This window comes from Pygocentrus nattereri, chromosome 12, assembly GCF_015220715.1.
Source record: "Pygocentrus nattereri isolate fPygNat1 chromosome 12, fPygNat1.pri, whole genome shotgun sequence".
In the NCBI taxonomy this organism is placed as follows: domain Eukaryota; kingdom Metazoa; phylum Chordata; class Actinopteri; order Characiformes; family Serrasalmidae; genus Pygocentrus; species Pygocentrus nattereri.
The window spans coordinates 18,623,281-18,883,400 of record NC_051222.1 but is presented as its reverse complement, the minus strand read 5'-3'; the positions used below and the strand labels follow the sequence as shown (position 1 = coordinate 18,883,400).

Below are 260,120 nucleotides of genomic sequence, written 5' to 3'. Positions count from 1 at the left end.
GGAGAGAAAATTTATTTTATAGATGGGTAGATAAAAGTATGAGAAAGTAGTAATAAAGGTATATCTATCTGTGTATTTGCATAGCATATCAGACAGATTTGTTGTATTTCCATGAGAGCGGGTATTGCACTAAGTGGAATGAGGCAGTTACAACACAATGAAAATAAACATAACAGGAGCCACGGCAGTATTTACAGTCTAAAGTGCACAGTGAGAGTGTCATTACAGTAGCAGTTATGATACATTGTGCAGTGTGTATTGCCAAGTGAGGTGATACAGTGATGTGATTCAGCACAATTCAGACAGCAGGAGATCAGCACCATCTCTGCAGTAAGGAGACTCTTTGTAGAGCCTTATAGCAGTTGGTAAAAAAGATCCTTACACAGTGCAGCTGTAACTGTCTGCCACTGAATGTGCTTCTCTGATTTTCCAGTGTAGCATGCAGGGGATGTGAGGCGTTGTCCAAGATGGATAACAGCTTGTTGAGAGTCCTTTATTCTGCCACAATCCAGCCTGACTCTCATAACAGAGCCAGCCTTCCTAGTAAGTTTGTTTAATTTGTTAATAAGTTTGTTAGATAATACCCACCCACTAGCATCATACAAACTGCATGGATAAATCAACACACACTAAAATTGAGCATGAGTATCATAAAGGTCATGGTCACTTTGGGGTTGCCCAAAGTGTTACCCACTGGTCAAGACCCATCAGGACGTATGATTTGGCCTCTAAAAGCTACCTGTATCATCCTGTCTTGCCTTGCTTGCTTTGCCTTGCTTTGTCTGTTGTCCCTTCTTGTTTACCTCCACTCATGTCTCTGCCCATGTGCTTTTGTTATTGTTTTGGTTTTCCTGCTCCTCCCTTCCTCCGCCCCTTTGCATTGCCCCACACTTGCATCTGATAATTTACTCCACCCAGCAATCATTTCCAGGTATTCCTCATTTGTTTCCTCCAGCTTTTATACCTCTTGTGTTTGTCCTGTTCCTTGCAGTTGTTCTGTTTCTCATATTCTGATTTTGTGTGTTTATCTGTAGTATTTTGAGCTCTGTTCTGGTCTGTTTTATTGCACTTTGTTTAGTAGTTCTTTTTAGATTCTTAGTTTGTTTTCTTGTTCATTTTTTTCTTTGTTGCTCATTTCTCTTCACGCCTTTAATACAGAAAACAAGAATATATATATATTGGGTACTATAAAGAACGTTTTCAAAAAGCTTTGATATAGAACCATATACAACACATTCTCAATCAATCTAAAAAAGTATTTTATGATGCAGAGACACCTTTAGTCACACAGAGGGCTATTTGAGTGTTCATGGTTCTATATAAGAGCGTGTATATAACTATATTCAACTTTTTCAATTATTTTCCTTTTTAAATTTTTATTTTTGTCATTCAGACATTTCTGAAAGGCAGACGTGATATGAAAAGCAAACATGTTAGTGACAGCAGTAGGCAAGAGCTCTCTCAACTGCATTGTTTTTGGAGAGTGGGGACTGGGGGGCCATTGGGCAGGTTTAATAATACCATTACGGAAAACAGTCCACAGGGAACATCCTTCCATCTGCTCTTAATGGACTCGCAAGATATCAGAAAAGGCCTGGTTGATTTCTAAGCTAAGCTAGGCTAAGAGATCCTCCATGCAGACCACTCTTTTGTGATTGTTTTTTAGCTTGGGGTGCTTTAAAAGATTTGAGAGCATGTCTTCCTTTCCTTTGACCCTACTCCAGCTATTTAGAACGGAAGTCAGTAAGATGTCTATAAGCCTGCGAGATTTATTATCAGTATACATTCATATATGTTTATGTTCAATATACACAGAAATGTAAAGCTTTCTGCCATATTCCTTGACTAACATGCCAGAATAAGGAAAACACACAAGGCCTTGTCTAATGCCTTCTGCATCATGAGTAGTGTTCTGTGCAGTATGAGACTGAAAGCACTGTGGGATATACACAGTGCTGTACATACTATTTAAATGTAATGATGTAATTCTATATCTCTTAGTTATAATTACATATAAATTGCATTTACATTCTCCATCAACAGTTTGGAGTCTTCTGACTTTTTTTCCATTTGTCTCGATCACAATTATAACAAAGCGATAACAAAAATGTGGCAAAAACATAAAGGAATAGCAATATTTAAATAAACAAATGCAGATGTGGTATGGATTAGATCACAATCCACATTTCTGACAGATTTTCTGCTCGTTTTAATAAGCTATGAAAAATTACTATGAAATGACATCATCAATTAGCATCACTGCTAATTGTGTTGTCTGCGGATTAATACATCTCCTGTTATGATAACAGATAACGAACCTGCTGCATCTAGAAATTTAATGAATGTTCTTGTGGTGCTCAATGTTCTCTCCTCAAGGTCTCCCCAACTGTTCTTTTCTGTCAAAAGCATTCTTCAAGCTTTGCTTTTTGGAGCAGTACTGCACAGTCCTCAATCCTTTGGGAAGATCTAGATTGTTCTTAAAAAACAAAGTGTGGTGGCTTTGTTGATTTTATTAGCACCAAATATTATTTAGAAATGCTGTTTAGACATTTTTTTGTGAAAACTGCTAAACTGATAAAATGAAATAAAGTGAACATTTAAAAATAAAGAAATTGTAGAATGGTGACCAGAGCTGTAGAACAAGAATGAATTAAAGAAAATCCTGACAAAACGTTACTATAAAAGACAATTACCATATTTCAATTTAATTAATATTTTAATTTCAAATCTTTTTGTTTCCAAGATCAATGAATGATTGAACAAAACATCCAAAAATCATAGTTTATGGCATACAAACAAATATCAATGTGACAGATGATTCCACACATAGGTCATAGCTGAGGTTTCATGAATGACTTCCAGTTCTTTCTGGCTGTCACTGTTTCCACCCTCTTCGTTTGTGTAGTGTGGGCTCTTTTTTAGAGTCAGGCTGGTGCTATTTGTGTGCTGTTGTGTAAAGGATGGGTCAGCGAGTGCCCCAAGAGGTCCTACAGTTCAACCTAACAGCTGGCACTTTATGCCTCACCAATCCAAAGCAAGCATAGACTGATACCTCAAGGTTTGAGGTATTATATTAAAATAATAATAAGAAACATCCTCTAATAAAGTCATGTTCCTATTGGTCCAAGGATGCTAGGATATTTTTAATTTTTTGGTCACTTAAATATTTTGAAACATTAGCATCTATTTTGGGTGATCTTATACAAAGTACATTTATACCAGGCCTAAATGTCAGAGCCAGATTTTTATTTTTTGGGCTGCCCCAAGTTGGGATGTTTGATTATGGTCTGCCAGAAAGTTGATATACCATAACTCTTTATATCAATATTTTCCTTTTAAAACTGTATTCATGAAGTGAAGAAATAAAGCATTGTGTAATATGATTACCCAATTAAACCACAAACATTGCACACTGATCACTGAAGTTTTTCTTTGAACGTTCATGCCTTTGCCGAGTCCGTCTGCTTTATTTGAAATATAAATACCTGCTTTGTATTTCCACTCATTGGCCACTTTATTAGAAACAACTATTTGATTTTTTTTTTTCCTTTTTGTCTTTTTGCTCATGAACAGCTTTTTGACATCTACACATCCTTTCAGACACATAGTGTTGAGCTGTCTTCTCACAGTGGAAGGATGGACAGAAACACCTGGATTTTTTCAGATCTGAATCAAGAGTAGAGCTTTAAGTACTGTTTATCTGATGATGATATGTTGTCTACCAGGCCTTGAACAGCTAGGAGCCCCATTTTCTATTAATCTTTCAATCATTTTTGTACTCCATTTTACACTTATTATTCCTTTGATGCACTTATGCATGTGTCTTATGGGTGGTCTTACATATACTTTCCTCAGCAATATCTCCTGAAAAATAAACTTGTACTTAATGGCTGTTTTGACAAATCAAGGCTGGCCAGTCCCCTTTGGACAGCGCTGTTTAGGAATACAGTAGTGTAAAAAAGTGGCTAGACAATTGTACACAGAGTCTGCTGGCCTACATTGGCTTAGCATCCACAGTGCGGCCTAGCGTGCCGTGCCTGAGTAGCTGTATTGTTCCTAAGCCGTCACCAATGGGCTATTTGCTTTTTTCACCATTGTATAAGATTAGTGACGCTAACACATGTTGTTGTTTGGGCTAAGCCCCCTTTGATTTAACACACGGGGGGAAAAACAGATAAAACAGGCAGATGTCCAAATAACACATATGATCAAAAACAACTTCAGCAATAACAGCCAAGCTACCCCAATACTATCTTATTTAATCTGTGTACATGGGTGTGTGAGAGAGGTGGGTATTAATACCACAATAGACAGCTGCTCATTTCAGAGAAGGGGGTCTGTGGCCCCCAAATCTCGCCTAGCCAGATCAGTACTTTTGTTTACACTAATCTTCTTTAGGGGACCAAATCCTGCTGTGGGCTACAGTGGGATGCTCTCGAGGCTGGATTTATTAGTGAATCTTTGGAGCAATACAATGGTTTCTGCTCCAATATACTGTCACCTAAACATCATCAGATTATGAGATCTCCAGATCAGATAACAGCTAACAGACGGTGGATGTCCATCTTACACAAACAGGCACTGTAAACGAGGGATGACTAAGGTAAATTCCGGGGCTCCTTGATATGGAAAAACAACAAACAACTTTTGGCAACAAAGCCATCTGCATGTAAAAAACAAGTTTGTTGTTCGCCAGCATGCCGTGAGTTTACCAGACTCCATTAATCACTTGTCAACAACACTGGCCCTTTAAATGAGCCTATTTCAAATGAGGCAAAAATATAGTGGTAGCTTGACAGTGCTAATTAATATACCACCTGTTTAATACTTCCAACAATATGTGATCCCCTATTGCCACTATTACGCCACTTCAATTCAGACACTAAGCATAACCAAAGCATTATAACTATAACAGGTTATAACAACACTGTCCATATTTTGCACATTTAATAATTCACAGACATAAAGCCTAGGCACCTTACAACTGGTCTGTTTTGCACAATTGATAATAGACTGCACTGACATGCCAGGCAAAGGTTGTTTTCAACCTCCAGGTCAATGAGTCCATTGTGTCCTAATGTGATCACTGGAAATGACCTGATGGGGGAGCTATTTTTGAGTTCTCTTTTTGTTGAGAGATGAAATACTATTACTGAAAAAAACAGGCTACACTACCGCATTGCTAAAATAGCCAAGGACAGGGGTGGATTACCAGTGCTCAGGGGCCTCTGACTGCCCTGTGGGCCTTAGACCACAAGGCTCTAAGTGGCCCAATTATTAATCCACTGCACTTTTAAACATTTGATTAATGAACAGACTTGAAAAAAAAAAAAAAACTGAATCAGGAAAAAATTTGTCATGAATGTTATCTGGCACCTTAAAAAAGGGACTTCACACATTAATATGGCATTTTTTATTTTTAAAAGCATTCCTAAATGTGAAATGTTGTTAATCTCACTTTCCAGGTATTTTGTGTTTGTTTACTCCATAGTGTGTAGGGGTCTGTGTGTCCAGGGGCCTCGCAAGAGCCTCAAACGGCTCCCTACTCCCTAGGAGGGTCACAAAATATGGATTTTTTGCAAACATATAGTGATCTGTATGTTCAATAAAGAGACGTACAGGCTGTGCTGTAATAAATGCACTATTTGGATGTATGTGCCACTATTAGGAAATATCTCAGATTCAGCCTGTGATCAGATCCTGACCGAACAAAAACAAACGAAATCATTTCCAAAATGAGCCGGCTTACAGGCACTGGAGGTTTGTCAGTTCCACGTTTAAGTGCGTGTAAGACTGCGTGGAGCTCAGAGCTGTAAAAAAAGCCATTTCCTGCCCCGGAGAAGAAAAAAATACCAATTTATCTTAATGACTTTAACTGGACTTGTTATCAATGATAACAGGCGCAGGCGGAAACGCCGCAGGCAGAGCCAGTTTCCCCACCCGTATTCCGACAAGCCTGCACCGATAGGTGGACTAGTTTTGTGTTTGAGCTATTAACCAATCCCCGCGCAGAAGGCGAGCCGGTTTTGGCCAATAAGAGGCGGAATAACAGCCGATCCTCGCACAGGAGGCGGGGACTTCTTGGAATACGGGTGGGAGAAAAACACAACGCTACAGGGACACCTGAACGCGTAGACCCCGAACGTCATGCGCGTTACGTAACCACGCAACGCGCGCGCGCGCAACTGTTGTTTACAAGTTGAGGCAGTCTCTGACTAAGCTGAAAAACCGGGCAGAAACACGAGCGCACCGTTTTAGCAGTTTAATATGTCGTTACTATACATGAATCCCCCCTTTTAAGTGAGCGGCGTGTCTAACGGTCCTCTCTGAGCTTGTGTTTTTACCCTGTCCGAAGGAAACATGTCCGACTTTGTCGAGGTACTAGTTACCAACAACGGTTAAAAACACTTGCCATTAACATTAGCTCGCTAGCACTTGATTCAGATATCTACTGAGGACAAACTGGGCTCGTTTCTTGGTCTTAATGACGTTTAAATGTGTGGGTAAAAGGTCCCACCGTGTCGAAAAAAAACTAAAGCCTGTATTTTCGAGAACAGCCCGTGCCCGTTACAGCATCGACATTTTATAAATGGACATTAGGTAGTCTGACGAAGAAATGCATCACTACCTTTGACTGCGTATGTACAGTAAAAGGTGTCATCCTCGCGCTGTGTTTGGGATTAGGGGAGGGGAGAGAACAGTTTGTGTTCGGGGGAGGGGGGATTTGCCGAGTGCCTCGCTCGCCTATTCGTCCATCCAAACGTAAATCTTCACGCTCGACCAATGAATCCAATGAGCAGCTCTGTTGGCTCAGCTTGGCAGGCACGCCCCCCACCACCTCACACCCCGCCTGGACGGTCGCACCGCCTTATATGACTGTGTGTTTTCTCCACTGGCCAAAGCTGGGATGTGAGTGCAACGTCACATGTTGTTTTTCCTCTTTAGTTCAGTCATTCTGAAAGAAGGGCTGTTTTGCTGTGAACTTTTCACGGAGAGAGCACGGAGCTACTTCTGGACGACTAAGTTGAGCGCAACTCTCACCCAACAACGTTGCTTGGATTTTCTTGTCCAGCGCGGGGAAATCCACTTCCACCAAGTCGGTCAGAATCTTGTTTTCTCAAGCCCGAGGGATGGCGAGCCCGCCGCAGACGGGAGGGTCGTCGTTACCAAATGTCAACATGAACTCGAGCCACGTTAAGAAAAGTGGATACCTCAAGAAGCAGAAGCACGGGCACCGGAGGTTTTTCGTGCTAAAGGAGCAGAGCGATGGGTTGCCAGCCCGGCTGGAGTACTACGAGAGCGAGAAGAAATGGAGAAATAAAGCAGCTGCCAAAAGAGTAATTTCTCTCGACTCGTGTTTGAGCATAAACAAGCGCGCCGACGCCAAACACAGACACTTGATAGCTCTTTACACCAAGGACGAATATTTTGCCGTTGCTGCTGAAAACGAGCAGGAGCAGGAGAGCTGGTACAGAGACCTAACCGATGTGATGAGTGAGGGGAAAGTGTACGACAGCGCCGTCTCCAATTCTGCATCCTCTCTGGTGGGCTTCGACGAGGGCAATTACGGTATGATTACGCCGGTGAATGCCGCCTATAAAGAGGTATGGCAAGTGAATGTGAAATCTAAAGGACTGGGGCAGACCAGAAATATCACTGGAGTTTACAGGCTGTGTTTGTCAAGCCGGTCAATTAGCTTTGTGAAACTTAACTCTGAGGTTGCCTCTGTCAGTCTGCAGCTAATGAACATCAGGCGATGTGGCCATTCTGATAGCTTTTTCTTCATAGAGGTGGGCAGGTCTGCCTCCACAGGACCCGGGGAGCTTTGGATGCAGGCTGATGACTCTGTGGTGGCGCAAAACATACACGAGACGATTTTAGAGGCTATGAAAGCCATGAAAGAGTTGTCAGAGTTTAGACCACGCAGCAAAAGCCAGTCATCAGGCTCAAACCCCATATCTGTACCCACCCGGCGGAACTTAAACAATCTGCCCCCCAGTCAGACAGGGTTGGTAAGGAGGTCAAGGACAGACAGTGTGGCAGCCACATCCCCTGTCACTAAGTTTACTTCCTGTCGGATACGCACAGCCAGTGAGGGCGAGGGCACCATGGCGCGTCCGGTATCCATGTCAATATCAGAAAATGGAAGCCCCAGTATTGCTCTCCGGACCCACATGAGCAGGTCCAACACGGTTTCTATCGGCTGCCGAACATCTGAACCATCGCTCTTGCATCACAGTAGATCCATGTCCATGTCTATGCCGGTGTCTCATTCACCTCCATCAGCTGTAAGCCCCCTGAGCCTCTCATCTATGAGCATGAATGGCTCCACAGTACACAAACCTTCCAGCTGCAGTGGCTCTGTCTCAGGGTCGCCTAGTGACACAGGCTTCCTGTCATGTGATGATTATGGATCGAGCCCAGGAGATGCAAGGTACAATCCATCCAACCGTAGCAATACTCCCTCATCCTTCTCTGGCACGCCCCCTTCACGTGAAGGCAGTGATCTCTGTGGTTATATGATGATGGACAATCCATCTAGCCACTCCTTGAATAAGAACCAGGCTTCCAGCAGAGAAAGGCTGGACTTGGAGAAGGCATATAGGAAGAGGACATACTCCCTCACAACACCTCGGCAACCTAGAGCACCCTCTCAGCAGTCCTCAGCTTCACTTGACGAATATATGTTGATGAGGGCGGTGTACACAAATGGCCATTCTGGCCCTTCTGCCTCTCCAAAGGTTTCATACCCGGAGGATTATGGAGACATTGAAATTGGCTCCACCCGGAGCTCCAGCAGTAACCTAGGTGATGATGGCTACATGCCCATGACACCAGGTGTGGCACCACAAGGCAGCAAAAATGACCCCTACATGCCCATGAGCCCCATGAGTGTCTCAGCTCCCAAACAGATCGTCAATCCCAGGTCCCACCCACAGGCCCTTGGTTGCCGGGGCACAACAAACTCCCCCAGTGGTAGTTCCATGGAGGACAGTGGCTACATGAGGATGTGGTCTGGCTCCAAGTCATCACTGGAGAGCTCAGATGGCAGAGTGGCAAATGGGGAGTATATGAATATGTCACCTGTTGATCCATATGTCTCGCCCACGCCACCCGATTATTTCCTTAGTGGGTGCGAGCCAGCCCAGCGGCCTTCTCCTTCCTTAAGCTGCCAGTCTAACAAACATCAGGGTCCTAAAAGAGAAGAGGACCAATATGTTTTAATGAGCCCGCAGAGCCATAGGCCAACTGAGGAGTCAAACTACTACACCATGTCTGCTGCAAATGCTGGGCTTTCATTGCCCAGCCCCTCCACCCTTCCCGCGTTTAGGCACAGCCGCACCGATGCACTGACGCATAGGGCACGAGTCAACAGACCCAACAGATTATCTCTGGATACTCTTAGGATGCTCCCGAGCATGAACGAGCATCCCCTCCCTTGTGAACCCAAAAGCCCAGGGGAGTATATCAACATAGACTTTGGCGACGCCACCCAGTACTCCTTGCCCTTGGGATCGGTGGAGAGCCAGGGTTCATCTCCCAGCCTCAACAGCGCAAGACGGAGGTCCCCCCTCTCTGACTATATGAACCTTGACCTCAACTCGCACTCCCCTAAATCAGGAGAAATCCTTACAAGTCCCTTACATGAGATGCCTGAGCTCACCAACTGCCCATGCCCATCTGAAGAGGGGGCATACTTCGCTGATGAGCAGAGGAGCTCTCCTTGTCCACCTGGCACAGGTAAAGATGATTATGTTGAGATGAAGTTTGACGATGCACGCATCTCCCCGTCCTTCATCTCGGAGAATAGAGAAAATGATGCAGTTAGCCCCGCTAGCAGAGTAAAGAGGCTCACCCTAGGTGACAAGGGCATGCCAAGTATTGGGGCGTTCCTGTTGCCCAGTACCTCAGTGGATCCTGATGGAGGGGCAAAGGTGATTCGAGCCGACCCTCATGGTCGGAGGCGGCACAGCTCGGAGACCTTCTCATCCACCACCACTGTTACGCCTGTGTTTCCCTCCTTCGCCCACAATTCCAAGCGGCACAGCTCTGCCTCTGTTGAGAATGTCTTGGTCCGGAGCAGCGAAGGTTCTGATGAGGAATACGGCAGCCCCATGTGTAGAGAGACCTCGGCTGGGTACCAGAACGGTCTGAACTATATCGCCTTAAACCTCATGGAGAACAGAGAGCTGGGCAACTGTGAAAATATGATGGGCTTCAAGACTGTCAGTTGCTGCAAAGGAGAAATTAATGGATTACATACCAGTCCATATGTTTCCCTGGGATTCAAGGAGACAGTGACCACTGTAAAAGGTGAGTTCTGCTGACGTATGTTCTGTTATGGTTCAAACTGCTGGCAGTTAAGAGGTGATGCAGCATGTTGGGTAACGGTCCAGCTGCAAGCAGTGGAGGATATCACAACCATGAAGATATCAAATTCTCTCTCTTTTAAAAGTTTGGCATTCAAATTTAGATTTTTCAGATCTGTAGTTTCAGCTCATTAGGAAAGATCATGTTTTGGAAAGTAATGGCAAAGATGTTTATAATACTTATTTGTTATTAGTTTATTATGCTTATATACATATATAAACTTATTGGTATATACATTTTTATTATTATTATTATTACTACTACATGTCTTGTACATGTTTTGTTTCCTTGAAACTATGTACAGTAATGCATAACATTTCCAGATGTGGAAAAAGATCCAGTCAAAAATACCGCCGTATGGAAATTTTCTGAGAACCAGGCGTATAAATTCACTGTACATATGAAAGCAATTAATCCGACAGCACCACTGGGAATGGATTCGGTAGCATTATGTAATTTATTACGCACAGATCACAACGTTGGTATCTGGCGTTTTTCTTCGTTTGTGCGAGCCGTAAAGTTTGTTATTGACGACGAAGGCATGTTTTTCATTCAGAGGAATTCCTAGGAACCTGAAACGTGACAAACGTGACGAGCTCAGGGGCTGCGCAGTGGTAAACAACCCAAGTGCGTAGGAAGTATGACACTGCAGGATACAGCGAATCGTGAATGCTTTGCACTCACTGAATCTGATGTAGCTGGACAAACCGCACTGTTTTGCACATAGGTGTGTTTATTCCTGCGTTTTATTACTGTTTGCACAAAGACGTTACGACTGTTATTGAATTATTGAAAAGCGCTATTCTTAGACGAAGGGTGCAGGGAAAGTGAAGCTGTTTGGAGGCTCGAGGTCACGTGAACAGCGATGTTTTCGTTCTGTGAGGTGGTTAGATTGTCGGACTGCTCCAAAGCTGTGCTTTTCTTTAATCATGTGTAGCCAAACAGCATGATAATTAGTAGTATTTGGTTTGATTTCCTAGAGAAGCCGTGTACATACATGCCAGTGTGAGGCTGTATAAACGTAATAACTGCAGGCATAGCTTGGTTTTGGAAATGACTGCTGTCAGCACGAAGCTGAATTCATCTGCATCTCAGTTTTGGCATTCAGTAAAGCCTGATCTTAGTAGTCAGTTTCAGAATTATCCCTGCATTTGTCAAGTTTGCACATAGAGCAAAATCCCTGCAAACGTTTTTAGAATTAAGTAAAGCTTGTGGGGTCCCCTGCAGTCTCCAGCAGGAAAACAATGTGTGATCATTTGCCTACTTTGAATGATCTGTGGGTGTATTGCAATGCAATGCAATGCTTTTTTTCTTGCATGCTTAAATTGTATGCTGGGTTGAATAATGTAAGTGCCTGGGGGTGCACGCTGTTTTTGCATGTGTCTCAACACACACACAGCACAGCGTGCCACGCACTGCAGCACGTACTTCAAATCGTTTCCATCCTCCCTCGTGTCCGTATTATAACACGTCCATAGCTGGAACTTATGGCCCAAATTTAGCCCTATTGCAGCTAAAAAGGTGTCCATGACTGGCAGACTCAACACCATGAAAGGGTGGGCAAGCTTGTTTACACCGAATGAGTTTTAATTCTTACTTTACTGGGGTCAGGCCAGAGAGAAAAAATGTTTGGGGAGAGAAAGAAGTGGAGGGGCTACTGTTTGCACCTCATCTTTTAAATGGAAATATGCAGCGCTGTCCATGGGCAGTCCTGCAGAACAAGGGAGGGACCATGTGAGAGTTGTGTGTGGCTGTTGGAGGGGACAAAACAAGCCAGCGGTTTGTTTATCAGGTACTGATGAGGTTTCACGCTTGGAATGCCTGACTGGGTAAAGGTTGCTGGGAGAAGCGAATACTCGCTTGTTTTTATTAGCACCTTCCTCAGGGATAAGTCCATCCTTTCTCTTTCTGTCTGACTTGCTTTCTCGTTTCTCTTTCCTTGGTGGACCTCTTGTTCTCTTGCACACACTCAGACAATATGCTGGCAAATACTGACTTTATTGATTTCCGAATTAAACAACATTAAGCACATTTGTCAAGCCCTGGAACATCACTTTGAATTGCGTTCAAAATTCCATGCTAGGATATTTAACCCACATTGAAAACAACAAAATGAGAAGGATTTAAAAAAAAAAAAAGCATAGCAAACTAAACGTTCTCTTTTGTCCTTGGCCACAAAGGTCCCAACAAGCTGATGGTGGCCTGCAGCTTTTTCAGGATCAAAAGCTCACTCTCCTTGACTTCTCAGCCTTTACTGATGTTTTAGGGGTTTACAGATATGGGGCTGATAAGGGGTATCAGCCTGCTCTGTGGTATGAAAAAATACAAAGAGTTTTGAAGGGCTAGTTGATCTTGACACAAACACACACACACACAGACACCTCAGCAGGCTTAGGCATTTATCGTCTGCCTGTCAATATATGACTGCTGGATTAAGAAATTCCAAGAGCTGTTTTGGTGCTACACAAGCCCTGAATCACTGCTAGCAGAGGGGAAAAAATAAACTTAGGAAAATTCACAGAATGTATACTTACATCAGGAGTGTACAGAGAACTCTTCTTAGAACATTCTGTGAGACCACACAATGTGTTATTAGAACCATAACTGATATTTTAACACCCTGTACGTTATAAACTGCTTACACAGTCAAAGAAAAAGTTTGCTATGCTTTTATCACCAAGTCTGTTTGTGCCAAGGTTAGCCTTTTGAACTCCCTCCACACCCCCTTCAGCTCAAACACTATTAAGGTCATTTGAAAATAAATGGCCCATTGATATAACCTTGTATCATATGCATGTTATTTACCTCTTACTGTGTTTGCAGTGGAAGGCGTGCACTGAAAGGCTGAACCTTGTTTACTACCAAGAAGTGAAACCAATTTGGGGGGCAGGGGGGGCAGACAGAGTGTGTCTTGATATCAGGTTTTTCAGACTTGGCTTAAAAGCCTAGTGGAGTCAATAGGAGGCTGTTTGGTCTCTCTCTCTCTCTCTCTCTTGCTCTCTGTTTTACTCTCTCCTTCCCTTTTTCAGGGATCTTAGACCTCCTTGAGTTGGCCTGTGTGAATGTATGGCAGATGGCCGGGGCAGGGAGGGGTATGTGTGAGTGCACCTGCCGCTGCACTCACTGCGGGCCCGTTATCAGGCACGGCAGCAGCACAGACAATACACTAATGACAGCATGCCATCTGCTCCGGCCCCAGGACAGGGGCTAGTGTTCGTCCCTTAGAGAGAGAGAGAGAGAGTGTAAGAGAGACAGAGAGAGGTAGAGAAGAGGGCAAACTGAAGAAGGCCTGATAATATAAAAAGTGAAAGTGAGAACTGAGTATTAGTTTATTTTTAATTAGGGAAAAAAAGTTTGTATTTCTGTATTTTGTAAAATATGCATATTTTAGTAATTCATTTTGAAATGACAACAGATCATAAAAAGAAAAGTTGGGCAAAAACTTTATTTACAGATTTATCTTTAAATTCTGTTGCGTTGCAGTAGTAAGAATCTGTTCAGCCATGTTGGAGAAAATTATTCTGAAGTCCATGAAATCATTCAAGTTTACTTTTAATTATTCAGCACTCCTGTGTGTACATCCAAAAATAAGAAAACTCTTTAGTCATTCTCTTTTTTTTTCAGGTTGGATCTCCGTATTTGCAATGTTTTGTGAGAAAAAACACAGTGTAGAGGGTGTATGCTTTTGTGATGGACAGGAAGAAGAAAGGCATTGCAGATTTTGAATGTGTATGTGCTGGAGACTTTGAACTGCATATGGCAAAATGGAGGAGACATAAACACACGCAAATGTACAGCCAGTACTTATGTTTGGATAGAGCTGATCAGGTTTCACGGCACTTGCTCACTCCTGGCCTAAGAGCAGTACTGTCTCATCGTCTGCTGCACATCCTCTTTCATTCTGTCTCTTTCAAAAACATTCTCCTCCCCCAGTGCTCTAAACCCATTTTGACCTGTTGTTTACCTGCTGGTTCTCTCTTTCACTTTCCTTCTGTTTCCCATCCACACTTATTCTGTTCTCCTTTGCTCTCCCTAGCACACTTCCCTCTTTCCCTCCCTCCCTCTTATTGTTGTCCTAGCTCCATTCATTTCCATTAGCACTGTTTGGCTGAAGGACTGACTGACAGTAGGGAATGATGGGAGGGAGGGCTAGCTTAACTGTGGCTGCTAGTGGCTAGTGCATGTGTCAGAGTTTCCAGTCATGCTGGGTGTGTTGATGCCCTGCATTTGAGATGGATTTTTTTTGGACTGACATTTCTGTATGCCAGTGGTCCCAATAAACATACACCACTAAAATGGTTTTCTTCAAGGATTCTTTGGTAAAAGCAATGGTTATACAGAACCATGACTTAGGAAACATTTGAATGCTTAAATGGCCCTTTGCATGGATAAATGATTCTACTTTATGATGGAGAACTTGTACTATATCTTCACATAACCTTTTTTAAATATAGAAATTAATACAATTATATTTGACTTGTATATACCAAAGCATAACACATAACCGAGCAACCCAATGTTTACCATCAACTGTGTTGAGATATCCCCAGAATTACTCACCTGAAAAAGTCTTTGGGCATTCAGACTCTTCTCCCCACAGAGCCCCATGGGCTGAACTAGGCCGGGATGTTCCTGCCTGAGATAACCGCGGCAACACCGTCAACGTTACCCACATTTAGCTCGGGGTAGGAGAAGGAGATTACACTTGAGGGAGGGAGGGGATTAGACATTGTTCAGCGGCTTGCTTCGAGGCGGATGAGGGGCATTTACACACACATGCACGCTCCTGCAGGTCCAAAACAAACCTGTCCTCAAATGGACCTCATAGCTAATACAGCAAGGAAGGTAAATATTCACATACTTAACCAAAGGTTCCTCTAGCTTTGGGGCCTGCTGCTACCATACAAAACAGATGAGGACCTGATCCTCTTGTTTCTCTTCATTCTAGAACCTTCATTAAGCCCACTGCACAGTGTGATTCCTGGAGGACCCAGATGGCCTCTTACTCCATAGCTGGGGGTTCAGTGACATCTTTATCCAACAAGGCTTATATTAGCAGAGATGCTACTTCATGCTGTGCGTGTGCTAGTCCTTCATAGCGTGACTTCCTTCTCATCCAGCGCTCTAGTCCACCACTTACTATAGCCCAGACCCTCCAGCATTTCTTGTTCGCATGAGACTAACACGAAATGTCATGCACTACAGTAAAAAAATAAAGGCAGAGTCAACTCATAAACCTATTCTAGCACAGCAGAGTATGTTTTCTGGACTGTGGTACTGGTGTATAGTTGGTAAACAGTGGCACTTGGTGGCTTTGATGCCTTTTGGGATGGCTTGTGCATAATTTGTGGGATGTGGTTGTTGTTTAAAAAAAAAAAGTCTCAATTTTGGTTCAATTTCTGTAAAGCCCTGGAAAGTTCACTCACTGGTCAGTGTCACTTCTAAAGGTGTTTTTAAGTGAGTGGGTGCTCATGCTTGTTCAATTCCAGGCATCATAATAAATATGGGATTTGGGATTCCTGGAATGCTGAGTATATAATTATTCCTACACTGACAAATCAACACAGACTGGGGGCCATTAAATACAGGGTATTGTGGAGGAAACCTCTTGTTAAGGTGCAGTATGTGGGCTTGGAGTGCATCATGATCAGTGTTGGAACCCTGCACATACCCAGACTAATTATAGATATAGAGAGGTGAATAGTTAATGAGAATAAACATGTGGCTGTGTGGGTTGAGTGGGGGAAGGGGAATGGAAGCTTAGAGATGGCCAAGCAATTACATGGTAACTGCTATACAGTTTACCAGAAATGTCCAGGTGCCAGGTTTATTTTACATAATTGACTTTGAACAGTTTTGCATAACTCCCTTGTTTCTCTTCTCACCATAGCCCCCTCCCCAAGTTTTCTCTCTCTCCCATCAATGCACCATTAACTCCTTTTGCCCTTGAACTTAGTCTGTGGATGTCCATGCTCTGAAACAAGAGCAAGCCTGAGAAATAGGGTCACGGGCTAGGGTTAACTAAATATCTCCATAGCCTTCTTGACTCTGAATTCTTCCATTCTGAGCCATCAGCAGTTTTTGCGAAGGAGGATGCTTGTCCCGTGGGCCTTGAACCAGCTTTATTTGCCCCTTTAAGGCCGACGAGACACTTCAGAGTGAACAGTGTTACAATACCTTGCTCTCTCCCTGGACCGAGGATTAATGTTTTGGCTGCTGTGTGAGGACACATAAACCAAAATGGCCCCCAAACATGCTGTGTCAGCCACTCCCGCAGACCTGCTACGATGGGTACAGGTGCAGACTGGAAACAGAAAATTCGGAAAAGGCTGCGTAACAAAAAATGGGAATACATGGCACTGCTTAAAAGAGACATAAAGAGGGAGTAAATAAATAAAAGTAGAAACAACATGAGGTATTCAGAGAGCAAAGTGCATAATTGTGTAATAAGGACAATGGATTGTCCCCTTTTGTGCACTGCCTGTGAGGTCTGTATATGTCCATGGCCCTGTGGCTTGCATGCCGGCTACCGCTCTAACTCCTTTAGTCTGTTTTCCCCAGTAAAGTGATGGGGTTTGCCTGATGGTCTGTACAGTCATTTTACTCCTCGTTTGTCATATTATGTAATTACTGCCCTGCGGGACCACCACTCAAGCCTGTGACCCCCTCCAGCCGGAGCTAAAGATTTCCTCCATTCCTTTAGTTGGTGACTGTAATTCCAGCAGGATTATAATGGAATTATATTGGGATTAGTCCATCTGTGGTAGACAGGACTGGTCAATGCTGTTGCAAGCTCCCTTTGCTTGCATCCCCCAACCCCCCCCCCCCCCCCCCCCCCCCCCCCCTTTATCTGGGTTTAAACATGACTGTGCATGAAGGGTTAATCCCTGCCATACACTGCCTGTTCCTACGAGAAGCTAACAGTAGGCATACGTTATGTTGATACAGTATTGAATGTGTGCGCTAACTGTAATGGCTTTCAGGGATTAAACCTTCAGGTCGTGATTTAGTAATGTTTGAGTAAAAGAGAAAGAGAGAGAGAAACAGCGTGAGGCCTGCAGTGGGTAAGGAGGGGGGTCAAATGAGATGGGAAAACTGAGCTTTTAGAGACTTTCCCTCTTGCTGAGGCCCAGATGCAAATCAAGCAGCACAAACAAGTACAAAAGGCCAAGAGGTCTGGCCCTTAATGTACAACGGAAAGATACTCTAGTATAAACCTGTGGTACCTGAGTCTAAATTGGATTGCAGCCATAGTGGGTTCTCCTTAAGCTGCATTGTCCATTTAGACTTATTTGTAGTAATAATGTTACCTATATGTTTTATTAAGGACATGGCACTGTGACCCAACGTTCCCCAAAATACTAATATTCTTATGTTGCTAGCTGGTTTTATACCGTTTCAGAAAAAGAACACATGTCAAATAAACTAGTATAAATGGGAAGAACATTCTAGAACATTTCTAACACTCATATCAGGTACAGTACACCAACCTAACCTTTGTTGGTGTTTTGTTGGGGAATGTTGAGTTGGTGGGCGTAGAATAAGGTTTAAGGTAGGGAAGCAGTGATATGGAGATAGTGGGCCGTTGCTGATATCCGATATTTTTCATGCACGTATCTTTGAGTGCCGGTGCTTATGACAATACATAAACATTTATAAAATGTAGAAATCAGGACTACATCTGCCTGGATTAGCATTACAGAGAAATGTAACAGTTATTTGTATAGGGTTACAAATTTAGTAAATACAGATATGAATACAGATATAGTAGCACAGCATCTAATGTTGTTCTCTTCTGGAGTAAAATAAATGTGTCATCAAGTGTTGGTTCGAAATATCTTCAGATGCCTAACCACATTTTTTAAAGCCTTTATCTGCCAATACAAATATTATTCTGATATTATTGTGCATCCCTAGTTTAAGGAAGGAATGCATCTTCTAACCATCCTTGTCTTTTTTTTGCTCTCAGATTGATCTTCTCCAATGGATCTTCTTCAGACTTCCTCAAACTGTATCCTGGGACTGCGGGAAGGGGTAACGGGAAACCCGTGACTAGAGACAGCCGCCGCTGCCGTGGCTGAACTATGCTGCTTTAAACGAACTTAAACCTACAACCCCTCACCCTTTGCCTGATTTCCCGAAGGCTAAAGTCGTGATCCTATTCCAGGCTGGCCACCTTAAACATGGACACCTCCGTATACAGGGACTCCACGACCTGCTCTGTCCTTCAGGAACTGCAAATTGCTGCTTTGTAGGTGATGACAGTCACAAAGTTGTCTCATGTATGTTGTATACTTTTTTGTTGTTGTTTATAACACCTTTATTGTATGTGGGTGACTCTGGAGTAATGATTGGAGTACAGCCACCTTCCTCCCTCACCCCCAAAAATCCAAGCCCAGAATCTTTAACATTTACTTACTATAGAGAAAAACCTCTACAAAGGTACATATTTAATATTTTATTTATTTATACCTAGTACAAATAGTTACAGTGAGAATTTACGACATTTAACATCAATGACCCAAGAAACTGCTACCTCCTACCTCAGGAAAATACAGTTTATTACAATGTACGAAATTCACACGTAATGCAGATATTTTTCTTTTCTTTTTTTTTATTTCATTGTTCTCACATGACCAATCCAAAGCCTTACTATCTCATCTGATATAGGATTTACTTAAAACTGTACTCATTTGGACCTAGATAATAAGAAATATATAACAATATGAAACTGTCGTATCTAGTTTATATTTTTTTATAGAAGCTTAATTTATTTCACATCGACTGAGTTCCTATATAAAAGAGGCCACTTAAGATGCTAATTTGAAAAAAGAAATATGCAAAATGTACCACTCAAATATATGTGGTGGCACATAATAATGAATGCCTACCCTCACAATGAATAAAAAAGGAATACATATTTTTATGACCAATTATATAGAGTTCTATTCAGTATAATGTGTTATAATGTTAAGATTAGCTATAGATAGGTGCCCAAATTCACTGCTAACGTTGCCCTTTTGACCACTGCACCATAGCTGTTCCTGTATACCTCCACTTTCTTGGTTTTCCTCATCTGTATCTTAGTGATGTCAGTGGTGGCGAAAACAGCTGTGCATGTGAAACCAGGGGGTGGGATAACCTGGTGAATTTAGCGACGGGTAGAAACACAGGCACTTCACAGCGGGTCTGCCAGTTGTTGACAGCGGCTGATGCTGGCCACAATGATACTGTGATGCTACAATGCCACTGCCAGCAGCAACTCTAGATTGTAACACATGACACATTTGAATGTAGAGCATGTAACCCACTTAAATTGTGCAAGAGGACAGAGTAAACAACCTAGGGAGGCACAGATTAAGAGCTGCTCCAAAACTGACCAGGCTTATTTTCTCTATTTAGTGTCCGCCCCCCCCACCCCACCCCATCTAACTTTGCAAACTGTGTACAATGCTATTATTACAGAAGCATTTTTTCATCACTGGAACTTTCGCAGGTCTCTTCCGGCTAAAAAAGGATTAGGAAATAATCTCTGAAGTAAATGGCAAAACAAAGTAAATAAAAAAAGAGATGTTTTTCTAATTGTTCTGGTGAAAAAAACGCTTAGTATTTCATAGCACTAATGTAGATAAATTCCCACACCATAGGTTCTTTTTAATAGGTCTGCAAAAAGACAGACACATGACCTAAAGGCACTTTACTAAGGAATTCTGTAAGCTGATCTGTAACTTGATTTTAGGATTCTAGGGGAGATCCCGCTTTTAGGTACCATCCATTCACCCTCTTTATATGCAATATTTACACACAAAGCAAATTAGTTTACAAAGAGGAACCAAATGTATAAAAACTCTGTTAATATATTTGTTGAAAGATTTTACAGAGATTGACTATATGCTGTTAATGCTGTTTGTACATTTCTTTCTGCCAACTTTTGCAACTTTCTTTTTTGCTTTATGGAACCTAAATCAGTGTTCTTGGACTATATATATATATATATATATATATATATATATATATATATATATATATATATATATATATATATAATAACATTTTTTTTAAGTATCAAAGGGTTGATATATTGATATATATATTTTAAATATTTGCAAGATCTGATTGAACATGCTGTGTCTTCCATTGTACAAATGTCATATACTGTTCGTTGTGATGCTATGATGCTATTAAGAGATCATTTAAAGTATCTTAGTTGAATATACATTTTATTTGTGTTGAGAAAGGATAGTCACATGCAATAATAAAATAAATATTATTTAAGGCAAATACTGTTGTGTTTTGCTACTTTTATCCAATTCACTTACAAGTTGTATGCATTGTATTGAAAGATATGTTGGGGCACAAGAACAAAAGCTTAGGGATCAAGATTTGGACCTACATGAGGAAAATAAACGTAAGGTTGGATCTATTTTTTGTAGATAATCTATTTCACATTGACGAATGAGGTCCTATATGAAAGAGGACATTCAGCATATGATGAGACCACTAGAACAGATGTCATTGCACAAAATGAATACCTACACTAAATCTTTCAGATTTCAAGTGAAAATAAAAGTTGAATTTAAGCTACTAGCCAAAACTGTTCAGTGTCAAAATTCTCATTAGTCTCATTAAATAGCATAAACTAAACTAATAGACGAGACAGGATATTGACATGACTTTCTGACTGATCTCGGACTATGTGCTTGTAAGCCCCAGGGCGATTGGAGGAAGGAACATGCTGTCCGTTCGTAAACAAGCTAGCCAATTGCTTCCTGTCGGACGAGCTGAAGAAAGGAAAGAGGCCTAGGCCGGAATGCTGTGATTCCCAGGCTCTGAAATCCATGCATCCTGCATGAAGCCAGCATGATTAGAGCGACACGTGCTTCCCTTCTTCACAGAAGCCTGCAGGAAGCTAATAGAGTGTGAATGGCCCCCTTCCTGCTCTCTCTGCTGGACAAGGTGCCAAGCCGATTGAGCGCCAATGAATCCATACACACATGTATAGTACAACAACGATATATAAGGCGAATATGTATAAGCAAATATTCAATTAATCAACACCAAGTGTAATTTTTAGGCGTGCATTGGAGCGAGAAACAATGTCAAATAGGTAAATGTAACAGCAATAGAGTTTTTTCCCATCTGCCTTATCAGCCTGTACTGTAAATGTATTCCAAATATTACTTTTTATGCATTGTAATTGGAATGCTGAGTATGTTTAGGACACTGTACTCAGTATACAGCCATCACTACTTACTGAACGTATTTTGATGAACTTTGGTTGTCTTTGAGAAACAAGATGGATCTAATCTTGCTTTTGTTGTCAAATAAACTAAACTAAAATAACAACACCATAATGCCACCAGGAATGAGATCACCACGGTCGGGCAGAAGAGGTGCAGTTTTATGCAATAATCCACAGCAGCACACAGGGGAGGAACACGCTGTGCCCCAAATTGCTGCCATCACACCAGGGGGCTGTTTCTGGAATATTTACAGGAAAAAAAATATCCCACACTGAGACTAAAGAGGAGCCAGAAAACATTTCAGAATGTCAGTTTAGCCCTTTAAACCTGTAGGGCCTGTATGCAGACCCACAGTTTAATTCCTTTCTACTATAACTGCATCACTTACATATCCGTTTTATAGTAGTTACTGAACACAACACAGTAAACACATACCACATATCTTTACCTGACAAACAATAACAAGAACAACTTTTAAAAATGTCATCTTGGCCACTCTTCCAGAGTGTTTAGAGGCGGGTCGCTTTATTAACTACATCCACTTTTAGAAATAAACATTTACAAAAGCTAATTTTTACACCGAGCACCACAATGTTCAACACTTTGAATGAAAAGTTATGAAAATGTACCAGTAACTCTCTTCTGTGTAACATTGTGTCTCTTCTGAGATTGTGTAAGTCAAAACTGCTCAGTGTCAAAACTTATTAAAAGTCTTATGGGCCCTCACTCTCATAACTGCACAGCTTACAGAGCTACTGAATAATACATAGTATTACTACTTCTGAGTTTTATATATAGTGTTGATAATAAAATAGTTGAAAATCTGCAAAAAAATTTTCTTTTTTTTAAAAATAATTTTAAATGATCTTTTATTATCTTGCAATGCCAGGCATTTATTCCTTTACCGTGAATGTTTTTTTTTTTAAACAAGTTTTAGGCCAAAAACGTTATCTCAGAACTTTCGGAAAACAATGGATCAGACATCACGCAATGTATTCATAACCATTTTGTGTCATAACTTTCTGTAATGTTGCTTTTAATTCAAGTCTTCAGACATCTGGTTTGTATCAGCACCACTGTTATAGGTAAGAAGCCCTAAATGTATCAGCACTCCTCATTATTCAGTTACTAAACTTAAAGGAGAATTCCCCTGATTCTTCACCAAGATGAAGTTTTTTAAGGTGTTTTGATGCGAAATGCTTTTCACATCAACGTAAATCTACACGTCTTCTTAGTTTTCACATGTAGTGTTGATGGCTAAATGGTGGTACATCTGAACAAATATGTCAACATTGGGGACTATATTTCCTTAATCCATGAAAGGATTTTAAAAATACTTTTTTGATCAAAATCTCAGGTATTAGGTAACATATTCATAATCATTTAATGTAATAGCCTTCTTTGAGCTTCAGATGTTTGGTTCTCATCACTACTACTGTGAACGATTCTGACTTTGTTTACTTCTGAACCATATAAATATACAGAAATATTAAAAAATAGTGCAAATCTCCCTAGAAAATACTATGAATAGGGATAGCGATCCATTTTCCACTTCATACTGTATTTAGCGTTGTTTAAACCCTTTAAAAAGACCGTGTCTTTGTTGTGTTCACACTTTTGTGTGAACTGGCGGTAAAGTCAAATTTGAATTCACCACCACTGTACAGATATGGTGGTGTAAGTGGAGCTGAAAATGCTGAACGTGACCTTGTCATGCTAGTAAAGTTCACCCACAAGTCTTTCTCGTGTGGTTCCTGGAGCTACGGCTGCTGGTAAGTGTCCGAAACGGGCTCCACCACAAACTGACAACCTCAGGAGGCCCTCAAATTTGCAGGCTTTAACGCTCTTTTCTGCTGCCAGTGTTAACCTCAGAGTTTTTCCAAATGGGTTCCCAAAAGTTTTCAATGGACAAACAAAAATACTGCTCTTGAGCGGTGATCATGAATCAAGCCTCATCACATCCCAGGTCAAAAGTCTAAAACTATTCAGGCTGGTCAAATCTGGTAAAACACTGTCTTTTCAAATGAACTGCACCTTTTTGGCCTGCAGATGGTAAATAATGTACCAGTGGTGGTAATGCTGTAGTGTAATATAGATCAGATGGTAAATATTGTAACCGTTTTGGTGTTTGTAGTCAATGATGCAGAGTTCATGACTGCTTTCCCGGGTGTCTCTGTAGTTTAAAGTTTAAATCAAGGGTACATATAGTTATATGCCAAATTATGAACACCCCTGGTTAGGGGATGTGTTTTGTTGATTTTCTAGATGAAAATAAGTTCCTCTACACCCTCTACAGAGCGCACACTTACATATAGTATTTTAGTGCATAATTATTGTTTATTTGCTGTTTTTTTTGCAACATATTGCAAAAAATTTATCATAAAATATAAAATGTGCCATAACTTTTGCACAGGTCACATTTTATGTTTTACTTTTCCAAATGTTACGTTCAGCATAGGAATTATTATAATTATTAAATTATAAAAAATATATAGTAATCATTAAGTTTCCTAGAGTTTGGGCCAGTATGTTTAAAAGAGGCATTATATTATTATATATTATAAACACAATACTGGATGTACTAATACATCCAGTTATTGAGTTATACATCAATCAAAATGCATTAATTATAGTTCAGTATCTCTAATAACACAAACATACTAAGCAAATAAAGCATGCATTTAAATGCACTTTTATATGAGGTTATAATAATGAAATTACTGTAAGCAATTGTTAAGACCCAAATTCTACTACACATGGAATTTATAGTATTTATTTGTGGCTGCACTGATATCTATATTTAATTGCTACAAAATGCACTGTGATGTTCCAGCTGTGAAAAACTTGTAAAATAAAAAAAGAAGGAAATATCAAACACAATAAAACAACAAAATAAAAGTTGACATCCAATCAGCTACCTGCTACAGCGAAGTTTATCCACTTGTTTTAACCAGGTGTTGTTTATCTTTATAACTGATCAGTATCTACCTTTTTTAATGATGTTTGGAAAAGCACATCATGATAGACTTCATCGCAATAACAATAAGATTTCATCATATGGGGCCACTCTGGAGTCACTTTCGAGTCACAGTTCCAAGTTTTTTTTTTTATGTTTCTATGACCAAAGAAGGAAGGAGCACTTTAAAGGGACACTCTGGCCAAAATGAAAAAAGTACTGTCCACCCTCCTACAGTGCTGCTGGAGTAGCCTCTGGAGTGAAATCCCCTGGATTAAAGATTATTATATTTGTTGGTTTATGCAGAACGAAGGCAGATAGCTAACGTTATTGCTAGGAAGTCGAAATATCACGTCTGTATTTAATAACCTCTACATGAGTTCTTTATCCTCTGATCCCAATTTTGTATGATGTTTGCACAGTGCATGCTGGGTATTGTAGTAAAGCAGACTGATGAATAAAAGCTTAAAAACAACATAAAATCACAAATTCTGTCAAACTGATGAAGCTGAGGGATGCAGTGCTTCACTACAAAATATGATGTAACATGACAAATAACAATAAATAAACTTTTGGCCAGATGACACCTTTAAGTTAAGGCCATGAGTAAAGATTCTCCAGATGTTCTGCATATAGTTTCTCCCCCAGTATCCTTACCTTCAGCATTTCAAAAGAAACCACAAAGCAGGTCTCAGACCTGCTATGACAGGTAGCATCCATGAATGCACAATGGTCTGGCCTTACAGACGTTACTGCAAATTCAGTTATGACGCACTGTGGGTGGCTTTAGTGCTCCCAGCATGTAAGCAACGTTGTTACGACGCACATCAGCGTCAAGAGCAGCTATAATCGTCAGCAGCAGCTATGATGAGAATAAAGTCAAGGCTTTTGAGTAGTCGTTTGAAGATAGATTGCCCACATAAATGGATGTAGGCACACAGTCTCTGAAGACTGTACTACATGTTATGATTACCTTTATGACTTGCCTCAAGCCTAGTTCCTCTGTAACTGAGACCTTGGTGTTTTTTTCCTTTTCTATTCACACAGTGATACACGCACACACATCTGTATTAGGCAGGTGTGCAGGTGTGGATGTGGATGACAAAGTCAGACACCACAATTAAAAAGTCAAAACAGCCATTAAGTACAAGTTATTTAGTTATCAGGAAAAGAGGAGAAGCACATATTTAATAGAAAACCACACAGAAATAAACAAACTTAATATCTTTTTTCGTGTTTGGGGTGTCCACGCTTAAGTTTTGTTACAGCTTCCATTCTTTTTGGGAAACTTTCAAAGTTCAGTCTTAGAGGTTGGTTGCATTTTTGGCTTTAATCATTTCTTGAACTCCAATTTTAGAAACTCTTTTGTTTTTTCATTATATTTTCTCCCTCTTTATGCAAGTGGACTATTTTAACCTCCTCACACACAGACCTTCTGGTGATAGTTCTTAATGCTACACATTGATTTTCAGACTTTGGGACACATTTACTTCAAAACCATTGGAATTAACTGCTCACCATGTGGCCATGAGAGATGCAGTCTTACATTCTGCTCTAAAATGTAGGGGTGTGGCTAATATAAGGCTCCACCTATCGACTAAAAGTCTTTGCCATTTGCTAGTAATGGTAAAACATAGGACAGCATGTATTATTTTCATATGTTGAAATTTAGGGGTGAGGGTTTGGGACAGCCACATCCCCATAGAAAGCACCACAGATGATGATTTTGTATGTAATTAGCTTATTACTATCTAACTAGTGACATGAAAAAAATGGGATAGCAATTTTTGAAAGATCTTTAATTTACAAATTAAACTCATGATAAATTAAAAACTTTCAACTTCACTGTGACGATTGGCCCCTCCCAGTCCTGCCCCATGTGCTTTTGTTTACCTTCTAGTCCTGTCCATGTGCTTTTGTTTTCATTGAGTTCTTCCCGGTCCTGCCCCCTTGTTTCTTGACTCCGCCCTTAATTGTTCTCACCTGTGTTGTCCACCTGTATATTGTTAATCCTCATTGTTTCCCTGCATTTATGCCCTATGTTTTCCCCTGTGAGTTTGCTGGTCTTTGTATTGTTTGGATTGTGCTGTTTGGTCTTTGAATTGTTTTCTCGTGTAATGTATTTTCCTGTGGTGTTTTGTGTGTTTCGGCCTCTGTGTTGTTTCCAGTCTATGTTTAGTTACGTTATGTCTACCCATCGTTCTTTCCGTGTTGGCTTGTTGACCCTGGACTGTCTTTACCCTGAGTATGGATTTGCCCATAATAAATCTTGCTTATCTCAGCATATCATCCAACACACATCATTGCTCCCACATGTTACATTCACTCTGAAAGAAATCAAAAAGATCTAAAAAAAAACACTGAACAACAAAAAAGTATTATTTGAATTTGAAAAGTATTATAGTTGAAATTTAGGTGTTAAAGTTTGTAGCAGTCACCTACAAATAGAAAATACATACAGGCACATACAGTAGTATGTTTTAGCATATTAATATAGTAAAACATAAATAAATAGTTTTTTTTTATTGTGTACATTTCAACTAATTCAGTAGAATGGTCCATATATAAAAATTATCCTCATATTATCAAGTATTATAGTTAGCAACTACAAAAACAAAAACAGCACATTTTGAATACATCATTTTGTGATGTCACAAAACCCATTTCCACATATCCACCTATCCCACTTTCATCAGCATAGCACCGCCCATTCACAGTGAACTTATAATAAGTGTTTCAGCATGGGTTGTTATTTTAATGAGGCTCAAGACAGAGCAGCCAATCAGAACATAGCTCATTTACATACACTTATCTTAGATGCACTTTAACAAAATCAGCCTGGTTATGCTAAAGGAATAAAAGAAAGATTGGTAAATGATCATATGAAGATGAATTATGAATGGTGGTACATAAACCCACACAAGTGTTGTAAGCAGAGCTCAATAAAATTCAACAAAACTCCTTTGTGGGCCTTTTAGTGAAATTTGCCATTATAGTTTTTAGGAACATGCAGCTCATGTTTCCAGGTGAAAAAACCAAACCAAAACAAAAACATTTTTCTTTCTCTTGTTTTCCCTCATAGTCTGGGTATTGTGTCCTGAACATGTACCAAACACACCAACCAAGCAAGCAAACAAACTCTCTGCCTCCACCTTTGTTTTCAATCTGTCTATCTGTGTGGTATCTGTCTGCGGGGGTTGGGGCATGGGGGATGGGGTACCATTCTACCGTGTTTGGTCACCAGCTCACGTCCTCCACGCCATCCCTCTCTATTTGGTTGCCTGTGTAAACATTACATCATCACTCAGGCATTTCCCAAACCAGCCCGGAGCCTCCAGAGAGCCCCCTTGGGTGCCCCACCGCAGATCACACACACTGAATAGAAGTTGCCCTTTGGCACTAGCCCAGGAACAGCTTTCCTTTTTCCACTCTGTAACCACAACTGCTTTCACAAAACATGGAGTAACTAAGATCAGGGCAAAAGGAACATTTCTGGCAAACAGACAACAACAGCCAGTTTGTGAGCCCATATTGAATGACAACCTACATCATCACAGTATTTTTACAGCACCTATAATCGCGTCCTTGTCTGGTGCACAAATGACTTTATAATGAACTAATATTCCCTTGAATAGCATAAATAGCATTGATTAGTTTGATCTAACATCATAAATCAACAATACACTAGTGTTTGTATGAACCTGCATTGCAAACATTTCCAAGCCCAGAAACTTCACATCTGATACAGAGAAAAAAGTGTAGAATCCAATATCTCCATCGTGGGCGTCCTGATAGCATGATGTTTTTATTAAGCAACCATTTGTGGTTCTCCAACAAGGACACACAGTGTCACTCATATGAAGCACCAAAAGCTGCTTGGGTGCTAATTGCACCCCCTGTGGGGAATATTCAGCCTGCTAAACTTGAAAGAATGAGTGAATTAAACGTCTGATACAAAGGATCTTAAAACATTCTAATATTCTCTTAAGAAAGTCATTTATTTTCTTAAGGAAGTTTTTGTATGTAGGTCACAGTTTAGTTGTCATCATTTTTGTTATATTTTACAGATTACCAGAATCATACCATATTTCCATGGTGCATTAACTGCTTAATCAGTTTAATCATAGCAAAATGAGGCTAAAACAAAATCAAACCTAATATTCAAAAAAATTAGCAAACAAGAGTAATGAGAGTACTTTGGATGGCAAAGAAAACAAACAAATGGATTCTTGACCAAATCAAGCCTCAGCTTTCACTTGATGCCCTGATAACAAAACAGCTCTATTTTCTTTTCTAGGAAGAACCAATTTATTACTAGTAACAGTTAGAAGAGGTAGAGGATGACCAGGTGCAAGATGGGTGGAGACAGTCATGAACGAGCCTTTGGGAAGCCTGAAGACCCAAAGAGAAGACAGGACACAATCCATATAGTCACCAGGAGTTGAAACTAAGTTGAAACTCTTGACAATAACAAAAAAGGTGGTTTGAAGGTGATCTGGATTGATGAGGAATATTGGCTTTTGTTTGTCTGAGCTGTTATTTTCCTTTGCTTATTTGAGTCAACACTTTATTTGACCTGAATGAATGCTTGTATAGGCTGAACAGACTACTGTTTTTGCAGTGCAGTCATAAGACTCTTGTGTAAATTATACATGTTAGAACATCACAACATCACATCAAAATACAGGTTCTGTTTATTGCTTAGGCATAATACGGAAGATAGTCCTCTTCCTACGAAATCAGTAATGCACGGTGTAATTATTGCATGGGGAATGACCGGTCCAGCACTGTACTCTGGTCTTAAATTTAAGGCTCTTGTTGTAATGGTTTGGGTTTAATGCTCTTCTCCGGTAGGCATGATAAAGACAGGCTGAAGTAATTAAGCTGCAGATTTGTAAGGAACTCCACATCCCCAGCCTGTGCTTTCTCCCAGTTTCTGAAAGGCAATAAATGCGATGTCTGGGAGTTTCCCCAGACAGCAGCCAGCAGACAGGCCATCACCTGTCTGACTGGGCCAGTAAGCCAGTGGCGCGTGTCATGAGGCTGTACGCTAGCAGCATATTAATGAGATTGAGAGAGCTGGGAGAGAGAGGGGGTTGGGGGTGGGGTGCGATACATGAATAAACAGGGGGTTAGGATGTTCCCCATCACAATGAAATGACAGTCTAAAATTTGACTTCATGTTGGTGACTGAGTATTTAAAGGAGGCGAGGAGACGATGAAGGACTGAGCAGGGAATTCCAGACAGGGTGTGTGCTCTGACGTTATGTGATCTGAGAAGGAGTGTGCAATTAATTCACATTAGACTTGCTTCACACTGTGTCGTGTTGTCAACTCTTTAAGACAGACGCAAAAAGTGTCTTTACTCTTTTCTGTTAATAACATGCATCCTGAATGCTGTTGTTGTGTTTAATTGATATGTAAAAATGTGACCTAACAAAGCTGAAACTTCTGAGGCTTTTATTCGGTTTGTGTCTCTATTGACCATTTCGAAAATAAATGGAAAGAAATATAAGTTCCAAATCCAAATCCATCTGACTAAACAAATCCCGACCACTTACTGATCCAAAATCCATTGTGAATGAGTCTATGCACCTGCTTGGAAAAAAACACGGTGCACCCAACAGTACAGGAAGACTTGTGCACATTTTGTGTAGATTATTCTTCCAAACTGGTTCAAAGTCAGAGTTGAAAATACATTTCTGACTATTAAATGGCTTTAACTTAACTTTAGACTAGAATCATTTTGTTTTGAGTGATTATCTCAGACCTACATTCTGTTTATTTTATTAAAATAAATGGTTGAACAGTCCATTTTGTCTTTAACAAATCAATCATAACACTACCCAAACGTTACTAAGTGTGGCAATTTTAGCTCATTTTGAACATCCTGGCTAGTGCATAACTAGCAACCACAGCTTTTACATGCATGAAATCATAATATTTTTCATTAAAATACAATATGGTAGTTAGAATTGACAGTTCTTAATGTTGCACACTGATTTTCAGACTTTGTGGCTGGAAAGTCTAAGTTGAATCTGCTTCATTAGACAGATCCCAGATTCACTAATTCTTGTTTACCAACTAAAAACAATTAGCATAAACTTAACTTCATAAAAAAAGCTTTTCCGTCTCATTTCTCTTTTTCTTCTTTTCAAGCTACTTTCAAGTGCAAGTCTGGCAGTAGTTTTCTCCAAAGAGGAAACAAAACATAGAGGATTGTATTGCATTAGTCAACTAGTCTGTTTTGCTGTGTTTAACACCAGTGGAAGCAGAAACAAAATGTTATTATGTTATATTAACATCATTGTATTTATACAGTGATATTTGATTGTTTATGGACTATTAGCTTCTTTCCATCTGCCATGATAAAATCAAGACATCAAACTCGGCCAAAACGGCTTTGAAAATTATTGACTACATTTTCTCACTTCAAAAGAAGCTCATGTGGTGCCTTCTGGTGGATAACACATAACCAAGAACCCTCAAAAACAGCAGTGTCTAGCACTTGCACAAAGTCTAGAGTTTCCCAAGTCTGGTCCTGGAGGCACACTGTCCCGCAAATTTTAGTGTTTTCCCATCAGTACCACTCCAACTTAAAGGGGAAGGTAGTGTAAGGGGTTGGTAATGAGCTAATTAGTCAGGTGTGTCGAGAGAAGGAAAAACCACTGGCCTACAGCGATTCTCATGAAATTGGCCCAACCTGGCAATATTGCTCTGTCACTTTGTAATATTGATAGTGAATTTGAGTTGTAAAGCATTCAGTCCAGCTCCTGAAGTCCTAATCAATGAGAGAGCTTGTTTGGCTGCACCTAAATACCACTGAAGACTGGAACATTTTGTGATGGTACAGACGCAAAATTTTTTAGTTCCCAGAAATCATTACAATTTCTCTGAAGGCCTAGAAGATGCTGAGGTTAGCCAACTAATAAAATGGACAAAAATATGCCATGTAGTTACATGTTGTTCATACTTTTGTCAGTTTCTACAGATAACAGTATGTCAGAAACCACATAAATATACTTGAGATTGCTTAAAAACCCAATGTCATTTGAGGCCAGTGTGTGATGATTTAGGCATACTAATCCATTGCTGTAATGCTAATTGGTAATAATAAAATCTCATGACTTGTTAGCTGCTTTAGCTTTGTAGATTTAGTGCAAACCATAGAGGCAAAGTTCAGACACTAAACATGTCTTGGCTAATCAACAATACTTTGATTTGTCGGGGAAAACTGTGTCTGTTGCTTTAAGATGGCACAGATGATGCTTAGAACAGCATCTACTGATCATGACTCAGATTCACAAACGCGCACATACACACACACACACACACACACAAACTGAGAGCCTGCTCTAGCCACTATATTTCACTCTGAGTGATGGGTGCTGCTCGACAGTGTGCAGTAGACGTATTGATAAGCGCTTATAGATTTTGCACTATATGTTACCAGCAGTACAGTAACTACACCCTGGAGACCACTTTGTCTTTTCTGGTAGATTGTCAAATAGCTACCAGTAATGGATCACTAATAAAGTACAGCAGTCAGTTTCAGCTGCAGGCTGCAAAGCTGGATGAATTATTACAACTTTGGTTGGCGTGTGATACCTTGTCAGTTGGCTTAGATCATAAGGTCACAGGAAACAAAGCTGAAAATTAGGCAGTTTGCTTACACGTTGTTGATTAATGTGCATTGTCCCTGATAGAGTTTCAATACATGCCTTTAACAGTAGTTTCAAAAAGAAACCTGTCAAATCTTTATTTAGACCAACTGTGCTCCTCACACAAAGAAATTGATTAATATTAAGCTGAGTGTTGTAGTAAACATACTCCACAGGCTCCAAAAAAGGGAGAAAAAACATTATTTGTTTGCTCCCAACCTGTCCAGGGTGTATCCTGCCTTTCACCCGATGACTGCTGGGATAGGCTCCAGCACCTCCCGTGACCCTGAGGAAGGAGCGGCTTAGAAAATGTGTGTGTGTTTGCTCCCAGTTTTTTCAAGAACAACACATTGAGAAGTTCATTAGGGAATCAGAAGTGGCTCTTCTATGGCAGCGTGCCAAAGAGCCCTTTTCGCTCTTTTTAAAAGGGTCAACGTAATAAATTAAGGTCCACTTTTAACCAGTAGTGAGGACTTTCTTTTTGGATGGGCAATACATTTGAGAGTGGACTGAATCTTACCAACATGGCTATTTATTCTCAACATTTTGATAGTATGTAAATCTGAACACTCATTTGGTTGGGCCACTGAGAAAACTGGGCGGGCCTAGGCCTGCTGGGCCCAATTAAAAAACACCACTGATTATAACATTTGCATGGTTTTGGTTTATGTACCAAAAATCTCATGATTCATTTTTGCATTTTCCATTTTTTTTCCTCTTATACATTAGAATTAAAATTGCATGCTTATTACATACAAGACATAGAAGAATAGTGAAGGTGTTAAAATGACTCAATAAACTGCATGTGACTTCTGAGTTTTATATATAATGTACATAATGGAAAAAAAAGTAGTGGTACATTATTTTCTTTGGGGACTATTTGGTCCTATCAGACCCTGTATGCACTAATCTGCCATTAATTGCTTAAAAAAAAAAAAAAAAAAAAAAAAAAAATATATATATATATATATATATATACACTGCTCAAAAAATAAAGGGAACACTCAAATAACACATCCTACATCTGAATGAATGAAATATTCTCATTGAATACTTTGTTCTGTAAAAAGTTGAATGTGCTGACAACAAAATCACACAAAAATCATCAATGGAAATCAAATTTATTAACCAATGGAGGCCTGAATTTGGAGTCACACACAAAATTAAAGTGGAAAAACACACGGCAGGCTCATCCAACTTTGATGTAATGTCCTTAAAAAAAGTCAAAATGAGGCTCAGTATTGTGTGTGGCCTCCACGTGCCTGTATGACCTCCCTACAACGCCTGGGCATGCTCCTGATGAGGTGGCGGATGGTCTCCTGAGGGATCTCCTCCCAGACCTGGACTAAAGCATTTGGTAACTCCTGGACAGTCTGTGGTGCAACGTGGCGTTGGTGAATGGAGCGAGACATGATGTCCCAGATGTGCTCAATAGGATTCAGGTCTGGTGAACGGGCGGGCCAGTCCATAGCTTCAATGCCTTCATCTTGCAGGAACTGCTGACACACTCCAGCCACATGAGGTCTAGCATTGTCCTGCATTAGGAGGAACCCAGGGCCAACCGCAACAGCATATGGTCTCACAAGGGGTCTGAGGATTTCATCTCGGTACCTAATGGCAGTCAGGCTACCTCTGGCGAGCACATGGAGGGCTGTGCAGCCCTCCAAAGAAATGCTACCCCGCACTATTACTGACCCACTACCAAACTGGTCATGCTGAAGGATGTTGCAGGCAGCAGATCGCTCTCCACGGCATCTCCAGACTCTGTCACGTGTGTCACATGTGCTCAGTGTGAACCTGCTTTCATCTGTGAAGAGCACAGGGCACCAGTGGCAAAATGCCAAGCGTTCTCTGGCAAATGCCAAGCATCCTGCACGGTGTTGGGCTGTGAGCACAACCCCCATCTGTGGACGTCGGGCCCTCATACCATCCTCATGGAGTCTGTTTCTAACCATTTGTGCAGACACATGCTCATTTGTGGCCTGATGGAGGTCATTTTGCAGGGCTCTGGCAGTGCTCCTCCTGTTCCTCCTTGCACAAAGGTGGAGGTAGCGGTCCTGCTGCTGGGTTGTTGCCCTCCTACGGCCTCCTCCAGGTCTCCTGGTGTACTGGCCTGTCTCCTGGTAGCGCCTCCAGCCTCTGGACACTATGGTGACAGACACAGCAAACCTTCTTGCCACAGCTCGCATTGATGTGCCATCCTGGATGAGCTGCACTACCTGAGCCACTTGTGTGGGTTGTAGAGTCCGTCTCATGCTACCACGAGTGTGAAAGTACCACCAACATTCAAAAGTGACCAAAACATCAGCCAGAAAGCAGAAAGGTACTGAGAAGTGGTCTGAGGTCCCCACCTGCAGAACCATTCCTTTATTAAGTGTGTCTTGCTAATTGCCAATAATTTCCACCTGTTGTCTATTCCATTTGGACAACAGCTGTGAAATTGATTGTTAATCAGTGTTGCTTCCTAAGAGGACAGTTAGATTTCACAGAAGTTTGATTTACTTGGAGTTATATTGTGTTGTTTAAGTGTTCCCTTTATTTTTTGGAGCAGTGTATATTGTTCAGTAACTACAGGGACTTCAATCCCAATTGGTGGAGTTTTCTAAGTTAGCTTAGACGTGTGATAAAACTTTGTAATCGGCCATGTAAGGGCTTAAATGTTTTTGACGTCTGACTCCTATCACTACTGCAGTGAACAATTCAAACTCAGTAAATTCATCTAGAATGGAGCATATAAATGACTTTAAATGACCACTCTAAATGACTTTTGTGAACATATTAATACTTTAATTAAAGCTGCAATTAATAAGAAAAAAAGTGGAATTCCAGTTTGAGTTTGATACAGTCACATGCAAACGTTTGAACATCCCTATCAATGATGTTCTAAGTGAAAATAAGATGACATTTTGTACAGAGAATGAACTTATATATTTAATTTCTGTGTAAAATGTAATGCATATCCTCTGTTTTGTTTGCTCAGTTTAACATATTGGGGGAAAAAAACACTTCTGAATATGAAATGGTTAAAAATAAAACATCCCAAACTTTGCACGCTTTTTCCCCTTAAAATGCTAAATTAGGACAAAAACAGTATCTGTGAAAATATGCAAACATTAACTATTTTTACTTAGAAGATCCTTTTTTGCATTCTATGAACTGAAGAGTGAATAGTACATATTGAAACTTTAACAATGTTTACATATTCAAACTACCAGGAAAATTCAGTCTTCCGTGACAGGTCCTTTAAGAGTGCAGTGACTATGGAAACAAAACATCTGCAGATATTCTTTTCTAACTGAAGTGAAAAATAACAGTAACAATCAAACATTTCTTGGGTGCTGATGTCTCTTTTACATTTACACCTACGAGAAAGCACACAGACAGACACATGCACACAGGAAGGAGGGGCCATTATCCTTCCAGACAGAACATTGCGCTATCTGAAAGGATTCCATTAGTAGCCATGGCAGCGTACACACATGCATTATGCAAACATGCATCAGTCCAAATGAGTCTGGTTCATAGAGTCCAACTGAACTGTGATACTCAATGAAGATGATATAGATTTAACTTAATGTACACTGGTTAAATAAAGATGTGAAAGAGGGCACATGAGGAGAGAGAGAGAGAGAGAGAGAGAGAGAGAGAGAGAGAGAGAGAGAGAGAGAGAAAAGCAGAGGGACAGACAGGGAGAGACAAATTGAAAGGGAAAGAAAGACAGAGAGGAGGAGAGAAAAAGAAAGAGACAGGGAGAGACAGATGGAGAGAGAGAAGAGAAAAAGAAAAAAGAAAGAATGAAGACTGAGAAGAAGAGAGAACAAAAAATCAGAGATTCACAGTGAGAGGAAGAGAGAAGAGAATGAAAGAAAAGGGTAAAAAAAAGAATAGAAAGAGAAATAAAAGAGACAAGAGAGAAAAATGGGAGATGGAGAAAGAGAGAGGAGGGAGAGTGAGAGAAAGATGGAAAGCAAAAGAGAGAGAGAGAGACAGAGAGCAAGAGAGAGAGACAGAGAGAGAGAGAGAGAGAGAGAGAGAGAGAGAGAGAATAGAAAAACAGATGAAGTACACTGTACAGAAATAGTCTGCATGCATTCAAATGTACAAACTGCACAACAATTCAAGTTCGTTTGAATGGTGGGAAAACAATAGAAAGCGTGATGTGGGAAGAAGCTTAATGAAAACAGGGAAAAGATTGCTGAAGAGAACACAATGAAACCAAAAAGCAGCTTTAAAAACGCCCTTTGTTCCCTCTGCTGGCAGCAGAAGTTCATTTTTCATCTCCACATTTGGCTGTTTTTGTCCAGCTGTTGACGTTTGTTTGAATAGCAGGTTCTACATCATCAGATAGGAAAAGGATTCACAGACAACACAACAAACTACAGCACAATCAGTCCTTTTTCTTTCTTTTCAGGGTAGTGCATGAGAGATGTGTAGAAATGAGCCCACAGAGCCTCTGTAATAAAAACACACTGAAGGAAGTTTTTTAAGAGTTGAGCTAATTATTATCAGTATTAATCATAATGGGGAAAAGATCATTTGGTAGGCAGTGCAGTTTTAATGTGTGCATATGTATGATGAAGTAAAGCTACATGATCAGTGACCTATACAAATGGCACTCAACTGATTAGTACTATTACTAGTTCTACTACTAATACTACTAGTATTATATACTACTAGTACTACTGTAGTATTACATTGTATTACATCTAGTAGTAAAACTATTACTACTACTACTATAATTACTACTAGTATTATCACTACTACTACTAACCACTACTAACTACCACTATCACTACTACTACCATCACCACCACCACCACCGGTACTGTTACCATACTTCTAGTAGTATTAACACTATAACTACAACTACTACTATCACTACTACTACTACTAATGTTACTACTGATAGTAGTAGCTCCACTATTAGTGGTTGTAGTAGTGGTGGTAGTAGTGCCATCCCTATTACTATTTCACCTTTGAAACCACCACCACCACTACTATTCATACCACTACCATGACCACTACTATTAGTAGTAGTAGTACTATTACTACTATTATTATTACTATTTTTTCAACTATCACTACCATCACCACCACCAACACCTTTACTATTACCACTATGATCACTATTACCGCTAATAATACTAAATTGTACTAATAGTACTTAGTGACCTATTGGTAAATGCATGTATATTGTTATATAGTACCACTACTATAAATTAGGACTAGTAGTAAAATTATTACTACTATCACTAGTAACTATTACTACTACTATTTCTAATAGTAGTACTATTCCTAATTCTACTTCCACTATTAATATCACTACTACTGTTACTAGTATTACTTCTACTACTACTAATAATACAGCTAATGGTAGTAACAATGCTCATAATTAGATTTTTAACTCTACTACAAACATTTACAGTATAGTGACCATGCATTAGTTCTGCCAGACATTTACCAAATCTTATAGCACCCGATGCGTCTTCCATGTTCAACTTCATGAATATACATGGATATGCATCTGATATAGGTTTGGATTTATGTGATAGACTGGATTTATATTTGATAGAAGTGCTTTTTAGCACTATGACAGGTATTTTTTTCAGTATTATGGTTATGCAGTACTGTGCTTCTAAGAAAATGAAATGCAAATCCACATATCTTGGCAGTAAGTGTTTGAAGTTATTCAAACATTAGAAGTACGAATAAACAAATGAACAATATATTGTTTATGTGTGAGTGTGCAAACCATTTCCACAGGTCTCCTTGAGGATGTCCAGTATTTCCACTTACCATCAAATACCTGCTTCAGCTGACCAGTCCTTTATTACATTAAATCAGATGAGCTGCTGATGTGACAAGTGTGTGAAATGACTGAAATGTAGCGAGAAGTCAGGAACCACATCAGTGTTCTTTTAACTGTATTCATCTGAGAAAGCTATTAATAACTGTTTTACACACAAGACAAGTCTTGTTAGGTTATTCTGTGTTGATGTTTATTTGTTTTTCTTCTAATGTTATGTAGTGTGTTTACTCTTGTGTCTCCCAGTCCTGTCCATGTGTTTGTGTTGTGTTTTGGTCTAGTCCACGTGCTTTTTTTGATCCCCTGTCAGGCCCCTTGTTTTGGGACTCCGCCCCTGATTATTCCCACCTGTGTTTTCACCTGAGTCCTGTTATCCCTTGTTAGCCTTCTTTTATTTAGCCCTGTGTTTTCCCCTGTGTTGCTGCAGGTCTTTGTTTGTTGATGTATGTACTGTTTGAAGTTTTACGTTTTGGCATTGTTTGGATTTTGTGTTTCTGTTCATCATGTCTGACTTTCGATCTCTCCATGTTGGCCATCTGACCCTGGACTGTCATGACCACGACCCTGGATTTGCCCTTAATAAAAGTCGCTTATCTCCACATATGCGTCCGCCTCCTCGCTCCGCGTTACATCTTGTTCTTAAAACCGTTGTCGGGGTGCCTAAACTTCTTGCACAGCACTGTAAATTTGAGACAGGTGTTTTTTTTTTTTTTTTTTTTAATGGTTATACATAAACTTTCACATAATACAGATGCTTTTGACAATGTTTTCCCAGGATTTTTTGAAACATTTTATTTTTTTTAGGAGTTTTCAGTTGAGTGACTCATTGAATGGTTACATTTCGATCACGTTTCAGTATAAGGTCAAGCTAATGGATTTTTGCTTATATTTCTTACCACCAGTGCTAATAGCTCCAGTGGACTCATATTGAGGCTGAGGCTCACAGTAGAGCTATATAGGCTCCTCGGTTTAACAGCATGGGCAGTGGTGCGTATGTGAACTCCCACTGCAGGCCCAGATCAGATAAATCCAGGAGGATCATTTGCATGGACCATGTGGGCACAAAGCACTGTTTCCCTTCCATTCTGGAGAGCGAGCAGCTATTCTTTCAGAGCTGGTCTTTAAGTCAGTGCTGAATTTGACCCTGGTGATCTCTGGTAACTGTTATGAAAGATTACAGCAGGAAGTTTAATCCATAGAGAGCAGCAGAAATGGGTGCGGATGGATAACGTTGTTTGATAGTAGGTTAATCTAATTGGCTGTAATACCCCCCACACCCCACACCCCACACCCCGACTACATTTAAGCTTTTAAATAATGCAAAGGGGAACAGATCCATGCAGGTAATGGCTTCTCCCACTGTTTTGACTGTCAGAACTGTCAAGTCACACTGAAGAGGAAGCCTCTCTTTAAAAAAATGACTCTTAAAGGGTTCTGTAGTGAAGGGAATGGTTCTATTTAGAACCACTTCATGCAAATATGTTTTCAATTAGAAGCAGTTTCATAGTGGTTCTACACAGCACCAAATTAGGTTCTGCTATTGTTACAATGTCAAGCTTCAGTCTTAAAAAAAAAGACGGTTCTTCAAGGGTTCTTTCAGACAGACAATAGCTCATATAGAACCATGTACACATATGCTATATGCATGCTTAAAAGGTTCTTTGCATGGTGAAATGGTTCTTCAGACTGATGGAGAATGCGTTGCATATGGTTGTGTGAATGACTTTTTGACAGTGGTTCTACACAGCACCAAAAAGGGTTCCTCTACTGTTTCAAGCTTGACCTTGTTACAATAGAAGAATCTGTTTTGGTGCTGTGTAGAACCACATCCAACACATACTCCATCAATCTGAAGAACCATTTCACCATGCAAAGAACCTTTTAAGCATGAAATGGTTCTGTTCAGAACTCATGGTTCTAAATATGAACTATGAAATGGAAAATGGAACCATGAGCTCTTTACTAGCACCATATACATGCTTAAAAGGATCTTTGCATGGTGAAATGATTCTTCAGACTGATGGAGAATGCGTTGCATATGGTTGTGTGAATGACTTTTTGACAGTGGTTCTACACAGCACCAAAAAGGGTTCCTCTACTGTTTCAAGCTTGACCTTGTTACAATAGAAGAATCTGTTTTGGTGCTGTGTAGAACCACATCCAACACATACTCCATCAATCTGAAGAACCATTTCACCATGCAAAGAACCTTTTAAGCATGAAATGGTTCTGTTCAGAACTCATGGCTCTAAATATGGATGATGAAAAGGTTCTATGTAGAACTCATGGTTCTAAATGTGAGCCATGAAATGGTTCTAGACAGAACCATGAGTTAATTGAACAGTTTCACGCTTGACAGGTTCTTTGCATGGTGAAATGGTTCTTCTGATTAGTGGAGAATGTGGATGAAGAAACTGACCCTCAGATGACCTTCATCGCTGCCTTCAAACAGAAAAGAGACTCTCACGTGCCGTGTAATGAACGCTCTGAGCTCGCGGGGCTCACTGAGGGAGCAGCATGTGACCAGGACGGTTTACAATATTGTAAATAAACGGGCGCAGCAGGCGGCAAGTAAACGGATAGCGCTCTCTGTTTAACCCCGTCAACAAGCCACGCCCCCGGATTAGCTCATGGGGACTCACGCCCTGAGCGCTGATTGGCTAGTAGTTCAAACTCGCACGGAGGCGGGATTTCAAATATTAAGTGTGGAATAAAATAATGTTAATAACAAAAAATAAAACAAAAATAAAGAATAAAAAAATATAAAGAAAAAAGCAATCAAATAAAATAAACAACAATAAGAATAAACAAAAATGGCAAAAATATTAAATAAATAAACATAAATGATAATTAAGTAACAATTATAGCAAATGTAAAAAAAATTAACAGCAATATAAACTAATAAATAATATAACTGGCAAGAAAAATGAACAAGCAACACAGAAATAAGCAATAATATAAACTAATAAAAACTGAAGTTAATATCATTAAGAATATTTATTAGACAAAACCAAAAATTTAGCAATAATATAAAATTAATAAATGCTATAATAAATTATACATTTTAAATTAAATAGCAACACAAAACAATATCTAAAGATATCTTGAATAAAAAATTAATAAACAAAACTGATAAAAAGTGCAACAAAAAGTGTTTTATGACTAACAGCTGCAAAACACTGAACAACTCTTTCTTTTTGTAAAGCAAGCAAGAAAACAACAGCACAAAACAGAAAAAACCCTGTGGCTGGCTCTTGTCAGAAAGTTCTGGCAAGCGGTTGCAGCTTTATGTAGCATCTTTATTAGCAGACTGCTTATTTATAATGACCCTTAAATCACAAATATTGCACAATGTGTTTTAAAACATACTCTCCATACGGTCTATATGTGGAACCTAATCTGCATAAAACAAGAACATTTTGCATTAGTTGCTTTTGTGATGACAATAAAATATATAATCAGCCTATGTTGTTTAGCTTCGCCCATTCACCTTGAATTTGAAGAATTTCAATCTGCACTGCTTTTTGAACAAGCAAAATTCAGAGTAGCCACTCAGAACAGAGCTCATTTACTGAATGTCTGAAAGGCACAGTAACAAAAACAGTGTGTTTAATTCTAAGGCATAAAGAGAGGTTGGAATATAATCATGCATTATGGCCGTTTTGAATACATGAACCCTCACGAACATCATAAATAGACTTCAGAGGAAACATAAAACACATGAATAATGTGGGACATGGGCTCTTTAGAGATGCTCTGCTGTTCCTCCAGTTTAATGCATCGTGAACTCCACCATTAAGTGTAGCAGTTATCATTTTCTCTTCTACTTGAAGAGAACTCCATAAGTGATGACCTAGTTGCTGGCACTCCCGGCTTTGGAAGTATGGAGGAAGGAGAGATCTAGAGGACAGCCTACAGAGTCGCTATGTGACTTAAAGAGGTCGAAACTTTTTTTTTTTTAAGCCCAGGGAGTAAAAGGACTCACAGGGCCCCTGAGAAACACTTGTCACTGTGGCCTCCGGCACTTCTACAACAAAGCAACGCTACTGACCTAAAAGCTTCAATCTGACCTAAAAGCTCGAGTCTTCCAAAAACCCTTTCTGCAGAGAACCTACACAATCTCGGCTCACTGTCTTCTGCTATTGTTTATACTCTCTTCATTGGAACTACAAGATACAGAACTAATATCACATCACCTCAAACTTCCAGTTAGCAGCGGTGGAAACAGTACTTAAGTGAAAGCATGATATGTCAGAATCATACACCGTTAAAAAGAGCCAAAGTTATACTCGAGTGAAAGATTACATTTACATGCCCACACTGAAGCACACACAAGAAGAAAGCAGATGATTCAACTCATAAAATAAAGACAATTTGAAAGATAATTTGAGTCAGTTAATTTAATTGAGTATTCAAATAATTTCAATAATACTTGAGTACAAATCTTCCAACAAATAAATAAATGAAATACTTAAGTATATATTCTTAAAAAGATGGTTCTTCAAGGGTTCTCTAGTGAAGGTAATGGTTCTATATAGAACCAAGCATTCTGTATGGAACCATTTCATGCTTAAATTGTTCTTTGCAGGGTGGAATGTTTTTTAAGGTACAATTACTCAAGTATTTTCCACCCTGGCCAGTAAGCATCTGAATTTGACCCTTTTATGATCAACAAGCAGTTTCTTGATGTTCCAGAGATCTGGAATTCAATAGAAAATAGACATTATACATTCATTCTACACTTCTCTAATACATTCAACCCAATGAACTGTGTTAATAGTGACTAAACTCAGTACCTACCTTGCTGTAACCCACAGTAACATTAGAGATCAGAAAAATTGCTCAAAGACATACATTCATTTGCATGTTGCAGCTGATCAAAGAGATGTGATGAAGTGACTGCTTCCTAACGGGTTTGTCCTTAGGTAAAATACCAGAGCTGGTCTTGACCTCCTTGGGAGCCCTGGGCAAAATTCTGCAAGCTGACAAATGAGCCATTTACAATTGCCACACAGTCACACCTGACACCTCAGTGCTCCCACCACAATCCTCCCTCCTTTAAAACTCTTTGCTCAATCTGTCGGTCTAAGAATAACAGATCTATACAGGCCCAAAGGAGGTATAAACAAACTATATTATAAATAAAAATTATAAATAATACTGTTATTATTTTATCAGCTGCATCAGGCTCATTCAAACGGGTTCCCTCAGATTTCCATTTGTACATTTCAACATAAAATGTAAAATACTATTAAACTGTGTAAGTTTTACTGAAAGATATGCATCCATGTTGCTCAGTTAATCAACATTTTCAATTCAATATTTAATAAATATTCAATGTCAATTTATTACTTTCCATTTTGCCATTTTGTCGTAACTAAATCTTGACTAAAACACTAGATAATGCATGGATGCACCTATAAGGAGTGTGCCATCATGCCCATATATTGTCTGGACTGGGCTGGTCTCCACAGATGCTGCTGCTGCAAAGTATGAGTTTCATTTCATGCAGGCGCATTAGAACATGTTTACACGCAACCTGATTATCTCTTCTGAGCTACAGTTTGTAAACACTGTTACCCATTGGCTTTCACTAAATGTAATAAATAGTTGTATTTCATTCTCACTGTTTTGGTATTTGCTGATATAAAACTTAGAGAGAATAATGTCTGGTTTCCTTCATCACCACCTATGAAAAATACAGAAGAAATGATTTTCTCTAGAACAGAGCATTTCACACCAAAGCACTCTTTAAATTTGTCAGAAATTACAAGCATTTAACAAGTTATCTGTTCTACTCACTACATCATGTGTGAACATGTAGTTTTGCTTTTCTACTTTTTGAAAGTCATTGTATGAGAACACTGTGAGCTGGTGAGGTCATCTCTCGCTGACAGGTAGCTTTACCTGAGACATAAGTGCATAGCGTGTGTGCCTGGCCTCCAGATAAATTTGCATATTGTACCTGTCAAGCCTTTTCAAAAGCAGAGTGCAGGTTTAACATTCAAATCCCTGCACTCCAAAAACAGGCTGTGCCACCTGTGGGGTGCTTTGCATTAATGGATGGATTTGTGTAACATGAAGGTCAAAACTTTTGGCTAAGTGGACATATGCAAAAGCTCTCAACCTCATACAACCTCCTTTGCTAATCCACAGAAGCTAGCATGGGCACAATGCATTTTAAATCATTTTAAACAGTTTCCCCTCATTACTCCAAATACAGTCGAGTAATTCAGACATGTTTGGGCTCTGAAGTTTGCTTTTTTAACTTTGAACTGAAGCTAAGAGGCTAACATAGCTAACAGATAATGGAAGCTTGCAGCCAAAGGTTAAATTAGGCCAACACACCCCAGAGTGGATCTCTAGCACTTTGGTTCATGTGAATGACAAACAGGACATTTGCATTATCTTAAATAAAATATTTGTGGAATCCATGTCACTATTTAAAGTGGAACTGTGCTAACAGAAAAACTTCAAACAGTTACACATTCTCACGTTTTTCTGCTGCATTTTAAATAGATTTCTTAAATGACCTTTAAGGACCTTATTAGCACCATTAGCACCATTGATGATCTATAACAAAAGATTCAGAAAATCTGGAGAAATCTCTGCGCATAAAGGACAAGGCTGAAACCCAATGTTGAATGCATGTGATCACTGTGTTAAAAACTGACAAGCTTCCCATGAGCTGGGGTATTCTTCTGAAAACCCTTGTCAGTAAACATCTACAAATGCAAGTTAGGACGCTACAATGCAAAGCAGAATCCATATATTAACAATTTTCAAATACACTGCAGACTTCTCTGGGCTCAAACTCATCTGGGATGGACTGTGCTGTGGTCTGAAAAGTCCACCTTTCAAGTTGTTTTTGGAAATAATTTTGTGTTCTTCAGACCAAGGTGGAAAAAGATCATTTTAATTGTTACTAATGCAAAGTTCAAAAACCAACACCAGGCTTCATGATAAGAGAGTTCAGGAACTAGACTTCACCTCTCTGCAGTCCAGACAGTCTCCCATTGAAAATGCGTGGTGCATTATGAAGCACAATTTTCGACAATGCAGACCCTGGACTGTTGAGCAGCAGAAGGGTTATATCAAGCTTTCTGTTTTATTTGTGTTTTACCTTTTGGAATTAGGTTTGTACAATTGAATTCCAAAGTTTGTTCACCCCCAGTTTTGTTGATTTTCTTGGGAAAATAAGTTAACACATCGCCAACAGAGAACAAAATTAAATATACATATATGCAAAGACGTATGATGTGGTCTGAAAAACTCCCACCAAATCCAACTCATTGCCATCTGAATGATTATTTCAGACATTATAGGGTGATTTGCAGCAGCACATGCTCGCCATATTTTAGTGTGTTTTCTTTCTTCTGATTCAGTGATGCTACAGCTTTAAATTTGAACACAGTCTTACATAGTGCAAATTTAACAACAAATGGTGGTATTAGCCCTCATTCTAAGGCTACATGTTCTTTCTGGTTGTCAAAAAAGTTCATAGCTTGCACTATTGACACTATTTTCCTAAATTTTCCACACCGGTCATGTTGCTTTGTCATTGCAAGCATTGCAAAGTCTGTCAGTGTGCAGCAGCACTTAGTGCAGCAGGTAGCCTAACAACTAACTTCACAACCTTTTATTTGTATCAACATATTATTTATCACTACATGTCATTACTGTTTACAATATTGTTTGCTTTAACCTTCTAGACCCCACAGCCCTCTCTGTCGGCCGTTCTGCATTTCAGTAAAAGGCTGTGGATGGCCTTAATTTATTGAGGTGTGTTCTGACAGAAAACACGATAAGCAATCTTCTGAATTACATTGTACAACATTAGATATTTTGTTTTTTTATCTGAAAGATTCCAGTTTCTGACTTGCCACAAGAAGTTTTATACATCTTTTTGTAATGAAGGCTTACAGTGTTTAAGCGCATTCTGTTTATCAGTTACAGTGATAGAGAAGTCTGACAGAATTTCAGCTTCAAGTTTAAGATATTACTCTATGAGGATGCTTTCATGTCTACCTTGTTTGGTGCAGACCTGTCAGGCTTTTTCTTGGTCTTGGTTTGCTCTCAAATGAACCCTGGTTCAGTTTGCTGCAGGTGGGCATGCATGTTTTTGATGATCTGCACCAAACAAGGGAAATCAGCACCAGAACATCACTTTCTCTTCTTCTAGCAGCCCATCTGCGCTGCACTGAATCATAATCTGCCTGTTTTAATGTCTGAGTCTTTACAAAGGCTCATATCGTTCTTGCAGCATGAGCAGCTGCTAAAAACAGCAGAGGAACAATATAATAATGGTGTAGCTATGCGTTTAATTTTGGCACATGGGTTGTGTAAGTAGTGCAGCAGCGACCCAATTGGTTATATTCAAACTGACAAACCAATCATAAAGAAGTCAATATTACTTAAGAATTGTTATTAATATTATGATGTGATTCACATAGCCATCTCTTGTTTTTTTTTTTACAAACTTTGAATTACTTGTTGGTTTAATCTAGTCTGGTGCTGGTCTGGTGCTAGTTTAGCTGGTCAACCAGCTAACAATGTTGATTGATCAGCATATCAGCATCCAAAGCAGAGCATATGCTGTTGTTGCTGGTGACCAGCCCTGCTGGTCTATGTTTTTTCTTCTAATAGGGAAGCAGAAGTTTTCTGTCTTAGATGGTGGCAGATGTGAGAGTAACAGAGCACTTGCGAAATTTCTGACCAATAAACAGGCAGTATGGAACCAACCAAAGCAAATGAAAATAATGTCACTCTGGTTTGGACTTGGAATGAAATAGGGGTGAAAACTGCCTTAAACTCTTGTTTAGTGATGTGTTCACAGTTATTTTAGCTGCTTTGCTGAATATGTAGCCAAATTCGGTAGCTGAACAAAAATCTCATTCAGGTCTGATGATTCAGTGCATCATTTGAGTGTTTGATAGGGACATTTCATCGCTGATATGAATCAGCTGAACTGGTTAGCTATTTTCTTGCTTTGTGAAACATAGGTGGAGAGAGTCCTTAGGCTAACTGTGCTTTATCAACTTTATCATCACTAAGAAACAGAGGTGTGGACTTGGGTCATATGACTCAGACTTTAGTCATACTCAAATTATGAATTTGATGACTATAGACTCAACTCGAGAAAACTGAGAAAGACTTCAACACTAGTGACTCTGACTCTAACGTGGACTTGAGCCTCGTGACTTGGAAAAACTGGAGACTCAAAGTGGAAGAAAGTTGGAGAGTCTGGCTGAAGACGGGACTCTATACAGTCACTTATTTTTTATGGAAATGACTTTGTTTCCCGCTGTAATTGAATAAACAGCTTACGTTTTTGACTTCTTCTTCCTCTTGGTTTTGTTTTGAAAAGAAATTTTCATTTTCAAAATGAATCCAACATATTGTCATTTGCACCTGGTTTTATGATTCATTCTAAAATTCTGTTGGGGTCTAAAGGGTAACACTGACATAAACAGCATTAGACATCGTGAGGATTTGGTAACTTTGGCACAGTCTTTACACAGTTTGCACAAAATCTATCTAGGGCTAGCATTACATGCAAGCTACAGCCTCTTGAAGTTGCCCCTCCTCCAACTTGTCAGATCAAATTTGCACCCCAGCATAGAAATACCCTCCACTCTCACCAGTTTGCTTCATAGTTACTGCTCAGAAATCTCAAATGAGTATTTACAGCTGAGACTTAGAACCAAACAGGAGCTCCCCTGTGAGTGAGACCCTCCACTGGATCTGGAGGTGATAATGTTCTGTGCTAGAAGACACAGTTCTGTATGTGAATGGGTTTGTAGAAACTCGATTAGCTTTTCATCTGCATCCTGCTCTCTGTGGAGACGCTGCACTGTCTAAGGCAACAGGGAATAAAGGGGATGCGGTTTCTATGGAAACATGCTTCTTTCTGATCTTTGTAATGAACATTTTTAAACTGACATTTTTGAAGGACAATGTGTTTAGAATGAAAGTAAAGGTTATATTTTTATAGCCTTCTTTCTCTGTAAACATGTGCTTTTGTAATGGCATATATTATATGCCATTTTATGATTGTTATGATGCCAGTGTTATAAAGACTGCTAAGAAACATAGAGTGCTTTTATTTATTATCAACAGAGATGTACTTTTTTTCTCAAGAGCAAATGTTTATTCATCTACATTCAGAAGAGGGTTGTAATTGTAATAGTACTGTGTAAAAGTTTGAGATACCTGAGAAGATAAGAAATTAAAAGCTATTTATCTAGGCAGCAGACATTTATTTGTTTAGAAAAATTCAAATATTAAAATAAATATAAATAACACTGTCATACGTAGTGATTTTAACTATGGGAATGTGTTCATTTAACCATTTCCCAACCTCTCCTCATGGAAGCCCAGTATTATTATTACTTAGGCTTATTTTCCAATACCAAGTTGTGCTGGTGATGGAATTTATTGAAGCCCCATCAACTACTTTATGTAAAAGTGCACATACAAATTACTGGATTATTTTACCAAACTGATTCGAAGTCAGAGTTGGAAACACATTGGGGACTTTTAACTGACTGAAAATAAAACTACGAGTGACTCTATACCTTAATTATGGTTATTTTTTAACCCATTCAAATCCCAGGCTTATTATATACTGAAGATTATTATTCAGTAACTACAAGGACTTCAGTGTAAGCTGTTCGCGTTATTCTTAGGTTACAGTAGTTTGGAATAATACTTTGGTGAGCCTTGGCCATTTAGGGTGAAAATAAATTATTGAACATTTTGTCACAAAAAAAACAAAGAAAAAACATAACACATAATAATACATAACACAGCTTAAAAAAGCTACACATCATAACATTTTATTAATCATAAAAAAGTTTACTTAAATGCAGAAAGTATGTGTTTTGGTAGTGACAATTTTTAATGTTACACACAGATTTTCAGACTTTGGGACAAATAATGGGATCCTAAACAGTGGGATCTACCTGCTCTAAAACCCAAGGGTGTGGCTAAAATAAGGATTGGCCTATAAAACTGTTTTTTTTTCTTAATGACATTAAAACATGGGACAGCATTTTTAAATGAAGTTACTTTTAATTTAATGAATTTCATTAAAAAAACAAACATCTTAAAACTTCTAGGGGCCTAAAATCTACATTAGCCCATTAGTTGTGTGTGTGTGTGTGTGTGTGTGTGTGTGTGTGTGTATGCATGTCATTGATTTTCTAAGTGAACACATCTTCTACAGAGAACACACTTCTGCACATTGTAATGCACAACTATTGTGTATTTGCTGAATTTAAAATATGGAGGGAAAACAAACATAAAAATGATAAAAAAACAAAGACCTGCAGAAAAACTAAGAAAGTAAGAAAAATTTGTTTGTAAACCTTTGCATACAACTATATAAACATATATATCCTGAAAAATATTTGTGTGTGTGTGGGTGTGTGTTGGTATGTGTGTGTGCGTGTGTGTGTGTGTGTGGTGGTATGTGTGCGTGTGTCCACACGTGTATGTGTGTATGTGAGTATGTAAAGTATTGCGATGATAAGATAGTGTTAGTGTGTGGAATTTAGCACCAGCTGCAAAGCAAAACATGAACAGACTAACCTTTCTCTAACTTCATTGACCATAACTGTACTTGATGCCAGACTCTTTGGGCTGTATTATCTCACCGCAGCATTTCTGTACTGGAACCAAATATCTGCACTATTAGCAGCCACAGTGCAACTTGATAGGGATGCTGATGCTATGATGAGTGTATAATAATACTTCTCTTGTATATATATATAAAATACTTCTCTTGTATTCTCCATCTATATACTTTCACTTTCTCATTTCCCCCACTTTCACTCTCTTTTCCACTTTTGCAGATGGATGTCCACAATTCTGTGCACAGCTATCCTGAAGCCTGATTTTCATGTGACCTTTTGTCCATTTTTATAGATAACAGTATGTCATACAGTGTCAGCAACCACATCAACAATACATTTGAGATTAGTAAACAAATCAGTGTGGTTTGAGGCAAAGGTTTGATTTGGGCATGAAGTTTGCACAATGCTAACTGGTGAACATAAGATTCTATTATGTGTTAGCTACATTAGTCTCATAGCTCCAGTGGAAAACTAAAAACGCAAACTTCTGACACCAAGCATGTCCAAGCTATTCCATTAATGAAGTTGAACCGCATGGTCTTATCTTATAAACTGTACATGTGATAAACTGAAAAATAACTATATCGGCTCAACTGTTCCATCTTTCACCTTACTGTGTCTGTGCCCTCTGAAGCTGTTTGTGACAGTTTGCCCTATCTTTGTTTTCTCACTGTTACCAGACCCTGTGGTACTGAAGGTCATATTGCTTCTTCCTGATTAAGTCACGTTATATCACGTGTTGTTTTCATGGGGTGGTAGGCCGCACATGCTATAAGCACATAGACCTTAGACACAGTATTAACCTGAAGGGCAAAGATCACAGATTGCACCTTTAATGTATGTGTTGTGAAATGACTGTTATTCATTGATGCTGCTGTTTTGAATGTAAACCTGTTTATGACAGTTAGGCCAGCATGTTTACAGGAAATGAGCCTGTTTTATGTTTTCTCTTTTGTAACAAACACATTCAAGCATGTATAAACTATGAAATACAGTAATAATAATAATAATAATAATTCACAGTATTAAGTACATTCTATAGTATATTAACTATAGTATGACTCAAAAACACTGGAGTATCTACTACAGACAATGTTTTTATTATATCTTAAAAACAACAGTATGACTCAAACAGTACTCACTACAGAAACTGTGTACTGTAGTATTAGTCATTATAGTACTGAATAATACCATAATTACAGTATAGTATAACATTGTAGTATTTTCAACAGAAATGTTACCAATTTACTGTTTACTATATTATTAACCATATTATGTTTTAAAAACACAACAGTGTTAACTACAAAAATGTGCAGTAAGTACTGTAGTATTAACTATAATATGGCAGAATAACTAGTTTTTATATACTAGTATTACTTATATTATTTCTGTAGTATGGCTCAAAACACTATAAGACGTACTATATGTGTAGCACTTACAACAGTATTTTTCAAAAACACTACAATGTTTACTATAGTATGTGCTAGTATAGTATAGTATACTATAGTATAGTACTATAGTATAGACAGTCTCAGAAAATATAGTACTTACTAGGAATGTATAGTATTTACAACAATATTTCTCCAACACATTATACTGTCCATTACAAAAACGTGTAGCATTTAACTGTAGTATAGCTCAAAAACACTATCGCATTTACTGTAAAAATGTGTAGTATTTATTGTAGTATAGCTCAAAAACACTATCGCATTTACTGTAAAAATGTGTAGTATTTATTGTAGTATAGCACTAAAAACACTATCGCATTTACTATAAAAATGTGTAGTATTTATTGTAGTATAACACTAAAAATACTATAGCATTTAGTATAAAAATGTGTAGTATTTATTGTAGTATAACACTAAAAATACTATAGCATTTAGTATAAAAATGTGTAGTATTTATTGTAGTATAGCTCAAAAACACTATAACATTTAGTATAAAATTGTGTAGTATTTACTGTAGTATTAACTATAGTATAAATAAAACACTACAGTATTTACTTCAAAACATATTTACTATAGTTTTAGCTAAAGTATGGCTCAAAAACATTACAGCATTTACTACAGAATTGTATAGTATTTACAATATCATTAACCATAGTACAAAAAAACACTTGTAGTATTTACTCCAGTATTATTCATTGTAGTATTTCCATAGTATGATACACTAAAGTATTTACTCTGGTATTAAATTTGGTATGGCTCAGAACCATAGTACTTATCAGACAATACATGTAGTATTTACTATAGTATTATTCATTTAGTATTTCTTTATTATGAATTAAAGCACTGTAGTATTTAATATAGAAATTTGTAGTATTTGCACTAATATAAGATGTAGCAGAGCTCAGATATACTCTGACTTTGATGCACTGTAGTACTATTTATTATAGTATTCCTACAGTAATTACTATTAATTTAATAATTTAACAATTTAATTACTAAAATGATCAGATTGAATAACTTTAGTTTGATTTATAATGTCAAATGTACTACAGTATTTACATCAGTATTTTTATAAAGTATGCAGTCTTTTTTTCATTGTGGGGTTTTAAGTATGGGACATTTAGCCATGCCAATGTTTGAAGTCATTTTACAGGCATTATTGGCACAGCACACATTAGCATGTTGTGCACTGTGCATGCTGGTGTGTTTTTATGACCTTTGCTACAATAACACCCCAATTATATTCTACACGCCCCCTCCAGTGGGAACGACATCTCTACAAGTGTTTACGAGCTTCTGTGTGATACACCACATAAACAGCGACAGAGACAGATTACAGCGCTCGAGGTCAATTATGTAATGTTACACTGGAATGCCATGTTGTTGCTTCATCCATAATGTTCCTTTGCTGCAAGGGAGTGGCTCTATTTGTTTGTGCATGTGTGTACAGGCTGTCTGTTCCTGTTATACTGACGTGCTGATTTAGAATCAGTTTCCGATCTGCTTATCCAGGCCTTCATCACTACATGCTAATGAGCTAAACTGAACTACAACCCATGACAAGCTGTGATTTACTGTGGGAAAATCCTGCAGCCACACCCTCACTGTAGTCCATCATTCAGTTTTTTCTACAGCTTGTTTTTGCCAGATGAATACTGTACACTCCAAAGATTCAGCACGCAGATGAGTTATTTCTTTGTTTTGCTAAACTATTCAAATGTAATTTTGTAAAGACATTGAATTAGGTAGCCAGTACATTACATTTATATTTCATTTACATGATGCATCAACAGTTTGAATCTGCACTTCTTGTTTGCTTTAAATGACGCAGTGATAAAAAAAAAATTGGCAAAAATATAAAGCAGGCCACAAAACAACACACAGCAATAACTTCATCAATATCAAATTAAAATCAATTAAAAAAACATTAGTTTTGTGTTTACTCAGTTTGTCTTTGTCTTATATTAAATTCTGTTTGATACAATTAAGTTTTATTAACCTGCCAAAGTAGGGGAAATCAGAAGGGGGCAATAAAATTGCACAGCACTATACTTACAAACACAAATGTGGTAGACAGTCTTAAAATAAAGGTATCAGAAAGGGTTCTCTGCAGTGATGCTATCCCATTTTGGTTCCCTTTTAAATTTTAAAGAACTTCCACACAACCCCAAGGCTCTAGAAAGAACCCTAAAATTGGTAAAGAACCTTTATTTTATCTTAATGTTACTCAAGACTCAAGAAAAGGTTCTTTAGATTCACAAATGTCTTTTTCAAACACGGTTCTTTAGCAAGCCAAAAGCAGATGGCTTCACTCAAAAAATCCTTTGTGGTGCCTTTTTGATGCTTCATTACTTTTGACAGAAGTTCTCTGCTTGTTTTAATGAGCTATGAGTGAAAAATTATTAATACTGAAGGACATCTTGCTTTGGTATTTGCCCGCAATGCATTCTTAAAAATGATAAGCAGGATTATAATAGCAGGATTATTACACACTAAGGCTTATTATGCAGTACTCTAACTACAATGTAAACTAGCTGACCTTTTCTTAGATTATAGAAGTGTGTAGTAAAACTCTGGGTCCTGGCCATTTAAGGCCATTTAATGGGTTAAGCTTCCTAAATGGTTCTCGGCTTGTGGCCCTATGAAAAATCTTTCAATCCTGTAGAACCTTTACTTTATGGAGGTTCTCTAAACCGTTCTTCATGCTTGGACATCTCATTTACAAAAATGTTTCTTTAAAGAACCATGTGCTGAAAGGTTCTTTATGGAACCAGAATCTCTCTGACATCTCTCCAAAGAGCACTTTACTTTTTCACAGTAGTGAACTGTGAATTCTTAGGGTTAGTAAGTGGTAAACAGAGTCCTCACACAGTATGGCCCAATCTCAATCTCAATCCCATGCACTCCGTAATCCTACGCTTGGCTTCGTTTGCTTGACCTTCTTTTGGACTAGAAGATTCTAGTCAAAACACAGACTGCAAACTTTCACATTCTGAGAAAGATTTAAGACAACGGATTCAAAAACACATACAGATTGGCTTGCTTGTCGCACATAACCTGAGCAGAAGAAGTGACTTCCCCTTTACTTTCCTGTTAAAGCTCTGGGTGATCCCTGACCTCCTGGCAGGGGGTAGAGACGCCTGTCCCACCGCCACACTGGCACGAGCCTCAATCTCATTACTGACTGAAGCACAGGGCCAGAGCATCCTGCTCAACTGTAAATAAACAGACTGAGAGACAGAGGGAGGGAGGGAAGGAGAGTGAGGCAGAGGGGGGAAGAGAGAGAGAGAGGGAGAGAGAGAGAGAGAGAGACAGAGAGGTAGACAGAGAGAGAACAAGAGAAAGACAGAAGGAGAGAGAGAGAGAGAGAGAGAGAGAGAGAGAGACGAATAGAAATAAGACAGGAAAGAGAGAAGGATAGAGTGAGAGATAAGAGAAAGAAAGAAAAGAAAGAGATTGATAAAGAGACATTCAAAAAGAGAGTGAGGGAGATCAAGACACAGTAAATAGACAGATAGAGAAAGGGAGAGGAAAAAGGAGAGAGTGAAAGAAAGAGAGAGAGGAGAGAGAGAGAGTGAGAGAAAGAGAGAGGAGAGAGTGAGAGAAAGAGAGAGAGGAGAGAGAGAGAAAGAGAGAGGAGAGAGTGAGAGAAAGAGAGAGAGGAGAGAGAGAGAAAGAGAGAGGAGAGAGAGAGAAAGAGAGAGAGAGAGAGAGAGTCTGGTTGGCTTAGAGAGTCCTAGCGTGTGCACTGTCTGCTTGGCTGTGGTTGGTAATACAGTAAGCAGGGCATTAATGTGACTGAGGCTTAATGAATCTCACTGAACTGACTGAGATGGACATATCTGTAGGGGCTTAAAGCCGAGCAGCACGCAAGCCTCAGCCTAGTCAACTGGCCTGCCGAAAGAGGGAGAGAGAAACCTACATACACACACACACACACTCACACACTCACACACACACATATATATATATATATATATATATATATATATATATATATATATATATATATATAGAGAGAGAGAGAGAGAGAGAGAGAGTGAGTGAGAGAGAGAGAGAGAGAGAGAGAGAGAGATGCTGTTGGACAAAAACCTTGTATCTCTCTAGGAAGAGAACACTAACTGACAGTTCTGTTACATCAGCTAACAGACATTCACATTGCCTAGTATGACATTAAATGATGGGGAGAAAGAGACCCATCCTACCCACAGGCTCTCTAGGCCATGAACAGCTATGTCATTATCAGGGATTGGACCTGTTCTCCTACTTTTTATTAAATCCAAAGTGGAGGAACTTTTTAAAGTGTTGGCCCTGTCATTGGGAGGTAGACAAATATAGGCTTCAAACTTAAAGGAAAGTTTGACCAAAGATTCTCTGTAATCCTAATGTTGATAACAGTAAATGGGAAGAACTAGCTTTATGCAAATGCCATTCTGCTTATTGTTTGCAGCCAGTTTTCACAGCTACATTGCCAGAATGTGTGGTCTAAGTATTCCCTTTGATTTCAAGACCAGATTTTTCTATTGGTTCGATGTGGTAAAATTAGCTTGGATCAGATTTTATTAATCTTGAATTGCTCAGTTTAACATCAGGACCTCAAGATTTATATTTCTCTTCTGTCACAGTTGGTCATTTTTGGAAAACAGAAAGGGATTTCTTTCTTGCAAAAAGGCCAGGAGTGAAGGCAAGTACTAATTAAATCATAAGCTTCTAATCAATGAATCTTATGATCATTGAAATGGAGCACAGGCACTTCAATTCTTACTAGGGGCTTTTGTTCTCCTACTCTAAAGAGGCCTCCAGGTTCTGTGCTACCGTTATGTGTTTGTGCAAGGCCCCAAACCACAACTTCCTATTCCATTTCCCCTGACTTAAAGAGGCCTTGAGGAAGAAAGAGACATTACAGAAAGTCCTCCTCAGTACAAAAAGAGGTGGGAACAGAGTGTGATTTCTGATTGCTAGAACGTGCTGTACTAGTTTCAGGACATATTCTTGTTTAAAATGTTTGTTTCTCCTCTAGCTGAAAAAAAGCCCAGGAGTGAAAGGACACTGCAGATACAGATTACTTTCATTAACTTAAAATCCAGGCTTATTATTAAGACACTAATCATATGGCGTCTTCAGAAACTACTATGTGTTATTCAGTAATCACTATGCCCTATATGCTATATATCACTGTTGTCAGAAGAAAACCTTGTATCTCCAAAATGGTAACTTTATAGGAGAAGGGGAAAATCTACTTTACTTTTAATGTAAGTTTATGGAGCCAGACCTGGAAAGAAGTCATTTTGGGCCATTACTTTGGTCCATTCATCATGCAATTTTCACACAATGTAAAGGATAACAGTTACTTTCAAGTTATGTCAAAAACATAAAAATGGAGGTTTTCTTCCGACAACAGCGATATGTATGTCAGGAACATTTGAACACTAGCATTAAACAGTTTGGAATCACTTTTCATTGTAATAGTTGTTATTCAATAACAGCTTATTCAGTGTAGATTGAATTGTTATAAAACACACACCAATGCCAATTTACTCACAAACTGAGGTATTTTACTAACAAAGAGATATGACTTTTGTTTTACAGCTTCCTACAACTTTCCCACAGGATATATTTACATTCACTATTACATTACATTTATTTAACTTTGATCCCAAACCTTTGAATCGTGCTGGCAAACATCTCAAACCTTTATAGATGCCTTTTGTTTCCTTGTGTTCTTACCTATGTTGACCACCAATGTCTTTTATTCAAATGTACGCAATTGTACTCCCATGAGTCACAGGTAGCTATGATAACTAATGATATTCCTCATCCATTAGCCTACATTAAAGCACCAGCTTGGTTGAGTAGCAATTGCAAATTATTATGCAAATTACATTGTCTTTTTTATATTAATTGAAGGTAATTTTCAGATGGGAGGCCTATTCATTGTGTTTGGACTGGGCCCCATAAGACTGTAGTTACGCCACTGTCATTATGTGTTATTATATCGTCTGAACAAGCCGTTCTCCAAGCTCCAGCTGTAACCATGCAAGTTTTCTACCACAGGTTGCAAGCCTGTGTATGTGTGAGTGTTGAGGATTTACAGCATGACCCCAGCTATACATGCATTCTAGGAACTGCAGGCTAATTATGAGGGAGAGAGGAGAGAGGTGCCCAGAAACATCTCGGCATCCCTCTGCTCTGCTTTGGATGAACCGCGTCATCCATAATTTACACTTCCTCCTCTGTCTCTCTCCCTCGCTCTCTCTCTTCCTCTATCTCTGTCTATTCTGAGCCTAGAGAGGACAGGAACAAGGCAGGGGAACACAGTGTACCGAACCCCACCGCAGCGTAGTCAGCGTCACAGACACACAAACACGTCTCTTTCATTCACCCACACATTCATGTTCTCTTTCAGTTATTCTCTCCTACGGACACATACACGCACAGCCAATAACACCTTTTTATCTAAACACATAGCTTTCCATTTATTTCTATATAATTCACAATGCTCTAGTTTTCTTGAAACTTCTAGATTTGACACCATTATACAGCTTCTAGCCTCATACACATCTCAGCTCCAGCACATTTAGCTCTGTTTTCTGGAGTCTCTCTGGATTTGGCATGAGCTTCCTCAGAGACACATAAAGTGCCACTGCGTCATTTTGAACTGCCGCTAGCACATCATCACTTACAGTCAATTCTGTGACAACAGCTAACAGACACTCCTGATGGCCAGCATTGTGCTGGATGATGGGAGGAGAGGGAGGGACATCCTACCTATCCAGAGAGAGCAAGGACAAATATGATCTCTTGGATTCCCAGCCAGGGTTGGTGTCTTGCATTGGCAGTGATTGAACTGGATTGCAATCTCCTGACCATTGGGTCACAGCTTGGATGGTGTTCCATCACCTATATCCCTTCCCTATCACATTTGTTTTGTACAACTTGGATTTGGCAGCATTAACTCATGTACACATCTCAGCCCCATCACATTTAGGGGGCTTCTGATGCAGGCCAGTCATACACATTTGTGTTTGAGATGAGGTTGCCACTTTAGCTCTGTAAGATTCCTGGAAACTCTATCAGTGGCTTTATTTGGACGGTAACTGTGGTTACAATGCAGCCTAAAGTAGAGAGAAGTCAGCTCAGCTTCTTATTATACTACAGTTATCATGCTGCAGCTGTGCACCAGCACCAAATATGCTTTTCCCAAACAACTGTATTCAGACTGAGGATTATCTGAACTAGTCAAACCCATTGTAAGTACACAAATGGTTTCACTGGATAATAAGAAGCAGTTTATCAGATTAACTAGGACACATTAGCTATCTATGTGAAAATGTCTCAGCGCTGACCTGCTAGTGAGCAATGAGGGGAAGGGGAGACATGACAACCCCCTACAGTGAAAACAATTCACACTTCTACTCAAAGACGGCATGCTACATACGACGTACACCACAACTGCAGCTTTCTTCATGTCAGAAATTGTGAATGACTGTTCAAAATAGGCAGATATTACATTTTCTGGGTACTATGAAAAGAGGATAAGTAACAGGGGAACAGGGTTGTTTCTTACTATACAGAGTATAACTCTTCCTCTTGGAAACAAACCTTCAAAAACATCACTTTACAGGAGAAAGAAAAAACTTTATTAAGCCCTTAAAATCTCAGACTTACTACATACTAATACTCATTATTCAGTAACTACAGGGACTTTTATAGAAACTAACTGAGCTATTCTTAGGTTAAAGAAGTGTGTAATAAAACTTTGGTCATTCCCAAGGTGAGCTAATGTAACAAGATTATATTGTAGGTCATTGTGGACCATTTCTATTGGTCCATTCATCATGAAACTTTGACACAATGTAAATGGCAGCTGGCATTTTCTAATTGCATAAACAAACGAAAAACAGCAAAAATGGAGATACACTTAGGCCCCCAGAGCCCCCAGGTAACACCATACAAAATTAGTTTTATTAATGTTATTGTTATCTTTAGTATTATTTATTGTTTGGGTCAGTCATGGTACTGACAGAAAAAGACATTATGTTGTATTATTTAATTTGGTCATTTATTAATTTTATTTAGGAAATTTCCATATTCAATTTATTTTAATTATTGCTTTTTAACTGATTAAAATGACAGAATTATTCATTATTTTCCATTCTTCCATACAAAATAATAAGATGGTGGTGGTAGATGGTGGTAAGAGTTTCTTAGAGACCCCTGTCATGCTCAGTTGAAGCATAATCCAAAATTTGCACAGATCCAAAAATTTATCCATCCATCCATCCATCCATTATTTTCCGCTTCTCTGGGGTTCTCGCGGGGGCAGCATCCTAAGCAATGAAGCCCAGACCTCCCTTTCCCCAGCCACTTCCACCAGCTCTCCAAGGGGGATTCCGAGGCGCTCCCAGGCCAGCTGGGCGATATAGTCACGCCAGCGTGTCCTGGGTCTTCCCCGGGGTCTCTTCCCAGGTGGACTTGCCTGTGACACCTCCCGAGGGAGGCGTCCAGGAGGCATCCTAACCAGATGCCCGAACCACCTCAGCTGGCTCCTCTCGACGTGAAGAAGCAGCGGCTCTACTCCGAGTCCCTCACGGATGACCGAATTTCTCACCCTATCTCTAAGGGAGAGTCCAGCCACCCTGCGGAGGAAACTCATTTCAGCCGCTTGTATTCGTGATCTTATTCTTTCGGTCATTACCCAAAGCTCATGACCATAGGTGAGGGTGGGAACATAGATCGACCAGTAAATCGAGAGCCTTGCCTTATGGCTCAGCTCTTTCTTTACCACAACAGACCGGTAAAGAGCCCGCATCACTGCTGACCCAGCACCAATCCGCCTGTCAATCTCCCGCTCCCTTGTACCATCACTCGTGAACAAGACCCCAAGATACTTAAACTCCTCCACTTGAGGCGAGAGCTCATCCCCGACCCAGAGAGGGCTCTCCACCCTTTCCCGCGTGAGAACCATGGCCTCGGATTTGGAGGTACTGATCCTCATCCCGGCCGCTTCACACTCGGCTGCAAACCGATCCAGCGAAAGCTGAAGTTCACGGCCTGATGTCCCCAATAGGACCACATCATCTGCAAACAGCAGCGATGTGACCCTGAGGTCACCAAACCAGACACCCTCCATCCCCTGACTGCGCCTAGGAATTCTATCCATAAAAATTATGAATAGAATCGGTGACAAAGGGCAGCCCTGACGGAGTCCAACTCTCACTGGGAACGAGTCTGACTTACTGCTGGCTATGCGAACCAAACTCCAGCTTTGTTTGTACAGGGCCTGAATGGCTCGTAGCAAAGAGCCATGTACCCCGTACTCCCGAAGCACCTCCCACAGAATACCCCGGGGAACACAGTCGAATGCCTTCTCCAGATCCACAAAACACATGTGGACTGGTTGGGCAAACTCCCATGAACCCTCCAGAATCCTGGAGAGGGTGAAGAGTTGGTCCAGTGTTCCACGACCAGGGCGGAACCCGCACTGTTCCTCCTGGATCCGAGGTTTGACTATAAGCCGGACTCTCTTCTCCAGTACCCCTGCATAGACCATGCCAGGGAGGCTGAGGAGTGTGATTCCCCTGTAGTTGGAACACACCCTCCGGTCCCCTTTTTTAAAAACAGGCACCACCACCCCAGTCTGCCAATCCAGTGGCACCGCCCCCGATGTCCACGCAATGTTGAAAAGGCGTGTCAGCCAAGACAGCCCCACAACATCCAGAGCCTTGAGGAACTCAGGGCGGATCTCATCCACCCCTGGAGCCTTGCCACCAAGGAGCTTCTTAACTACCTTAGCGACTTCGGCATCAGTAATGGACAAGCCTATTCCCATGTCCCCAGACTCAGCCTCCTCACTGGAGAACGTGTGAGTGGGATTGAGAAGGTCCTCAAAGTATTCCTTCCACCGCCCAATGACGTCTTCAGTCGAAGTCAGCAGCACACCATCTCCACTATATACAGTGCTAGTGGCACACTGCTTTCCCCTTCTGAGTCGCCTGACGGTTTGCCAGAATCTTTTCGGAGCCGACTTAAAGTCACTTTCCAAGGCCTCACCAAACTCCTCCCATACACGGGTTTTTGCCTTGGCGACAACTGAAGCCGCAGACCGCTTGGCCTGTCGATACCTGCCAGCTGCATCTGGTGTCCCACAGGCCAACCATGGACTCCTTCTTCAGCTTGATGGCATCTCTCACCTGGGGTGTCCACCACCGGGTTCGAGGATTCCTGCCCTGACAGGCACCAACTACCTTACGGCCACAGCTACAGTCAGCCGCTTCAGCAATGGAGGAACGGAACATGGCCAGTTCTGAGTCAATGTCCCCCACCTCCCCCGATATCTGGTCAAAGTTCTGACGGAGGTGTGAGTTGAAGATCAATCTGACAGGTTCTTCTGCTAGACGTTCCCAGCAAACCCTCACTATACGTTTGGGCTTGCCTGGTCTGACCGGCATCTTCCCCCACCACCTGATCCAACTCACCATCAGGTGGTGATCAGTTGACAGCTCAGCTCCTCTCTTTGCCCGAGTGTCCAAAACACATGGCCGCAAGTCCGATGACACGACTACAAAGTCAATCATTGAACTGCGGCCTAGGGTGTCCTGGTGCCATGTGCACTTATGGACATCCTTGTGTTCAAACATGGTGTTCGTGATGGACAAACTGTGGTTTGCACAGAAGTCCAAAAACTGAACACCACTCGGGTTCAGATCAGAGAGGCCATTCCTCCCAATCACACCCCTCCAGGTCTCACTGTCATTGCCCACGTGAGCGTTGAAGTCCGCCAGTAGGACAATCGAGTCTCCAGGAGGAGCACTTTCAAGCACCCTTCTCAAGGACTCTAAGAAGGCTGGGTACTCTGAACTGCTGTTCGGTGCATAAGCACAGACAACAGTCAGGACCCGTTCCCCAACCCGAAGGCGTAGGGAAGCTACCCTCTCGTCCACCGGAGAAAACCCCAACATACAGGCACCGAGTCGAGGGGCTATGAGAAAGCCCACACCTGCCCACCGCCTCTCACCATGGGCAACTCCAGAAAAGAATAAAGTCCAGCCCCTCTCAAGGAGATTGGACCCAGAGCCCAAGCTGTGTGTTGAGGTGAGCCCGACTATATCTAGCCAGTATCTCTCAACCTCGCGCACCAACTCAGGCTCCTTCCCCGCCAGTGAGGTAACGCTCCAAGTTCCAAAAGCCAGTTTCAGCAACTGAGGATCAGAACGCCAAGGCCCACGCCTTCGGACACTGCCCGATCCACAACGCACCGAACCCCTACTACTGCCCCTCCCATTGGTGGTGGGTCGATGGGAGGGGGGACTCATGTAACTCCTTCGGGCTGGGCCCGGCCGGGCACCATGAGTAAATGCCCGGCCACCAGATGCTCGCTGGCGAGCCCCTCCCCCAGGCCTGGCTCCAGGGTGGGGCCCCGGTAACCCTGTTCCGGGCAGGGTACACAAGTCCCGTTTTTGTGTCTTCATAGGGGTTATTATGGATCACACTTTGTCTGACCTGTCACCTAGGACCAGTTTGCCATGGGAGACCCTACCAGGAGCTTTTGCTCCAGACAACATAGCTCCTAAGATCATTCAAGCACGCAAACCTCCTCCAGCACGATAAGGTCACCATCCAAGGAGAGGCCAAAAATTTATCTAGACCTTTATTAACAAGCTCCAGTGAGCTTAGTAATAACAAACCTGCTTGGGTGCGCTCTTTTTTGTTGTACACTTGTTGCTTTTTGCAAAACGATTTGGCAAGAACTTTCCTCACTTTAACGCTCTGGACTCTAAGTCCACCTGTCATGTTTTTGGTATAGAGTGTTGAGCAACACTCCACACCTCCTTGACCCATAAAGACACCAACAGCAGCCGGTCTGCTTTGTTTACGGCATGGTGGCCCAACCAAAAGCCATTAACCTCAAATTGGATTCTGCTGCTGCGTGAGAGTGAGGAGCGAGAGAAGCAGTTAACGGCTTAGCATGGCAAAGAGGCTCAGCCTTCCTGATTTTTTGTTTCCTAAACTTTAGGATTGGCACTAAAGCTCATTTGGGAGGGTTTTTGCAAGTAATGGTTTGCCACAAGCTCACACGTTTCTTTTGATGGAGCTGTGATTGTCAATGAGCAAGACTAGCCTTGCTGTTGGAAGCTGGAGAGAAATGAACCTGTTGATCCTACTGTTAAAATGGTGAGATTTTCTTTGAAGGCACAGATGGCCAATGAGGGAAGGATTTTAGAGGTTTGTGTGTGTTGGGGAGGGATTCACAGACAGCTGGTCCCATTTCTATCTGGCCTTTTCAGCACCCCAGACCTTTGCAGTGATTCAAAAGATACAAAGATGGAAGTACTTAATGGATTATTATAGTCTTTTGCGTATGCAGATGCATCTACACTACCATACAAATGTTTGGAAGAAAGTTTTCAATGACATAAGACCAGCTTGTTTGAAGGAAAAATAAGAAAATTATTCCAATATGCCATGCGTAGGTTATAAATTACAAGTTTTGAAAAACACCTCAAATTATCGAATATCAAGACAGATAACTTGATTAAAATTTATTTTATTTTATTCTAGTCCTTAAATAAGGCTTAATTATTTCTAGGAAGTAAAAATAATGAAAGTTTTACACAACTTTACATACTTAAAACGGTCATTTTTTCTGCAAATTGTAGTGCAAGAATTTGATATGTAATTGTGTTAACTTATTTCCACATAGAAAAATCCACAAAACATGTCTTTTGACTAGAGATGCCCAAACTTTTGCTTTACTTATCATTTAATAATGTATTGTTCCCACACTTCTTAAAATACTGAATATATATATATATATATATATATATATATATATATATACGGCGGAGGAGGGTTTGATTCCCCAGCTGGGTGACCGGGGTCCTCTCTGTGTGGAGTTTGCATGTTCTCCCTGTGTCTGCGTGGGTTTCCTCCAGGTTCTCCGGTTTCCTCCGGCAGTTAGGCCAATTGGACATGCTAAATTGCCCCTGGGTGTGTATGTGTGAGTGACTGTCTGTGTCTGTCTGTCTGCCCTGCGATGGACTGGCGACCTGTCCAGGGTATATCCTGCCTTCCGCCCGATGACCGCTGGGATAGCCTCCAGCACCCCCCCGCGACCCTGACGGAGAAGCGGCTTAGAAAATGGATGGATGGATGTAAAACAAACAGTGACTCCAAACTTTTAAATGGTAATGTCTGGTCATGTTTGATAATTTTTAGAAGCAGTGCATCAATATCCAAGCCTGAGATTACCAAAACATGATTAATACCATTGGCCATACAGTAAAACTGTGTTAGGCGGCATGTACGCATAATTGCAAGAATATTTTTATAAATGGAGGTGGAATTTAGTTTGGCTAGTTATATCACAGCTGTGATATCATTCCAACCCCCAGTTTCCATTTGATCAATTGGAACAGGCTGCTGCAGCATCCCCTGCCAGAGGCACTACGTTCAGACCAAATACACACTCACACATGGTCTCATGGGCAGCTCTGCAGGAAGAAGTCTCTAGTCTTTTTAGTGTAAGCTGTCATAGAAAGGCATGTTTGAATCTGTGAAGCACAGGGAAGTGTTTTGACCCTTTGGACCTCACAGCTTTGTACTTCCATCGCACAGGTGTTTTTCTCCAACTATGTGAGAATGAGTACCTCTCTTAAAGTGATAGTTTGGTTTAAAAAAACTCATCCCAAATGTAGCCGATCATCCAAAACATGTTTAGTGTGAAGTTTGCTTCTTTCGTTTTGCACTGGAGTTACAGTAGAGCATTTATCCAAGCTTGAAGTAACCCCAGTGCTTACTCTTCATAAATACAATGGTGTGCAAAAGTTTGTACACCCCTAGCCTAATTACATTTTGTTGATTTTGTTGAAAATAAGTTAACACATCCTCTACAGGATACAAACTTAAATATGAGATTTTCTGCATTTTTACTGCACAAAAAATAAATATATAATGTCTCATAACATTTGCACAGGTACAGCTTAGCGCAGCTGAAAAGACAATTTATATTTACTCAGAACTTGATTATGTGTGTTGAGTCAGTTTGGGTTCAGACAAAAATGTTCTCTGGGCAAGTTGGGCATGGACTCAAAACTTGGCGCTGTGGGTCGGGTCGGGCTTAGAGAGAAAGTTCAGGTTGCGTTCAGGTTCATGCCAAAAATTTCAGGCCTGACATAAGCTCTTAGCTACAAGGCTAGTGTAGTTAATAAGCAATGCAATAAGCCCATCAATTAGCATTGTGCAAACTGCATGCCTAAATCATTCCACAGTTACCTTGAGTTGTTAAGTATTCCTAAATAGGCCTGTTTATGTTGCTTCTGACACTATGTGCAGTATTAATCCATGACTAGTAGAGTTAGGCCTTCAGTTCAGCCAAAATGCAATGATTACACTAATTTCTGCTATCACCCCTAAGGGATTTCTAGTACCATGTTAGTTTGAACTAACAGTGGTGTGCATGGACATTTGAGTGTATAAAAGACATTCAGTATATTTTATATGAAGGCTGTAAGACATTGATTTATATATTTTACCTTGTATGTAACAGTTTTGCAGAGACTCTTTCAGAAGAGGTCATGAAGCTGCTGCTATGGCATGGAGTTTTCCAGTTCTAACAATTCACTGAAAACTGAACAGACTACAGTTCAAATGCATAATCAGTGATGTATCTAGTACTACTAGACAGCAAAGAGTTGTGTTTCTTTCATGAAATCAGTCCCATCTACTGGAGGAAACTTTCAAAACTATATTTGCTGATTCCACTGTCACTTCCTATGTTGGCAATTAGTCTAATGTGGCCTTCACTCCAGCTTTTGAAGACTTAACAACTAAGAGAACTTGCTTGGCTATATTTACCCAGGTACGACAGAGAAGAAAGATCCTGATAGGACAATTGATTTTTTATTTAATTGATTTATTTAGTTATTTCAAGATTTTTTTTTTGTTTCCAACCAAAACTTAAAACTGAAATAAGAATATTACTACAATACTTGCAGAATTTAAATGCAACAAACCTAAAGATTCTCTTAAATAGGCATAACAAAGTTATAGACATACGCTCGGTCAGTAGCATGTCTGATTGGGCAGTTCAGGGTATGAAAAATCGGAGGATTCAGTTGATTTCTGCATCCAACACACATCCGACACACAAATGCTGTCCACAGCTTTTCAGGTCATTACAGGTTGGTATAGCGTAGTGGGTAACACCTCTGCCTTCTATGCTGTAGACTGGGGTTCAATTCCCTGCCTGGACAACAGTTCTAGAGCAAGACTCCTAACATTACCTTCACCTACATGTGTAAATGGATCAAATTATTAGTCGCTCTGGATAAGAGTATCAGCCAAATGCTGTAAATGTAAAAGGGCCCCAAAAAAAGAGAATAGATGGTTTTTATGATAGGGTTCAGTTTCTTGTAGAGTAAGCAATGTTTTTAGGGATTGATTTCTGATTGATAGGCTAAGCAGTACACCAGCTTTATCTGTTTTACTACCCCTTAAAATCAGGCTTATCCAATCTTAAAGCTTATTATTCAGTAACGACATGGACAGCACAACTAGAATGCAAACTGTCTCAGTTATTCTTAAGTTATAGAAGTGTATATTAAAAGTCTGGTAATCCCATCTAAGTGATTACTTTTGCAGCCTACAGCACTAGCAACTGTAGAATGTAGAGTGGCTAATTACTCTAAGGGATTTGACAACTAACATTTCATGCAGAAAGCCAGGGTCCACCCTTCATTTACTTAATTTAATTTTTTATTTAATTTTCAGGAAACCTGCTTTCAGTTTTCCAAAGAAATCTACAGTTATTTTTCCACACTTCCAAAGTTCAGTCTTATAAGTTGGTTGCATTTTCTGCTTCTCACAATCCAAGTAATTAAACATATTCAGTGATGTTGAGATCTGGACTCTAGGGTGGGCAGTCCATTGTTCTGAGAATATAATAGCAATATCAAACAATTTCTCATGAGGTTGAATGGGATTTTTGCCAATCTCCTGTAAAGCTTGTCCAACCTAGCAACATTATCCACAAAAGAATGTATTTGTGAGCAGAGTATGGATCGATGAATTGCAGAACACTTGTTTAATTGTTGGCCCTTTGCTTTTTTTCTACTATTAGCTTAATTAGCATTTTTGACTTAAGTTTGGCCATGATGATGGAAACCTCCCCAGTCAGCTGCCACTAGTCTGAAGAAGATCCAACTGTACATCATATTTGAGGGCGACTCTTTATATGTGGTGGGAGCCAGGGCTAGACCAAAGCGTTGTAAAGAGGCTTTGTGTGGACCACAATGTTTTGTTTTCTCACCTGTGCTGCATAATTTTAGCATCTATAGGTGGTGTGTGTAGCTGAGAGACAGAAAGAGAGAATCACATTAGGAAATATATAAGTTAAAAAAGTACATTCACATATGTAACAGGCTTTGTCTGTACTATTGCCTATTTGGCAACACTTGGCTTAAACCTTGATACATAACATTGCTGTCAATAGCTGCCAGACTTTGTTTAGGAATATAACAGTGCTATGTTACCATTTTCTGGTAATTGGTATGACAGATGTCATCATGTTTGATGACATGACTGCTAATGAGTGCAAAGCAAAAATGAGCATCTGACATAAGCTGTCATGACATTAAACATTATGACCTTTGTTATTACAATTACCAGTATAACCTGACCTGATATTACAGAACTAATCATTTATGACATCTCATTACAGCATATGACACCTGCCATGGCATTATGACAGTATGTCCTCTGATTTGCAAAAAAATCTGCATAATTAGGTCATCGAGATGAAAACAAAGTCTTTCCTAGTGGTTTGGTGTGAAATGCTGCATTCTAGCCAATTAGCTCAATTTACTACCATTCACTGAGGACTGCTGTTTTGCAGTTGTGTTTTTCATATAATGGTGAAAACTGGCTCTGGTAAATGCAGGTTGTTCTAAGGCAAAGTGATACCCAAAGAAGCAATCATATTTTCAAACAAATGTTCCACTATTTTATGTTTAACAACATTTCATTCAAAAATGAAAACACATGGTAATTTTGCATGTCAAATAAAATGGCTATATTTGTATTCTGGACATTGTAACCCCTGGTTCTCATCACCACCACTCTAAAGGAGTCATTATGTTTCTCTACAATGCACCATTTCACATCAAACCACTTTAAATGACTTTGTTTATATATTGATAACTTGATTATGATGATTCATTAGGATGGAGATGCTTGTCTTGGACCAGCAGTCTCCCCCTGAATCGACTGTTACATATTATCCCAGGTGTCTTGGTCCTTTTTGTTTTTTCCTTCAGCCAGTGTTCAAAAACGGTACATGTTCTTGTACAGGTCAGACTGTTCCCTCCAATCATTTGCTACCATGATAGAAGTATCTGATGCATGATGACCCAGATGCAGGAGCTCATAACAGGATGTCTCCAATGTTATTTAGCACCTCACAACCCATACCACTGTCGTCTTGCCATGTTGTAGTAAGTGTACTGGTAAGTTCCTTTCCAAGAACACATCACAGGACCGGCATTCTGTAGATTGTATTCCACAATAGCATGCCCACGACGAGTGGCATACTGTAGATAGTATTACACAATGGAATGGCAGTGGGATATGGCAACTGGACAATGCTTTTGAGGACAGTGATCTGTGCCAAGGCCAGACTGCTATGAATCTCTTTTAGCTTTTCTTCATGCCTTCCTCTTGACCCTACACCCTCAAACTCCCTCAGGCCTTATAGATGATGATGGAGGCAGGTTTCTGCATTCACACGTCTCTCTCTATAATTATCGCTAACCTTATTTCAACTCGATCATGGGCGCCGATGCTAATTCTGCTGTGTTTCCTTGCCTTTTTCTTGCTCTTGAGAAAGCCTCTTAGCCTCATTCGCCCCCATCTGGATGAAGAAACCAGGACATTGGGTGTTAAAAGCGGAAGCTGCCTCAGTCAGTCTGGGTAATTGTGCCAGCGAAGCAAAGGCATTTTTCAGTTCAAAAATGACTAATGTGCCACCATACACAACCACCCACGTTGGTGGTTATTTTAGCTGAACAGGTCTTTTGCATGTGTGCATGGTTGGATGATGTTTGCATGAGAGGTGAGAGGCTAAATGAGGAGAAGGTATCTAAATAAAGTCCCCACCACTCCATATTCCTGGTTCTCAAGAAGTTCATATTAGGACTGATGATTTTTATATCATTTCTATTGTCCATATGTAAAAACGTAAAGATTTCATGCGATCTAACATGAGTGAACAGTTGAAGGAAGATCATTACAAACAGCACGTCCGTCCCAAACTAATTTTAAGGGTTTCTCATGACCTGTCTCCACTTAAAGCCCTGACTTTAAGTGTTTATAACTTTCCACCTTTGTGTCCAATCATGCAAAAACATAGTTATGAGATCTTATTGGTATCTGTATACCTCTGAAGTCATGCAGCATTCAGCAGTTGGTGCCATGCCCAAGTTAGGAACTCTGTATGGTGGTTTTCTTCATGGGAAAAATGAATAGCATGCTTCCCTACGGTAAACAAAAATGCAGAATTTCCAAATTTATCAAAAGCATTCTGTAAGACTATGAGTATGTCCTTTTTTTTTGCGGGACACGTGAACATTCTCCCAAATATTTCCAAAACAATATGGAAGAATGTCTCCATCTTGTTGAACCGTTGGCTCATGATGGCTAGCTAGCAACATTAAGACAGCTGAAGCTGGTTGAGCATATTTTACTGTATCTGATTTACAGGCTACGCAGAAAGCTCAACCAGCTTTGGTTATCTTGATGTTGCTAGCTAGCTAAGTCAATGGTCTACACCACTAGCCACTATTGTGTACTCTTACCAAAAACCCCACACAAACCCCCAACTTAAAAAAAATATTTAGAGGATCCAATGACACTCATGGGAAAAATCTATACAGGACAAAGTATATCAGTGTAACAATCTCACAGAATTCAGACGCTCGCCGATAAATAAATAAGGCTTTAATGCTGAAGTCAAAATCCAAAATCGTCGCCAAAAAACAGCCAAAAAGGTCAAAAAACAAAGAGAGAAAAATACAAATACAAACAGAGATCCAGGGCAAACAATCCAAAGTGCAAATCAAAAGGCAGAGTCAGAATACACGAAGAATACAGGTCATACACAGAATCAAGACAGATAGACAGAATGCTCAGTAGTTTGCAAAAGAAACAATACCTCACAACTAACTAATACTAAAGCCCGGGCTTATAAGCTAAACTGATTGTCACATGATCAAACATAAAGGTGTTGCACTTTAGTATTCTGGCAATTGAGAACATTGGTAGGAGCGTTTGGGGAAACCAGAAGTCAGCTGATACCCTGTGGATTCTGGGAGATTGAGTCCATGTGTGCATGAGAGTTTGTAGTCAAAGTCATGTGATCTCCCAGAGGATTCTTTGCTGGTGGCATTCGTGACAATCAGGTTTGGAACAGTTACCAAAGGGCATGACAGCGACGCTTTTTGAAAACTCCATTCATTTTTCTCATGAAGAAAACCTGCTTAGACTTGGAGCTCCTGATACAGGCAGGCATGACACTGACCACAGAATGATGGTCAGTCCATGACAAATTTTACACATATAGCACATATGCCAAAAGGTACAGGGCAGGGTTATATTTTGTTATATTTTGAATATTTTTCAAATCAGATATCCAATTTAACCAAAATGACACATTTATACTAAACATACCATGCACTGTTATTGAATAGGTATGTTTACACAGAAGGGAAAATCTTAATAATTTAATAATAGCAGGCCATAAACACAATCTTTTCTCCATAACATGTAGTAGGCATTATAGCCTTTAAATACCTAGACCATGCTGCATCTACCCAGTCCACTCAATATCCCAGGTACACTTCTCTTCACCCTGCCATTTTTTTCACAACAGCCTTGCACAATATGGCATAACCTCGCAGCGGATTAGCGCTCCCGTGTTCATTAGAGTCTTACGTAACGGATTGTTTTTCAGCCGCTGCTCTGTGTATCTCGGAGGACTTTGTGTGCTGGAGATAGAGAGATAGCGATAAGTAAGAGCCGCCAGCAGAGCTGCTGCTGTTGCCGCTCTGGCTGCTCAAAGCCTGAGTGCCTTGTGCGCTGACCTGGTTTCACAGACAATAAGAGTGATGGAGAGAGAGTGAGAGGGAGGCCTTGTGATATATGGCTATATTTTCTGCACTGTAACTGTGCTGTTATTATGGTTCCTCTACTGGCCATGTAGCACCAAGTAGCTGAAGGCCTTGGCTCATGCATGGCTCAGATTCCTCAAAAGAACCAAAGCAAGCACCAGCACGCACGCTCGTCCCTCTAACCCTCGAGATATTCCGGTGTTGTAAAAGAATCGTACTTCTCCTGTTTAAGAATGAATTCTTAAATTGTGTTTTCCGATTTTCTCATTTGGTTAAATTCCACTGATTTTTTCTAAATGTCTGCATTATTCACTTGTTGAGATGTGAACAAAGTCATTCAGAGTGGTTTGATGTGAAATTTGCCATTTTAAAGATACTTTAGTCAGAGCTGGTCACAGTGGTAATAGGAACTAGATGTCTGGAGCATTAAATGCCTTGAAATGTTACATCACAGAAAACTTACATGAAATGGTTATGAACACTCGATCGGATGTCTAGGACATTGTGTTAGGATCATTTTGAGTGAGATAAGGTATTGGCATAAAACATATTAAAAAAAAAACTATGGCAGACAGGAGCAGGGAGTGTGTTGCGGGGCAAAAGAGCACCCAAAAACATGTTTTTATTAGATAACTCGCAATTTTACCATTACATATAAAAGCTTAGGTAACTCATACATGTTCTCTGGGTGTTTTGGATAATAAATAAAATGGCTATATTTGTGTTATACACATCAGAACCCCTGGTTCCCATCACCACCACTGTAAAAGGATGTGAGTTAGTATGTTCTCTGCAACTGAACATTTTACATGAAAAATTCTCCAGGCTCTGTGCATCTCGACAACTGAAGTATGCAGAAATTGTGCACCCTTTAACTCTTCTTGAAGCTAGCCTAATGGCATTTTGACCAATAAAGAACTTTCAAATCAGTTTTCTGTTCATGTTCTTTCCGATAAGCGTGTAAATGTGAAAAAGCAGTGCACAAGAACTTATTAAATGCACACTAAATGAACTCTTCCCAGAAACACTTCAGAGCAGTACTGGGCCATGTATATTGCACAGATGAACTTGTTGGTGATGTTCTAATGTGAATGTAAGAATGTAACTGCTGTTCTATTTAAGGTGGAATGGGAAAATTTAAACAAGTAGCTGGCAAAAGAGAAGCTGACTTTAGCTTCGCGACTTTTTGGTGTCCAGCAGTCTGCATGCTGATCTTCAAAGGCTGGTGAATTAGCAGGTCTACGTTAACTTCAGCGTTCAAGACCATTTATTTTTAAAAGTGTTAGAATGATCAACAGAGCTTTATTTTACTGTAAAGATGGATTATTTTATTTTTACATGAAAATATAATTCTGCTGTGGAGCCACAACAGGACAGTAAAAGAGCTGCGGCTCTGGTGCTGACTTTTGCAGACTCCTGGCCCTGATGTTCCAGTATCTTCAGAGGGGACTGTATTACTTCTAACTCCCTTATTTTAAAAAGAGCAGGAACATTTTCTATGATGTGTCCTTTAAAATGACTATATGCTATTGTTCCTTTACAGATAATCATCCAACTCACAATGCCTAATTATATTAAACTAAAGTATTTGAAATGGAGAAAAACTGCATTGACCATATTCGTGTACTGCATCTCATATCAGCAGCACAGACTCACTCTGTAATCTGCATACCTGAGGGTCAACCAATGCAAAAACCAAGCTCTAGAAGAGAATGGCCAGAAATAAGTGTCCCTCAGCAGTGTGCTTGTAAACCAATGCCAATCGCCCCATAGACTTCACAGTAGCATAGTTATGATGCCCCATTTGGCCCTGGCCAGGGCTGGTTATCTCTCACAAGGCAATTTAATGGGGGATGGGTATCGGTAGAATTTGCCATTCTAAACTGACCTGAGGTCAGTTTTCCACTTCAATGTATAATGGCAAAGTTTAAGGCTCGATGGGGGATGGTAACAGATCAGAGTCAAAGGGTAACAGCTGCTTGGAGTGGAGGGAAAAGGGTGCTAGGAGCGCTGATGCTGAGAGATAGATGCCATTGGAGGAACGTGAGGAGTAGCTTCAACACGTGCTTGGTGCTCTTGGAGGAGTCATTTCAATAGAGGTTAAGGTGCTAAGGTGAGGCCATCTCCTTATTGAATTGCTAACGCTGCTCAAGGTTAATCTGTCCTCCTTTTCATGCTTTGGTAAGCATGTTGAAGAGCACAAGAGCTTGCAAGGTGATGCTGCTTGATTTTACAACCCTGAAGCTGTATTCATTGTGTGTGCATGTGCATTGTGCCATTTTTTAATTTAAGTGATGCAGACCTCCAAGCTATAACAAGTATTTTCTATGGCTCTGGCATTTTAAGACTGCTCATACAAATGATAATGAAGCTTGATAATTCTAGTCTCTCAAGATATGATCTGGGGTCCATCATGAGAAATTCTGTGAGAGAACTCATAAAGGTGGGAACAAACTGTTTGCTAAACCAATCCAACACTTTGTCAAAGCAGAGCTCAAAGTAGAGATGGTGAACTCAGAACATTGTCAACAAGCCTGTCATCAGTGCCATGGAGGTAAAATAACTGAAAAATCTAAAAAATCCTCCCCAAAGCTTAAATATATGTATGTGTCATGTCTGTGGAGACCACATTATGCGTTGTATAAAAAACATCTCTTACTTCCTGAGTATCGGTAAAGTGTAAGTGAAACGTCTTTGAAGTGGTTTCAACAATTGTATGTGCTCCAAATGTAACAAGACATGGAACAAGAAGGATGTGGGGGCAGGTTTTAGACGGCTGTACCCTTGTTAGTGGCAGATTTCACAAGTTTAAAGAGGTCGTCCCGAGACGTGTATTCTTGTTATAAGGTCAGGTCTGGCCCTCAATACTAGATAAGTAGGTGGAATAGGCTGTATCAATTCTCTTTGAGCCAAATGGGCATTAAAGTGTGCAGTGCTATGAAGGAAGAAATGGAGATGAAGACATTTTTTAAAAGTTAACTTTGGGGCAATTCATAGATTTCATAGCAATGTCATCATTTAACATCAGCAAGACAGAATATTTAATATATATAGGTTGGGATAACACATTTTCAAGTAGAAAACTCTAATCTGGCTAATAATCTAAGCTCATTTTAAGTAGTGATAAATACAAACAGAGCAGCCAGAACATTTGGCTATACTGGAAGAAACACTGCTGTGTAAAGGATCGGTAGAGGTTCTTAGCGCCCTTTGCAGTCTTAATACATTTCCTTCGGCTCTAGACATCTTGCTAGCCTGCTTGCCCTCATGGCTCTCTGAAATAATGTAACAGAGCACAGGTAGCAATCTGGAGCAGTAGGACTGCAATTGGAGTTAAAGGGGTCCAGTCTAAACTTACTCTTTAACAGGTTATATGTCATAAATGTGATATTCTTTAATGCAGCTTCGCATCCCTCAACCTCATTTGGCTGATAGAATTTGTGATTTGGTATCCTTTTTTGCTTCTTTGCTTCTTCCTAGCAATATTGTTAGCTAATATTTGTACCCTCAATTATCTGTCCCAAAGTGCTTGTAGTTTTTAAAGAATTCCTTCCACCTCCCAGATATATCATCAGAAGTGTGTTTTACTAGTCTTTAAACAAAAAGTGTTGCTTTAGAAAATACTGCAGCACCACTGTAGGAAGCAAATAGTTCTGTTCACAACAGATGCAGCAATGGTTACATTTTAATAATTTTGGTTGGAGTGTAAGTTAAATGACCCTTTATTAATCCCACAATAGGGAAATTTACCTCTGCATTTAACCCAAAAACTGTGCAGTGAAACACCACATACACACTAGGGGCAGTGAGCACATTTGCCCAGAGCAGTGGGCAGCCCTATCCATGGCACCAAGGGAGCAGTTGGGGGTTAGGTGCCTTGCTCAAGGGCACTTTTGCCATGTCCTGTCAGCTCAGGGGATTGAACCACTGACCTTCTGGCCACAAGACTGGTTTCTTAACATCCAGCCCACAACTGCCCCCAATATCAGTTGTTGCCTCAAATCAGATGCGGTTAAAAATGGAGTCTCGAGTGTCATGCTTATCTCCAAAGAGTCTGGTGTTCAGAGCTGACAGCTGTGTGCTGCTGTTGACAAGTTTGCATTTAGATGATACACAAACATTTGTTTCATCACAAAATTTTTGAACACTTTAATTAGCAAACTTATTACTGAAGATTCATTGCATCTGTAAATACAAAATTTTGTGCATATACCTGTTGTTGAAAAGAGGTTTCCTAGCTAACTCATTTATGATGTAATACCTGTGGTCTCATCTCAGAGCTGGGTCAGTATTGACCTCTGTGACACAACCAATTGGGTTGCTTTTTTTTTTACAGACTAGATTAAGAGTCCCTGACAGTTTACGCATGCAGCCAAAGTGGCACCCAGATGATCAGACAGGCAATACTGTAGGCTACTGGATTGCCCCGAGGCCCACTCACTCACTCATACATAGAGTCTTGTATTACTTTTTTTTTTTGGGGTCTCCTGAACTATGAATTACATTAGATAAACATTGGTCTACTTATATGCAAATCTAATTTTCACAAACCAGATTTTAAGATTTGGTGTAAAAAAGCTTTAGTCTTGTTTTCATAATGGGGTTTGGTCCTCACAAAGCATGTATATACAAAAACATCCATCCACAGCAGACTTAGACTGATCGTTTGGCAAAAAAACATCAAATTTATACAATATTTCTCTTAACAAGAAATGATTTGTGTCTTTAGTTTTGCTCTGGAGTGACAAATTCAGTTGGTTATGTCAAAAGCAAGTAATAAAAGCTTATACCCAATAGGGTTCTGCAATAGTGGTGTAGTTGGATGTATACACACGTATAAGATGGATACTGACAATTGTTTACAGGGCTTTTTCTCTATACTGACTACTAAAGGTTTTGTGTATACACATTTATATGTAAGTTTTCCCAACATTAGTTCTGTTAAATTAGCAGTGTTTTAGCAGCTGAGTAAAAGACAGAATGTGGCTTCAAAATATGGCCAAAATATCCAGAAACGTCTATAAATAAGAAGGCAGTCACTCATGTGAAAAATATTACAATTAAAAAATTCTTTATTTGTTGTCTACCCTGTGATGGACTGGTGACCTACCCAGGGTGTTTCCTGCCTTTCGCTCAATGACCGCTGGTAATTGACTACAGCACCCCCCCACCCCGCCCCCGTAACCCAGGTGGAAAAGTGGCATAGATAGTGTGCAGATTTTAGTATATACAGTGGAGTCAAAAAGTCTGAGACCACTAGTGAAAATACTTTTATTTTACATTCCTGCAATATTTTGCAATTCAATCCAAAATGTTAATTTCATCAATAAACTATACCATCTGCATAACAACTGAGTGAAAACTATAATCTCTTAAATATTTACATGAATGTCAGAATCTCTTAGTGTTTGAGTTGGCATGAACTCCACAAGTTTGAGCAGAAACCTCTGATGAGTCATCTGACCACAAACTTTAATGGAAAGAATATGACTAAAAAAATTCTGACCTCATACAAAGGCCATAACATGCTCAATGTTAAAAATATGCTTACATTTAAACAGCGAATATGACATAATGCAGAATCTTGCAAATTTCTTCTTCATTTTACGAGCAGAAGTAAAATTAAAGATTCATAACCTCTTTGTTTTACATTTTTCCTCAGTTTTTCTCAAATTCTGTTGACTATTTCTAGATTTAAACAAAAAATAAATCAGGGATTTTTAGTGCATTCTCAGACTTTGAGCCACTCTGTATTTCTCTGGTCAACACCAGCACTCAGGCCTGGTTTGGTTGGCTCTCAAAGTCATAGGTACAGGTCAGGTTCAGGCTTAAATTGTGTGTGCAGAGCAGAGGTGTAGTCCTAACAATAATTCCCAGATTGTCAATGTGTTCTCAGATTTTTGAACCCCATGATAGTGTCAGTGACAGTGACAGATGGATTCTGACAGACACAATTTTACAGTGCTTTGCTTTGCTAGCAAATGCTTGAGTTTAATGACAGAAAATGAGCTAAAACGTTTACACACAGAGGTTTATATATAGCCAATACACACTTAGCAGGTGTGAGAAAGTACTAAGACATTTGTTTTTGGCTAGTAGCTGCTGCCTTAGCTCGACCCAAAATCCGATACTGCTGTCTGGCTTGAGCACAGAGCAGATATATCTCAATAATTAGCATCACGCTAACTGCACTCCTAAAAAATCATCACACACACATATGCCAAACAGTGTCAGGAACCATATAAAGCTAATTTGAAATTACTTAACCACTCAGTACAGTTTAAAGGCAAGTGGGGCTGTTAGCCTCATAGCTTCAGTACAAAACTAAAGAAGGAAACTTCAGCACCAAACATGTCTTGGCTGATCAACTACATTTGGCACAACTTTGACTGTTTGCCAATCTATCACTTTGAATCAGAGAGGAGTCCCAAGCAGCCAGCAGTTCTCTGTCTCTCTCTGTTGTTTACCAGTCCCAGGAGGGCAGCAGAGAGACAGCATGGGGACGGGCTAAATTTAGGGAGGTCACTGTATGCGCGCATGTGTATGAATGTCTGCCCACACGTGGGCTACGTGAGGAGACAGACAGGTTGTATAGTGTTACGCTGTTTACTTGATTTAAGGAGGCAGCGCTTGGGAAGAACTGCTGAGTGCTGTGCCACACATGGCCCAAACAGCACCTTAAGTACTCTAACAGATGCCTGTACTGGTACAATCACTGGATAGAAGTTGTTTGTTTTCACAGTTGTTTACTGCTACAACTGTTTTCTGCTCTTCTCTGTGCTTTTTGTAGGACTGTCCACCATCAATCAACGTCACCAGTGTGGTCAGAGGCTAGTAAAGAGCTTCATCTAATACATTTCCTCCAATTAAAAAAACTGTCCAGTCTATTTTTCAGAGAATGCTGACTGCCCAAAACGTGTCTATCAGAAACTCCACTCAGGCACACCTCATGGCACAGTGGGGGACTCAAACTTGGGCACCATTGGTGAGGCTCATGCTAACACTGCTGAAACAGTACTTTGTCCAGATGGACCTATTAGGGACCAGAATTTACCATTTTATTCTTACGTTTTGCCATTTTTCATCCAATTCAGAGGTTCCCATGTACAGTCATGAACAAAAGTTTGAACACCCCAGTCAAATGACATGTCTAAGCGAACACAAGTTAACACATCCTCTATAGGGAACAAACTTAAATATAGAATTTTCTGCAAATTTTATTTTACAGTTTCTGTTTGTTTGCTGAGTTTAACATGATAGAAAAATACAATATAAAATACATGTCAAAACCTTTTCACGCAGCATTTAATTTTTTTATTTTTCGCAATATGTTAAATTTAGCAAATTAACAGAAATTGTGTATTAAAATGTACAGAAGTTCAGTGTTCAGTGTTCTCTTTAGAGGATGTGTTTGCTAATTTCATTTATAACATCAATAAAACATATAATTTGACCAGGGATGTCTAAACTTTTGCATACAACATACTTTTGTTTGTGTCCGTGCTCTGAAGCATTATAGAACTCAGGCTAAAATTCCATTCAATAGAATGAATTTCTAATCAATGGAAAGAGAAATTGTAATGCACTACTGAGTTTCTGTCAAAATACTTTTGTTAAGTGTTAATTTCAAATTATATTTATTTAGGGTGCGTTTGAAAGCTAACACTATGAAGGTAGACTGGATATAATCGAGCTAATGTAAGCATGGTGGTAAATTCGCTGTTGTCATTACCAGCCTGCCTAGTTTCAGTCACAACAACATTGTCTAGCTCCGTGTTGTGGAACAGCTTTTCCTCAGTTTTTATTCTTACGTTGTAAAGTTCACTTATATGACTGCTGAGTGCCAATGCTGAATCTCCTTTTCCTGAAGTCTTAGTCCACATGGCTAATCATCAGTACAAACACTGACTCATCTCACCCTGTACTGACATTAATCTTTAGCAACTGCACTATATAAAGCCTATTTTTCTGAACTGTCACATTTAGGCAAAGATTCACAAAAGTATTGTAGCATTTTAAACTGGAAATATAGTGAATGATAGAGCACAAAATGTAACTGAATTGGGTTTTGGTGAGAAGTCTGTATCACCTCTGTAAGAGTTGTGAAGAAAGGACACATTTTTAAGCAGAGCATGGATATGCCAAGTGGGAACCACCACACTGGATGAAAGATATTTGTTTTACCCTCGTTTTTATTAAACTAGTGTAAACATACAATGGACAAGAAATGCATTTTGAGAGAAACAAGTCAGACTTCTCATCAAAGAGGTAGCACATTGGGAAAGTGCCTGGTACTTTATGCAGTCTTTAGCAGCCTGTCTGCGAATACTGTAGTGACAGCAGTGGAGCTGCAAGTGCTGTAACTGCTGTAATGGTTCATGGTCTTTAAGGGTTCTTTAATAAAGACAATGATATAGAATCATGAACACTCAAATAACCATTTTATGCTTCAATGGGTGTCTGCATGGTGAAATGATTCTACGGATTGATGGAGAATATATTGAATAGTGTTCCATGTATTTTACCATCATCCAGCATAAAAACTTGGCTGATAAAATGGCTATATTTATGTTGTTGACATTGCCCTTTGTTTCCTTTCACCACTCCTGTAAAGGTATTTGAGTCTGCAAACTTCTCTACAATCTCACATCAAATCACTCAACATGACTTTGTTAACATCTCAACAATAGACCTATGCCTGATAGTGGAAGTCCCCTTTAATAAGCTGATTAGCTGGAAACCCCCCAAAATATGGAGAGCAGGTGGGGCTTGATTGGGACTCAGTGACCTAATGGTCAGAGTTAAGCTTTGGTTCATGGGAAATGGTGCTCTATCACTGATTATACTAACAGGTATCATCACTTATTATCTACCAGTGAGTAAACATTTCCCATACGTGTCTTGTTGTCAAGCCACTGAAGTCTGTTTTGCTTGTCCTATTGGAGGTTGATGACTCCCTTCACTCACGTCAGTTGTGGACATTTCCTGGCCTGTTTCTTCATAGTGACCTCATAGTACTGTAATAAACAGGGCATGGGTGCTGGGAACCGCTGCAGCCTTTTGGGTCAATAATAATGATCTCATGTGCAAAAACAGTGAGTGGTCCTGTAAAGATTACAGCAACAGCATCTGGGTATGTGCATGAATGTGCATGTAACTGTGACATGAGCCCCCCCCTCTGACCCTAGAGCACTGGCATACACAGTTCCTCCTTTTACCCAACACAAACCTCCCCTCCACTCACATATGCTGTGCTTGGTTCTGGTTGGAAGCGGACTTCACATCGCTGATGTCACTTGTTTACCATCTTCCAGGTCAGCTCTCATTCGTTTCCTTGGCGTAGATCAGCTTTGCTCTGCACTGTATCTCACACACATTCACATACACACACACACACACACACCCACACACACACCTCACACGGGGTGTTATGTAACCCTTTTTCTCATTCCGTGACCCGTTTTATAGTCAGGCGTACGATTGTTATGATGGGGCTTTGATGTGAGGGGACCGATGCCGTGCCACTGGAGGAGCTTTTTTGGCGAGGTCTGGAGAGATGGAGGGATGGAGGCAGGAGAAGACAGGACGAGTGTGCATCCAGAGGTTTCTTTGCTGCTGCTGCAGAACTGGTGTAAACAAGCCAGGCTTGCGTGTGACACAGTTTCTACTGCGCAGCTCTCTCTCAGCATTCTCTCTGCATTTTTACTGGGCAATAGAGACTCCTCCTAGTGGTCAGAGCTTTCTCTAGAACTGAAGCTCTGTTTGAAGGAATTCTCCCCCCATTTCCATCTCCCCCCCAATTCCCCCAACTGACCCACATCTGCAGTATATGGTTGATTAACACAGACAATAATTTCACATTAGTAAAAAGTAAATAAATCCTGAAACCTGACCTGAAACTGTTGACTGTAAGTAAAAGCATTCATAATGCATATTTTAAATGCAGCATGAAACTGATTTTAAAAGACATATACATGTTGATAACAGTATGCCACTGTAATGCTACTGTAATCATTTTTTTGAATAGTATGTATATACAAACAAATACTAGGAAATAAAAGAGTTAAAACTGCTAATAAATATCTAAATAGCTTTCAAAGACCCAAGAATTCTAACACAAAAAATCCATTGTTTCAGTTTTTTAAACATACAAACAGTACACTTGCAACTTTTCCTGTTTGTATAATAAAACAACACTTTCTTGACATTTGTCCACGATACATCTGAGACATGTCATATATCCTCTTTTCCATCAAATCGGTTGGCAAGACCACCTAAGCTGGGGTTGGACATCAAATCTGTGCAAATAGTGACCGGCCCCTGGCGTGTCCTGAAAATGGTGGGTGGGGAAACCAAGGGATGCGAATGCGAATGTGAATGGGGTGGGGAAACTTTCATAGCCACATTTAAGTTCCCTTAGCAGACTCAAAGTTGGGCAGCTTTAATCCACTGACTCACTTTACCAGGCCTTTTTTTTGCATGTTAGCCTCACGTACTGCACATATTGTTTATATTAATTCACTTATACTATCAGTATAATCAGTTTATGTCTATTTTTATGCAATTACATTTCATAAAACTTCAAATAAAATGCAGGAAAACACTGTATAGAAAACTACTCCTTCTGTGGAAGCTGGTGTATGGAATACTGACGGCACAAACCGGTGACACAGATGATGTTTTGTTTCTTATTTCTTTAAAAGTATTGGGCCACATGTGACCAATCAAAATGCAACTTGGTTGCTAATCAGATTTTGTAGAGTTCAACCAATCATTACACCCTGTTTGACTCTGGGTATTTCCGCAGTAACTACTGAACCACGAAAAGTGCCGAAGTACTATCCGGAATACAGAAAACTTACGTTAGTTACTTTTAATCACCTAAAAACTTCAATACACAATTTGAAAATATGTTACAAGCCCCAAAACTTGTTTAAGTGTTTAAGCTAGAGCTGTAAAATTTTAAACTCAACACAGGAAAACGCACCAATAGTTAACACAACACTGCAAATCCCAAAGCTAGTTTCACTTTGCATTGGAAACTTACAAACAGTCCGTGAACTCTTGATCATCTCATTTATCTTATGCTGTAGCTGGTTGTGCTAGGTTAGCTAGCATGTTATCAGATAGCTAGCTGTATCTAATTAGGCTAACGTTAAGTAACTTTACCGTAAGCATAAAATTGTTGCACTTATCCTTCACAGATTTTAATGCAACTCCGCTAGCTAAACACTGAAATAATGCAAAGCTGAAGAAAACTCTCTAGCTTTCTTTCTTGTTAGCCATTTAGCATTTTTAAAGCATTTGTTTCTTTAGTTCTGTAGTAGAGCTGTGAAGCTAATGTAGCTAACAAGCAATGGAAGCAATAACCCCTACTTAGCATTATGAAGACTGTCATCTTGAATCGTCTTGCCTCAAAGTCTTGCGTCTCGCACTTTCCTCAAAGTCATTTTATGACACTGTATGACACACTGTTACCCCAAAAATGGAAGGAAGAATGTTAAATAGCTAAAAACAACAGTAGCGGCCATTGACCACACTCACACCTGATTTTTTCCCCATACTCTTGTCCATTTGTCCAAACATCTTGGCTGATTAACTAAATTTGTAAAACTTGGGTAAAGAAAAAAAAATAGTATATTTAAACAGTAAAATGCTTCATATAAGCTGATCTACATGACAAAAAAGCATCCACCCAAAGCAAGCCAAGCCAGACAGATATACAACTACATGCCTGACAAAAACTTTGATATTTCAAATTTATTGCCATTACTTGTCCATGCACACACACACACACACACACACACACACACACACAGACACACAAAAGTCATGTAGAAAAATACCTCAGCCATGAGCTAACAGAGCACAGAATCATGATAAATTCCTGATTTTATGAACAGCCCTGCAGTGTTTCCATGTGCTTGAACAGGGTCATAAAACATGTTTGAATCTGTGAAAATGAGTGAAGTATTTAAGTGAAGTTTGCGTCCTCAAAGTATCACACAGATGTCAGGGTCGCTTTTCATTTTAAGTAGCTTTACTCAGACTCTAATAGTCAGAGTAAATATATATGTACAGTACTGCACTGAAGTCAGAGAACACAGAAGTACAAATTATTCATTTTTCAGTGTCAGATTTTACATTTTCAGTTTTTAATGTGCCCACACTTTATCCCAGCTCCTATTTTTCAAGAGATTTACTTTCAGTTTTTCAAAGAAATCTGCAGAGAGATTGTTCAATCTTAAAAGTTGGTTGCACTTTCTGCTTCTCATGATCCAAATAGCACCAATTACAAATGAAACAATAATTACATCCACATCAGAGAGCTTTGATATACTACTGTAAGATTTCGTCTTGGCAGCTACACATCCTTTCAGACTCATGATGCTGAGTCTGAGGATGGACAGAAACACCCGTGGATTTTTTCAGATCTGAATCAAGGGTGGAGCTTTTTTCCTCCTTCTCATAGATGAAAACTTTATGTTCTATGGGAGGCAAATCCAGCCAAAAAGGAAATGAAAATGAAAACAATAAAATGTAAATGCAAACCTCTTTTTGACATTTCTTGTTCCAAACATCTGCACAAGTATCCTGCCAAAATTGAAAATGAAATGAAATGCCTTCATTCGTAATTTCATTTTTCACATGAGCCGTTTGTGACAAAAATAAAAATAAATTGAAAACGCCTATTTGTGATTTCATTTTAGTCATTATTCTGTTTTTTTATGGCCAAATCTACAATAAAAATGCTAACAGACAAAAGAAAACACAAACTTCACTTTGGCTTTGGCTTTTCTTCGTGAAACGCAGAATACATGTCAAAACTAAAGTCAAAATGCAAAGTTTACTTTCTTATTTCTTTTTCATAGCGATCGGCTGCAAATCTGACAAAATTAAAATAAAAATGCAAAATGAATATATTCAACAGCAAAGTGACTGTTCCTGATTCTGTTTTCGGCACCGACGTGCTTTAACGGTCAGAATAAGAAGGAAAATGAAAACGAACATCAGTGCCACCTGCGGGAGATTCACTTTTCATTTTCCAGTTTTCTTTTTCTTTTTCTATCTTCTAGAACTGTGACAGTTTTGGTGGTCCTCCACATCTTGCATGGTTGTTTGGAGCACCATTTTCTACATGTCTTTTAATGACTTGTTGAACTCGAGCTTTAGAAATTCTTTTCTGCTTATTTTCCCCTTCCTCATGCAACAGGATTATCTTATATCTAGTCTCCTGAAAAACATCTCCTTTAGTCATTTGAGATAAACATGAGAAAGAAATTTGAAGGCGGCTGAGGTGAGCCTGGGTAACTGCGTGTGTGAATGTCAGTGTCTCTCTGAAGGGGAACATGAGATCAGTGGTTGGGAGGCCATTGCTGTATCTCATTGGTTTTAAGATTGGAAGGATGGAAAATTAAAATTGCATAAACATAAAGGGCCTATAAATTAAACACTGATAGATTACTATAATTGCCAATCTGTTACTAGCTTTTCCTTGATGCTAATATTATGGCAAATTTACATGTATGTTTATTTTGTCCAGTATTTCAAGAAATAAACAAAATGTGTGCCCTAAAATTTGCAGAACAGTATATTTATGTTTTTGTCCCGTAGAGGATGTGTTAACTTATCTTCATTTAGAAAATCAACAAAATGTAATTTAACCAAAAGTGCTCATACTTTTGCATATGACATGCATGTATTTAGTGGTGCTGTGGGAACACAGCTGTACAATTTTGTCCTTTTTTGACCATTTCACCTCATTGAAAAATGCTATATGTCCAGCACATTGTGCTGAAATTTCATGATTAATGGACCATCAGAAATGGTTTAAAACGACTTGAACCTTATTACAATAACATACCTTAAAGTGTGTGGCATTTGTGTCATTATTTATTTTTACATGACCATTTTTCCAAACTCTCTTTACCCTTTAGAATTAAACAGACTGATTTAGTTACTGTGCATGACCCCTGCTGTGTTTTGCTCCTCCCTGTTTTGTGCCTCAATCAAGCAGTCCAGGCTGAAACACTCTTTATAATGTCAACGTGAAGGGGCGGAGCTAAACTACTGTAAGAAAACAATGAGTAAAGCAGTGAATTCAAAACAGGCTGATTTTACAGCTCAGATTACATATATGGACTGCTTTATTGTTTGGACTGTACGGAGAGAACTGTATGTTTTAAAACTTGTTTACATACAACTTTAAATTCCTGAATTTTAGGAAATTCACATTGTCCATAATTTCCTCACTTTAACCTCATAAATATATTTACCCCTGACTTTGACTAAAACTGCATAAAGAAAAACCGTCCATGCTCCTTGTCTGGGTGAAATGTAAAAACAACTCTGGCTCCTCAGCTAATCACTGAATCCCTGTTTATATGGTGTAGTCTAACATGTATGAACTCCGGATAAACACAATGTACCTGGATGTGCATCACCAGCGGAGGGAGAAGGCAGTCAAAAACAAGAACTTCATGACCCAGTTCATGTTTTTTCCTACCACGTTCTGCTGACAGACACTTCTTTCTTTTTTTTTCTTCCTGTGTCTGTGTGAGGCTTGTACTGTTTTATGTTTTACTCTCGTTGCAAAAACCAAACCATTTGCTGGTCACCATTTTCAGCACAATCTGCAGCTTCAAACGGGAAAAACATTTAACACTGTAAGCTGCGACATTATTTGTGCTTAAATAATCGCCATGAATTCTTTTTCCTCTCATTCCCACCAACTTTCCCTTATTAGTTGTTAACACTTTATCCAGGCAAAACATTCAAGTGTACTTATTTTTGCGAGAAGAACAAACACAACAAAATAAACCATAAAACAGCATGAAGCAGAGTTTCCCAGAGCTCTTAGCGGTTTAGCTAGTGATAGTGCTAATGATAGTGCTTTGTTCCTGTTATGGTTTCCAGGTGCGAGGCTCATTTGTCCAGCAGGGCAAGACACTATCATTAAATGCACATAATACAACAGAATGTTTTAGTCACTAGTAAAATCACTGAAGCTCTTATCTTTAGTCTGAGAGATGCATAGGAGGCTAACATGTTAACTGCTTTGCACTGAACTTAATGGGGGAAAATGCCAAAGATGCTAACCAGCGCTATTAATAAAGTGACCAGATTTTTTAAATGAAGACCAGGGACATCCAGTTTGGAGGTTAATATATCATTAAAATATCTAATATTGTCATCTATGAAATAAAAATCATCAAATTTACAATTAACATTCCAGCACTGCTCTAAAAACAACCACATATCATTACAGACTGTCGGTTTTATGGCATTTAATCTCGTCATGCTAGGTTAAAAACGAGGGAATGCTCCGACCTTCACACTCTCTCTTCATAACACTCCACCTTAGTGCAGCTCACACTCAACAGCAAGTAACACGTAAAACATTTTAATTCTCAAAAAACATAACCAGTATGTGCTCAAATGCTAGTATGATTGAATAAATGTGTTTTATTTCAAAAAGTGGAACATGTAACACATTTTTTTAGCCAAAAATGGCTAATCTGAGTGGGCACATGCCTTCTCTCACTACTGCTTTTTAAGAAGGACGAGAGGCAGGCTGCACTTTTCTCTTTACCCTGTGGGCCAAAACAAGCACAGTGCGAGACGTCAGCCCATCTGCTCTGCTGCAGGTCTTTCTTGGGGCTTTCCAATATGTTTATAATTCGCAGTTGAAAAACTGAGACATTTCCAAAGTCACCAAAAACAGGACTGTCCCCAGAAAATGGAGATTTATGGACATCCTAGCTATCAGTTCTCTTTGAAAAGCCATCCCATGAAAATATATTTTACACTCTGCAATTTCCCTTTGGGGTCAATAAAGTTCTCTCTCTGTCTCTCTACCTGTCTATCTATCTAAACAATAATATTGCAACACTGCAGTTTGAGTGACAACAACTTATAATTTATCTGTTGAATTGTCAACACAATAAATAATTCCGGAAAAAAACCCTTAAAGCTTAATTTGAAGCAATGAATTTCCTCAGATGGTTTGTATAAACGGAATATTTCACTAAAGTAAAATACCCTTATGCTTTATCTGTAATTGCTGAGGTAAAGGTGAAGGTTTAGGCACAGCATTGTTCAGCCACAGTTATTCATAATTTAATGGCACCCCTGGAGATATAACACCAGAGCGTGTGGGCACTTCACCACTTTAGAGTTTAAAACTGCAGTACACTGGAGTTCTGTGTTTGGAATGGGACAGGTCCCAGTTTGAAGACTGACTCATATGCACTCCCCTGTGTTTAGCATTTGCGGTTGTCTTGCAGACTGAAAAAAGTCTAATGGCGCCACCTTCTGGACTTCTTAGCACAGTGATCTCATGGGAAAACCAAATCCAGTCACCCACAGCACTAATCCGGCTGCCCTCCACTGAATGGTGCCTACAGGGTCTCCAGTGTAAACTCCCAACATCACCACGCTTTTAGTTCATCTTCCTCGGAACACAGTCTTCCTCCACTTTACTGCTCGGCACGTTTGTCGTTTGATTACTTTGAAAATATAACACGGTCAAATGTTGCCTACACTATAAAAACGTCACCTAGGTTGACGTAAAAAACACTTCATGGGACAACAAGCAGTTGAACTAGTATTATCTCGTTTAAAATTGCTTCGTTTCAAAGAATGGTCCATTTAAAGTATTTATCGTGGTTGAATAAAATGAGTTCACTTGCTTTTTACCGCAAGAAGGATTTTTGCTGAAGGCTGGCCTTCCATGGCTGGTCAGTCGCAGCCTCTAAAGTTAATGGAGGCGCATTTGTCAGACGCAGTTAATATAATGAACTTTTCATTGATTTGTTTTCTTACGGCGAATTCTGCCCAAACCATGAAATTCACATAAAAGCATCGTGCGGCTTTTAAACGTGTGAAAGCTGCGATGCTTTAACGCGCTCACAGAAAATACCGTCTTCTGTTGTCGTTTTCGTGGTGCGTCTGCGTCGTGTACTGAAGCTCCCTGCCCTCCCGGTCGCCCTTGATTTTGCCTGATCTGTAGCTCATCTGCTCCCGGGCTGCACTCACAGAGCGGACACGCAGGCGGCTCCGCATGGCTGACAGATCGGGCAGACTCCGGGCCGGCAGACAGGAACGGCGGTGAAGGATTCGGGCTCAGCCCTTCTGTCCAGCACTGGTGCGGTGTTAAAGAAGGACTCTGTACGTTACGTCTTTCATTTTTAAATGATAAAGTAACACTTTCGTGAGGAGATACTAGCCGTACAATCCCTGCATCTGGGCTTATACCACTAAATCAGCCGTGCGCGTCACCGTCTCCGTCACAACGCGGAAGAGGAAGAGGTTTGGACAGCAGCAGCGGAGGTTTACAGTTACACCGACTCTCCGTGCCTGTAACCGCAGGTCAGCCGCTCTTTGGCTTTCTTTCTACAGGTTTGCAGCTTATTAAGATTATCGACTTTTGCATATCAAGCAGAAATCGTATACATCGTGTCAGAAATATCGTATTCATGCACATATACACCGTATGTAGCGCACACGAACTCCGCCAGTGTCTTGTTTACTAACGTCAGGTTAGTGGGAAACTGCGGTTTAAAGTTGGGGGCGTGTCAACAAAAACGCCGTTACTGTAAACGGGCTGTACTTCAGTCAACTAGCAGCCAGACATGAACAGGATATAATCATTATCACAAGAAAACACAAATTCAGTACGAGGTTTCCCGTTCCACCTTAAAGGGTGCAGCAGTTAAAGTACATTCTGGCGCCTGCTGCGTCTTTAAGGTGGAACGGGAAAATTCGACCAAGAAGCTGGCTTCAGCGTCCTGTCTAATGTGATGCTTCTAAATGGATAGAAACATTAGTCATCCCTTAAACATCCTCTGCTTCGCTCTGTCGCAAGAACTCAAAGTAAACGGACTCTTTAAGGACAGGAAAACAATCCAGTCGTGGTGACGACCTCTGAAGGCCCAAGATAGCCACGTTCGCTGAATTAAATCACTGTCAGGCTTCATGAACTTACCAGAAGACCTTCATCCAGAGCCTCTTACAGCGATAAGTGCTGTAAGAGTTCCGCAGGGACTGTGCACAATGCTGAGTACACCTCCTTCTTCCTCTTGTTGTTCTCCTCTGACTTTCTGTTTGTGTCGTTCTGTAATGGAAATCATGACCATTTTAGCACCATAATGCTAGAAGAAACATTTGTCTATGTATTATCACACTACCCCTATTCATTGTTAATTAGAACTGTGGTTAGATGGAAAATAATAATCTCAATTATATATACGCCCTGCGATGGACTGGCGACCTGTCCAGGGTGTATCCTGCCTTTCGTCCAATGACAGCCGCGATAAGCTCCAGCACTCCCCAGCGACCCAGAAGGAGAAGCGGCTTAGAAGGTGTGTGTGTGTATGTATGTATGTGTGTGTATATATATACACACACACATACACACACACACATTATATATATATATATATATATATATATATATATATATATATATATATGCATATTCCAGACTGACATTTGATGAGGTATTAATTTTTTTTCCAGAAGATTAGAGTGATGCTGGGCTACTGTGATAAATGGTTTGGGCAAAATATCTAGTTGCAGTTTTTTTTAAACTAAAATTTTTAGCACAAAAGTGGACACCTCTGATTTCAGTATGAATAATCAGTTAATGGTCATCATTGTATAATTTAAAATACACCCTTTGATCTAAGTGTAGTGACTTTTGCCTCTAAAACATCTAAATGTGTATTCAGTAGGTCATCATGCACCGGTCAGCAGGAGATGGAAAGAAAATAATTTAGCATTCACATTAACTTTGTAATTTTGTTGACAGTTTCAAAGATGACACCATACCTATTCATTAAATGCATGTGCCAAATTCAGCACACCAGTCTCTCCAGGGTAAAAATTAGTAACATAACTAACTAGTATCCCTGTTTTCTTATGTGTGCACCCACAATATGTTGAGCATGTTGTTAATTTGCATTACTATACCTTATTAATATAAAAAGATATTTAAGTATTGAAAAAATAAATGGCTATGAGTGAAACGTTAATAGCCATTGACTTAACATTGTGTTTATGTTTCATTTGCCTTTTCCCCAAGACATTCACTGCAATGATGGAGGGACCATCTAAAAGTGATGCTACACCTGGAACCTCCAAAAGCGATATTACGTCTGTTGCTGCTCAAGTGCCATTTCTTCACCTGTGCACAGTTTTGGAGAAGATACAGAAAGCCAAACTTAGACCAGATAAAGCCAAGTTCTTAAAAGATTTCATGGATTCATGGAGAAAGTTTCACGCAGCCCTTCACAAGGATAATCCCAACACTACAGACTCATTCTACCCAGCCATGCGTCTAATTGTGCCTCCGTTTGAAAGGGAACGAATGGCCTATGGCATCAAAGAAAACATGTTAGCCAAACTCTACATTGAGGTTCTGGGTCTTCCAAAAGCTGGCCCGGAAGCAAACAAACTTCTCAATTACAGAGCTCCCACTACATCCCAGGGGGAAGCAGGAGACTTTGCCCTTACAGCTTACTTTGTTCTCAAAAAGAGATGCACCAGCCAAGGTAATCTAAGCATTAAAGAGGTCAATGACTTTTTAGACTCTGTAGCTATGAATAATGCTGGCAAACAGAAAGACCTTGTGAAAAAAAGCCTTTTACACTTAATTACTCAGAGCTCAGCTCTGGAGCAGAAGTGGCTCATTCGTATGATCCTGAAAGATATGAAACTTGGTGTTAGTAAGGAAACGGTGCTCCAGGTTTTCCACCCAGATGCTCCAGAACTCTACAATGTCACCACAGACTTGGATAAAGTTTGTAGACAGCTTCACGATCTCTCCATTTCCTTGAATGAGGTATCCATTGGTCTCTTCTCTGCTTTCAAACCCATGCTGGCTGCTGTAGCCAACATGCGCCAAGTAGAGAAACAGATTGGGAACCAGACCTTTTACCTTGAAACCAAGCTGGACGGTGAACGTATTCAGCTTCATAAAGATGGGGATGTTTACAAATATTACACACGCAACTCATTTGAGTATACGCAGCAGTTTGGGGCCTCACCACTAGAGGGTTCCCTCACACCGTACATCCATAATGTCTTCAAGCCTCATGTGGTCAACTGCATCTTAGATGGGGAAATGATGGCTTACAATCCCATGACAGAGACCTTCATGCAAAAAGGCAGTAAGTTTGACATCAAGAGGCTGATGGACGACTCAGATTTACAGACTTGCTTTTGCGTGTTTGATGTCCTGCTTGTCAATGACCAGAAGTTTGGAAATGAGCCTCTCAAGAAGCGTTACGACACTCTCCAGACGGTGTTCACACCCATCAAAGGCCGGATCCAGCTGGTGCCCAGAACTGAAGCCAAAACCATGCAGGAAGTGGTGAATGCCCTCAACGAGGCCATCGACGACCGGGAAGAAGGGATCATGGTCAAAGACCCCATGTCCATCTACAAGCCAGACAAACGTGGTGAAGGGTGGCTAAAGATCAAACCTGAGTATGTGGATGGTCTCATGGATGAATTGGATTTGCTGATAGTGGGAGGCTACTGGGGGAAGGGTAGACGGAGTGGGATGTTGTCCCACTTCCTCTGTGCCGTTGCAGAAACTCCGGCTCCTGGAGAAAAGCCCACAGTGTTCCACACGCTGTGCCGCATTGGATCAGGCTACACCATGAAGGAGTTGTATGACCTTGGCCTGAAGCTCGCCAAACACTGGAAAGTTTACCGCAAGAATGACCCTCCAGCAGCCATTCTGTGTGGAACAGAGAAGCCTGAAGTTTACATTGAGCCACGGAACTCAGTGATCCTCCAAGTGAAAGCAGCAGAGATAGTAACCAGTGATATGTATAAGACTAACTGTACACTGCGTTTCCCTCGGATTGAGAGGATCAGAGAGGACAAAGAATGGCATCAGTGCATGACCTTGGATGAGCTATGTCAGTTCCGTACAAAGGCCTCAGGTAAGCTGGCATCCAGGCACTTCCAAATCCAGGAAGACCAGCCAGACAAGAAGAAACGTAAGCTTGGGACTAAGCCCAAGAAAACCATTGGTATCATTGATCACTTCAAATCTCAAGACCTCTCTGCAGTCACTAAGGAGACAGACATGTTTGAAGATGTAGAATTCTGTGTGATGAATGGAAACGATACCCATTCTAAAGCAGAACTTGAGAAGGCTGTGGCCCGTTGCGGAGGGATCGTGGTGCAGAACCCTGGAAAGGACACCTACTGTGTCATTGCTGGTGTGGAGAACATGAGGGTGAAGAACCTCATCCGTTCTGACCAACATGATGTTGTGTGGGCTTCCTGGCTGCTGGAATGTCTGGAAAGGAAACAGGTGCTACCATGGCAACCACGGCACATGATCCACATGTCGCCTTCCACGAGGGAGCACTTCGCTAAAGAGTATGATCGCTATGGAGACAGTTACTACATCGACACGGATGAGCAGCAGCTGAGAGACATCTTCGGCAGAATTGAACCGGCTGAAGTGGACACGACCTTTGCAGCTTCAGTAGAGGAGAAGTATGGCTGGGATGACTTGCCTACTAGCATGTTCAGACCGTATTGTGCCTACTTTGATCGGTGTACTGACATCAATGACCCAGAAAGTCTCATCCGGGGTACGTGTTTAGACACTAGGGCTCTGGAGTTCCGATTTCATGGAGGCACTGTATTAGAAAAACTGGAGGAAGGCATCTCGCATGCGGTTGTGACAGAGGAGGTGAGATTATTGGATCTGAGGACATTGAGACGTCTGTTTACGAAGAAATTCAAGATTGTTCGAGAAACATGGGTAGCTGATTCAATTAAAGCGGGACACTTACTTAATGACAATGATTACCTCATGTAATGGTGGAGGCACCTGGCGAAAAACTACATAACACTTAAATCTTGGTTCCAGCCATTATGAATTTTTAAGAGATGTGTGGCTCTAGTAGTACTTTTTAAATTGCTGAAATGCAAAAGATTTTAGAATAACCCAGTAATGATTTTTGTTCAGATTTGTTTTATTCACAAAGGCCTTTTAAATAGATATGACTTTTTGGGTGTGTTTTTAGTTTTACACAAACATTCTCCTATTGATTGTTTTAATTTATTCGATCCTTGAAGCTTTTATGGAAGACCATTTCATCATGTTCTAGAAGAATGGCAGGGAATGCTTTTACAATGTATTTTGCTATATTTAAGGAATTGAGAATATTGTTGATATGAATTAATAAAGATTCGAGAGGTGAATTAAAGTGTTTGTTGATATATTTTTGGGGTTGGTGATATGGCAAAAGCATATCATCATGCTTCCAGTAGTGCCACACTTACAAAACACTATCAAAAACTATGAATACAGTGATTGTTTCACATACTGCACAGCACTAATCCAGTTAAACATGGCTAACTATGCTCTCTTTGCAAGTTGGTCAGTATTTTTTTTTTTTTTGAGTACTAATGATATCTGTGACATGCTTATAAAAGCACATTGTGACTTATCATGATGACATTAGTGCTGTGTTGGACTGAAGCTTGTTACTCAGGATTTACCACATCTGACTAGGAAAAGTCAACAAAACACCCCGTCATCTTAGAAATTCCTGGAAGTTCAGGATGGATGGTGCTCTCAACTCCAAGCTCAGTGTATGACATCAAAGCAATATGGCTGTCAATAGTGATAAAGAAGCACTTCTTCTGATTGCAGGCATAGTAATCGGTTAGTTCTATCACATTGGCTGTGTTTACATGCAAAGACTTTTGCCAATCCGACTGAAAACAATCGGATTACAGATTCAGACAGGTGTTTATTCTCATTCTATTCAACAATCTGATGAAAATGTTCGTTTACATGTTCACTACAAGTAATCCGAAGCAAAATAACGCGCATGCGTGGAGCAGCGCTGAGAGTAACCGTTACCATGACAGCGAACATCACGTGATGTCCAGTCGGCGCGCTTGTGTTTTTAACTGCTTTAAACTGACGTCAGACTCAGAAGAACGTCCTTCACCTGTACTTATAAAGGAAGACGTCGTGCTCTGAGACACAGAAGCTGGTCGTCCGTCCCGCCGCCGTCTTTTAAAGCTCAGAGTATATACCTCGTCTCCTTCTTGCCCTCCTTCCCTTCTCTACCCCGCTTTTACCCCTTGGCCTCCTTTAAGGCCTGACTATGTTTGTTCTATGTACCACACTATTTGTAAGTCGCTTTGGATAAAAGCGTCTGCTAAATTGTAATGTAATGTAATGTAATGTAATGTCTCCTCTGCAGACCAGCTTCTGCTCCGCCATGCTGAACGGTATAGACCTCTCGCTGTGACGCGCCGCGCATGCGCAGAACGTTCTTAGACGATCCGATTGGAGTGTAATCGGATTCAGGCGTTTACACGGATATTATTCTTCTATTTAACGGATTATTTAGAGGATTACCCGCCTCGTTCAATCGGATAGAAATTGTATTCTGAATGGCCTCAATCGGACTAGACTATTCCGATTGAGGTGTTTACATGGACGTATTCTATTCCGATTGAGCTATAAGTCGGATTATTAATGGATTATTAGGGCGTGTGTAAACGTGGCTGTTGACCACAAACTTCAATGTATTGATTTAGTGAATACATCATAAATTATGAGATCACTCATATCTCACTAACGTTAGCTGGCTAGCTTGCTGCTAACAGCACTAGCTTTTCATGGAGGCATCCATGTATTTCCCCTGTTGGTGCTTGAACATGCGGAGACTGAAAATGATGCAATTCTGAGCTACGACTTCCCACTTTCAAGATAAGTTGGAAAGTAAATATTGTCAACTATTGCCATATTGCTCAACCTGTCTTTGCATAGTTCTGAAGTCATTCAATTAAAGTACAGCTGTCAAAGCACACTGCGTTAACCTAAACTGAAATGAGGTCAAACCCAAGCAATTTGGGTTTTTGACAAGCATGAAAAGTTTCATTTAGACAGCTTGTCAGGCATACAGAATTTCTACATCAGGTGCTTTGACTAGCTGATTGTTTTGCATTTGAGTAATTCCTTCAGGTATTATAATGGCTGAAGGAGGAACTGAATAGTGCTCGCTAACATGAGCTTCATTGGAAAGTGAGGTTTCTTTTTTTTTTCCTAACCGTAATAGCTGCTTGCTTAATCTTGGTTCCACTAGTTTAAATCAAATATCTTAAGCGGATTATGTTCATATGAAGTTATACTGAGCTTCCCCACTTTTTTCTTTCCAGCTACATTGAAAACATTGGTGACATTTTTCCCCTAAAAGCACCATTTCAGTGAACCTGAAAATGCAACCTCGTTCTCTCTCTTTCGCTCGCTGACACATACACATTGCTCTGAGGGGATGAGAGGAGCTTAAGAGCCCTTTATAAAGGTAATCCAGGGGGAATGAGGAAATACTGCTGCCAGAGGGTTTGGACAGCAGAGCGAGGGCATGGCTGCCAGGTAGAAGGACAACAGGAGTCTGAGCTGAAATGGCTCCCTGAGTGCTCGCTGGAGGGGGGCACCTATCTCTGAAAGGTTCCTGTTTGGAAAAGGTCAGCGAAGTATTGAAGGACTGTGTCAACTTGCATTGTGTGTGTGTGTTTTTTTTTTTCACTGTAATGGTAGATGTTGCCCTTGGCTGCTCTTCTGTGAGCCGTTGGGTAGTCTTTTTTATTAGAGTTAAAGGGGAATTCTGGCCTAAAACTGGCCTAAGTTGTTTTTTTTTTGTGGTGTTATGCTATATTTTGTAGTGCAATTCATAGTTGTACCCTTTATACACTACTTGGCCAAAAGTATTGGGATACCCCTTTGAAAAACTAAGTTCAGGTGTTTGAGCCACATCCATTGCTAACAGGTGGATGAAATTAAGCAATTAGCCTTGGAGTCTCAATAGAATACTGGCAGTAGAATGGACGTACTGATGAGCTCAGTGATTTAAACACGGCACTGTCATAAGATGCCACCTCTGCCATAAGTCAGTTTGAGAAATTTTTGTCCTGCTTTGACCCCATCATCTGTAAGTGCTATTATTGGGAAATGGAAGCATCGAGGAGTAAAAACAGCCACGAAGTGAAGACCACTTCGCATTGCATTCCACTGCATTGTGCCAACTGTAAAGTTTGGTAGAGGAGAGATAATGCAATGAGGTTGTTTTCAGGGGTTAGCCTAGGGCCGCTTAGTATCAATTTAAGGGAAATCTAAGTGTTGCAGTAGACCAAGACATTTTGGACAATTCTATGCTTCCAATTTTGTGGGAACAGTTTGGAGAAGGCCCTTTTATGTTCCAGCATCTCTCATATTCCATTTAATCTCTTAAAGATGAAAGCCTGGTGCACAAAGCAAGGTTCATAAGGGTACAGTTGGGTGAGTTTGGTGTGAAACAGTTTGGTTATAAAAGCCCACACAGAGCTCTGACTTTAACCCCATCAAACACCTTTGGTGTGAACTAGAACGGAGATTGTCTCTCTTGTCCAACATCAGTGTTTTACCTCACAAATGCTCTTCTGGATGAATGTGCAAAAATTCCCACAGACACACTCCAAAATCCAAATAAGCTTACTAGCAGTAATGTTAGCTATCTGGCTTTCTATTGCATTAGCCAGCTAGAGGTAGGGAAAAAACATACAAAACAGCCTGCCCCCCCAAAAATCCACGCAAAGCAGTTTAAGATACCTTTAAGAAACATCATCAGAAGGGAGTTTTCCTAGTAACTGTGAAATCTCTCTAGAGACTAGTGTGCTATCACTGTCGGAGATGAATAAACAACTAATGCAATAATAGCTACATTTTTCATTCTGGAGTTAGATTATGGGAAATGAATTCTGAAGCTAGATCAGTCCTAGTTGCTTTTACCTCTCATGGCCTTTGTGCAATGCCCTTGTGTTCTTGCCATGCCTTTTCGGAATGGAGCTGGATTTATTGCTTGTGATCTGTAGAGGGAGCACTTTCTTTTGTCTTTCACAGTGAGAACCTATTGTGGAATGATGTGAATCTTTTCAAAGAAAAGAAAGCAACAGTATTATTGACAGTGTCATGAAGGAACTGGTACATAGCCACACTTCTGCTTTTTCATACGAGTTACAGGAATTTAATTTAAATAGGGGAAAATCGATCTGTTGCTGTTGCTCGGTAACTGATGGCTAATTTGTCTGAAAAGTAGAAGTCTTAATCAGTTAGCAGTGGTAATTGGACTTATCTCCTAGGCAGACAGGAGAAGGGGTTCTGTCGCTCCAGGCTTTGCCAGGAATAAATCGTTTGGAAACGGCTGTGTGCCTTTGACAGAAATGAGGCACCCCATGTGGAGAGCCAGCAGACGTTTACTAATAAAGGCTGGATTTGCCTTGCAAATGAACGTTCCTTGGCTCGAGGGACGTATTGCCTTAGAGCTCTGAGTCCACTGACTACTTTTGGATAACTAACCCCCCAAAAAATTCTTCCCTTCTTGCACGTCAAGGTCCATTAATGTACAAAAAGGCTCAAGAACAGGGTGCAGTTGTGAGGATGTTCCTTTTTTTAGGTTTCGCCTCACCCTGTGGTTGTGTTTCAAATGTTATCTAGAATCTTGCTTTCCTCAGAGTCCTTTATGGGAGTCCTGCGTATTTATTCATCTGCCCACACATGACATGGACAACCCTGCCAGTCATATCTTACAGTGAATAATGAAGCACCGTGGACTTTCATAGCAAGCTGTTTAAAAGCAAAAGTCAGAGATCACCGTTCATTTAGCTAATTTCCAGTCAAAAAAGTAATTTTTCAGTGTTTGTAAAAAGCAGAAGTTATATATTTAACAGACAGTTACACAGAGGCCTGAACAACTAAATATAATATCATTTTTTTTCAGCACTTAAAGCATCCACACTTTTTGTCTTTTTAGTTTCCATTCTTATTGGTAGACTTATTTCATTTGGAGTCAAAACAGTAATTGAGGACAATTTATATAATTTTCAATATTTAATGTGTCCACATTTGGATTTGTCCCAGCTTACATTCCTTTTGGTAGTTTTGCTTTCAGTTTTTCCAAGAAATCTGCAGGGATATTTTTACATACATTCCAAAGTTCTTAAAAGTTGGTTGCATTTTCTACGTCTAACAATCCAAATTCAATATCTCAGTAACAAATTCAGACTCATTAGTCCTGATAAATTTACTCCTCATCTCAGATGTCTAGCTTTGGCATTCTTGTACACATTTTCATCTTGTTTTTGTCTATTTCTTTTTCTCAGTAACAGCTTCTTGAGAGCTACACATCCTTTCAGACTTATAGTGTTGAGTTGTCTCACAGTGGAAAGATTTACAGACACACCTGTAGATTTTTTCAGATCTGAATCAAGAGTAGAGCTCGATATTCTCCTTTCTCTGAAAGATGAAAGCTTTATGTTGTGTTTATCTGATGGGGACAGTTTTGGTGGTTTATCAGGTTGGGAAGAGTCTCTATATCTCTTAAACCATTTTTTGAAATCTAGTTTTGGAAACTCCCTACTGATGCAAGTGGACTATCTTCTATGCAATCCCAGACATCACCTGAAAAATGAATAACCTTTACTTAATGCTGTTTTGACTGGAAATGAAATGACTGAGTGATGGCCTTTGACATCTGCACAGCATGTTTAAAAACAAACATATTGAACAATTGAGGATATCAAGGTAATGCCTTGGGAAAAACGGTTATAAATGGTTCTTCACACAAAAATATGTTTCTGGAAAGGTTCTATATTGAAGGCAATGTTTCTTTTTAAAACCATGAGTGAAATGGTTCTTCAGGTTGATGTAAAATGTGGAGAATTCAAACATGCTTGTGTATAACACCAAAAAGGGTTCTTGCATTAAATGGCATCCTAACAAAAAACCTTATTTGGTGCTACATAGAACCATTTTTAATGGATCTTTAAAGAACAGTGGTGGATGAAGTACACAAATCCTGTACCTGAATTAAAGTAGAGATACCCAAGATAAAATATTACTCCAGTAAAAGTAGAAGTTCCTTCCTTTAGACCTCCACTTGAGTACAAGTACAAAAGTATTTGCCTTCAAATGTACTTAAGTATTGAAAGTAAAAGTAGTAAAATATTTATTATGACTCTGATGTCCTATTATCATATTTGTAACAAGACTCTTGCTTCATTAACTCATTTGAGGTGAAAATACTCCAGTGTCACTCTTGGTTTTAATAGAACGTCATTAATTAGTCTGACCCTGATGTCAATTAAAATGATCATAAGCGCAAAACACAGAAGGCAAAAAAATTCCATCAGGTAGAACTGAGTGGCTCTGAAATAACTTTTTGCAAACAAGCAAAGTTTCAGTTTAAGATTTATTTGCAACTTAGTTACACGTTTAAGTTTAATAAAAACTTGTTTTAAACACAGATTCACAAATGAATTTCCTTTACTACGCTGCATCTGTAGGTCTCTGTTCATAAACATAAACTAGACGAAATAAATTTACTATAAAATGAAAGTGTTTGTATAAATTCAGAAAAACTACTGCGTATGTGTGCATCTTTCTATATTGTGGTCTGTTTACACAAAGTTGGGTTAAGTCCATCATTTATGTTGAACAGACACTCCCAAAATTTTACACTGCTGCACTGACGTTGAACCGTGTGCTTGCACTGGGTCGGTATGACCAACAGGTCAGAACAGGCTGTGCCTTGATTGGTGTTCTTGCTTCACGCTTCTTTTGTTTTGACATGTTATGTTTTTATACACACATAAAAAGGACCAACAGATTTCTCAAAATGTAGAGGAGTAAAAAGTGAGATATTTGACTTTGAAATGTAGTGAAGTGAAAGTAAAAAGTCGCCCAAAATTAAAATATTTCAGTAAAGTACAGATACATGAAAAAACGACTCAAGTACAGTAACGAATTACATTTACTTAGTTTCTGTCCACCACTGTTAAAACAATATACAGCACATTTACCTTCAGTCTGAAGAACCATTTAGAACCGAACCAAACCATCAAGAACCACAGGGCCATTTAATCATGAAATAATCTAAACAGAAACAATGCCTTTACTAAAAAACCCTTGAAGAACCATCTTTTTTAAGGTTGTTGGCTTCTACATAGAGTTGTAGGAAAAAAAATGACTGAACTTGTACTTTTTTTCTAAACTTTAAAAAGGTTCTTTACACACACCCATCTCATTTAAAAAGATGCTTCCTTGAAGAATCTTCTGATGAAAGGTTCTTCTATGGCATCGCTCTAAAGAAACCTTTCTGGTACCTTTGTTGTTGAGAGTGTTGGTGTAGGTGTGCACTCTGTGCGCATGTCTGCCTGGTTGTGAAGGTAGAACAATGCTGCAGTGTCTGAACGGCATCCATCCCTCATTATGCTCCATTTCTAATCTTTTTTGAACAAAGCGGAATAAAGCAGCGTATATGGATGCAGATTGGCATGCGGAATCTACAACGCAGTTTTGGTCCAACTGGCTCCTTTCACTTCTGCCTCCAGCCAAATGCTACTTTTTATTGCATATTATTGCATCCAGCAGTGCCGGGCCATTGGATGTCTATTCAGGAACGGCTTTATAATAGTTCCATTATTGCGCGAGGATGGGGCGATTCCCTGGAGGAGAACACCTGGCCTGTTTAAAACCAAATGAATTTAGAAGAATGCTGAATGTCAGAGTGTAAACATTTTTGCTTATGCTTATAATACACTCTATACATTGGGATTAGTAGGAATTTCCTAGAATTGAACTGCTGCATATGGTCATTTATGTCTTTATTTGTTTCTTTTGTTTTCTTTTTCTCCCCAATTTAGTCATGTTCAATTCCAAGCACTAGCTAGGTCTCCGTGGACCACACAATGCTGAAAGCTGAGTGAAAGCTACATGATTCTTCTGAGACATGTAAGGCAACTTCTCCTAATCTGCTTAAATCACATCCAGATCATCATTAAGGTTGCACAGACTTATTGATGTGGATTAAAGCACAATATGGCTTACTGCCAACCTTAAAGATGAACAAAAAACTTTTTAACTCCCCTTCATGTGCACACACCTAACCAAGCTTACTGACAAGTTCTGTTGTTTTTCTTTTAAACATGTTTCTTTAAATAGAAATTCAAGATTTAGAGTTTTTCTAAAAAGAAACAAGAGCAGATGCAAATGCTTTCTTTAGTGTCCATGTGCCTGCAAAATCTAGTTCACCCAAAGAGGAAAAAAGAGCACAACACCTGTTGTTGGTAGTGGCTAGTGACTGCCTTTACCTTCACAGTGAAGTTTTGTTTATTTTCATAGCTCACAAGAAGAACATTTTGTGTCCCAAACCACATTTACAATTTTCTTCCCAATTTAGTCATATCCAGTTCCACCCCCCCAGTTCTGTTACATAAGCTAACGGGGGCCTGCACTGGGGCCCTCCTATTGAGTTGTTTTGGGCTCCCAGCCATGGATGGCTGTGGCATCTGTGCGAGGATCAAGCTTGTGCTCTCCTGATGATAGGGTCAACATTTGGTCAACCTGGTTGTGCCACTCAGGAGCTGCTAAATGAGGTTTGAAGAGGTTAAGAGAAGTTTTGGTGAGGCATTCATGACATAAATTTGGGTGACTATTGACTGCATCTAGAAAAAATGATATCTTGGCAAGTCAAATTATCTTCAGCCTAGCCAATCTAGCTGATATTTTTAACGTTAAGATTGTTGTATACTTATTGTAAGATTATTTAACTTATTTCTAGACATTTTAGGTGATTTTAATGAGTCAAATTATCTTATTTTATGGGCAGATAATTTGGCTCATATGAAACATATTTCTTACAACAAGTAAAATGATCTGCTACTGTAAAGTAGAGAAATACTGAAATCACCAAGTGAAAACAAGTAGAAAATGAAATAATCTTACTATCAGCTTACAACAATGTTAAAATGAGAAATATTAGATATATTGACAAGGATTAACCCTCCTATTGTCTTTGGGGTCATTCAGTATTTAATGTCTCTAAATAAATGATTGGCATCTCGTTTTGTTTTTTTTTTTCTTCACTTTTCCTAATTTAATGAGGACAACTGGGTAAACATAAAATTATGACATGTTTTCAATGTCCTGCACACATTTTGTATAGTATTCAGGCTGTTTTAGCTGTAGAAGACATAAGAAATATCAAGAAATAAACACACTTGCTTGGGTTGTTTTGGATGATACTGAGGTCAATATAACATGCAGTTTTGTAGTCTTCAAAAAATGTCCCTAACCTATCATAACCACACCTGTAGTAGTGCGAGAACCACTGATAGTTCACAGAACATGAGGGCAGAGGCAATCAAAACTTAGATTTTCCTGAGGTTTAAATATAGGTTTGGTCAAATTGACCCCGAGGATGAAAGCCATTAGTAAATTCTGGAAAAAACTGAAAAAATTCAGTAAATTAAATTTTTTTGTAAATAAGAAATACAACTGTAAAGAACAATTTGTTAAGCTTGAGAACTTCCACTTGCCAGTAAACCGAAAAAAGTCTAAACCAAGAACCATTTAGGAACCTTTATTCACTTTGAAGTGTATTAATATTGATATCCTCAGTTTTCCAATATTTGTAACTAACTATGAAATAAATGTACAGGTTCTGTACTAAATAAAGGTCTTTCCTAGAGCCATACATCCAAAACAGGAACAGTTTAGGACCTTTAAAATAGTCTGCATCAACATACATACCCTTACTCTCAGAATGACTCATCAATCAACGTGATTGACGCTGAACGTGAGATCCCTTCTCAGATCCTGGAGGAGGCTGGTGGCTGATGCTAGTCTTCCAGCTTTGACAATGCGCACCAACTCTCTCTGGATTTGCTCTCTCGCTCTCCGCTATGACCCATTTCTGCAGAGAGGATAAACTCATACGCTGAGTGATTAAGTGTCGTCTCAGACCTTCTTCCATACTTTTCCCTTTGAAGTAATAAAGCTTTTCCTAAATAGTTTGTGGAAGAGATTTTGGAATTGCGAGGCTAGACTGAGCAAAAGGGGACTTTTTTTTTTTTGCACTGTTTGGGACGTCACTAACTTCATTAAAATGCGCCATAGTTAACATCACAGGAATATTAAATGCTTCTTTACAGGATTTTTCTTGCCAAAGACTAACTGAATGTGAAAGTAATCACTTTTTTGTGAAGGGTAATTCCCTTGGCTCCTGGAGTTTTGCTACTGCCTGTGTTGACAGAAGCTTCTTGATCTCTTCAAAGTCCTTATTTTTGGCTCCAAGCAGATACTCTCCCTCATTAAACAACCTTCTAATCAATGTATGATACATTTACCTTAGACTTATGGTCTGACATTACACTGCATTGCTCTGCACCAAGCTGTACTGCCCCATTCATTTATCATGACACTATTTTAGCTATATACAATATATTGGATGTCTGAGTGTGTTTGCTTGGTGGTTTATATATATATATATAGACTATCCAGTCTTAACACTGAGTTACAGCAGAGTTACAGCCAACCAAAGCTGTTTCCAAAGGTTTACTGACATGTTCTCTTAAGCCTCTATTGCATGATGTTGCTAATTTTCCTCACTTTACAATGATATTATACACATTTAAAGACAAGCATAGTGTTAACTATAAAGAGAAGAGTTTGAGTAAGTCAATAAAAAGCATGTACTTGGTCATACTGTCTCTTAGTCGGCCCATTTAAACCTCTTTATTAACATTCAGTATCAATTTTTTTGATCAATTTTATGTCTGTTGCCTAGAAGCAACATTGTGAGAAAGTAGTGGATTTAGCCAGCCACAAGCCAGGTCTGACCACTTTAGAGAACATAGATCTATATTATTTCTTCCCACTGTTGCACAATGTTACCTCAAGGCAACATACCCCAAAAGGACCCCTGCAAACATTATTACTATTATTTTTTCATGTTTTTGAATTTAATAAATACGTCTGAGAAAAATAAAAGACCATTTTCATGCTAAAAAGTTAATATATTTTTTAATTGCTCTCATAATGTGTGCAGTAGAGGGTTAACATTTACATAAGCAACTACCCAGACTCACCTCAGCTGCCTTCAAATTTCTTCCTCATGTTTATCCAAAATGTCTAAAAGAGACATTTCTGAGGAATGCACTTGCATAAGGAAGGGTAAAGTCAAAGGGAAATAAATGAAAAAATTGATGGACTGAGGAGTCTAATGAGACTAATGAGCAGAAAATGCAAGCAGCTCACTTCTTCTACACTCCACTCAAACCCTCAAAGAGCCATTTGCATGCTTAAAGGGTTCTTTGCATTGTGAACTTGTTCTTCATATTGATGATGAATGTGTTGTATATGACTCTACATAGCTCCAAAATTGCTGCTATATAGAACCCATTTCCAAACAGTTCTATATAGAACTGCTCCATCAATCGGACGGACTATTTCAGCATGTACAGACTTTTTTATCTTCACATAAAGTACAATGATAATATCATTGGCATAGTTTTGGATTGTAAATCAAACAGCCTCCTTGGTTCATTTGGGTGAGTGTGTATAAAACAGTTTTTTTTCAGGAGCTGATCACTGCCTTCCTTCTCTTGGTTGATATTTTCATCTTCCAGTAGATAAAGGCCCCTGTGGGCTTTCCTAAAGAATGCTCACGTCAGAAATGTATTGATTTTCTGCTTTGTTTGCGGATTGAGCACTCCGCATCCTCCGCTGAGGAATGGAGAGATGGTGTTATCAGTGTGAATGGTCAGGCTCAAGTCCAGATGGGCTCTCTCGCGCTGTGTCTCTGCTTTAAAGGATATTTATTTATTTATTTATTGTACTGTAGGCAAGAATATGATGCATTTCAATTACATGTGAGTTTCTTTTCACAGATCTCGAGCATTTTGCCCAAATGTTTGTAGACATCTGCTAATCCAGTGTTTCTTCTGAAGCATATGAGTAGGGAGTCTGTCCTCTTTGGCTGCAGTAACGGACTCTGCTCTTCTAAGAATGCTACACTAGATGCTAGAACATTGCTGTGAGAATTTGATTGCATTCAGACATTACACCCAAACATTAAACGTCCGGTTGCCATCACCACCAGCAGTTCACCAGAATATTGAGTTTCTCTAGAATGGAGTATTTCACATCAAACCGCTCTGATTTAGCTTACAAAGATTTATTTATACAGAATTCTTGGAAAATATGTGGAGTTTCCTATTAAGATCATGTTTTAAATACATGTGCTAGTAAATTCATTCAAATTTAATATCCAGACAATTTGAACCCCCTTTCCACTTGCTTTGCCATGTTTGCAAGTACGCCAACATGTCTGATTATGGCAGTATAGTCAGTAAACCCAAATAAAGATTTGTATCTTCACTTTCAGTGTATTTTCTTAAAGGGAAATATGATAAAGAGTTTAATCAGTATCAAAACAATATAGCAAGTTTAACAGCCTCTAAAACACATAGACGTTCTTTCCATGGAACACAGTTATCTTTAAAATGTTAAAACGCGGCTCACCATGTGGTTATGATGAAAGAGCCATGCAATCATCATGCTGTTTCATTGTCAAGAATGCAGAGGTGGGCTGTCTCTCTCTCACACTTGTTCTCTGTTCTGCTTTTTTATTATTCAGTTCTTTTCAGTGTTTAATAAAGGTGGGCAGGGTGGTCCTCTTTGATGCTGGAAAATGGACATGGCGGACCCTCTGGCTGAGTTTTACAAATCTAGGCCAAATGCTTCATGCCAATCTCAAAGGCACAGAATCTTTTGGTTGAAAACAAGCAGGTGGTATCTATCCCTTAGTCTCCCTCTCTCCTCCTCAAGCAACCGTCAAGGTCGTTACAACCCTCTAACATCAATATGTGCAAAACGTTATGTCCGCTGCTGTGCAAAACCCAGAGACCAACCTTCACTTAATTTCAGTTTTTAAAAAATCTGCAGGGATATTTTTCCCACACCTCCAAAAACTCAGTCTCAGAAATTGGTTGTATGGCCTGCTTCTTACAATCGAAGTAATCCCAAACACATACAGTGATGCAACTGAGATCTCATATGTGAGGGTCCACTGTTCTGAGCCCACCAGCTGGTTGATTTTTGTCTGTTTCCTTTTCTCAGTATCGTGTTATTGACAGGTACACGTCCTTTCAGACTCATAGTGTTGAGTTGTTTTCTCACAGTGGAAGGATGGACAGAAACACGGGGATTTTTTCCAGATCTGAATCAAGAGTGGAGCTTTATTCTCTCCTCTCTCTCAAAGAGGAAAGTTTTACGTACAGTTTATCTGGTGGTGACAGTTAAACAGCATGGTCTTGCACAGTTGTTAGAAGTCCTGTTTTCTCTGTATCATTTAATCATTTCTTGAACTCTATTTCTTTATTTTCTCTTATTTTCCTTTGACTTTTCCATTATGCAGTGGATTATCTTAAATCAGATCTCTTCAGAAACATTTCCTGGATATTATGGACTTTTGCACAGCATTACATATTTAAAAAATAAATAGAATCGGTCAACTATCTAGAAGATCAAAATCTTCTATTTCGAGTGCAGTTAACCACTTTTGCTTACTTTTTTGCCATAGAAGAACCACCTTTTTTATTTTTTTAATTCTTTAGACAACCGTCCACTGAAAGGCACCCAAAAGTGGTTGTTTTTAAATTTTAAGAAAGCATCCGGTGAAACTGATTATTAGTGGTTTTATTGGTTGGTGTTGGCTTGAAGTTAAGGTTAGGATTACATATGTGAACATCAACAAAAAATATTACCAAATGACCTTTTCTCTTTATTTTCTCTTTAGTACTTCAGTGATATAGGCAGTGTAACACTTTGAGCTTTTATTTTTTCTTCCTTTAAAAAAAACATCTTTTGAAAAGTTTTATAGGTTAGTTTGGCTCTGCAATGGCACTGAACCCTTTTTGGCACCTTTATTTTTAAGAATGTACCTTTGTGTTCATGTTATAACACAGTCAGAATTCTTCATTCTTCAACAGAATTGCCTGAACTAATCTACTACACCATCGGTCTAGAATGTTTCTCTGTCAACCAGTCAACGGGCCTCACAGCAAATCAAACAGCTGGTGAAGGGGAATGAGGCAGGATGAGCTGCTGATGAATAGTGAATGCTGTCAATCAATAGTGAATGCTAGAAATTTAGTCGATTTCAATCATCTGAAATCAACTGGTGAGTGCAGTTCAAAGTGATCTTTTAATAGTGTAATATAATATAATGTAATTTTTACATAAAATTTTACATTTACTTAAAATGTATTTGAAAATATTTTAATTCAAAGCTGAACTGAGGGACCTTTTATAGCTACTTTCACAGCTGAAGATCACTATGCCTAATGCCAAGCATAGGCAAAGGGGTATAAAGTCTCCAAGCATCATGCTGTGTAGCAGTATAATTGTGTTCTCTGGAGTGACGGAGTTCCATCTACCTTTCATCTAACATAACTAAGGGTCTACAAATGCTGGGACAAAGCGTATCTATGTAAGTGTTGATAAAGAAGAATACAAAAACACACTGTACATGGCTCACGGTACATGTTGGCTACATTAAGTTACTTCTTTATTTATGTTGTGCTGTGTCTTCTTTAATTCACCACATTTCAACAACTAACCTGAACGAGCACAATACAATTATAATGTAATGTCAACAACTATGTAATTGAATATAAGGTATATACAGTATAATTCCATGTACACACTGTAATATGAGATCAGTCACATTATTAGTCTACAGTAGATTTTGTTCTGCGAGCGCACCACAAGGTGCTGATACAAAGAGTGATTTGGCAGAAGATACACAAGCTAAGGACACATATGTTGTTGATTAGCCACCTCTCATGTGTCAGGCTCCAGGTCAAAACACACCGTGTGTGTGTGTGTTTGTGTGTGTGAATGTGACAGGTTCACACTATACCATATGGCTGGCCACTGTGAGACAAAACAGGAAAACAGGGACCACCACAGAGTACCTACCCAGTACTTTGGCTTGTCCTTCCTAAGACTTTAATTTGGGATAGAATAATCTCTGCTGTAAAGTCTTTACATTAGGCTTGCATATCAGTCATTCAGCATTATTGTGAAACTGGTCTTTGCAGAAGGCTGTAATATGCAAATGAGCCCGCTAACAAATCGCAACTATTTTATTATGTGCTGTGAGACTCTTGACCACTTGATCTTGCCCACTGTTTCCGATGTTTCTGTGAGTGTTCTGAAACAAAATGTTTGTGTATAACATGAAAGAAATTCTAACCATTGTAGACACTTGTGTGTGCATAGAGCAGGAATACCTACTGAAAACTTGTATTTACTGGATGTTTTGATGGGCAAAACTAAGAAAATTAAGCATGGTCTTTGACTTTTAGTCAAAGTAATATGCACTCATATATCGCTGCTGTCAGAACAATACCTTGTATCTCCATTTTGTTGTTTTTCAGTTTTTGACATGATTTGAAATACCTGTTTGAATACCTGTTGCTCTTTACATTGTATGTGAATTTCATGATAAATGGACCAAAATAAACAACCAAAATGACTTTCGAAAATGTCTGGTTCCACTGACTTACATTTAAATTAAAATAGGTTTTTTCCTTCTCCTGTAAAGTTACCTTTCTGGAGATCTGAGGTTTTCTTCCGACTACAACAATATGTACCAAGATATCAGTATATAGCCATCATAGGGGGTAGCTCTGCTATGCTGTGAGGGGCATATTGCTGGCATGGTTTGGATCTACTTTATAGGAAGGGTCACTGCTCAAGAAACTCAAGAAATCAAAAAACCCCCAGCAGCACTGCTGTGTCTGATCCACTCGTACCAGCACTGCACACACTAACACATCACCACCGTGTCAGAATCACTGCAGTGCTAAGAATGATCCAGCACCCAAATCCTGTAGGGGTCCGGACCACTGAAGAACAAGGGAAAAGAGGCTAACAAAGTATACAGAGCAGCAACAGACGGACTACACATACCAAATACTAAACAAATCCATGTATAGGACTTTTTATTTTGCATAATCAGCAACATTGCTTTCCTCCCTTCCACTAAGTGGTAATAAACCATCACTTAAAAGTAGAGTTCTTGTAAACAGATGACTGCAATAAAGTACTGTTACAGTCAAGTAGTCTACTTACAGATTTTACATATAAAGGGCTCTTAACTTTCCACACTGGAAGTGATCTGTTGCTGGAAGTGTTTTGATGTTGCTGACACGGACTTTATTCATATGGGAGAGACGTGAATGTCTAAATAGTTGTCAGTATTTATGGGCTGTCTGTCAGTGGTGAACACTGCTGTAACTAAACCTTATATCTATGACATGGTACATTTACAGGAGAAGGAAAACATATCTTAATATTACAAGACCTTTTGTAATTTTGCATAATTTCAAATGTCCATTCATCGTCATTTAAAGGCATGAACATGTTTTGCTTTCAACAGCCCATATCCTGCTCTTTTCTCCTATTTTATACTGTTTTTCCCCACTTATAATGACTGTGTAGGTTCATGTACCAAAAACAGCAATAATTCATTTTATTCATTGTAATCCAAACTCTATTCCTCAGACTCAAACAGGCTGCTCCTGACTAGGCAGATATACGTATGTGAATTCATAACGTCATGAATACCAGTGACTTCAAAATGGGCTCTTTTCAAAGCGTATAGTCTTAAAGATAAACCGTGAACGGGAAGAGAACATCCTACAGTCTTTAAACTATCAAACACGTGTATGTCACACCAACCAAACACCTCAGTTTCTATATGTGGACTGAGGAGTGAATATTTTGAAGCCTTTGTAGTGTTTATGTCACTAAAGTCTTCTATTTGAAAAAGTGAATGTAGTTTACCTTGATAAGTGTCATCATGTACATTTGTGCAGTGGCTATTGATCTATAAGCACGTCTTTAGATGTGAATATGTAAATATCAGACACAGAATCATCATATTGTTGCGTACACACTTAAAGATGGTTCTTAACGGGTTCTTTAGTAAAGGTAATGGCTGTATATGCAGCCGTGAACACTCAGAAAACGATATAAATGCATAATTCTTTGCATGGATAACTGGTTCTTCTATAAGATGGAAAACTTACTCTATTTGGTTCTTTAAAGAAACTTTGAAAGCTATAGAATTTATTCTATATTGGTATCACACACACACACACACACACACACACAGACACACACACACACACAGACACACACACACACACACATATATATATATATTTAGTAGGTTTCAGATTTATACTTTTTGTCAAGTCATGAGAGAGAAGGAGAGATATGTCCATTATTATGAGCAGTGATGTTTGTAGGAGGCTGTTGATCTGTAAACACTGGTCTGTCGTTATGAATCAGTTTGCTGAACCGCTCTGATGCTCCCGTGTGTTTGTGAGTGAATCTCCGTCTGTGGGTCACTGATCTGAACGCATCTGTTGTAATGAAGGCGTGAGTATCGCTGAGGGGTATCGATGTGTATCGGCGCCCCTCATATCGAGGCAGATCACTCGGAGCGGACGGGATGACGCAAACGCTGCTGCTCTCAATAAACCGCTTTCAAGACGAACATGGCGGCAACCCAACATTAGAGCAAGATGACTGTGGCTGCTGAAGTGGAGAACACAGAGCCCAGCACCTCCGGTCACGGACGCGGAAACGAGAAGAGTCGACGCGCCGCAATCAGTCCCTGCGCTCGTGAGCAGAAACCCCGGAACCAGCGGCAGCGGCGGTGGGTCGGGCGTATAGCGGCGGCGGGAACGGCTCGTGCGCTCGAAGGGCGAGAGAAGCGGACGCGGCGCTAAAAGACGGGACGGGACGGGACGGGACGGGACGCCGGGGTGGCACGCGCGCGGAGGGGGGAAGGGAAGGGAAGGGAAGGGGGGAGGAGAAGAGCCAGCCATGTCGCCGCAGCCTCGCGCCTGCTTCTTTTTCTCGGTAGATTCGCGGCTCGCGGGCACGGGGAGTCGACGATGCGCGCACTAAAAGCCGCCAACTGCCGGGAATCGCTCGAGCACCAGCAGCAGCGGCGGCGGCGGCGGCAGCAGCAGGACTCCTCGGCGGTGCGGGGGAAGACGCAGGGCAGCAGCAGCGGACCAACACGTCGATGACCATAGCGGCGGCGGAAGAGCCCCCACGGTGGAGTCGGCCCGTGCTGCTGCTGCTGCTGCTGCCGCCGTGCGTGGTGCCGCGCGTGCCCGAAATATGACCAGCGGCGCTCGCAAGGCTCGACATCGGCAGCGAGACGACGGCTCCAAAACGTGGACGTGCTGTTGGTGCTGGTGGTGGTGGTGCTGGTGGTGGTGGTGCGCGCGCGGCCAGAGCTCCGACCACAACGAAGACGACACACCGCCGCTTTTCACCGACTGCGAGAGGGCCCAGCGATGGCGCCGGTCACTCGCCTCCCTCCTCTTCCTCACCGCGCTGCTCTCTGATCGCCTGGGGCCGGGCGCCGAGGCCAGGCTGACCGGGAGCCTGGACAAGGTGATGTCCGCGAACCTGGGGACGGGGACGGGTGCGGGGACGGGCCGCGAGCCCGGCATCCTCAGGAGTAACGAAGGTACTACTTTTGTAGGGAACTCCTCCGGCGCGAGCGCGCGGGGTCCGGAGAAGAAGACGTGCGCGGCCAAGAACTGCCTCACTTTCGTCGACGCCGACCACCTGTGCAGGGGCCTTTGGGGCGCGAGCGAGTGGAACGCGAGCGCGGCCGACTTGTACCTGTCCTTCTGCGACTCGTACTCCCTCATGGATCTGCTGGACGGCTCGTCGAGCCCGGACCGCTTGAACTGCAGCGTGGACGCCATGCGCGCCGGCGGCGTGGGCCGCTGCAGCCTGTGCGTGCAGGCGTACCAGCGCTACGACCTGCACGCGCAGGAGAAATACGAGGAGTTTGAGCTCATGACGGACCGATACGTGACGGATGCCTACTCAGTAAGGACGTGCATGGAAGAGTGCAAGGTAGGGCGAACCCTGGCCACAGGTCGCGGCTTTAACTTGGCTTCTTTTCCCTTGTTTGTTTGTTTTTTTTTTTTTTTTGGTTCGCAGTCCGGTTAGAGTTGGGTCTTCCACCCGGTCGTCATGGTAACTGCTGACAGTTTCGTGGAGATGTTTTTTCTTTGGTAGACACCAAAAAAAGTGCATTTTCATATCACGGCGCTCGCTGTCTTTGTTCTCCACTGATGCACCACTGTTGGTGTTCGTGCTTCAGGCTTAGCGGTCTAAAAGAAGACGTGGAGACCTGTGTGGAGCAGCATCCTTACGCAAAATCAAGGAGCACTTGAGCTCTGACCCTCTCCTGCTGCAGTCTTATTAGGCCAGGCGATGAAGGGCCACCAGGTTCAGCACCATGGACAGGGCGCACGGACCAGCGCGTTAGTGTTTCTAAATGAGCGAAAGGGAAGACTGTGAATAAACTATCGGCCTTTAAAAGGTTTAAAAGGTTGGTAACTGAAGAAAGGCAAGATTTGGTCATTTTATTATGCAAGGCCTATGACGTGTGTCCATATGACATAATCTGGTTCACTGTCCCACATGACCTGGTGCCCCATAAACCTTACAGAAACAGCCGCTAATACAAAAAGAAACTAGTGCTGTAAAATGCTTTTATAGTGATCTATAATACTTTAATAACGCTGTAATACTGCTCTATAGTGAGCCATAACGCTTTAGTGACCGCCTGAAGTAAACTATAGACCCATTTTACAGTGCTCTATTTACAACATACTACAGTGCATGGCACAATGCTATAGTATACTATATTATTACTATACTATATTAGTTACAGTATACTATTATTATAGTATTATTAACTATGATTTACACTGTTATATACTATTGTATTATATTACTATATTATACTATAGTATTAATATTACTCTAATGTACAATGCTAAAGTATTACTATAACTAGATCTATACACTAAGGACTATTACTACAATTCTTTTTCATAAAAGAATAAGTAAACCCGTCCAGGTCAGTGCGTATATTGGCCAATGTGAAAAACAAACAGGTTGTTATTACAGCGCTTTGAAGTTTGCCAGTGGTGCAAGGTTACTGTGTCAATGGCCAAACAGCTGCAAACCCACATCTTTCAGAGCATGTGCGTCATTGTATATGGTGCAGGTGCTGTAGGATAAAAAAGGGGGGGGGGCTTTACTGGGTCTTAGCTTTATAGCAGCTCCACCAGGTGTTCATGCACGTCTGCACCACTCCACACAGAGTACATTTCAATAACACTAATAGGGCACCGGTGCTTTCCCCGGCTAATCTGTCAGAAGAGCTTTTTCCCTCTCGCTCATTTGCCCTTGTTTGCACATCACTCTACGTGACGCTGAAGCAGCGCACCCTCTTCAGCACCATAAACTTGACATTAAGGTTAATTTCGATGCTGCCATTGTCATCTTAAAGGGACAAGGGCATGGGGGGTGCGTTAGCTAGTTTTGTACTGATATGATAAGGGAAGTGTTTCTTGTTTTTTGTGTTATTTATTCATGGGTGTAATCAATGGTCAAACATTTACAGAGAAAGCATGGCGTGAAGGTGCGGTTTAAGTGAAGCTGAGAGAGCGTGTTGGAGATAAGCTGCTAAAAGTGTGGCTGATGTGTTTAGCTTTATTGTCATTTAATTTAGAAAAGAGCAGATTCTTGCTCATAGCATTGTGTCTATAGAGAGAGAGTGAGAGCGTGAGAGAGTGAGAGAGAGAGAGAGAGAGAGCGAGAGAGAGAGAGAGAAGAGGGGGAGAGAGAGGACCTGTCCACAGTTTTGAAACTCCAGCCATTCACCAAACAGTGATCAGGATATGTTGTAGCATGCTTTGTGTTTGTCTTGCATATCAGAGGCAGGCTCGGGTGGCTGCGTAAACATTTCATCTGTTTTTGTGACTGTTGCTGTCATTCATACACTCGTTATGGGCTCTTTGGATACCTAAAGAACCCTTTAAGGTGGTTCCTTAAAAACCTCCCATCTTGTGAGAACCAAAAGTGGTTATTCTGTGGCATTGTGCCAAAGAAGTAGTTCTTGCTTATTTTAAGAGTTAAGAATATTAAGATATCATTAATAACAATGAATGAAAATATTTTGCAACAGGTTGTGGGTTCATCCCTACAGGTCCCTACAGCCACTTGTTCTTTTTGAATGCACAAATCAGTCTTGCATTATATGATTTAATATAAATCATAATAATATACAGTTTTCATGCCACAGAACATAGGAAGATTTAATGCCATAGTTACTTTGGTTCCCTAAGGTATATTTCACTGCATAGTTCTTGAAAAACTCAACTAAAAGTTGTTCTTCAATTGCATTGCTCTAAGGAGCCCTTCTTGATACTATTATTTCTAAGAGTGTAGAACCATAGGCATCATTCACCACCCATTCTTAAGAAGAAATTTCCCACTTGCACAGTTTCCGCAAAGATTCTGACAATTGCCAGTGTTTTCTTATTAGGGATTTGTTCTCAGGTAACAACAGAATCTGCACACACTCAAGAGCACAAAGGTGACAACAGTTCTACGGTTTAAGAACACGTCATGAATCTGGCGTAGACTTTTTCTTAAGCCTTTTCTCAAAAACAGATTTAAGAAAAAAACTTTAAGAAGATGTTGGTGAATGAGACCCATTATCTGTAAGACATCAATAATAACTGCGGTCATAATTATAGGCTGGTGTATAATGTAACAATATAGGCCTACGTGAGCTCTTTTTTCAGTGCATATGTCTAGCTTCAGTACTAAAATAGCCTGAATGAGGATGTTTCAACAGGTTGTAGGTTGGTCCTTGCAGACTGAAGCTGTTTGCTCTTTCTTAAAGTGATCCATGTTCAAAACCATTCTCAGAATCTCATGTGCTACGATCTCAAAAATAAAGGCGTTAAATAGGTTTCTTTGCAGCTGTACCATAAAAGAACCACTCTCAGCCGAGTAGTTTAAAAAAAAAAAAACATCTATTGATAGTGATTTGCTTTAAAGCGCTATGTTTGATGTCTTTATTTTTAAGAATATACTTGACTCGAACTGTTGAGAGCCAGTACTATATTCAGCTTCATCATATTTTTGTACCAAATAGGTCTACAGCAGATCTTTGCACCTTTATTTTTAAGGTTGTAAAGCATTGCCATTAAGACATCATTAATGACAGCATTAATTATAGGCTGGCATATTAACAAAATAGGCTACAAGAGGTCTTTTTGTGTGTGTATGTCTAACCTTACTACATGCTCAGAACCTTATGCACTCTACGCTTAAAAATAGACATGCCAAAGAAGTTTCTTTGGTGCATTACCGTGAAAGAACCACTTCCAGTTCATTTTTCTGTGGTATCACTCAAAAGAACTGTTTGATGCCTCTATTTTTAAAAATACACATATACCTTGAAGGATAGGATGTAGCAGAAGGTTGTATAGTGTCCCTTATAGGCTGAAGCTACTAGCTCTTTATTTAGTCATTGGCTCTTTTTTAAACGCGCAAAACAGATTTAAACTCATGATTTGCTTTACCTCAAATGATGCTGCTTACTAAAAAAACACAGTATAACAACGTGTATTAGAAGAACGTAATTCATTCAATTCACTTATCCATGATCCGCCCATAAAAGTGTTCTTTCATGGCAACTTGGAGCTCGGACAAGCTTTATAGGATGTTACGAAATCCCATTCAGTCTAATGAATACTGGCTGGAATTTAGATTTTGTACATAAAGTTTACTTCCAGTTGGACCTCTTACATGGCCAGGACTAGCTGGTGGGTCCAAATCGTCCAAATTGTCTGTGACTTAATAATAGATAAGCTAGTTTGCATTATGCTGCTTGTAGTTAATAAATAATAAAGTTTGCCTTATAATAAGCTTTTGAGTTTAAGAGGTTACAATGTTATGCTACAGAGCTAAAATACATTGCTGTAGCTACATTAGCAATGACAAGAAACATTCCACCGAGCCAACGTTAGCTCAAAACATGGCTAAAAACAACACCTGATTTATCCTAACAGTGAGACCTTTCACACAAAATAAATTTTCACTAATTGAACGGAAATAAATGTGAATATTTTTAAGAAATGTAAAAAAAATTTTTTTTCTATGTATTAGATGAACAATGACACTGTTGTCTCTCTGTGTGAAATGTTGTATGTCTGTATTGAGATGCTAGCAAACAATGAGAGGTGAAGAGGAATGAGACCCATATGCTTTGAAGATGTTTGTGAGATAAAACAGAGAACTGAGAACGACTGCAGCTTTCTTCGTATCAGTGACTCTGCGTTCACACCAGCAGCATTTTTTCACTTCATATCGCCCAAATCGCTGAACGCAGAACTCCAACTGACCATTGGTTGCCATGGTTTCACTGACGCCAAGCACAAATCAGATCCCTAAAATTGAAAATGCTTGTGTGCTTATTTTTGCTTAACTCTGCATCTGTGTAGTCAGTATGTGAGGAAAACAGTATATGGTTTTTGCGGTTACTGTCTATTTGCAAAATAAAAACACGTTTATAAATGTTGACTTGCTTGCTCACCTACAGACAAAGTTCCAGTTCTCTTGCACATTTCCATCACAATAGGTTCTATCAACTTCACTGGAAAACCTGAGGGGCCTCCATTTGTGGAGCATGGATTGGGCAATTAAGCTGACTGCAGTTTTGGTGGACGTGTTTTCTCTTGTTCTTTGATTTAATTTGAACTGATGTGTCTGTGCTTGAGGGCGAGATAGCTTCAGGGTTTATTTTTTCATGTGTAGAGTGGCATGAAGGCTGACTCCCACCTGCAGGTGAGTTATGCTAGCGGGCAGAGAGGCCAGCACATGCTGCCACCTGTTATTCCTTTTGAAATGTCTCGCAGAGCAAACATCGACACAGAGGACGTGACGGAGGCAGACTTATTGTTCCAGGACCATCAGAACAGATAGGCTAATCTCCACAACCAGATGTGAACAGAAGATTGATTTTCTTATAAAGATATAAATAGATATCCAGCACCTCATATGAAGAGAGACATCCTGAAAGCTTATTGACAAACAGTCATATTATAGTAATCTGCCTGTGGCAGAATTGATATTGTTACTTTTTTTTTGTAATGGCTGTATACTGTGGCCTACACAAACATTTTGCCAAGTCATTATTGGCCATGCTCAGGCCTGGTTAGCTTTTAAAGGCTTTGTCATAGTGTAGTGTCAGTCAGCTGAGGATTTGTAAAGTGGCAAATGCCAGTTTTGGCATTGACAGATAATATTTTGAAACGAGCAACTCAGCATTAGCCTGGTGAGAAAAAAACATACATCCTAAACCTCATTGGCATTCATTTTGTTTGTGTCCACACCTTCAGTTTGGCATTACCCCAACTGGAAACCATTTTTTAGTTGGACCATGTTTTAATTGGACCTCTTTGCGTGTTCTGATCAGATGTGGGAATATTTGGTTTTTCTCATCAAAATGATTTGTGAATTTTGGTTAAAGACGCCAACTAAAAGCACAAATTTAGGCCAAAAAGCCATGACAACAATGGTGATGCTCTTGAGAATTTAACTGAACATTACTATGGGCCACATGCATAAGTGGGCTGCTATTAGGGGAGTGCCAGACTCCATGAATCCATGGAGTGAACCAAGCTGAAAGCCTCTGAAATTCAGTGCCTGTTGTGTTCATTAAAAAATGAGAAGAAGACAGTTCAGATATAGTCTTGTGTAGATTGTTGGTCCGAAAGTGACATTCTCTACGTAGATCAAGGAGTGTAATGATCCGCTCAGTTCAAAATCTAACTCAGTTCACAATATTGAGCTCACAATTTGATGTTCTCATGATATTTTGGGAGCGTGGCATTTGACATTGAACTAGGGGTGTAGTCTTATCCAGACTGGCTTTTTTAATATGAATTAAATTTGATTTGTTTTCTGTGCATGCTGTCCCTATTTCGCAGCCAATGAAATCATCAGTCTCGTGACAATCAATCCTTCTAATCACTGCTTAGCACATGTTGCTGCCCGCCATTGCTTCAAGCTTTCGGTTCATTATCTGTGTATTGGTCTTTTGAAGCTCCAGGTGTGGTCAAAAGACACCTGGGGGTGCTGAAAAAGTAAGATCCCATCCCCAAGAGTAGGCTATGTTATTTTCTACCCATGAAACACCAAATAGGGCGGCACGGTGGCGTGGTGGGTAGCACTGTCGCCTCACAGCATGTAGGGCCTGGGTTCAATTACTTGGCTGGGTGACTAGGGCCCTTTCTATGTAGAGCTTGCATGTTCTCCCCGTGTCTGCGTGGGTTTCCTCTGCTTTCCCCCCACAGTCCAAAGACATGCAGTCAGACCTATTGGACATGGTAAATTGCCCCTAGGTGTGAATGTGTCTGTCTGTCTGCCCTGTGATGGACTGACAACCTGTCCTGGGTGTGTCCTGCCTTCCACCCGATGACTACAGGGATAGGCTCCAGCATCCCCTGCGACCCAGAAGGAGAAGCGGCTTAGAAGATGTTCGTATGGGTGAAACACCAAATACAAATTTGAATGTTTCCCTACAAAAGCTGCAGTGAGCTGTGTCAAAATGTCAATGCAAAGTTCTTCCATACATTGAGTCATCAAAAGTAAGACATAAATGATCCATAAACATTTTTCATGCCTGCCGAGTCAGTATGCTTTAGCCTAGGAGGTTTAGGTTTAGGTTTTGTTTTCTCTCATCTTTTTTACTCCAGCTGTCAGATTTTTACTCTGTTATGATATCTGCAATGGGCAAAAGTTGTGCCTGTGGTGAGGGAATGCATACTTTACAGTGAAGGGTGCTGTAGTGCTGGTTGAATCCTGTCAGCAGTAGGCTAATGCTTGATGTTATGAAATTGAAGTACATAGCACACTTGAAAATTTTATCTACCGAGTTGGGCCTACTCACTTTTTACAGACCTACCCCCCAAAAAAACACCACTGCTTTGTCCGTGATGGTGTGGGTAAAGGTGTCTGCAATGATGTTCAAACAGAGCAGCAATGTATTGTCACACCACTGCTAAAGGCCATTTCACAAACCAAAGCCATCTGACCAAGACCTGTCTGGTTGCAAATTTTACCAAATGGATCACCACAGATGATATTTAAAGATTATCATAGATTAATGATCTGGGAAATATGTTTCTTTGACCCACGTTCATGTTTTGACATCCTTTCCAATAAGGACTCCTGAAAGTGGCTAGTTCATTTTCCACACAGTTCTCCTGAACGGATCTGAATGGAGTCGCTGATGTGGAGGAAGGTGGCAGGAGTCAATCTGAGCTTCTGGCAGGCAGCTGCGAGAGATAGCCAGTCGCAGCTGTGATTAAGCAGAGGACAGCGAGGGAGAGAGCGAGAGAGAGAGTGAGGGAGTGAGAGAGTGAGTGAGTGAGAGAGAATAGGTAATCACTGTGACAGCCGGATCAGCCCTCAGGTTGATTTAATCTGCCAGTGTCTCTCCGCCATGACTGGCTAAGTGTGGCAGGAACTGTCGCTTGTGTGTATATGAGTGTGTGTTTATGCTTTGTTGGGGTGGGGGGTCTAAAAATAGTGAACAGACATGTGAACGTGCACTCCAGCAGGGGGGACAGCTTACAGGGGAAAACACAGTGAGTGTGGAGAGGATATAGGAGGACATGTTTTCATTCAATAGCACGCTATTCTTAGCTAATGCATCGAGTTCAGTGCAGCCGTGGCAACGGTGCCACTGCTACTTTTAGCATCTCTCTGACCATGCTCATGCCTTCTCACCATCTCCAGCTGTTCCTTGAAATGCTCCCAGGAGTGGAGGCCAGGGTGCCGCCAGGGTGCCATCCATCAAGACATGTTTTATCTCACTCGTGTGGCAGAGTGCTAGAGCACAGAGCAGCCAGGCAAAGTGTTCATTTCACATTTCACAGGGTAAATGGAGCATGCAGGCTATGGAGGGCAATGTCAGAGTGGTAGCATCGTTCCCAAGTTTAATCATTTCAACTGATGGGATATTCCAGAATTTTCTCGATATCACAGGGATCTTCCAAACTGTGACACTGCCTGCATGCAGCACTGCAAAAAATGAAACCCTCCTAAAAAAACACCTTACACTCTTATAAATAAAGGTGCCAAAAAGAGTTCTTTGCACAATGGCGCTAAAAAAACTTTGGGCTCCCCAAAGAACCTTTTAGTGGATCATTGTTTAAGGTAGGTGTTTTTAAGTTTATAGAACTGCCTCTGGAAAGAACTATTGCATTATGCGAAGGTTCCATAGAAGGTTCTTCATACCCACAGATCTCTATTTCAAACATGGTTCCTATAGTGAACCAAAAGTGTGTTCATCTATGGCGTCTCTCAAAAACCTTTTCTGTCTCTGTTGATGTGGTTAGCTCATATATAACCTTTAAATTGAAGAACCTTTTTTGGGATCTTTCTTTGAATTTTAAGTTTTAAAAAACCTCCATCTCATCTACATAATATCCACATAATGTTCAATACCAATTCAAATTTTTGTTTCCTACAACTGTAACATCCAACCCAGAAACCATTTATTTTAAAGAATGCAGTTTGTTAGCGATTTGAGTATTTGTAGATAAGCTGATGAGGACCACTGAAAGTAAGCGTGACTCATGTTTTCTTTGGGTAATTATTAGTCAGTCATGTGTTTTTCTATATGACATGACTAGAGTTTTGGTACAGTAATGTAATGACTTTTTCCTGTGATGAAGTATCTGTGCCTGTCCTTGTACAAACTTTGTGTGCATATGTGTTACCTTCAACAGCTGACCGTGTGACCTTGACTGTGAATATGACCAGTGCAGTGCAAGAAGCACCTTAAACTCAGTAAACAACGTGCCAATTTGAAACTAGATAAAGACCTCTGTTCTGTGAGATCCCCAACCTCCCTTAAACAGGCCAAACTGCCTTTTCACTGAGAATCAACTCTGTAAACTTTACATTTTATTCATAAACTTCTTCTGTTTGTGAGTTTTTCTGTTTTAAAACAGCCAGATTTATCATTTTAATTAACATAGCTGACTGTGTCTTGAAGGCAAAGATAGCAGGTATTTTTAACAATGTTTACTCTATGTAGTTATTTCTAAATAAATTTGGAATTTATCCGTGTACTGTCAGAGAGAGAGAGTAGGTAAGATGGGTAAGAAATGGATAATGTAATGTAATGAGTTACTTTTTCCAGGAAATAATAAATGACCTATTGTTTATTTACTTCACATATTGGAGTCTAGATATCATGGGTCTCTTCCAAATTTTAATGACTGATGCATCATTAAGGTCGCACATTAGCTAAAAAGGGCTAAACAGTAATGACAAAAAATATTATTATTTAGTAGCTTTAAGTCAGCAATAGTTTCCTAGAACCACTGGTTAAACCCCTATAGCCAATGCTTGGCACTGGACATGGTGACCTTATGTGGCTTAAGGATAGTTTTGGACATATAGTGTATTTCCCCCAGGTAGCTGTTAGACGTCAGTCATAGTTTTCTGTACTATATCATATTGTCATCCACTGCAGCTTAATATCACTTACAGTGATATTCACGTTTTACAGGCAAACAGAAGAAGGCAGCATGTTGTTGGTTGTCCCCAAGTTAAATAATTTTTTCCATTTTATAAGCAATCTTACTTTTTCCTTGATGTCATGGGGCTCCACTAAATTGTAATGTTGGCTATATCACTGAAGCGCCTAATTACTGCTGTATTGCTGCTAAATTGCTGCTGTTACACTTACTGCTCTCTTATGAAACCACCACTTTATTAAACGACTCATATCTTAAAACTGTTCAGAGACTGGAGGCCAGGTGTTCTGCTTGGTAAACAGCCAAAAGTGCTGCTCATGTTACAGTTTCAGAGTAAAAGTGGATACAAAGCAGTCTGAATGAACGTTTCACTCCATAAACTGCATTGGTGGAAGATCTGTTTAAACAGGTCTTTGATATGACTCAACTCTGATATTACTAAGGTTATTATGCATTTAATATTCAGTAACTACATAAATCATTAAGTGGCGAACCATGACTTTTAGAGCAAGGCTTTTGGTTTATGCCACTAATGTCAAAAACAAGGCAAAATAACAATACAGATTTTTGCTGTATTCTACCCTGTGGGATTCTAGTAGTATGTTAGTGCTAAGCTAACAGAGATTTACACTAAGATTTTTTCACTGTTCTACATTAAACACAGACATTAGTAGCTTGTGAAAGGCATTCAGGCATATTATCGTATATTTACCTTATATGTAGCAATTTAACAGTGATTCTTTCAAATCTTAATATAGAGCTGCTGCTGTTTTCTATTTTTAACATCAGGCTGATGTTACAGTTACAGTTTGAATACACAGTAAGTGAGAACTTCGAGAAGGCTGACACACATTTTTTCGTCATGAAATTTGTCTCACCCATTGGAAATCACAGTTGTGTTTTTAGCTAACTTGACACATTTGGCCATCAGTCTAGGTCCTGAAGTCCTAACCAATGAGAGAGCTCACTTGGCTGAATCTACCAAGATGCCACACAGGAAAAAAACCTGATTGGATTGTTTTCCACTGGCGTTTCCAACCAAAACCTAACAATAAAATAAGAATATGGGTTTCCCACTCAAATCATTCAGTTACTGAATATAACATATTAGATATAGATGAGATATTTCTTAGCAGTTGTGTATCTACTTTAGCCACTTAGGTATCCTTGGAGTTTAAAGGGTTAACCTCACACTAACATATCTGATCCAGCCAATCAGGAACATCAGAAGAATTTAATCAGCTAGAGCAGATTGTGTTTGGAACTAAACCCCACAGGAAAATAGATCTTTTTCACAGGTAACATTTATGTTTGACTTCTTTCCCAATATGTTAAATTAAAGAAAATAAACAATAATTGTGTATTCAAATACGCAGAAGCATGTTTAAGAAAATTTATTGGCTTATTTTCACTTAGAAAATCAGCCAAACGTGTTATTTGACCAGGGGCAGCAAAACTTTTGCTTATGACTGTACATGTTAGCTAGAACAAAGACTGAGGATGAAACTCATTTCTAACACTCTCGCTTTCCCACTCTTCTTCTTTTTCATTTTAAGGTCGTTTAGCCTTTCAGAGCCTGATAAATACATGAAACATAAAACATGATGCTTGTCCACAGGCTACACTAATGAAATTTTACGAACTTCAGTTCCAAAACTTGGCCTCAGCTGTAACCTGATAATGCCAGCAGTGACAGAATTGTTTTCTTGACTTGTTTCGTCTCTTGGTATTAACATGACTGCATCCGCTGTGTGGCATCTCATATCAGTCGTTACTCTTTAGACTCTTACTTTAACATGTTTAAAGAAATGTTTGTTAATCTGTTTTAATTAACCCCCCCAGGAAAGCTATTACTGCAGATCTCATTGTAATCTCATACTTAGTCTTGGTTGAAGCCATCATGAATAGTGTAGTGTTGTTTAGGCATGGAGACTTGTAATTGTAATTGTAATTTGCAACTATGTAGACAAATTATATGATTAAAAAAAAAAACATTTTGCAAATGTTCTTTGGCAAAGCGAACCCACAGAGCAGTCACTGTCTTTTCTGGCTTTGGTATGATGACAACCAAGATGATGAATGTGCTGTGTCCCAGCAACTAGAACTTTTTGACAAGCAGAAGTATTACATTGCCCTCTGCTTCCTCACGGACGGCCTCAGCATCTTCCACAGCAGCTCAATCAGGGCTCTAACTGTGCTACAGACTTCTGAGCTACACTATTAGAAATAAAGGTATGAAACTGTCGCTGGGGTGGGGCCCTCAGGGATACAGCTCAGTACTTTTTGTAAGGGAACATAATTGTACCATAATCTATTGAAATTCTATTTAGGTATTTGTAAGTTGTATTTGCTCCACACACCCTGTCTCATCTCCAGGCTTTTTATTTTACTGTTCTGTTTTAAAACATTAGGTTATGAAAAATATGTACTTTTCACCTGGAAAAGCTTATTTAAGGTGCACAGTTGGGCCTTAAAACCAGTGTCATACCTTCGAGGTAGATTTACATTGTTTGTACCTTGAATGAAATATGTACTTGCACAGAAGCTTTATTACTAACACTGTATATGTAAACATCTGTAATAAAGTTCGTCGATTGAGGTGGTGAAAGTCTCCATGCTACTTGATTTTTTTTCCAAAAGTCTACTTAATTACCTCCCCACCTCACTGTTTGCTGGTAATGCGAGGAGCAAATAGGTTTTTTTTTTGCAGTTAGACATTGTGCTCCTTTGCTTGATTTCCATTCCAAGCAAAAATATTTCACATTTCTGTGTCATTTGTTTCTGATGCATTTGTGGTGTATAAGGGCTTTACAGGGGAAAAAAACATTTTATTTGACTGTATTGATTATTGATCTGCTGATGGAATGCTGGACTCGTTTTGTGAAATGCACTGAAAAAAGTGAGGATTTGAATGTTTTTGAAAGGTATGTCATTTGTGATAATTGTGATTGAAATGCGCATAATTTCCACACAAACAAAAATGATATGGAAAAATAACCAACAGTATATTACATCAACACTGCTATTCTTTTCTCAATGTCATCTTGTTTAAACCACAGGCCTCCCATTCTGAATAAGCTGACAAGTCATGTTTTTGTGGATTATTTGTGCCAAACAGCACAGATTTCTTACACTATTGTCAGATTTAAACAGTGATTTCACAGATGTTTTGGTCATTTTAATGTTGCTTTTAGTTTTGTCCCTCTCTGAAAGACATGGCATTGGTGCATTGCCAAGATGGTTGTTGAGTGGACAGACTTTTCTATAAGGTCTGATTGTACCTAACATAGATGAGATTAATTTAGAAATGCAGCTGCACTCATTAAGCATGCTCTGTGCTGCAGAAAAAAGCATAACTGTACAAAAAGCAGGTTTCAGACTACTTTCAGAAAAAAAACCTGTCTCAGCTCTCGTTCAGCAGGCCAAACGAGTAATTTCAATTGGTCTCAGATGGCTTCAGAGTAGAAGTTAAAGGGCTAAGCTAAGTGGCCACAAACTCTCAGGTGTTAAAGCCCATGTAACATTTCTTGTTCCCAGATGCTTTCAATGAATGATTCTTTAGAAAAGAGCCTCCACATGAAAGTTCTACATCAGCCATTCAGGAACCTGAACAGTGTGCTGAGCCTCTGCAATTCATTAGTACAAGCAAGAAGCTCATCAAACAATACTGAGATGAAGCTACCATAACACTGGCACACTGTGTAATTCAAATGGACCTTGCAATGCTGTGCTAGACAAAACAAGATGGCTATTATTAGCAGCTTGGAATTTGATTTGCTTTTCACACTTATTTAGCCAGCTTCCTCAGTTCTAAACTTATGGAACCATTTCAAGAGAAACTGTAAAACAGATCTCAGATCATCAACAAGATAGAAAGAAGAAAAATGATTCTAATGTTTGATGGAACTTTTTTATAGCTTGTAATAGAAGCAAATCAGGCACTAAATTAATCTCAAACTTACAGAACCATCTTTTATCACATCAGTGGCAAAATATACAGATTAGATGAGAAGAAATCAGCAGAAAGATGCCTGAACTGCAGGTGTTTTTCAAAGCTATTTGGTTTTCATTAACTAACGGTTATTATTTATACATTTTTTCCTCAAACACTGTTCCTCTTTTTTGACTTAAGAGCTCAGAGCATTATTTTATACTCCAAATGAGCAAATATAAAAAGGGCTCTCATTTCATTGTTCACAGCCTATAACAGCATGACCAGTGCCGCTTCAAAAATACACTGTCAGGATATTAACTGTTTGTCCTTAAATCAAGAACCACACATTTCATCCCTTTATTCCAAATAAAGTGATAGAATAACTATTTCTTGTTGGTAAATCACAAAATGCACCTTTAAAAGGCAACTAAAGTGTTTTATGTATTTCAGTGTATTTTATTGAAGATTTTAACGAGTACACTGCCTGATACCTGACACACTGTTTTATGATAGTTTTCACATAAGGTTGTAACATTTATGCATTCAGGGAGTCATAAAGCATAATTCAGTTTTATTTGTATTTTACCATCATCAGCGTATATGAAAACTTTAGAGATATGCAAGTTCACTGGTCATTTTGGATAGTATATAAAATGGCTATATTTGATTAATTCCTGCTTCCTGTCAGCGTATTATAGTAAATTGTCAGCAATACAGCCTGTGCACTGCGATGTTATTTGTAGTCAATAGTCAGTGTAGTAATAGTAATAAACTAAATAAATACAAAATAAACATTTATAGGGTGCTTACATTTTAATGTAATCTTTTTTCAATTTAAATATATTTTAAAGATTTTTATTTTTAGATTTCAAGTTTTCTTTAAATACAATGTTTTTAAAGATCTTTTTGATTTCTTTTGAAGTTAAAAGAGTTTTATTTATTATGGGTTTCATTTTCAAGTAAAAAAAACAAAACAAAAATGCTGTCCCACGTTTTACTGGTCAGCTTCTGTGGTACAAATCAACCACAGTACTGAATAATAAGTGAGAGTTTGTTAGTGGTGGAATAATCTGTAGATTTTTTAATCATTTTAATGTGAGGTGTCCAGCTTAGTGTGTGTGGTGGGGGGAGTATTCATCCCCCTGACACCTCATCAACTTCCCAAATTTCATAAACAACTAATTCTATATACAGTGTACAATGGCACTGTGAAAATTTGTTTTAAATGACCTAAGTACTGCTTCTGCTGCTATGAGTGATGTAAATAAGGAATGTGCAATGATGTCATGATCATATTGACTGGGGGTATCAACATTTTCACCAGCCACTCAGAGTTACAGAGTTTACATACAGTTTAATGTGTTTTATTTGCAATTAAAAAAACATGCTACCAGTACCAAAAAACAGCCAACTGTTGCTTTGAAATTTTCATTGAAACTTTCATGTAAATACAAACAGTGCCATCACATTAGCTCTTTCAGTGGTTGATGAATTCAGACAATTTTTAATAGTTTTATTTTATTAAAGGTGGATATTTGTGAATATGTGAAAATTCAGCTGGTTTGTTTAAAGCGGGAAACAAAAATACAAGGCGAGAGGACACTTCTTGTCTACATGCTGTGTTTCTAGTGGATAAAAAATGAAATGTGAAATGGGGCACCAGGCAGCAAGCAGTGTCTACTCATATGTGGTACCACACCTCCAAAAGTGAAAAACTTATTTAGAAAAACGTTACATGCAAATAGCCACTATCTTTCATGTCATACTAGTAACATGTCTCTTTAAACCTACTGATAAACAGTGTCAGTGTTTGTTTTGACTCACTAGGTTCAGCCTCAGACATTTGTGGTAGTGTATCTTTTTCACTTGGTTCAGTTGTTTCACTGCAACAGCTGAATTGGACCAAATTACACATGCGAGTGTTTATTGGTCAGACAATTTAGCAGAGATATAAATGCTCTGTTACTCCCACATTTTCCGCCATGAGAATAGAAAATAGACATAAACATAGAGAATGCTTATCTTCTATGTTTATCAAAGCAATAATAATAATAAACCTTATTTTATATCTGCTTCTTTCAGTCATTCACCAATGTAACCAATCAGGTTGCTGATGCTTGGCCAAAAATACGCTCCACGATCCATGCGCAGAAATCAAATGCATCTCTTCGCTATTATTTTATTGCTCTGCTGTTATTATTAGCAACTCATACTGCAGAAATAGTATAATGTTATTGACGAGTGAAATGTTAAAGCAGGCAGATCACGCAGACAGTACAGAGCTGATTTAGACCACTGTAAAAATGTGTTCCCGTGAACCCAGACCCCTGATTTGTGACAGACCTCTGTTCAGTTCTTTGGTGCTGGTTTTACTGTTTGAGGAATGCCCCATCTCACAGCTGAAATGGAGGTTTTGACTGTTCTGCTAATGTGTTTTTTTAAGTTTTGAGCTTATAGGTCAGTGCTCTGTAAGAGTAAGTGTCCTTAACTCAATCAGAAGGTGGTGGGTCAAACGCCCACTCAAGCCTGTGGTTCCAGTGGCCCTGACATCTACTCCTGCATATGATAACAGGCAGATATTTGTTACCAGCTTCGGAGACTGATATTTCAGACCAATACTTTATAATGTATATATGGTGATCCACAGTAGTGGAATGTTGAGTGATACTGCATTTTAAATTAAATGGTAAAAAGTTTAATTAATTATCTATCAGAAATATGTACATGAAAAAAATATTGTATACAGAATGTGTGCAAAAAAGAGTGTTATTCATTTCAAATGGCTTTTTCTGCACTTAATTTAAATTTTTTTTGTCATGTAATCTAAAATTAAAATAGTAGCATATTTGTTGTCTTACCTGCCTAACTGCTACAACATATCGCAGTTTTGTGGCATATCAATTTGATCTAGACGAAACAAAACTGGAGGCAATTTTTGCTACAGTTTCACAGGCTGAATTCAGTTCAATTCATTTTGGATTGGAAAAAAAGTTCTATCAAAAGTTGTAAATGTAGTGAAAGTTGTGGAAGCACAGGTACTGCCATGAGGAGAGTATTAAGAGCAGGCATGAATCATCATCTCATGAAGTATCTTTGAAGGCCCCTCACACTCTGACTATAATGCACACACAAAAAAAGAATAATAAACCTGAAACAAACCTGTTTGTACATCTTATTTTTGCACGTAGGGTTAGTATTGTACTGTTCTCAGTCTTTGACTCACTTCGGGCCTTGTAATGCAGCAGTCAAAAGCCCCTGTGCACTGGCTTGGTCAGTAATCCATCAAAAGTTAAGAGGTCTAATGTATGACAACCAGAGCCAGGTGTTACATAACTCCTTTTAAACCCTTTAACTGCACAGGTTCATATTTGGGCCCACATTTCATGTCCTCACGCTGATAACTACATACCTTACCTATTGTTATTTGTTTCCAAATAAAACGTCTTGAGATTAAAAACTAAATAAGCCACATACAGCCTCTTGCAGTTTAAAGGGTTAGTATAGCCTGACACACAACTAGTGCAATGATATTTTTTTTGTATAAAGTAGTCATTCAGACATGTGCTGGCCTCTAGATAAGCTGGCAGCCAGCCAGCGATTACCCCCATCTTCATTAAGGTGGAGCTTTCCATTGGCTGGGGCATGTGGGAGTGTGGAGTGGGGGGGCTGTGCTCTATTGCAGCCCCTTGTCCCTCTTCGTTAAGGCAGAGTTTTCCATTGGCTGGATTCTGTATGAGGAGGCTGGGATATTTGCTGAGGCTGAGGATGGGGTCAGGTCTCCATGGCAGCATTAGAATGCGGAGCATGTTTGCTCATTCATAAAAGCCTCTGCCACAGGCTGCTGCTGCGGCAGCCTCGCAATGTGGAACACAAGCGCGCCAAGGTCAATGTCCCTGAGCCCGGCTACTGCTGCTGCTGCAGCAGAGCATCTGCATCAGTGAGACGCGTGCACACAAACTCACATAACCATCTAGGCAGACATGTGCACCCACGCATGCCCACACCATCATGGTGAACTTCAAAAGCTTAAATCCACGAATGTACTTATTTTAATTATTGCTGCTCTCTTAAAGAGGGAATTCCACTCATTTTTCAAAAGTTCTGCATAATTACATCATTAAGATGTAAACAAAGTTGTTCAGAGTGGTTTGATGGGAAATGCTCTAGACAAACGTGCCAAAACAGAATTGTTCCCAGTGGTGGTGATAGGAACCAGACATCTGAAGAGCTGAACCAGATGTCTGAAGAGTTGAACCAGACGTCTGAAGAGTTGAATGCCTCCCTCATAGATGGTTATTACATGAAATGGTTATGTATATCGCTGCAGTCGGAAGAAAACCTTATATCTCCATTTCTGTTGTTTTAAATTTTTTAGCTTAAAACACTTAATACTTAACATTAATGGCAGAGAAACTCTTCTTCACCACAATTTACTACTATTTTTCCAATATCAACATTATATATGTACAGTCATAAGGCACTTTTATGTTTACTTCTTTTGAATAGTAAATAAAATAGCTATGTTTGCTGTAGACATTGTGACCCCTTATTCCTATCACCAACACTGTAAAGAAATCTGAGTCTTGTGTTTATGTACTATAATCCATTTTAGATCAAACCACCATGATCAACTTTGTTTATACAACCCCAATTCCAATGAAGTTGGGACGTTGTGTAAAATATAAATAAAAACAGAATACAATGATTTGCAAATCCTTTTCAACCTATATTCATTTGAATACACTACAAGACAAGAAATTTAATGTTCAAACTGATAAACTATATTGTTTTGTGCAAATATTCACTCATTTTGAATTTGATGCCTGCAACACGTTCCAAAGAAGTTGGGACTGAGGCAACAAAAGACTGGGAAAGTTGAGGAATGCTCAAAAAACACCTGTTTGGAACATTCCACAGGTGAACAGGTTAATTAGAAACAGGTGAGTGTCATGATTGGGTATAAAAGGAGCATCCCTGAAAGGCTCAGTTCACAAGCAAGGATGGGGCGAGGTTCACCACTTTATGAACAACTGCATGAGCAAATAGTCCAACAGTTTAAGAACAAAGTTCAAAAGCCAGCATCTCTGATGGTGTGGGGGTGTGTTAGTGCCCATGGCATGGGTAACTTGCACATCTGTGAAGGCACCATTAATGCTGAAAGGTACATACAGGTTTTGGAGCTACATATGCTGCCATCCAAGCAACGTCTTTTTCAGGGACGTCCCTGCTTATTTCAGCAAGACAATGCCAAGCCACATTCTGCACGGGTTACAACAGCATGGCTCCATAGTAAAAGAGTGCGGGTGCTAGATTGGCCTGCCTGCAGTCCAGACCTGTCTCACATTGAAAATCTGTGGCGCATTATGAAGCGCAGAATACGACAACGGAGACCCCGGACTGTTGATCAACTGAAGTTGTACATCAAGCAAGAATGGGAAAGAATTCCACCTACAAAGCTTCAACAATTAGTGTCCTCAGTTCCCAAACGCTTATTGAGTGTTGTTAAAAGGAAAGGTGATGTAACACAGTGGTAAACATGACCCTGTCCCAACTTCTTTGGAATGTGTTGCAGGCATCAAATTCAAAATGAGGGAATATTTTCGAAAAACAATAAAGTTTATCTGTTTGAACATTAAATATCTACAAATCTACAAATGTCTTTGTAGTGTATTCAATTGAATATAGGTTGAAAAGGATTTGCAATTCATCGTATTCTGTTTTTATTTATGTTTTACACAACATCCCAACTTCATTGGAATTGGGGTTGTATCTCATCGGTCATCGATTGAATTATGCGAAATAAAAAAATTGCTGTTTAAGGAAAGGTCATATCATATGAATGATAACTTTACAGAAGAAGGAAAACAGCTTCAAAGTATGGTAACCGATGTATGGAAACTTGTATAAAAGACTTTCTTCTGAGAAAATCTGGTCCACTTGTCATGAAAATGTTCATAGCTATTCATTTTCATTCAGTTAAATAGATTTCAGTCGGCACACAATGCAATTGCGTGTTAACATGGACACAACCCACTCGATTAATTGATTGAGTGCACCAAATTGTAGCCCCTTTTATCAGTTACATTGTTCTTTGGGAATACAACGTTAAAGTGATTGCGTAGTAAGCATGAGCATTAGCACAAGGTTATTCCAGTAACTTGAGTTTTGTGGATGAAGGTCGCCACGCCACTGCAATGGGTCAGCATTGCCTTTCAGTTGCTGTGTCGCCAAGGAGACAGTACAGCAAATTAATCAGCCACAGGAAGTCTGACGTCAATCTTCATTCATGTTCTCTCACTACCAATAAAAGGAGTGCCATACACCTTGGTCTAGTAGGGCTTAGCAAGTCATACCTACAGTGAATCCCAGTCTGTGTGGATTCAGCCATGGTTTGGTGACCACTGCATAAAGTAGCACTGAGTTAGGATGAATAAGTATATCCACTAATGCGTTACAGTTTATGTACGTGAAGCATTCATAGCATGTTTATTATTCTGTACATTAACACTACATTACAGATTGAATAATCTTTTGAAAAACATTTATTAATTGCACTTGTTAATGAGTAAAAAGCCTGTAATATACAGAATTGTTTCTTTTCGGGGAACAAATACAATTCTGCATGATCGTCAACCTGAAATCAAAATGTTTTACCATATTGTTTCATGTGCTTGGTTATATTAAGCATACTTTGTGATATCATTTAAAAGACAAAATGATTGTTTTCTTCTAATCTTCTGATTTTTATTTTAGCATGTGCCAGCAGGTGGGGAGGATTGTAATATGAATTATGAATGAATTATATTATTTACCAGTAATATTTTGTTTCACCTTACCCTTGGTGCTCCTCTTATCTTAGTGATAGACGACAGTATGTAGCTGTTCAGAGTCATAAATCTCCTACTGTGTTTGTTACTAAGGGTGTCCCACAGGGCTCAGTTTTAGGTCCAGTACTCTTTACACTACATTCAGATCTGTCAGCATCAGCCCTGCTCAGATTATAGCATCACCTGCTTTATAAATACATAAGGTCATGGGTGAGTATGAATTGTTAAAAACAATGCTAGAAAAACTGAAGTGCTTATAATTGGCCCTAAAGCTTTGATATCCAGTTTTTTGGCCTTGGTATCAATATTGATGAACCTCCTGCTTACATTGGCAATCTTGGAGATAACTTAGACCTCACACTCTCCTTGGACATTGACATCAATTCTGTAGTTAAGACAGCATTTTTCCATTTCTGTAATAGTGTAAGTTTCTGGCCATCCCTCAGTCTATTAGATGTAGAAACATCCCACTTAGACTACTATAATGTAATTCTATCTGGTCTCTCTGTCAAAACATTTAATAGCTTACTGTGGGTACAGAATGCTACTGCTAGAAAACTTATGTGCTCTAAGAAGACTAACCATATCATCCTCCTCCCTCAGGGTCTTCACTGGTTACCCATTACATACTATGTTCAGTATACGGTTCTTGCTACTGATTACCTGGCTGAGCTCCATTTATATGCCCTGTCCCGCAATTTACAATTGAGCAATTTAGGCCTTCTACTAGTTCCAGTGTTCAGAAATATGTCACAGTATGACAAGAAAATATTATTTCTGATCCATGTTGACTTGACTTTAAGTGAACACTACAAAACTGAGTGCTTTCAATTCATTACATGATATATTTGTTGCTCATTAAATAAGATATTAATGAATGTTTCTTAATGATTGTTATTGAGTGCTATTGTACTGTTCATAAATATGCAATGAATACTTCATGTAGATGTAGGTACTATAAAGCATTACGCTATGTCATAATAATAATAAGAAAACGCTTCAGTGAAATATCTAATTCTTGCAATTTTCCTCCTATTCAGCAAATAGTCAAGAAACATTTTTCTGTATGACACACTATTATCTATAAAGACAGACAAAAATTAGAAAAAGATTCAGGCTTGTACACAGCTGCTTGTACTGTGTTAGCGATGTATGAACACTTTATAATAACTTCAAATCATCACTGCAAGTCATTATCAGAATTTGAAACTCTGCAAATATTTACACATGACAGTACATGTAGTTGCTGTGTGTATTCATATTTATAAATGCTGCACATGGTGTACTACATTCACTAATAACTAACCCCTTACAAACCACACACTTCTGTAACCTAAGAAAAGCTTAATTAGTTTGCACTGAAGACCCTGTAGTTAATGAATAAAACAAACTTTGTATGTAATAAGCCTTAAGAATGTTGCAGCGCATTAGTAAAATGCATAGCTTTCTAAATGTGATGGAAACTTTGTATTTTGTCCAGTATTTATATACATGATGACAAAATATCTTTTGGCTAAATCATTAGATAATTAAGGTGCGAAGCTGTAACTCCGGCTAACAGATATTTGTAGCTAAAGTGGAAACTATACCCAACAGTTTGTATCGCAACTCACTTTCTTCATAAAAGCCACAAAACACAAGTTGTTTTCTTGTTTTTGCCATTTAATACAAGAAGTTCAAGAAATGCAAGTAATGTTTTACTAAACAAAGTTATTAGGAAGTGTTACTGATACATATTTATTATTTTTATAGATAACAGCAAATCAAACAGTGACAGAAATGACATATTTTAGATTATTTAATACAACACTGCAGTTCGAATCAGTTTTAACGGTGCTAATTAACATACATAAACTTCCACTGTTTGTTAGCTACAGTAGCCTTGTAGCACCAGCTGAAAAACTAAAGACACCAAGCTTTCCTTAGTACAGATATTTTCAAGATAACTTATTGAATGGTGTAAAAAAAATGAATTAAACTTATTTTATAAATCATTTGATGTAGTGCCTCACATTTACAATGGCAGCTAATGTACTGTAAGTCCTTAGTATAGCCCTAATGGCATTGGATCTTTCAATAGCTGCCAGGGATCCAGCAAGGGATTTGCTTCTTGGACAAAGAACGATTTCACACCTTACTTCCACTCCTCACTGTTTAACAAGGTTAGTCATACCCCTAACTTCACTGCGCAGTCATCCAACCACAGTTTTGCTATAAGGAAAGGCTATATAACAGAGAAAAGCCTTCTGCTCATTCAGTCCAGTGATTTTAATTGATCACACACGATTTTGCAGATGGATTTCAGAACAGGAGTATTTTATCCTAACAAAGGCTTTTTAGTTTGCATTTTCTCTTCTAGCTGTGTGAAATTGCTACTTCACATGCAGAAAAAACATGCAGTAAAATTACAGTAATTTACTGTATTGTGCTACAAAGTTGTTTTGTATATTTACATTAACATACAGATTTTACACATCATTAAAATACATATTTTAGGATTAGAATGGAGGTAATAAGTGTGAAGAGTCTGAATATGAATATGAACAATTTTAACTATGAAAAAAAAAAAAAATTAAGCCTGCAGATCTTTATTGTGAGGTAGAACTGCATTTCATCTGCCTCGGTTTTACTCAGTCTTGTCAACAAAAGGTAATCTCATGCATGGCACTCTGGACTTGTTATGGCTGTAATACTGAAGCAGAGAGAGAGAGAGAGAGAGAGAGAGAGAGAGCAGGAACCATAGCTCGGGCTAAAGCTAATTCACCTGTCCATTACATGTCCGGTAAGTGGTGTTAATGATGGTAATCACTCCCCTGATGGTGCTGATGGTCGGTTTGGCCTACACCAGACGAGCAAAATGGAGCTAACTGCCGAGATTATGACCACAGCTCCCCACCGTGCAGGAAACTACTGGCTACTCATACCGCTCTCTTATATGGGGGTAATTTTATCCCAGCCTGCTAAGTCAAATGTGTTATTTATGTTAGGTGTAGGCTACAGAATGACTGGAGGAAAACCTAAAAATCAACACTAGCACTTAGGCCTACATTCAGCCATGCTCTTATCAGAAGCTGCCAGGATCTTCCTGCCTTTGATTCAGCTAGTGAGGACCCCTGGACATCCATGTTCTTTCTGCAGAAAGACCACAGGTCGGGTAACAGTATTAGCATAGTAGGCCTTCACTTTCAACCTTAGAAGCTCTGTCCCACAAATGTACATGAGCTGCCTGGTGCCAGATCACAGCTACCCATTGTTTACACATAGATGGTCACCAGCCATGTAAACTCATCACATGAACAGTACATATGTCTACTGAAATGGATTAATGCCAACTTGGCCTGTTGTGTTCACTTGTAATAGCTGTTGATGGCACATTATCACCTTTTACATTTTTATGTGTTTACAATTTTCCTTTTGCTGACCAGATTAAGTAAAACCAAGGCAGGCGAAGCTCCACAAAACACAATGCAGTTAAGTAATTTTATAGTATTAGTTATATCATTTTTCTTGAATTACATACACATTTTCTCAAGCAGTTGAGAATGAGGAACACAGACACACTCACACCTGGATCAGGGCCTTGTCATGGCGGAAGGGTTTGTGTGGTCTAGGGATCTTCAGAGCTAAGTCATTGGGTGCAATATGCTCCTGGTAGGATCTACCAGGGCAAACAGGTCTGGAGTGAAGACCCAGACTAACAGGATCCAAAAACCCACCATGATAAATGGGCATAGACCTGCGCCTGGTGGTCAGGCAGCCCACGTAACCCGGCCGGGCTTAGCCCGAAGAGATAACGTGGGGGGACCATGTGGGCCCACCACCCGCAAGGTCCAAGATGGGGGAGTGGTGCAGTGCTGCACAGGCAGTGGAAGATTGCAGGGGGGCCCTTGGTGGCCTAGGCCCTTGCGGCAGAAACTGGCTCTCAGCACGTGGAATGTAAACTCAGAGGGGGGGAAGGAGCGGGGACTTTTAGCCTTTTAGCCTTTAGGGACTGGATGGCCCGAAGGACTCCCGACTCAGCAGGTAGGTACCGACAGGCTAAAAAGGTGGCAGCCGCAACAGTGGCAGAAGTAAAATCCAGGGCGTGGGAGGAGTTTGGCCAAGTCATGGAGAAAGACTTTCGTTCAGCTTCAAGGTGGTTCTGGACAACTGTCCGGCAACTCAGGAGTGATCGGGGTGGCTGCACCCAAGCTGTATTTGGCAAGGGTGGAGAAACTCTGACTTAAAATGAGGATATTGTTGGTCGGTGGAAGGAGCACTTTGAAGAACTCCTTAATCCGGGAGACATGCCTCCCTCACAGGAGTCAGGGCCAAAGGCCTCTGGTGGGTCAAGCTCCATTTCCCTGGTGGAGGTCACTGAGGTAGTTGGCAAGCTCTTCAGTGGCAAGGTACCGGGGATGGATGAGATTCGTCCGGAGATGCTTAAGGCTCTGGATATTGTGGGGCAGTCATGGCTGACGCGCCTCTGCAATATTGCATGGACCTCGGGAACAGTACCCTTGGACTGGCAGACTGGGCTGGTGGTCCCTATTTTTGAAAAGGGCGACCGGAGGGTGTGTGCCAACTATCGGGGTATCGCACTGCTCAGCCTCCCTGGGAAAGTCTATGCCAAGGTGCTGGAAAGGAGACTCCGACCAATAGTTGAACCTCAGATTGAGGAGGAACAATGCGGATACCATCCAAGCTGTGGAACAATGGACCAGCTTTTCACCCTCTCGCGGATTGTTGAGGGTTCCCCAAGATATCTTGTGGGAGGTCCTCCGGGAGTATGGGGTACTGGGGCTACTACTCTGGGTCATCCGATCTCTGTACTCCCAGAGTGAGAGCTGTGTTTGTATACTCAGCATCAAGTTGGACCCTTTCAGTGTTAGCATTGGGCTCCGGCAGGGTTGTGCACTGTTCGTGTTATTCATGGACAGGGTGTCAAGGTGTAGCCAAGGTCAGGAGGGCATTATGTGTGGAGGCCAGAGGGTGGCGCCTCTGCTATTTGCAGATGATGTTCTTTTGGCTGAATCACATGGATGCCTCCAGCGCTCACTGGAGCGGTTTGCAGCTGAGTGTGAAACGGTTGGTATGTGGATCAGCACCTCCAAATCTGATTCCATGGTTTTAGCCAGGAAAAGGATGGCATGCCCACTCTAGGTAAGGGGAAATGACTTGCCCCAGGTGGAGGAGTTTAAGTTTCTCGGGGTCTTATTCATGAGTGATGGGAAGAGGGATCGTGAGATCGGCTGCAGGCTGGAACAGGTGGCAGCAGTAATGCGGTCACAGTACTGGACTGTAGTGGTGAAGAGGGAGCTGAGCCATAAGGCAAAGCTCTCTGTTTACCAGTCAATCTACATCCCGACCCTCACCTATGGTCATGAGCTGTGGGTAATGACCGAAAGAATGAGATCGCGAATACAAGCGGCGGAAATTAGCTTTCTTCGCAGGGTGGCAGGCAACACTCTATGTGATAGGGTGAGGAGCTCGGCCATCCGGGAGGAGCTTGGAGTAGAGCTGCTACTCCTCCGCATTGAGAGGAGCCAGCTGAGGTGGTTTGGGCATCTGATTCGGATGCCTCCTAGACGCCTCCCGATGGGGGTGTACCAAACACAGCCTACTGGGATAAGACTCCGAGGTCGTCCTAGGACACGCTGGAGGGGGTTCCATTCGACCTTAAATTCTGCCTGATGTGCCAGAATGTAAATGCAGCACCACTGCACTGCACTGAAGGTGGAACAGGAAAATCAGAAAGAGAAGCAACTTCATTTTCGCAACTTTTTAGTGTTTGACAGTCTCTCGTTGCAGGTTTAGCATTCCAGAAAACCAACTGCACTGCTTATAAATGCAAATAAGTCCATTTGTCTCCAAATGTCCATCTTAAATTTCCCCTTTTCATTTGCTACTAGCTCATAGAGACTGTGTTACTATGTGACTTACAGTCTGCATGCCAGTTCTCAGTTACTGAGAATCAGGCTTTCACGCTGTGTTGAATACTTTGGAGCTAAGATACAGTGTCCCATCTCGAAGATATTTTACTGACAATGCGATCCCCCACTCTCTACAACGAGACAAAAACCGAAGTTACAAAAGCAATAAAACATAAAAGAAAATGGGTAGGACAGTTGTAATATGTGCTACGTGGACATCCATTGCCACTGGATCTTATTTCACCGTAACTGCGCATTTTATCACAGATGAATGGCAGCAGCATCTATTGTGCTCCAAATAAAAGCTGTGAGTGAGAGACTCCCAGTTCACTTGCCAAACCACTTCCATTTGTTTTATTAATAAAAGATATTGGAAGTAGATTAATTATAGCACATTACAAATACTTTGCTTTAAAAGTACCAAGTATAAAATATATATATTTCTGTTAAAGGCTCATTGTGAACTGCTACACATGTAACACTGTAACACTATTTATATTCCTAATGTTCTACATGAGTGGCTTGTACGTATTAGTTCTTCTGACAGAGAAAACATGGGCTGTTTATATCACTGATTCTTTGATTCTTTTGCTCACATAGTTTGGTGGCTCCTCTTGGGAACCATAGATAAAATCAGTGGGAAACCAATTTAGGACCAGGCATGTTTATGTTTGTGGAGAGGATCAGGCATCAGTTGCTTTTTGGTGGCTTTGAACCAAGTTGAAAGGGAGATTCTTTATGTGGACCTGCAGCTCTTGCATGTGTTATAATGCTGAGGTCACTGTAAGATGGGCTTGCAGGATATGGCCTGTTTTGTGCAATAAAAACACTCTTCAAAGATCCTTATCCAGACAGAATAACACGTAGAGCTTGTAATCATTGTCTGAACTTGCGGGGACGTGACTTTTGACACTGAGCTGTGGCTGGTTTCTGACGTCATTTTAAAAATGTTTTACATTCTTGTTTCTTACCTTGAATGGATATTCGTCTGCCTTAATCTCCTCTTTACTTTATTCATTATCAGGAATTTTATTAGGCCTGCCTTAAATGGTTTTCAATCTGGCATGTTGGTGTCACTGACGTCCATTGATTTCCACAAGGCCAGCATAACAACAATGCAGAAGCCTATGTAAAGGTTGAATTAATTAAAGTAAAATAAAAATTTCAATAGATGATCGAACTATATATAGACTATATATTTTTAACATTTTTAATCATGTGCTAATAGTAGAAATATTGAGTCTTATTTGGTCTTTGCTTTTAGTCATTCTGAGGCTTTTTTTACATCTAGCTCATTTGCTAATTTTTGCACCAGAGTTTTGGGTTCTGTGACGTTCTTTCATTCTTTAACATCATTTTAACAATAGCTTGCACCTAAACAGCACAGGTCCACAACTAATTAGATTTTTTGTGACATTTTATCATTTTTTATTGGCTTTCATTGGTTTCTGGCTAATTTTCATTGGACTGGCTAATAGATTCAATGGCTAAAATGCTGAAAGTGCTAATAACGATCTGCTTTCTTTCCTGAACTTTCTCTAGCTTATCATAGTTTAACATCCAGGGCTACTGCTCAAATATATTTTTGATAAAATGTTTAATTCTACATATTGAGTTGCATTATAAGGAGATGGTTGATTTTGCATCAGTTTCAATTGAACAAATCAGATGGCCAATGCCTGGCCCAGTCTACCAAAATATGTTCTGCGGTCCGATAGTTAAAATCAAATGCTTTGTTTATATTCATCTGACATTATTAGATGTAAGAACAATATGTGCTAAGAAGTAGAAGAATCATCTTATTTTAGTGTAGGCCAGAATGTGTCCCAATTAGCAGCAGACTAAACCAGGGTTCACTTGGAAGCAGGCAGAGATCAGTGATCTTTGGCAGACCACAGTTTAGTTGCTTGGTGTGCAGTATTTGTTAGGATGGGGTAGTTCCTTAAAAAACTAATCCATTACAAATGACTACATCTCTCAAACTATAATGGAATTACTGTACTTATTACATCATGGAAAAAAGTAATCCCACACATCATTACTTTACTTTTAAGGTACTCTCTAAAACACCCAGCACTTCAATATTCAATAAAGGAATAGCAAATCACAGTATACATCACTGGCAAATTATGCAGAAAGACAGGCATATATTTAAATGTATTGTATGTGTTAAATGCATTGCACACAATCAATATTGCTTTGCTCAAGACAACTGCATTGTGATTACAAGAATTTAACCCTCTCAAGTCGACAATATCGCATGTGCCCTCAAACTCTGTCATACATAAAACAGTACACATCTTGGGAACACTGCATGCTACAGACTTCCTTTATTTTTTACTTGGAAGGCCAGCATTTTGCTGTTTTGATGGGGCCTCTGGTGTGATCATATGTCTTTCATGGGCTTTGTAATCCAGCCTTGAGCTGCACTTTTCAGAGTCTGTCTAAAATAAGTCCATAATGACAAATCCAAGGTTGAATGTCTATTGTGATTATTTAACCATTTCTCCTTTTTGAAAAGAATTACAGTGGTTGTTAGCATGGCTGTTAACTGTCCACTGACACCTTGGGTGGAGTTCAACCAGAGGGTGCTGACCAACCAGAGGCTGTGAAGAACACTATTCTTCTAGGCAAAATTAAAGTACATCTCTATCATGCAGCATTCACAAAATATTTATTATTTATCTATGATGTCAGGGCGGTACGGTGGCGTGGTGGGTAGCGCTGTCACCTCACAGTGAGGAGGGCCTGGGTTCGATTCCCCGGCCGGGCGCCAGGGTCCTCTCTGTGTGGAGTTTGCATGTTCTCCCCGTGTCTGCGTGGGTTTCCTCCGGGTTCTCCAGTTTCCTCCCGCAGTCCAAAGACATGCAATCAGGCCAATTGGACATGCTAAATTGCCCCTGGGTGTGAGTGACTGTCTGTCTGCCCTGCGATGGACTGGCGACCTGTCCAGGGTGTATCCTGCCTTCCACCTGAAGACTGCTGGGATAGGCTCCAGCATCCCCCTGCGACCCTGACGGAGAAGTGGCTTAGAAAATGGATGGATGGATCTATGATGTCCTTTGATGTCACATATGTCACATCATCTATCTGAGAGGGTTTAATTGTGTGGCATTACGCCATGGCAGAAAAAAGTAACCTTGTTACTTTGTAATATGGTACCCCAACTTTAAGGTTTCAGGTTCTGATTCAAAAGTTTTTGTTATGGGTCAGGTCAGAGTCATGCAAAATATACCCAGCTACATTTAATATCACAGCTTTCACTGTAACATTCTATGATGTGAATCAGACAAAACACTGCTGACCTAGAATCATTTGCCATGGTCGTATAATTGTCAAAGGGCAAAGGAAGAAACTGGTCTTAGATCGGTGCTCTAACTCTGATGCAGTTTTAAGTGGGAGTATTTCAACTTGTGAAATAGATTTTTAGTGAGTCATTTGGGAGTCAGCCAATGAAATCCATCAACTACATCGTTCTTTCTCCATAGCGGTTTGACTCTTAGTCTTATGGGAACGGTGCTCCTACATTATTGGCATTCAGCCTCTCTGAGCCTGGCACCCCCTCAGTGGGACGTATGGTGCAGTGGAGCAACGCTTTATGCCCCCTACTGGGGCAGTGGGAGAGGCTGGCACAATATAGGCCTCAATGTTTCCTCTTGTGCCTTATTGCCTGGGACACCCTGGGGCACATTTAGAAGGGTTTTACACTGTATACTAAAAAACCTTCAAAACAAACATTTCACATTGGAACATGACATAGAAAAACTCAGCAGACATGTCGGTTCACTCATCATTTTGGATAATATTTAAAATGTCTATATTTGCACCATAGACATTTCATCTCACCACCTATCACCACCATTATAAAGAAATCAAGAGTTATATTAACACAATAATCCATTTAACATACTTTGTTTGCTTCCCATTGACTGAAGCATGTAGAAATTTTGCAATTTATTGTGTTTAAGTACTGGAAAAAAATTGAACAAACATGTATGCATTGACTCTTGTTGTTTTGCTCTGTACCCTTGCACATGTTGGGCTTCAAAATGAACTGATGACTGCAGTTAAAGTGACCATGTTGGCTTCATTCCATATAAAAATCACAGTCCCTTTTATAAGCAGTCCTTATCAGAGAGCCTGGGGGTCCAAAACAGTTTGGACCAATCACCATAATCTATGCTAATCCATAAGCAATGGTTTAAATCCGATGTCCAGAGTTTTCCTCTTACTAAAGGTACATGTTTTGTTGTTTTGCACTGTAGCTTTGAGGCTAATGTAGCTAACAAGAAATCGAAGCTTATTGCAATGCTAAATTCATTAAATCTATAAGGAAACTGATAGTGCCCACTACATGCTTTAATGACCACATGCATTTGTGGTGATTATGTTATTAGTAATGCTTAGTAATTAGGAGAGTTTTAGTCTTAAAAATATCCAGACCATCAGTGCTGACTCACTGCACAAAATAGGTGGAACGAAGAAAAAATATAAAAAATATATTTATATACTCATGATCTTAAACATACCCCTTTAATTGTGAAACATGGTGGAGGTAGTGTGATAGCTTGGGTGTGTATGGCTAGCAGTGAATCTGACTCACTTGTTTTGCTCACATCCTTCCAAAATCCTTCAAAATGCTTCACTTTGCAAAAGGATTATAACCCCATACATACTACTGAAGCAACAACAATAGCAAGAGTTTTTCAGGGCCAAAACATGGAATGCTCTTTATTAGCCAGGTCTATCATCTGACTTGAACCTCACTGAGAATTTGCTTCACTGAAGGTGAAAAAAGCCCCAAAACAAGACTAAGCCTTCTGTGTCAGTTTTAAACACAAATCAGATGCATTCAGCCTGTGCTATGGATGAAACACCGACATGAGCCTAAATGCACAATCTATGGGACATGTGCATGGAAAAATACAAAATGTGTTTCTCTCCCTTATGCATATGCAGACTTCCTTTAACAATAATAGCAGCCACAGCAGCTAGATATTGCTGAAAGGTGTGCTGAAAGAATATTAACCACAGAGAAGATGCAGCATACAATGTGCTGTGATGCAGTTACAATATGCGCTTGCAACCTGAATTATCTGTATAAAATGTTTTGATGAGAAATGAGTTAAATTATTAGCGCTGCTACCTCATCATCATTAATCTTTGATTTTCTGTTTTGTCTCAGGTTTGTTGACAGCTCTACTATTTCGCTGCACCTTTAAGCCTGTCACCTGATGAGTGTACCAGCGTTGAACTGTATGTTAATTTTTGCCACACTGTAAATAAAAATTGTGGATCAAGATACAAACTGAACTAAGACATACATCTGGTTAAAATTTTCTTTGCTGGTGCCCATAATGCAGTCATCTTCATTTCTTGCTTGTTTTAGGGCTTTTCACTTTCAGTGAAGTTCATGCTCAGTGAGATTCAGGTCAGATTATCGACTTGGCTAATGAGGAGCATTCCATGTTTTGGGACTGAACAATTCTGTTGTTGCTTTAGTAGTATGTTTTTTTTGCAAGTTAACCATTTTTAAGGATTTTGGAAGGACGTGAACTAGGCAAGAGAGTTGGATTCACTGCTAGCCATACACTGTTAGAAGTAAATGTACTAAATAATGTGCAGGTACATGATTCATTCATCAAGGTACAAACAATGTAAGTGTACCCTCAAAGGTACAACAGTGGTTTTAAGGTCCAGTAGTGTACCTTACATGAGTTTTCCCCAGTGGAAAAGTAGATATTTGTACCTTTTCATAACCAAACATTTTAAATCAGAACAATAAAATAAAAAGCCTGGAGACGAGACGGGGAGTGTGGAGTCAGTACAGCTTAGAAAATATAATTTCAATGGATTCTGGTACAGTTATGTTCCCTGACTAAAAGTCCTGGCATGTACGCCTGAGGGTACCACTACAGTGACAAGAGGGGTGGCAAAAGTAATAGTTTTGCATGCCATAATTTGTTTTCATTTAAAATATTAACTGTTTATTTATATCTTTTATAAATATCAAACAACAATCAGGAAATCAACCTGTTCATATCCAAAGACTACATACACAAGACTATGATAGGGAAACCTGCCACTGAGCTTGTTCTGATTGGTGTAAAGCAGCGGCCAACACCCTGTTCTTGAATATCTACTAATCTACAGAGTTTAGTTCCAGCCTGCATTTATCATGCTGCTTCTTCTTACCTCACAGTAGCACATCTGATCCAGCCAATCAAGAACCTCTGAACAAGTCAATTAGCTGGACCAGGTGTGGCAGAAAGGAATTGTAACAAGACTATGCAGTAAGGATGTCCAGAGGTAGGGTTGGTGTACTCTGGCCTATAAGTTAGGCATTTTTGTATAGTTATATCTTGGATGAACACTTACAGCACCCATTAGAATTTAGACTTTTCATCCACAATCAAACCTGTTTTTCTATCACTTTGTTTTAGATGTGGACATTAATGGGTTCCTGTATGTTCATGTATATCTCATCAATCTAATCAGTTATTTGTAAACACTAATTCTTTTCCCTGAAACGTTTAATTGTTTCCAAATTGGATTTTCCTTATTTGAACTAACAGGGATGTCTTGTGATGGCGAGTTGGCTACAGTTCAGAGCATTAGGCGAGGCTGGGTTTGGTCTGTAGAGACTTCTGTTCCTGCAGAACAGAGCCCCTCTCTCGCTCTTCCTGTTTCTGCTCATTAAGCCTCCTGGGGAGCGTTCAAGGTGCACAGTGTTCTCTCAAGTTCTCCCTAGACACCTTCACGCTTTATTCATCTGTTTTATTTATTTATTTATTTGGAAAAAAATAGCAGAGCTGTAGCAAAGCTGCAACTTTATTACTATTTATAGAAGGTGACAATAGTACAGTACGGTAAACACAACTGCGAATCATTTCTGCTGAAAACGGTAATGCACTGAATTTACTTGATTCAATAAAAGCAATTCACATGAATATATGTTTGTCTTTCAGTTGACTTTCATTTGCCAATAATAGTGTTGGTGTAATATATTTTCATGGTCCAAAGAAAAACTTGTATGTCCATTTTTGTTGATTTTTATTTATGTATGTCATTTGAACACAACAGTTGTCCTTTACTTTGTGTGAAAATTTCATGATGAACAGACCAGAAGAAATGTTCCAAAATCATTAAGAATGACTTGCTTTTTCTTAAACTTACACTAAATTTTTTTTTTTTACTTCTCCTGTAAAGTTAAGCCATTACCCCCCCCCCCCCCCCCCCCCTTCATAACTGCAGATTCACTCTTTTGAATAATATGAGGCCAAGGTTTTGGCATATGTCACAGCCCCCAAGCAGCTGTCCTTTATATTGTGTTAAACTTTCATGTTGACTGGACTATGGACTCATAGAAATGATCTGAAATTGAAAAATATCTCATTCAATTAACTTACATTAGAAGTAAAGAGTGTTTTGCCTTCTCCTGTGAAAATACCATTTTTGGGATTCTTGTGCTGGAGTTCTCAGTTCACTCACTTGTCCACTCTAGTAGACACTTACAGAAAGAGAAACAGATGGACTACAGTAATTATAGGACGACAAAGTGCACATATATAGTAAGTAGGGCTGATAAAATGGACAATGAGTGTAGAAACAAGGAGGTGGTCATAATGTTATGCCTGAGTAGTGTATGATGGGGTTCAAACTGTTTGTAGGAAGATGAAAAAATGAAGACTTTCTGATAATGAATGGAGATGTAGATGATTCCATAATGACCAAGAAAGCTGTAAAGCATCAAGAATGAACCAGAACCAAATTAGACCAAACGTCACTGATCAAACAGCTAGTCATAATAATTCTGTGAAAGAAATGACTATACAGTGATACACAGCTTAGTATTTAATAACATTTACTATTTCAAACCATGCCATAAATTATCACTGCTCCCAAAATACTTTTAGTTTTGAATAAATCACTGGTTTTTGCTTTAATATGTAGTAGAAAAACTATTATTAATATGAATAACTTATTAATATAAGTGAGTCTTAACAATACACTCTGAGTGTATGCTCAGTTCACAGTAATTTAATCAAATGAGTATAAAAATCAAAATGCCATTAAGGAATACTTGGAGTGATGGCTTAAGAGAACCACTTTTGATTCCCTAAAGAACCTTTCAATGAATGGAAACAACCTTTCTTTTAGTAAATGAGATGTGTGATGAACCTTTTTAAAGTTTAAAGGACATCCTCATGATGTAAAAGGTCTATACTAATGAATTTTTCTGTAGAACGGAATGTCAAAGCAAGGAATCACTTAGTAGTCATTTCTTTTAAGAATGGGCACAGTACAATATACTTACATTAACAGTATACTGTAATATAATGTAAATGGACATTAAATATTTAACCGTCTATTGCATGAACCATTACGTAAACATTATAAAAATTTTCTTGCTATTTAAAATGTCTTAAATATTGGAAATATTTAAAAGTATATATATTTCTCTTTTTTAAGTGGGGTATTTATTTGGTAAATTCTTGCATAATCATACTAGAACACCATAAAATAATAATAATAAAAAAGCCATAAAATCTTTTTATTAAAAAACAAGACCAAACAATTCTAATTTATGTAGCCTTGTGACCAGAAGGTCGCCGGTTCGATCCCTTGAGCAAGACACCTAACTCCCAACTGCTCCCCGGGCACTGCGGATAAGTCTGCCCTCTGCTCCAGGCAAGTGCTCACTGCTCACTAGTGTGTGTGTGCTCACTAGTGTGTATGTGGTGTTTTACTTCACAGATGGGTTAAATGCAGAGGTGAAAATTTTTCCCACAATTCAATATGAAAACAGATTTTAGATTACTGCTTTGCTGTTCGCTGATTACTCATTCAGATTACTTGTTTGCTGGACGCTGCAGGGAGAAGCGTTTTCTCTGAACAGATCTGACCTCTTGCTCTGTTCACCCTGGAGCAAGTTCAGAATGCACAGTTCCCTCAGATTCTTTGTGCAGACGTTTTCCAGAAATGTTCTGATGACAGGATGTGATTATGTGTGGATAAGTAAGTGTAAAACATTCAGTCCAGACTGAACACTTCAATGTAGTGCTTAGATGCCTTCATAAATCCAGAGCAGCTGAGCAAGACTTATATGCATCTTTACAAAATCTCAGAGACCGATAAGATACCAAATCTGAGTACATTATAAGACATAACACAATAATGTTGATGAAAAATTATAAAACATGATTGTTATTAAAAGGGGATTCCAGTGATTTAAAAAAACAAAAAAAATCCACATAATTCAATAGATGAGATATAAATAAAGTAATTCAGAAAAGATGTGAGATGTTTCACTTACAGACTTAGATTTCTTTACAGTGGTAGTGATAGGAACCAGGGCTCACAATGTTTACAACACGAATGGAGTCATTTTATTTACTATCCAAACCTCCAGTGAACCTACACTGATAGTTTAGATCTACACTTTATATGTTTAAAATGGGCAAATAGTGTTTTTCCTTTGGGGACTCTTTAACTTTAGAACAGCCTGCATGTATCCTTTGATGAAGAATGTGTTTTAAAACAATGTTTTAGGCTGTAATAAAACAATGTCTCAGACATCAGGCAGCGCATTCATAATCATTTGTGTTGTATCTTCCAGGGAGCTTTTGGAGACATTTTACTCTTACTCTCTCTCTCTCTCTCTCTCTCTCTCTCTCTCTAGGCTTCTCTAAAAGGGAGTCTTTCATATTAAACCACTCTGCATGACTATATTTGCATCCTAATAATTTCATTATGCAGACATTTTGAAAAACAATGGTGGAATTCCCCTTTAAGGTAAAATATTTGTTAAAGTTTCAGTATTGTTATTGTTTTCATAGTGACAAAATGGAACGTTCATTCGTTTCAATGAAATAAACATAATGAATGTATACGGTCAAAGCAAAAGGGTTTTAGTCTACAGCCAAAGTCAGTTAAAAGTCTGAAATGTGTTTTCAATTCTGACTTTAAAGCAATTCGATAGAACCATTGACATCTAAAAACAGATCCAGTACAGTGTGAATGGAAGCCTTGTCTCTTGGTTTGTAGCAGAAAGTCTGCCTGACCTAAGACTGTCTCTGTGCACTCCCATTCATCTCAGTGTGACTGTGCATGAAGAGTAGAAAGAGAGCAGTCCAAACACACTTCTCTCACTCAACGGAGATGAGGGAATCCTGTAGACTTCAAAGGTTCTTCCTTTCTCCACAGAGAAAAAGGGATGCATTTAATTTACATCACTTTCTATGAAAACAATGTATTGCAACAACAATATTTATTTCCAACGGTAAATGAACTGAAAGACAAAACTGTGTTGATGTAATATATATATTTTTTTTGTCATAGCATGTTGTATGTAAGGCTAGTCAAATTAAATGTTTGTTGATTTTCCAAAGTAAAAATAAGTTAACATATCCTTTACACAAAACACTTTTACATGCCATTTTTAGTGCACAATGTATTTATTTACTTATGTGCTGAGTTTAACATATTGGATAAAAGTTAACAAATAATTAAATGTGTTATAAACTTTATGCAGGCAACATTTTAGATAAATATTTTTTTCCAGTATGTAAAATTTTATACTCAAGCTACACTCGTGTAATTACATTAATAAAAATGCAGTTTATAGACATGTATTTACATAAAATGCACTACGTATCCATCTGTAACAGTGAATACATTACCAGTAGCTACACTGTTGATGCATGAATTGTCAGTATGTAACTACACAGTTATAACATCCCCATATGTATGAGGTGGGGCTGTTTATTCCTTGTTCCTTTTTCCTGTTCACATTTAGAGATGCACTGATATTCTATATTTTATGTTTTATTCTGTCAGCTCAGTATCAATATTTCTGTTTTTCAGAGAAGAATTGGCACAGAATCAGTTTTCCTCTGAACTAGGATCGGTTTCTTCAGAGAAAATCCTTAGTCCTAGACATTACACCTAGACACAAAACCGGCCTCTGATCTGTGCATAAGGCCACCTTTCCACCAGTGCTTTTCTCGGCAGGGGAGGGCTATGAAAGACACTGTGTGATTGGTTGGAGCTAATGTTTGCGGCAGTGAAGAAATTGAATCAGGAAGGACTGGTTCTTGTGAAGCAGAGCTGGGTATGCCCTGATTGATGGATTGATATGTGGATCACAGTACACAGGAGAGTGCAGGGAAGCTGCTTGCTGCATAGAGAAAGAACTGTTTCTCCATTTCAGAGGGAGAAAGATTGCAGGAAATGCATTTACTGTGACTGCATGATGTATGAGCTTCTGTGGAATTGAAATATATTGTTATATGTTATGACTCCATTTCAAACCTGCCAGTTTATAAGGCTAAACCTACCCTGTACCTGCTCTCATTGGCCATTTTATCAGAAACACCTACCATATAGATAGACTTTGTAGGTCTGCAATTACTGCCTGAAACCCATGTGTTGTTGCACACTCTCCATCTTATCCATCAGTTGAAAGTGACCAACATAGAGCCACAGCTGACCAGGCTATAGAGTGCTACTTGAGTGGTAGACCATTCTGAGTACAACAGTGACACAACAGTCAGATGGTGGTTGTATGTAGAATGTGTTGTGCTGGCAGCATCGCTCATGTTTCTATATACCTTAATGTCACTTCTATGTTGAGCATATTACACCAAAAATATCCAGTCAACAGGCATGGTGTGGCCAGAAACTGACCACTAATGAAGGAATAAAGGGTGACTAACACATTGTGCTTGGGAAAGATGAGCTACAAACTGCGGGACTGTATGTAAACAAAAGCTCACACAGTTTGCTTTTACCTATATATATATATATATATATATATATAGGTATTTAAGTGTAATTTTTTTTGTATTTGTGCAAAATTTATTTCTTTTAGCATGTGTGAAACTTTTGACACACTATTACAAAAATATCCTAAATCTGAAATCTGTTTAGTCGCCATGATGACTTCAGTAAGGACTGGATAGGACAGTAGCTTTTACAGAACAATAGTTCATAACTTCACAACTTCATACTCTTATCCTAATTCCAGATAAGAAACCCCAGATATGTCCTAAATTATGTTTTAACCATCCATTCACTTTTAGGCAACTGTGACATTTAGCATAATTCACTACTAGTTACATTACATTTCTTTATATTGCAAAACTATTTCAATTGTGAGATGTCTTTGTTCTGAAACTGTGTATTTTAAAAGTCCCAGACATGGCAGATGCGATCTCTGCATTAACCTTTGTGTGTTATTGTTGATAAAAACTCGTCAGATAAAATATTACACTGATAGTGGTGAATAGCGAGGAAACGCTGTTGGGAATTCAGCTGCTGTGTGAGCTAATAATTGTGCATATATCAAGTGTTCTCCAGTGGCTTTGGACGTGGCTCAGCCAATCAGATTTCAGAATTGTGTTGAATCTGTTTTATAATAGATATTTTATTGGCTTGTGTATGCACGGAATACACATTATTCAAAATACACAGTATGCAACACACACTACCATGTCAGTGTCCCTGCTGTGCTGAGAGTGATCCACCACCCAAACAATATCTGATTCTCTATTGGCCCCTTTCCATTAATGGTTGGGGTACAGAGTGCTTGATAAAATGAGCAGCAACAGATGAGCTACAGTCAGTAACTTTAAACCTACAAAGTGCACATATATGGTCGATGTTTTTGACAAAATGGCCATGTCTGTATGTAAAAATTGTCAACCTAATGAACTTGTAAAATATGTTCGATACATCATGTGTTTTTGTGGGGATCGCCACAGTGTGAAAAGGAGAAGGAGGACGTCTCAGTGATATAACAGGTGCCGTAAGGCCTGGTGATTTCTCATTGGCCGTGGAGCTCAAGGGCACAAAGCAATTACCTGTTTCTTGCTTTCTCAGTCAAGTTGCTTTCTGGCTTTGGGTTACAATTAGAGCAGCCTCACATACACTCGCACCAACAAACACACAACACACACATTGCCTCATCGCTTAATTTCCTGGCTTGCGTCAAAATCTTAATGAAGCAGCCTGGGCAAACCAAATGGGCCTCTACACCATGTTTGATCTGATATCTTTTGTCACAGCAAATACAAAAAGGCACACCAGGCAAATCGCTAAGCCTCTCTGGCTTCTGCTTTGAATCAAGAAACTGGGAGAATAAATGAATGTTTAGTATTTGGAAGTGAAAGAGGTGTGTGTGTATACGAGAGCAAGAGAGATAATAACAGGATATGTTTCCATGAACCGTGAACAATGTCTAATCTGACCTTGTGACATTTGTGTTATATCTTCTTCTTTTTTTTTTATTATTTGAAAATCAGCAACAGGTCTGACAGAAATTATGCAAAATTATATGGAATAAGACGTCATTATATCAACAAACATTTTTTCTTTTTCATGCGTAGTTACCATTTCAGAGAAACAAGGCTCTGTTTTGACTGTATCAAAAAGAACCGGCTTGACGGAATATATAATGTACACAATTTTCCAAGGAGTCAATCTTCCAAGACAAGTTTGGACTCCAAATTTAGCTTCAGTTTCATCCTGGAAAGACAAGCTAAAGTTGCTAACAGACACTAGAAGTGATGTTTATTAGGATCTCACAGACTTGTTTAGGATATGATATGACTTACTGTAAATTATAAAAATGAACAGAACGTCTCCGTGTAGCTTAATGCAGTGGACAGCTGACTTCTGGCTCTTCTTCTATGCATGAACACCTGCTGTATGGATGCTAGCCTTACGTTCTTATTTTTTCCTGTTTGTAAATATATATCTTCAGTTAAAAATAATAAATAATAATAAAGAGAAACAACAGAAATCACAAACATAATCCTGTCTGCGAGGTGGGCATGCACATGAAGGGGAGTCAGACTTCAGCACAACATCTGTTGTCCAAAGTAGCTGCCTGCAGCGTTCAGCTGCACAGTGAAGTTTAGATTACTTTAATAGATTACAGTAAGTCATGCAGAGTCATAAACCTCATGGACAAGTCTGTGTGACCTTAATCAAGACCTGATTGTGGTTTTAATAGATTGAAATGTATTTATGAAAAAGATGTGTGTAACTGTTGGCTTGTAGTGTTTGTTAACAACATTAACCTTGGAGCTCTAGTTTAAAATGTAAGAAGAAATATTTGGACGCCAAGCAGGTTTTGGCTGATCAGCTACATCTGGGAGTGGAAAGTTGTTTAGCTGAATTACTCCTTTATCTGTAATAGGTAATGCTTGACTCTGGTCTTAGAGAGCTGCCTTTGAGAGTTTAGTTCCAACCTGTATCCAATAAGCTGCCTGCCTCTTACTTAATTCCAATACATCTGATCCAGCCTATCTAGGACTTGAGAAGATGGTTGATTAACTGGAGTGGGTGTGGCAGTTTATGGTTGGGACTAGGAAGGTAGATCTCCAGGACCAGGATTAAAGACCACTGAGTTTATGTAACAAAATTTCATTCCAAGTAATTCTGGACAATTTCTATTAGCCCATTTGCTATGAAATGTTCATACAATGTAAAGGGAAGCTGGCGTTTTCAAGGGCTAATTTGACACGCAACAGCTTTTTTTCTGTTACTATTGCATTTGTGTGCTCTACTGCTGTAAGTTTACTGCTGTACATAAGCTCCAACCTACTTATAGTAAATATTATGTTGAACTTTCACATGTATCAGTGTTCATGTCATTATCTCTTTTGATAACCTTTGATTATAAGATCATTGGGATTGCAAGCACTCTGGGACTTGTTTTTCATTGCCAACAGTCCTCTTTGGCATATATACATTAAACCGAAAAAAGAGATGCTTTTATCTGGCCCAGCTGAGAGTGTCGTACCTCACTGCTCTGCTAGTATTAATAACAAATCCAAAATGCCAACTGTTGATCTAGAGCTGACCTTAGTCCTCTAACCCAGAATGCACTTGCTTGAGTAGCTCTGTCCAGTACTGTTGCATTGTTTGCTTTTACCGATGTAAAGTGCGTGTATGGTTTTAGTCTCTGGTGCTACACATTAGTGAATCAAGACTTATGGATTGAAGCTCATATATTGTAAGGATTGGGGTAGTAAAGTAACCTCTTACAAATGACATTACTCCTCACACACTGTACTTCCTTTACTTCTACATTAGGTTTGTTTTTACTTATTATTCTTATGATATTCCAGGGCTGCACTGGGAATTAAATATAGCCCTAGACTTATGTCTAGACCAGTGCCCTACAACCACAGTGTAGCACAAGTAGTTTATTGCAGACCACACCACAGTCTGCTGTTCTGTAATATTAGACATTTCTTGGATTCCAAAAGAATCTGAGCACCAAACAAAGAGAAAAATAATCTAGTTACTTAAATGACATTATCAGCAGGCTAAAGAAGAAGAAATGATGGCACAGTCAGCTGTTTAAACAGCTGTTAGCGTTAGCTGCATAACACAGTTGGTTATAGGAAAAATTAGCTGAACTTGTTAGTAGCCCACATTTGTTGTCAGGGAAACTGACAAATCAAAAACTACCAACCTTGAGTCAATTACAAAGTTGAGACATTTGCAACTATTGGGGCTGAGTTTCATGTGAGTTGCTTTACATTGTGCAATGTAGTTTCTTGACGCGTTCAAGCAACTAAAGTTGCATAAAAGGTTACCGTGTAAAGCCAGTCTGTTCTCTAAAACCCACACAAATATGTACCAACTGTACAAAGGAAAAGCAGTCATTCTGTGTTACATAATATTCTGTTATTCATATAGAAAGGGATAGCCAATCACAGTCAACATCATTTAATGTCAGCTTGGATAAAGCTTTTTTGGGTTGTTTTTAAAGTGGATCTTGCCAGTACAGCCCCATGAAATAAGCGCATTCTAAATTTATATACATTGACAAAAACCACAATTTCTTGTTAGGTTGACAGATTTTTTTTCAGGCATTCAATTAAGCAATAAGTGTAATTTTATCCTGGGTAGAGGTACCACATGAAGCAGAGTGCCTAAAACTACCTCCCCTGTGAGAAAATCACAGTAGCGCAAAGTGCAGTATGGCTTATAAAACATAACATCCAACATAAACATAACATCCAACTTTATGTTGGTGGCCAACATAAAGTTTGATAAAATACAAGTTTTTTTCTGAAAATAATTTATTATTAATAATAATCGACATAATGATTCTGCCAAGACAAATAGTTCCTTAAGAGTGTGGTATTGTTACAAAGCAACCATGGATTGCTGAATGAGGAGAGAAATGTTCGGTCACCCAACGCTGTATATTGCGGTCATGTCATAAACTTTTTAACTTTTTGTTGTATAATAATGAATATATAACACAACACTGTTTAATGCAAAATGCTTTGCTTTAGAAGTGAATTTTGGTCACCAAATTACCACTGTCATCATGATGCTAATTTCTCTTAGCACTTCAGTACTATTTCCAATCTTATTTAGCACCTAATGGTGCCCCTCTTCCCACACTAGAGCTGAATCTCAAATGGCTCCCTGCTCCCTACATAGTGCACTATGTAAGAATTTAAATACTGGCTTCTGCACCTCAACATAATGTACCTTAAAAAAAGAGTCATTTGGATTCAGCCACATCCATACTTGACAAATAGTTCATTATTTGGATGTAGAAGCTAAAATTTCAAAATTTCCAAAGCAAACTAGTTACGGAATATGGAGTCGCTTGAGATTCAGTCTGGGTTTGATGCTATTTAAGGCAGATGTGACTGAATGGACATCTGAAGCATGTAATCCATTCAAGTGACATTTTTAGTCCAGCCTTGTTCTAGTCAAGAAAATAAATAGTCAGGACAGACGTTTCTTCGTTACTACATCACTCAGTACACTTGGTGGTCCATGGAAACAGCACTTCTTCCATAAACAGCACAAGGAATTTTCATGATATGGTGCAGTAATGCAGAATTCAGTTGTTGTGAGGTGGTGATAGGTGTGCGTAGATCAAGTATATTACAGCAGCTTACAATGGGACTCAACCAATCAGATTTCAGCACCAGGACTATTCTGTTTTGTAAGCATATCCATCCTATACATTGACTAGTTCATTTCCTGCATGGTTATCATTTTGAAGAAATAAAGTTGTTATGACAGTTACAAAATGTATATAACTGGTATATAACTTCACAATAACTTATTCCTAGTGATTTTGGACCATTTCTACACTGAAATGTCTATGTTGAATGGGATTTTAGCCCATGTTCTAGCTACACTGTATGTCCAAAGGTTTGTAGACACTAGTCAATCAATGTTTCTACTGAAATGTAAGTTATTAATAGGGAGTTTGTCCGCCTTTGCTGCTGTAACAGCCTCTACTCTTCCGAGAAGGTTTTACACTAGAACATTGGAACATAATTGGAACATTGCTGTGAGGATTTAATCATATTCAGTCACAAGAGCATTAGTGAGTTCAGGTACTGATGTTTTATTATTAGTTCTGGATCTCTCCAGCTCATCCCAAAGATAATGGATGGAGCACACAATTCCACTGCTCCACAGTCCAGTGCTGGGGGCTTCATGTTACTCTAGTCAATGCTTGGCATCAGGCATGATGACCTTAAACTCATGTGCAGCTGCTTCAGTGTGTTTCATTGTAATGTCAGTGTTTTTATATGGAGTCTGTGTCAGCACTACTTATACTGAAGTCACTAATAAGAAATGATTGTGAGTGGAGTATTGATAAATCAGTTGCCGTCCATTTACACTGATCACAGCTATGATGTTAAGGTCTGTGTCTGCCATAAAATAAATATGTATATTGTGAAATCTTATTTGAAGGCTCCTGAGCTGGGATGCATTTTTCCTAGACAGCTCTTTTCTAGAGAGAGCTTTGAGAGTTTTAAATGATTCATAGGCAAATACAATAGAGTACTGTAAGAGTGATGATGTGGTCTCTGTCTCAGAATAGAAACCTGTGAATGTGTGTTCGCACTAGTTAAACTAGGGCGCGGTACGTCTCCCATTGTGTGTGCAAGGAGTCCTGTAATTAAGTACACCTGATTTCACTCTAACGTGGTGATGTTGACTCATCAGGCTTCTTTATTTAAACCTGGAGTTTGTTCCTTAACACAGGTGCACATGAGTGGACTAGACTGCCAAATGGAGCTAAATCCATCGTTACACTGGGGAACTTTAAAAGGCAGCTTGAAAGCTAGATATTGAGCTAAATGCAGTAGGAATGATCTTTTTGGGGATTTGAGCTGCAAGCGGGTGACGCCTTTGTTCAAATACTGATGAGGATGGTGTCTTTGCTTATAAATGTGTTTTTGTGATCTGTCTTTCCATGCCCAGCTAATTAGGACCAAGGGTAATAAAATATGTTTGTTTTATTTCCTGTATATGTCTTTAGTTAGCACCAAGCACCTAGTGGTGCATTACATTTCTCATATATTAATGGAAATCTATACTTGAGATTGAATCATTTACAACGAGCAGGGCTGTGGGGGATGCAAAAGGATTATTTTTGCTGTTGTTATATAATACAAAAAAAATAGAAACTACAAAGTGCAACTAATCCATGTGTTAGGCTGGCAATTAGAGTGTTTTGTTGTCACTCATGGACCAATTAGTTTTGTTAGTTCCAGTCATAGTCACATCAGGTCTGTAAGAAAAATCCCAAATATAAAAAAGGGTTAATGCACGGGTCCCCAAGGTACTAACACTGTCAATGTTCCCTCAAAGGCACAGCAATGGTCTTTACTGTCCAACCAGGGACATTGTGTCCATCATAGGTGCTGGGGCACTACAATGAGCAAAAAAAGAAGAATAACCATATTAAAATGCATAACTATTTTTCTACTAAATTCTTTTTTGTTTCGTACAGTGATGTCCATAATGGTTGAGTCCTTTTTTTTACCCCCTAGTTTTAAATTTTTACTCAAAGTATTCACATGTGGTCAAAGAGCACATTTTCTGGTTTCAATAAAGGTTACGTTTATTTTTATTTTACCAAGTAGAAATGACAGCACTTTTCATACAACCTCCCATTTCATGGCTCCAAAATGTTTGAGACATAGCAGTGACATATACAGTAAATCAATCACATATACAGTAAAAATAGTCATGTTTAATATTTTATTGTATATCCTTAGTATGCAGTGACTCATAAACATCACCGGTTGTTGAGTATCTTATCTAGTAATGCTCTTCCAGGCTTGTACTACAGCCATCTTTATATTCTGCTTGTTTTGGGGGCTAGTCCCCTTAGGCATTTGAAAGGCATATTCAGTGGGATTCAGATCAGGTGACAGACTTGGAAAGTTAAGAATTTTATAGTTTTTAGCTTTGAAAAACTCCCTTGTTGCTTTGGCAGTATGTTTGGGATCACTGTCTTGCTGTAAGAAGAAGCACTGTGCAGTGAGTTTAGATGAGGTATATGGCCTGGGCCTGTCTGGCTGCTAGTAATCTGGTAGCAAGTACCCATGGTACCCAGACAGGCCCAGGCCATAATACCCCACCCACCATGTCTTGCACATGAGCTGGTACACTTTGGAATTTGGGCAGTTCTTTTTTGCCTCCACATTTTGCTCTTGCTATGAACTCTTGTTATGAACTTTTTAGCAAACCTCCTGATCTTGTGGCTAACTAATGGCTGCATCTTGTTATGTAGCCTCTGCATTTCAATTCATGTGTTCTGTGTACACTATTCATTGATATCCACACATGCCTCTCTAAGAGTGTTTCTGATGTGAATTTAGCTATGGCAGTATTGGGCTGCCAGTCCATTTTATGGTTGCTAAGCTTTCTTCTAATTACTTTATTCTAAATAATGCTCCAAAAAATGATTTTGGTAAGCCTAAGGTTTGGCAGTTGTCTCTTTTTTGTTGCATTTTTATAAACTGTAATGGTTCCCTTGACACAACTCTGGTCATCATGTTGACAAACAGCGAAAGCAGACTCCAAGCAAGAGTAAAACCAGCACCACAGGGTGTTGTAATTTCTACATGATAAAATTAAAGTTCTTTCAGGTCCCCCAGATGATCAGGATAACCTGTGTGAGGCATTTTATATGCCTCAGTAACATATTTCCACTATTTTTATTCTAATAATTCTGAACACTTTGCTGCCACCGTTCTCACTGCAGGTTTGTTGTTGGGAGTTCTTTGCCTGATGGAACATATAAAGATCATTTTGATTGTCTAAGACATGTGCAAACATGTCAGTGTTTGTGGTCAGTTGAAAGGCTCAAATGAAATGAAGATAAAGGAAAACATTCTCAAGCTTCTTCGTAAAAAAATTAAACTGAGGGCAACATGCTGAAGAAGTGATGGAAATGGTGGAAATTATGGAAAAGGAGGCTGACAAATATAAAGACATGGAGGACGGAGAGGAGGTTAAAAGGAAAGAGATTGATGTGGAGGCTGATATGCAAAGAGAGATGGCCAGGTGTAAGAGGAGGACACCAGTGTCAAGGCTAATGCTACACAGTACACTAATCTCATTTTTTTTAATTGCCAACTGCACATTATAGTTCAGAACATCTGGTACAGAATCTGTTGTAGGAATCTGTTTTTGACGATGCACTATGATATGATTTTGATTCAGTCAGTGCACATCCCTAAATTGCATTGAGTTGCAGTATCACTGTAGAGCACATATGAAGCCAATACAGTAATATTTTAATATCCCCATTCATTTTAAAGTACAAGTCAGATATTCTGCAAATGTAAATAGGTAGTGCCACCCATTGGTGTGCTTTTGTCCCCTTTGTGTCATCTAATATCTAAAACTGTAGACACACCACTAGTTAATGGTAACCTACTTTCACTATCCCAAGAGCAAGTTGCATATTTGTAGTTGTATGCACAAGTTTGGATGCCCCTGCTCAGATGAAAATCAACAAGCATGATTTGACTGAGGTGTCAATTTTTTGTATATGACTGCCTTTTCCAAACTTTTTTTACAGGTAGAAGAGCAAAATAAAAAGGCTGCAGTCAAGACTGTAAGAGTATATGTAATTTAAAAGTCATTGCAAAGGAATATGATACAATTATATTTTCTAACTGAAGGTACTGAAGACAAACCCTTGAGGGTGCCACCCCAGTGACTGGCGTTTCCTCAAAGGTACCTTTTTGTTTTGAGAGGGTAAGACAAATAGCCATTTTGGCATCTTGTTTATAAAAGTGTACTGCTTATATTATCATACTGCTTTATTAGGCAGTGTCTCTGAAACTTGCTGGGAGTGTTAAACACCACCATTCGCTATGCAACAGATTCAATCCACTGAATAATTAAGTAACTTTCTTATTACACAGCCTTTACTTAAGAAATTAGAGCAGCGGAAAGAACCAGAGAGTAGAAACGCTGTTCAATTCTTTATTTCCTTTGATTAAGAATATATTATGTATTTGTCTCCCAGTACCTGCTCATTTCTGTACATGAGCAATATTTTTTCCTCCTATATCCAAAGTCTGTGTGCATGTGCTGTATTCTCACTTCTCTCTGGCATGTGACATGTGTGCATGTGAAAGATGAGGGGGGAGGGGGGAAAAACACCCCACTGAATAAACGTGTAAAACAGAATTGGGGAAAAGTTGCTTTTGAAGAAGTGAATCTGTGAAAGAGGCTTAGATCTCCAGGCTGTCAGTTGCTGAAAGTGGAGGCCCTTTGAAGTGGGTTGCGTGGAAATGAGGATGTGGCACTGATGTGTTTATTCAAATGGAGGTATCCCCTCTGTCTGTGGGCGTGTACTGGTGAACTGGTGGAAAATGGTGATATGGACCATATAGAGAGTATATTCTACCAAGTTAGATCAAACTGCAGTCCCACAAAACAAGTAAAAGTATTCAGACCATGGATTTTTACAAGGCATTAATTGTGACAGTAATCAGTCACAAACTAAATAGATAAAATTATAGAAAGATAATATAGACTAAATTGATAAAAATATCTTTTCAGCACTTGAAGTCCTGACCAAGAGGACAGCTCACTTAGCTATATCTAGCTAGACACCATGGAGAGAAACAATTCCTGATTGGCCACGTTTCTGCCCAGCATTTTAAAAAAAGCCTACAACTCACAGTGAAACAAGGATAGTGCTGTAATGCTTGCAGGGTTTAAATACAAGCATAATTCTACTGAATCAAAATTAATGAAAACTTACAGACATGCATTGTTTAGTTTCCAGAAGTCATTAGGATTTCTCTCAAGGCTTAGAAGATCCTGAGGGTTCCCTTCTGTTTATTTAACATAACAGAATTGCCAGTGTTCATAATGTTGAGTTATCTTCTCACAGTGGAAGGATGGACAGAGATACCTGTGGATTTTTCCAGATCTGAATCAAGAATGTAGCTTGATTTTTTTCCCTCTCTCAAAGATGAAAGCTTTAAGTGCTGTTTACCTGACATTGACAGTTTTGGTGGTCTACCAAAGGTTCAGTGTCCCTGTAGCTTTTAGTCATTTTTTCCAGACTTCAGTTTTGGAAACAACATTTTTTTTTTTTTTACTTATTTTCCCTCATCTTTATGCAGGTGCATTATCTTATATCTAATCTCATCAGAAATCTCTCCTGAAAAATGAATATTTTGTATTTAATGGCCAATTTTGAATGGAAATTAAATAAATGAGGGGTGATCTCTGGCTTTTTCACAGTATTGTATACCTAGTGAATACCTACAACTTTGTAAATATTGATTTTGCTAAATTTCAGTGTTATCAGAGGAAGAATTCAGCAACAAAAATGAAAGAAGTAGCAGCTGTTTTCTCCATCAGTGAACATGGATTAACAGAGTAACAGACATTCCAGCACAAAAAGTCCAAGAAGAGGCTAAGCAGTACAGTTCTGCAATACTTCATACTGATGTTTGCTTGTTTCCCCTACTAATAGCATCCAAAACACTATGAGTTAGTGCTAGAACACAAGTACACCTATTAGACTACATACAATGTCAAGAACAATAGGTCTCAATTACTCAATTAATATCTTTTGTTTTTTCTTAAATTTGTTCTTGAGAAAAAGCTTGTCAGATTAATGATATGTTCTTAAACTGCAGAACTGTTCACACCTTTGTGCTCTTGAGGGTGTGTAGATTCTGTGCTTACCTGAGAACAAATCCAAATAAGAAAACACTAGCATTGGTCAGAATCGTAGTGAAAACTGTGTAATTGGTGTTAAAAAGAAATTTCTCCTTTGGAACGGTTGGTCAGTGAGGCCGATTGACAGCATCTCTGATAACCACTTGAAGGGGCTAGTAGCTATTAATCTTTAACCCAAACTACAGCTTCAGAACAAGCATGGAAGCATAACTACATGTCCTTGAACACTTCTCTTTGAAGCGGATGTTCATATAGAGTCGCCATGTGGAAACTGTCTATAACCAAAGGCAATGTTCAGTCGTAACTTGAGGAATATGGTCTGATGAGTCATTGTTTACTTTTCTTCTTTCTGCATCTGGACAGAGTGTATTAAGAAAAGTCAGATGAAGCCCTTTAGTCTACTCCGCCTGTTCCCAACTGCTTAAAATGTTGTTTTACATTTGAAGACCTGCTGTGCTGAACTCAGAAATCTCTGTGATTAATGTCATTTTTACACAGTTTTGTCATTATGTTTTTTTATTGGTATTGCAGTTTGTAATACAACTCCATACAACTCCCTTCATTCATGAGCTGCATAAAAGCTGCATGAAAAATCAGGTGGTTTAACAGAGCTGTCATACAGGTAATAACATATTTGTGAGGAAATGGGTTTGATTCAGTGCAGTGCTGAAACAATGGACTGTTAGGTTTGATTTGGTGCAGTGCTAATAAACAGTGTAATGTGGGGATTGATTTGGTGCAGTGCTAATAAACAGTGTAATGTGGGGATTGATTTGGTGCAGTGCTAATAAACAGTGTAATGTGAGGATTGATTTGGTGCAGTGCTAATAAACAGTGTAATGTGGGGATTCATTTGGTGCAGTGTTAATAAACAGTGTAATATGGGGATTGATTTGGTGCAGTGCTAATAAACAGTGTAATGTGAGGATTGATTTGGTGCAGTGCTAATAAACAGTGTAATGTGGGGATTCATTTGGTGCAGTGCTAATAAACAGTGTAATATGGGGATTGATTTGGTGCAGTGCTAATAAACAGTGTAATGTGGGGATTGATTTGGTGCAGTGCTAATAAACAGTGTAATGTGGGGATTGATTTGGTGCAGTGCTAATAAACAGTGTAATGTGGGGATTGATTTGGTGCAGTGCTAATAAACAGTGTAATGTGGGGATTGATTTGGTGCAGTGCTAATAAACAGTGTAGTGTGGGGATTGATTAGGTGCAGTGCTAATAAACAGTGTAATGTGGGGATTCATTTGGTGCAGTGCTAATAAACAGTGTAATGTGGGGATTGATTTGGTGCAGTGCTAATAAACAGTGTAGTGTGGGGATTCATTTGGTGCAGTGCTAATAAACAGTGTAATGTGGGGATTGATTTGGTGCAGTGCTAATAAACAGTGTAGTGTGGGGATTCATTTGGTGCAGTGCTAATAAACAGTGTAGTGTGGGGATTCATTTGGTGCAGTGCTAATAAACAGTGTAATGTGGGGGTTGATTTGGTGCAGTGCTAATAAACAGTGTAATGTGGGGATTGATTTGGTGCAGTGCTAATAAACAGTGTAATGTGGGGATTGATTTGGTGCAGTGCTAATAAACAGTGTAATGTGGGGATTGATTTGGTGCAGTGCTAATAAACAGTGTAATGTGGGGGTTGATTTGGTGCAGTGCTAATAAACAGTGTAGTGTGGGGATTGATTTGGTGCAGTGCTAATAAACAGTGTAATGTGGGGATTGATTTGGTGCAGTGCTAATAAACAGTGTAATGTGGGGATTGATTTGGTGCAGTGCTAATAAACAGTGTAATATGGGGATTGATTTGGTGCAGTGCTAATAAACAGTGTAATGTGGGGATTGATTTGGTGCAGTGCTAATAAACAGTGTAGTGTGGGGATTCATTTGGTGCAGTGCTAATAAACAGTGTAATGTGGGGATTGATTTGGTGCAGTGCTAATAAACAGTGTAATGTGGGGATTGATTTGGTGCAGTGCTAATAAACAGTGTAGTGTGGGGATTCATTTGTTGCAGTGCTAATAAACAGTGTAATGTGGGGATTGATTTGGTGCAGTGCTAATAAACAGTGTAGTGTGGGGATTGATTTGGTGCAGTGCTAATAAACAGTGTAATGTGGGGACTGATTTGGTGCAGTGCTAATAACAGTGTAATGTGGGGAGTGCATTTGGTGCAGTGCTAATAACAGTGTAAGTTGTGGGGATTCATTTGGTGCAGTGCTAATAACCAGTGTAATGTGGGATTTCTGTGGTGCAGTGCTGAATAAACATGTATATGGGGATGATTTGGTGCAGTGCTAATAAAACATGTATGGTGGGGATTGATTTGGTGCAGTGCTGCTAATAAACAGTGTAGTGTGGGATTCATTTGGTGCAGTGCTAATAAACAGTGTAATGTGGGGATTGATTGGTGATCATGCTAATAAACGAGTGTAATGTGGGGATTGATTGGTGCAGTGCTAATAAACAGCTGTAGTGTGGGGATTACATTTGGTGCAGTGCTAATAAACCAGTGTAGTGTGGGGATTCATTTGGTGCAGTGCTAATAAACAGTGGTAATGTGGGGATTGATTTGGTGCAGTGCTAATAAACAGTGTAGTGTGGGGATTCATTTGGTGCAGTGCTAATAAACAGTGTAATGTGGGGATTGATTTGGTGCAGTGCTAATAAACAGTGTAGTGTGGGATTAATTTGGTGCAGTGCTAATAACAGTGTAGTAGTGGGGATTCATTTGGTGCAGTGCTAATAAACAGTGTAATGTGGGGATTGATTTGGTGCAGTGCTAATAAACAGTGTAGTGTGGGGATTGATTTGGTGCAGTGCTAATAAACAGTGTAATGTGGGGACTGATTTGGTGCAGTGCTAATAAACAGTGTAATGTGGGGATTGATTTGGTGCAGTGCTAATAAACAGTGTAATGTGGGGATTGATTTGGTGCAGTGCTAATAAACAGTGTAGTGTGGGGATTGATTTGGTGCAGTGCTAATAAACAGTGTAATGTGGGGATTGATTTGGTGCAGTGCTAATAAACAGTGTAATGTGGGGATTGATTTGGTGCAGTGCTAATAAACAGTGTAATGTGGGGATTCATTTGGTGCAGTGCTAATAAACAGTGTAATGTGGGGATTCATTTGGTGCAGTGCTAATAAACAGTGTAATGTGGGGATTGATTTGGTGCAGTGCTAATAAACAGTGTAGTGTGGGGATTCATTTGGTGCAGTGCTAATAAACAGTGTAATGTGGGGATTGATTTGGTGCAGTGCTAATAAACAGTGTAGTGTGGGGATTAATTTGGTGCAGTGCTAATAAACAGTGTAGTGTGGGGATTCATTTGGTGCAGTGCTAATAAACAGTGTAATGTGGGGATTGATTTAGTGCAGTGCTAATAAACAGTGTAGTGTGGGGATTCATTTGGTGCAGTGCTAATAAACAGTGTAATGTGGGGATTGATTTGGTGCAGTGCTAATAAACAGTGTAGTGTGGGGATTAATTTGGTGCAGTGCTAATAAACAGTGTAGTGTGGGGATTCATTTGGTGCAGTGCTAATAAACAGTGTAATGTGGGGATTGATTTGGTGCAGTGCTAATAAACAGTGTAATGTGGGGATTAATTTGGTGCAGTGCTAATAAACAGTGTAGTGTGGGGATTGATTTGGTGCAATGCTAATAAACAGTGTAATGTGGGGATTGATTTGGTGCAGTGCTAATAAACAGTGTAATGTGGGGATTGATTTGGTGCAGTGCTAATAAACAGTGTAATATGGGGATTGATTTGGTGCAGTGCTAATAAACAGTGTAATGTGGGGATTGATTTGGTGCAGTGCTAATAAACAGTGTAGTGTGGGGATTCATTTGGTGCAGTGCTAATAAACAGTGTAATGTGGGGATTGATTTGGTGCAGTGCTAATAAACAGTGTAATGTGGGGATTGATTTGGTGCAGTGCTAATAAACAGTGTAGTGTGGGGATTCATTTGGTGCAGTGCTAATAAACAGTGTAATGTGGGGATTGATTTGGTGCAGTGCTAATAAACAGTGTAATGTGGGGATTGATTTGGTGCAGTGCTAATAAACAGTGTAGTGTGGGGATTCATTTGGTGCAGTGCTAATAAACAGTGTAATGTGGGGATTGATTTGGTGCAGTGCTAATAAACAGTGTAGTGTGGGGATTAATTTGGTGCAGTGCTAATAAACAGTGTAGTGTGGGGATTGATTTGTTGCAGTGCTAATAAACAGTGTAATGTGGGGATTGATTTGGTGCAGTGCTAATAAACAGTGTAGTGTGGGGATTGATTTGGTGCAGTGCTAATAAACAGTGTAATGTGGGGATTGATTTGGTGCAGTGCTAATAAACAGTGTAATGTGGGGATTGATTTGGTGCAGTGCTAATAAACAGTGTAATGTGGGGATTGATTTGGTGCAGTGCTAATAAACAGTGTAGTGTGGGGATTGATTTGGTGCAGTGCTAATAAACAGTGTAATGTGGGGATTGATTTGGTGCAGTGCTAATAAACAGTGTAATGTGGGGATTGATTTGGTGCAGTGCTAATAAACAGTGTAATGTGGGGATTGATTTGGTGCAGTGCTAATAAACAGTGTAATGTGGGGATTGATTTGGTGCAGTGCTAATAAACAGTGTAATGTGGGGATTGATTTGGTGCAGTGCTAATAAACAGTGTAGTGTGGGGATTCATTTGGTGCAGTGCTAATAAACAGTGTAATGTGGGGATTGATTTGGTGCAGTGCTAATAAACAGTGTAGTGTGGGGATTAATTTGGTGCAGTGCTAATAAACAGTGTAATGTGGGGATTGATTTGGTGCAGTGCTAATAAACAGTGTAATGTGGGGATTGATTTGGTGCAGTGCTAATAAACAGTGTAATGTGGGGATTGATTTGGTGCAGTGCTAATAAACAGTGTAATGTGGGGATTGATTTGGTGCAGTGCTAATAAACAGTGTAAGTGTGGGATTGATTTGGTGCAGTGCTAATAAACAGTGTAGTGTGGGGATTCATTTGGTGCAGTGCTAATAAACAGTGTAATGTGGGGATTGATTTGGTGCAGTGCTAATAAACAGTGTAATGTGGGGATTAATTTGGTGCAGTGCTAATAAACAGTGTAATGTGGGGATTGATTTGGTGCAATGCTAATAAACAGTGTAATGTGGGGATTGATTTGGTGCAGTGCTAATAAACAGTGTAATGTGGGGATTGATTTGGTGCAGTGCTAATAAACAGTGTAATAGTGGGGATTGATTTGGTGCCAGTGCTAATAAACAGTGTAATGTGGGGATTGATTTGGTGCAGTGCTAATAAACAGTGTAGTGTGGGGATTCATTTGGTGCAGTGCTAATAAACAGTGTAATGTGGGGATTGATTTGGTGCAGTGCTAATAAACAGTGTAATGTGGGGATTGATTTGGTGCAGTGCTAATAAACAGTGTAATGTGGGATTATTGGTGCAGTGCTGTAATAAACAGTGTGTAATGTGGTGGATTGATTTGGTGCAGTGCTAATAAACAGTGTAATGTGGGGATTGATTTGGTGCAGTGCTAATAAACAGTGTAATGTGGGGATTGATTTGGTGCAGTGCTATAAAACAGTGTAATGTGGGGATTGATTTGGTGCAGTGCTAATAAACAGTGTAATGTGGGGATTGATTTGGTGCAGTGCTAAGAAACAGTGTAATGTGGGGATTGATTTGGTGCAGTGCATAATAAACAGTGTAATGTGGGGATTGATTTGGGCAGTGCTAATAAACAGTGTAATGTGGGGGTCTTCATTTGGTGCAGTGCTAATAAACAGTGTAATGTGGGGATTGATTTGGTGCAGTGCTAATAAACAGTGTAATGTGGGGATTGATTTGGTGCAGTGCTAATAAACAGTGTAATGTGGGGATTGATTTGGTGCAGTGCTAATAAACAGTGTAATGTGGGGATTGATTTGTTGCAGTGCTAATAAACAGTGTAATGTGGGGATTGATTTGGTTGAAGTGCTAATAAACAGTGTAATGTGGGGATTGATTTGGTGCAGTGCTAATAAACAGTGTAATGGTGGGGATTGATTTGGTGCAGTGCTAATAAACAGTGTAATGTGGGGATTGATTTTGTGCAGTGCTAATAAACAGTGTAATGTGGGGATTGATTTGGTGCAGTGCTAATAAACAGTGTAGTGTGGGGATTCATTTGGTGCAGTGCTAATAAACAGTGTAATGTGGGGATTGATTTGGTGCAGTGCTAATAAACAGTGTAATGTGGGGATTGATTTGGTGCAGTGCTAATAAACAGTGTAATGTGGGGATTAATTTGGTGCAGTGCTAATAAACAGTGTAATGTGGGGATTGATTTGGTGCAGTGCTAATAAACAGTGTAATGTGGGGATTGATTTGGTGCAGTGCTAATAAACAGTGTATGTGTGGGATTGATTTGGTGCAGTGCTAATAAACAGTGTAATGTGGGGATTGATTTGGTGCAGTGCTAATAAACAGTGTAGTGTGGGGATTAATTTGGTGCAGTGCTAATAAACAGTGTAGTGTGGGGATTCATTTGTTGCAGTGCTAATAAACAGTGTAATGTGGGGATTGATTTGGTGCAGTGCTAATAAACAGTGTAATGTGGGGATTGATTTGGTGCAGTGCTAATAAACAGTGTAATGTGGGGACTGATTTGGTGCAGTGCTAATAAACAGTGTAATGTGGGGATTGATTTGGTGCAGTGCTAATAAACAGTGTAATGTGGGGATTGATTTTGGTGCAGTGCTAATAAACAGTGTAAGTGTGGGGATTGATTGGTGCAGTGCTAATAAACAGTGTAATGTGGGATTGATTTGGTGCAGTGCTAATAAACAGTGTAATGTGGGGATTGATTTGGTGCAGTGCTAATAAACAGTGTAATGTGGGGATTCATTTGGTGCAGTGCTAATAAACAGTGTAATGTGGGGATTCGATTTGGTGCAGTGCTAATAAACAGTGTAATGTGGGGATTGATTTGGTGCAGTGCTAATAAACAGTGTAGTGTGGGGATTCATTTGGTGCAGTGCTAATAAACAGTGTAATGTGGGGATTGATTTGGTGCAGTGCTAATAAACAGTGTAGTGTGGGATTAATTTGGTGCAGTGCTAATAAACAGTGTAGTGTGGGATTCATTGGTGCAGTGCTAATAAACAGTGTAATGGGGGATTGATTTAGTGCAGTGCTAATAACACTAGGTAGTGTGGGGATTCATTTGGTGCAGTGCTAATAAACAGTGTAAGGTGGGGATTGATTTGGTGCAGTGCTAATAAACAGTGTAGTGTGGGGATTAATTCTGGTGCAGTGCTAATAAACTAGCTGTAGTGTGGGGATTCATTTGGTGCAGTGCTAATAAACAGTGTAATGTGGGGCATTGATTTGGTGCAGTGCTAATAAACAGTGTAATGTGGGGATTATTTGGTGCAGTGCTAATAAACAGTGTAGTGTGGGGATTGATTTGGTGCAGTGCTAATAAACAGTGTAATGTGGGGGATTGATTTGGTGCAGTGCTAATAAACAGTGTAATGTGGGATTGATTTGGTGCAGTGCTAATAAACAGTGTAATGTGGGATTGATTTGGTGCAGTGCTAATAACCAGTGTAATGTGGGGATTGATTTGGTGCAGTGCTAATAAACAGTGTAGTGTGGGGATTCATTTGGTGCAGTGCTAATAAACAGTGTAATGTGGGGATTGATTTGGTGCAGTGCTAATAAACAGTGTAATGTGGGGATTGATTTGGTGCAGTGCTAATAAACAGTGTAGTGTGGGGATTTCATTTGGTGCAGTGCTAATAAACAGTGTAATGTGGGGATTGATTTGGTGCAGTGCTAATAAACAGTGTAATGTGGGGATTGATTTGGTGCAGTGCTAATAAACAGTGTAATGTGGGGGATTGTATTTGGTGTGGCAGTGCTAATAAACAGTGTAATGTGGGGATTGATTTGGTGCAGTGCTAATAAACAGTGTAATGTGGGGATGATTTGGTGCAGTGCTAAGATAAACAGTGTAATGTGGGGATTGATTTGGTGCAGTGCTAATAAACAGTGTAATGTGGGGATTAATTTGGTGCCAGTGCTAAATAAAGCAGTGTAAGTGTGGGGATTGTCTTTGGTGCAGTGCTAATAAACAGTGTAATGTGGGGATTGATTTGGTGCAGTGCTAATAAACAGTGTAGTGTGGGGATTATTTGGTGCAGTGCTAATAAACAGTGTAATGTGGGGATGCATTGGGTGCAGTGCTAATAAACAGTGTAATGTGGGGATTAATTTGGTGCAGTGCTAATACAACAGTGTAAGTGGTGGGGAGTCCGATTGGGTGCAGTGCTAATAACAGGGGTACTGTGGGGATTGATTTGGTGCAGCTGCACTAATAAACAGTGTAATGTGGGGATTGATTGGTTGGCAGTGCTAATAAACAGTGTAAGTGTGGGGATTGATTTTGGTGGCAGGCTTAATAAACAGTGGAATGTGGGGGATTAATTTGGTGTGCAGTGCTAATAAACAGTGTAATGTGTGGGATTGAGTTTGGTGCAGGCCTCAATAAACAGTGTCATAGTGGGGATTGATTTGGTGCAGTGCTAATAAACAGTGTAATGTGGGGATGATTTGGTGCAGTGCTAATAAACAGTGTAATGTGGGGGTTCGATTTGGTGCAGTGCTAATAAACAGTGTAATGTGGGGATTGATTTGGTGCAGTGCTAATAAACAGTGTAATGTGGGGGTTGATTTGGTGCAGTGCTAATAAACAGTGTAATGTGGGGCATTGATTTGGTGCAGTGCTAATAAACAAGTGTAATGTGGGGATTGATTTGGTGCAGTGCTAATAAACAGTGTAATGTGGGGATTGATTTGGTGCAGTGCTAATAAACAGGGTAATGTGGGGGTTGATTTGGTGCAGTGCTAATAAACAGTGTAATGTGGGGATTGATTTGGTGCAGTGCTAATAAACAGTGTAATGTGGGGACTTGATTTGGTGCAGTGCTAATAAACAGTGTAGTGTGGGATTCATTTGTGCAGTGCTAATAAACAGTGTAATGTGGGATTGATTTGGGCAGTGCTAATAAACAGTGTAATGTGGGGATTGATTTGGTGCAGTGCTAATAAACAGTGTAATGTGGGGATTGATTTGGTGCAGTGCTAATAAACAGTGTAATGTGGGGATTGATTTGGTGCAATGCTAATAAACAGTGTAATGTGGGGATTGATTTGGTGCAGTGTTAATAAACAGTGTAATGTGGGGATTGATTTGGTGCAGTGCTAATAAACAGTGTAATGTGGGGATTGATTTGGTGCAGTGCTAATAAACAGTGTAATGTGGGGATTGATTTGGTGCAGTGCTAATAAACAGTGTAATGTGGGGATTGATTTGGTGCAGTGCTAATAAACAGTGTAATGTGGGGGTTGATTTGGTGCAGTGCTAATAAACAGTGTAATGTGGGGGTTGATTTGGTGCAGTGCTAATAAACAGTGTAATGTGGGGATTCATTTGGTGCAGTGCTAATAAACAGTGTAATGTGGGGATTCATTTGGTGCAGTGCTAATAAACAGTGTAATGTGGGGATTGATTTGGTGCAGTGCTAATAAACAGTGTAATGTGGGGATTGATTTGGTGCAGTGCTAATAAACAGTGTAATGTGGGGATTGATTTGGTGCAGTGCTAATAAACAGTGTAATGTGGGGATTGATTTGGTGCAGTGCTAATAAACAGTGTAATGTGGGGATTGATTTGGTGCAGTGCTAATAAACAGTGTAAGTGTGGGGATTCATTTGGTGCAGTGCTAATAAACAGTGTAATGTGGGGATTGATTTGGTGCAGTGCTAATAAACAGTGTAATGTGGGGATTGATTTGGTGCAGTGCTAATAAACAGTGTAATGTGGGGATTGATTTGGTGCAGTGCTAATAAACAGTGTAATGTGGGGATTGATTTGGTGCAGTGCTAATAAACAGTGTAATGTGGGGATTGATTGGTGCAGTGCTAATAAACAGTGTAATGTGGGGATTGATTTGGTGCAGTGCTAATAAACAGTGTAATGTGGGGATTGATTTGGTGCAGTGCTAATAAACAGTGTAATGTGGGGATTGATTTGGTGCAGTGCTAATAAACAGTGTAATGTGGGGATTGATTTGGTGCAGTGCTAATAAACAGTGTAATGTGGGGATTGATTTGGTGCAGTGCTAATAAACAGTGTAATGTGGGGATTGATTGGTGCAGTGCTAATAAACAGTGTAATGTGGGGATTATTTGGTGCAGTGCTAATAAACAGTGTAATGTGGGGATTAATTTGGTGCAGTGCTAATAAACAGTGTAATGTGGGGATTGATTTGGTGCAGTGCTAATAAACAGTGTAATGTGGGGATTGATTTGGTGCAGTGCTAATAAACAGTGTAATGTGGGGATTGATTTGGTGCAGTGCTAATAAACAGTGTAATGTGGGGATTGATTTGGTGCAGTGCTAATAAACAGTGTAATGTGGGGATTCATTTGGTGCAGTGCTAATAAACAGTGTAATAGTGGGGATTGATTTGGTGCAGTGCTAATAAACAGTGTAATGTGGGGATTGATTTGGTGCAGTGCTAATAAACAGTGTAATGTGGGGATTGATTTGGTGCAGTGCTAATAAACAGTGTAATGTGGGGATTGATTTGGTGCAGTGCTAATAAACAGTGTAATGTGGGGATTGATTTGGTGCAGTGCTAATAAACAGTGTAGTGTGGGGATTGATTTGGTGCAGTGCTAATAAACAGTGTAATGTGGGGATTGATTTGGTGCAGTGCTAATAAACAGTGTAATGTGGGGATTGATTTGGTGCAGTGCTAATAAACAGTGTAATGTGGGGATTGATTTGGTGCAGTGCTAATAAACAGTGTAATGTGGGGATTGATTTGGTGCAGTGCTAATAAACAGTGTAATGTGGGGATTGATTTGGTGCAGTGCTAATAAACAGTGTAATGTGGGGATTGATTTGGTGCAGTGCTAATAAACAGTGTAATGTGGGGGTTGATTTGGTGCAGTGCTAATAAACAGTGTAATGTGGGGATTGATTTGGTGCAGTGCTAATAAACAGTGTAATGTGGGGCTTCATTTGGTGCAGTGCTAATAAACAGTGTAATGTGGGGATTGATTTGGTGCAGTGCTAATAAACAGTGTAATGTGGGGTTGATTTGGTGCAGTGCTAATAAACAGTGTAATGTGGGGATTGATTTGGTGCAGTGCTAATAAACAGTGTAATGTGGGGATTGATTTGGTGCAGTGCTAATAAACAGTGTAGTGTGGGGATTCATTTGGTGCAGTGCTCATAAACAGTGTAATGTGGGGATTGATTTGGTGCAGTGCTAATAAACAGTGTAATGTGGGGATTGATTTGGTGCAGTGCTAATAAACAGTGTAATGTGGGGATTCATTTGGTGCAGTGCTAATAAACAGTGTAATGTGGGGATTGATTTGGTGCAGTGCTAATAAACAGTGTAATGTGGGGATTGATTTGGTGCAGTGCTAATAAACAGTGTAATGTGGGGATTGATTTGGTGCAGTGCTAATAAACAGTGTAATGTGGGGGTTGATTTGTGCAGTGCTAATAAACAGTGTAATGTGGGGATTGATTTGGTGCAGTGCTAATAAACAGTGTAATGTGGGGCTTCATTTGGTGCAGTGCTAATAAACAGTGTAATGTGGGGATTGATTTGGTGCAGTGCTAATAAACAGTGTAATGTGGGGATTGATTTGGTGCAGTGCTAATAAACAGTGTAATGTGGGGATTGATTTGGTGCAGTGCTAATAAACAGTGTAATGTGGGGGTTGATTTGGTGCAGTGCTAATAAACAGTTGTAATGTGGGGATTGATTTGGTGCAGTGCTAATAAACAGTGTAATGTGGGGATTGATTTGGTGCAGTGCTAATAAACAGTGTAATGTGGGGGTTGATTTGGTGCAGTGCTAATAAACAGTGTAATGTGGGGATTGATTTGGTGCAGTGCTAATAAACAGTGTAATGTGGGGATTGATTTGGTGCAGTGCTAATAAACAGTGTAATGTGGGGATTGATTTGGTGCAGTGCTAATAAACAGTGTAATGTGGGGGTTGATTTGGTGCAGTGCTAATAAACAGTGTAATGTGGGGTTGATTTGGTGCAGTGCTAATAAACAGTGTAATGTGGGGATTGATTTGGTGCAGTGCTAATAAACAGTGTAGTGTGGGGATTAATTTGGTGCAGTGCTAATAAACAGTGTAATGTGGGGATTGATTTGGTGCAGTGTTAATAAACAGTGTAATGTGGGGATTGATTTGGTGCAGTGCTAATAAACAGTGTAATGTGGGGGTTGATTTGGTGCAGTGCTAATAAACAGTGTAATGTGGGGATTGATTTGGTGCAGTGCTAATAAACAGTGTAATGTGGGGATTGATTTGGTGCAGTGCTAATAAACAGTGTAATGTGGGGATTGATTTGGTGCAGTGTTAATAAACAGTGTAATGTGGGGATTGATTTGGTGCAGTGCTAATAAACAGTGTAATGTGGGGATTGATTTGGTGCAGTGCTAATAAACAGTGTAATGTGGGGATTGATTTGGTGCAGTGCTAATAAACAGTGTAATGTGGGGATTGATTTGGTGCAGTGCTAATAAACAGTGTAATGTGGGGGTTGATTTGGTGCAGTGCTAATAAACAGTGTAATGTGGGGGTTGATTTGGTGCAGTGCTAATAAACAGTGTAATGTGGGGATTCATTTGGTGCAGTGCTAATAAACAGTGTAATGTGGGGATTCATTTGGTGCAGTGCTAATAAACAGTGTAATGTGGGGATTCATTTGGTGCAGTGCTAATAAACAGTGTAATGTGGGGATTGATTTGGTGCAGTGCTAATAAACAGTGTAATGTGGGGATTGATTTGGTGCAGTGCTAATAAACAGTGTAATATGGGGATTGATTTGGTGCAGTGCTAATAAACAGTGTAATGTGGGGATTGATTTGGTGCAGTGCTAATAAACAGTGTAATGTGGGGATTGATTTGGTGCAGTGCTAATAAACAGTGTAATGTGGGGATTAATTTGGTGCAGTGCTAATAAACAGTGTAATGTGGGGATTGATTTGGTGCAGTGCTAATAAACAGTGTAATGTGGGGATTGATTTGGTGCAGTGTTAATAAACAGTGTAATGTGGGGATTGATTTGGTGCAGTGCTAATAAACAGTGTAATGTGGGGATTGATTTGGTGCAGTGCTAATAAACAGTGTAATGTGGGGATTGATTTGGTGCAGTGCTAATAAACAGTGTAATGTGGGGATTGATTTGGTGCAGTGCTAATAAACAGTGTAATGTGGGGATTGATTTGGTGCAGTGCTAATAAACAGTGTAATGTGGGGATTGATTTGGTGCAGTGCTAATAAACAGTGTAATGTGGGATTCATTTGGTGCAGTGCTAATAAACAGTGTAATGTGGGGATTAATTTGGTGCAGTGCTAATAAACAGTGTAATGTGGGGATTGATTTGGTGCAGTGCTAATAAACAGTGTAATGTGGGGATTGATTTGGTGCAGTGCTAATAAACAGTGTAATATGGGGATTGATTTGGTGCAGTGCTAATAAACAGTGTAATGTGGGGGTTGATTTGGTGCAGTGCTAATAAACAGTGTAATGTGGGGATTAATTTGGTGCAGTGCTAATAAACAGTGTAATGTGGGGGTTGATTTGGTGCAGTGCTAATAAACAGTGTAATGTGGGGATTGATTTGGTGCAGTGCTAATAAGCAGTGTAATGTGGGGATTGATTTGGTGCAGTGCTAATAAACAGTGTAATGTGGGGATTGATTTGGTGCAGTGCTAATAAACAGTGTAATGTGGGGGTTGATTTGGTGCAGTGCTAATAAACAGTGTAATGTGGGGATTGATTTGGTGCAGTGCTAATAAACAGTGTAATGTGGGGATTGATTTGGTGCAGTGCTAATAAACAGTGTAGTGTGGGGATTCATTTGGTGCAGTGCTCATAAACAGTGTAATGTGGGGATTGATTTGGTGCAGTGCTAATAAACAGTGTAATGTGGGGATTGATTTGGTGCAGTGCTAATAAACAGTGTAATGTGGGGATTCATTTGGTGCAGTGCTAATAAACAGTGTAATGTGGGGATTGATTTGGTGCAGTGCTAATAAACAGTGTAATGTGGGGATTGATTTGGTGCAGTGCTAATAAACAGTGTAATGTGGGGATTGATTTGGTGCAGTGCTAATAAACAGTGTAATGTGGGGGTTGATTTGGTGCAGTGCTAATAAACAGTGTAATGTGGGGATTGATTTGGTGCAGTGCTAATAAACAGTGTAATGTGGGGATTGATTTGGTGCAGTGCTAATAAACAGTGTAATGTGGGGGTTGATTTGGTGCAGTGCTAATAAACAGTGTAATGTGGGGATTGATTTGGTGCAGTGCTAATAAACAGTGTAATGTGGGGATTGATTTGGTGCAGTGCTAATAAACAGTGTAATGTGGGGATTGATTTGGTGCAGTGCTAATAAACAGTGTAATGTGGGGGTTGATTTGGTGCAGTGCTAATAAACAGTGTAATGTGGGGGTTGATTTGGTGCAGTGCTAATAAACAGTGTAATGTGGGGATTGATTTGGTGCAGTGCTAATAAACAGTGTAGTGTGGGGATTGATTTGGTGCAGTGCTAATAAACAGTGTAATGTGGGGATTGATTTGGTGCAGTGTTAATAAACAGTGTAATGTGGGGATTGATTTGGTGCAGTGCTAATAAACAGTGTAATGTGGGGGTTGATTTGGTGCAGTGCTAATAAACAGTGTAATGTGGGGATTGATTTGGTGCAGTGCTAATAAACAGTGTAATGTGGGGATTGATTTGGTGCAGTGCTAATAAACAGTGTAATGTGGGGGTTGATTTGGTGCAGTGCTAATAAACAGTGTAATGTGGGGATTGATTTGGTGCAGTGCTAATAAACAGTGTAATGTGGGGATTGATTTGGTGCAGTGCTAATAAACAGTGTAGTGTGGGGATTAATTTGGTGCAGTGCTAATAAACAGTGTAATGTGGGGATTCATTTGGTGCAGTGCTAATAAACAGTGTAATGTGGGGATTAATTCAAAAATAGTGGAATTTGGGTTTGAATAGGGGCAGTGATTAACAGTGTTTTTATGGATTTTATTCAGTGTAAAGATGTGTTTTATTTGGTGTAGTGCTAAAAACAGGCTGTAATGCTGGGTTTGGTATGGTACAGGGTTAATGAACAGTGTTATGATTGATCTTTTTCAGTATGATGATGTGTTTGATTTGGTCAAGTGCTGAAAATGGGTTCTAATGCTGGGTTAGATTTTTGCCCAAAGCTAAAAAACAGTGGAATGTTGGAACTGACATGATTCAAAGCTAAAAAAAACAGTGGAATGTGGGAAAAAAAACGATATGATGCTTAGTTTGGTTTGATTCTTGTAACATTTATAATTGCCTAGGTAATACCATATTTCCACAGTGATATTTGGATCATTATTTGGTTCAGTGGTATAAAGCAGATGGGCTACATTGGTAAAACACAAAATGCCTATAACTCTAAGGCTGTAATGTTTATTATTGTGCAGGCAATAACATGATATTGAATGTATTGGAGAGCAGGACAGTTTTTTTGTAATCTCATCAGGGGTAAACACTATTTCACTAACAGGCTTGTTGTTTACTTCTGTGTGGGTCACATGTTTCTGAGGTAATGTTTGGTTTGATTTGGTCCTGGATTGGCGTAGCAGTGTGTGTGTGTGTGCACTCTGTCACTTCATTAGGGGAAGCAGTGACTCAACTCAAGGCTCGAGGGGGCGGAGAAGTCATTTGCAGCGCCCGTTCTCCCCGTCCCCGTAATTAGTGTCTCTGTGCGTGTGTGTGTTTTGTTTAGGGATGTTGCCCTCCAAGGGGCATAATCACAACTGAGTTTAGAGATCACTGGCTCAGAAAATGTAACTAACAGTGTGTGAGCAGTGTTTCACACATGCCTTCTTTACTCTATAGAGTTCTATTGTTTAATGGTGGCATGTCTGTACAGAATCATGTGCTGGTTTAAATAATGGCTGCATCTGAAATCACTCTGAATTTGTCATGTAGTACACTATTTTTTTTATTTTAGTGAATGATTGACTATCCACATATTTCACTAAAATCATGTCATGACAAAACTGTTGATAATTTTTGCCTTCTCCTGAAAGTTACCATTTTGGAGGTATCATTTTTGCACAGCAACAATTTATATGGACTGTTGTTGTTTTTCCAACAATACCTTTATGATTAAAACAGAAGGTGTGTAATTACCCATTACATCAGGAGAGTATTTACAACGCATATGCACAAGAAATTCTGACCTAATTTTTAGCTAACTGCAGTACTGTGCTTGTGTTATGACACAAAAATTTATTAAGTCATTTATTGTAGTGTTATGTAATATATGTTATTGGTTACCACAGACCTGTATAAGTGGTTTCCATCTGCATTAGTCACGATTGAAAATGATTGCCACATGATAGATTTGCCTTTAGTCGGCTTTGTCTTTTATTCGCCCTTATTAAGAGCACTTTCCATAGCTGTGTCGTGTAAATGTTCATTTATTTGTTTTTAGAACTTGAGTATTATTTTTATATGACAATTATTATGTGACTGTTAGGCTCTTCATTGATTTGTGGGATTTCTTTTTATGTATATGTTGTCCTGCTCTTGCCCACACTGCGCTAGTTATCTGGTCACTCCTGCACGTGACACTGAAAATTAGCTCTGTGCTGCAAGATATCCGAGACCTCTAGCCTGGGCCTACCCAGATTGATCACAGGCTTACCAACTAAATGGGGACAGAATATTTATTAAGCTACCTTGTTTAAGATAATAAAATTTGATTTGTTTTCTAACTGCAGTTCATAACCAGCACACTAGTGTTTGAATTTAAAGCTCTAGCTGAGGGAGCTGTGAAGCTGTGAAAATGAGAAGTTGTCCCCAGTAGAGTACAGTTTGTCATGTTGTACCCATTTCAAAAATTTCCAAAAACAAACAAAAAGTTTTTTTTCTGAATTTGGTACTTGTGATGCTTTTTTACTACAAAAGGCCAAAATGGCCTTTTAATGCCAAAGGAAATGTTTTATTTGTCTCAGTTCATTGAGTTGGATGACAAACATTAGTAAGACATAAATTTGTTATAAACATTTTTTGCGCTTTCTGTGGCAGTATGCTTTAGCCTAGCATGATTAGGTTTGGGTTTTGAAGTTTGCCGTGTTGTCTTCCTCATTTTTGGATATCTCAGCTGTTTGAACTATTTGAACTCGCTTACATCATCTTCATTGGGTAAAGGTGCCTGAGTTAACAATGTTGGTTGTGTTTATGTGAATCCAGCATTATGGGTGACTGCTATGCTAAATTTAGCAAAGGGCGGAAGTGTTGGAACAGGTAGGGGGATGGCTGCACTGCTGTCAGGAACAGTCTGATGTTGTGTGTTTGGAAATAATTTCTACCACATTGGTCTACCCACTTTTTTACAGGCCTTCCAAAACATTTATTTCTGTCTATGTTACTGACGTAAACATTATTTACAATATGAGTAAAAACAGTACTCTTTTAAGGTTGGCTTATGCAGGAATAGCCAGATTTTGAGTGCTGATGCCAAAGTTGGGGTGCAGACATTGCAGGTGATATTGCACAGAAATCATGACTATTTGTGACGTGGGGTCATTTGACATCATTTCTAGCTCCCAAATTATAAAATTTCACCATTTAATTGCATAAAATACTCCATATCTTCTGCTCAGATTATGCAAAATCATGTGGACTAGGTCATATGACTGTGAGTCATTCTGTGCTTCTGGACATTAGTCCTTGCAGCCAAGTCTGGACAAGATCGGCCTTGTTTACTGCATAAATAATTAGCTCCTTGTAATTATTCCCTTAGCCTGGTGCTCCACAGTTACTGTGCAAGTCAGCTCTCATCTCAGCTGGAGGTCTAAAATCAAGAGCTCCACAATTCTCATCTCCACTCAAGTACTCTGATTTTTTTTTCCTTTGCTTTTGTTGGACACAGTGAATGCACTGGGCATTACATAAGAAATGATGTTTGTCCTTGCTCTGCTGATGCTGCTCTTTGAAGTCCCAAAGATCATGCTTTTGTGGGTAGCAATAATCATGAGGCGAGCAGTACATGTGTTCATCAAATTGAAGATGACGTGTATGTTATGCATGAAGTTCGGTCTTCTTTGCTAATGTAATCTCTGCATGAAGACCTGTGATGGACGAGTTGGACAGCTGCAGTAAGGGACTCTTAGTCAAAGGAATAGGCCAGCAATTTTCAACCTTATCTCTATCTGCTGTATCTGTGGTGTACGATGAATTGAGACCGACAATCATTTCAAAGTTTTCTGCTGTACTTACAAACAGAAAACATGTTGACCCAAAACGCGCTTGTAGTAGAAGCTGCTGAAACTGAAGCTAACAAGGAATGTGTTTTACTGTGCCTCTTAAGTTACTGAAGTTGAAAGTTGGGTTTGAAAACATTGAAAGTTCTGCAATGTGATGTTATTTACACAGCCACAGCAAAGGCAGCTGAATGCAAAAGTTTGGGCAACACTGGATAAATTATATTTGGAAGTTGACTTAAGTTAACTATTTTCTACAGACAAGACATTTCTGCATATTTAATACACAATAACAATTATTTCCTGAATTTAGTGTATTAGGGGAGCAAAAACAAAATATGGCCTGTGCAAAAGTTCTGGCTTATTTTGTATTGCAAGTTTTATTTATTTATTTTTTCTATATGTGAAATCGAGCAAATAAATAGAAATTGTGGACTAAAAATTGCAGAGATGGCTACGTTCAAAGTTATTCCCTGTAACTTTTCATTTAGAAAATCAACAAACTGTATTTTGACTAGGAGTGTTCAAACATTAATATACAGCTGTATGTTTAAAAGTGAAATTTATTGTAAATAATTAAAATACTTGTGTTGTAATATCTTGCAATATCATCAAAAGCAATTCTGCATGACCTATTTGTAATTATATTATACCTACAAAAAAGTAAATTTCACATGGTTACAGCGGGATATTTTTATTTTTAACCTGATCAGATTCACACAGACTAATGCCAATCTGTGATATCACAAATCTAAATGACCCTAAATATTTTTTTGAAAATAAATACACATCTGTTATTGCTCTGTAAATTCTGCCTTATTGCTGAATGGTTCAAAGCCAGAGCCTTGGTTAGGTTACCTTGTCACAACACAAGCATACTACTTCAGCTAACTAAATGTTAAATTATAATAGAAGCTACAGAATCATTCTGGAAATTGAAAGTAATGTGGTTTGGTTTTATGTTGCTGTAATGTTGAAAAGTTGTTTTAGTATTAAAACTCATGAATAAAACTCATAAAACTCACTACTATATAAGATGCTACATGAAGCTTGATTCTGGTGTTTTATAAGATGCTTAAAACACCTTTCTTTTGGCATGTGGAAAGGAAAAGCTATGGTTCTGGTAAAGTTTATTCTTGATTTTGTAGAAGTGTAAACAGTGCAGTGTTACGTTAATGGCAATAAGTCATTCTCTTATGTTAATATTGCTTTATTGGATTCACTGGTCTTGCTGTATCTATAAGCCGTTTCGCATAAGAGACAGTCAACCCACAGCAAAGATGTGATCTGAGATGCTATTAAATATTTCTTGCCCCTTGTGTGATTTGCTACTGTAAAGCAGAGATGTTCCCTGGGGCTGATTGCACCGACATGGCTTAAAAATTTCCTGGTGTAAATTTGAGGTGCGCAAGCTGCTCTTCAAATAAATTTTCACTAGACTAGATTAAACTAGATGTAAGCGTTATGCCTAGCCATAAAGAGAAAATCCAGGCAAATGTTTCAGTTAAAAATGTAGTGACTTTTGCCAAAAACATCTAAAATGTTTTCTTCATTTAGAGTGCATAAAATAGTAATTTAATATGTAAAATTTACCAAAAATAATGTCTTTTTACCTGTCCCTCATACCACCCCTTATCTAATGGGTTTTGTCTTTTCTTGATTTGATGAAGTCTGGATCATCCCATAGATTTATGGCTGCATCCTGAGCCAGTATGGAGCCCCATGAGCCATTATGACAAAATGTAATCAGGAACTTTACTAGCAGCACAGCAAAAACATTTACTAATATCTAGCAGTTGCACGACTCCTAACTTATACTAGTCGACTACTCGACAACATTAACGTGGTATAATGGCTGGAATGGATATGCTACACATTAAGGTGCAACACGCATTGCACAACAGTTTTATTGGTTGCATTTCTGTATGTTTCAGTCTCAGTCATCTCTCAGATTATAATCTCAAAGAATTTTACACAGGTGACTGCTTTTCACTGGTATTGTTAGTCTGATGGGAAACAGAAGATTGTTTATTAAGCTAAATGCTAGTAGCATCTATAAGCTTTTCAGAGCAAAACATAGGCCTAGTGGCTGAGCCAGAAGACATTCATATCCTGTTTAAAGAAGGTATTCTAAAATTTCATTTGAAATCATATTAGCAAATGTGAAATCCTTGTGCATCTGCTGAGCAGTACTCCACAAAAGCAATGACTGTCATTTTGCATGTGATTAAAATAGTCCTTTCCTAACAGAGACGCAAGTTATCAAAGCCTGCCTGCAAAGTCTTACCAAACTGGCTGTGGTTTTGTCTAGTATTTCCTTTAGTAGATAGTTCAGTAGATGTTTAGTAGATAACTGTTCTCTCCTCCTGCTGGTAAGCAGCACTGCATACAGCGCTGACTAGTGGATTTATTATTCTAATATTTGACGCAACTCCTACTAATTTCAAACTTGCTGATCATGCTTATGATGCTGTCCATGTCGCTGCAGGTTTTCAAGTTCTGGACAATTTAATGAAAAATATATATTTTTTCCTAGAATCATGCAGATACCTGATTTTATTTTGTACACCACAAGCTCCAGACCATGTAGGTGTTGGGAGCCTTCCAAGACAGTGACATGCACACAGGAGTGTAGCATTAAATTTTGGGCCCTAGTTAAACCACCCACTCTCCAGGAAAATAAGAGAAAAGAAAAAAATGTGTAATTATTATATTTCTTTGCTTGGTATGCATGTAAGAATGAAATAGCTGACCATTAAGGAAACAGGCAGTTAAGCAGAACATGGAAGATGCAGTCTTGTATTACTTATTTCTATAGTAAATAAAAATATCAAATTTTGAAACCAGAATAAATTTATTTAAAATTTATTTCCAAAGCTTCCAAGGCTTTTTGTTATCCAAAACCTTGGTTCCTGTGCTGCCATCATGGTGCCACATAGCTCTCATGTAAACCTTACAACAAACAGCCAGGTAGGGGCCCTTTAAACATTTGTGCCCAGTGTCTACGATGATGATCTGTGCCTGGCCTTGCTCAGTTGATTGTTCCACTTTTCTTTATATCTTGAATGCCGTTCTTCTGAAACCATAATTCACCGATGGCATATATCGTTACTTTCCATGTCGCCAACAAAACCAGCAACACACACCAAGCCATTTTTTTGGTCTGTTTTGTTTTTAAAGTCTAATGAATGAAAATATGTAATGGGTTCAAGTGTGATATGAAGTGTAAGGTTAACATTTGCAGTTCTGTGTGGGTTGTAAATATAGAGCAAGAGGACGCAGCTTTCAGTTCAAAGAGAAACTGAACTGTAATCTAAAATGAAGACCTGCTTCCTGACTTATAGCACACTCCAACACAACTCAAACATGTCATCTTCCCTCTCTCTGTGCGCCTCTCTCTAACAGGCACTGGCATTTCTTAAATTAATATGCTTCTCTTTTTTCATCGTTTGAGTTTAACACTTTGATGAAGCGCATTTGTGGAGAACTGTTGGGCCAAACAGTAACCCTCTAAACGAGCTTTGGGTAACCATAGTAATTGGACATGTGCTTGATAGCTCTCTCTCGCCTCTCGGCCATCATTTGCTTGTGTGTATATGTGTACGTGTGTGTATGCAGAGATCTCCTGTCAAGTCAAATTGAGACAATACAGTACCGGTCTCCATTTTCAGAGGATCCTGCCCAAGGCAACACTGCCTGGAAAGGACTAGGACTGTGATACAATGCCTAAAACAGGCGTGACCAACCAGTAACTGTAGGAAGGTCATTCAGACTGACAGTTAAAGGAGCTTTCTGATGTTTTTCATCCTAATCTCCTTCTGCTGCATCTGTAGCAAACGCTCCATTACCACAGACGCCAACTTCATTTTGCTTCCTTGCACTTAGTAAAAGAATAGAAAACCTTTAGGCTTGAAAGATATGTATAATAGAGGGTAATGGGTAGTTGCTTCAGCCCATTGTCTTCTGTTATAAGACTGTTTTCAGGCAACAGATTTTCTGTTTTTCAATACAGGGGAATTCTTCAAAATCACATGTGCACAGACAGCAGCTGAGATGAAAAAAGGGCCATCAAAGGGGCTTGTTGTGATGGAGCTTCTGGAAGAGTTCAAATCAGGATTTAATCATGAATATTTTATTTACAAAACTGTAACATGCACTCAATTGATTTTTTTGTCCTTTTGCAAAAACACACTTTGTCCTAATTAATGCCATATTACATCATTGCAGTGACACTAATATCATTCAAACTCTTTATTCAGCCATTATTTTGCAGTTTCATAAATTTGTGATACACCAAAAGCCAACCAGTGCATAAACACTATGTGATGACAGCAGTTAGCTAACCAGGAATGCTTTGGCCAAGCTTTAAGTGTAGTTCTGTTATAACTGAACTTGGGCAGGAGGAACATGCCTGAAACCCCTCCTTCTTTCAATCGAATGCCCTATAAATTCACATCCTCACCTTCCTTTCCCATGATTTAAGGTTTGCAATGCCCACCACCACCCATCTCCTCCCTGTTACTCAGTCCTACAGGCCTAATTCAGCTATTGGGGGAGGGGGGTCTGGCTTTCTAGCTACAGGCAGAACTCCAGCCCGAGTTCTCAGAACTCTCCTCCCTAAATTAGTCTTCCCTCATACTAGCCCCATGTTGAAACCATGGTCTAGACTCACCAAACGTCATGAAGCTTTGTCAAAATGTAGACATTTCATTATTATTATTATTATTATTATTATATCTTTAAATAAAGTTCAACATCACTCCTTAATTTATTACATTTTCATTCTTTTTGGGAGTCTTGCTTTCAGTTTTTCAATGAAATCTGTAGGGATATTTTTCCACATTTGGAAAGGTCTTATAAGTGGGTTGCAGTTTCTGTCCCTAAAAATTCTAAAAATCCCAAACACATTGAGTGATATTGAGGTCTGGGCTCTGGGGTGGTCAGTCCATTGTTCTACAGCTACACATCCTTTTAGGCCCATAGTGTTGCATGGGACACAGTGGAAGAATATACAGAAATCACTGGGTTTTTTTTTTTTTTCAAAAGTGAAGTAAGAGAGAAACTTGATATTTTATCCTCTCAAAGATAAAAGCTTTAAGTACTGTTTCCCTGATGGGGACAGTTTTGGTGGTCTACCAGGTCTTTAGGAGTCCACTTTGTCTCTCTTTTAATATTAACTCCAATTTTGGAAAATCCTGCTTTTTTCACTTATTTTGCTGATGCTGAAGATGATCGTATATTTGATCTACTCAGAAATATCTCCTGGAAAATGAATAACTCATACTAAATGCCGTTTTGAATGAAAATAAAATAAATGAAAGGTGGTTTCTGACTTTTGCACAGTACAATACCTGAGAAATAAGAACAATACGCCTTGCAGTCATGTACATTTCAAAAGATTTCCTGGAGCTGTCGTATGACATAAACTGAAAGGATAGGCCCAAAAAAACGTTTGGGCAGCACTGTATGATGAAACTGGTGTTTTATGGACGTGACCAAACTGTGCCTGCTTTCTGTTTTACACAGGTTTTTCAAACTGAGCCCATCAAAAAGGGGACTATTCATTTCGAGCCAAAAGGGTCAAGGTCTGTCATAACTGACCATATGCTACAGATGCAGCTGGACTATTCCTTTAAGCTTCTATCCGTGCGTGAATGATGTCAGTAGGACATTTGATTAGTTTATTGTGTTAGATGTATACAAAGTGGCCTATGTCATGGCAGTTATTGCGGCTTCAGTACACGAGAAAAGCTCGATGAATTCAGCAGGTAATTATCAAGCTCTTCACAGGATGAGTCATACGTGTTAAAGGCAGGGAAAAGAGCGTGTGACTGAGACCGAGAAGCGCTGCTATTTACCCTTGTGTACTACTGTTTACTGTATATGTGTCGTCTGTGGATGCCAGTGTGGTCTCTGTGTGGGCCTGCTCAAATGAGACACGATTGTTCCTCCTAAATAGCCATGTCTGATCCACCAGCAGGAGCCAGTGTGCTTTGGCTGTCTCCCAATGCCTTAGCTTAGCTGTCGCTAGCTCCGTTCTCTCCACCTGAGACTTTTTGTTCCCTTTCCACTGCTCCGTCTTTGTCCTGCACCTTGCTGGTTTGGATAAACTGACCTGCCATCTCATAGGATACACTCCAGCGGAACTGAGATTCAATTACTGGTGCCTTGCACCAGAGATATGCTCAAACTGATGTTAGCTGATGTTAGCGCTGGGAAAAGAGCTAGCCATACAGGCCTACTCTGCTGGCTCAGCCTCAGATGTTGGTTCTTTCGCATATTCTGCATTTGTCTCTGTTGTATGGAAGTCTGGAGAGGCCATGAGGTATTTTTAATTTTCTGGACTGTAGCAAAGTTGTTATCTTGAGATAATGAGTTAAGTGTCTTGTGATCTCTAGATAGGAACATTGTTATCTTGAGATCACAAGATAATTAGCTCATTATCTCAAGATAATCCAGACAATTATAGCAACACCTCATGGCCTCTCTGGAGTCCCATTCTGTTGAGAGAGAAAAAAAAAAATTCCTTTTTTCCCTATTTTTAAAAATGATTTAAAAATACTCCCTTCCCTTTACTTTGTGTGAACATATATAACGAATGGACTGACTGAAATGTTCTAAACCTTGCAAGTTTATGAGTTTAGTGTGTTTGGTAATGAGACATGCCACTGAGGTGAGCAAGAAAGATGGACAAAAATAACACTGATATCCTGCAGCTGAAGGAAAAAGTGTGTTTGTAGTTAGCGAGGAAAGCCTATCGTACTGAAATATGTGAGGTCGCAGGGTGTAGAAACAAAATGAATAAATCAGTTTGGAAAGTGAGATGTGGATGTATTGAGAGAAGTGAAAAAAGAGGGAAAAAGAATTCTGTAAGTCTTGCTGGAACCTGACAAAACTAAAGTATAATAATTAAAAAATCAATTGGTAAACGCTTAATCAATGTTCAACATCTTTGCTGGGAGCTTTTGACATCTTTGAAACTGACATATTTTATGGTTTTTAAGGCTTCAGTCATGTGTAGTTCTATTCTAGGTCTCCTGGGAAGGCAGGTTCTTTTATAAAATTACTAAATATAGCCTTAGTCATCAAAATAATTATTCCACAGCTCATAAATGAAATCTAAACTGCAAAGGCTGTTCTGTAGTCATTATTTTGATATCACAACCATAAATTCATTTGCATTTAACTGCCCGTTTAGCAGTCGAACCACCAAGGAAGATACGCAGAAACAATTAAACATTGTGCTGTTCATGGCTGTCAGAAAGAAAACATATAACTTCGAGATCATTTTGAGTATTTCATGGGGATCAATGTCAGAAAAAAATGCTGGATCAGATATCAGAGCAAAAAAAAGAATGAATCCAATTCAGTGACAAAGTAATAATCCGATGACATTTTGTCAGTAATCTGTAAGCACGTTTACATGCTTTTGAGTAATAAGATAATAGGAAAACTCCAGGTTTACATGAGTTAGGCAGTAATCAGATTTCTGTTTTGCAACCAGACAATGAACTCAAAGAAGAAGACATGATGTAAACATAAGTTAAAATTTCATGCTGCAGCTTTAAAAAAAATTGTGCCATTTTACCTGAAAATATGAAAATACATTATCTACATGATAAAAAATATTTATTCCTTAATTTTGTCAAGCATGTAGTTGGTTTCAGTGTTGCTCCAAAAGTGTTTAACTGCATCTCGCGGCAACACTGCTGCTTATTTCCGTTACGGCCGTCTTTTTTGGCACATGCACAGACTGAAAAATAAGAGTAGGAGTTTACCCACACAGAGAAATCTGATTACTGAGCAAAACTCCAGCTCTCTTGATCAGATTTCTGAATTGGATTTCTAGAACTTACTTTGATCTAAGAAATCAGAGTATGATGTTTACATGACCATTTGAATAATAATATAACTGCAGAAATCCGATTATGATTGGATTATTGAATGCATTGTGTGCTGTGATGTTGAGCAGCTGTGTTCCTGTACAGTAATTGAGTGAATGCTCAACTTAAGTGTGTCAATTAAAAATACCTTATTTTAAAGGTTAGTTGTTAAAGAAAAATGTCTGATTTTATTGCCTAAAACACAACGTTTCAACATTGGTGTGGGATTAGAGAAGAAAACGTGGTATCGTGCCATCTCTGCAATCATTGCAGCTTTCCAAAGAATACAGATATTTTTCTGCCACCCTTGAGGATTTCACTCTGAACCGAACAGTTTGTTCTGTACAATTGAGCTTGGACTGCTTTTGGAATGAGATGCAAAACATTCAGAATAGCCAGTCAGAAAAGAAGTCACTTACATCCAGTGCCCTCCACAGTTATTGGCACCTGGTAAAGATGAGTAATAAAAGTTAAAAGAAATTCACTTTTTGATGATTTAGCTTCATCTAACAGTGAACAAAAGAGAAAAATACAACCTGTAATTGCAGTAAATTTATTCTGGGAAAAAAAAAACTCATCAAGAAATAATTATTTTTAACAAAACCACATGTGGCACAATTGTTGGCACCCCTGCATTGAACACTTTGTACAACCTCTCTTTGCCAATAAATCAGCACTCACTCTTCTCTTATAACATCTTATAAGCTTGGAGAATACATGCAGTGAATTTGAAACCATACCTTCTTACAGAGTCTCTCCAGATCATTCAGGGTCCTAGGCCCTCTCTTATGCACTCTCCTTTTTAGCTCACCCCACAGGTTTTCTTTGGAGTTTTGATAAGGGGACTGAGATGGCCATGGCAGAACCTTGATTTTATGCTCAGTAAACTATATTTGTGTTGATGTGGACATATGTTTTGGATCATTGCCCTGCTAGAAGATCCACAACCCAGAGGCAGAGGCAGACAGATTTTGATTTAAAATGTCCTGGTATTTCATGTCCATGATGCCATGTACCCTCACAAAGTTCCCAGGGCCTTTGGGGGAAAAAAAATCAACCCCATAACATCACAAACTTTCCACCATATTTAACAGTGGGGATTAGGTTCTTTTCAGTGCAGTCATCTTCCTTATTATGCCAAACTCAGATTGAGCGTTTGTTGTCAAAACGTTCAATTTTCTTTAATCTGACCAACATGATTCCAGTTGAAGTCCCAGTGGCGTTTAACAATCTCTAGATGCTTATGGTTGGCGTTAGATGAAAGGAAAATACTTTTTCCTGATACACCTTCCAAATATCTTATTGGCATGGAGGTGGCATCTAATGGTAGTTTTGGAAACTTGGTGACCTTAAGATGCTACTTTTTCCTGTAACTCTTCAAAAGTGATCCTTGGGGATTTTTTTTTCCTCACTTACTGTCCTCCTCACTATGCATGAGAGCAAAATAAACTTGAGTCCTCATCCAAGTTTGTCACAGTTGCAGTTGATTAGAACTTTTTAATTAAAGCTCTAACAGCAGATATAGGCATTTTCAGGTGAGTAGCCATTCCTTGAGCTATGAAGGACCACACACTTTTCTCTTATTTGAATTATGTGTTCTCTTGTCTTTCCCATGGTCAAGAATGGAGGTCAAGGATTACTGCTTTGGTTTCTAAGAATTTCTAGGGATGGCAATAATTTTGACCCATGTGGTTTTGTAAAAAAATCTTGATGGGGATTTTTTTTCTCAGAATAAATTTACTTTAATTAAAGGTTGCATTTTTTTCATTTTTAGTGTGAGTTTAAGCTAATTGAGCCAAAGCTGAATGTCTTACAACCCTTTTTGCTCATCCTTATCAGGTGTGCTAATAATTGTGGATGGAAAGTGTAGGTGTAGAGACCACCTACTCAACCCCCAGTCTTTAGGGGATAGTAACATTTATCACTTTATTTTTATTGTTATTGTCATTAAATTCAGAGCTCTTTTATAATACAATCAATACAATGGTAAACCTGTGTACTGTACTCACCCATAAGTCCCCAAAGCCCCCACCCCACTTTAGGGACAATAACATTTTCCCTTTATTGTTATTGCCACCAGATTTCATACACACATGAAGCACAGTTGCTTCATAATATGGTAGATGCAATGTGACATAGTGGTAAACCTGTGTACTCTACCCATCCATAAGCCCCCAAACAGCACCTCAACAATGCATTCGTTTTGGATTTTATGGGTTTGAATTTAAGTTTGAAAGGTTTGCTGTATGTGTGTGTTTTTTCTATAACCATGATGTGGGTAAATGTCAAACTTCTTATACATACTTTTAATGTCTCCATAGAGACAGTGTGGGGCGAGGAGTCAGCTCTTAATATACTGCAGAAAATGAGACCAGGCTTCCTCAAATCATGTAGTCTATTCAGGATGGAGTCGTCTGTAATAAGGATGAGCCAGTGCTTTATAGAGATTTGGGTTCTATCTGTACAGTTCAGCAGAATATTTGTTGGCAATGGTGAGTGATATTAATATAAAGGGTTTGAGATGGTTGGCTATTATTAATGAAGATGATGATCATTTTCCAACCTCTTTTTATCTCTCAGAATTATACACACTGTTTTTCTATCTGTGACTTTAAGACTGATCTAAGTAAATGTGCTGAATGAGCTCTGTTCTTATGGGCATGTGCCTGCTCATGAAGTCGTTTAGGCTGAAACTGCTGTAGGCTGAGGGATGTGTTAATGTGCTGCTTTGTCACTTCACAAACAGTGAACTGATCATTTTTCCTACGTAGCTTCCATTAATGGACTGTATGGACTGGTGAGTGAGTGGTACCTTTCTAAAAGGTTAGAAAATGATCATGTGAAAATAAATTGCTAATGTTTTCAGCACATGAAACACAGTTAGGGTGTGTGGAGTACCGTTTGACCCCAAAAGGTTTGACAGATTTTGGTAAAATTCCAGCGAAAAGAGGATCTGGGCCTTTTTAGCACATTTTGTCACTGCTTCATTGGTCCTAGTCATCCAGTCATAATGACAGCTTTACGCTGCATTGATACAGCTGTAGTCAAAGGAAGTTTACACTTAGAGTGCGCACTTCCGGTTCCGTCTGTCTAGATGGAGAGAGAGAGAGAGAGAGAGAGAGAGAGAGAGAGAGAGAGAGAGAGAGAGGGACTTAGCGATGTGCGCATGAGCTCATTCCTAGAAGAAAGCTCTCGAGGGAAGCAACGGGTGTGAACATGCCCAGGACGAGTGCAGCTCTCTTTCTCTCTCCCTTATACACACTCAAACACACTCAAACACACACACACACGCACACACACATGGGGAATCATTGGTTCTGCTTTTCAATCTAAATGCAAATGCATGGAACGAGGAGCTCATGAACAAAAGAGACGAACACAGCAGACGAAAGCAAAACAAAGGCCGAGATTTGAGAACACTTGTTCCATGTATGTTCAAGTGCTCATGCGCGTGTGCCAATGAGTGTGCGTGTGAATAATTGAAATGTGAGGTAAGCACATGACTAGTGCTATAGAGCCCAGTGTCTGTCTTTAGCTGCTTCATAGCAGTTCACCCGTCAGCGTGAGAAATGTGACTAATTTTCCCTTAACAAGCTGCCAGTGTCATCAGTATGATGCGTAAGCCATTTTCCACACACGTGATTGACTGAAACCATGGTGATGAGGCAACTTCCACTCAGCGTGGCCATCAGCAGGATCATCTCAGTCAGGCATATGGTGATGCAGTTACATCATGACAGGCATGAGCTGCGATGACATGTATATAGACTACACTAAGTTTAGCACATCTAAAATAGCGCAGCTTATCTCTTCTGCTACATTACCTAAATGAAAACATCAGGGCTGTATACAACATTCGTCTTAGGGGTCCCACTCCAATTAAATTCTTCTATAAGCAAGAACAGATTTTTTTTAACCTAATTACTTGGATCAGGAAATAATAAGAAAATCTTCAGATTGCACTTTTCTGAATTTATTATTCCACACATTTTCCTTCCACTGTATGAAGACAGCTCAGTGCTATGGCACTTAAAGAATGTGTAGCTGGCAAGAAGCTGTTACTGAGAAAAGAAGAAAACTCGCACTAGAACACCAAAACTGAACATCTGAGATGTAGAGTACGACTTTATTAATGGATAATTCTGTATTTGGGATTCCTTAGATCATGACTTGTAGAAAATACTAAGTTCTAATATTGAACTTTGGAAATGTTTACAAGAAGCATGACAATGTAAATTGTAATTAATACCTATTTTTATAAATCTTTATTGTAAGGAACACATTAGGGGTTTATTAATTGTTTATTCTAGCCCAAAATTAGACACTTCTCAATGGTTTACTCACTATTCATTGAGCTTTATTTATGCTGACCTGTATTAGTAAATAAGTAGAAGTCCATCAGAAGACCATCACCAATGTCACGAAGGAGACGTAGAGGCTGGACGCAAATGGGAGTTTCTTTTATTGCAGAATCAAAACTTGAAGTCCAAAAAACAGAACAATGAAGGTCCACTAAAGAAATAAATCCATAAAGTATCCAAAACGAAAACCAGGGAACAGCAGTTAAGCAACAGTGAGAAAATGCAAGACAAAGACTAAACCAAACACAGGGCTACAAATGCATAGAGGAGGGAAAACAAGGGAAGAACGAGAGGGCAAAGCTACAGGCTACAGACAGATGAGCACAGTTACAATGGTGCAGGACCAGGGAGGAGACTAAACCAAAATAGCAACAAAAGCACATGGAAAAGCATAAACAAAAAACACATGGCTTAAACAGGGAAGAAAAAGCTGGACAAGATGTTATAATTAATGCATTATAAGTTGTCATAATGCACAGCAAATATTGTAAGACGAAATTTTGGAAATGATATGAAGTATAATTATAATAATAAGTTATAATATATTTTATAATAATAAGTATAATATATTTCCTAAGGGATTTAGAAAGTTTCAAGTTTCAATTATTGATTTATTAATTCTGACTGTGATGCTTTAGTTGAGTTTGTTACTTAAGAGGTGATTAGAGTTCAGTGAGTCACAAATAGTTTGAGATGTGTTTCATATTCTAAAGTGCAGTTTTAGTCATTATCTGTTTAGAATACAGGCTGCAAACTGACACTGAACATTTGGTCCTGAGTAAAACGGCAATATAGAAAATGAAACTTTATGTATTCGTGACTTTTTAAACTCTTATTAGCTGCAAAGTAATAAAGCCAGATAAATCAATAACCTTGACACTATCTAGAATAAAATAGTGCCATAATAAACAAAAAAGATGTAAATTTATATGGTAATTCATGCCCGATAATTAGCATGACAAGGTCTTACCAGCAATTATTAGTAGTTTACAATGCCAATACAAGTCATAGTATGTTAAGCTTAATGAACAGTGAATAGACTATATAGAAGTGTCTAATTTGAGCTTTACTGAACAAAGAACAAGGGCTTAATAACCTGTATGTGCTCATTAAAAGTTTTATTGTTGGTTTGACTGGAAATTAAATGATGCAATGTCAATTATAAATATATAATTCATCATGTTTTATGAAACTTTTATTACTGAAGCAGCACACTAAAAAGCGATCTGCTATCTGGCATCAGCACTAAAATGCTGATAATATTACCACATATCCTTCCCTCTGGAAAACTAGTTCCATGTCTGAAAGAACAAACAGTACAGTTTGCACCTTTGCAAATTCCTTTGACTGCTCGTTGGCTTTAAAGTGTGTTTTGAGTCTGTGAGTATCTAAGTAAAAGGAAACGTTGAAATTACGGCTTGTGTTAATTGACCACACGTTATATATGGGTCAGATACAGATTAGGCTGAAAAACACTAGAGTATTCTTGGAAAGCTCTGCTCACAGTGTGAGACTAGGAGAGGAGTCGACATGCCGTTATGTGGTGTGCATTTCACTCTGTTTATTTCACTCTGTTTATCAAAAGGGTCAAGTCTGATGTAATAACGTCTCTCCACAGCCAGTGGCAGCAGCATTTAGTGGTTGTGTCAGAAACACATGTAAAACCATGTAATGCACTTTGCTCTCTTCAGAAAGCCAGGCATGGGAGAGTTGTTGAGTAGCTGTTGACTTCATGCCATCGTCCTTTCAATGTTTGTTCTTGACGAGAGAGTTTGAAGCACTGCACGGACAGAAAGCAGCACCACTGAGAATATTACGTAAAAGGAGACTGCATACCTTGAACAGAACTTCAAGTATTGTGAAAGCTGTTCTTTCTCGCATGTCTCCTTCTCTCTCCTTCTTTCTATGACACCCTCACACATTCCCAGTTGCCTAAACAAAGACAAGACAATATTTGAAGGATGCCATCCATTCCCCGTTCTTGGCATGTGTTCGTAGTGTAGGGAGAAGTGCTCTTTGGCGGAGACCCCATCTTTCTCCCCTCCTGTCGTGAGCCTTGCGACACACTTAAGCAGTTGCCAGATTAATAAATAAACAGGCGAATAATTGCCGCCAATTAAATATTGAAATGCAGCAGTTGTTTACAGAGAAATACTGGAGCTACAAATTGAGGTATTAAGCTCCAGTATGAAACAGCATGTGATCTCATTTGAGGGATTTTGAGGAGCACTTGCCAAGTTTCACTGGATCTTTTCATGTGGCTTGCTGCGAAGGATAAGCCCTAAACTATGGGTCAAAAAGAAGGTTATCTTTTTTTTATTTGATATTGCCAGGTAATTGCTAGTGGTTAACAGCTATTAGTAGATGTAACTGGAAATAAACAGTGCTACTTGACCAGACCTCTATTTCAATTTGTGCTGGCCATTTCATCTTAAGGGGAACCCTTGATGCCAACGTATAGTCTGTTCTGTTACTGTATTAGCTCAAGTTCATTAGATGACCTCTTTGAGTGGTGAGGAATCAAGAAAACGGAAACGCAGGCCGCAGCTGCAGAACTGCAGAGCCCAGAAATCGTGATCTGAAACAACTTCCTTTTCATCCCCCCTCCACCCCCCCCAACCCCACCCACAACGAAAGCTGACAAAGCCACAGAGCGTTTCCACAGAAATTAAATACTTACTTTTTCAAAACTATCGGATTAGATTTGTTATTTTGTAACTGGGCGATGAGTGGCTGCTCATCGCAGTCACACCACTGCAGTTCAGCTATATGTCTATATGCAATATGTTCAGCTGCTCACAATTAGCAAACATTTACTTTAATCAGAATTTAATTTACACTAACTATCAACCTGAAGCTACTGCCACACAAAACTATTATTTATTAGACTCTTAAACTTCACAAAGTTTGCTTTGCCAGCTAGTTAACTGACTGAAGCTAGCTGTGGACAGGAGCGTTTGTACTGGAAAGTCCCTCTCCTTGCGGTTCCTTCTTCCCAGAGCCCTGCAAGTGACTACTTGTGTAATGCAGATGCTACACTCTTTTAGAGGTCAGAATATGTTCTGTCCATAACACCATGATATCCTACGACAGGATGCAGATTCCACAGCATTCAACCTCAGTGGAAAAGCTGCGCTCATCATTTGTCACTTTTCAGTAACCGATCATAAAAGAGGGTGGTTTAAACTGAACCGGAGAGTGAAGGCTGGGCTGAACAACAGAGCAGGTTTGCTCACATCTGCGATTTAAAAAATATGCAGCTTGAAACAAAATATAAAATTATTGGCATATCCTGTACACTGTTATCACAGAGATTTACTAAAAGAACCCTGAGAAACAGATGATGAGCCTCCTTCAACTCCGTAGCCTGGTGAGTAGTTTACTTTAATGTAGAAATATGATGTGTCTCTTGTTGTGGTATTAAGGCACTTGGTAAGGTTTGATGATGTTTACATGGGCTGATTATGAGGAATTAAACCTGGTGGAAGTGCAGTAAGTGCTAGTTTCTTGTGCTATCTAGTCATATGGTGAAGTTGGCCAGGGTGAAGTCTTGTTTAGGGCAGGTTTTCACTGCACATTCAAAAAGAACTGACCCAACCAGGAACCAATAGAACTTATGGTTCTAGCTTAAGTTCTTATAACCTCGATTAACAAGTGTTTCTTCTTTTTTGGCCATTGCATGCCAGAAAAAGCATCTATTTGGTTAATTAACTACTTATTTACTGTTATAAAAGAATATACTCCACTGCTCTCTGCACAAACACTCGCATGTGTCTACAATTTCACAGAATCGTATATGTCAAACAAAGCTTACATTTTTCTCTGTCAAGTGTGAAAACATGACAAAAACACTGTTTCTGTTGAGGCCAGATTCACTATCTAACTAGCTCGCCTTATCGTGCTAGTTTGTGATGCAATTATTGGTCATGTAATATTGCTTCGTGACTTTATGTCCATCTGCAAGAATAAAGAATTTGATAAACTGCTGTTGTTGTTCAGCTGCAAGTGTTAGCAAAGACAGAGGTGAAACATCTTCAAGTGTCAAAAACCATGAAACTTTGGTACGGGAACCTTCAGGATGTTACCTGATTTCCAATGGAAAAAGCACAGTTCCAGTTTGCTGGTGCCAAAAGTTCCAGTACTTGGAGTGCTGGTGCAGAATGGAAACTGATGTAAAAATCATTCACTGTCTGAGACACACTGTGTCACAGTGCAGCTCTGCTCTATGTAAACGGGGCTATTAATGCAGCTTTCAGTATGCACCTGAGGGCTGGGGATCAGGTGTGAGCTAAAGAAGCTTTTATGCGAATACGCTTTATGCTGGCCTTATTCTCATGTATAGACCGACAGAATTGGTAAATACAAAACACTGCTCACTCACTCGAGCACAGAAGGCCGGGTCATAGTTATTTATGGTTTGTGGTTGCCTCTTGCTTTTGTGTTGAATAGAATATTGATAGAAATACTTGAAAGACTCAAGTGTTAAGACCCAGTATCGACTCTCTCCCCTGTATGCATATGTTGGCCACTGTGTGGAAATCAAGGATCCATGAAATGCCCACAATCTTTAAATACCTGACATTTAGTTCATTATCCTTTTCCACAAACCCAAGCGCTGAATGCTGATATTGTTCATTTCAGCGCTAAGAACATCAGCTTCCTGATCTCTTTATTTTTCTATTCTAATGTGGTGGTCTTGAGTGCTTTCTATGTGCAAGTTAAACAGTGGCGATGAGAACCTGTAAGTGCCAACGAGTCCACCTGAGTCCACTTAATGAGTGCAGGGTTACACATAGCTGAGTGACTTGAAGGAACACTTCAGCCAAAAATGCTAATATCACTTATAATGAATAAACACTAGGAAGGCTAAGCTGTTAGCATTATGCTAATGTATGTCAGTGTTAGCCACATTAGCATTTTTGGGTGAAATCTGTGCACCGTTGTCACTTTAGTGCTTTTTTTAATGTTGCAATTCTGTTATTTCACAGTGCATTATCATGTATTGTTAAATGTTTATTCATGGACAACTAACTCTGCATATTTTACCACAGCTAACTTTGATATAATTAAAATACTCTCAAATGTCTCTCTTTATTGACTACGGCTGTGGTGAGTATTAGTATTAACCAATCAAGAATCTGCACTGTTTGCATGAAAGCAGTTTGAAAGCTGATAGACAGCTATTACTGTAGCAATACAACAGTAATGGAAGGTCGGTCACTAAAAAGAGACGTATTCTGTATCATTTCAATTTATTGATATTAGCTAGGTTGACTGATGATAGAAGAGGAACACTTTGGCTAAAATGAAAAAAATTTAACCTCTACACATCTGTTCAAAATGTGCTTACTTGCCTCGTACATTGGGCCATAGTGGCTAGAGTGAAATTTTCCCATTTAAAGACAATGAAAACCCCGTTTTTATTGGGTAGTAAAAAGCTAATATCAACATGAAAGCAAAGCCAAATTCCAGATACTTTAGACAATTTAAAAATTCTGTCTGGATGACTCGTCTTAGAGGAACTTTTGACAAACTACAGTTGCTTTAAGGAGGATTTTTGTTGGTGGCCTATTTGGAAAATGTGGCTTCTTATTTTTCCATTAGGTGGTCAATGCATATAGTTAATATTACTGCTGGGTAGCCAAATATTCCTGTTTCATCTGTATAACTGTTTTAAAATAATCACTACAGTAGAGAAAATGGGTTTATTTTGTATCTCAAGGAGAAGATTAGAAGGACAGCAAGCTACAAGCTAAAGGTTAGCAGGCTATCCAAATACCTTCCGTCTTGTTCCTGGCATCCATTTTATGCTGAATAAATACAGACACAGTGATTTAAATGAGCAACATAACAGTTGCACTAATGCTAGGTTGGCTATATTTATTAGCCTTTAGCTCAGTGCCTAGACTAGCAGGCCCGACTGGTTGACACCACAGAGATTTCCAGTGGATGTGTAATGTAACTGCATAATGCATGCTGGGTAGTGTAGCGAGAGAATAACGAATGAAAACATTCTATCAGAACAATGAGGGAGAGGGAGACATAGCTGTGCTACAGAACGCTGCACAACACAACAAATAAAATATTAAACTGGAGTTTTAGATCAGAGTACCTCTTTAATAATTCAGGTACAAACTCTAAATACCACCACTGCGACTGCTTGTTCTCTGTGACAAAGCGTTCACCTACTGTCTGCCTTACTCCCCAAATGCCTGAGCATGTCGCATTTATCAAATTAAGGTTAGAGATCACACAGTGATTATATTTAGTGTATTTTTCTCACCTCCTAAAATTAATGCCTGGCTATGCCACTGGGTACAGGCCTGATTTTAAATAGCACTGTCTGTTAAAAGTTATTGTGCTAAAGCATAATGGTGTGGGAAAATGTACATTTGGAGGCCATTTACTGACCAGAATGTCTGGATTATGTAAACTTGCTGAAGGATATGATACATTTGTGTCTGTGTTTATGTGAAAGGCTAACAAATCAACACTGAAGCTGAACAAAGCTGAATACAACATAACTAACCTAGGACACAATAGCTTTTTCCACGATGCTGTAAATTATAACAGAAAACAGTACAGTTGAAAAATTTGGAATCAGTTGTTATTAATTAAGTTTTTACCATTTTATTTTATATTAATTTGCTGTTTGGGAAGATGAAGTCATTACTTAGCATTTTAAGTTGAAGTGATACTTTTTTAATCCCACAAACAGGGAAATTCCACCTCCGCATTTAACCCATCCGTGAAGTGAAACACCACATACACACTAGTGAATACACACACACTAGGGGACAATGAACACACTTGCCCAGAGTGGTGGGCAGCCCTATCCATGGTGCCCGGGGAGCAACTGGGGGTTAGGTATCTTGCTCAAGGACATGGACTGTTGGCACTAGGGATCGAGCCAGCAACCTTCCAGTCACAGGGCCAGTTCCCTAACCTCCAGCCCACGACTGCCCCAAAGAGATAAATAAATATATCAGTCAAAAGTACACACTGTTCCACTCTCCCCAGATGTAGACAATCCATCAAGACATGATCCAAAATTTGATCCAAATTTTGTTAAACGTTGATTTGTTTGTCAATCAACAAACACTAGAAGGCAAAGGTCACCCAAACTTTTCCTGTAAATACATTCCCAAAACTTCTCGCTATCCACTTTAATCATATCCTCATAACTCTTCACTAAAGTTGTGTAGATTTGTCTGTGCGTTTTAGAGAAAAGGTACTTTTCTCACAACTTACTGTGAACTATAAAAATGCATGAAATCTCACCATATAATTAAACGCTTTAAACAGGTTGAGAAACGTTTTGGGTGACTATAGACTTCTACAGTTTGTTAGCCACACTAGCCTCATAACTCCAGTGTAAAACTAAAGAAACACAAAGCATTTTAACCAATCCATTCTATTAACAGGAAAATACACAAATTAATATAATACTATTGAAAACACTAATTCCTAACTTTTGAATGGTGTTTCACAGTCGTTTGTCTTTGAGGTTTATTTGCCAGACTGCTGTTTTCCAGCACTCTTTTTTCCACATAGCAAAGAAAGTCCATGATCAAAGGTAAGAGCAGCAGTTGCATCCTAATAAGTTGCTTTTTTTAAAGTTGCTTTTTTTTCATCTGGTTTTGTTTGAACATAAGCCTGTCTGTATTACACTTATACAAATAAAGGTTCCAAAATTATTCTTGGCTTCAAAATGGTGTAGAATTAGTGTAGAAACTCTACATTATAGGGAGGTTATTGAAGGTTTAAAATGTTCTTTACACTGTCACATCTCATTTACAAAACTGATTCCTTAGGGAACCAAAAGTGGCTCTTCAGTGTTGCAACAAACCCTTTTCAGCACCTTTATTTTTAAAAGTGTACTTTCAGCATTGTGCCTGCAGCTTCCTGCTTTACCCTTGACCAATATTTGACAGCATTATGTGAGTCTAGAAATGTAATTAGAATTCAGATTAATACAGCATTATTCAAACTGTTGAATATTCCATGGCTGTGAGAAGAGAGAGCGAGAGAGAGAAAGAGAGAGAGAGAGAGAGAGATAGGATCTTCTCGGCTTAAGCTACGGTGTTGAAACAAGGGAGGGAAGTGGCGCTTTGATCTTCTGTATTAATTATGGCCTAATTGAGGGAATTCTCTCTTGCACACCTCTCTAAGCTCTTTGAAGCTCACCACCATTCAGTTCTTTGAATTCCCATCATCCTTTTCTCCCTACCCCACCCCCCACTTGTAGTACGCTAACAGAATACTATGAGATGCCCGATTTCTCTTCTTCCATAAACAGCCGCAAGAAGAATGTGGGCAGGTCGTCTCCGATGTCTACCGGGTCTTCAGAGAGAGATATTGGATGTGACATTTCGGCGACCTCTGCGCTCCAGCGTGCGGGTTGTGTTTGCATTAGAGCGAGTGGAGGCAGGCGTCTGGCGCAAGGGCGTGCGATTTTTCCGCTTAGAGATGCTATTTTGAGAGCCAAGCTTTGAAAAACGTTGCCTCGGAGCGCTGAATATTCAGCAGGAGGAGAGGGATGCGTGTTTGGCAGGCGATTTTTGATGGCATCCAGAGATGACAAGTTGAGTGTGCGGTGCAGATGTCTGCTGCTAGCTCGGCTCCCATCTGGAGACGCAAGAACTCAGAAGGAGCATGATCAACATTCGGCTTCTTCCGGCTCTGAGGTGCAAAGGGAACAGGGAAAAAGCTTCTGCCTGTTGGAAAATGGCTTGCGTTGATAGGATTGCATTTAGATGATATGATGTTGTTTGGGTCCATGTCATGAAAAACCTACTCTCCCTTCTTTTCTACTTTAGCTTTTTTGAAACGAAGAGTTTTAGATATACTATGTAAACACGATTAAAAGTGTTTCAGAATGTGCCGTTCACTCTCTGTATAAGGAAAATAATTAGACATTGTTGTGATGTCACAGCTGAACACATTTACGTACACCATACACCCAAATGTCATTAACCTTTGAGCTGTGGAGCAGTAGAGTGATGGAGCTCCATCCAACATCAGTACCTGACCTCACCAACACTCTTCTGGATAAATGCAATCAAATTCTCACAGCTATGTTCCAACATACAGTGTAAAACCTTCTGTGAAAAGTATAGGCTGTAATATCCGTGATTTCAGAACAAACGCCGAATAAACAGGTGTCTATAAACATTTGGACAGTGTTGTTGGAGAAGTGTTGTTACTGCAGACAAAAAGTGGCTGACGTTTATTATTTTAACATCCCTGAGGATGTCTGTCTCCTTCAGAGTTAACATTTTCTTCCATGAGTTTAGGACAGACTGGCACAATACAAGGCAGTAAAGTAGTTTATGTATATCAGGTCTTAAAAGCACAGTAACAATACCAGCTTGTTTAATTCTAAGGGACAAAGAAAGGTTAGTAAAGGATCATGTGAATATTAGTTATGTCTGATTTTAGTACAAAAACCAACACACATTATAAGTGGAGTTTGGGGGAAAATAAACTAAAATACAGAATATAGATTCCCACCTAGAGTGAATAATTGTGAATAGCGTCTGTTGTAAACATGTCCCCTACAATGGCTCCTCGATAGTCCCAAGAGTGTGACTTCCTGGTGTAAAGAGGAAAACCCCCTTCTGATGATGTATCTTGAGGGGGAAGAACTTTTTGAAAAACTACAGCTGCTTTGGGGTAGATTGTTGGAAACAGACTATTAGAAATGTTTGTTTATTTGCCCCTGTTAGCTGTCTAACGCAGAAAGATGACTAATGTTACTGCTTGTACTTTTTTGTTAAATGTTTGTAAAAGTTTTCTAAAATAATCAAATATCTTATATTTGACTTATATGTATTAAATGAAAGGTGGCCTCTGATTTTTCACATTACTGGAGTACAGTGTGTGGAGTTGTTAGCAGAATATATGATTTTTCTTCTCTATAGATTCTCGCAATGATGAGTTTAACATGTGAACGAGGTGGCAGATCCACGAAAATAGGTGCCAGATTCAATCTGGTAGATACAGGATCCGGATCTGGCTTGTTCTGGCACAAATTAAGCCCTGTTTACAATGTATAATAATTATTAAAGGTAAAAGGTATCGCTAGGCCACTGCATATGGAAAAGGCCTTCTGAAGAGTGTGCTGGCTCTCACGGCCAAAAACACCATAAATCCATTAGGCAATGCCGTTAGAACATAGAGAACATCTAATTTCATCCTCCAGTCTGTAACTCAGCCCTCAATGACGTTAGGCACTCCAACACCCTGGAGTTGATAGTAGTGTTAGGTCCAATTGCCTCCAATGTGGCATTTGTCCCCAGTGCATGTACTCATTGGCTCACAATTACAGTCAACATTGCACAAACTCCAGGTTTCTTAATCGAATCGTGTTTCGTAATAATGTGGCAAGTCTTTTTTTTTCATATAATTAGTTACCATTGATGCATTGTAATGATCCTCGGAAGCAGTCTAATTAGATTTGAATCATTAATGAGAAACTTATGGTTAATGAAATTTCATTGGGCATGTGAGATATGTTCGTTCACACCCACAAGCATATATTCGCTTTGAGGTATCTAAGAGAAACTGCTAAACTAGGCTAATATTGTAGAGGAGGATGTCCGTGTTATGTAATGCTTCTTGATAAGAGATGGAATAATGTGTGTGCATGTGTTTGTGCCTGTGTGGTAGCCTGTGTGCTCACATATGCACTTCTACAGCAATAAATAAATCCGTAGTGCTGGCCGGAATCCAAAGAGTTATCTTTTTTCCGCATAATCTCTTCCTATCCATCCATCTGTCACCAACCCTCAGCCTTTCTACTCCACAATGGCCATGGAGAGGTTTCTTTGTAACATCATTGGCCATTAGGGATAGCATGTCGCTTATTGATCAAGAATAGACTGTGTCCATTTGTGACCTTGCTTATCTAATGCCTTGATCTCAGTCCCTAGCAGGCACCACTGATACAAATGCCAATTACTCAAAGTAAGACATCACTGATGTGAGCTACACATATCTCACAGAGAAGTTAAAACTGCCACTAATGATTACTTCAGTGATATATTAAGCTTTTGACTGCTCAACTATATGGCTAAAAGTATGTGGACATTTGACCATCACACGTATATATCCATTTCAAAACCATGGGCATTCATGTGGAGGCCCTTCGCAGCTCTGCAGCCACCATTCTTCTGGGAAGGCTTGACCCAAGATTTAAGCATATGTCTGTGGGAATTTGGTCTGATATCACATGAAGAGCATTTGTAAGGTCAGGCACTGATGTTGGATGAGAAGGCTTGGCTCGCAAACAACATCCCAAAGGAGTTCAGTGGGATTGAGATCAAGACTCTGTGCAGGTCACTGGAGTTCCTGCACATCAAAGTTGTCAAACCATGTGCTTATGGACCAAACTGTTGACTCAAAGTTGGAAGCATAATATTGTCTAAAATCTCTTTGTGTGCTGTATCATTAACATTGCCATTCCTTGAAACTTAAGAGCCTAGCGTAAACCCTGAAAAACAGCCCCAGACCATTATCCCTCCTCTACCAAACTTCACTGTTTGCAACATACATCCCAGAAGGTAGCTTTCTTCTGACCGATTATTTTGGCCATGTAGTGTATATGATTAATTTACAAATGGAATCATTATGCTTTTTTCCATTTCTTCTCACTTTGCCTCATCATAGGGTGCCATCATTCGAAGTTCTGTCTGTGCAACACGTGAAGGTATTATAGTTAAAAGCCAGGTGTAAACACTCCCAGGATGCATTGTGATTGGATTATGATTGGGTCACTCAAATTACATTCGGAAGTGGTCAGAGACTGATTCTCATCACATTTAACACAAGTGTAAACATAATGCGTTTGTGTTACCCATGTACAATTATATAAGAAGAAACGTGTCTGCCATGCACTGAGAAACAGGTGAGAGAATAAACAATGAAACTGAAAAGATGGAGGATATGCGAGGCTGGAGTTCCCCAAATCAAGAGCCTTCTTGCATTTGTGGCTGATTAAAGTGTCTGAGCCTTGTCTGTCAACTCATATCGTAATGAGGAATAGAGTAAACAAAGGTAGAACTAAAACGACAATTGTTGATGTGCTTTCTATGCAATCGGATCTCATTTGGTCACACTGGGGACACGTTTTAGTGAGAAGTGTAAATGGAATCCAGCCAAAATGCATATCAATGCAAAGTATAAACAGACTCTTTGCTTTTAGGCAAATGACTTCAACAATTTTCAACAATTGCTGTTGTTGATTTTGTTGGCATACAAACAGGCCTTTTTGTTGTGTACATCAACAAGCTGACCAAAACATGTCCACTTAGATACACATACAGTGACAAAGCCAGCAGGTTAACCTCATCAGTCGTGATTCCCCAGTGTTTACAGGTTACATCTATTTGCATTTTCTTCCACGGTTATGCTTGCTAAGCCTCCCCAAGCTGCATTTTCCATGTATTTCCCTTTTGCACTGCAGTCCTCATGCTGTCTGTCTCTGTCTATGTCTGACTGATGCTATAGGCATCACACATGTCCATGATCCGTGCTGGAAAAATGTTTCCATAACCTTCGACCCCAGCTTGGGGCCACATAATCATGAGTGGTCTCAGGAGGCCCCACGGTTGATAATCACAGAGCTCTCTGGCATTTCACTGCCTCATTTGCACCCCGATTCCCAGAAGGCAATGCAGGCTTAACCTTTTGACCTTCCTCTACCACTGTGTGGGATGCAGAAGGATTGGGATGTGCTCATAGCTGTGGAACTTGCAGGCCTTTTTAGAGATTTCGTTATGCAATATATTGCTGTGATGCACTTGTCGGATATATCCAAAGTAGAAGCACGTTTCTTGACACGTGAACGAGCCACCGAATCTTTTCAGGCACTTCGTTTTGCGCTCGTTCTGGTCCGAACCTTGGACCATGTGCAATGGTACATGGATTTGTATATGGTAGGAAGAAAAAACAAAGTGACAAGGCCGCCTTCCAATCAAATCTGACTTTTCACTTTCCACCAGTTTCCCTCTGGGATGGCGATTGGTAGATGAGAGGGCACTCCCCTTCTGGCGAGCTGCTTCTTGTTCCCATCCTGTGCCAGCTTGTTTTTTGAGGTATTCAGAGGGAAGAGAGGGAGAGAGAGGCAGGAAAGATAGAGGGGGAGAGAGAAAAGAGAAGAGAAAAGAAACGGAGCCTCACAAATGAGTCTACATCTCCGGATTCTCTGACAGCCAGACAGTGCTAATGATGACCTGCTTTTCTACGTCTCCTGTTCTCTTTTTTCCTTTCCCTTTTTTTTTTTAAACACACACACACACACACACACACACACACACACACACACACACACACACACAGCAATTTGTGGATGCACTGCCTTCTTTCCCTTTCCTCAACAGCGGCCTGTGCTGGGTGCACTATGTAGGCCAAAATAAATGAGCTAGAGCTATTCTTACAGTGCTGTCACCCTCGCTAGCGACCCCATCCACTGCCCACTTCGCTCTCATCTTATATGCAGACTTGCTAGCCTGGTGCAAAAAAAAAAGGGCCATGTGAAACAAAATGTGCTAATGTAATGCGTGTTCATGGTTGGGGGGAAGGGCGTGGTTAGGGACAGATTGGGGATCTGATGGCGTAATGATGCAGGCAGGATAAGAGATCATGAACTAAAAGCAGCTGTTTTTCGTGCCGTGACTATGACCTTAATAGCCCTCTGTGACTCGCAATGAGGTGACAAAAGCAACAGAGCTGTCCTGAGTAAGATTGATGCAATGAGGGAAAAGGCTTGTGCATAAGGTGCATTTTAAACCAAACCACCACCTTCTGGTCATTCTCTGTAGTGCATGTAGACTGAGCTGTGAAATAAATTGCTACTTTTGTCTTTTCTATTTCCTTCATTATTCAGTTTTAGTATCTTTTTTTATTCTTCATGCCTTTTAATTATAATTCTTAGTTTCATCATCACTAACTGAGTATTCAAGGCGCGGGCCCATTCAGAGAGAAACTTTATGGTGTTAACACTTTCAATTCACACACATAATGAAACTGTACACAAGCATCTTCAAATATAAATTTGTAGGCATTTTTGACCCTCAGGTTTTGCTAATAATTAGCATGTTTTGCTAATCGTACTTTTCCTCCTGCCTCTTTTTTTTGCAGATGGTATACAAACCTTGGCTCTGCGCTCAGTACTTCCAGAGCAATCAGTCCAGCTGTAGCCGCAAGGTTCCTTGTGAACAGTACTGTCTGGAGGTCCAGCAGAGATGTCCCTTCATATTGCCTGACAATGATGATCTTATACATGGCGGCACTCCCAGTTTTATATGTACAGGTAGGTATTGTTTCTGATGGTTCATTTATTTTAAAGCCAAGGCAGGTTCGATGTCCAACGTTTGCTCATATGATGCACTACTATTAATACAAACAGACTTTTTCAAGCTTTAAGTTTGTTCCCACTGCTGTTAAGTATGCAAAATACCTCTGCCTATTTAATGTGTATATATCAGCATGTCAAAAAACACTTATATTGAGATTTAGCAATTCAATATAGTTTGAGGTACATTCATGAATTAGGGATGCAGTTGGCACAATGCTAATCACTAATACAGAAGCTTTCATTCAGGGCCGGTTCTTCCTACACGAACCAAGCTGTATACTCACAGCACATTTCTTTACTGTTTATTATAAAAGCATATTGTACTTTTCAGCAGAGTGCAGAGAACCTCAGTAGGCCTAAACAGTTTGTGACGTTCAAAGTATAGTGAGTCTGTTCACGTCAAAGTGTAACAACAACAATGCGTACGTTATTTTTCTGTTATCCATACAGACATAGTAGCTGTAGCAGACTTGATAGGATGGCTTTGAAACAGGCTTGGAGTCAGGAGATCATTTGATGGAGCAATGCCTCACTAACAAGACTTCATGCCCGAATTAACCCACTATGTTTCATATATGTATGTGTAGTAGCATGTGGCTAAATCCTATGCAGCCCTGGGGTGAAAGTTTTTCAATTTGTACACAAATTTTCTTTGATTTCTGATTAAGTTTTCAAAATTCATTCCCACAATTAACAATTCATTCTCATTTTCTTTTAGCCGTGCACCCTTTTTTTTATTTGGTATTTTTTCTGTTATATGTGGCCACAATATTTTAATTTGTTCTCTCTTTTTTTTTACCAACATTGTCTTTATTGATACTAACAAATTGTAATGTTTATCACAATATTATAAACATATCTAAACACCTGCACAAAAACAAAAACAAACAAACAAAAAAAAAAACAAACCATAAACAAAAAAAGAAAAATAAATTACCTTTGAGCATTGGATGGGGAAAAACAAATGGTTTTAAATGTTGCTGAGGGTTACTTATGTGGTCTTATGATCTTACAACATTTGAGTTAAATCTCTATTCTCTAGATAGTCGATGAATGGACCCCAAATACTATAAAAGGATGAATATTTAACTTTGATAGCATAAGAACTTTTTTCTAAGGGCAAAGTTGTAGATAATTCACCTAACCATTTATCTATACCTGGCACACTTGTTCTTTTCCATGATACAGCAATAACTCTTTTAGCTAACAATATACCAATTTCTAGAAACTGTTGATGTCTTCTGATTTTGTAAATCATTGGATATAAACCCAATAGGAAGAGCTTTGGGTCCAATGGTATCTGTATATACAGGATGCTCTTGATACAGTCCCTCACTGCTTCCCAGTACCGTCTTATGTGGACACACTGCCACAGACGGTGAAAGTGTGTCCCTTTTTCTTTACCATACTTGATACACACATCAGGTATAGTACTATTGTATGTATTGAGCCTTTCTGGAGTTATGTATGTACGTAGTAGCCAATTATATTGTATTAATTTAAGACGTGAGCTCTCATCTTCTTTTAATCATGCACAAATTTTTTTTATTTGTGCTCAAACAAAATAAATGAAATAGATACAAATTGTTTTATTTGTTCTGGACGCAAATAGACTAACAGCTCTGACAGGTTTCGATGTGTTAGATTAAAGCAATAATGGACAGAGAGGTGATCATTAGTTCTGATACTGATATGGGTTTGTTATGAGGACACTGTAGCTTCCCTTCACAGCACAACATCAGAATCAGCAAATGGCCACAGATTCATCAGTGCAGCTGCAATTTAGTGGTGAAATGAAAGAAGACAATAAACTACGACCAAAATCTTCACCAAACTGAACTTTCTAATGATCATATGTAACAGAGATGATGCCACATTGCAGCCGCTTATTTCTGTTTTTACTCCTTGTCAGACTGCCGTGTTGGGAAGAAAAGTTCAGTGTCAATGATTCCACATGCTCAAATTAAACACAGAAACATTGATGTGGCATGAGGGCAAATGTTGAGAGTTTAATAGATTGGACTAGTTACTGGACTATTAATATCATTATCAAATAAATTACTTCATTGTTTACCGAAATAAGACCTGTAGTATATAGAGATTAAACATATACACACCCACACACACATTTTATATATATATATGGCTCGAAGGTTGTCTCATTTTGGGGCAGGTTAGGGAAGGTTAGAGAACCGGCCCTGTGACCGAAAGGTGTGCGTCTGTGTGTGTGTGCTCACTAGCTCAATAATAAGGGCCACTTAATCTTTATATATATATATAGGTAGATAGATAGATAGATAGATAGATAGATAGATAGATAGATTTTATTTATTAGATAGATATTATAGTAACAAGAGTGTTTAACAGATTCATTTTGTTAATTTAACAGATTCATTTTGTTAATTTATAAGTATAAATACAATTGAAAGAGAATGAGAGAATGAATTGTTAATTGTGGCAAAAAATCAAGAAATGGTGACCAAGAATAACAATAGTAATAATAAAAAACGTGTGAACAACTTGCACATTGTTCATTCAAGTTATAAACAATGTAAAAGTATATTTTGTGCACAATAATATAAAAGACTTATACCTCCTTGTACCTCCAGTGCAAAACTAAAGAAGGAAACCTTCAACACCAAAGATGTCTTGGTTGACTGACTATGTTTAGGGTAGGAGGAAAATTGCAGATTTGATTTCTAGTTGATCTAATCTAGATTTAGACCTATATCATACCAAAGAGTCATAAGAGGTTGGTCCTGTTTCTGTTGGATGAGTTGCTTTAATCTAGATCCACATCGGAATATCAAAGCACAGTCTGAACAGCCAATGCTGTGGTCTGTTTTGTACACAGTCTAGTTAATGAATGCTTCCTCGCTTCTCATATGTTTTGCACAGTAATCTGATTTGGTTACCTAACATTCATATTGTGCTGAGACTTAGCCTCATTCTGGGCTGTATGGCTACATAGTTAAGGCTTATGTTCCACAAACCAAGTTGTACTTAATGCACCTTAAATCCTGCTAATTGTTTTCAAACAAAAGACTATTTAAGGACACTTTTAGGACTTCATTTGCGTCATTCATCTCAGCATAAGCTTTAAATGTTTGGATTCACTCTGCTTGTACATATAAGCCTGTTTTTCAGATGCAAAGTGTCAAAAATGATCCTACCCTAGCACAGACATGAGGATAGATAAACATAGCTGTCTGTTCTCTAAAGCTATGATTCAAAGAGAAGTTTCAGAAGTATCTTATAGTAACAACTTGACCAAAAATGTGCAGTAGATGATGGAATGTAGATCTTAAGTATGTTTTGATGTTTAGTGATATCAGCAACAAAAAAGTGAAAGTATTTGGAATTAAAATGGCAATGTATTTAGAGCTGTTGTTCACCATACTAGTAATTCATGTTTTTACTTGCCAGCCCTTTGTCATTCTTCACTTTCCTTCATATAAGAAGGGATTTAGTGATTCAGTTGGGCACAAACTGCCCTTTGTTATTAACAGAAGGGAGTCAAAATGCTACTTACGCATAAAGCAGTAATTTTAAATCTCTTTCATGTTCTTTAATTTCTTAGTAGCTGACCATTTAATTATTTTTTTCTTCTTTTACATTACATCTTAACTGGCACAAGTGTGTAACAGCATTACAACATAGATTTACATAATGTGGATGTTTCACAGAGTGCTGCTTCAGAGTGCCATGAGGGAAAAGGTTGACAAGCAAAACAACTGTCTTGTAAAACAGATGCATATTGTGACTGCCATGTCAAAACCTCAGGAGTCCATTATTTTTGGCACAGACTATAAAACACAAATAAAAATCAGAACGCAGTGACTACTTTGACCTGTATTTGAAAATAAATAGTACAAAGGTTTTTTTGTAAGTATACTTTAATACTCACATTGCTGCCTGCAACGCATTCTGAAAAAGTCACAACAGGTGCAATTTAAGGCTAGATACATTGTGAATTGTTCACAAATGCAATTATGTTTGGGTATAAAAGGAGGATCCAGGAAAGACAGAGACCTTAATGAAAATGCACCATGCATCACAGTGAAAGTCATGTCATCGGTGTCCAGAAATGCTGCCAACTGCTCTGGGCTTGAGCTCATCTGACATGGATGTGTATTGTGGTCTAATAAGGGAACATTTCAGATTGCTTATGTAAATAATGGACATCATGTTCTCTGGGCAAGGGAAGAAAAGGACCATCTGGACTGTTACCAGCTTAAAGTTCAAAAGCCAGAGTCTGGCATGTTATGAGTGGGTAACCTGTACATCTGTAAAAGCATCACTAGCATTGAACACATTTTGGAGCAACATATTGCTGCTGTTGGAACAAAACCCTGTATCTCCAAAATGATGACCTTACAGGAGGAAAAAACCTACTGAAATTCATTATGAAATTTACACACAATGTAAAAGGCACATTCAAATTATGTCAAAAACTGAAAACTGTCAAAAGAGCAATATGGCCAATTCAGGAAATAAACAGTAATTGCGTATTAAAATTGTGTATCCTATAGAGGACATGTTAACTTGTTTTCACTTAGAAAGTCAACACAACAAAACATAATTTGATCAGGGTTGCACAGATATATATATATATAGCTCTGACATACTGGTAAACGTTTCAGGAGATGTGTGTGTGGAAACTGGAAAGCTTTTCGGGGTGATGTGTGAAGACCTGTTGAGAAACCTGCTGATATTTTGCATTGGAAAAATAAATGCATTGGATTTTCTTGATTCCTGTGAGCACATCATTTCTAAATGAAGACAATATATTATGCCACCACCACTATAAGTTTAAAAAAGTAATAAACGAAGTATGTACCAATTAATACAATAAATAAATAATCAAATTTGTAAATATACTGAGCCAGAACCAACTTCCTGCTATAGTAAGTGTGGTTTTACTTGTAAATCTAAAAAAATGAATGAAAAATGATTAGCAATCATAAACAGTTATTCCTTGGCCGACACAAAGAGAAGGTTGGTTAAATGAGCACATCAGCACATAAACACAGTACTTACTGCATTACTATTATTCATATATTATTTGTGGCAGAGCAAATAAACATTGACTGCCCAGCTCTATTTCTCAGGGGCTTAATATTATTGACAAACTTATATAATAATGAGGAAGTTCCTGTAGTGGCCTGTTACATAACGTATATATAATGATGTATTTTATTTATGTGGACACATTTGAGTCGAGGAAAACCAAAGTATTGTCTACTTTGTCTTCTCATGTACCTTCCAGGGCTTTCAGAGACGGCGAGCGCGGAGCAGGAGCCACAGTGCTGCGATGTGCGGTGGGAGCTTAACGCTAGCAACCGCTCGCGGGACACTTTCAAAAGGACTCACCCCTCGTGCCAGCACAGCTCCTCCGTCACCACCGCCGCCGCCTCTGCCTCCTCGGGAGCGCCGCGGCTGGGCCAGGGCAGGCTCAAGCTCTGCCTGCTGGTCCTGGTCCTCCTCCACACGGTGGCCACCATGACGGCCAGCCAGAACTCCACCTGCCTGGCAGGGATCTTCCCGCTGGAAGACAACAACGCCCCCAGGGAGGAGTGATTCGGACAATGGTGGTTGGGACGGCTAGCGCTAGCGATTTAGCATGCTCCAAAACCATCTCGCGCCAAAAAAGGGCGCCCCTCCGCCAGCGAGGGGCAAGCGGGGTCAAACTTGGTCGAAGCCCTAGAGCGCGCCAGCCAGCGGCGGTCTCGCCTGGCCAACCCTCAGCTGCGCTTTATATGTTCAGTGCTCTTTAGGCCCCAGCTAGTAGAAGAACAACAGGATTGAAGAGGTACACAAGAGGAGAAGAGGAGGAGGATGGTTCCAGGTGAAGGTCCAGGCCACGTCCTAACCAAGACGTCAGCTCTCACACGTTCTGAAAACCATACACCCACTCACACACACACCCACCCACTCACACACACACACACCCACTCACACACACACAGACACACACCCACAGACACACACCCACTCACACACCCACAGACACATATACGCGTGTTTTCTTTCTCTTTGCACTAGGAGATGATCTGACTTTTTCATTTCAAGCTTCAGCTGACAAAGATGTTTTTTCCTCTGCTCACTTCACTTGCTTCAGATCAAAATGGAAATGTACACGGGAGGAGGGAGGGTGAACGGGGAGAGCAGAAGTTATGTGTGTCCATGTCTCAGTCAAGGTTTTTCTGTTTGTGCCCCGTTCTTTTCTATATTTCGAGAGCTAGCATGAATAGCTTCTCTACTCACTGCTACTGTAGCTGCAAAGATGTGAATGGTTGACTGGTCATGGGCCCAATTATCTTCAGTACTTGTTACCTCCTTTCTTGCTTTCTCAGATTTAGACAGCATCTGGAAGACCTGAGGGTTTTTTTCTGGAAGCTCTGTCTTTGCCTTCTGGCAAAAAAAAATCTCTCAACGATGTAGACAAGGCTATATGTCAATGGAGCCTCAAAAACAGAGCCCAGTAGCATGTGCTATTGGTAAGATATAGTCAATCAAAAAAGAGGGCCTCAAACTAAAAATCATATTACCTGCACCACCATTTGTCATTTTATTCTTTTTAGTAGGCCTAACGCTCAGCTTCTCTATAGCCTCAGATTTTGTAGTGCTGCTTTGCAGCCTCCATTATATCTCTGTTGTCCTCTCATGACATCAAAACAGAAAGGTGAACGTACTAGTGGTGGACTGCTGACATCTACTGGCAGGACTGACATGCTTGCATTGTACAATGGGGAATGCGTACACTGAAATTGGTGATTTTTAGTTGAAGCACCCGCTAAATGGTAGCTGAAGGTCTTGGTAGAAACCTCAAAATTCTCTTCCTTTTGACAATTATAACCACTCTTTGCATGAATAAGCTTAAGAAGCTCTGCTTTCATGCTCGGTTCTCATCAGACAGGCGTTTTATTGAGATTTTAATTAGCCCTGTATTTTGACAAGCCAGCTTGCTGTTACAGTAGAGTGGAATTTTAACACCACCAGGCTGCAATAACATGATTTCAGTGCCTGGACTATTCAAATTGCATAAAAAAAAATTGTATGGCAGCCATTCTGTCAAAACATAAGGCAAGCGATTGTACTTTTTTTGTTCGGAATGTGCTTGTTATACCACCTACATCAGTTTGGAAATGAATATTCACACACTTTGGGTAGCACAAAGAGGATCTATTGGAAACGACACCATGTTTTGACAACTTCCTCAATGGCTGTTCTTACCGCTTCTCTTTAGCATTCAGCATGGTAGCTTACAGCTGACGAAACTAACTGACGAAAATCATAATTACGCTGTAATTTTGCCATCCTTTTGTCCTCAAAACATCCCGAATCATCGTGTAAAGGGCTCAGCAGACAGCGCGCGAGGGAAGGAGTTCTCAAGGGCTCATACTATACTTCTCCTTCTGTGTGCAGGACCGTCATCTTTGGTGTCCGACTGCATGGGCCGCTAGCTGCTGATGTGCTGTTTTGCAGTCTGTTTTTACCTGGTGTTTCATCATGGGCCACATAGTTCCAGAAGGTTTATTTTCAGGCTCAACATGTGCTGTACCTTCCCCAGGTCTATGTAACCAAATTTGGCTAGAGAACTCTGTGTGCGCGTCTTATCTTGCGTAGCTATGTCTCTTACCGAGACTGCAGCATCCTTCAATCTGGAAGCCCCCCAAAACACCTGTCATTCATTTCATCCAGTGTTATCTCTTCGAAGAGAAAAACAAAAAAGTGTATAATCTGAGAAATGGCAGCAGTAACAGTTGATTCGGCTATGAATGTAATAGAGGTAAGACTAGTAATGTATTGTAGCTTTGTGATGGGTTTGATAAACGAACATCAGGATATGCTTTAACCCGTAGTCTTGTGTGTTCCATTCACAAAATTATGCTGTTTAAAGCAGCTGGCCAATGTCTTACAGTTCGAAGGTGACAATCATTCTTTATTTCAATTTTCAGCCGTATTTACAACCCCCCCTGAAAATAAAAAAAGGATTGGGACACTTTAATAACTTAAGTTGTTTTATTTACAGAATATTTAGCAAAATTATATCTATTTCAGAGAAAAACACAAACTACGTTCACTGTGTGGAGAAACCTCCAACCAGACTGCACTGAGGGACCTGTAAAGCGCAGAGATTGAAACACCAAATTCTTGGACTGTTTTTCTTACAGTAATGTTCGCTTGTTCTCATTGATGGGATCATGAACTCAGAAGGCATTTTACATGAAAAGAACCTGCTTAAAGGATAACAATCTGAAACTCACCAGCCGCCTTTTAATAGAACAGTTCAGCAAAAACAAATATTACTTTTTGGAATTACAATTGGAATTGTCCTTGTTTTAAAACAAATGCCACTTGGTTTAGCATTTTGATTACTAACACAATGAGCTTAGTAAATTTTTCAAATGCCCAAATATTTTGGGTGGTCACGGTATATGGAGGACGCCCCATTTATTTGTTAGATCACATATATAATTATTTAGACAAATGCAATCAATTATAGTCATATATGTAATGTGCATAATGATATATTTTATTTGTATATTATCATATTTTATTCTCTTTTATTTTTGTTTACTAAAATAATGTTGCAAAGGATATTTATCATTGATTAAGTACACGCCATGTTTTTTCAGTTTGGAATATCCAACACTGGAGAGACAGTCCTGAAAGCTGATAGCTCCCACTCCACCACAGTAAGACCCCTCAGCCAGCTTTATTTTTGTTCTGCTCCTGCTCGAAACACTCACGCCAAGCAATTATGTGTTGCCTTGAGTGTGCAAATTGAAATAGAACAAACATTGGACTTGCTGGAGGTCCTTGAGAACTGGACTGATAACCAGTGCTGTAACATTCGGTAATAAACAAAATATTTTACCCAGACAGCCTAAATTACGCCAACACTTTTTAGCCTTTCCATGTCAACAACAGCAGTACAATGGACCACACTGCACTCTTAGTTGCCATAGAAGAGTCCTTCATAGAAGAACCCTAAAGAACCTTTCAGTCTGGGGGTTTCTCAGTTGAACCATTCGGTTGAAAGGTCCTTCAGGGAGCCAAAACTGATTCTTCCATGGTTTCACTCTGAAGAACCCTTTCTGGCATCTTTACTTTCAAGAGTTTATGCTGCACATGTTGCCACTAGTTTTCTTGAATCTGTCAGACGATGTATTTTCCAAACAGGTGAGCTGCTAAAAATTCTCTATGCTCCTCTACCTGCTTACATTCTAAAAATAGGCCTGGTTCCTGCCTATGCCTGGATATTGCCTCAGCCGCGGTTGCCCGTCTCAGCGTTTTCCACAACACCCCATGTCAGATGCCCTACGGTTCCATCTTCATCATTCTCATCTCCTGTTTGAACCGCTGATCTTCTAAAATCCTGTTGATCTATGCAGATGTGCCTATGTCATTCTATTGTAGATTTGTGGTAATGAAGTCTCACTGTTGCCTGTCTTACTTTGAGATTTTGGTGTATTTTCTCCCTCCAATCCCTCAATTTTTTGCTCTGTTACCCATTTGTTTTTGTCCCATGTAAGATGTTTTGGCTGCATTTTGTTCAACACGTGTCTAAAAGAAGTGTGAGCTGCTTAAAGTGAATGTTCTCCTCTTCTGGGATGGGCAAAAATCGTGGTTCCTCTGAGTTCTAAACACTGACAAGGAGATGGACAGACATACATAGATATTACAATTATTATTACAGTGTCATATTGTCATACAATAGATGCTTTAGTTCGCTGATTCTCTTTTGATTTTTTTTACACAAAGACTTTGATTAAATATTTATAAATTGGTCTCACAGGTCATGACCTTTTTTGAAAGTAAGATGAAAATACAGCTACATTTATGAAAGTTCTGTTCTAAGGAGAAATAAATAGAGATATGTTAACTATTATAAGACTGCTGGCTGTGTTCTTTCACTGAGAAAAGTCCTTTAGTTCTGAAAAATGCACAACTGTAGCAAAAACCAACTGCAATTACAGTCCAATAGTCATGAACTACCAAAGCTTTAAACTGACCACAGTATGAGTTGTAGTCTTGCTTTATACATACAACACACTTGTTAAAGTGAATACAGTTGGATTCAGTCCAAAGGAAACATGCAGATGCGAGTTTTTCATGCCAGAGAAAAAGAAGTAGGGATTATGACAATATAATACATAATATAAAAATACAGACAACTTTCCAACACTAAGTGTATCAAATCTATCAGTGTTTAATTTGTCCACTCTACTGCACCTTACTGTGTCTTTACTGAGTGTCCCATCCTTCCAATCTTAAAAATTAGTTACAGACGTGTAAAAGATATTTCTGAAGAGATATAAGATAATCCACTTGCTAGTGTTGTAGTCAAGACAGCTAGAGTAGAGTCTGAGCCAAGGTGGAGAGAAGAAAAAAAATCTACACAGTCCATACAGTACATATATATATATATATATATATATACACTGCTCAAAAAAATAAAGGGAACACTTAAACAACACAATATAACTCCAAGTAAATCAAACTTCTGTGAAATCAAACTGTCCACTTAGGAAGCAACACTGATTGACAATCAATTTCACAGCTGTTGTGCAAATGGAACAGACAACAGGTGGAAATCATTGGCAATTAGCAAGACACACTCAATAAAGGAGTGGTTCTGCAGGTGGGGACCACAGACCACTTCTCAGTGCCTTTCTGCTTTCTGGCTGATGTTTTGGTCACTTTTGAATGTTGGTGGTGCTTTCACACTCGTGGTAGCATGAGACGGACTCTACAACCCACACAAGTGGCTCAGGTAGTGCAGCTCATCAAGGATGGCACATCAATATGAGCTGTGGCAAGAAGGTTTGCTGTGTCTGTCAGTGTAGTGTCCAGAGCCTGGAGGCGCTACCAGGAGACAGGCCAGTACACCAGGAGACGTGGAGGAGGCCGTAGGAGGCCAACAACCCAGCAGCAGGACCGCTACCTCCACCTTTGTGTGTGTATGACTCCAAATCCAGGCCTCCACTGGTCAATAAATTTGATTTTCATTGATGATTTTTGTGTGATTTTGTTGTCAGCACATTCAACTTTGTACAGAACAAAGTATTCAATGAGAATATTTCATTCATTCAGATCTAGGATGTGTTGAGTGTTCCCTTTATTTTTTTGAGCAGTATATATATATATATATATATATATACATATATATACATACATACATACATACATACATATATATATATATATATATATATATATATATATATATATATATATATATATATATATATATATATATATACACACACACACACTGTGTGCACAATTTTTAGACAAGTGAGTATTTTGACCATAATATTATTTTTAGGCATATTTTCTAACTCCAAGCTGGATAAACTTGAATTCTTAACGGATTTAAGCATAGCAGGTGATGTGTATCTGTGTAATAAGGGAGGGTGTGGCCTAAGGAGGTCAACACCCTATATCAAGGTATGCATAATTATTAGGCAGCTTTTTTCTTCAGGCAAAATGGGCCAAAAAAGAGATTGAACTGACTCTGAAAAGTAAAAAATTACCAAAAGTGTCTCAGAGGGATGCAGAACTCTTGAAATTGCTAAGATATTGGGGCGTGATCACAGAACCATCAAAAGTTTTGTTACAAATAGTCAACAGGGTCACAAGAAACGTGTTGAGAAAAAAAGATGCAAATTAACTGCCAAGGATTTGAGAAGAATCAAGTGTGAAGCTACCAGGAACCCATTATCTTCCAGTTCTGTCATATTCCAAAACTGCAACCTACCTGGAGTACCAAGAAATACAAGATGTTCAGCGCTCATGGCCAAGGTAAGGAAGGCTGAACCTGACCACCACTGAACAAGACACATAAGCTGAAGCATCTAGACTGGTCCAAGAAGAATCTGAAGACAGATTTTTCAAAGGTTTTATGGACTGATGAAATGAGATTGACTCTTGACGGACCTGATGGACAGGCCCGTGGCTGGATCAGTAACGGGACAGAGCTCCACTTCGAGTCAGACGCCAGCAAGGCGGAGGTGGGGTACTGGTATGGGCTGGTATTATTAAAGATGAGCTGGTGGGACCTTTTCGGGTTGAAGATGGGCTCAAAATCAACTCCCAAGCCTGCTGACAGTTTTTAGAAGGCATTTTCTTTTAGCAATGGTACAGGAAGAATCTGCATCTTTTAAAAAGACAATGATTTTTATGCAGGACATGCTCCATCACATGCATCCAAGTACTCCTCTGCATGGCTCGCCAGTGGGAACTTGTGGGCAATTCTTAAACGGGAGATTTACAGTGAAGGAAAACAGTACAGCTCTCTGAACAGTGTCTGGGAGGCTGTGGTTGCTGCTGCACAAAAAGTTGATCGTCAACAGATCAAGAAACTGACAGACTCCATGAATGGAAGGCTTATCACTGTTATTGAAAAGAAGGGTGGCTATATTGGTCACTAATTTATATATATATATGTCAGAAATGTTTATTGGAAAGTTTTGAGTTGTTTGTTTATAATTCTCACTTGAACAGATGAAAATAAAAAATTGAGATGGGGAAAATGTGTGTTTTTCATTTAGCTGCATAATAATTCTGTGCAATAATAGTTGCCCAATAAATGTGCACATATAGATATTCACCTCACTTTTACTTTCTTAAACATTCATGTTTGAGGTTTATTAACATTTTGGACTAACTGAGCGCTGTAGTTGGTGATTAATAAAAATAATCCTCAAAAATAAGACTTGCCTAATAATTGTGCACACAGTGTGTGTGTGTGTGTGTGTGTGTGTATATATATGTGTGTGTGTGTGTATATATATATATATATATATATATATATATGATATTACAGCTTACAGTGCCTCATATTTATCTCCAATAAAACAGCTTTTCATTTTTAACAGAGAATAAACAGAAAATTATAGCTTATTAAGTGTTTTTAAGTGATATTATTTATAATTTTAATATAATATATACACTACTTTTGAACATGTCCTCACTTTCAACTGTGAATGAAGTATTGGTTTAAGTTTTGCCGTCTATAGTTTTTACCATTTCAAGCTACACTGTATGAGGTATCATAATTACTATGACAAGTGTTTCTAAGTGTTTGGGGGCAGTTTTGGGCGGGAGGTTAGGGAACTGGCCCTGTGACCGGAAGGTTGTTGGTTCAATCCCCAGGGCTGACAGCACATGACTGAGGTGTCCTTGAGCAAGATACCTAACCCCCAATTGCTTCCCAGGTGCCGTGGATTGGGCTGCCCACCGCTCTGGGCATGTGTGCTCACTGCCCCCTAGTGTGGGTGTCTATTCTCTAGTGTGTATGTGGTGTTTCACTTCACAGAAGGGTTAAATGTGGAGGTGGAATTTCCCCATTTTTGGGATTAATCAAGTATCACTTAACTTAAACTTTGGAGTGGTAGTGTATATTTTGTAAAATATAACATTAAACAGTATATAGCCCAAAAACATGATTAATTATCATTTTTATATCAGAGTCTTAGTCAGCCTTTGCATTGTAATTGGAAGCTGTTAGGATTATTCTCTGTTCCTTTCTTTCACTAAATTATTCAGAATCACCACCTAAAGACAAATGAACATAAACCACATCCATTTTTAATGTTAAATGAAAACACCGTAATAAAAACATTCTGATCTGCCTTCGGGGGATGTTTGAACTTTGGAGCCAATGAACATCAACAAACAAGTAAAACTCAGTTAAGCCGTCACGGAAAGAATCCTCAGCCAACAGATTTGATATAACCTGTGCAACAGTGATTTTCAAACTGATGACTGTGCTCCCCAGTGGTCTGTGGTGGTACTGCAGTTTACACCACCACTCAGAGACTGACACTATCTATCACTATCTAAACCTGTGGAATTGAGTCAGAGCTCCTCAGCTTTCCTTCAGCCTGACATCCAGCTCTCAGTATCTGCTAATTAGCCTTGCTATTTGGTGAGTCAGAAATAATCACTTGAATCTGTGGAAGCTTTTACTGTTGTGGTTGTTTTGGGTGGTGCAGTGGTGCAGAGGAAGGACTGTTTTGCTTTGTTAATTCTGGTTTTGATGATATTCAGTAATAATTCAGCTTACAGTTAACTTAGACAGAGGCATCAGACTTGGCTGGTCTCAACAACGATTTATGAGTCCACCTTACACTGAGAGCAAAACAAGACCGAGACCACTAGTTTCGAGGACAACACTATTCAACACCCCCTTCAAGGAAGGGGTAAGTCAATGGAAAATAGTAAAAATTATTTCCAAACTGGAGTTTAAAAAATGATTATGCATAGATGTCAGGAAGCCACTAGAGCAATGATACTGGGCATCCTAGATGTGGAGTAAGGTTTCATGAGCTAGTGAGATTAAATTTGTGATTAAGATAATAAATGGCAAACTTAAATTTAAAAAAAAGTTTTCCAACAGGGTTGTTGGACTTGCAAACTGAAAATGTTGACACAAAAGCTGGACTAAATGAAAGTGCATTTCAATTAATGAAACCTGTTTATGCTGAGCAAAAGAGAAATTCATGCCAGAGAAACAAACAAATTGCACTGAAATATTTCAATTTTGTTCTGTCAACACTGAACTTTGTGCGGAGTCCTTGTGTACTGATTGTGTGATTGAATGGAAATATCGCTGCTGTCAGAAGAAAACCTCGTATCTCCAAAAGAGTAACTTTACAGGAGAAGGAAAAAACATGTCACTTTCAATGTAAGTCAATGGAACCAGAATTTTTCTTTTAGGCCATTCATCATAAAATTTACAAACACCGTAAAGAGTAACAGATACTTTCAAATTATGTCAAAAACTGAAAAATGCCAAAAATGGAGATACAAGGTTTTCTTCCGACAGCAATGATATATTTCATGATTAAATTGACAATACAAGCTTTTTTTTTGAGTGCATATGACCTCAGACATTAATGAGGAAATCAGATATAAGATAATTCACTTGCATAAGTAAGCAGAAATTGAAAGGAAAAAACAGGAGTTTCCAAAACTTGAGGTTAATTATTAAATTAAATAATAAAGAAGAAAATGAATAAATAAATAATTAATAACTAAAATAAATAATTAAAGAATAAAATATCACTCATGCAATCCCTCACTGACAACTTGTAGGAGAGCATCATATGATGAACAAAGATCTCAGTATCCATCAGTGACAACCTGGCACCCTGATAAAGAGCTCCATTCAGAGATGTGAGCATTGCAGTGCCATATAGAGAAAAAGGGAATTTCACCGTTGACCCTTGGACAATCATGAGCCCTAATTCATTCTGAGAGAAACTGGTCCTTAGAGCCAGATTTCTGTGATCATTTTAACTCTGAGCTAGAATAAATGGCGCCTCCATATCAGAGTTCCCACCCCTGTTCTCTGTTAGCTCACTTACCAGAGTTTATTTTAGAGCTAATCTAACCCATGTAGCGTAGCTCCACTGTTTGGATGCTCCTGACGACCTTGATTAGGTGGATCAGGTGGGTTTGATTATGATCAGAGCTAAACTCTGCAGGGTGACAGAGTTCCCTGGGCAGTGCTGAACATTTCTGCTCTCCACTGAAACAAAAAAAACATGTTGCATTTCACCATTTGTCCACTAGGTGACAGAACAATACCATGCAAAAAACCTGAACCATCAAACCACTTCAGCCCTACCTCTAAACTGTAACCACCAGACCACAACAAAGTAACTGCGTTTTTAAAAAGTGAACATATAGATCATTTCATGCCCAGCACTGATTGTCACATGTACATTTTCAGGCTACCAGTGCTAGACAATGCTAATTTTAATGGAGTTTCTTCACACCATCCGTATCCTAGATGGCTGACCACAGGGAGACAACCATGAAAACAAAAGGTTTGCGAGCTAACATGATAAGTATAAATGAGATTAACACCCAAGACATCAAAGCTCCTTTGCTCGACAGTTTACTTACCAAGGCCCAAGACTCCTTTATACCAAAACTCTCTATGGGTTCACACAGCGGTGGTATACATGAAATGCAGGTGTACATCATAAGCCCAAAAGAAAACCACTGGGATATGCTTTACATTAATTTACATGATTATATTTCACCATTACTGTCATTGTAGCCCAGGGGTGGGGAACTGAGGGCTGGATTCCAGTAGAGTTTTTAGTGATTCTCTTCTCTAGAACGCCAGCCAAACCTGGTAATTAACTGATGAGAGCGCTTAACTGATGATTAGGTGTGCTTGAGGACCAGAGCTCCCCACCCCATCGTAGGACCTGTGAAACTTTGATGCAACTCTGCTAAAATGTAAGTTGTTTTGAATGCTGGTATGTTGGTCAACCTACAGGACCATGTTGGGTGACCAGAACCAGACCAGCATAAAACAACTTATTTCAGAACGGAATTTGTGCTGGTCTAAACTGTTTCTTTTCCCACAGGGAGGAAAGAACAGTAAGCTCTGTTATATATATATATATACACACACACACAGCGTTTCCAACTAGCAGTGATAAAATCTCTGAGTGAAGACACTTGTGCTTTCTTGGTCTCTACCATTAAAGGTGCAGTGTATAAGATTTAGTGGCATCTAGCTGTGAGCTTGTAGACAGCAGCCAACTCAATACCCCTCCCTCACCCCTCCCTTTCCAAGCATCTAGTAGAACCTATGGTGGCTGTCAGGTTTTCTGCTGTTGCCTGTCCTGGTTGCTTCTTCATGTTTTTGCATCTTTGACAACAAGGGTTCACTTTTTCTTGTGCTAAATAATAAAGGATCCTGCATTTGACAAAGTTTGAGTTCTGGAACTTCTCAGAACACAAAATGGTTAGTCAGCACCAGCTGCAACCACTGATTCTTCTTCTTTTTGTGTCTTCCAGCTGGTGCTTTAGGGCCAGCAAATTCAAGCTACCACTTCAGTGAAAAATGTGAAAGGAAAAGAACCCACTCCCTTTGTAGATATGAAGACAAAGGGCTCATTCTAAGCTAATGAAAACACAACGATTTGTAGATACAGGTGATTATACACTAATGAAACCATGGTTTTGTATAATTTCCAAAAGATCGCCCTAAAGCTTACATACTGTACCTTTAATCTTAGTGTCTTGTAACTAGCTTTATAGATTGTAAATTTGCAGCATAATCCATTTTAATAGAAAATTAAACACACTTTTTTCCCCACATATAGTTTGCTAGCTGAAGTCTGTCCCACAGTTTTTAGTCACACTATCTTTTTCAATGGGTTTAATTTATGTATGTTGCAACAAATAAGGTGCACCAATAGCGTGTGTGGGTGGTTTTTGAGTGGTCAGAAATTTGGTGGGGCGCTGTTATTTCCATGTTGGCCACCATTAGTGGCATTATGTTGCAAATGAAAACAGTGATTAGATGTTAAGTGTCTCCATCGTCATTGAACATAATGGTTAGGTTTTGTACTATAACAAGTTAGTCAAAGTTCAAATAAAAATAGGTTGTTGGTTTGGCACTAATAGAAAGTAACAAGCCTCCCTGCCAAATTCTTGATCAATAAGAAGAACAATAAAAGAACACCTATGTGTAGAATTTGAATGTGAAATGTACATAAAAAACACAAAAATCTGAAAAACACAATATAAAAACCCTGGTGCAGACTATGAAGGAGCCCATGTCTAGCTGTACCCCAAAATAAAATTACTTACAAATAAAAAATTACTTGATCTCTAATTTGTATGATAGATAAGTTTTCATTTGTCATCAGTTTGAATTTAACAGTCAGGTCGCCTGGTCCAACCTTACCCATGTATCCAAAATATGTCATATGTCTGGCCCAACCTCACCCGCTTATCCATAATATGCTGTACCAAAATCGAGTGTACCAAAGTCAAGTGCTTTGCTATTACTCATGTGCCATTATTAGCGACAACCCGTGCTGCAAGAACATTGAGTGTCTGTAAAGCATCTGATGTTAAACTGGAGGGTAGAGTGACGAACTACAGTCTGACAGCATTTCCTTAAAATGATAGAGTTGTCATATACAACATATGTAAGTAGCATAGTTTTCCATGGAAGCATGTTACCTTCTTAAAAACTTAAACTTAAAAATCAGTTCTTACTGAGCACTTAAAAAATACTAATAATGATGTGTTCCCTTGCAATATTTTTGCATTCCCTTGTTTCCCAAGTTTGTGTGTTCACTTGGAACAGTTTTGTGTTTGCTTGCAAAATATTTGCATTCTCTTCCATTGCATTGCAAGGCAACACACAATTATTGCAAGAGAATGCAAAATTATTGGATGTGAATACAAACTTATTGCAAGGAACACCAAATCATCAACATACAAATCATTTACAGTAATATAAAACGTCATTTAACCACATAAAATTACAGAACTGGTGAATTTAACCATGCAAAGTGAGAGAACCAGAGAATTTAACCTTGCAAAATAACAGAATGCAACAGTACAAGAGAGTACAATGCCATTTAACCATGGCACCTTAGGGGTCCAGAGATTCTGAAGAAACAGAATGGTCAGTAAATGGATGAAGCTGAAGTTAGTTTCTTACAAGTGGAATGGAATTATCAAATGAGAAGCTGGCCAAAGTCACCCTTACAGTAAACATTAGCTTTCCTCTATGGAGCTGTCCTAGTGAGCACATGCATATCATTAGTATAGCAAAATAACTAGTGTTTCAAATGTTGTATTATGTTATTAACGTTAATTCAGTACAGACTCCTCTTAATATCACTACTTAGCCTTTAATATTAAGTAATTTTACTATTATATACATCATTTATATATTACTTCATTATATATATTACATCATCTTATGTCAAATTTAATTCACTTTATTTCTCCTACAAGCAGAATAAATTCACTAATAAAGTTTTTAAAATAAAAGGGTCGTCTTTGCTCTTCTACATAAAGTGAAATGAAAAAACAAGTATGCACAATCATTCCAGTGAGTGAATCATGCCCCTCACAGCTTTACCACTTATTACCGCTTTTATCTGATCAAAATTCTTTTGCTCCACTCATCATGAAATTTAAACACAAACTTGGTTAAAAGTGCAGTATGTAAGATTTAGTGGCATCTGGCAGTGAGGTTGCAGTTTGCAACGAATAGCTCTGCCTCACCCCTCCCTTTCTAAGCATATAGTAGAACTTATTGCGGCTGTCAGATTTTCTGCTGGCTCCTGTACCGACTTCATGTTGCTTCTTTATGTTTTCGCTTCTTTGATGATGAGGATTCACCCTCCATTGTGCTAAATAATAAGTATCATCCTCACCAAAGGCACTCTTTACAGCCAGTGTTCGGTTTGTCTGTTCTGGGCTACAGTAGAAACTGGCGGCATGACATGGCAGCCTCTGTTGGAAGAAGACCACTCCATATGTAGATATCAAGGTTTTGTTGTAAAAGCAACAACATACTATTACTATTATAATAATAAAAGTGAAATTACACCATGAATGTAACATGAATAAGCTACAAATATTCAAGTAATTGTCTAAGAATTTGTGCCACCTTGGCTAGCCTTGCTCACCTTGGCAGTCAATGCTTGTACCTGTGGTCATTTATACACAGTGGGTCACTCACTAATTTAGACTAGACTTCACTACTGATGGATAACAGGCACTCATCAATACACAAAGAGTGCTAACAATATCAACTAATTACATCTCATCACTCATGCTGTCTCTTGCTGATGCTGATACTTCCAACCCACAGGGAGAGAACTTGGTCCTCCACTGGTCTGACATTAGTTTGGCCCTATGCACAGACCATCACTGATGGGTCGCCATGTCACATTAGATGTTCACTGGCTAACAAGCGCACAGTCCTACCCACTCAGTCAATCACTCTTTCGCTATCAAGTCTTGTGCACATGAGCACACATGCACACTGGGCCGTGACTGGTCCGTGATTCATGTCTGACCCTGTCCCTTCCTGTCCCCTCTCCTCATGTGGTAGCCAGGCCAGAGAGCCCATTTGGCAGTGTGACAGTGCAACGCAGTATCTAGCCAAACATCTTCCAGCTCTGTAGCTTTCCCTGAGCTTGACAGATGCATTAGCTGAGCATCCTCATAAGCCGTGTGTTGTGTGAGAGCGGGGGAGATGCAGCGAAATGGCGACGTCGCTGTCACTCAAGCTCACTTTTGCCCTCCGCGTGACTTTCCGAGGAGGGGGCCAGAGATGCTTAGTGGCGTCTTGAGCTCTGCTCCAGTCGCAACTGAACCAGCAATGAAGACGCATGGTGACTGAGAAGCTCATCCGTTTTTATTTACTTGAGAGACATTTTTATTATGGTTTGTATATGCTTACACAACAATCCTAATTCTATTACTCAGTGCTGTACATACTGCAACAAGGGGCAATCAAGTAAGGGATAAGGCATGTCTGACTGCGTGGGCATATAAAAATAAAAGTGGTCCTGACACAGAGTGGGATATAACAACCTGTATACCAGCACAATTTTCAGCTCAGGGGATATCAGGTGAAACAGGTGACACAATATTGAATTCTTCCAACAGGCTTAAAGGGGCATTCCTGTCTAAAACTAGAGTTGGAAGTTATTTGTAGTGCTGTGCAGTATTCAGGAGCGTTGCATTACATCAATTTGACAGAATTCATAATACATTATCACTGGTATCATGCTCATGATTTCATTCATCTTCTTTCACTACAATATGTCGCACACACTATGCAAATACTATCTGCAAAATTTTTCATGCGACATCTGTGTTTCAAGATATGTACAGAACCGGGTATGAATTGATTGTGTTGATCACAAACTGCTCTACAAAGTGTAGTGCTACCTGCTGGTTCTCCATCTACTGTCAACTGCCAACTGCAAAAAGGGTAGTGGAAGCAATTTCTCAGATCACAGGACAGTTTGTACAAAAGGTGGTCATTAAGTTTTTAATCATTTATTCATTTATTCAAAATACAAGCTTATGTAACTTACTACAGCCTTTTTACTATAATGCCCACTACATTCATCCAATAAATTTGACAGCTCTGCCAATATATAAGACATGAATTGCAGTGGAGCATTTGCAACATGACTTAAAGTGATTTAATCTCATTTAATGACCAAGCTGCTTTGCCAGCTAAACCTTATTAAAATAGCATTGACATGACTACATGACTCCCAAGTCCCGTGATGGATGAGCATCCTGCTATGTGAACCTCTCCTGTCTCTGCAGTGGCCACCCAATCATGATGGAATGGCCAAGCTCAGTGTCTGCTTTTAACCCCTGAAATGGCTAGGGCCTAACAGTAGGCCGAAAGTTTGATTACACACTATAAGCTAAGAATACCTCCGCCAGTTTGCATTGAAAACCCTGTAGTTACTGAGTAAACAGCCTTGTAATGTAATAAGCATGGGATTTTAAGGGGGTAAGTAAACACCTTTGTCCAGCATGTTCACTAGAACCTGCCCATCTTTATTGCTATAAAGATACTGGGATGCCTCCGAGCCTTTCATGTTATTTATAACTTCTTTGTTGCTTGCAAATTATGTAAAAATACTTACACATGTGATTTATCAATTCTTTATATCACCCTCCCATCATTCTTTGGTAGAAGGGTAAGGTAAAAACAAAGTTGTCTTGATTTAACATTGTGTTGGTATGCTCCCTCAGTTTTGTTGCCTAGGATTCAGTGCATCTGTTTATATCGGATGTTTTGCATGTGGCATGGTGGGGCTTTGGAATATTGTGGATACAATCATTAGGAATCCCTATGGTGTCAACCAGTCCTGACTGCTAGCCTAGCTACTGATTTATAGGCTAAAAGATACAACTAAGCAAGCATTAGTGTAACTCTCACCTCAGTCATTGAACAAAACCACAAAAGAAGTGTTTCTATCTTATTTCACCACACAGTGGACACTAGAAACAACTTATCTGTTCAGTCAGAGAAAAGAAGACAAACTGAAGTATATAGATAGCCAGCTACTGTCTAACTTCAGCTTTTAGGTTGCTGTCTGAAGTTGGGACGTTGTGTAAAACATAAATAAAAAACAGAACATGATGATTTGCAAATCCTTTTCAACCTATATTCAATTGAATACACTACAAAGACAAGATATTTAATGTTCCAATGGATAAACTTTATTGTTTTTTGCAAATATTCACTCATTTTGAATTTGATGCCTGCAACATGTTCCAAAGAAGTTGGGACAGTGGCATGTTTACCACTGTGTTACTTCACCTTTCCTTTTAACAACACTCAATACGCGTTTGGGAACTGAGGACACTAATTGTTGAAGCTTTGTAGGTGGAATTCTTTCCCGTTCTTGCTTGATGTACAACTTCAGTTGATCAACAGTCCGGGGTCTCCGTTGTTGTATTTTGCGCTTCATAATACGCCACACATTTCAATGGGAGACAGGTCTGGACTGCAGGCAGGCCAGTCTAGTACCCGCACTCTTTTACTACGAAGCCACGCTGTTGTAACACGTGCAGAATGTGGCTTGGCATTGTCTTGCTGAAATAAGCAGGGACGTCCCTGAAAAAGACGTTGCTTGGATGGCAGCATATGTTGCTCCAAAACCTGTAAAACACTTTTCCACTTTGCGTCAGTCCATCTCAGATGAGCTCGGGCCCAGAGAAGCCGGCGGCGTTTCTGGGTGTTGTTGATATACGACTTTCATTTTGCCTGGCAGAGTTTTAACTTGCACTTGTAGATGGAGCGACGAACTGAGTTCACTGCCAATGGTTTTCTGAAGTGTTCCTGAGCCCATGTGGTAATATCCGTTACAGAATGATGTCGGTTTTTAATGCAGTGCCGCCTGCGGGATCGAAGGTCACAGGCATTCAATGTTGGTTTTCTGCCTTGCCGCTTACTTGCAGTGATTTCTCCAGATTCTCTGAATCTTTTGATGATATTATGGACTGTAGATGATGAAATTCCTTGCAATTGCACGTTGAGAAACGTTCTTCTTAAACTGTTGGACTATTTGCTCACATAGTTGTTCACAAAGTGGTGAACCTCGCCCCATCCCTGCTTGTGAACGACTGAGCCTTCCAGGGATGCTCCCTTTATACCCAATCATGACACTCACCTGTTTCCAATTAACCTGTTCACCTGTGGAATGTTCCAAACAGGTGTTTTTTGAGCATTCCTCAACTTTTCCAGTCTTTTGTTGAGCCTGTCCCAACTTCTTTGGAACATGTTGCAGGCATCAAATTCAAAATGAGTGAATATTTGCAAAAAACAATGAAGTTTATCCATTGGAACATTAAATATCTTGCCTTTGTAGTGTATCCAATTGAATATAGGTTGAAAAGGATTTGCAAATCATTGTATTCTGTTTTCATTTATGTTTTACTAAATATTTTCTTTGTTACTTTATTGTTTCATAACAGTCAACATGCTAGTTAGGTGTCCAAAGCAACGGCAAAATCTGGAGCCAGTTGGGCCTGTACGCTCACTATGCCCATTGCGTAAGGCCCTGCAAATAGATTAAATATTGATTTGAAATTTGCTGAGCATACTTGGCAATATGGATGCATATCTTTCAGTAAATAACAACCATCAAGTATTCAGCAAAGCCACAGCACAGTATAAATACTTAAAGAATATAAAATAATTGAACTATAGTTCATATAAAAAAAAAAAAAAGATATCCAATGCAGGTAATAAAATAACTTAAAATAATTCAAAACCAGAGAAAAAAAAGAATGAACACACTATGCTTCATCAAACACATGGCCTTATCTATACACAAATCTCATATAAACAAGTGTGTCAGTGGCTACATTCTCCTTGTAATATAATTGTACCCTGCCCCCTGAGTGCTATGTTCCTTCTTTAAATTGCTGCACTGTACAGAATGCCACCCATGCTGTTGATGTGCCTGGCTGAAGCCACTGTGGCATCCGTGTTTGTGGATGGTTACAATAAATACATGGCTGCAGCAGGACAAGGGCTTCTAACCCTGGTCCTGGAGATCAACTACCCTGGAGAATTCAGATTTAACACAACTGGTATTATTGTTCAGATGCCCCTGAAGTGCTTCATTACCTGGATCAGCTGTGAAAAAATATGGTTAGAGCTAAACTCTGCAGGGTGGTAGATCTCCAGGACCAGGATCGGGCACCACTGCAGTAGTGTGTTTAGGGTTCCAAGCACTTGGTGTTGGAAACCTTTTATTGTTCTGTTTTTATGATGATGATGATAATTATTATTATTTTCATTGTTGTTTATTAGAATTTGTTTTCAAAAAAGTTGTAATGCTGTGCAAATTTTGAACAAAAACAGAATGCAACAATATGCAAATCATTTAAACTGTATATTTAATTGAAAATAGTACAAAGACAACGAAACAAAAAAATTTATTGTTTTCTGAAAAGTAAATACTATTTGATGCCACCAACTCAGGTGGCACTGTATTAAAAACAAAAACAATTCTGCAGTGGAAATAAGTGCATGGGCTAAAAACTATTGTCTATGAACACTATCATCACTGCATCCACAAATGCAAGTTAAAACTCTACCATGCAAAGAAGAATGCATATATGAACAGGATCCAGAAACACTGCCGCCTTCTCTGGGCTCAAGCCATTCATTTTAGATGGAATGAGGGGAAGTGGAAAAGTGTCCTGTGTTCCACTGAATGGAAATTGTTTTGGGAAACCATGGATGCCACGTCCTCTGGGCTAAAGAGGAGAGGGACCATCTGGCTTGTCATTAGCACACAGTTTAAAAGCCTGCATCTGTGATGGTATGGCAGTGCATTAGTCCACATGGCATAGATGATTTGCACATCTGTGAAAGCATTATTAATACTATGAGATATATAGAAAAAAAAGATATATACAGGTTTTAGAGCAACATATGCTGCCATCCAGATGCCATCATTGCTTATCCCAAGACAATGCCAAAACTAATTTGGCACATAATATAACAGCATGGATCTGTAGTAAAAGAGTGCGCTCACTAAACTATCCTACCAGCAATCCAGAACTGTCACCCATTGAAAACATTTGGTGCATTATGAAATGAAACATGATAAAGGAGACCCTGAACTGTTGAGCAGCTGAAATCCTGTATCAAACAAGAACGAGAAAACATTTCACATTTAGAACTACAGCAACTGGTCTCCTCAGGTCCCAAACGCTTACAGAGCGTTGTTAAAGAGGTGATGCAACACAGTGGTAAATATGCCCCCATCCCAACTTTTTTTAAACTGTTGAGAATTTCTCGATTTCAACATTTAATATGTTGTATTTGTACAAATGTCAATTAAATGCAGGATTGAAATTATTTGCATCATTCTGTGTTTATTTACAATATGAACCACACCCCAACTTTTTTGAAAAAGGAGTTATATTCTGTTTATGCCATAAAATAACATGGGCAGAGCAAACCATTAGTTGTAGAGACAAGAAACTTGGTCATTAGGTAGTACCCTAAGCCACTACGCTAAAACTACGCAGAGTTAGAGTGAGCCCTATTGGCCAATGGGCACCACAGCACAACCTAAGGAGTTTAGCCCAGTTCTTAAACCTTAATTTTCAGAGACAAAATTATTTTTTTTCTGCTTCATTGGCACTAATTTGCTATTTTGCCTACTTTGATTTTTTTTTATTTTGCATAATATATGAAAAGCTTTCTAGCAGTAACGGTCTGCTGGCTTTTGCATTTACCAGCTGAATAAATAAATAAATAAACAAATAAATAATTCAAAAAGGTAAAGCAGTTCTTTTTCCAAACTCTCCCCCTACCTCCAAGGTACATCATCAGTAGGGCGTTTTCCTAGCCTGTTACCTGAAAACAGCTAATACCGCACTGCTGAAAACTATGAGGAAACATGCTTACAGCAGATATAGAGAGTTTGTGATGGTTACAATTTTTTATGTTGACCTTTAAGGACAGAAGGTCACCATGATTTCCCATTATTGTTTTGTGCTTGGCCCCAGAAATATTGGTGCTACTGCTTCTGGTGCGCTAATGATGAACTTGGCAACATGTTGGAGAAATCAATGTTCTCCGCTCAGTGTTTCCTTTCTACTCCAACTCAATGGCCTTTTAATAATTCTACTCAAGGGTTCTCCAACAGCTTACCTATACCACTAAACATGATTCAGCTTCACTCAAACACCTGCTGACAGCCCGCACTTCACCGCTCTTCACGTTTAATCACATCATTTCATGTGTAAATGAATATTAATGCTTGAAATGCCAATGACTATAAGAAGCTACTGAAGAGAGCAAGATTGTGATGTGTAATTCCTGCCTTCAGCAGTGGGTGGCACTCTATCACTTTCATACTTTTCTCAATGTGAGGTCTCTGCCCGTGTAATGGCTGACTGAGTCAGACCTCCCCCTTTTTTATTTAGGGTTTATTTTCTCTTTTTTTGCATGTCATTTTGAAACACGGTGGTCAAACTGTCTATTACTGTGAACTATATCTGTCCTTAATTTGGTTTGTCCATTCCGCAACCTAGCTTGTTAGCTTTCATGAACAGCAGCAATCAAAAGGTCATAAATCTAGGTATTCATGAATAGGCTTACAATGTACAGTGTCTTTGCTACTGTTAGCGAAGCAAGGACTCTGCAGCGCAACATGCAGAACAAACTGAGCATTGAAAAGGGAGAAACGAATGCCCAACACCAAGAACAAAGAGTCCACACAGTTTGTTCTCACCACAGTCAACAGTTTCTTACCAGTAGATCTAGAAATGGGTTTGAAGCAACAGCTATCTTTACCAATCTGCACAAAGACCTCACATTTCATGGTCCTTTAAATGAATGTTTAGGGGACATATTTACATAATTTTCCACTACATGCAGTTGATCAGCCAAAACATTTGGTGTTGAATTGTGTGTTAGTTTCTGCACAGGAGCATCAAGTCTTACATTGCTAGCAAACATTAGAAATCAGTAGTCACCCAAATATTTTTCATAAATACAATCGCTTAATCATTCTTACCCCAGATTTTCATTACAGTTGAACAGATTTATTGATGTGCTTTGTGACTTACATTATTACCTCTTGGGAACTATTAAAGCAAACAAAACTTCACTGTGTAGTCGAAGACCATTTTACCCAAGAAATCTGGGGGATATATTTATGGGATAGAGAAATTTGGGGGATGTATTTATGGGAAAGATTTGGGCGACTACTGACTATTCATAAGCAATGTTAGCCTGTTATTTATTTATTTTAGATTTAATTACATTTAACTGTTTTGCTCATCCTTTCCCTTAAATAAGTGGATTTATTTCAATGTAAAGGACAAAAGCTGATCACACTAAGGGCGTTTTCACGTGCGTTTTGCTCCGAATCAGGTCCGCTTGCTCTGCGGGTTCAGTACTAGTTTTCTGGACAAGTGTGAAAACACCTTTACTTTGGAAGGCTGGATAATGAAGGCCTTAGTTTTTAATATATATCAAGTGTGGGATCTCAAACCCCTAGATGTGATATGAATACAGGGATAGGTCTACTTATTTCAAAGATTACACTCTTATAAAAGGTATTTACCGATTTAAGGATTTTTTCTAGAGCCTTTACAACATGTGAAGGTTCTTACAATATTACAAAGGTTTTTCACAATCCACACAGGTCATTTTCTAGGTTCTTAAGGGAAGGGAAAGTAGTTCCTTTCTTTTCCCTCTGACTAAGATAACTTTAAATAAGGAAAAATGATTTAGGATTATGACTATTTTGGTACATATAATCCCACACAAAGGTCATATTAAGACCTTATGAAAAATGTAAGATGCTGGCAGTAAGGCCAAATTTCAAATGTACAATGTATCCTACTGCTTTCATAGCTGCCAGTAAAATTCAATGCCACTGACATACTCCATGTACTCCTTTGTTCTGGAGCCACTGAACAAAAGGATTTATTAAACTGTCAACTGCATTGAATGAGAAACAAGGCAGCTAGCAGCCCAGTTGTTTAAATTTAGATCAGTAAATTGGGCAGAAGCCATAGCTGGAGCAGTGTTTCTTCAGTGTTTTCATACTGAGCATAGGCTAATTCGACAGCAGAAGAGCACAGTAGCAGGCCGGAGGCGGGAGCTGGAAAAGGCTGGCGGAGACGTTGTGCAAGCATGGGAAAAAAGAGAGAAGAAAGTGTTTAAAAAAAAAAAAAAAAAAAAAAGAGGCCTTCTCTGTGAGCAATGTGGGCTGAATAATTCACAACGCCACTGGCTCCAGCCCGTTTAGAGGGCCGTTCAGTCTTATGAAGTCGTATATCTCATTTCATGCCACAGACCTAAACTGCGGGGCATTTTGATATAAAAAAGAAGGATGCAGAGATGTACTAGGTAGGTGTACCAAGGGCTTGGAAAATCACCCATTATAGCCCTTGGTGTCTGTACGTGTTGAAAGTAGCCCACTGTCAATCTTTCTGGAGTAAATTGACGTCACGATAGCGACCAAGTGTTTCCTATACTATCCTACCATCCTTCATACATCAACTGTTTCCTATACCATCATTTCAGTGTGAGTAACAGGCTACGATGAAGACTCTGAAGCCTCTTTAACAAGGCTTTGTTAATGTGAACATGACTCCATGGAAACTGCACACTCTCTCACAGCTAGCCCGCTAGTTTTAGCATCAGAACATCGTTGAACGAAAGAGATGGACGTGGGCGAAGTGGCACAGCAAGCCAGGAAATCTTCACGGTGGAGTTTGCCTTACAAACTGGCTTCGCATCAGACCATTTCCGGGTGAGAGACCCAGAGAGAGAAAGAGAGAGAGAGAGAGTGCGAGGAGGTGATTGAGTGCTGTGATGGAGCTGATGTCGGAAGTCATTGATATTGAGAGCTGAATGGGGAGGCATAAGTATAAGCTATTTTTTATATAGCCTCTGTATACTACAAGAAAATGGCACCATTCCTCTGTTATGTGGGTGTGTACAGCTCTCTCAGTACCATGAGTGGAAATTCAGGTTCTGTAATGGTGTTTTAGTTAGAAAAAACAGTAGGTCATTGTTTTAATAGAAGCCTAACCTTCATCAATAGGCTACCAAAGTTTAAAAAGGCCCATATACTACAGTTTCTTGAATGTATTTATTTTTTGGCTTCCTTTGAGTTTTCAACCTTTACATGACCATTTCCCAACTTCTCTTCATCCCATGGATTTAGATCTGTTTGTTTCTGTGCTTTTAAGACTGATTGTATGCAAATATGTAAATGAGCTGTGTTCTCACTGGCTTCCCTGCCTCATGAAACACTCTTTATAACTTCAATGTGAATAGGCAGAGCTAAAGTTTAAAGTATGTGCTTTTTCTATAGCGTAATTTCAATATATGCATCACATGGATCGGAGAGCTTTACTTTACTTTTTTTTACAAACTTTTATTTATTTATTTATTTTATTTTTTTAAAGAGTTTTAAAAAAACATTTTTTTTTAAATTTCCACCAAAAAATTATTAAATAAATAAACAATGAGATGGAAACAAGTCAGAATGTGAAATGGTCCACCGTGGGAAAAAAATAATGCTATCTTCTATGTGGTGGTGATAGGAACCAGGTTTTTATACATCTTGACATCCTCAGTACTGCACATCTCAGTGAGTAAAAAGCTTAGCATTGGCGCACACTTCTGTGTGCATTTTGTGGCATGATGTCACATCATTAAGTGAAAATCACATAGCAGTGAAGATAATAATCGCGTAGTTATGAAGATAAGTGCTGTGAAGAATGAATATATATATATGAATATATATATATATATATATATATATATGTATTATTATTTTTTTCTCTACATTTTCTAGTACAGTGAGTTTAGGAAAAGATAATACATTTTAAAAATATATATTTAGTGGGAAGCTCCCTAATAAGCCCACAAACATTTTTCATAGAGATTTTTTTTTTTTTGTATTTTAGTGATCGTGATATATGCTATATGGACAAAAGTATTGGGACACCTAAACATTACTCCTATAGGAGCCATTATGGCATTTCAAGTCCAGGCATTCACATAGAGTTGGTCCCCCTTTGAAGCTATAACTGCTTCCCCTCTTCTGGGAAGCTTAAGACTTTGGAGTGTGTCTGTGTGTAGAAATTTGTTCCATTCATCCAGAAGAGCATTTGTGAGGTAAGACACTAATGTTGGACAAGAGGGCCTGGCTCACAATCTCTCTTCCCAAAGGCGTTTGTTGGAGTTAAGGTCAGGAGCCGTGTGGGCCAGTCAAGTTCTTCCCCTTCCACATTCCAAACTCACCCTGCCATGCCTTTATGGACTTTGCCTAGCACTGGGTCTCAGTCATGCTGGAACAGAAAAGGGCCCTAACTAAAAGTTAGAAGCATACAATTGTCCAAAATGTCTTGGTATGTTGAAGCATTAAGATTTCTCTTCACTGGAATTAATCACTTGGCCATGGAAATACATTTTGTGGAAGCTCCTGACGCTCGGTTCTTTTGCTAATGTTGCTTCCAGAGGCATTTTGGAACTCTTTACTGAGTGATTCAACAAAGGATAGGCATTGTGCGTTTTAGCTCTCTGCGGTCCCACTCTGTGAGATTGTGTGCTCTACCGCTTTGCAACTAAGCTGTTGCTAATTTTTCTAATTTTAATTGCTAAAATTTCACATACTGACTTGTAGCAGAAGTGACATCCTATGACAGTGCCATGTTTCAGTCACTGAGTTCATCTCTCTGTGACAGTGTTTGTCTATCAAGACTGCAAGACTATGTGCTTAATTTTATACAGCTGTTAACAAAAGGTGTGGTGGAAACACCTGAACTGATTAGGAAAGTGATTAGGAGAGATGTCCCAGTACTGCTGTACATACATTGTACTTCATAATGAAATTAAATGTGCTTTTTTTTGGATACTGTCTTGCTTTATAACACCCTGCATGTATCTTCTTGCCATGAATGGATTAAAAATATATATAGTTTAGGCCAAAACTTTAGCATACAACAGTCATGAAATAAAGTTTAAGGCATCAGGCAAAAATTATCTTGGGGACTCAAGGGAAAGTAGACGTGCCCTATTTAATTTCTGTAGTAATTGATTCATAATGACAGTACACAGAGAGGCGGGGGAATATGGAAGCATATTGATATGTTGTGAGTGCATTGAGGCACTTTCACTGATATGAGAGCCAATATTAATTTGATTCCCACAAGCCAATATTAATACAAGAGCATATAACCAATCCATTACGCTGGGGTTGAAATCACTGAGAACTCTTGATGACATTTTGAGCTTTTATTCTACACTCATGCCTGCTCTCAAGATGAATACATTATTTTTGCCTCACATTCAATGCAGAAATAATTACCCAGACTTGTCCTAAGTCTCACGCTTTGCTGAGCAAACTGACAGGAGATCAGACGGATGAGTGACCGATGAATTTGTCTGCACTTATTCTGTGTCAGACTTGAACAAATACAACCACTGTTCTAGAAGTAAGCATCCCAAGCCAGTCATTCATGCTCATCCGTGTATGTAAGAAACACAAGTTTTTGTAAAGTTGGCTGTACTTCTTGCCAGTGAACGCATATATAAGTGTAGCATGTAGGGTTGGGACTGCAAGGAACGCATTCCAAATCAGGAATTAAGTATCTGTATTCTGTCCACGTTACATTGAGAAAAGGCAGAGATATAAATTATAGATGTACGCAGGCATATGAGTAGTTAACTATTCAAGGTGGCAGTATTGAAATACTAAAATTATTATTTGAGCAATTGCGCCAATTTATTAAATGAACATGGAGTAAATATTAACCATTCACAAAAATGAACAATTCAATGAAACAGCACTTTTATGTTTTAACAAGACTGAACAGTGTTACGGTTTTACTATTATACTTTATATTACCCTTTTACCCTGTTCTTCAGTGGTGAGGGCCCCCATGAACCCTTACAGAGCAGGTATTATTCGGGCGGTGGATCACTCTCAGCACTGCAGTAACACTGACGTGGTGGTGATGTGTTAGCATGTGTTGTGCTAGTACAAGTGGATCAGACACATTCTTCCAGAAGCACATTTGTGAGGTCAGACACTGATGTTGGATGAGAAGGCCTGGCTCACAGTCTCTGCTCTAATTCATCTCAAAGGTGTTCTATCTGGTTGAGGTCAGGACTCTGTGCAGGCCAGTCAAGTTCTTCAACACCAAACTCGCTCATCCATGTCATTATGGACCTGCTTTATGCACTGGTACGCAGTCATGTTGGAACAGGAAGGGGCTGTCCCCCCCTGTCTTTGTGGCTGAGTCGCTGTCGTTCCCAATCACTTCCACTTTGTTACAGTACCACTGACAGTTGAGTGTGGAATATTTAGTAGCAAGGAAATTTCACAACTGGACTTGTTGCACAGGTGGTATCCTATCACAGTACCACGCTGGAATTCACTGAGCTCCTGAGAGTGACCCATTCTTTCACTAATGTCTGTAGAAGCAGTCTGCAGGCCTAGGTGCTTGGTTTTATACACCTGTGGCCATGGAAGTTATTGGAACACCTGAATTCAATAATTTGGATGGGTCAATGAATACTTTTGGCCATGTAGTGTATAAATTTTTTGAACATGAATAGTGTATTGCTATTGATTTTTAAGCTTTTTTCACTTCCCCTACCTCAAAATCATCAAATGATCAAAATTAGTCAGAATGCACATCGCTATGAACAGTTTTTAAATTGTAGAAAAATATCACTGAGAATTCCACTTTCTTTTTAAGCTAGACTCTGAAGATCCCGCTGACGGGTAGCAGGAATGATAATAGAACTCCAGCCCAAGCTCTCAGGGCTTTTATTGTCACACAGTTGTCACACAAGGCTGTTCCTTCAGTGTATGTTTTCGTTCTGTGTACCTTGGATCTGACACTGGATGAGTAGTCCTGAATCACAAAAGGCACCCTATCACTCCAGAGAACAGTTCCACTGATCCACAGGCTACTGCTGGGGGGCCTTTATAGCCCTCTGGCAAACATATGGTGACCTTAGACTCATTTCACTGCTCCAGAGCAATGCTTTTCTATGGAGATTATAGAAGCTGTAAAGTGTATTCCTCAATAAACACCTAGACCAGTAATAGGTCCACCTTAAAGTAGGGATACCTGGATACTTTTGGTGATGTAGTGCATTTATCAAGTTGGAATACAAGTGAATATAAATGACATCCAGCATTGAACTTCAAACAGAAGAGATGCTTTCTTTGTAAATTTTGTTCTCTTTTGTCATGTTGATGCCTTGAGTAAAGGGTTTATCTTAGCCCATTCTCCCCTGTACTTGCCTTAGTGCACTTGTCTGTCCGACTAAAGCTACCCACGTTTTGCTGACCACTTCTATGGCTGGTGTCTGCTTGCTGTGACAGCTAATTCACTTTGGCCTTTACATTGACCCTCCTGGGCAGCTCCCTGAAGACAGCTCACCATGCATCCACAGTTTGCCCTGCATGGACCCATCAGTAACTATCAGGGGCCTGGATGTCTCTATGTTTATGACTCACAAAGGCTAAAAAGGCATGGAGTTTATCCTGGGGCTGCATTGGCCACCCTGTGGTTTAAAATTCATCTACATCTAAATGTACTCTGTACATTTCATAGACAAACTCATATGTCACAGATAACATGTTGGCCATTTCCTTATACAATGACAATAAAATGAAACATCTGTGGGTTGGCCTGGTCACTTTTAATTCAGGAGAAACAATGTTCTAAAAGACAGCATTTATATAGACATGCTAAGAGATGACAGATGTGTTTGGTGATATCCATGCAACTAAACAAATGATTGCATTTACAGGTCTGTAAATATACATTCATTCCTGTATTAATCATAGTCTTACAGTGCATTAGTCATAAGCTGTTTTGTCAGAGGATATATAAAGCCAATGCATATATAAATATGCAGTACTGTGCAAAAGTCTGAGATGACAACTCAACGCGCTCAAGGAGTGTGAAAGAATGTGTAGCTGTCAAGAAACCATTACTGAGAAACAAAAATAGACCAGAAAAAGGAGAAAACCAAAAAAAGAATCTGCTGGTATTCTCAAAACAATGGACTGACCACCCCAGAGTCCAGATGTCAGTCTCACTGAATGTGTTTGGGATTCCTTGGATCATAAGAAGAAAATACAACCAACTTCTAAGACTTCTTTGAAAAACTTAAAATAAATCTCCTAAACACTGATCACATCTGGTTATCTATAGCTCCCCAGTCTAGCAATGCCATTTGTTGAAGACATGTCTTAGAGACATCCTGTCTTCTAGATGGGGGAGACAAAGAGACAGCTAGAGGGTGTTTTACCAGAGAGACTAAGTTTGATGGCTGTGTAAGCTGAGTTAGACTTGTTTGGTTGGGAAAATGCACGTTCATTAAACTTCTTTTTCCTTGAGTCTCCACTCCTGTTTTTTCTTCAAGAACAAACGCTTGCCAGCAGAAGTTAACACTAGCAAACTTTCTTTAGATAGACAAAGCACTTCTTGTAAGTTGCTCTGGATAAGAGCATCTGCTAAATGCTGTAAATGTAAATGTAAAAAAGAAGGAGCTGTAATTAAGGTAAAGCACACAAAATTCTGAAAAAAGTGAAATTATATTTAGTTGTTGAGGTTTCTGGGTAGATTTCTGTCACAGCTTTTTCCCCTGATACTGAAAACTGAATTACTTGACAATGTTCATTTAGACTACAATACCTACAATGAAGGTCTCCATGAACTGGCCAACTACATGAAAAGTCTGATTTTTGCACAGTACTGTATGCTGTGGTCATGTGGACTGATACAAAAAAGCAATAACACAAAAAGTGTAATCAGTGTTGAGGAGAGCACTTTGAAAAGGTATTGTGTGCTGAAGTGCTGAATACTGAAATGTACTAAATGTACTTACTAATGTATGCTGTTACAATACATAATACATAAGACACTGTGTGTGTGTGTGTGTGTGTGTGTGTGTGTGTGTATACACACATATACACACATTAATTCTTCGTGACATACTTTCAACAAGGCGTTGGAAACGTTCCTCAGAGGTTTTGGTTGGTTATTTGAGTTCCTGCTGCCTTTCTATCATCTGGAACCAGTCTGCCCATTCTCCTCTGACCTCTCACATCAACAAGGCATTTTCGTCCACACAACTGACCGCTCACTGGATATTTCCTCTTTTTTGGACCATTCTCTGTAAACCCTAGCAATGGTTGTGCATGAAAATCCCAGTAGATCAGCAGTTTCTGAAATACTCAGACCAGCTCGTCTGGCACCAACAACCATGCCACGTTCAAAGTCACTTAAATCACCTTTCTTCCCCATCAGATTTATCTGATCTATGAGACTGATTTATCAGTCTACTCAGGCTTTAGTCTTGCGGGGTCAGCTGTGATCTCATCTTGGAGTCAACCATGAAACAGATTTCAAAATTCGTCATTTTCTGTAAAAAATGTTTTCAGTTTTTTTTGCATACTTAACGTCCATTTTACATGTTAAATGAAAGAATGATGGTCTCTGACTTTTGCACAGTTCTATTAATATATAAAATCAGAATCAGCGAGTCCTGTGCAAATTCATAGTTTATTTAACTATTTAGTAGAAAGCTTTAAAAGACATTTTACAGGTGTGAATAAGAATTATGAGCAGAGCTGTAAATGCTCATGAACTGACACAGAAAGCTTTGTAACCTTAATGATTATGCCAAGCAAAATTAACATCTAGAATTTTTTGAAAAGTTAATTAAATCTGGCTTTTGCAAAATGTGTGCTTTCTTCATAACATGCATGTATTATGTAAATAAAGAGAGGTAGAGAATGGTGTGACGTTGTCTCTGAATGTCCATTTATCACCATATGCAGCTTTGAGAACAGTGCTGCCTAACCTAGCTCTGTTAAAGGGGGCAGTAGTGATTCTGGGTTCAGGAAGCATGAAATCAGCCATACTGGATGAATTCCAGAGGCGGAAGCAGACAGTAACAAAGTACTAACAAGGAAGCCAAGAGCCAAGGGCTATGAAATGCTCTGTGCTGTCTCTGCTTGGTAAATGTCATCACAGAACATTTTAGTTCTGGTCTGTTGACTTTCATCATTCTCTGACATTAAACGATATTAAAAGAGCTCAGCATATTTAAATCAAGATATGAAGTTTTAAGTCATGCAAGATGTGAGCTTCCACACCTGCAACAACTGCTCAACTAATAGTGATGCTTAAGAAAAGCCTTAAAAACATGTAATGATACATTCAGAAGAACATTTGAGATTACTAGCACTTTGAGATTTGCTTAAAATGTAAAGTGCGTTACAAATAAAATTCACTATTATTATTATTGTTCCTTAATGGGTCCCTAATGAAAGGCTTTAAATGTGAATTCCACAGATCTTTTATTCATTTATTTATTTATTTATTTATTTTAGCATTTCTACATTAGTTCAGTCATTAAGATGTGAGCAGTCATTTAGAACAACCAGGGCTCACGATGTCGAGCATAGCTGTAACCCAAGTATAGCCTATACGTCAGAGCTTTCATATGTAGTATTAATAAAGATAAATTGTGGAGAGGATTTGTTGCCATACTGGAATTCAGTCACTGTAGTGGAAAACATGAAATGAAATGCACACATACATTTCCATAGCAACATGCAGAATGTATGCCAAAATGAAAAATAAAACATCATTTTTGTGCTTCTTGTCCTCTACAGTGCATGAGGATTAACATTTCAAAAAGAAAATGCTGAATTGGTGTCAGAATTGCATATAGTTCACTTTTAAATGTATTGAAGACACAGACATACTGCTTTCCACTGAACAGTACTTTATACAAGATTAAATTCATGTAATGGATGTTTTACTTTTTTTTAATTCTGCATATCACTCTTGAAAAGTAATGTTTTTCCACTGCTTTTTTATTTTGGCACAAATTGCCCTCCATAAATAAAAAAAGTGCTAAGTAAAGAATAAATATGTTTTCTTTGGGGACTATTTTGCCTTAGAACAGCCTGCCTGTATTTAAAAAGGATTACATTTTAGGCCAAATCGCTATTTCAGAACTATCATAAAACAATATCTCATACACCAGGCACTGTATTCATAACCATTTCCTGTGATAACATTCTTTTTTCAATTTAATTCCTTTTACCTCCACTGTGAACAATTTTGACTTGATACATTTCTATAGAATGGAACAATTTACATTAAACCACCCTGAATGACTTTGTTAAATGTTTAATTGTTCAAATAAGATTAAAAAAAAATCCTGTTTAATGAATTCCTTAATAAAGAATGCTGGCAGTGTGTCAGTAGTGGTTTGTTAAAATAATTATTTAGTTGCTTGCTGAAAAACTGCAACTACAAAAAATGTTATGGTATGTAAGTTGTTTATTTTTATTATTAAATAGGGGTGTACTTTGTGTACTTCTGGTGCCGGTACCAAGCCCAGATAAATGGTGAGGGTTGCATCAGGAAGGGCATCCGGCGTAAAACTTGTGCCAAAACTATCATGCAGATCAAAAATATGATTGCCATACCGCATCGGTCGAGGCCCGGGTTAACAACGACCGCCTCTGGTGCTGTTGACCAGCAGGGTGCTGGTGGAAATTGGACTACTGTAGGTCGAAGACCATCAAAGAGGAGAGGAGGGAGGTGGGTTAGAAGGCAGCAAGAGAGAAGGAAAGGCAGGAGTGTGGAGGTTAGAGTAGAGATTCTGAACATAGGAACAATGACTGGTAAAGGCAGAGAGCTTGCAGACATGTTGGAGAGAAGGAAGGTAGATATTCTGTGTGTCCAGGAGACCAGATGGAAAGGAAGCAAGGCCAGGAACATTGGAGGTGGATTCAAACTGTTCTATCATGGTGTAGAGAGGAAAAGAAATGGAGTAGGGATAATCCTAAAGGAGCAGCTTGTGAAAAGTGTTCTGGATGTAAAGAGAGTGTCAGACAGGATCATGAGCCTGAAGTTGGAGGTTGATGGTGTGATTTTGAATGTGGTCAGTTCATATGCACCACAAGTTGGTTGTCAGTTAGAGGAGAAAGAGGAATTTTGGAGTAAGATGGATGAAGTGGTAGATGGTGTCCCTAGAGAGGAGAGATTACTGATTGGTGCAGACTTCAATGGACATGTTGGTGAAGAGAACAGAGGGGATGAAGAGGTGCTGGGTATGTATGGTGTGAAAGACAGAAATGCGGAAGGTCAGATGGTTGTAGATTTTGCAAAGAGAATGGAAATGGCTGTGGTGAACACGTATTTTCAGAAGAGGGAAGAACACAGGGTGACATACAAGAGTGGAGGGAGGTGCACACAGGTGGATTATATCCTTAGCAGGAGACGCCACCTAAAGGAGATTGGAGATTGTAAAGTGGTGCCAGGGGAAAGTGTAGCAAGGCAGCATAGGGTGGTTGCCTGTAGAATGAGATTAGAAACAAAGAAGAGGAAGAGAGTGAAGACAGAGCCAAAGATTAGATGGTGGAAGCTGAAGGAGGAGGATGGTTGCAGGCAGTTCAGGGAAAAATTGCAACAGGCCCTTGGGGGCAGTGAGGAGCTACCTGAGGACTGGGAAACTACAGCTAAGGTGGTGAGAGAAATTGGCAAGAATGTGTTGGGCGTTTCGTCTGGTCAGAGGAAAGAAGACACGGAAAGTTGGTGGTGGAATGAGGAAGTCCAGGAGAGTATTCAGAAGAAGAAGGCAGGCTAAGAAAAAGTGGGATAACCAGAGAGATGAAGGAAGTAGGCAGGAGTACTGTGAGGCTAGTCGCATAGCGAAAAGAATGGTGGCAAAGGCAAAGGCTCAGGCCTATGATGAGCTGTATGAGAGGCTGGACAGTAAAGAAGGAGTAAAGGGCTTGTATCGTTTGGCTAAACAGAGAGATAGAGCTGGAAAGGATGTACAGTAGGTTAGGCTGATAAAGGATAGAGAGGGAAATGTATTAGTGAGTGAACAGAGAGTGTTGAGTAGATGGAAGGAGTACTTTGAAGAACTAATGAATGAGGAAAACGAGAGAGAGAGAGGAGGACAACGGGGGGAGAGATAGTGGATCAGGAAGTGCAGAGAATTAGTAAGGTGGAAGTGAGGGCAGCTTTAAAAAGGATGAAGAATGGAAAGGCAGTTGGTCCAGATGACATACCTGTGGAGATATGGAGATGTTTAGGAGAGAAGGCAGTGGATTTTTTAACCAGGTTGTTTAACAAAATCCTGGAGAGTGAGAGGATGCCTGATGAGTGGAGAAGCAGTGTATTGGTCCCCATTTTTAAGAACAAGGGTGATGTGCAGAGCTGCAGTAACTACAGAGGTATAAAGTTGATGAGCCACATCATGAAGGTATGGGAAAGAGTTGTTGAAGCAAGGCTAAGGCGAGAGGTTCAGATCAGTGAACAGCAGTTTGGTTTCATGCCCAGAAAGAGTACCACAGATACAATTTTTGTGTTGAGTGTTGGAAGAGAAGTACAGAGAAGGTCAGAAGGAGCTACATTGTGTCTTTGTGGATCTAGAGAAGGCATATGATAGGGTGCCAAGACAGGAACTGTGGTACTGTATGAGGAAGTCAGGTGTAGCTGAAAAGTATGTTAGGGTGGTGCAGGACATGTATGAGGATAGTGAGACAGTGGCTCCATGGACCATGATGTTTTTAGATGACATTGTAATCTGTGGTGAGAGTAGAGAGCAGGTGGAAGAGAATCTGGAGAGGTGGAGGTTTGCACTGGAGAGGAGAGGAATGAAGGTCAGTAGAGACAAGACGGAATACATGTGTGTGAATGAGAGGGAGGCAGGTGGAAAGGTGAAGATGCAAGGAGTAGAGGTCGTAAAGGTGGATGACTTCAAATATCCAGAGCAATGGACAGTGTAGAAAAGCGGTGAAGAAGAGGGTGCAGGCAGGATGGAGTGGGTGGAGACGGGTGTCAGGGCTGATGTGTGACAGAAGGATAGCAGCAAGAGTGAAAGGCAAGGTTTACAAGACAGTAGTGCGTCCTGCTATGATGTATGGTTTGGAGACTGTGGCTCTGTCTAAAAGACAGGAGGCTGAGCTGGAGGTGGCGGAGATGAATATGATGAGATTTTCATTGGGAGTGACAAGGCTGGACAAGATTAGAAATGAGCAGATCAGAGGGACAGTGAAGGTGGAGCAATTTGGAGATAAAGCCAGAGGCCAGGTTGAGATGGTTTGGACATGTGTTGAGGAGGAATAGTGGATATATTGGTCAAAGAATGTTGGAGATGGAGCTGCCGGGTAGAAAGAGAAGAGGTAGACCTCAGAGAAGGTTTATGGATGTAGTGAAGGTGGACATGGAGACGGTTGGTGTAAAAGTAGAGGAGGCAGTGGATAGGGCAAGATGGAGGCAGATGATCCGCTGTGGCGACCCCTGAAGGGACCAGCCGAAAGAAGAAGAAGAAGAAGAAGAAGAAGAAGAATATTTAATTTTAAAAGTTAATCTTTTGCAACTTTGAAACTGCCATTCTGTAAAAAGAATTTTGTTGTTTAGTCTTAAGAGTTCAAAGAAATGAAAGCAATGCTTACTAATGCAAAATCTTACAAACACCCCAAATCTTCCTCTGCCTTGACGTAGCTATAGGAGGGGGTGGCCAGGGGGGCTTTTCTGTCTCACCTGTAGCTCGGCCCCCCAGATGTCTGACTGCTCAAAAAGAGTCCCCCAATGCTAATAAAAATAGTGTAATTTATATTGCACTTTTATAACACAGGATGAGCCCAAAAGTTGCTGAGGTTACTACATTAAATAAATAAAAAAAAGATTGAAAAGCATCTTGTTAGGTCACCATGGCACCATGTACATGGTTGCCTGCCACCACTGGTCACAAACTAGCAGTCGTGTTTCAGATGTGCATTTTTATCTCTCTGGTTATGAAAGTTACAATGCTATAATATAGTTGACCAGTTGGTGGTTGTCAACCTCACTATAGGGATGTCTGTTGGCCATAAGGCTTAATAGCAAGCCCTCCAACCTGTATCTAGACAAGCCACCACCTCACCCACACCCGCTCTATAGCACTGCACTTTGGATGAAACTGAAGGTGAAGAGCTACGCAGATGTATGAATGTCAAAGAGGCTTGTGGATAGAATAGTTTTTTTAATGAAATAACACCTTTACTTAATGAGCCATAACTTCTAAGTTCTTTGTAACTTCTAAGACTTGAGATTAATACTTTATGGAAAAGTTATAAATAATTAAGGATTTTGGGAATACATTTCTAACTGTGAATACATTCCCATTTCCAAATGAAAACTGTGTGTGTGTGTGTGTGGGGGGGGTTATCTTCAGTTGAGCCCTCTGGACAGTCAGGGTTGGGATAGCAGCCCACTCACTCTCTACCCACTGGCATGCTTCTCATTAGGACTCTGTGATATTGGCAGGGCATTGTACTATTTTAGGGTTTTGCAATAAATATTGCACTAAATGAAAAACAAAAGAGAAGTAAACAAAGAAATCGTTTCAGAAGTGGAGAATACAGTGAGTTTAGAGAACATGTTGGCCCCACTCTGTCACTGTCAGTTTTTAAGTATTTTAGATAGAAGGTAGTAGTTACATTGTATTGGTTCCATATACTGAAGTAAAATTTTGATATATTTGTATTTGTATTGATATTTTCATATGTCAAATTTCTATTCAAGAGAAATGTCATTTCAGTCATTATCAATAGCTTTTTATGTTTAATATAATGTAATGATGGTGGCAGTATCTGTACTGCTTTGTCTGATGATGGATTCTGGATGAATTTCCCTACTGCTCAGCAAAGTACTTAAATAGTTTTCTAATCTGATGCTTTTGTGCTTCTGCTCACATTATAAATGGAAATATACTATTACATTGTTACTATTTGACTTAACAACACTTGAGAATTAGGCCATTCTAGTTCACGTTACTGTAGCTACATCTGCCTGCACCATATGAAGAAAATACCACAGTGCAGTTATAGTACTTACATAATACTTACACATACATAATACTTTATACAGACAAAAGTATTGGGACATACATCCTAATTACTGGTTTCGGCCACACCCACTGCTAACAGGTGGATCAAATTAAGCTGATAGCCTTAAAGTCTCAATAAACAGACACTGGAAATAGAATGGGTTGTACTGATGAGCTTGTTGACATTAAACATGGCATTGTCATAGGACGCCACCTCTGCCACATGTCAGTCAGGGAACTGTCCTGCTAGATCTGCCCCTGTCAACTGTAAGTGTTATTATTGTGAAATGAAAGCACCTAGGAGCAACAGCAGCTTAGCCACGAAGTGATTGACCATGCAAACTGACAGAGTGGGGCCAACATGTTCTGAAACACACAGTTTCGATCCTCTGTTAATCACTCACTAATGAGTTACCCCTGGAAGCAACATCAACACTGTGCCAACTGTAAAGTTTGATGGAGGAGGGATAATGCTATGGGGTTGTTTTTCAGGGGTTGGCCTAGACCTCTAAGTTCCAGTGAAGAGAAGTCTTAATGCTTCAGCAGACCAAGACATTTTGGACAATTCTATGCTTCTAACTCTATGGGAACAGTTTGGGGAAGGCCCTTTTCTGTTCCAGCATGAATGTTCTCCTGTGTACAAAGTAAGGTCCATAAAAGCACAGTTGGATGAGTTTGGTGTGGTAGAACTTGATTGGCTCTCACAGAGCCCTGACCTCAACCCCAACGAACACCTTTGGGATGAACTGGGATGAGCCAGGCCCTCTCATCAAACATTAGTGTATGACCTCACAAATGCTCTTCTGGATGAATGGGCAAAAATTCCCACAGACCCACTTCCAAATCTTGTAGATGCACTTGCATTATTTTTGACCAAAATTATTCATGTGTGTCAGATCAAACGAGTGCCTGCTTCATCCAAACAGCCAAAGAATGTATGTGATTGGCCAGGTGGCTCACAGCACCCAATAAAACATTTGGTCATTAGTTAGAAGCTTGTTTGCATACTGAACACAACTGCGGTATCAGCGCTATGAAGGCCAATGTTGCAATAATGATTAAGTAACAATGTGCTGTCCTACTTTCCACTGTAGGTAGGCTGGTGCAGACAACAACTAACATAGCAGTCTGTCAGTTGTCTGTGACCTGCTAGTTATAGATTTGATTACATTATAATTAAGGTGCAACAAAATACGTTTTCAGTGAAAGGCTTCTTTAAAAAGCAAAGAGAAAAAGTCCTGGGACTTTACAAAAGCCCAGAAAAAGACTAAAAGCAAAATATAACAACAAATAATGCTCTCAAAAATAAACAGGATTTAAAAGGTTATTTAGGATGATGCCACAGAAAAAAACACTCTTGATTCTAAAGTTACTAATAAAATGATAGTATTCAAGTTACAGATATATTATAAAGGTGATTACAGTTAAACCTCTCTTACTTTCTTGCCCATGTTTGTCTCTATTAACTTTTGAAAAACACATATTTTGTCTTTAGGTTATTTTTATTATTATAAATTATTATTGTTGTTTTCATGAAAGTTGCATGGGAGGAGAAGGAACCATGGCTCTGCTAAGGGAATGTATTTATTAGATAAGTCATTACTGAACATTACTGAGCATTACTGAACTCTAATAAAGCTGAGTGGACTGATAAATAAATATGATGTGTCAGTTATTGATGTTAGTATTACTGAATTCTGCTAAAGCCTGAGTATACTGATAAACCAAAGTTAAGATCTGTTGTTAATCTCATTATTACTGAGTTACTGACTCATAAATCAATGTGAATCAATAAGATTTATTAATCTTAGGCTATGTTCACATTACCAGGATGAGGTGGCACGAATCCAGTTTTTTGCCCTACTGTGACTCAAATCTGATATTTTCAGAGCTGTATTGACACACAAATCTTATCTTTCAATTCTGACCTCAGCCACTGTCATATGAGGTCCTACATTGGATAAGTATCTGATTCGTAACCATGCAACTTTAATGAAAAGGCTCAGATCAGAATTCATGTGCCCTTTTCCCCGTTGCATGTGCCTCAAAAGCAAAACATCTCACCCTTTGTCTCGACTGTAATAATGAACAGCTTAGAGCTGTTTAGAGTTAATTAACTTCCAAGCAAAGCCGTATTCTACTCCTTCGTTTTTTTGTTGTTAATGATGCATATGATTCATTCACATGACTTTTACTTATTGGGTAGACACATTCAGATCATTCAGGATGCCAGAACATTCACACTAATGACAGATTAGAGATCGGATATGAGCAAAAAATCGGATTTGAGCAATGAGGCTTGTAATGCAAATGTAGCAAGGGTTACTGAATTCTGTTAAAGCTGAGTAGAATGATACACCAATGTGAAGAGTCAGTTATTAATCTCAGGTGTTACTGAGCTCTGCTAAAGCCTGAGTAGACTGATAAATCAATGTGATCAGTTATTAATCTCAGGTGTTACTGAGCTCTGCTAAAGCCTGAGTAGACTGATAAATCAATGTGATCAATTATTAATCTCAGGTGTTACTGAGCTCTGCTAAAGCCTGAGTAGACTGATAAATCACTGTGATCAGTTATTAATCTCAGGTGTTACTGAGCTCTGCTAAAGCCTGAGTAGACTGATAAATCAATGTGATCAGTTATTAATCTCAGTGTTACTGAGCTCTGCTAAAGCCTGAGTAGACTGATAAATCAATGTGAAGAATCAGTTATTAATCTCAGTGTTACTGAGCTCTGCTAAAGCCTGAGTAGACTGATAAATCAATGTGATCAGTTATTAATCTCAGTGTTACTGAGCTCTGCTAAAGCCTGAGTAGACTGATAAACCAATGTGATCAGTTATTAATCTCAGTGTTAACATGTAACAAGAGTTACATGAAGTGTATCCATTTTTTAAATATGTGCTAAATACATTACTTAATACACTCAGGACAATGTGTTCAGTATTCAGCCACCACTACTGTTTCAGTATCCATTTCAGTTCTGCTTATAACTGGGTGATCCATGTCAAGCTAAAACTTGCCTTTATTTTTGACTTTTACTCTACAGTTTCTTACACTGCTATTGCAATTGATGGGATGCATGTTGGAAAGGCCTAAGACAGACATTAACTGTACTGACTTAGTAGCACGCCATCATATCTGTTAGACTTATTTTGACTTTATGATCCAAGATTAAATAGACCATAGATTGAACATAGATCTGACATCTTGAATTATGACAGTTAAAATCTCAGATAATGTTTGTGGAATGAAATGACTGTTTTTGTTAACCAGTTTCACAACAATCTTTGCAGAGTAATTACACAGTGGCACCATCAGGTTAGAGTTGCTTTGATTTCCAAAGTTGGAGAATTGAATCACTGTGAATTTAATAATTGTGTTTCTCATTGTGCGATCAGTGACACTTCTGGCCATCGGTCTTAATTAATAACAGCTGCAGTGATGTACCATGGATATTTTACCTCTAATATGTAAGATTTAGCCCAGCAGTTAATGCAGTAAAACTTTATAATAACTGTTCTTGACCTCACCAGCAATACATTCAGTAATTAAGAAAGCTTCAAACATTTACATGAATCTAACAATCTGAAGTGACCGTGCAATCTAAATCCATAACGGTCAAAGGCTAGTCCTTAACCTTTGATACAAGGCTCAAAATTAACCCTTAAGAGTCACACTTATTAGAGAGGCATGGTTATTATGTGGAGTATTTCTTAGTGATATGAAGAGGAGAAATTCTGAAGAAAGTCGGATTCTGAACTTCCAGTTGATACCACATTAATTGAAATGGCCTTGAAATGCATTAGCCCATCTTCAAGAAAATTCATCAAATTTAAATAGGATAAGGACACATGAGATGGAAACTGCAAAAAGCAATTCATAAGCAGTTTCCTGGCAGTGTTTTGATGCCAGTCTGACAGAAATGCACATGACAGACATTATGCGAAATGGACAGGAATACATCAATCTTAATAATTGTGAACATGCAAATACGTTTTTAGCATGTTTAAGTACTTCATAAGCAGAAGATATTTTATGACTTGAAATGAGAAGTTGTCTTGCAAGAACAGCAAAGAAAAATAATGTAACCATGTAATTCTGAAGTTATGTTATATAATAGCATTTAAATAGTTGTGTAATTTGAATGAAATGCAAGATGACAACACTAACTTTAGATTTAAAAGGGTTAACTTTTCTATACTGACCTACATTACATATACTGCCTTATTTCTACACTCACTGCTTATTTTATTTAGCTCCTCTTATCATACGGGTGCACTTTGTAGTTCTACAGTTACTTCTCTGCCAACTTTGTTAGCCCCCTTTAACCCTATTCTTCAGTGTTCCTGTTCTTAATAACATGTCTGTAGACGTTTATAGATGTTAAACGTTACTAGTCGACTGACTAAGAATGCAAGAAATTTTAATATGACTAGTAGTAAACATCTACAGAATCTGTATAGATAGCAAAATATCTATCAACAACTGTTAGATTATATTTATTCAAGCACAATTATGTTGTAATGTCAGCCAACTTTCAGTAGACATTCCACTAAATATCTACTGTCAACACACATGTAAGTGAACTAGTTTCTTTTTAAATGTGGCACATAATGTAACACCTGGTAATTTCTTGCATATTAACTCCTTACTGAATAATCTTGCATATTAACTCCTTACTGAAATTAATCTACATACATCGAATGTACTGGCAAACATAATAGCACTAGAAACAAGCTGATAGCCAACAGGACTTATCTTACATGTCTAGAACTATATACTGGACTATGCAAATTAAGTGAAAGATTAAATGGCTATAGCCTTCTAAGCTTTCTCTTTATTTAGATATGCAGTGGCTGAAATTATACCCACAGGTCCGGTACACTAATGTAACCACATGGAAATGTCACAGTAGAAACTTTTGATTAAAGACGATCAGTAAATACATGAGAGACGAGATGAATAAGTTAATGGAGCTTTATGATGACGACATCAACAAAAATTCAGCATGACAGATACTGTATAATGCACTGCAACAATTTGCAAGTCCAACAGAGGTCCTTGTAGATTTTTTCAGGTACAAAATATTTCAGAAAATTCCTTTATAATCAACGTTAGACTCTTCCACCAGAGCAACATGGGCTCCAGGCCTAATGGTCCTCTCAGAAAAGCAGAGAAACAAGCAGCACTCCACAGAAAAATAAAGATTTTGCTATTTACAGCTGCTCCAATTCACCTGGACTCACCAGAGGGTTGAGCTGACATCCATGATTATGGCAGTTCTAAGCTTGGTGGAATGTCCGCAATAGGCACTTTATATGGAAACAGATGTACTATGTGCACAGAAAATGTGATGGATATGAAAACTTCTATCAAAGCTATGATCAGTACAAGGGTGCTTAGCATTCAACGTCTACCTGAATCCAGGCAAATTTGTTCTTCTTACTAGAAGAAGGGCATTAAGATTTGAATTACACTCTTAAAAACTAAGCTGACACAAAGGGTTCTTTGGAGTGATACCACAGATGATTCAGTTAATTAATAGTTCTCTAAATTACATGTTTGAGTGTAAAGACCCACAATAAAGTTTAAAGAGCTTCCACATAATGTTAGGGTTCAATGCCAGTGAATGGCTTTATTTAAGCTGATTAGAAGAACAAGAGAAGTTCCTCTTCTGCTCAGTGCAGCTCCAGTCAGGTTGAACCAACTTTGTAGGATGAACTATTTGTTGTAAGCAGGCAAGCACAAAAAGGGCAATACAATAAAAAGGCTGTACACAACAACAAGAATGCAGGTTTCTTGTAAACTCTCTGGGGTATTTTGTTTATTTTGGGAGCTGGGGCACCATTTTTATTCCTACTAAATGATTTTGGTTTTGTTTGACATACAGTACCATGCATGCTTTAGGCCACTGTCAAAATTTAAAAAGTTACCTGGTATACCTGGTCATTAAACATTTCCTCAGGAAAACACTAATATTAGAATAAATACAAACAATATTACATTATTTTTACAGGTCAGTGTGTCAAAACATCTCCTTGTGTCAGTATTAGATGGTTACCATCTAATACCTGGCTTGGATAATTAATTTATCATCATGTGATCAAATTCATGTGATGACTCCAGTGTTGAGGAGAAGTTTGGATCCTAACTTTGACCTTAAACTAGCTCACAAGACTACGGTCAACCACTACTTTTTCAAAATAACACATTCCTGGTCTTTTTTATTTTATTTATATTTATTTGCAAATATTCTAATGGCATTTGGCTTTTTTACAGGAAAAGAAAACACACTTAATGGCAAGATAAATGGTTTTAAACAATGTGCGTTCATCTGTAAAACTGGCTTGATGGTCGAAAAGATACATCATCAGACAGAAGCAGTCACTGTTCTGTTTGTGCTGCTTTGGGTGCTTAGCTTTCCATCAGACTCAGTGTGCCACCCTTAACTAATCAGCAGTACACAGGTTCAGGGTGCTGGAGGATATATCCTTGAACAATTAAGTGGCCTTTGCTAGGCATAATAACACACTGCTTCAATACGATTGGACACTTTCTCCTCTTTTACCAGGTTTAGTAAGCATGGCTAACGTAACATGGCCTCTAATTCCAAAATTACTTAAAATAAATCTATAATTAAATGAACTTGCAAAAAAGTTAATGTTTTTACCTTTTCTATGTTGGAGCTACACAACAGAGACGATAAACGTAGTAGTATTTATTTCATGCTGTGCATACTGTCCAGCAGTTTTGTCATTTTTCATCACATGCTCCATTCTGTCTGCTGCTTTATTTGCCATTTTAAATGCATAACATTTATAAAAGAATGTGCATGTAAATAAAGTTGATGTTTTAAGGGGAAGCTATTAGCAGTACCTTAGTAGCTTTTGTTTGCATCATTAGAATGAAGAACCTTAAACAATTTAGCAATTAAACTTATTTTAAAACAAACATTCAGTTCAGAAGCTAGGTTGTGTGACCACAGCTAAAAAAAAGCAGTAGAGGTGCTATGAAACAGTGAAAGTTATACCAGGGTGAGAGTTCAGTACAAGACAGGAGTAATGGCCACTTGTGCCAACCAACACTGAAACACCTCCCTGAAATGTTCATGACAGCCATAAAGCCCAGAGAAAACCACATAACTACTGAGATTTTGAGTTGAACCTGAATTCAAATCAGACTGCTAAGATGTAACTTATACAACAAAGTCAACCAGCAGAGCATTATACGTTCTAAGCTAAAGCATACCACCACAGTAAGTATGAAATATAATATACATGGTCCACAAACATTTAACATATACTTATATGAAGAAGGGCATATAGCCTATTTAAAGCTACATTTAAAGGACTTTTTAAGTACAATGACGAAAACACCAATACAACTGCACAAGCTAACTATTTATTAGTTTTGCCCATTCAAAATGAAGGACCTACTAAGGTAAAGGTGGATAGCAATGGTTGCTAAGCAGTGATTTGAAGACTAAGTTAATAAAACAGGGTTAGACCTGAAATACTTCACATGTTCAGAAATCACCCATGAGAGTGCCATGATTCTGATCAGTCACAAAAGAAGGGCAGCACAGAAAACAACTCAAATGTCTTGCTAGTGTGTGAATTTCTGGCTCCTTGGGAGAAGCTGCTCTACACCCACCCCAAATGGACAGTTCTTATCAGCATCTACATTTTAGCAGTGGCTCACTGTGAGTGTTAGAGCAAGCGTAAATGTCAAATCTCGGTCAAAACATGGCAAAACCCCATTTCAATGCTATCTCTAGCATCTCTATAGGATGTTATTAGTTTGTTAGTGCTAAGCTCACAGCCATTCACATGAACATTTTCCGACAAATCTGTAGAAGAGCTTTTTAATAGAATTTTCTGCTCCACCTAAAATGGTGCAGCAGATACATGCATTTCGTCACAATAATATCCCTGTTGCACCATTTAAGGTGGGATAAAAATGTGAAGAAAGTAGTTCTAGATAAACAAAGACTGACATATTAATGCATACTTTACCTTTATAGCAGTCTCACAGTGACTCTTCCAGTAGCAGGGCCTGGTATAGAGGTGCGCTCACTGTTCTTCATTTCTTATACCCCATTGATTAGTTTGCCACATGTATTTACAGTCAGTGATGTATCATTTTTCTCCTCAAAAAAATGGTTCTATCCACTGGAAACGAAAACATGATTGATTTCTCCGTCACTTTGTAATGGATAGTTAAACTTCACTTCATTGTGTCAAAAATGTAACCCTTTAGTTTTCATCCAAAACTTTATAATATAACAAGAGTGATTCTGTAACACTGGTAGAGTTAAAAGACAAGCATTAATTAAAAATGACTGCAGACATGCATTAGCTCAGAGAAAATCAATAGGCCTTTTCTGAAGGTTTCCATCTTGATTTCAGAGACTTGGTGGTACTCTTTTACTGTTTGATTGGTCAGAACAGGCCGTCTCTTGTTTTGTACAATAACAGAGTGGTCAAGACAAAAGGTAAAGAAGTTTAGTCAAAGGAAAGAATGGCAAAGAGTGGAAGGAACCCAAAGAGAAGGGGATTCTGTGGAGAGACCACCTGTCTCTCCATCTTAAGGTAATATTAAGGTGGTATTCTCAAATGTCAGGGGTGCACAGTCCTGGTCCAGGAGATCCACAACCCTGGAGAGTTCAGATCCAACACATCTCACTGTATTCATTTGGCACCCAAGACGACTTTCATTACTTGGATCAGGCATGTGAGGCCAGGTTTGGAGACTCTCTAGGGACAGGATTGAGCTCTCCTGCTGAGTGCGATATTTACAATATGTTTTGTATATTCTCATCATTTATACACTAAATTGTATCATGCAAGTTGATTATATAGTGTTAATAAACCTGTGTTACCTCAAACCACTGTGAAGATTCATTTAACAGCAATGCTTAATATACTAAACTGTAATTCTACTGTCCCACTTCAGTGTTAAGGGTGTTAGGTGTAAGACTACACCCTACAGTCTATATCTTAAAGATCTGCTTCTGTAATCTTAGGTTTTGAGTTTGTTTCAACCAATATATTGTCTTCTCACACTGAAGGGTGGCTTGAAGTCTTTGCATTGACTGCTCACTCTGACCACTAGCACAGCAATTTAAACTTAATGAGGTTTAACCTAACAAAGTATTGATTAGTTCAAGCAAATATTGGATGGCAACTATAGATATCGGGCTTCCTTGAGATGAGGTTCTGAAATGGTCAAGCAAATACATGAATGTATTCAAATTTATTTGCATTTATTCTTAAATTATTCCAGTATTTTTTTTTTCTGAGTGAATGAGTGCTTACTGCCCAGATCAATACCTTTGAAAATAACTTTACCAGCTGCCCTAAAGTGACCTTCTACACAGCTCTGTGCTTTGAAGCTGAGCAGCAACATCAGTGGAACAGCAGGGGATGCATTAGCTCATCTCGGAGAAAGAAAGTTCATCATATTTAACTAGGACAAGGACACATGAGATGGGAACTGTGTAAAACAATTTCAAAGTGGATTCCTGGCAGAGTGATTTGAGGCCGGTTCTAATGGTTAGTACAATCCAGTCTCATCCCTGTATCATGTCCAAGTGTTTGTCCTTGAGGTCACAGGAAAGCATGGTATGATTTGCTAAAAAGCTTTTTAGTCTCTGACTATTGCTCTAGTGAATGACTGAATGACAGCAGCTGTTACAGAAGATATATAGCACTAACATTCAGATGGTTCGAATCACTGTTCAAAAGTTTAGAATCAATGTCCTCAATAAAACTAGACCAGTTTCAACACAGAAACATGCAGAAAATGATGTAATGTAATGAACACATTGATGTAATGTTTGATAGTCATATGCAATATCACAGGTTTCAAATGATTTGTAGAAAGCTATGAAACTGAAAAAAAGATGTTTTGAATGTGTTGAAAATGAACACAAATGATAAGCAGACCAACTTGTACAAGGTTATAATGAAATTATTTTCCAGAATGCTTTTTTTTTTATCTCAAGGCAGAAAACCTGACAAACATTACAGCGTGATTCATCACAAATTCTTGTTGGTCCCAAAACACTCAAAACATTAAATACAGCATCTAAAAACGTTTTTGACTGCCTAGTTTATAATATTTAACTTTACAATGAACAATATTATTGTATATTGTATATCTTTCCAAATTTGCAAACAGTTGTGTATACACACACACACACTAGCATTCAAAAGTTTGGAATCAATTATCATATTAATGATTGTTATTTTTTTTAAAAATACATATGACGCTTGACAACAGAAGGTATTTCAAGATGTTTTTCTCAATATTTCTAGTTTTAGGGAAGACTGAATTATAAATGTACTGTAAGTATCTGTTTATTGCTTTTTCCTGATAACTTATCTACTGAGAGCAGCAACAACAGCAGCAGCAGTGATAGTGATAGTAGCCACAACAGTGACAGCAGCGACAACTGACAGCAGCAATAACAGCAGCAACAACAGCTACAGTGACAGCAATCACAGCAGCAACAACAACAGCAGCTGTAGTGCCAGCAGCAACATCAGCAACAGCAGTAACAGTAGCAACAACAGCAGTGACAGAAGCAACAACAGCCACAATAGTAACAGCAGCAATAACTGACAGCAGCAGCAACAGTGACAGCAGTGCCAACAGTAACAGCAGCAACAAGTGAGAGCAACAACAACAGCAGCAGTGACACCAGTAACAACAACAAAAGTAACTGCAGCAGGAACAGCAGCAACAGCAGTGACAGAGCAACAGCAGCAGTGAAAGCAGCAACAACAGCAGCAACAGTGACAGCAGCAGCAGTGATAGCAGCCACAACAGTGACAGCAACAACAATTGACAGCAGCAATAACAGTAGCAGCAACAGTGACAACAGTGAGAGCAACAGCAGCAGTGCCAGCAGCAACAACAGCAACAGCTATAATAGTAGCAGCAACAACAGCAACAGTGCCAGCAACAGCAGTAACAGTAGCAACAACAACAGCAGTGACAGAAGCAACAGCAGAGACAGCAGCAGCCATGATAACAGCCATAACAATGACAGCAGCAACAACTGACAGCAGTGACAGCAGCAGCAGCAACAGCAGCAACCAGTGGATGGGTCTTGTTGTCTGTACTTTATGTTTGTAATTCAAATATATGTCTGATCATGTAAGTCTCAGAACAATGTACAAATTCAAACTAATTTTCTTTCCGAAGGACAATAAAGAATCTATTCGTTAATTGTGCCACAACTTAAGTTTCTTCTCAGCTGACTTGATACAGGTTCTCCACTGTTTACAAATCTGATCTGGTCTATACAATTCTTTTGATTCTGATATTGCCAATATAATAACCCCTGTGTAATGTTTATTGGCTTATTATACATGACTGTGAATAGGACCGACACATTTAGTGCAGCTGAATATCAGCACAAAGCTGTTCTTTTCCAAACAGTTGATCAGAATAGATAAACTATACACATGGACTGCTAATTGTGTTTTTTTATTATTTTGCCCAGTGTTTAGTGGCAATGAAGCAATAGAACACGAGAGGGAGTGTATCATCACAAAATAACATCACAGCCATGATTTGGTCTCCATAGATTATCACAGCTGTGAGGTTATTCGCAAAAACAGTCTACCTTGAGTGTTCTACTGCTTTTATACAACAGTTAAATAAATAAAGTAAGAAATTACTACATTGGGCCCTGAATTTGTCATTTAATATGCTTTAATGTTGGCGATTCCTTCCGCCATATTATACAGCTTGTTGCTATTCCAGAGTAACGAGCCACTGCACAGCCGGCAGTTCGTTCTCCAGCTCCTTACATTAAATTTCCAAACTGCCATCGCCACTGAGCAGCTTCTTTGTTTTTATTGCAGCAGTTTTATGGCTCAGCCTGATTTGGTCAAACTCTGAAGATCAGACTACACGTTTGGTGAACGGTATTCAGCTCCTTTCTAGCTGATTCCAGGTTGTTTAGGTTTTCTTCTCTCACAGCTGCCGACTGAAAAGCTGCTCAGTGGTGATGTCAGTTTGGGAATTTAATGTAGTCTCATCTTCAGAGTCTGACCAAATTGGCTGTTGGTTAAA

General features: G+C 39.2%; 3 protein-coding genes and 1 long non-coding RNA gene across 7 annotated transcripts; all 4 read left to right on the top strand.

Moving 5' to 3' along the window:
* The first annotated feature begins 6,846 nt into the window (after positions 1 to 6,846).
* Positions 6,847 to 19,281, top strand: irs2a (insulin receptor substrate 2a). The gene is made up of 2 exons (XM_017709991.2): positions 6,847 to 10,314; positions 18,341 to 19,281. Exons 1-2 carry the CDS (start codon positions 7,131 to 7,133, stop codon positions 18,343 to 18,345), a joined length of 3,189 nt encoding a protein of 1,062 aa, XP_017565480.1. The 5' UTR covers positions 6,847 to 7,130; the 3' UTR covers positions 18,346 to 19,281.
* A 61,221-nt stretch (positions 19,282 to 80,502) lies between these two features.
* Positions 80,503 to 81,175, top strand: LOC108412029. Its single transcript, XR_001856608.2, has 2 exons — positions 80,503 to 80,597; positions 80,752 to 81,175. It is a non-coding gene; the product is annotated as an uncharacterized LOC108412029 (long non-coding RNA).
* Positions 81,176 to 88,250: 7,075 nt separating this feature from the next.
* On the top strand, positions 88,251 to 93,516 carry lig4 (ligase IV, DNA, ATP-dependent). 4 transcript variants are annotated; one of them, XM_017683880.2, is made up of 3 exons: positions 88,251 to 88,683; positions 89,150 to 89,645; positions 90,368 to 93,516. In XM_017683880.2, exon 3 carries the CDS (start codon positions 90,380 to 90,382, stop codon positions 93,128 to 93,130), a length of 2,751 nt encoding a protein of 916 aa, XP_017539369.1. In that variant the 5' UTR covers positions 88,251 to 88,683; positions 89,150 to 89,645; positions 90,368 to 90,379; the 3' UTR covers positions 93,131 to 93,516. The 4 variants fall into 4 exon arrangements, with proteins under 4 accessions (XP_017539369.1, XP_017539368.1, XP_017539370.1 ...); XM_017683879.2 differs by lacking the exon at positions 89,150 to 89,645 and having other exon boundaries at positions 88,251 to 88,653; XM_017683881.2 differs by lacking the exon at positions 89,150 to 89,645.
* Positions 93,517 to 111,028: 17,512 nt separating this feature from the next.
* fam155a (family with sequence similarity 155 member A) lies at positions 111,029 to 216,158 on the top strand. Its single transcript, XM_037543812.1, has 3 exons — positions 111,029 to 112,111; positions 206,060 to 206,231; positions 211,546 to 216,158. Exons 1-3 carry the CDS (start codon positions 111,359 to 111,361, stop codon positions 211,854 to 211,856), a joined length of 1,236 nt encoding a protein of 411 aa, XP_037399709.1. The 5' UTR covers positions 111,029 to 111,358; the 3' UTR covers positions 211,857 to 216,158.
* The last annotated feature ends 43,962 nt before the right edge of the window (positions 216,159 to 260,120 follow it).

Excerpts from the sequence above, each read along its gene's own strand:
- irs2a (XM_017709991.2), top strand. The coding sequence starts at position 7,131 with ATGGCGAGCCCGCCGCAGACGGGAGGGTCGTCGTTACCAAATGTCAAC.
- lig4 (XM_017683879.2), top strand. The coding sequence starts at position 90,380 with ATGATGGAGGGACCATCTAAAAGTGATGCTACACCTGGAACCTCCAAA.
- fam155a (XM_037543812.1), top strand. The coding sequence starts at position 111,359 with ATGACCAGCGGCGCTCGCAAGGCTCGACATCGGCAGCGAGACGACGGC. Across the intron at positions 112,112-206,059 it reads CGTGCATGGAAGAGTGCAAG|ATGGTATACAAACCTTGGCT; the intron begins GTAGGGCGAACC and ends TTTTTTTTGCAG. Across the intron at positions 206,232-211,545 it reads TCCCAGTTTTATATGTACAG|GGCTTTCAGAGACGGCGAGC; the intron begins GTAGGTATTGTT and ends TGTACCTTCCAG.